At 37.1% G+C, this 288,358-nt stretch overlaps 3 protein-coding genes across 8 annotated transcripts in view; 1 reads left to right on the forward strand and 2 right to left on the reverse strand.

Annotated features, from left to right (window-relative positions):
- Positions 1–904: 904 nt before the first annotated feature.
- LOC150099728 (uncharacterized) lies at positions 905–179,030 on the reverse strand. Of its 3 annotated transcripts, none has more exons than XM_090404045.1 (7): positions 178,920–179,030; positions 151,251–152,508; positions 106,397–106,528; positions 91,052–91,119; positions 69,995–70,129; positions 36,649–36,792; positions 905–1,296 (listed from the first exon to the last, which is right to left on the reverse strand). In XM_090404045.1, exons 1-7 carry the CDS (start codon positions 178,977–178,979, stop codon positions 1,240–1,242), a joined length of 1,854 nt encoding a protein of 617 aa, XP_090260171.1. In that variant the 5' UTR covers positions 178,980–179,030; the 3' UTR covers positions 905–1,239. The 3 variants fall into 3 exon arrangements, with proteins under 3 accessions (XP_090260171.1, XP_090260172.1, XP_090260173.1); XM_090404046.1 differs by having other exon boundaries at positions 905–1,950; XM_090404047.1 differs by lacking the exon at positions 69,995–70,129.
- Positions 179,031–191,927: 12,897 nt separating this feature from the next.
- Positions 191,928–201,263, forward strand: mRpL54 (mitochondrial ribosomal protein L54). Its single transcript, XM_090404062.1, has 2 exons — positions 191,928–192,406; positions 200,584–201,263. Exons 1-2 carry the CDS (start codon positions 192,328–192,330, stop codon positions 200,994–200,996), a joined length of 492 nt encoding a protein of 163 aa, XP_090260188.1. The 5' UTR covers positions 191,928–192,327; the 3' UTR covers positions 200,997–201,263.
- A 26,008-nt stretch (positions 201,264–227,271) lies between these two features.
- LOC150099730 (alpha- and gamma-adaptin-binding protein p34) overlaps positions 227,272–288,358 on the reverse strand; it is a 203,010-nt gene continuing 141,923 nt past the window's right edge. The window contains exons 8-11 of one of the 4 annotated variants that reach the window (XR_016549330.1): positions 266,305–266,409; positions 264,031–264,147; positions 252,716–252,765; positions 227,384–227,428 (exon numbers count right to left, since the gene is read on the reverse strand). Coding sequence is in view for 3 of the 4 variants with exons in the window: in XM_090403398.1 (XP_090259524.1) it covers positions 227,357–227,428; positions 252,716–252,765; positions 266,305–266,409 (227 nt within the window). In the remaining variant the exon portion in view is untranslated. Of the gene's footprint in view, positions 227,429–246,010; positions 246,110–252,715; positions 252,766–264,030; positions 264,148–266,304; positions 266,410–288,358 lie in introns of all 4 variants that reach the window. The other 3 variants (XM_090403399.1, XM_090403398.1, XM_090403400.1) reach the window with 3 other exon arrangements.

The raw sequence follows: 288,358 nt of genomic DNA on the forward strand, positions 1-288,358 counted from the left end.
ATGTTAAATAAATGAATAAATGTTATCAATAATAAATTTCTCAATTTGAAAATAATAATTCCTTCACCCTTTTACTTCATTATTGCTTCTCAATAAGAAATATTTAAAGAATTTAAAAAAAATACTTAAAGAAATTTAAAAAGAACATTAAAAATTTACTTACATTTTATTGATTTACTTGGAATGGTTAATGAGAAGGATGTATTTGATGAATAGTAGCCAGTCAGCGTTGCATGCTTACTAGGTGTTACTCAACATCATTTTAGGTGTTTGTTGATTCCCTTTTCACTCCTAGACATTTATCGACCCCTTAGATAGCCACATTGACCATTTGCCGACCTCTAACCTAAACAATTGCAATGTGTTGCTGAACTCCCAAATTTCATTGCACGAACAAATATCAACAAGGACCACTCCACTATCTCCATGTACTCTGCGACAAATGATTAGTCATTTTGAAGAAACAGAATTGTTGGGAGTTAGACCTGGCAGTCATTGCAAACCAATCAGTTCACAAGTGATTGACATTGCTACTGCCACTGTGGGACAGACCATAAAAACAATGTTGGTTCCTGATGCCTGTACTGTATCAAGACACATACATGAATGTGCCTTGCAAAACTGTCTGGAAAATTCTATGGAAGATTCTGCATTTCTACCCATTCACAATAATTCACAAGGAATCACACTTGTAAAAAAACAAGTGTGATTCCTAATATCACACTCTTCTGAACTCGTTCTAATTATGTATGCTAATCCTGCTTAAATTAGTTACTTCAATTGTGATTTAAGTCACATAGGTGATATTGTACTTTAATGACTGTTTATCAAGAGTACCAACTTTAAACATAATCAGATTCTTAATGTGTTAAGAGGGTTTAAATAATTCATTCAGCACACTTCAGAAAAGTAATATGGGTATATTTTCAATAGCTTTAAGAAGGAACAGTTCACACAGTTTAGACATCAACATTAATCTATTTATGAATTTAGATTTTTACATTTTCATAAAATTTTAATAAAATTTTCACAAATTACATTTTTATAAGAAGGAACAGTTTACACAGTTTAGACATCAACATGAATCTATTTATGAATTTAGGTTTTTACCTTTTCATAAATTTACATGATTACTGAATTTTACATCATGGAATCATGCACATCTACTTTTTTTACATTTCGGTAAAGAATATGCAAACTTCTTATTGAAGAACAAATCCAGACTGAATCTCTTTCTTCTTATGGTCTAGAACTTTCTTTAGGAGCCATGACAGATTTGGAGGATGTGGCAGACAACTGAACAATATTGTGATTCATAAAATTAACAGTTTGTTATATAGCGCTCTGCACAAGTGGCTGATAACAATGAAGTTTAGATGTTAGGAAAAATAGCACTATTGTAAATCTCAACACATTGCACAGAGAAATTAATTAATAAAGCTTTGCTTGGTAGTTTTATTCACACTGATATTTTTAAGAAGGATATTACAATGTAGAGGATATAATTAAAATAATTTAATTAATACTTCTGTTATTTCAAGTCAAACTGGTATCATCAGTGAACAATTTACAGATAGATATGTTCAGGCAAGCATTACACTGGGTGACATGGAAGCAGAGCAATGGCAGGCCCAAAGTCCTAAATAGTACTACCTAGTAAACTTGGGTGTCTTGGCTGATGGTCTGAGCATGGACATTTTCCAGATTTCAGGCAGTTTCATGCATCTACATTTGTTGGTTTAAATATTTTTTTGTTTTTTTTAAAGACTTTCATAATTTGTATTGTCTATAGCAAAGAAAGGTGGCATTTTTCTGACTATGGTAGGTATTATCCAATGAAAGGTCTGCACGGCCTGAGAGTGGTGAGGGGAACTTGATGTAGTCCTTATGCTTTGAAATCCTGATGCACTGGCTGTTCTACATGTTTGGCCATATTAGGGCAGCTCACAACTGAAAGGTAATTGATATACGCTTGGCAAATCCAGAGACTGTAGAGACAGTATTCCCTCAAAGATTGTAGTCTTTGAGGGAATAATGAATGAAATATGCTAATTTTTCTATGATCTGGTGGAAATTTTTAAACATTCTGCCAGCTTTTTCAGGTTTCAGATATGGGATGGTGATGGACTTAGTGTAGTCCGTGTTTTTGGAAGGGAGAGAATTTGGGATGTTAATATTTTTTCTAATTAGATGAGATTGTAGCCATGGACTAAGTATGTATTATGTGTTCAGTAGTGAAGGCATTATTTTCAGAACCATTTTGTCCTACAGAACAAGGTTTTTATAATTTGATACTGTTGGGAGGGGGGGGGGAATGGCTACTAGTGTGTGTGTGTGTGTGTGTGGTTGGTGGGTGTGTAGGTTTTTTGTAAACAGAGATGCCAAGAATCCATCATGAGAGCATGTAATCAAAGTATTCCAGGAAGGATAGACTGTTGTTTTCTTTTTTCAAGTGAACTGAATTCTTGAATGATGGTTGTTTAAATGTGCGAGAAAGTGTTCAGAGCATCACAGCCATGTGGCCAAATAGAGAACACATCATCCACATAGTATAGCTAAACAGTTGGTCTATGTGAGACAAGTTTAGAGATTTTTCTTCAGGAGTCTCCATAAAGTGGTTAGCTCATGGAGGAAGCCAATGGCTGTTCTATCTGTTCGTAGAATTTTCCTTGCCAAATAAAAATAGCCCGAGTTCACAGTAAACCGAAACAAGGATGAGGTATCAGGAGGAAATTCAACTGGGACAAGCTCCAAAGTGTCTTTAAGTGGATAATTTTGGTGAACAGAAAGAAAATATAAAAACTGACCATTACATAAGTGTGATGAAAGGGGAGGTGGTTTTCTGTAGAATAACAGAGTAACGTTGGCAGAGTATCTATGCTGGGAAGAGGTGCTGCTTCTGGATGGCTTATTTTGTGGGTGAGTGAATCAATATCATCTACATTTGGAATTAATGGCACAGATATTTGGCAGCGTTTGTATCAGAGATGGTCTGGATTGTATGGTTTTAATTTATTGGCCAGGAGGTTACATGTTTAAGGACCCTATAATGTGTTTAGATCTTTGTGTTGGTAGGATTGAAGTACACCGGATGACAGGACGGTGTACTTCATTATGAAGGTTAGTTCATGTATGTAATTATTGGTAATTTAGGGCTGCAGTAACACTACACTTGTCCACTTCCATAACTACTGTTTTGTTGCTCTTTATTTCTGGGAGCATTTCAAACTCCTTGTGGGAGAGGTCACTTTTAAGTGGTTTTGCCTGTGGTTTTACATTAGCCACATTCAATTTAATATTGTTTGTAATACAGGAAGTCTGTAGGTTCATTGCTTAATCCGAATCATAATTACATTTGTCAGTCTATTTCTAGAAGCAAGTGTGTAGGTTATGACTGTGACTGAGGGCACTAATGGTTTGAGATGGTAGAAAAGTAATGCTTGGAAACAGCTTTTTTTTTTTTTTTTAAATAAATTGGCAACCTTCTGGACAAAGGCCTTCATGATATTAATATCAATACTGATTTAAATGGCGTATAAAAATGAGTAGTAGCTAGTAGTATGTCAGAAGAGAGAGACAAGTCGTGTGATCGAGGATGAGGAAGATAAGCTAAATATATGGCATTCGTTTCCACATGAATGAGGAAATGAATTCCGTAGATTTAGAGGATGATAATAGAGTAGGTGAATGTCAAGCAAGAGTAAGTTGCATGGAAAGAGAGAGATACTAAGAGGAGAAGAAGAATATGAAAAATGAGTTTCTGAAAAGCAAAATAGGACACTCGAAAGGCTGATAGATGTGAAACAAAAAAGAGGGAAATGAGAGCATTATGGGAATGAGAGGAGAGGGATGGAGGGAGGGAGAGAGGGGGGAGAGAGAGAGAGAGAGAGAGAAGTATCAGGAGACAAGAAAAATTCAGAAGAAAGTGGGATAGTGCAGGAGCTAGGGATTGAAAGATGAAATGAAGGAAGATAAGTGGGAGTGCAGGAGAGAGAGAGAGAGAGAGAGAGAGAGAGAGAGAGCTATGGAGATTCAATGATTTGTGGAGTGTAAAATAGAATGTTAGAGGAGTGCTTGCCTGGAGGAGCAATAGAGAGTGTGACTATTGCAATTAATTGAGGTAAAAGAGTCATTGAGGTGATTCTGATGGTGGGTACAAATAACCTGAGAGGTAGTGTGAATCAGGTAGCAAGAGATTTGAGGGTGTATGGCAGAAATGTGTGAGAAGGATGATAGTAAGTGTGTGACTTAGATATGATAATGCAGAAATGAGGAGATCATCAACAAAAAAGAATGCCATGATAGAAAGAATGTGTCAAAACAGAGATGTGGATGCTTCGGGTGCATTTCAGGATTGAATTTATGCCTCTTTTCTGTGGTCACATTACTGCTTTCACTCTCTTGATCCAAACATCTGCACTGAACTGATAATCGAAATAATCCTCACTGGAATGAGAGTGCCTTCATTCCACTCCACAGAACCCCCTCCCCCCAACCTGTATCCAAGCCCTAGTTCTCAAGTTCTGTGCCTCTGCCATCCATGATAAAAATCCATCTTATATTCAATGTTTTAAATTAAAAACTCAAACTTCTTCTTCAGTGCATACAACAGCCTGAAAGAAGTATAAAAAAAGTTATCAACAATTTCAAAGCAGACTTCATAGGAATGAAATGCAATAAACTTGCCTCTTGTTCAACTGGCAGTCAAGCTTTCTGGTCCCTTGCTAAGGCTGTTGGGCATGACTTCTGCCCTTCTCTATTCCCACCTCTCTTACATCCTTATGGCACCATGTTAACCTCACATAAGGAAAAGATAGATCTCTTGGCAAATCACCTCCTGCACTACAACAAACTGCACACTGCATGCCTCCTCTGGACTTTCATCAAAAGGATAACAGGATAACCCTGATAAGGTTCATGGTATTCCTCCAGTTGTGCTTCAGAATTAACACTCATCCTGTATTGCCCATATAAACTATCATATTCTACTGGCATCTATCCAACAACTTGGAAGCAACCTTACATTCAGCCTGTACCCAAAAAAAGGGGAGACAAAAGTCAGTCAACCAGCTGTCATCTTAGTACTTTCAAAATGCTGGAGAAGATTATCAACAGCCTTCTTCATTACCTGGAGATTCAAAAGTTAATCAGTGATCACCAATATGGATTCTGCCATTCTGTTCTACAGCTGACCTTCTTGCAAATCTCACCCACCTTTGTACACCATCAATCATATTTGGCACCAAGGCCTCCTTTCTGTGCTCTGTGATTGGATTGCCAGCTTCCTTACCATCTGTTCACTGTATGTCATGATGGATGGCCTCTCATCAGATTTCTCCATCAATGCTGGAGGGTCCCAGTGTTCTGTTTTCTCATCCATGCTCTTCTTCCTTTACATCAATGGCCTCTGATTCAAATCTTATTCACGGCTTTGTTGACAACTCTTAATTCCTCTTCCTCATTCAAGAAACGCTATAGTCCTTTAATGTTAGATACCTCAAGATCATCCATAACCAATGACTTACGACTGACCTGCATGTAAGTTATCTTCACTTCATTTGGAGATGTTTGAAGATAACTTACATGCAGGTCAGTCGAAGAAAACAAATCTGATAGTGAGTGCAGGTTTCTGTGTTATGAAAGAGTTGAACTGAGGTTGCCTTTGGTGGAAGAAGGCAGAAATGGCTTTTGGTGTTGAAGATGGAGTTTTTCTCACACTATGCCAAAAACACTCAAAACTGCCTTACTACCAGCAAGAAAAATCCTAACTCATCCCATTTTACGTTTGATAATGTTCCAGTTCTTTTTCAAGATCAGCTTTCTCTTCTTCAGTTGACCGTCACATCCAGTTTACCCTGGCACAAACATATTACTTACATAACCTCTTCTGCCTCTAAAAAAAAGCATAGTGTTCTTTTCTGTTTTAAACATTACTTCTCTTCCTCTCAACTCCTAACACTTTATAAGTCTCAATCTGACCAATTTTGGAAATTGTTCCCACATTTGGGGTTGAGCACCAAGACCTCCGTAAGAATTCTTGATGATAATCAGAAGCAGGCAATCTGCTTAATAGATGACCCTTCCCTCCCAAATTCCATTCAGTCACTTTTTCATGGGTGCTTTGTTTCAGTGCTGTGCCTTTTCTACAAGTACTTTCTTGGGCACTGCTCCTCTGAAGTGGCTTCTACCATTCCTCCACTGGTAAACAAACTTCTCATCAACTTCCTTCTTTCCATCCACCTCTATTCTTTGGAACAATCTCCTCCACACTGTTTCTCCCACTGAGTACAACCATCCACTTTTTAAGAAACATATCAATAGGCTACATTTTTTCCTTAATCAGCTGCCCACACATTTCACTGTAGTGTTGTAAGTCCTGTGATCTTTAATATGTGGTGTCATCATAATCATTATAAAAAAGGAGAGAATTTTGTTCTCAGGAGCAAGTGAGAGTATTAGTGCAGGGAAACTACAGTTTTTAGGATGGATGGAAACAGGGGGTGGCCTTTTGTGAGGATAGACAATTGAGAGATGGGGAAACATATGGTGTTATACAGAGTCAAATGGAGTCTGGAGGAAATAATAATAGGTATAGAAATATTGACAATTCAGTCATGTTTGTTTATACAAATACCAAGAGTATTAGGAATATAGGAGATGAATTAGCAGCACTGATACCTTCAGCCAGTCCAAAGATTACTAGGATCAGTGAAACATGGTTGACAAAAGATGACATACGGACAGGAATAGAAATAGAAGGGTATAGTGTATTTCAGAAGGATAGGAAGGACAAACATGGTGGTGGTGGTGGTGGAATATTGCTATGATAAGTGATGAGTTATATCCTCTCAGGGAAAAGGATATGGAAGGAAAAATAAATAAAATAAATCAGCTAACGCCTTTTATTCCTGTATAGGGAGTAGGCGAGGCCTTTATACCCTATCTAGCTTTTGGAGACTGAGTGGGCAGTTCAATCTCCACCAGTAGCCAATCAGAGATAGCTGGCCCATGTCTATCACTAATTATATCAGCCACCGATGAAGAGACTGGCAAACAAGTGCTGCCATCTCTTGGTACCTAACCCTAACAAGATATGTCACTGTCTGAAATAACGTGGGTACTACGGTCAATTTTCTTGAGTTTCCAGGAGGAAAAACCCACTTGCCCATGCCAGAGATCGACTAACTCAGGAACCGGTCGAAGAAAGGCTTAGAAAAAGTTCCTCCAATCGACGACTAGATTTGAACTTAAGTCAAACTTCGAGCGACCAAGCGCCACTTCCACTGAGCTAAACAGGCTTGGATATGAAAGGAAATGGTACTAATCTTTTGAGCATATATGATGTGTGAGTTGGGATTGGGCAGGACAGGATATTTAGTGGACTGTTGCTATAGACCAGGGAATACAGAATTTGAGCACCAGGAAATGTTTAAGCAGTTGAGTTTGGCATCTCCTTCTTAGTAGTTCTTTTCTTCTCAATAGTTAAACTACTAAGAGACAGGAAACCAAATATGAAAAGACTAGAAAAGAAATGGACAGACTGCTGGTATTGAAGTATTGGAGACACAACAAGATGAAGCTTAAGGCAAAAAGTTGAGTTTGGCAAGTGCAAAATGAGTGATCATTATGGAAGGTTTAAACTGCAGCCATACAAATTGGGAAGAGGAAACAGAATGCAGTAGTAGGGAAATGGAATTTCTGGAATTCTTAAGGGATAAATTCTTCAGGTAGTAGCATGTGGTAGAAGAAATAAGAGGTTCAAGAGTTTTGGATTTGGTCCTGGCATCACAGGACCTCATTATAACTGAAATGTCATCCTTGCTCCTAGCTGGAGAGTGACCCTGTAGTCTTGACTTGGGGGATGAGAAGACATGTGAAAGTGTCAAGAAAGGAAATAATGTGGAATTATAAGGAAAGTGATTATCATAATCTTAGAAATCAGCTTGGGGAAGTTCCATAGATGGAAGAATTGGAAGGGCGAGACCAGCAAAGAAATATTTATTATCAGCAATGTCAAGTTGTATACCAAGAGTGAAAAAGAGAACACAATTTAGTGTAAAATGGATGATGACTAATACTGTCAAGTGGAAACTGGAGATGAAAATGAGGTTATGGATAAAGTATAAGTAGAGCACAGTTGCATGAGAAATATAAGACTCAAGCTAGGAAAGTGTCTAGTATGGTAAAGAAGGCAAACATTGAATATGAAAAGATATTAGCCCTAAGATTCAAGGAAAATCCACAGGAATTCTTTTGTTATGTGGCCAGTAGGAGGAGAAATGATTGTGGAAGAATGACATTGTTAGACGAAAACTGGAGAAGCATAGCTGATGCAGCAGACAGTGAGGATATTTAAAAAACAAAAAGAAAGAAAGTAAGTTTCATTGCTAGAGAGATGGGAAGGGTTCAAGGTTTTGAAGTGGCAAACACTAAGTTCTCTGGATGTGAATAAGGCAATGGGAATGGTTGGAACTTTACCATGTGCTTTAAGAAAATGTGCTAAGGAACTGACAACTACACTGACTTGGATTTTCAGTAAGTGTCTAACTATGGGAAAGGTGCTTAAGGAGTGAAAGAAGGGTAAGATAATTCTATCTCATAAGAGAAGTTGTAGAATGGAAATGTCAAACTATATGTCAGTTTGTATTTCTTCTACAGTTGTTAAGATTTTGGAGAAATTAATGACAAGTTGTACACAACATTGGACAGATGAATGTAATGTTATATGTGAGGATCAGAATGAATTTGTTAAGGGGTGCTCTTGAACTCTGTTGATCACCATCAACAGAGTTCAAGATCGGTTCTATTAACATAAGAAGCATCAATGGAAAAGAAATGAAACTAGCAGAAGAATTGGATAAATATCAGATTGACATAATAGGTGAGACAAAGAATACAAAAAACAGGTGAGATCTTTCTGAATAACAAACACAAAATGTTACATTTGGCTCAGGCAATAACAAGCAGGGAAAAGAAGAATTAGCTATAGTACTCAACACTAAATATGAGGATAAACTTGAATGGTGTGCAGTATCAAGTAGGGTGATGTAAGAAAATATCAGAATGGGGAAAATGGACAATGAGACTTATTTGTGCTTATGGTTCCACAGAAGGTTCTACCACAGAAGAAATTAAGGAATTTTTTGAAGTATGAGGGAAGGCAGCTGACAATGAAAAAGGAATAGTTGGTCCTTGCTGGAGATCAAAAAAGCAGAGTAGGAAATGATTACCATATATATGGAAATGTTTTAGGAAAATTTGGAGAGAAGAGGAAAGCTAATAATAATGGTAAGTGCCTACTGAATTTCTGTTCAGGACATGGATTAGTTATTACTAATCCATGTCCTGAACAGAACCATGTTCAAACATAAATATGCGCAAAAATTCACAAAGAGAGAAAATGCAAGAAATAAGAAGGTCTCATTGACTATATTATAGTTGATAATAATGTTTTCCCAATGGTCAAGGACACAAGAGTATGCAGCAGATTCGAAATAGGAAGTGATCACTATTTAGTTTTGAGCAGGATATAATTCAATTTCATACTGAAAAGAAGAGTGTGTAAGAAAATTTTCAAGCATATCAAAGTTGAGCAGCTTTCAGATGTGAAATGTAGACTTAAATACACAAACAACATTCAAAAAAAAAATGAAAGAGTTTGAAAACAAGAACCAAACCTTGGCAATTCAGTGACAAACCCTAGTTTGTCACTGAGCCCTAGTCAGAGAGGCATATGGTAAGATAATCTACAAGGATAGAAAAATCAGAACTTCATAGTGGACTTAGGAAGTTAAAGAGGCAATGAAGGAAAAGAAGAAAACACATAAAAGTTCCTGGAATGTAAGTCAGCTTAGAGAATACAGAGAAAATGTAAGACAGCGAAGCATTCTATAGAACTAGCAAAACAAAAGTCATGGGAAGACTTTGATAAGAACATAGAAAATAAATATTATTATCATTATTATTATTATTATTATCCCAAGACCCCATGGAGTCAAAGACTCATCTAGGAGGTCCTTTTGTCACACACACACACACACACACACACACACACACACACACACACACACACACACACACACACACACACACACACACACAGCTCATCATACCACACCTTAAACACATTCAAATTCTCTGCAGACGCCACCCTCTCAAGAAAGGCATTCCAATCATTCACAACTCTGCATGCAAAAAACCTGCTTCTCACTCCCCTGCTCACATCCTCCTTATACAACTTCCAGGAATGACCTCTGGTTCTCCCCTGATCTCCCACCATTTTCTGTGAAACCTCACCAACATTGATCCTATAAGTCATACTAACTTGTAGGTCTCTATCATATCACCCCCACTTCGTCCTGTCTACTATGCTCTGTATAGTAGACAGGACGTAAATTGTATCTACTCAATCTTTCCTCAATCTTTATTAGTCAATTTTTATTTATTTTATTTATTATTTACTCAATCTTTCCTTAATCTTTATTTATGAGTAAACTGCATCTACTCAATCTTTCCTCATATTCGGCATTCTAGAGATCAGAAACTATCTTAGTAAGTCATCTCTGGACCCTTTCCAACATCTTTTCGTCCTTTTGAAAACCACGTGACCAAATCTGTGCACAGTAGTCCATATGTGGCCTAATCAGAGCCTTATACAATGGAACAAGAATCTCCTTACTTCTACAAGTCAGTGTCCTCTGCATCATTCCCAGAATTCTTTGTGTTGTCTTCACAATTTTGGCAATGTGTCCCCTAAATTTCAGATCCTTATCCACTATCACCACAAGAACTTTTATTTCCTCCACCTCCAAGAATATATCTCCACCAAGCATAAATTCTACATCCCATCTCTTTTTCCCAAATTTTAAAACCTCACATTTTGCAACAGTGAACTTGCATCCCCATTCCTGTGCCCATTCACTCAATCCATTTAACTCTTCTTGTAAGGTCACAACAGCTTCTCTACTCGTCATACTTTGTCCCAGATATCACCTTATAGTAATAAGTAAGGAAATTAGTAAAACATAACCTCCCTTTAACAAATTCATGCTGTACATCAAAGATAATGTCCATCATCTACAAACAACTGAATAATCCCATCCAAATCTTCACCAATATCATACAGACATACAGGTTAAACAGCAATGGCCCCTAAAACAGACCCCCTGAGGCACACCACTAGTGACTTTCCCCTTCCGTGATATTGCTTCACCATACACAACTTGCTGATACCTATCAGATAGCAAGTCTTTGATCAATGCACTAATATAATATCCAATCCCCATCCGCCGTAGTTTGACTATCCACTTATCATATGGTAATCTATCAAAAGCCTTTGCAATATCTAAGTATACCACTAGGTATCACTCCCTTCTGTCCAAGGAAGCTGCAAAAACTGAATATCCCCTTGCAATCCACTGACAATGACATTGATATAAAGGTTAAACAATATAGATCCCAGTACAGAGCCCTGTGGGACCCCACTTGTAACCCTCTGCTTCCTTGAAACTGCTCCACCATACACAACTCTCTGATACCTATCGGACAGCCAATCCTGAAAATAGTTGACCAATCTGACATCCAGACCCATGTGCTGCAACTTAAATATCAGCTTATCATGTGGCAGTATATGCCTTTCCCTCATCTAATGCTCTTGTAATTTTATCATAAAAGGCTAGCATATTGCTAAAACAAGAGCGCCCGTCACAAATCCATGTTGACTCTCATTGATAACATTACCCTCATCTGCCCAATGCTGTATACGGTCCTTCACTACTTTCTCCAAGATCTTACTAACAACTGATTACATACAAACTGGTCTATAATTAGACACTTCAAGTCTGCTACCGTCCGTATGCAATGGCACTATCTTACCTTCCTTCCATTTCATGGGCACCTTTCCAGTAGCCACACTTTCATTGAAAAGCCAGGTCAAAGGCACTATCAGTTCCCTAGCACATTCTCTAAAAACTCGTGTGGTGAACATTGTGTGGATGTCACTGTCAGTTCCCTAGCACATTCTCTCTAAACTCGTGTGGTGAACATCGTGTGGATGGTATTTCACCATCCAGTCCCACAGCTTTACTGACATCTAAAGTACTCAGTATTTGAAACATACTCTCCTCCTGTACCTCTAAACCTTGAACCTGCCCTATCCCTCTAGCATTAAAACTGACTCCTCCAGGATGAAATACTCCAATAAAGTGGTCATTGAACAATTCTACTATGTCCTCTGCATCAGTCACTCTATTCCCATTTTTATCCCACAATATCATTCTTCCACAGTCATTTCTTCTCCTACTGGCCACATATCTAAAAAATTCCCTAGGATTTTCTTTGGATCTTAGGGCTAATCTCCTCTCACATTCCAGTTTCGTCTTCCTTACCATACTAGTCACTCTTCTGGCTTGTGTCTCATACTCTTCATGTATCTTCTTTTCTCATGTGTGTCTCTCTTCTCCTGTCTCCTTATATCTCTTCCACAGCCTCTTTTTCGCATGCAATTCCTGTTTAATATTGTTTGTCATCCACTTTACTCCAAATTGGGTCCTCTTGTTTACTCGTGGTATACAACTTACCAATGCTGCTAACAAATATTCTTTAATTTGTATTTAAGTTTTGTCGATCTGGAAAAGGCATATGAAAGGTGCCAAGAGGAAAGCTCTTCAAAACAGGATATTATATTGAGCAATACACAGTCTTGATTTAAGCTATAAGCAAGCATTTAGAAGTGAAGGAGGTACAGGAAGATGGTTTGATGTTAAATCAGTTGTGCGACAAGGATGCACACTATTCATTATATCTATATGGATCACATTATGAAAGAAAGTGGTATTAAATATGAGATCAACATTGGCAATGTTAATCTGAGCTCTTTACTTTATGAATCTGATGTTATACTTCTGAATAAATCCAATACAAGTCTGCAAGAGTTTGTAAGTAAATTGAATAACTGGTTGTAATAAATTTAATATGAAAATCAGTAATAAAAAGACAAAGACAACGAAAATAGGGAATACTGAAACAGGATATAGTTGAAAAAACATCAGCTGTATCCTGAATGGTGAACCTATAGAACAAGTAAAACATTTCAGCTATTTAGGCACAAATTTTAGTGAAGATTGTAAATTAAATATGGAAATAGACAACAGAATTAATAATGATGGTATGGTAGAAAGTAAGCTGAATAAATTTATATGGAACAAGAAAGAAATTAGTCAAAACATAAATTAGCTGTATACAAGAAGACAGGGTTCAAACCAATTTTAATATATGGATCTGAGAGCTGGGTTAGAAGTGAAACACTTGACTAAAGACTAGAGACCACAGATATGAGAATCCTGAGAAAGATTAGGGGATTGAACAGATGACATCAATGGCAATATCATATTAAAAATGAGGATATAAGGAAAGAACTAGCCATTGTTAGCATTCAGAAATGTGATAGCAGAGCTAATCTCAGGTTACTCTCAGGTCACTTAAACAGAATGGGATAGGAATCGGGCAAAAACAGGTGTTTTGTTTTTAAAGATAATGGGTATTGGTTTAATGTGGAGAAATGTAAAGTCATGTGCTTTGAGATAAACTAATTACAAGCTATGTACAACAATGATGAAACTGTACTCCAGGAAATAGATGAAGCTAGGGAACTGGGGATAGTTGTAGATAAAGAGTTGAAGTATAGAGGGCATATTGCGAAGGTTACCAAGGTAACCTATAAGATTATAGGTTATTGAAAAAATAACCTATAATCTTATTGGCTATTGAAAAAAACACTAACAAGTAGAGATAAGGAAGTTGTTATTGCTGTTTATAATGCTTTGACATGTCCATATCTGGATTATTGTCCTCAAGTCTGGTCTCCTGGTTTTCTTGGGAGGATGAGGAATGGTGGAGAGAATTCAAAGGCAAGTGACCTAGATGGTGATTGGCCGATAGAGAGTGCCCTATGAGGATAGATGGAGTGTGTTTGAATTGCAGAAGTTGGTCAATAAGCAAATAAGAGAGGATATGATAGAAATTTTTAAGTTACTTAAAGGGTTTTATAGGATTGAAGCTGAGGAAATGTTTCAGCACTTGTCTACAGGGGACTGAACAAGAGGTCATCCTTGGAAGTTGAGTAAAAGTGTGGTTATTAGGTGTTTGAGGACTACTTTTTTGCTTGGAGAGTTGTGAATGAATGGAATAGGTTTCCAGGGGTCACTTGTGAGTGTTTTTTGTCTGTTAATGGCTACAAGGATAAGTATGATAGACTGTGTGGATAGCTGGGTCTCCTGTGATGAGTCTTTGGACTCCATGGAGGTACCTACACAAATATAATAATAAGAACAGTAATAATAATACTGCCATTTTTTTTCATTTTACAAAGGCATTTGACTGGGTGCCATATGATAAGCTGTTTGAATATCAAGTAAGTGAATTGGATTGGCTGTCTGATAGATATCAGAGAGTTGTGTATGAGGGAGCAGCATCAATGAAGCAGAAGTTTACATATTGTGTCCCTCAAGGAGATATTCAGTTGTTTGCAGATGATGTGAAGCTGAGAAGAGTTATTAGTAACAGTGCAGCCATTCAGTAGGATATGAATAAGCTTGAAAGATGGAAAAATGAATTGGCATGCCAGTTTATTGCAACTAATGGGAAGCTGCATGCTCTGTTGAAGGAACTGTACTAGAGGAAGTAGTGGAGGCAAGGGACCTTTGGGATGATGACTGATAGCAACTTGAAGTTCAGGGGACACATCACAAAGTTGATGAAAGTAACCCAGTAGGATTGCTGCAATACTGAGAGGGATGCTGACCAGCAGAAAAAGAACAGTCGTGATTCTATTGTATAAGCCTCAATCAGATCACATATGGATTATGGTGCTCATATTTGGATTTGGTTGCTGGGATTTGAAGAGGATAAATTACCCTGAGAGAGAGAGAGTGCGTACAGAGGTAGAGAACAAAAACAGGTCTGTACTGTGTTAGCTATGAAAATAGACATATGGATCACAGAGTTGTTGTAAAAGAATGAGAGGGGATATGACTGAGACATTTAAACTGTTGAAAGGTAGTTACAGGATTGACACTGGGGAGTTTTTTATATGGTAGATCAAGTGGAAGGGGCAAGAACAAGACGTTATGAATGGGAATGGTAAGAGAGTGAGGAGTGGTTTTTTTTTTTTTGCATTGTGGGTGGTTGGACTGTGGAGTGCATTGCCTGACAGAGCAGTGAGAGCATGAAAACAAACGAGTTTAAGGAGTATGATAGACTATGTTGTTTAAGATTGGCCTCCCACAATGAGTTTTATGACTCCATGGAGATCCTGAATAATAATAACAATATATTCAGAAACGTTATGTATATATATATATCTTATAATTCTTTCAAGCATAGAGTCTTTTATGACAAAACAAAACAAAAAAAAAGAGAAAACCAAAAACTCGAGTGATTTTTATTTTTTAAATATAAGAACTAAACATGGCAAATTGAATATAATACTTCTTAAAGTGTTCTATGCAATTTAACATTATTTCATAAAATAAGTAATTCCTACAGTTTAACTAATGTGGTACTAATCATTTTCACAGCCTCCAAGCATTTTTACTAATTAAAAATGCTGTCACGATGTTGTACAAATGTTCAAATAAATGATCAAGGATACAAGTTCCAACACAATGGTTACTGCTGAACAGCATTACATGTTATCGTGTTTGGCACTAATGCACTGTATTCAAGTTGGTGAAAACATATCCATTATTCCAGAACAATAGAACTGCTTCAGGGAAGAACTATGATATATGAGTGCCTCTGTAGCGCAATTGGAAAAACAACAGTACATTGCACCCTTCGATTAGAAAAGGCCTAAGTTCGATTCTGGTTGTGACGGGAGGAATCTTTATATGGACTTTTTCAATTGAAGTTAGCTGATCTCATATGGAGGTAGCAGGGTTTTTCATCTCGCATAGAAACAAATCAGCCCTTCAGAACACATGCAGTTACAGACAAAAAATGCTAGTTGTGGTGGTGGTGGTGGACAGTAGATGGTGTTGATGTAGATGATTGGTAGTAGAGGTTCAGTGTAGTGGTGGAGACAGAGAGTTGTACAGTAGGTGTCCTCCTGCGATGAGACTTCAGACTCCTTGGAGGCGTCATGAATAATAATAATATCCAGTCATTGTAAAAGGACAAAAACATAATGGAGTTTATGAGAACAGACTCATTTGGTTTCATTGATGCCTTATGGCTGGAAAGACCTCGATCCAAACCTCGCATGGAAATGGCTTTTTTTGTATGGTGGGCGGTTGGACTGTGGAATGCATTGTGATATGAAGAACTTTATCATGACTTGATTAGTTTATTTAATGGTTTTAATTCACAATTAAAATAATTGTGAAAGATGTTTGGTATAATGCGAGCAAAATATCAAGAAATAAGTAAATAAATATTAATTATTTTCTTATTATTCTTGTGTTGTGAATTAAAACTATTAAATAAAGTAATCATGAACCGCCAACACATAAGACTTTCTACCCATTTGAGGTTCGTTTATCAGGACTTTTCAAGTGAAGGTGAGTTAGCTGACCTTATAATGAGGTAGCAGAGTTTTTCCTTTTTGAAACTCTTTTTCATCCCACAAAATGGGCAAAATGGCCAGAACTCACATGCAATTGACAGCCAATAATATCCTATGCAAACAGGATTAACTGTTCTATCAGAGCATTAAATAGGTTTTCAAAGGAGCCAATTCACTTGACCATGACAAGCCAATGAACCTAAAACTCAGGCAAAAATGGGATGGGACATTTGTAACATCCCATACTTTGGGGGACTAGTAGCTGGCCTTATAAACACAACTAAACACAAAAAATCAAGTTTCTCAATTCATGCTTTGGACAGATCTCATGAAGTCAGTTGGATGGAACCATCATGTGCCCCTTTATAATGACTAGAATATAAACTTGAAGCAGTTCTAGTGAAAAAAATGAATGAAAAATAATACCATGCATCAAATCCAACAAAAGTATAACACAATGCAGTCCAGTACTTTCTACAACAACAACCAATAAGCTCAACTTTGTTCTTATTTGGATGTGTGTAACACGGCTTATGTTCTGTATTTATTTATTGTATGATATGCTCCAATATAGGTATTGCTTATTTATTAATATATTATAATAAATGCAACTACAGCCATACACTGAAAGGAGAAGCGTGGAAGGAAAGAAATGGAATTTAGACAGTTACTAAAATATAATTATCTGAGACATCAACTAGTGGAGGAAACAGCATTTGAAAGTGCTAGATCTAGTATAGCATCAGAGGATTTATCTGTAATCATGGTTACCAGTATTGCCTATGACTGGGGGAAAGTGATCATGCAGTCCTGGAGGTTGCCATACATATGGAATTTTCAGTTCAAAGGAATATATGTGGAATTATAGAGCAAATGATTTGACAAGCTGAGATATGATGCTATGTCATAAGAATCTAGAAGGGAAAGATGTTAGCAGTGCATGGAAGATGGTCAAAGGGTGTTTGAAAGAAGAAATATCAGACTGTATACTCAGGATCAGGAAGATAAATCAGGTTTGGAGTTATGTGGATAAGTCTTTATCATTAAGTAGGAGCTGCAAGAAAAAAAAAAAAAAACACAGGAAAATGTTATGTAAAATATATAATACATGCCAGTCTGGTTGGCCGAGTAGTTAGCATATCTGTGCTCCAGCCAAAAGGCCGTGGGTTCGAATCCCGCCATGGGTACAGATGTTTGTGGTTGTCTGCGAAAATGTGGTAGTGGTGGTGGGCAGTAGATGGTGCTGGTGTAGATGATGGTAGTTGCGGTTCACTGTAGTTGATGAACTGAGTGGTGGAGATGGAGAGTTAGAGAGCAGGTGTCCTCCCTCAATGAACCTTTGGACTCCTTGGAGGTGTCATGTAATAATAATAATATATAAGGAGAAAGGTATCAGCAAGCTCATGAGTACAGACCAAAAAGAGTGGCCAATATGGTAAGGAAGGCCAAATTAGATTATGAGAGGGAATTAACTGAGCAGGCCAAGAAAATTTCAGAATTCTTTCACTATGTGGCAAGTAAAAGAAAGAATGACTACAAAAAAATAACTTTAGTAAGTGCTGCTGGTAGGGAAGTAACAGAAGCAGATGAAATAGTTCTGTTAATGGGTGATCATGAAGTAAGGGTTATACCGTCCAGTCAGAAACAATGTAGTGACTGATGTGAGTATATAGGGAGATGAACTGGAGGGGCACTTACGATACTACAGAATCTTAATGTGAATATAGCCATGAGATTAGGTGGATATCAGTTTTGTATTCCCCTGATCAAGATGTTTAAGTCTCAGTTCTGGTAAGTTCTCTAGGGAGTAGAAAGATGCAAAACAATTCTTGCATAAATGAGGCTTCAGGCCAGAGTTAGCAAATATCAATTAGTATCTCTGGAGTGGTAGGTAGTGGAGAAGTTGGTCAAAGGCATGTTTCAAAAATGAATAGATGGGAATATGAAATTCTATGGAGAGTTTTCCAAAGGTAGGTCTTTTCTTAGTGATTTACTCATTTTTTATAATAAAAGGACAAACTGGATAAAGGAAATAACTATACAGTAACAGAAGCAAAACAAAATTTGCTGAGATTTGTGAAGGAGCTCTGTTACATAAATCTGAGCAAGTGGGGGATGGTGATATGGATAAGAGGATGGCATATAGACAATTATAAAAGAATACCATATGAGTGGGAGAATTGCATCTAACTAGAAGTTTCCTGCAGGGCTCTGTATTTTGGCCACTGTTTAAATTGTACATTAGTGATACATAAAATAAATTAAGAGGAAATATCCGGATGATAACAAAACGAGCAACAGTCAATATAGATGATATAGTAATCTTGCAGGAGGATTTAAATAGACTGGCAGTAAAGGAAAAGGATAACAACTGCTAGTTTACTGTGGCAAAGTGTAAGGTTATGTACTTTTAAATGAAGAGATTACAAATCATGGATTAGGCCAGCAGAAGTGGACTGCAGAAAATCGATGAGTCCAGGGGACTCATCAATTTTCTGCAGAGTTGATGACAGAGTTGAAGTTTAAACTTCAACTCTGGGGATGACAGAGTTGATGTTTAAAGGCAATTTGCAAAAGTGGTTAAATCAGCTCATCAGATCACTTGGATCTTGAAGAACACACTGACAAACAGAGATAAAGGTTGTCATTATCTCCCTATTTATAAGGCTTTGATAAGGTGACATCTGGACTAATATACACACAGATCTGATTACCTGGGTTACTTGGAGATGATGAAGCATTGGTGAGGATCCAGAGATAAGTGACCAAATAATGATAGGCGAAGGTCTTCCAGTCTGGATAGACTGAAGATTTGTGAGTAACAAAGTCTAGCGCTGATAGACAGGAAAGAAGAAATATGATGGAAACATATAAGTTATTAAAGGAGTTTTTACATGACTGACAGTAAAGAAGTTTTTCAACACATGACAGAAACTGAGAGAACAATGAATTAACCCCTAGAAATTGTGTAAGAGTGTGGATGGCAAAGGAAGGCATGAGGATTAGCTTTTTGTTATAGAGTGTGAATGAGCAGAATGGATTACTGGACTTGGTTGCAAAGAGCTTTGTCAGTAATGAGTTTTAAAGAAAAGTATGAAAGGTGCCGTATGAATAATGGTTAGTGTGGGTCTCCTATGATAAGTCTTTGACTTTATGTAGATTCCTGAGAAAATACTAATTATAATTCTCTTATACTGCAAAAATAATCATAATTTTCCAATTATGAATCTTGCAATAATGCACCCATTATTGATATTATTATTGTCAAAATGAAATATAAAGCATTTGAAAATTAATGTTAGATTGATAGTTGGTAATAATTTTAATCTTCTTTATTGTAATATAAAATTGTTAAGTGTTGAGATATTTGTTGTGCTTTGTTTAGACATTCTGTTTGCATAATGAGACAATGTGTCAGCCATTATATGTAACTTCTAGTTTGCCATTTACATGGAGTGCACATACTTGCCCAGGAGTTTGATGGGTGATTGACAGCTGACAGAGAGAGAGCATTTGGTATCAGTGTAGATTTATTTTAGAAGGCCTTGGATCCAGTTAATTTTGTAGTTATTTATGTAATTTTATTTAAAATGTATATATTGTTTTAGTTTCATTAAATGTATATATTTTTTTATTTGGTTTAGACTGTCAACTAAACGAAATAGAGTTAAAAGTCATTGCATCAATTGGAATTGAATCCTTGTGTAATTAATAAACTCTCAGAATATAAAAATCAATTTATAGAGATGATAAAAAAAAATTCCTTCCAGAGACAGTAAAGGATTAAAATAAACAGTAACACGCATACACTAAAAGCAACCTGTGCAAGTGATATAGATATATGAGAAGTAATTCATATTAAATGTAATATATTAGACACAGCAGAATGTATGTATATTGGAATGTAGCTTAAGAAATTTAAGTGGATTCAAAATTAAATGTGGATATAAAGGGAAGAACAAAAACTAAATCTCTGACAAAGAGTCTCAATTGCATTTCAATTTAGGATTAAAACAATAGTCATAAAAACAATAACTTCACTGTGTACCTAACAAAGAAACCAGTTCATACGCACTCATCACAATGTCTTTTTCTTCTTCTATATGTTTCGAAATTTTAGCTATCTCTCTGCTCATTTTATAAACAGATAACGTTTTGTCAGTTTTATGTACTAATAAACTATTTATAGCATCAAGCATTATAAGCCAGCATCCAGATATATCTTTTATGTTATATGTTGATACAGAATTATTTCCAATGGAAGCTAAGTTAATTAAATTGGTGAAATCAGATAAACACTGGTGAATTTCAAGTCTACAGCAACTTTTGATTTTGTTAACAACAATTTGCATATTTTGGAATACAGTGCTATATGATGCACATTCAATTGAAGAGTTCATCTTGGTAGTTAAACGCAATGCATGTTCAAGATCATTTATAATGCTCGATTCCTTCACCAGCATTTCCTTCGTGGCAAAAAGAATATGTGCTAAGGCTTTAATTGTTTGTGTTATGTCTTCGAAACATGTCTGGTGAACTGTAGCCATTTTTATAAGAATCAGCATTCTATCCAATAATTCCTTATATGTATCTATTACTTCTTTGCCCTTTATGTGTGAGCACTTCAAATATTCATCTAATTTTTTGTATGTATCATATTGAATTGATATACCATAGGCTTTGGCAGGTATATTTGACATTTTTCTGATTTTCTTCAAAAGTGTACTAATAATACCAAACAGAGGGAGCAGAGAGGATATTTGTGGGATCGCAGGAGCAGCAACAATACCAATAATGTTTAAAAGTTCAACAATACGATTAGCATAATTACATTTATCATTCCATTTACTCACATGTACACACAATTCATTAAGATTATTTGCTAAGTTCAGCATTTCTTTTGAAAGTGTTTCATAACATTTCAGCAGTTCTTTAAAACTTTTGATAAAAGAGAAATGAGCCAAGATACATGTTTCCAAGTAATGATTTATACTGGAAGTATCACAAGGTATATCAAACATGTCTGATATTGTATGTTCCTTAAAAAAAATTAAAAAAATCCAATTCAATTTCACTGCACTAAAATATACATTGCAATTTTCTGTTTTTTAAAAATACATTGAAAAAATATCTTCTATAAACAAATAAAATATATACCGATGTCTTTGTGTCATAAATTATTATTATTATTATTATTAAACAAGACCTCATGGAGTCAAAGACTCATCTAGGAGGTCCTTTTATCTCGCACACATCTCATCATGTCTTAAACACATTCAAACTACTTGCAGACACCACACTCTCAGGCAAGGCATTCCAATCACTCACAACTCTGCACGAAAAAAATCTGCCTCTCACTCCCCTAATCACACCCTCTTTATACAGTTTCCAGGGATGACCTCTGGTTCTCCCCTGATCTCCCACTATTCTCTGTAGAACTTCTCCAGCATTGATCCTATAACAACCCCTTACCAACTTGTAGGTCTCTATCATATCTCCCCTCTTCCTTCTCTCCACTAGACTCTGCAAATTACATCTTTTCAATCTTTCCTCATAGTCGACATTCCAGAGGTCAGAAACTACCTTAGTCAGTTGCCTTTGGACCCTTTCCAACATCTCTTCATCCTTCTGAAAACCAGGTGACCAAATCTGGGCACAATAGTCCATGTGTGGCCTAATCAAAGCCTTATACAATGAAACAAGAATCTCCCTACTTCTACACGTCAGTGTCCTCCGCATCATTCCCAGAAGTCTTTGTGTTGTCTTCACAATTTTGGCAATGTGTCCCCTAAATTTTAGATCCTTATCCACTATCACCCCAAGATCTCTTATTTCCTCTACTTCCAACAATATATTCTCACCAAGTATAAATTCTGCATCCCATCTTTGTTTTCCAAATTTTAAAACCTTACATTTTGCAACATTGAACTCACATCCCCATTTGCTTGCCCAATCACTCAATTTATTCAAGTCTTCTTGCAAGGCCACAACATCTTCACTACTCTTTATAGTTCATCCCAACTTTGCATCATCTGCAAACAACTGAATATCTCCATCCAAATCTTTGCCGATATCATTAATATACAAGTTAAATAGTAATGGCCCTAAAACAGACCCCTGAGGCACTCCACTAGTGACTTTCCTTTTCCTGGATACTGCACCCCCATACACAACTTGTTGATACCTATCAGATAGCCAGTCTCCAATCCAATGCACTAATCTAATATCCAACCCTATCTGCTCTAGTTTGACTGTCAACTTATCATCAGGTACTCTATCAAAAGCTTTTGCGAAATCCAAGTATATTACTGTGTATCCTTCTCCTCTGTCCAAGGAAGCAGTCACTTTATTGTAATAAGTAAGTAGATTACTAAAACATGACCTCCCTTTAGCAAATCCATGCTGTCCATCAAAGATTATACCACTGTTGTCAACCCAACTCTGGATCCTAGTTCTGACAAGCTTCTCCAACAACTTAACCACAACACCTGACACACAGATAGGCCTATAGTTTGATGCTTGAGTTCGATCACCTCCTTTATGAAGTGGCACAATCTTGCCCTCCTTCCACTCTTTAGGGACTTGACCAAGTGCAAGACTCATCATCATCAAATTCCTGCCATGTACCCTCAAGGGGTGTACAGGATATGACAGTACTACATGAAAAAATTACATCATTACTAACTTCCTATCTACAATTTTCCTCCAAATCAGTCTGTTACTTGTCAAGACTCCAACATTATCAGATCTTGGCAGGTGTCAACTCTCTGGCACATTCCTTCAGAATACGCAGTGATATATTATCAAGTCCTACAGCCTTATTTACATCTAGTCAACTCCCAAAATACCTCTTGCTCACTTACAGTCAGTCTCTCCTCCCCATCATCAACTGCCCTTAATCTCTCCATGAAGTCACATTCACAAGATTGAAAGATCTTTATGAACTGCTCATTAAGTATCTCCACCACACATTCTGCAACAGCTGTCTTTATACCATTTCCTCCAATCAATGTCATCCTTCCATAATCATTCTTTCTTTTGATGGCTACATATCGAAAGAACTCCCTAGGATTCTTTTTGGCTTCATTAGCTAACTGCTGTTCATACCTCTCTTTAGCTACTCTCACCAACCAAGTCACCCTCCTTGCCTGGTCTTTGTAGACCTCATGAAATTGGTTACTTCCACTTCTCTTATGCTGCCTCCACAGTGCCCTTTTTCTCTGTATTGCATGCTTAATCTCTTTATTCATCCATCTCACACTTACCTTATTTAACCTTCTCACCCATGGTATACATTTAGACATTGCATCTACTAAATATTTTTTGAAAATCCCCCAAGCTGCATTGATCTCTTTTCCAGCTAACTCCTTATTCCATGCTACACCTGCAAGCTGTCTCCTGAGCTCTTCATAATCACCCCCCCCCCCTTGTAGTTCCACATATACCCTTTTTTCACAGGGGTCCTTGCACTGCTGGCAACCACCCAAGTAATCACCTCATGGTCACTTTCACCAATTGGTGGATGATTTGATACCTCATTGATAATTACATTCTCCGATGAGATGACCAAATCCAAGACCCTTAATCCTCGTGTGCCCTCTGTTACATACTGTCTGAGGTAGTTATCCCTCAAAAACTCAAGAAACTCATTTTCTTTACTTCCAGTTGCTATCTCTTCATTCCAGTCTATATTGCCATAATTAAAATCACCCATAATGATCAACCTTTTCTTATTTGCTTGGCTTATTTGACTATACATTTCACTAATATCCAACCCCATCTGCTCTAGTTTGACTGTCAACTTATCATGAGGTACTCTATCAAAAGCTTTTGCGAAATCCAAGTATATTACTGTGTATCCTTCTCCTCTGTCCAAGGAAGCAGTCACTTTATTGTAATAAGTAAGTAGATTACTAAAACATGACCTCCCTTTAGCAAATCCATGCTGTCCATCAAAGATTATACCACTGTTGTCAACCCAACTCTGGATCCTAGTTCTCACAAGCTTCTCCATAGCACAAATGAAAATATAATACAACAGTTGCAGCAAGTATTTAGAACAATACAAGTGATAATAATAAATCAATAAAAAGTATACTAGATATGTTATAATATATATATATATATATATACATCCTACAATTATTTTCCAAGAGGTAATATAGAGACCGATAGCAAAAGAAAACACTTGGGAATAAAGAACAGAAAATGGAAATACATTAGAAAGAATTGCATAATGTGCGTAACCAAGAGCCATAGCTATACTGGTTATTATAAAAATACAATGCAAGCAATACAGTCACTAAAAAATTAAATGACTGTATCTATGAGGGTACACGAATAGCAGGAGAGGCACTCAAGAGACAGGAGTGCTTGGTAGTGGAAACAATGGTAGTGTGAGAGAAGAAGAGAGAATGGGAACACAAGAGGAACAGGGAAATGGGGGGGAGCCCAGGTGGACAGGGAGACATGGCATAGGGAGAGTGAATGTTAAAAGTAGCAGAGAATGTGTGTATATATTGTGATGAGGATGGGGAAGATGAGACTGAGCAGATATATGTGGTAAGTGGTAATAAAGCCAATTGGGCAGGTGTGGTGGAGAAATCAGAACCAACCAGTGGCTTGGATAGGACTGGTTAAAGAACTAAAAAGGAACTGCTGTGTTTGTTTACAAATGCCAGAAGTATCAGAAATAAGAGAGATGAAATGGTTTCAGTGATTGAGTTTATTCATTCAAAATCATTGGAATAAGTGAAACATGGTTGAATGAAGATGATATCGTAATGGGAATAGAAATGGAATAGAATACAATATAATACAGTACTTGTTGCGAGGATAGAAAGAGGAAGAAGGGAATGGGAGTGCTAATGATGATAGTAGGGAAATTATGTCCACATAAGGTAGACATGAAAGAGGGAAATAGTGGCACTGGTTATGAGGCAGTGTGGTGTAACATGGAAGTTGAAGACATATTTAGTTGGATGTTGCTATAGGTAGGGAATGTGGAGGGGTAGTGATGAAGAAATGTATAAACAACTTATATTAGTGAACAAAGGAAGGGTAATTATTATGGATGATTTTAATTATGGTGGTATAGATTGGAATGAAGAAATAGTATTTGGGAATAAGGAAAATGAATTTCTTGAGTTCTTGAAATATAACTATCGCAGGCAGCATGTAAAGGAGGGCATGCAACAATCAAGAGTTTTGGATCTGATCATATAGTCAGAAAATGTAATTGTGAGTGAGATTTCACACTTTCCTTCAGTTAGTGAGAGTGATCATGAAGTGATCACTTGGGTTATTGCTAGCCATATGCAGATTTCTGTGAGAAAATGATAAATGTGGAATTAAAAGGCTGTTGATTATAACAAGCTTGGTGCTATAGCATGGAATGAGGAGTTGAATGATGTCAGGTTAGTGAAACGGATTGAGAATTGGCTGTCTAATGAATATCAGAGAGTTGTGTATCAGGGAGCTGTATCAAGGAAGTAGTAGGTTACAAGTGGAGTTCCACAGGGCTCAGTAGTGGGACCTGTATTGTTTAATTATCATATCAGTGACATTGTCAATGGATTATAGGAGGAGATTCAGTTGTTTATAAATGATATGAAGATGGGAAAGGTTATTAGTTATTGCATATGTGGTTACGTCCTTCAGGAGGATCTTGAGGTGATTGATAGAAACTTGAAGTTCATGGAACATATTGCAATGACGATGATGGTAACTCAGAGGATGACTGCAATATTGAAAAGGATGCTAACCAGAAGAGGTAGAAGAGTTGTCATTCCATTGTATAAAGTCCTGATCAAAGCACATCTGGACTATTGTGCTCAGATTTTCACCTGAATTTGAAGGACTTAAATTAACCTAAGAAAGAGTGCAGAGGCAGATAACAAAAATGACATCAAGACTGTAGAATGTTAATTATGAGGACAAATTCAGGGGATGGGGACTGCAAAATTTGGTAGACAGGAGGAGGAGGAGAGGTGATATGATTGAAACATTTAAACTGTTGAGAGGTAGTTACAGAGTTAACAGTGGGGAGTTCTTCTGTATGATAAAACAAGGGGTAGGAGCAAGGACAAGGTTTCATCCCTGAAAGTCGCAAAAGGAAGTCATGAGCAAGAGGGTGAGGGGTAGTTTCTTAGCATGGAGAATAGTTGAATGCATTTCCTGATATGGTCGTGAGAGCACGAATGGTGAATGAGTTTAAGGTGTGGGGTATCAGAGACTTTACTGTCCAGGATGGGCCTCCCACAATTAGTCTTGTGACTCCATCTAGGTCCTGAATAATAATAATAATAAAATCCTAAATGATTTAACAAATCCCTTTCTAATAACTCAAGGATTAAAGGAAATAGTCAAGCTACAATGTTTTTTAAAATTTAGCTTTGGAATATATTATTTGATCATTGCCATAAGTAGTAAAGGCACTCAAATAAACAAATCAATGCAGATTGTAGTATATGCTCATGACATTAACATCATGCTAAGAACCAAACAAAAAGCAGAAGAAACATTTGGAATTAGCAAAATTAGAGCATGAGATAGGGATAAAAATTAATCAACAAAAAACCAAAATAAAGCTTAATACCAGCTAGAATCAGTTAACTGATACAAGTATGAAAACTAGGAACCTATAAACAGAATATGTAGAACAATTTAAATATTTAGGAGTAATGATCATAAGCCGAGCATATGAGATGGTAGAAGTGCAGAATCAAATAAAGAGGAATAGTCAGGCATTTTATTTTCTCTCTCTCTGATGAGTATTCAGCTCAAAAAAAAAAAAAATATATATATATATTTGATTGAACGAATTCACGACCAGACCAATAACATTCTCAAGTCAACTTCAGAACTTCCAAGCCACATCAGGTCATCTCTCGATTCTCTTCATCCCCTGATTCCCCATTTATACAGCCTTCCAAAGATCCACAAAGCGGACACATCTTTAAGACCGATAGTTGAAGGCATTGACTCAACCACTTACAATCTGTCAAAATACTTTGTGTCATCCTTAAAACATCTCTCTGGAAATTCTTCCTCATATATCAAGAACTGCAGATTTTGTAGCTAAGGTAAAAAATTTACAACTCAAGGAGTCTGACAGAATGGTCAGTTTTGATATTGTTTCTCTCTTTACAAATGTTCCTATCGAAGAAGTCCTTAATCTCCTAAAAAACAAACTCTCCAGAAAAATTTTCTCCTTATTAATGCATTGTGTAAACTCTGGCTAATTCTTATTTGAAGGAAAAATCTTTAAACAAACCAGCGCCTTGGATATGGTAGCCCTTTGTCTCCAGTGTTAGCCAACATTTTTCTTGAAGACTTTGAGGAAAAAGCAATTTCTACTGCTACACTAAAACTCAAACTGTGGCTTTGATACATAGATGACATCTTCTTCATCTGGGAATATGGTCCAGAGAACTTACAAACCTTCCTAAATTATTTGAACAACAGCCACCAAAACATCAAATTCACATCAGAACTCGAGGTGAACAGTGTCCTCTCCTTTTTAGATTTAAAAATTACTAGGATGCCTAATTGTCTCAAATTTTCTATTTTTCGATAAACAACTCATACGGACAGATACTTACATGCCTCCTCTCATCACTTCCCTCCACAGACACTCGGAATTATCACCACTCTGGTTCATCATGCGAGATCTCTAATTTCAGAAGAAGAAGAAGATCTTCAAATCGAACTTAACCACCTCAAAAGTACTTTCTTAAACAACAGCTACTCACCTCGAAGCATTTCTAACTGTCTATACCCATGCCTCCAACCTCAACAGGATGATAACTCTAATCCCATTGCACACATTCCATTATCGTACGTGAGTTCTCTATTGCCCAAATTGGCAAAAATTATGAAGAAATTTAATATTAGAACTTACTTCACTACCCTACCAAAACTTAGTTCTTTCCTGAGTCAACCTAAGCCAAAACATCACCAAATTAGTTCCCAGGAGTATATAAAATCATCTGTAGTTGCGGGAAGCCGTATTATGGGCAAACCGATAAATCTGTCACACTATGACTCAAAAGGCACCAACGTGATATCTCTTACATCAGAACCTGTGCAAGCACACACTCTCCAGTCATGTCCTTTTCTCTGCCAACTCTAATTTAGAAGAGTGTCAACACCAGATAGACTGGAATCTTACTACCAATATCCATAAATGCCCTGATGAACTAGAAAGACACATCTCAGAATCGAAAGAAATAGTTCTGGTCCCCTCACACACATGAACAGTAATTTAAGTTATAGCTTACCTGATTAACACAGGGCAGTAATTCAATTTTGGCATTCTCGAGATAGTTCCCATTAACTAATGCCTCATGCTAGACCTGCCATGCGGACGGCAGTTCAAACTTGACTGTTGTTGTTCCTAACTTGTCTATGTAAGAAGTTTACCTTTTTATCTTGCTAGTTTTCCAGTTTTTTGTGATAGTATGTACACACATAAAGAAGTCCGCATTCCGACGAAACTAGTTGTGTTCTAATTAAAGTTTTTGTTCTTATCTTGGTGTTTCTAGTCAGTAAAATTCTAATATAAAAATTTTTACAATCCAAATAAATACACTCAATAATATATATATATATATATATATTAACAATCTATCCAGTTGTTAATTACGGATGTGAAATCTAGATATTTACAGCAAGAGTAGAAAATTTGATTTCGATTTTTGAAAGGGAAATTATAAGAAAAATATTTTGTTTAGTGAATGATAACAGTCTCTAGAGAATTAGATACAACCATGAGTTATATCACCTAATAAAGAACTGACAATATTTAGTTTAATCAAGTTCAAAAATATGAAGTGAACAGGGCAGCTTTTTCATATGGAAAATGAAAATATTGTTAAGAAGAATGCACTCAATGGACAAAACGTTAGAGATAGGGATTATGGGAAGTTGACACTGTGAAACATGCCCAAACCAAATGCAGACTGGAAATAGACAGACATTGGGGCTTCCCAACAATGTATCACAATCAATGAACATGGGTAAATGCAGTGATCTTAGTGACTTTGAACAAAAGATAGGTCATTGTATTGCCCAAATGGTAAGAACCCTGGGGTTCTCGAGGGCAACTATATCAAGGATCTACCATGTATACCATCAACAGATGTACCAGCCAGCGAGAAAGCAATGGCTGACTACACACCACTGATGATATAGACTGTCCATGCTCGACCACAGGGCAACAGCAGCACAAATTACATCCAGTTTCAATGTAGGAGGTTCAAGCAGGATCAGTGAGCAAACAATACAGCATGCCATGCATACCATAGGCTATAGGAACCGACAACCCTAATTGTGTACCACTGTTGACAGCTTGTCATAAGGCATTGTGCCTTGGTGTTGGGATCATCAAAACTGAACCTCTGCAGAGTGAACCAGAGTTGTGTTGTCTGATGAATCCTATTATCAGTTGCACCAAGCTGATGGGAGGGTGTGGTCAACAACATGAGCTACCAGAATGTGCTGGCTAGTCACCTACACACTTTCATGGCCTTCACGCATCCTGCAGCTGATGGTGTATTCCAACAGGATAATGCATTGCCCCATGGACTGCAACCACCCCAGAATGGCTCAAGAAGCCCTCATCAGAGTTTGGGACTATGACTCCCAAATTTAAGTCCAATCAAATCTCTCTCTGGGATGCCATGGAGTGAGACATCAGATCCGTGTATCTGGGACTGACATCTAAAGTGCAGTTGTGGACCATGTTACAACAGGCATGAATAGAATTACCTCTGGCATCTGGTGGAGTCAATGGCTCAGAAAGTACAGGTCCTCTTCTAACATGAATAACAATTCATGCTAGAGGAGAACTGCCATGCTATTAGGTGGATATCACTAATGTTTTGTCCATTGAATGTATAAATAGGAAAATTCTTGGTAAAATATCAAGTTAGCAACATCATTTTACAATGTCTAAACTGGAGAAGAAAAGTTTTAGACAGGGTTAGAGACAGGGTAAGTGTTTGCATCATGAAAGCTGTGCTAATTTTATATAAGAATATATCAATAAGAGCTTCACAAAACATGCATCACTCAAACACTACAATTGTAAGCAACTACAATTATTTTAAAAACTAAATCTAACATAAATTATACAGTATAACTAATTAATAGAAAAAATAAATCTTATGCTTTTTGCAACTCTGAAGCAACAATTTTATCCACACGCTCCCCAGCAGATATCCAAACCTTGTATGTTTTGTATATATATTATGTATCACAGCAGATTTTGAGATTATTCACCGAGAAATTGTTTGAATAAATGAAACATAGTTGAATATGCTAACAGGAATAGAAATGGAAAGGTACAATGTTTCTTGTGAGGATAAAAAGGGCATGAAGGGAGGGAGATGCTGATAATGATAGCAGGGGAATTATGCACACATAAAGTAGAAATGCAAGAAGGAATTAGTGGCAATGGTTTTGAGGCAATGCCTTAAAACTACTGAATGAGGCATGAGGTAGAGATTGACAGGGAAGAGACATTTAGTTGCTATAGGCCAGGGAATGTGGAGGGCTGTGATGAAGAAATATATAAGCAACTTGGGTTAATGAACAAGAGAAGGATAATCCTTGTGGGTGCTTTTAATTATGGCAATATAGATTGGAATGAAGAGATAGCATCTGGGAATAAGGAAAATTAATTTATTAGATAGGAAGAGTTTTAGATCTGATCATTTCATCAGAGGATATGATTGAGAGTGAATTAATGTACTTCCCTCCAGTAGGTGAAAGTGATCATGAAGAGATCACATGGAGTGTGGCTAGCCATATGAAGACTTCTGTTAGGAAAGGATATATGTGGAATTATAAAGCTGGCAATTATGAGAAGCTCAGGAGACTGCTTGGAGCTATAACATGGAATGAGGAGTTCAAACAGGAAAGAAACAAATGTTGGCTGGTAACAGACAAAGAGATATTTAACAGCATCAATGTGCAGATATTCTGAAGGTCAAAAGGCTGAATAAGGTAGGTGTAAAATGGATGGCTGGCAACTCGCCTCAGGTTAAAATGCACTGATAAAGATTCTTTGCATGCTAGACAATATTCAAACCTAGGATGAAGCCCTTTCCAACCAAAGAGCTTCATCTATATTGACTGAGCTATGGAGACTCATACACAACCTGCTGATACATATCTTTTGGCAGTTGGTATCTTGAAGTAGGGTGGCCAAGTGGTCTAAGGTGCTGGTTTAAGAAATCAGTCTTTTTGGAGATGTGGGTTCAAATCCTACCCCAGCCAAGGGCTGATATTTGATCTGGCAGAGGGCAAAGATACAGTAGGAAGTGTTAATGAGGTGGCAGTGGAAAAAGATAAGTTGTGATATGAATTATTAGAGTATTTGCTTCCAATTTAGAGGGAATCTTATCTTGTTAGATCGTGTTAACTATGGGTAGTTTATGTTTTGGGGGTTTTAGTTATTTAGCATATTATTTTTAGCATATCTTGTCTATGTCCATTGTGCTGTGTACTAATAATGGTGGGCGTGCAATTAAGTATGCTGATATGCTTTCACCAAGCCCACTTCCATTTCAGGAGTACATTTTACACAGCAGACGATCTTGTGATATGCTGCAAACAAAAAGCATGGCACTTAGGAATAAGGCAGATGAAAGACCAGGAAGTGCATATTTGCAGAAAATGTAAGAACTAGGAAGAGGTGAGTGTATTGGATATCAGCATAATGGACTTTGGCAGTGATGTGTCAGAAATAAGTGAATGCTGGTAGAGAAAGACAAGTAGTGTGATCGAGATTGAGGAAGATAAGGGTCAGGTGGAAAGGGGTATAACATCAGAGAGTGTAGTAATTTGAGGGTGGTAATAATTGGATGGATATGAAGACTTCTGTGAGGAAAGGATATATGTGGAATTACAAGGCAGGCAATTATGAGAAGCTCAGGAAACCACTTGGAGCTATAGCATGGAATGTGTTCAAGCAGGAAAGAAACAAATGTTGCTTGGAAACAGACAAAGGGATATTTAACAACATCAATGTGTGAATATATTCTGAAGGTCAAAAGGTTTAATAAGGTAGGTGTAAAATGGATGACTGGCTAACTCACCTCTAGTTGAAGGGAATAACAAGTGAGAGTAGAATGCTTGGAGAGAGAGGAACTGAAAGAAGGTTTGAAACATATGAATAATGAGTTCATAAGCCTGAAAGAAGAGATTATGGGACAGGCAAGATTAGCTGATGTGAAGTGATCAAGTGTTGGAGTGAGAGAGTCATAGGAATGATAGAAGGAGAGAGAGAGAGAATAAAAGAACCAGGGAAAGAGAGGAAGATAAGAGTGCAGAAGCTGGGGAAGGAGAGATGATAGGAAGGCAGATAACTGGTAATGCAGAGAGAGAGAGAGAGAGAGAGAGAGATGTCAGAGGAGAGAGATGTAAGTAAGGAAGGAAGAGATACAGCAGTCAGAGGTGTGATGCATGCAGATTCAATGATGCATGGAGTTCTATGATACATAGGATGCAGAGGAATGCCTGCCTGCAGGAATGATAAACAGTGTGATCATGGCAATTAAGAAAGGTGAAAGATTTCATGAGATGATTGTTATGATGGGTACAAGGACCAAAGGGGAAGGGTGAATTGGGTGCCGAGAGATCTCAGGTTAATTTTTTTTATGTTACTCATACCTACGAGAGGTTATTTCAAACCTATAGTACATTTTGTACTGTGGGTGGAATAAGGATTTTTTTTCTTTTTTTATCAAATTAATATATATATATTTTTTTGCATTTGTAATTTATTTTTTTCATCGTCTGGAAACACTGCTTTAGAGACCATGTATAGAACTTTTTCAAGCCACTTCAGGCTTCTGTTAAGTGGGGTGGTGGTTTCACACCAAGTGATGAAATTAATCTCTCACCAAAATGCTTGAGATATGATACTCAGATATGATAATGCAGAGTTGTGGAGGAGAACATCCATAAAGAATAACATAATAGTGAGAATGTGTGGATAGAGAGGTTCGGATTATGCAGATGCCTGAAGTGCATTTCAGGCTAGAAGAAAGTCATAAGCAAGAAATGGACTGCATTTGAATGAGAAAGGATGTAGGAATCTAAATAGATGTTGTTCTCTTGGCAAGTGAGAGAGTTAATGCCGGGAAACTTAAGTTGTCAGGATGGATGGTAGCAGAAATGGCCTCTTGTAGGTATAGTCATTTGGGAGAAGAGGAGAGGGATGTGTGGTGTAATGCAGTCCAATGAAGTCTCAAGGGAATAATAATAGAAATAGAAACACTGACAAAGTATTTATGTTTTTTTATACAAATGCCAGGAGTATTAGGAATAAAGAAGATGAATTGGTGGCACTAAATAGCATCTGCCTGTCCAAAGATTATTGGCATCAGTGAAACATGATTGACAGAGGATAATATATTCAAAAGTGAGCAAGGAAGGGATGTAGCAATCAGAGGTGTGATGTATGCAGATTCAATGATACATGGAGTGTAAAACAGGATGCAGAGGAATGCCTGCCCACAGGAATGATAAACAGTGTGACCATGGCAATTAACCAGGGTGAAAGATTTCATGAGATGATTGTTATGGTAGGTACAAGGACCGAGTAGCAGGGTATAGCATTTTTCAGCAGGATAGGAAAGAAAATGTAGTGGTAGAGTATTAAAATGGCATTAAAGGTTTTAAGTCAGGGAACAGAGAGGGTGAAGAGCAGGAAATATTTGAGCACTTGAGTCTGTCAAATGCAAAATTAGTGATAATTATGGGGGATTTTAATTACGGCAGAATAAATTGGAAACTGGAAAAAGCATGTAGTAGTATGGAATAGAATTTCTGGAATTCTTGATACATAGGAAACATGTAGTAGAAGGAACACAAGGTTCAACAGGTTTGGATTTGGACAAGCATCGGATGATCTGATTGTAACTGAGATGGCATCCCTAACTCTGTTGGAGAGAGTGACCACATAGTCTTAACTTTGGGGATGAACAGACATGCATAAGTATCTAGGAGAAAAGAATTTATGTGGAAATTATAAGGCAGGTGATTATAATAATCTTAGAATTCAGCTTAGAGCAATTGCATGGATCAGTGGATTAAGGAATTGGAATGGCAAGATATCATCTTGCCCTTCTGTGCATGGGAATTAGTGAAGAAATATTTATTAGTAGCAATGGCTAGTTGTATACTTGAGTGAAAAAGAGAACACAATTTGGTGTAAAGTAGATGACAAATGATATCAAACAGGAACTGCAGATGAAAAAGAGGTTATGGAAGAAGTATAAGGATGGGGGTGGAGAGTAGATGCATGGACAGTATAAGACTCAAGTCAGGAAAGTGACTAGCATAGTAAAGGAGGCTTGAATATGAAAAGAGATCATCTCTGAGATGCAACAAAAATCCAAAGAAATACTTTTGTTATGTTCTGAGTAAGAAGAGAAATGATTGTAGAAGAATGACACTGTTAAACAAAAATGGGAGTAAGAGTGACTGATGCAGAGGACAAAGTGGAATTGTTTAACGATCATTTTATTGGGATGTTTCATCCTAGAAATGTAAGTTTTATTACTAGAAGGATGGGAAAGGTTCAAGGCTTGGAAATGAATGAGAGGAGGGTGTTTCAAATACTAAGTACTCTGGATGTCGATAAAGCAATGGGAGTGGATGGGATTTTGCCACATGTTTTGAGAGAATGTGCTAAAGAACTGATAGATCCATTGAGTTGGCTTTTCAATGAGAATCTAGTTATGGGAAAATTGTCCAAGGATTGGAAGGAGGGTAAGATAGTGCAATTGCAAAAAAAGTGTAGTAGAATGGAAGTGTCAAACTGTAGACCAATGCTTATTTCTTCTGTAGTTAAGATTTTGGCAAAATTAGTGACACATCATATACAGTATTGAGCTGACAAGGAAAATGTTTTCTGTGAAGGTCAGCATGGATTTGTTAAGGTGTGCTCTAGTTTTTGTAATCTGCCTTTTATAATAAAGCAATAAAAAGTGGTTGATGAGGGAAAGGCATATGCTGCCATTTTTTTTTTATTTTAAAAAGGTTGGACAGGATGCCATATGATAAGCTGATATTTAAGTTACAACACACGTGGAATTAGATGTCAGGTTATTAGTGTATTGGATTGTGATTGGCTGTCTAATAGATATCAGAGAGTTGTGTATGATGGAGCAGTATTAAGAAAGCAGAAGGTTAAAAGTGAGGGTTCCATTGATGATGATGTGAAGTTGTGAAAGGTTATTAGTAACAGTGCAGATGTGGTAGCCCTTCAGGAGGATTTGAATAAGCTGGGCAGATGGGTAAATGATAAGGTGTCAGTTTAATTTAATTAAATGTAAGCTCTTGAAATTTGGGATCCATCAATAGGCAGCTGCATACTCTATTAGCAGAACTGTACTAGAGGAAGTGGAGGAGGAAAGGGACCTTGGTAACCAAGTAGGACTGCTGCAATACTGAGTAGGATGATGACCAGCAGAGATGGAAGAGTTGCGATTCCATTGTATAAAGCCTGATCAGGCCACTTGGATTATTTTTCTAAGATTTGGTCCGCTGGATTTGAAGTAGATAAATTAAGCTTGGAAAGAGTACAGAGGCAAATAACAAAAATGATATTAGAACTGTACAATGTTAGTAATGAGGATAGACTGAGGTAATGTGGACTGCAAAGTTTGGTAAATAGAAGAAGAAAAAAAGGTGATATGATTGATACATTTAAACTGTTGAAAGTTTGTTATAGGATTCACACTGGAGAGTTCTTTCGTGGGTAAGAGGACAAAGGGCTATCACTGGAGTAGCAAGAATAAGTCATAAGCAAGAGGGTGAGGAGCGGCTTTTTCCATAGAGGATGGTTGGTCCATGGAATGCATTGCCTGATAGATTGGCGAGAGCATAAACGGTGAATGAGTTCAAGGGGTGGTATGATAGACTTTATGCTATGTAGGATGGGCCTCCCAAAATTAGCCATGTGATTCCATGGAGGTACTGAATAATAATAATAAGGGTACCTCGAGTGTGTACAAATAACTAGTTTAATGCTATTCCATTTTTCATTATAAAATGAAATTTTAAATATTTACCTTTCCTTCAGCATAACTACTTGCATCTGAGTTTTCATCACTTTCTGAACTAGATGTGTTTCTATTTATATCTTTCTGTTCTCCATCATTATAATCATTATAATCTACGTCATCGTTATCAGAATTCTCCAATTCACTTTCCTCCTTTGATGGAAACAAAGAAATAAATTAAAGAAATCAATTCTATCAAAAAACATAAGTCTAATGTAAATTCAATGAAAGAGTGAGTTTTGGAATGAATGAGAGATTTTTCAGTCTTTGTTCAACAATTTCATTATAGAAAATTTGTAGGGGGGGAACCATAGGAATAGTTTGCATAATGAATTTTCTTTAGAATAGCATTGTGCTTAAATTACTTCATTCAGTACTTTTTGACAGTTTGTTATAGCAGGCAAGTTTGTTTATAAAATAGCATTTACTATGTTCACTATACATGAAATGGATAATACATAGATAATAAAATAAAAACAGTCATGAATTTGCTACTGAAGACAATAAATATGGAATTTTTTTAAAAAAAATTTTTCTAACTATATCAATGAAGAGATAAAATAAATTTTCAGCAATTTGTTTTTATGAAATTGAAACAAATAAACAAAATGTGTTGATTTGTTTCAATTAATATAATGAATATGTCTTGTATTTCTGAAACTTGTGAGTGCTAGAAATGCAAGATACTTTGAAAGCCAGAAAATTAAGTAATGACTGCAATAATTCTAGTGCTTCGCAATGGAAATAGTAGTAGTAGTGTGAGAGAAGAGAATGGGAATGCAAGAGGAACAATTAAACAAGGGGGGGGGGGAGAGCCTGGGTGTACAGACAGATGTGGCATAGGGAGAGTGGATGTTGAAAGTAGCAGTGAATGTGTGTATGGGGATGATCAGCATAGAAATGGAATAGATCAGAATTGGTGGGAAAGTTGAGTCTGAGCGCTGGGGAAATCACAACCAACACTTAAGACTATAGACCTAAAAGTGAACTGCTATGTTTATTTACAAATGCCACAAGTATCAGAAATAAGGGAGATGAAATGGTTTCATTTGAGTTTATTTGCCCCAAAATCATTTGAATAAGTGAAACATGGTTGAATGAAGATGATATTCTAACAGGAATAGAAATGGAAGTGTACAGTGTTTTTGTGTGGATAGAAGGGTGGGGGGGGATGCTTCTGATGATAGCAGGAGAATTTTCTGTCCACATAAGGTAAAGATGAAAGAGGGAAGTGGCAATGGTTATGAGGCAGTGTGGTGTGAAGTGGAGGTTGACGGGAGACACGCACTCATGTTCATAGAAACTGCATCACTTTACATAAATATAGTTTTTAGTAGTTAAATGGTCATTTTCATCGGTTTATCATTAGCCATTTCATTGTATTGCCTCATCTATCATGGATTTCTGTATAATGTAATAGTTGCTGCTATTTCATAAGAATTTTTGTGTTTTGTGCTATAAATAGACAGCAAGAGCTAGTTTTTTGCATTTTTCTGCTGAGACCACTGACTAGTTATGCATGGTTAACCCCTCACAGAAAAAGTGTGATTCAAGCTTTATTTGAATAGAGAAAGCTATTTCTCTCGCAAAATAGTTAAAAGGTGTCCTGTAGTTGATCTACTGTGGTATGGCTGCTTCTGAAAGGGAAGGAAATTGGATCTGCTGAAAGGAAGAAGAGGACAGGAAGAAAGCCGCTGTCTACACCATGCCAAGATCGAGTTCTAAAGCAGCTCTGCCTCAAAAATCACAGTGCATCATCCAGAGAACTGAATTATGGCAAGCTCTATAACTGTCAGGAGAAAGACTCATTCAACAGGGACTGATAGCCAGGTGCCATAAATTAATAAGGGCTAAAAATAAGCCTTATTAACCAAAAAAATCATTGGTTTGGTTAAATTGGTGCAAAGAATATGCCAAATTGACCCCTGATGAGTAGAAAAGAGTACTTTTTTTTTCTGACGAGAAATGGTGATCAGAAGAAAAATTCAACCCTGACTGTCTGGTGTTAACAGTCAAATTCTCAGCCAGTCAGATGATCTGGGCTGTATGTTGTATCATGGTGTTGGTCGCATGCATTTCACAAACGCACATGAAATGTTCAGTGAATGCACAAGTGTACCAGAAAATTTTAGAATTGTTGAGACTCTCTGAGACTACTTTACTGTAACGACAAACTGCATCTTTTGGGGTGACTATGACTCTATGACTATGGCTCTATGATTCTCTTCCTATGCAAGGGACAGAGTCATAGAGCAAGAATTGTAAGTAATGCTATTATAACCTTAAAATGTATATAATAAGTGGTCAATGAACACTTGATTCAGCTACTACTGTGGCTAGGATCAGTCCAGATCTCAACCCCCCCCCCCTCCCCCACTGAGAATTTGTAGTACTAAATGGAGATTGAAATACATAAGAAGAAGCTGAAAACACATTGGGAACTCCAAGAAGCCATTATAAGGGGACAGAACCATGAACTGATAGTTGCATCCAGGAAATTGATTTTGTTAATGCCCCACCTATGCCATGCTGTAATAGAGGCAGGAGTGAATTTTTTAGCTTTGAATGTTAGTGAAACTGTGTAGTTGAACTAAATTTTAATACTGACATTTGTGTCTCCAGTGAAAATATCACTGTCCACTCCATTTAGAAATATTTGCAAATTTGTCAAGTTTGTTGACATCTCCTTAATTATGTCACATCTTGTACTAAAAAGAGCCAAATATTAATAAAAAAAAATGTTATATACCTTTATCATTATATGTGACAATTATTGTGTTATTATCCCTTTTTAAATAGTCACTCAAATTTACTTACCAAAAATATGGTTACAGCAGGTGATGTGGTTTCTATAAACATGAGTGTATTTAGTTGGCTGTTGCAATAGGCCATGAAATTTTGAGGGTGGTGATGAAGAAATGTATAAACAACTTGGTTAGTGAACAAAGAAAGGGTGATTATCATGGGCGATTTTCATTATAGTGGTATAGACTGGTATGAAGAGATAATTTGGGAATAAGGACAGGAATAGAGATGGAAGGTTATGATCTATTTTGTGAGGATAGAAAGGGTAAAAAGGGAGGGGGAGAGCTATTGATGATAGAAAAAGAGTTATGTCCATACAAAGTTGAGATGCAAGAGGGAAGTGTCAGTGGCTTTCAGGCAGTATGGTGTGAGATAGAGGTGAATAGAATGAAATACTTGGTTGGATGTTGCTATACACCTGGAAATGTGGATGGTAGTGACTATGAAATGTATAATCAAATTAGCCAAGCAAATAAGAAAAGGGTGATCATTACGGGCAATTTTAATTATGGCAATATAGACTGGGATGATGAGATTCCAACTGGAAGTAGAGAAAATGAGTTTCTTGAGTTTTTGAGGGACAGCTAATACAGACAGTATGTAACAGAAGGCACACGAGAATTGAGGGTCTTGGATTTGAACATCTCATCAGAGGATGTAATTATAAATGAGGTGTTCAATCACCCTCCAATTGGTGAAAGTGACCATGAAGTGATTACCTGGGTGGTTGCCAGCAGTGTGAGGACCTCTGTGAGAAAAGGGTATATGTGAAATTAGAAGGGCGGTGATTATGAAGAGCTCAGAAGACAGCTTGCAGGTGTAGCATGGAATGAGGAGTTAGCTGGAAAAGAGATCAATGCAGCTTGGGGGATTTTCAAAAACTATCTAGTAGATGCAATGGCTAAATGTATTCCAAGGGTGAGAAGGTTAAATAAGGTTGGTGTGAAATGGATGAATAAAGAGATTAAGCATGCGTTACAGAGAAAAAGAGCATTATGGAGTCAGCATAAGAGAAGTGGAAATAACCAATTCCATGAGGACTACAAAGAACAGGCAAGGTGGGTGACTTGATTGGTGAGGATAGCTAAAGAGAGGTATGAACAGCAGTTAGCTAATGAAGCCAAACAGAACCCTAAGGAGTTCTTTCGATATGTAGCAAGCAAAAAATAGAATGATGCTGAAAGGATGACACTGATTGGAGAAAATAAGGACAGCTGTTGCAGAAGATATAGTGGAGTTACTTAATGAGCAGTTCATAAAGGTCTTTCCTGGTAGCAAGGTTATACGTTAGTCATACATAACTGGTAATTAGTTTACGGAATTAACAACGCATATAAAGTATATTAATTAAAGGTAACTTTAATAAATAACTTCTATATTTCGGCAACGTCACGTTGCCATCTTCAGGAACATAAATATATGGTATGTGCACGCAGGCACTAACAAAAGCAAATGAGGAAGAAAGCAAGAAACTAATATTGTTCCTACAGTCCTAACGGTGCCCTCTGGTGGGCTAATTTGGTTGACTTGGCAGTTGGGCTGAAGATCTCAAAATGCAAGTCTCCCAAATTTGGGGTAATTTCATGCACCCAAATTTGTTGAGGTTAGGAACGTTTTTTAGAGCTGATGAAGATTCCTTGAATAATCTTTCGTATTTAAACTTGCTGCGGTGTATTATTTTTGTTTTCTTCGTTTTCTTCCAACAAACTCTATGGTGGGTATCTAAGGTATGGTCTGCCAGTACAGTACAGCCGCTCTGGGCTGGCAGACCATGCCTTAGATACCCACCATAGAATTCGTTGGAAGAAAATAATACACCGCAGCAAGTTTAAATACGAAAGATTATTCAAGGAATCTTCATCAGCTCTAAAAAACGTTCCTAACCTCAACAAATTTGGGTGCATAAAATTACCCCAAATTTGGGAGACTTACATTTTGAGATCTTCAGCCCAACTGCCAAGTCAACCAAATTAGCCCACCAGAGGGCACCATTAGGACTGTAGGAACAATATTAGTTTCTTGCTTTCTTCCTCATTTGCTTTTGTTAGTGCCTGCGTGCACATACCATATCTTTATGTTCCTGAAGATGGCAACGTGACGTTGCCGAAATATAGAGGTTATTTATTAAAGTTACCTTTAATTAATATACTTTATATGCGTTGTTAATTCCATAAACTAATTACCAGTTATAAAGGTCTTTCATTCTTGTGAATGTGACTTCACAGAGAGATTGAGAGCAGTTGATGATGGGGAGGAGTAACTTACTGTAAGTGAGCAAGAGCTGTATGGGGAGTTGAGCAAACTTAATGTTAATCCTTTCTTTTAAGCTTACACGGTGATCCGAATGCATTTTTGAAAATTATGGAGACAACTACCATGTTTGAATAAAAACTTTAGAAACTTTAAAAACTAATATATAAGATCCAGCATAAGTCAGGACTCTAATCTTCAGCTAGTATTAGAAACCATTTCATACCAACTGGCTGGAATGTACAAGTATAATCATGATGTTAATATATGTATATGGCTATGGTGTTGCGCCCAATGTATTTCTACAACCAACAGATAACACTAATAATAGGACTCTAGCGTTGATGTATAATTTTTTTTTTTTTTTTTTTCACCAGAGGTCAGGCCAACAATTGTTGTAGCGGTTGGTCAGTATCTTTAACAAACCAGTTTGATTGTAGTGTAGCTTGTTTCCTGTGTATAGTTTTATGCTCCAGAAGATGACCTTGACATAAAGGTCGAAACGTCAAATGTAGATTTTAGTTATATTAAATTTTTAGAATAAATTAATAGAAGATTCAGAATAAATTCACTAAGTTTTAGAATTACTACGTATTCCTATATCACTTTAAAAAAAGATTGTACAAAGCTCAATTTGTTATACAGTAGTAAACATGGAATAATTATTCTGCCCTATAGTAAGCCGTCAAGAATTGTGTAGCACGATAAATAATAATTCAGTTATCTCCTTGAAGAATTCTTTTGAATAGTGTTCCATTGAAGTAACAAGTGAATATAGTTTGAAATGTGCTTACATTGAATCTGATGTGCTAAGGATTAATTCCGGTAAGAACAGTCCTATTTAATTTATTTCAATGTGAAGGTTTAAGTGATAGTTCCGTCTCGAATATCCTAACATTTACTGTGGCGTTTCACTGAATTTAGCCGAAGTTAGAAGTTGAAATAATTTCCCTTGAAGAAATAACTACCGCGATTAATAATGTTATAAGTGTTGCTTAGTGTTAAATATAGAGTGTAGCTAAGTGATCCCAGCAAATTTATTTAGCAAGAAATTCTGTAATATTGATCCGCGTGAACAACCTTTGTTATTGAGAGAATTGTGAAGTTTATATCTGAAGATTTGAAGTCTAATTTAATATGAATGTTTTGACCTGAAGAACTAAGTTAATTGTATTATCTTATTTTCGGAGTTAAATTTATGTATTTGTCATATTACCTTGTATTAAATGTTTTGTTTTGTTGATTTCAATATTGTGTGTTCCTGATTCTTTTTCATTGCATTCATAAAAAGTTCGAACCTTGGGGGAGCCCTAAGTGAAAAATATTAAATTCAGCCTGTATGAATAAGGAGACTGCTAAGTTAATTGAAACTTGATTCTACTATTTATATAGACTAATCTAAATATAGGGTGGTGCAGTATAAATATAAATTTCCCTACATTTTGATTAATAATCAACCAGCAATTAATTGATTTTATTAAGAACAACATTACAACAAGATGACAAACCACAGAGTCAAGAAGGACGTTCCAACAGTGGTAATCAGTGAGAAAGGTGACTGGGCAGAGACAGGTGTGATGAGGAAATCACAACTAACAACTGGCTTGGGTAGGACTGGTTATAGACCCAAAAGTTAACTGCAGTGTTTATTTACAAATGACAAAAGTATCAGAAATAAAGGAGATGAAATGTTTTCATGGAATGAGTTTATTCACCCTAAATTGTTGGAATAAGTGAAACATAGTTGAATGAAGATGATATCCTAATAGGAATAGAAGTAGAAGGATACAGTGTTCTTCTTAAGGACAAAAAAGGCAAGAAGGGAGATGGAGTGCTAAAAATAATAGCAGGGGAATTATTTCCACATGAAGTAGACATGAACAAGGGAACAGTGGCACTGGTTATGAGACAGTGTGGTGTAAGGTGGAGGTCAACAGCAAGACATATTTAGTTGAATGTTGCTATAGGCCATGAAATTTGAGAGTGGTGATGAAGAAATGTATAAACAACTTGGATTATTGACAAAGGAAGAGTGATTATTATGAGCAATTTTCATTTTGGCAGTATAGGTTAGAATGAAGAGCTAGCATTTGGGAATAAGGGAAATGAATTTCTTAAGTTCTTGAGAGACAACTATCTCAGGCAGCATGTAAAGGAGGGCAAGCAAGGCTTGAGAGTTTTAAATCTGATCATTTCATAAGAGGATGTAATTATTATTATTATTATTATTATTCAGGCCTCCAAGGAGTCAAAAGACTCATTGAGGGAGGTCCTTTCTATGACATAAAGTCTGTCAAGACTCATCGAGGGGAGGTCCCCCCCCTGAGAAACACAAAGTCTATCATACCACTCTTTAAACTCACTGACCGTTCTCGCTCCCACCACTCCATCAGGCAATGCATTCCACGGCTCAACCACCCTCCACACAAAGAAACCACTCCTTACCCTCTTGCACACAGTTTCCTTTCGTAACTTCCAGGGATGGCCTCTTGTCATCACTCCTTCCCGCTGATCAACCAAGCAAAAGAACTCCCCAGTGTCAACCCTGTAACCACCTCTCAACAGTTTAAAAGTCTCAATCATATCACCTCTCCTTCTTCTATCCGCCAAACTCTGCAGTCCACATTCTCTCAGCCGATCCTCATAACTATCCTTGTACAGTCCTGAAACCATCTTTGTCATCTGTCTTTGTATCCTTTCCACAGTTAATTTATCCCCTTCAAATCCTGGGAACCAAATCTGAGAACAATAGTCCAAGTGTGGTCTGATCAGAGACTTATACAACGGAATGATAACCCTCTTATCTCTGCAGGTCAGTGTCCTTCTCATAATAGCAGCAATCCTCTGTGTTACCTTCACCACCTTTGCAATATGTCCCCTAAACTTCAGGTTTCTATCAATCATCAACCCCAGATCTCTTGTCTCCCCTACTTCCTCCAGTATAACTCCTCCCACAGAGTATGCAGCATCCCATCGATGTTTCCCAAACCTCAAGACCTTACATTTTGCTGCATTAAACTGACACCCCCATTCATTTGCCAATCTATCTAGCTTATTTAAATCCTCTTGCAGGGCTACCACATCTGCACTATTACTAATAATCCTTCCCAGCTTCGCATCATCCGCAAACAACTGAATATCCCCCTGCAATCCACTGGCTATGTCATTGATATAAAGGTTAAACAATATAGGCCCTAGTACTGAGCCCTGTGGGACCCCACTTGTAACCCTCTGCCTCCTGGAAACTGCTCCACCATACACAACTCTCTGATACCTATCAGACAGCCAATCCTGAATTCAGTTGACCAATCTGACATCCAGACCCATGTGCTGCAACTTAAATATCAGCCTATCATGTGGCACCCTGTCAAATGCCTTCGCCAAGTCTAAGAAAATTGCAGTATATGCCTTTCCCTCATCTAATGTTCTTGTAACTTTATTATAAAAGGCTAGCATATTGCTAAAACAAGAGCGTCCTTTCACAAATCCATGTTGATTCTCACAGATAACATTACCCTCATCTGCCCAATGCTGTATACGGTCCCTCACTACTTTCTCCAAGATCTTAACAACTACTGATGACACACAGACTGGCCTATAATTAGACACTTCCAGACTGTTACCACCTTTATGCAATGGCACTATCTTACCTTCCTTCCATTCCCTGGGCACCTTTGCCAAAGCCAGACTTTGATTGAAAAGCCACGTTAAAGGTACTGTCAATTCCCTAGCACATTCTCTCAAAACTCGTGGTGAAATACCATCCAGTCCCACAGCTTTACTGACATCCAGAGTACTCAGTATCTGAAACACACTCTCCTCCTGTACCTCCAGACCTCGAACCAGTCCTATCCCTCTAGCATTAAAACTGACTCCTCTAGGATGAAATACTCCAATAAAGTGTTCATTGAACAATTCCACTATGTCCTCTGCATCAGTCACTCTATTCCCATTTTTATCCCACAACATCATTTTTTCACAGTCATTTCTCCTCCTACTGGCAACATAGCTAAAAAATTCCCTAGGATTTTCTTTGGATCTTAGGGCCAATCTCCTCTCATATTCCAGTTTCGTTTTCCTTACCACACTAGTCACTCTTCTGGCCTGTGTCTTATATTCCTCATGCATCTCTTCACCTGTCTCCTTATATCTCTTCCATAGCCTCTTTTTCGCATGCAATTCCTGTTTAATATTGTTTGTCATCCACTTTACTCCAAATTGCGTCCTCTTCTTCACTCGTGGTATACAACTTACCATTGCTGATAACAAATATTTTTTCACAATTTCCCACGCACTGGTGATATCCCGGCCTTCCCATTCCTCCCTCCATGAAACTTCCCGAAGTTGATCTAAGACTATTATAATCACCTGCCTTATAATTCCACATAAGTTCCCGTCTCTTTGATACTCCTGCATGTCTATTAATTTTCCAAGTCAACACCATATGGTCACTCTCTCCAACTGGTGGGAGAGACGTCAACTCAGTTATTATCAACTCTTCTGATGCTATAACCAAATCCAAAACTTTTGAACCTCTTGTTCCCTCTGTTACATGTTGCCTAAGACATTTGTCCCTCAAGAATTGTAGAAATTCCATTCCCCTATTGCTACATGCATCTTCCTCTCTCCAATTTATACTACTGAAGTTAAAATATCCCATAACAATCATTCTTCTTGCACTTGCCAAACTTAGCTGTCTAAACATCTCCTGGTCCCCATCCTCTGTGCTCCTGGGTCTGTAGCAACACCCCACTAAATATCCTGTCTTGCCTACCTCTACCTCACACCATACGCTCTCAAAATCATTTGTCTCACTTCCTTCCAAATTCTCCACTCTTAGAGGACATAGGTCATCACTTATCATAAGCAGCACCCCACCACCACGCTTTCCCCTCCTATCCTGACGAAAAATGCTATACCCAGCGACTTCTATTCCTATTGTTATATCCCCTTCTGTCAACCACGTCTCAGTGATCGCAATAATTTTTGGCCAGGCTGATGCTATCTGCGCCACCAATTCCTCTCCCTTATTCCGGATGTTCCTGGCATTAGTATAAAGCATATAAATGCCATTGTTTCTATACCCAGCATTATCCCTTCTAGACTCCACTGGGCTCAGTGTTACCTGACATTGTCTCCCTTCTCCCAAGTATCCATTCCCACAAGAGGCCACCCCTGCTATCATCCTCCCTGGGACACACTGATTGGTTCAGAACAGCAATCTCTCCAGATGCCTACGTCCTTCTTTATTCAAATGTAAACGGTCTCTCGCATACAACTCCTCTCTTTCCTCAAACGCACTCCAAGCATCCACATATACCAGTCCTCTCTTTTCACACATTCTCGCTATTATGCCATTCAATATCACCGCTCTTCTGCTCAGCTCATCATTATCATACCTAGGCAACACGCACACTATTTTTCCTCTCTCTGTCTTCTTCCGTACAGTCTCAAGCAAAAATCTAATATCTCTCGCTGCCCGACTTACATTACCACTCAAATCATTCGTTCCTACCATCACAATCATCTCATCCACCCTTTCACCTCTCTTAATTGCCATAGCCACCCTTTCTATTGTTCCTCCTGGCAAACTGGAATAATTGTGAATGGGGTTTCACACTTTCCTTCAGTTGGTGAGAGTGATCATGAAATGATCAAATAGGCTGTGTCTAGCAATGAGCAGGCTTCTGTGAGAAAAGAATACAGATGATTATAGGATATAGTACATAGTACAAGAATAAAGGATATAGAACAAGGCTGGTGATTATGACAAGCTTAGGAAACAGCTTGGAGCTATAGCATCGATTGAGGAGTTGAGTGGTAAGGAAATAAATGCTGCTTAGGAACTGACAAAGAAACACATAACAGCAATGTATGAATGTATTCTGATGGTCAAAAGGCTGAATAAAGAAGGTGTAAAATGAGGGGCTTAAGCAAGGAAGAAGGAGGCACTCTGAAAGCAGTACAAGATGAAGAGAGGTAATTATCAGTTACAAGAAGTGTATAAAAAACAAGCCAGGAGACTGATTCAGTTAGTAAGATTGCCAAAAGTGCAGTATGAGCAGAAATTAGCAAATCAGGTGAAGAAAAACCCTGAAGTTTTTAGTGGTTTGCCAAAGGGGGGGGGGGCAGTTTTAGGTCTATCATCATCATCATCATCAAATTCCTGAGATGTATCCTCAAGGGGTGATATGATATGATAGCACTACACGAAATATTTACATCATTATGAACTTCCTATCTACAATTTTCCTGCAAATTAATTGTTACCTGTCAAGACTCCAACATTATCAGATCTTATATTTCTATCTTCTAAGCCACTTTTTACCATATCAATCCACCTGTTCAAAAACTTTAATGTGAAGGAGTTTGTCCAGTGTGATATGCGTGGGATGTATGCTTTCCCAAAAGAGCCTAGAGTTTGGATGGAAAATGATAGTGGTGGGAGACAGTGCAGAAAGTATAAGAAAAGTGAGGAATTGAAGTATGCGTCAGGTCTTGAGATTGTAGTGGTAGAAGAAAGCCAGAATGTGAGTGAAAATAGTGGCTTGATAGGAATTGCGATGTTGTACAAAATGGCAATGAGAGCGGTGATCAAAGAGAGAGAGTGAAAGCAATTATACAGAGAGAGAGAAAATGGTTTGAATGATGAAAAAAATGAGGAATTATTTGTAAGGAGTGAGATTGCATTGTTACACGGAGTAATACACAGTGCGAAGCGGCAGTTGGAACACTTGCAAAACTCATTAATGGAAATAAGAAAGTGTTTGAAAGGAAAAATAAGCGTAAAAGTGGGAGAGTTTCAGAAATGAAGGAAAGAGTGTTGTATGGTGATTCATTATTAAGAGGTGTGATAGATGAGAGTTTAACTAAATTGTACTTACCGGGTGTGAAATTTAAGGATGTAAGAGAGACTATTATTAGAGAGCAAAAACAGAGGGTGAAAGAATTGATAGTTGTGGTGGGTACGAATGAATTGAAAGGAGATAAATTTTTTTATGAGAGAGGACTTGAAAGTATTGTTAAAGGTAGCAAAACAAAAGAGTGACAGAGTTAGGCTGGTGAGTCTGTGGCCACGGTACGACAGAGAGGAGTCTAGAAGGAGGGCCATAATCACAAATGCCTCTATGTGCAGGTTATGCAGACAGTGTGGTGTGGTGTGGAATTTGTGGACATGTGGAATGAGTTTGATGGGCGAAAGTATTTATACAAGATGGATGGCCTGCATTTGAATGGATTTATTGTGCAGAGCCTGGAAAAAGTGTTGCTAAATAAGTGAAAATGGATATGCAGAACCAGGCAAACTAGAGAGAGTGAAAGCAATTATACAGAGAGAGAAAATGGTTTGCCAATGGGGGGGGGGATGGATATGCAGACATCGGTGAGACAGTTGAGTGTAAGAATGTATATAATGTACCAAAGCCAACATTAAAAACAAGTAATCGGAATGGGATAGTTAGAATAACGCATCAAGATAGGGGTGGGACAAAGGGACCTCTGCATTTCATGTATACTAATGCTAGGAGTATTAGGAACAAGAAGGAAGAATTTTTGGCCTTGGTTGGCTCTTCCTGGCCACAGGTTATTGGCATTAGAGAAATATGGCCGACGGAAAAGGATATAGTTAGTGGGATAGAATGTGTAGGTTATAGTGCATTTAGGAGGCACAGAGAGAATAAAATGGGGAGAGGAGTGTTATTGATGATAGCTGATGAACTGCAGCCAAGGAGAATTGAAGTTGTATTGCAGGATAGTGAAAAGAGCTCATTTGAGGCTATTTAGTGTGAGATTGAGACTGGCAGAACAAAATATACAGTTGGGTGCTGCTATAGACCAGGTGATGGAATAGATGGTGGAGATAGTATGCATAAACAAACTGATGAAATGAGTAGAAGGAGCGTAATTATTATGGGGGATTTCAACTATGGTAACACTGATTGGAAGGAGGAGAGGACACGTGAGGAAGGAACTGGATTTTATTCAATTATTAAGGGATAACTATCTGAAACAGCATCTAATAGAATATACTAGGGGTTTGATAGTGCTTGACCTGGTAATAGCATCTGAGAATTTGACTGTAATGAATATGACCACGTTGCCACCAACTGGAGAGAGTGATCATAAGGTCTTGACCTGGGAGGTGGCTAAAGGGGTGGAATTTTCGATTAAGACAGGGTATGTCTTAATCGAAAATTCCATGCTGGGAAGTATGACAAGCTTATGAGATTGCTTGGTTCAGTGCCATGGCATGTAAAACTGCAAGGGCTGGATGTCGATAGTGCATGGGAAGTGGTCAAGGAGCATTTACAGGAGGTTATGGCTGACTGTATACCTAGGGTCCGAATAGTAAAGCAAGTAGGGGTTAAATGGATGAATAACACCATTAAGCTTGAGCTGCAAAACTGCAGGACTGGGGTAAGGTAGTGTTTTGCATTATGGGAGATACTGAGATAGGAGTGATGAGAACTTTCTCCACCTTTGCAACGAGTGGCCTGGTGTTGCACTACCTTACCCCAGTCCTGAAGATACTTTCAGGTGCAAACTTTGTTTGCTCACACTTGGATAAAGGATTAAACTAAACTTATTATAGTCTAACCAAGTGAAAAATAAACTCTCAATCTTTCTCTGAATCCAGAGTAATTTAATAATAAGGTTGCACACCTTTTGGCAACTCCTATAGGTTAGGATGACCTCTCAATGCTTCTTTTCAGACAATTCAGACAATCTTTTACAGAAAGAACTACAATATATAACTTCTTCCTTTCTATCTAATGGTTATAAGAATTGCTTCATTAAAAGACCTTTGAATAGTTTTAATATGTCTTCCTCTTCAATCCTTTGTATCTCCACTACTGGGTCTGGCTCCCACTGACGAGACCTCAATAAAGGTCGAAACCAGTATGGATAGTGGCCCTTGCCTTAATGCATAGCATTAGACATATCTGCAAGGAGATGTGCTTTGCATTATGGGAGATACTGAGATAGGAGTGATGAGAACTTTCTCCACCTTTGCAACGAGTGGCCTGGTGTTGCACTACCTTACCCCAGTCCTGAAGATACTTTCAGGTGCAAACTTTGTTTGCTCACACTTGGATAAAGGATTAAACTAAACTTATTATAGTCTAACCAAGTGAAAAATAAACTCTCACCATTTGGTTGGCGAAGAATTAGAACATCTAAAAAGGCTAATTGCTTATTTGATTCTACTTCTAGGGTAAACTTGATCCTAGGATGAAATGCGTTTAACTTAGTGAGAAATTGTTGAAGTTCATCTGAAGAGCCATTCCATACATATATCTCTTTATGGAACATTTTGAACAACATATCTTTGACAACATTTCTCCCAGACCTACTCATTGGTTCAGATATGTCGATGACATTTTTGCTGTATGGAATGGCTCTTCAGATGAACTTCAACAATTTCTCACTAAGTTAAACGCATTTCATCCTACAAGTTTACCCTAGAAGTAGAATCAAATAAGCAGTTAGCCTTTTTAGATCTTCTAATTCTTCGCCAACCAAATGATAACCTACATTTCTCAGTTTATAGAAAGAAGACTCATACAGGCCATTATATCCATGCGGAATCTCATCACCATCCCAGTCAAAAGGCAGGAAGTATTAAAACACGTGGTTCATCGGGCCCACTCCTTTTGTTCTTCAGACAATCTTTTACAGAAAGAACTACAATATATAACTTTTCCTTTCTATCTAATGGTTATAAGAATTGCTTCATTAAAAGACCTTTGAGTAGTTTTAATATGTCTTCCTCTTCAAACACAGAAGAAATAACGCGCATTACTATCCCTTATGTATAAGGCATCAGTGAACATATAGCAAAAGTTTTAAAACCACTGAATATTTTTGTTGCCTTTCGACCGTTTAGAAAAATCTCCACCTTTCTCACTTCTCCTAAGGACAAGCGTCCACATCTTAATCATCCAGGTGTCTACCAGATTCCGTGCTCTTGTGGATTATCTTATTTCAGACAAACGGGAAGATCTGCCTCTATTCGGCTAGAAGAACACCAATCTTATATTGAATACTTTAAACCTGAAAAGTCTGGACTTGCAGAACATGCCATCTTCACTAGACACAGAGTTCATTGGAGAAAGACAAGAGTTCTTCACAAAAGTCAGTTTCTCATGGAATGCCTTTATAAAGAAACATGTGAAACTCTACTTCATTCTCCTAACTTAAGCAGATCCGACGGCTTACATCTATCCCCTTTATGGGAGATAGTACTTTACAAATCAGCTAATCTTTCCTAACTTTGTATTGTATTTATTTATTTTTTTTTTTTAAGGAAAGTTATTGACCTTTTTAGTTATCTTACACCAGCTACTTAGGTGGCGATTTTTGGAATTGTCAGTTATTGTTTAATTTGAGCTTAATGTACTGAAGATGCCTGTGACACACAGGCGAAAATTATACTATTAAATAATCTTTGTACGTGAGTTTTTTTCCGTTATTAATTTTGTATCGATATATCTACTCATGGTATACCTCTTTTAAAACTTAAGAAAAAATATGAAAGAAGTGCTGGAAGAAGGGAAAATAAAAAAAAAAAAGCAGATAGACAAACAGAGAGAATAACAGAGAGAGAGAGAGAGAGAGTCAAGATTGTGACTCTACTGCCATGGTATAATAGAATAAATGACAAGACCACGATTGCAAATGAGTCAATGAGAAGATTGTGCAAGGGGATGGTTTGTGGTTTCTAGATGTCTGGACTGAATTTGATTTGATAGATGAAAGAACTTGAACATGCCTGGTGGAGTTCATCTGAATGGTTTTGGAGTTGGATGTTTGGAGAAAGTCTTGTTCAGCGAGATGCTGAAAGTGCAAAATCAGGGAAACTAGAGGTGTTAGGGATACAAACTCAAGCATATGTTTGGCTATCCCTAGGCCAAATGAGTGTAAGTGAAGTAATGATCATGCAATGCTGGGTGAAGTTCCTCAGGTTTCCAATCTGAATGGGCTGGTAATTACATCATGCAAGGGTAACTATGGATCAAAGAGGATGTTGAAATGTATGTATACAAATGCTAGAAGCATTAGAAATAATGAGAAAGAGTTCTGTCATTATTCATTTTGACCTTGCCAAGGTAAAATCTGGTTGACAGAAGATAACAGAGATAGAATGTAAGGGGTATTATACTTTCAGGGAGGATAGAAAGAATAAGTTGGGAGGAGGCATATTACCAACAGTAGTCAAAAAAATGCAACCAGCAAAAGTAGAAGTTAAGAAGGATTTTAGCACTGAACGAGACGGTTCATTTTAGGCTATCAGGAGTGAGATAGAGGGCAATGGCACAAAATACGCTTTGGTTGATGCTACAGTTCAGGGGGATCACAGAAAGATGTGAGCGCCATGAATCAGCATAATAAGTGCATGCTAAACAATTTTTATGGAGAATTTCATATATGGGAACATTGTTTGAAAGAAGGGGAAACCTATGACTTGAGAGTGCTGGATCTGATACCAGCAACAGAAGACTGTAATCAAGATAGTTACTCTGCTTCCAGCGGGGAAGTAACCATGCAGGCTTGTCCTGAAGGCTGCTAAATATTAATTAGACGTAATAAGGATTTTTACTTATGTAATTTTTTTTTATTAGCATAGAATTTTTGTTCCAGTATCAAGGGTATCTTTAGTATGACTTTTAAATTAAACAACTAGAACAGAAACCAAAGATTCAACAATGAAAGTGTGCAAGCTGCATGTACATGATTAACACATTAAGGTTCTAATAATCCATCACATCTTTTTAAATTTAGATTTTTTAAATTTGACATAGCAAGGTTTCACAACTTTCTTATAATGAGATAATTACCTGTTATCCCTACAGGTGTCCTTTCACCCTATCTTTTGTAGATAAAATTTTATTAAAAGTAAAAATTTTGTATTTTTACTTTTCTAGGCTCAGCAAAAGATAAAATTCTGCCCTTTGGTCCACCCTAGAGCGTATCAAATTTCTTACCAGTACAGATTAACATATTTTGGTTAAACAGATAGATTGGCAGAAATGTGTCATGATGAACATCCAGACTATATTAAATTCCATTTGCCTGAACAGTCGACACTGGCAGAATTCACTATTATCTCCACCAGACATTGAATTCATTGGAAGAAGTTTAAGATTCTTCATAAAAGTAATTATAGCATGGAACACTTATAAAAAGAAAGTTGTGAAACTTTGCTCCACTGTCTGAATTTAAATAGAAGTGATGGACTGAAATTATCCATTTTATGAGAAACAGTTCTTATTCACAAATTCCAGAATTTTTTTTTTTTTTGTAAATTAATTAATTAATGCTCTCTTGTTAAAGTTATTTGATTAAAACCCTTAATGTATTCATACTGTGTCACTCTATATTGTGTATGTTTAGTTCATGTGTTCTCATTGCTGAATCTTCCAGTTTCTTTTCTAGTTATTTAATTTGAGAGTTATACTGAAGATGCCCTTGATAAGCGATATACATGAAATTATATGTTCATAAAAATTATGTAAGTAAAATCCATATCATGCCTAATTAATCATCATGGCTTACATTCCAATTCATCAAGTGACTGTTGCTAAATATGTGGAGTTCTCAGTTAAAGAAGAGTATATGTGGAACTACAAAAGCCAACAATTATAACTAACTTAGGAGGCCGCATACAACAGTGCCATGATATGAGAAGCTACAGGGGAAGAATGTGAAAATTTTTACACTTGGTTACAGTGTATGTTCTACTTGACAAAAAATAATACTATACTGTTATAATCATATACAAAAGTGTACACATAATCATGAGGTAACTTCACGACTATCCTATTTTTATATAGAGGCTGTTGACTTCACATCAACTGTCTTAGTATCCAATAGTGCAAAACCCTTATGGGAAGGGTTTTGCATTACCCAGACTGGTTTCAACTTTTACTGAGGTCTCGCCAGTGGTAGTTCCTTTTGACGTGCTTGATGATAATCGCTGCTGTGTTGATCATTGTCTCTGTGATGGACGTTGAAGGTCTTCCCTCACGTTCAAGATCTTCCACATTTTGCCTTCCTTCCTTAAAAGTTTTATGCCAGCGAAAAACACTTGCCCTCAACATTGCTTCATCGTGGAAAGCTTCGCGTATCATGTTAAAAGTGTCCGATGCCGATTTTTGCAAACACACATAAAATTTAATCGCATAACACTGTTCCAAGGATGCTTCCATTTCGAAGACTAGGCGCGTCAATGAGCAGTTGCATTTATTCACGTGACACTCTGGCACATCAGCCCGTATACGCCATCTATCAACCTCTTTTGTTAATACATACAGCAACATTTCTTTATTCCACAGAAATTAATATTGTGATAAGTGGTTTCGCCACAGTAAAATTAATCTTATTACTTATTGAACAGCCCAAGTAGTATAGTATCTTGGCATGGTTACACTAAACTCATTGTCTAACGTAGATGGTGAGAAGCAAGGCCTGAACCATCAGATTCCAAGAATCTTATATAATCCTGATGGTTTTGGATTCTAATAGCAGCAGAATAGCCAGTCTGTCCAAAGTAGTAAAGATGACAAGAACAAGGATATTTGATAAACACCAGGCAAGTAAAGAGAGATGATAATGTATCTTTGATGGACAGGAGGAAAAACTACTTTCAGGCTGGTTTAAGATGATATACAAATTATATCAGCGAAGGTACTTGCTGTTTGTTGAGATGTTCTTTAAAAATAATCATAATTTATAAATTCTGAATATCTTTACGGATTGTTTATGTTAGAATGTTTATTAGTTTTAGTTTCATAACACGTATTGTCGGCACTTGCAATGTGCCCGTTATTGAAATTATTTTGTCAAAGTGATATGTAAAGCAGTTAAAATTTTATGTATACTTACCAATTTGAATAGTTGTGTTACTAAAAAAAAAAATAAATAAATAAAAAAAAAATTTATTATAGTTTAAAATATTAAGTTGTGTTTTATGAAGACATTCTCTTGTCGCTAACAGAGACAACGTGTCAGCCATTATATTTAGTTTCTTGCTTGCCACTTTCATGGAGTGCGCATGCTCACCGAGAAGTTTGATGTGTGATTGACAGATGACAAGGAGAGCGTTTGGTATCGAAGTAACGGGAAGTAAATAAGAGAGTGTTCGAGAAGAAATAAGAACACAGACCGGCAGATATTTAGATTCGGAGGAACTTAAGTTTTTTTGTATGACAGTCGGAGGAAAATTCATAGTATATTCCGAAAAAGGAATCGTGGAAATATGAAGTTTCAAAGTGGAATAAGTATTGGTAAATAACGAAAATATTGCTATAGATGTTTTAAAAGGAATATTCAAGGAAATGCTAATTGGAAGATCAATAGTAGATTCCGAAAAGAGAATCATAGAACTTTGAGTATTTAAAGTGGAAGAGAGTTAAGACTGTCAATAAGCATTAGTGAATAAAAGAAGAAATTGCTATTTACGTTCTAAAGGAATGTTTGAGGAAACACTGATTAGGAAGTTTCATCTGTCTTAAGGAAGCCGGATCTAACTATTATTTCTACTGGAAAAGAGAGAGAATTGTGTCAAGAAAAATTAATGTGTGCTATATGAGTGATGAGAAAGGATCCTATGAAAATGAAGAATAAAGTCATATATCTTCGGAAAAGGGCTTTGAGAGAGAAAGAAACTGGCTATGAACATTTTATCATTGTGAAAACAAAGTGTTTAGTCTAGTCTTAAGTGTAAGTTTATTTTTAAAAGGCCTTGGATCCAATTAATTCTGTACTTATAGTTATGTAAAGTTGTCTGAAGTGTATATATATATTGTTTTTGTTTTATTAAATGTGTTTATTTTGTATCATAGTCTTGAGTCAGTGATTTTTTGGATTCTGAAGGAAATAGTAAAAAAGGGATCATTGCATCAATCATAGTGAACCCTTGTGCAATAAATAAATATAATAAAAGCACTCGGATATTAAAATTAATTGTTAGAAACAGAGATTAAATAATACAATTAATCTCATAACAAATTAATTACAATGGCGCAGTCGACTGGCAGGATTGGTTATTACTTAATTATTTTAGACTCCAGAAAGTAAATCTTGACTCAAGTAAAATGGCTACAGACGATAGCAATTTTAGTAGTGAAGTTTCTTTAGTTAAAGATGAGGAATTTTTTAGGTTAATTAATCCAACTTTAGTAATACTTTCTTTCTCAGGAGATAGAGAAACATAGAAACATTTTTTAAATATGCAGAAAAAATTTGAGATTTAGGAAAATGGTCAGATTTTCATTTGTTGATTATACTTTGTAATAAACTGTTGGGCAAAGCCAAAACGTTCTTAAACACATCTCCTTTAGTGAGAGACACTGACAGTTATGCAATATTTAAAAGTCTGCTAATATCAGAATTTTCAAGTGTAAGAGAATTAGGGCCTAACATTTGGAAAATTTATCAGTGCATCCAAGGTGATAGGGAGTCTGTTTCAGAATATTATCATAGATTTTGGAGCATTGCTCATAAATTTAATGTTTCATCTGAAGAGAAATCCTCTTTAGAATGGGTGCTTTAATCAATTTAGGCATGGCCTTAAAGATAATTTGAAAGAAACAGCATACAAGAAAAAGGTTAAAAATCTTGACTAGTGTTTTCAACTTGTTAAGGAAAAGGAAGAGAGACTTATTATTATTATTATTATTATTAAACAAGACCTCAAGGATTCAAAGACTCATCTAGGAGGTCCTTTTATCTCACACACATCTCATCATACCGGGTCTTAAACACATTCAAACTCCTTGCAGACACCACACTCTCAGGCAAGGCATTCCAATCATTCACAACTCTGCACGAAAAAAACCTGCCTCTCACTCCCCTACTCACACCCTCTTTATACAGTTTCCAGGTATGACCTCTGGTTCTCCCCTGATCTCCCACTATTCTCTGTAGAACTTCTCCACCATTGATCCTATAACAACTCCTTACCAACTTGTAGGTCTCTATCATATCTCCCCTCTTCCTTCTCTCCACTAGACTCTGCAAATTACATCTTTTCAATCTTTCCTCATACTCGACATTCCAGAGGTCAGAAACTACCTTAGTCAGTCGCCTTTGGACCCTTTCCAACATCTCTTCATCTTTCTGAAAACCAGGTGACCAAATCTGGGCACAATAGTCCGTGTGTGGCCTAATCAAAGCCTTATACAATGGAACAAGAATCTCCCTACTTCTACACGTCAGTGTCCTCCTCATCATTCCCAGAAGTCTTTGTGTTGTCTTCACAATTTTGGCGATGTGTCCCCTAAATTATAGATCCTTATCCACTATCACTCCCAGATCTCTTATTTCCTCTACTTCCAACAATATATTCTCACCAAGCATAAATTCTGCATCCCATCTTTGTTTTCCAAATTTTAAAACCTTACATTTTGCAACATTGAACTCACATCCCCATTTGCTTGCCCAATCACTCAATTTATTCAAGTCTTCTTGCAAGGCCACAACATCTTCACTACTCTTTATGGTTCGTCCCAACTTTGCATCATCTGCAAACAACTGAATATCTCCATCCAAATCTTTGCCAATATCATTAATATACAAGTTAAATAGTAATGGCCCTAAAACAGATCCCTGAGGCACTCCACTAGTGACTTTCCTTTTCCTGGATATTGCACCCCCATACACAACTTGTTGATACCTATCAGATAGCCAGTCTCCAATCCAATGCACTAATCTAATATCCAACCCCATCTGCTCTAGTTTGACTGTCAACTTATCATGAGGTACTCTATCAAAAGCTTTTGCAAAATCCAAGTATATTACTGCATATCCTTCTCCTCTGTCCAAGGAAGCAGTCACTTTATTGTAATAAGTAAGTAGATTACTAAAACATGACCTCCCTTTAGCAAATCCATGCTGTCCATCAAAGATTATACCATTGTTGTCAAGCCAACTCTGCATCCTAGTTCTCACAAGCTTCTCCAACAACTTAACCACAACACCTGACACACAGATAGGCCTATAGTTTGATGCTTGAGTTCGATCACCTCCTTTATGAAGTGGCACAATCTTGCCCTCCTTCCACTCTTTAGGGACTTGACCAAGTGCAAGACTCGTATTAAAAAAATATGTCAAGGCAGGTGTCAACTCTCTGGCACATTCCTTCAGAATACGCGGTGATATATTATCAAGTGCCACAGCCTTATTTACATCTAGTTTACTCAACTCCCCAAACACCTCTTGCTCACTTACAGTCAGTCTCTCCTCCCCATCATCAACTGCTCTTAATCTCTCCATGAAGTCACATTCACAAGATTGAAAGATCTTTATGAACTGCTCATTAAGTATCTCCACCACACATTCTGCAACAGCTGTGTTTATACCATTTCCTCCAATCAATGTCATCCTTCCATAATCATTCTTTCTATTGCTGGCTACATATCGAAAGAACTCCCTAGGATTCTTTTTAGCTTCATTAGCTAACTGCTGTTCATACCTCTCTTTAGCTACTCTCACCAACCAAGTCACTCTCCTTGCCTGGTCTTTGTAAAACTCATGAAATTGGTTACTTCCACTTCTCTTATGCTGCCTCCACAATGCCCTTTTTCTCTGTATTGCATGCTTAATCTCTTTATTCATCCATCTCACACCTAACTTATTTAACCTTCTCACCCGTGGTATACATTTAGACATCGCATCCACTAAATATTTTTTGAAAATCCCCCAAGCTGCATTGATCTCTTTTAGAGCTAACTCCTCATTCCATGCTACACCTGCAAGCTGTCTCCTGAGCTCTTCATAATCACCTCCCTTGTAGTTCCACATATACCCTTTTTTTCACAGGGGTCTTTGCACTGCTGGCAACCACCCAAGTAATCACCTCATGGTCGCTTTCACCAATTGGTGGATGATTTGATACCTCATTGATAATTACATCCTCCGATGAGATGACCAAATCCAAGACCCTTAATCCTCTTGTGCCCTCTGTTACATACTGTCTGAGGTAGTTATCCCTCAAAAACTCAAGAAACTCATTTTCTTTACTTCCAGTTGCTATCTCTTCATTCCAGTCTATGTTGCCATAATTAAAATCACCCATAATGACCACCCTTTTCTTATTTGCTTGGCTTATTTGACTATACATTTCACTATCACCACCATCCACATTACCAGGTCTATAACAACATCCCACCAAGTATTTGATTCTATTCACCTCTATCTCACACCATACTGCCTCAAAACCACTGGTCCCATTTCCCTCTTGCATCTCTACCTTGTATGGACATAACTCTTTCTCTATCATCAATAGCACTCCCCCTCCCTTTTTACCCCTTCTATCCTCACGAAACACATCATACCTTTCCATCTCTATTCCTGTCAGGATGTCATCCTCATCTAACCATGTCTCACTTATTCCGACAATCTCTGGGTGCACAGACGCAATTAGTGCAACCATTTCATCCGCCTTGTTTCTTATACTTCTAGCATTGGTATACAAACACAACAACTCATTTCTGGATCTACAGCTAGTTCCACTGATACCACTCACTCGATGTGATCTCTCCATGCTGGACTGGGGCCATTTCCCTTTCTGCTTCTTCATTTTAGAACCCTTTGCAATTCCATCTGTTTCCTTTTGATCCCTGATCATCCCATTACTTTCCTGCCTACACATTCTCTCACCTCCTCTTGGAGCATCCACCTTTCTCACGCTGTGTATCCCTGTCCACCCTGAGCCTCGCCTTTTCCCATCTCCTCTTGCACACCCATTCTCTCATTTTCTATACTCATACCACTCACTTTGACATTCATTTCCACTCCTTCAATCTCTCCTGTCTTACTCTCCTGCTCTTCCACATCACTCCCCTCTCGATCTGATTCATTCTCTCTATTCACTTCTCTACCTTCCAGCAGCAGTCTCTCCAAGTGACTCACACCATAACCACTCAAATGCAGTCCATCGCTCCCATACAGCTCACTTCGTCCCTCAAACTCATTCCACACATTAACAAACTGTACTCCCATCTCCTCACACATTTCAGCCAGAATATCATTCATAATCCTTGCTCTCCGCCTCATTTCACCACAATCATGCCTAGGCAACACACTGACCACCCTTCCTGTCACACTATTCTCCTTTATCTTTCCAAGCAGTCTCCTGACATTCATTTTGACATGCTCTTTGTTCTCTCTCAAATCATTCGTACCAATTAATACAATTAACTCTTTTGCTCGTTCCCGCCTCATATTCAATGCCTCAATCACTCTACTCATTTTACCGCCTGGAAAACATACCTTGTGCATTTTATCCTCTAGCACACCTTTAATAATGGAGTCGCCATACAACGTCACTCGCTCATCTTTTGTTATCTCTTTCACGCCATCATGATTTATTTTAATAGTTTTGACCTGAATTCTCTTAATTTCATTCCGCATCCATTTCATTTCTTGCTTCATCCAATCCAATTCACCTTCTGAACCTCGCGACACATTCACTCTATCATTAAATCTTTCTAACTTTCTAACTCTCGACCCCCTCTTCTCACTTTCCCTCTCATTCATCCTTCTTTGTTTCCGTACTTTCGGTCCAACATACGTCCAACTTTCACTATCATTCTTCTCACTTTCACTCTCAAATATCTTTCTTTGTTTCCGTACTTTCGGACTAACATGCGTCCAACTTTCGCTATCATTCTTCTCACTTTTACTGTCATTCATCTTTCTTTGGTTCAGTACTTTCGTTCCAACATGCGTCCAACTTTCGCCATCAGTCATTCTTTTTTCGCTATCATTCATTCTTATTATTATTAATATTATTATTATTAAAACAAGACCTCATGGAGTCAAAGACTCATCTAGGAGGTCCTTTTATCTCACACACATCTCATCATACAGGGTCTTAAACACATTCAAACTCCCTGCAGACACCATACTCTCAGGCAAGGCATTCCAATCATTCACAACTCTCACAACACTTATAGAGACATATTTCATTCTGCAAATAATAAACAAGTAAACTCTTTTCAGTATAATGAAACTCATTCACCTAGCATTGTGGCTACAGATAAAGTGAGAGAAGGAAAGTTTCAAAAATTAAAAAGTGCTAAGAAAAAGAAAGAAAACAGTCTAAGGAAATTTCTGTAAATCTAACAGAAAATGTTCCAGAATCTGATTGCAAGGTACAATTACATGATTTGGGAAAATTAGAGGAACTGAAAACATTTCTTAGTGAAGAAATAGAAAGACAACAGAGACCAATAGTAAAAGGACAGGAACTTTTGTTTAAGATGATATCTGATTTAATAATATCCAATAATCTTATAGATAATTAATCTTTACCCCGTAAATCTAAAGGTATTGACAGGAATAAAAGATCTCAAAGGAGATATGTTCCAAAATGTTTTAGATGCAGTAAACCTAGTCATTTTGCTCAAGACTGTTATGTTAGGGATAAATCTTGTTTTCAACATAAGAAAATTTGAGAATAATGGAAAATCTGGGAATAATTATTATTCAAATATCATACTGGCAAGGACAGAAATGTCAAACTACTCATTAGACATGGGTAAAGCTAAAGACAGCTCCAACCCTAAAAGAGAGTTTGATGTATCATTAGCTCCTTATGATAATGGAGATAATCCTTTGACAGTTCTACAAGGATTTATTGAAGGTGAAATCTTGCTTGACACAGGTGCACATATTTCACTCATTTCTTATAGTTTGTTTAACAGAATTAAATCTCTAATTCCAAATGGCATTTCAGTTTTAAGTTGTCCAATTAAATTAAAGGGTATATTTGAATCAGAAATTTCAGCTGATAAACAAATCAATGTTTTTATTTCAATTCCTTGTTTTCCATTGAAAGTTTGTCATTCATTAATAGTTCTTCCAGAATCATCTAATCCAAATGTACAAGTAATATTTGGAATTGATTTTCTGAAATGTCATGCTTTTGCATGCAATTTTGTTGATGGTATGTCCTTGTGTGGACTAGAATGCCATTTAGACAGGACATCAGATGATAGAGGAAAATTTGAGCAATCTCCTGAAGTTTTTCAAGACACTAATGATAATGATCAACTCTAAAGAATAAGGAACCTAGTTCACAAATTTGGGAAAAGGATAAGATTGTCCAAGCTCAGAAAGATGATCCCATACTCAAAAGTATTTATGAAGCAGTATTGAAGGGTGAAACTCAACTGGATACATTTTTAAACCTGGAAAACTTATATTCAGATAAAGATGGATTACTCTTATCTAGACAAATAGAAGATGGAAGGCTGAAAGTGAAAATATTGGCACCAACTCAAATGATTCCTTGGATTATGTACACTTTCCATGATTCTGACTTGGCAGGATACACCAAAGATTTTCTAGAACTTGGGAAAACAATAAAAGATCATTACATCTGGAAAGGTATGAAGAGTGACATACTCACATATGTCAAATCATGCCTTAAGTGCCAAATAAGATCCCCTTTCAGAGGAAAAGCTCCACTACAACTATTCCCGATCCCAACTAGACCTTTTCAGGCTGTTGCTACTGATGTGGTAGGTCCACTGCCAATTACTAAAAAAGGCAATAGGTACATTCTAGTAGCCATAGATATGCTAACTAGATTTCCTGAAGCAGTGTCAATGAAGGATCAAACTGCAAAGACCATTGCAAGGAAGTTCTTGAATATGATAATTTGTAGATATCGAACTCCTCAGACCTTACTTTCAGATCAAGGAGCAAATTTCACATCTGAACTGTTATTACAATTATGTAAATTACTTAAAGTTAGGAAGATTTTTACAACACCTTACCACCCACAGTGTAATGGTATGTGTGAAAGGCTGAATAAAAATATAAAGCAAATACTTTCCAATCTGGCAAACACTAAAATGAATGATTGGGACACATATCTTCCTCAAGCATTATTTATATGCAGATCTGCTTTTCATTCTGCTATCAAAGAAAAATCATCTTTTGCTTTATATGGCTTTGATCCAATCTTTCCTAATGAACTTGTTTCAGTCATTCCTAATACAGGATACAATGATATAAATGAGTATCTGGAAACAGCAGTAGATAAATTTTCCACTACTCATAGATTAGGTTTGCTCATGAGTTTGCTATTTGCAAACTCATGAGTTCGCAAACTCACCTGCTCCATGGGCTGAGATGTAAGGTCGGAGAGAGTCAGTTACGCAGCAGCTTCTGCTCAGTCCAAACACCTGCTGTGCGTTTTCTTGATTTTCTTTGTGTTGTGTTTGTTATTTTTTCATAAATTACAACTCTCTTGCATATAGTTAAAGTGAAGTTAAATTTTCATCTATATTTTATCTATTTATTGTGATTATTCTTTTTGTGCAAGATTTTATGCATTTTCATTGTTTTTGTATACAATTTTATGCATGAAGTACTCTTATAAAGGCTTAAATAAGCAATCATCTGGGGTTGGTTGGGGAAACGGATTAATCCATTTTACATTAATCCTTATTGAAAAATGGTTTCAGTTTTCAAACAAACCAGTTCCCAAGCAGCCTTTAGGAACGAATTATTTTCGACAACTGAGGTTCCACTGTATATCACCATGTATTCTGAAGAATGTGCCAGGGAGTTGGCACCGGCCATGACATATTTTTTTAATACGAGTTTTGCACTGGGTCAAGTTCCTAAGGAGTGGAAGGCCAAGATTGTGCCACTTCATAAAGGAGGTGATAGAACTCAAGAATCAAACTATAGGCCTATCTGTGTGTCAGGTGTTGTAATTAAGTTGTTGGAGAAGCTTGTGAAAACTAGGATCCAGAATTGGGTTGACAACAATGGTATTATCTTTGATGGACAGCATGGATTTGCTAAAGGGAGGTCATATTTTAGTAATCTACTTACTTATTACAATAAGGTGACTGCTGCCATGGACAGAGGAGAAGGATACACAGTAATATACTTAGATTTCGCAAATGCTTTTGATAGATTACCACATGATAAGTTGATAGTTAAACTGGAGTGGATGGGGTTGAATATTAGATTGGTGCATTGAATTGGAGACTGGCTATCTGATAGGTATCAACAAGTTGCTCATTGGGAGCGATATCCAGGACAAGGAAAGTCACTAGTGGTGTGCCTCAGCGGGTCTGTTTTAGAGCCATCGCTGTTTAACTTGTATATTAATGATATTGGTGAAGATTTGGATGGAGATATTCAGTTGTTTGCAGATGATGCAAAGTTGGGACAAACCATGAAGAGTAGAGAAGATGTTGTGGCCTTACAAGAATACTTGAATAAATTGAGTGATTGGGCACATGAATGGGGATGCGAGTTCAATGTTACAAAATGTAAGATTTTAAAATTTGGAAAACAAAACTGGAATGCAGAATTTATGCTTGGTAAGGCATAACATCAAAGGTGGAAGAAATAAGAGATCTGGGGGTGATAGTGGATAAGGATTTGTAATTTAGGAGAAACATTGTCAAAATTGTGAAGACAACACAAAGATTTCTCAGAATTATGCAGAGGACACTGACTTGTAGAAGTCGGGTGATTCTTGTTCCATTGTATAAGGCTTTGATTACGCTACACATGAACTACTGTGTGCCCAAATTTTGTGACCTGGTTTTCAGAAGGATGAAGGGATCTTGGAAAGGGTCCAGAGGCGACTGACTAAGGTAGTTTCTAAACTCTGGAATGTCAAGTATGAGGAAAGATAGAGAAGATGCAATTTGCAGAGTCTAGTGGACAGGAGGAAGAGGGGAGATATGATAGAGACCTATACATTAGTAAGAGGTTGTTATAGGATCAATGTTGGAGAGGTTCTACAGAAAAACAGTGGGAGATCAGGGGAGAACCAGAGGTCATCCCTGGAAACTGTATAAAGAGGATGTGAGCAGAAGGTTTTTGGCTTGCAGAGTTGTGAATGATTGGAATGTTTTGTTTGAGAGTGTGGTGTCTGCAGAGAATTTGAGTGTGTTTAAAGCATGGTATGATGAGCTGTATGTGTGATAAAGGACTTCCTAGATGAGGCTTTGACTCCGTGGGGTCTTGGGTAATAATAATAATAATAATATTTCTGAATCCTACATCTCATCATTCTCTCTAGAACTTTCATCACAACTCCAGATATATAGATTGACCTATAATTAGTAGCCACAGCCTTATCACCACCTTTATGCAGTGGAACAAATTTACCTTCTTTCCACTCCCTTGGAACCTGTGCTGTTGTAAGACTCTTATTAAAAAAAAAAGGATGTTCATACTACTGCCAACTGCCTGGACATTCCCTTAAGACATGTGGTGATATGTCATCAAGTCCTATCCTTATTGATATCAAGGTTATTCATTTCCTCAAATACTTCCTGCTCACTCACAATTAAGCCATCCTCTGCACTTCAGTTTCCTTGCTTTCACCCAGATGAGGATGAAACACACTTATAATGATCACTGAATATCTCAACAGTGTCTTCTGCAGTAGTTACCATTCTACCATTTTCATCCATTAACAACATCTTACCATAATCCTTCTACTTGCCAAATATCTAAAAATCTCTCTAGGTTTTTCTTCACCTGATTTGCGAATTTCTGCTCATACTCCAGTTTTTTTTTTTTTTTCATTACTAAATGAGTTGCTCTCCTGGCTTGTTTTATATACTCTTCATGTAACTGATTATTACCATTATTCATCTTGTACTGCCTCTAAAGTACCTTCTTCTTCCAGATTTCATAGTTAAACCCCTCATTCATCCATTTTCTACCTACCTTATGCAGCCTTTTGACCTTCAGAATACATTCACACACTGATGCTGTTATGTATTTCTTTGTCAGTTCCCAACAGCATTTATTTCTTTACTGCTCAACTCATCATTCCATGCTATAGCTCCAAGCTTGTCATAATCACCAGCCTTGTAATAAATCCTATATTCTTGTACTGTATCCTATAATCACCTATATTCTTTTCTCACAGAAGTCTGCTCATGGCTAACCATAACCTAGTTAATCATTTCATGATCACTCTCACCAACTAGAGGAAAGTGTGACACCCCACTCACAATCTCACAATTACATCCTCTTATGAACTGATCAGATCTAAAACTCTGAATCCTTGCTTGCCCTTCTTTACATGCTGCCTGAGATAACTGTCTCTCAATAACTCAAGAAATTCATTTTCCTTATTCCCAAATGCTATCTCTACGTTCCAACCTATACTGCTAAAATTAAAATTGCCTATAATAATCACTCTTCCTTTGTTCACTGCTCCAAGTTGGTTTATACATTTCTTCATCAGCAGCACCCTCAAAATTTCATGGCCTATAGCAACATCCAACTAAATATGTCTTTCTTTCGCCCTCCACCTTACACCATACTGTCTCCAGTGTTACTGTTCCCTCATTCATATCTACTTTATGTGGAAATGATTCCCATGCTGTTATTTTCAGCACTCCTCCTCCCTTCTTGTCCTTTCTGTCCTCAAGAAAACCCTGTATCCTTCTATTTCTATTCCTGTTAGGATATCATCTTCATTCAACCATGTTTCACTTATTTTAAAAATTTTGGGGCGAATAAACTCATTCCGTGAAAACATTTCAACTTGGTTATTTCTAATACTTCTGGCATTTGTATATAAATGGCTTGGTTGGCTGAGTGGTTAGCATATCCGCTCTCCAGCCAAAAAGCTGCGGGTTTGAATCCAGCTGGGAGCATGGATGTTTGTGATTGTCTGTGAAAATACTAGTGGTGGTGGCAGACAGTAGATGGCATTGGTGTAGATGATGAGGTTGAGCGGTGGAGATGGAGAGTTGTAGAGTAGGTGTCCTCCCTGGAGGTGTAAAATAATAATAATAATAATAATAAACAATGCAGTTCCCTTTTGGGTCTATAACCAGTCCTAACCAAGCCACTTGTTGGTTGTGATTTCCTCATTACACCTGCCTCTGCCCAGTCACCTTTCTCATTGCTTACCACATCTATCTGCTCAGTCTCAACTTTCCTATGTACATGCATGTCTATGCTGATCATCCTCATACATATATTCACTACTACTTACAACATCTGCTCTCCCTAAGCCATGTCTCCTTATCCACCCAGCTCCTATCTGTTCCATTTCTCTGTTCCTCTTGCATTCCCATTCTCTCTCTCTCTCTCTCTCTTCATCTCTTACACTACTGCTGTTTCCATTGCAAAGCACTTCTGTCTTCTCTTCAATACCACCCTCTTGAACATAATACTCTCACCAACTTAAATGAATGGCAACAGTCAGAGATGTCATTGAATTTACAGTTTCAATATCATGGTACTATATGTTTATGAAAAGGAATAACCTATGTCTGCAAATGAAAACAAAAATATCACTAAAGATACCAGATGAGTATGAAAATAAAGTTACTGACTTTCTTAAGTATGTCATTAACGCTAGGAAACAAGGGGAACTTTGAACTATCACAAATAGTTAATATGGATGAGGTGTGCCCTCAAACAAAACAATAGATGTCAAATCCTTTCTACATGCTTTGACGGTGATCAGAATACATTAAGAAAATTATGGAACAAACTATCATGTTAGAGTAAAACTTTAGTTTAATATAAATCAAAATAAACACTCGACATTTCGACCTTCACATTAAGGTCATCACCTGGAGTATACAAATATATACAAAGAAACAAGCTGAACAACAATCTACAAGGTATGCTAAAGTTACTGATCAAATGTTATAACTACTGGCCTGACCTCTGGTGTAAAAAAAAAAAACTTACTACACCAAAGCTAGAGTGTTATTTTTATTATTATTAGGTTAAAATTAAATTAAGCTGAAGAGACATGCTCACATCAAAAAAATTACTTATACAAGTATAGGTATAAATTACAAAACCAGTATGGATAGTGGCTGATAAAAGCTGAAAATTGCTTAGAGTCCTAAAGTCAAGGTTTGCTAGAAAAGTAAATGGGCTGAATGTGTGCCATCCAAATTTTTGGGATTTTTATGCCACCGTTATTGTTAAGATTGGGGGTGGTTAATCGAAATTTCACATGCTTCTTTAAATTTCCATTCATACCAGGTCTTTGTATGGTGTAAAGAACAAGTGTTTTTCCAATCAATTTGGTGTAGGGTATTAAGAGCATGATCTGAGAGGCCTGCTTTTCCAAAATTGTTAAATTTAATGTGCCATTTGTGTAATTTTTTTTATGGATAGGGATTGTATGTCCAGTTTCTCCAATATAAGGTAAGTTACAGTTGCAATAGATGTAATAAACTCCAGGGTGTGCCAACGGGGGAGAGGATCCATAGAGGAGTTGAATATGTTTTTTAATTTTAAAGGTGATTTAAAAGTGGCATCAAGATTATAATGCTATAGAAGTCTATTAATTTTTTCTGATAATCCTTTAATATATGGAATAGCCACGGTTTAACTGTAATCTATATTATTTTTGATGAAGTTTTATGAAGAACTTTATGAAGAAACCTGCATGCAAATGAGTTCAAAGCAAAGTATGATAGATACTATGCAAATGTTGGACAGTTCTTGACATGATGTTTAGGGCCTCCCTCGATGAGTCTAAAGCCTTGGAGTTGTCCGTAATAATAATAATGATGATGATGATGATATATACTGTAAAAATGTAACTTTATTTAACTGCATAAATTATCAATTACAGTTACTATTATTAATATCTCTCTCTCTCTCTCTCTCTCTCTATATATATATATATATATTAGTTACGCAATGTAAAAAAATGTTAATCATGTATAAACAATTGCATAATCACTGTTAATATTTTAATAATATGTGTGGAGTCAATACATAATATATAAGCAATAAAAATTATTATTGCTGCAGATGTTAATGTAGAAGGTTAAGCAAGATGTGACAAATCAAAATGTTTTCTTTGACCAATGGCACACCCAGGGAGGGGACCAAGGGGCCCTGGTTCCCCAAAAAAGAAAAAGGAAAAAACACATGAAAAATTTCCAAAAATCTTTTCCTAATTAAAATTATTTTTTTTTTTTAAATTTCCGTTGTGTCATGTCTTCTATTTCTATGCTACTTATGAATTAGCTGTCACATAAGATGGGAATACCTTATAGCTCTCGGGAATCCTGGCCGTTGCGAATGCAAGGGAAACGAAGTAGTGCTCCGGATCTCCTCTAGGCCGGGCCAGAGGAGATCACGGGCATCATGTATTGGCAATCACTGCAGATGCGCAGTCATATTTCGTATGCAATGCATGGTGTGTATTCTCAAATCGTTTACTCAACTCGTCCCCCAAGATTAAATCTTGAGTGCTCGGCCCCCTCCAAGATTAAATCCTGAGTGCACCACTGTCTTTGACAGTTTAAATATTTACCTTTCCTTCAGCATAGCTATTTCCATCCCAGTCTTCATCACTTGCTGAACCAGATATACTTCTGTTTATATCTTTCTGCTGTCTGTCATTATAATCTATATCATCAGTATCTGACTTCTCTGATTCACTTTCATCCTTTGGTGGAAACATATATATAAAAAAAAATAAAAATTAAAGAAATCAATTCTAAAAGCTTTCACAAACATCATAAGTTCAATGTAAATTCAATGCAAGAGTGAGCTTTAAAATGTGTAAAAGACTATCTCATTTCACTACAGCAAACTGGGAGGAAGAACAGAAATAGTTTGTCACATTTCTGAGTTCGCTTTTAAATGAATCTCCTTTAGAATAGTGTCTATGGGACACAATGTACCATGAAACAAGAAATACACAGATAATATATATATATATATATATATATAATAATATATACACAGTAAAACTCCTTTTTTACACTTTTCAGGAGACTGATGGAAAAAAGTGTAAATAGCAGGAAATGTAAAAAAATGTTTAAATAAGGCTAAAAGATGACTTACTGCTAGTATGTCAGTCTACATACCAGATTACAAAATTTAATAACTGAAAATAAATGAATTTACAATTACTTATATTTATCTATTTAAAATAATCTTTATTTGTTGATTGTTACATCGTGCCAGATTGCTTTGCATTGAGTTCAGTGCTTGACCTGTTTTTTTACTATCATGTTCAAAGTGGACACGGAGAGTCCAAGATCTTTTGCTAAACGCACACGTGTTCCAGAATGCCAATCTACACGTCGCAGAATTGCCATCTTTTCTTCTAACGAAATACATTTTCTGTCTTTTTTCTCCATGTTACTAACATGGATAATCCACCACTGCAATTTGAAAGCAACTTTCACATGCTAAATTACGTTGGAGAAATTCTGCAATATCAATTCATACTGTGATTGAAAAATCACAGTATCGCTCATCACTACATTACTGCGGCAAGCATGCAGGTCACCGTGATTGCAGAAATGAAACTACAGCCGAAAGTAACGCCATCTGGGAACAGAAATGCGAGAAAAAAATGCAAATCACGGGAAATAACATCCATATCAAGTTGTTAATGGCGGGAAAATAATACATCGTAAGAATAGGCCTTAAGATGGGACCAATGGAAAATGACGTAAATGGCAGGAAAACGTAAATTGCGGGAACGTAAAAACGGGGTTTTACTGTATATAAATATATATATATTCAGTGGCATTTATGTAAAAAGTATCGGTTTAAATTATCTAAAAACTATTGGAAGCATAAAGTTCACCAGAAAGTGATTGAGAATGATAAAGCTAAAATACTCTGGGATTTCAAATTCCAAACAGACAAAAGCTTGGAATGTAATACACCCAATATAATAGTGGTTGAAAAAAGTGAAAACAAGGGTGTTCAGTTTATCGAAATATCAGAACCTGGAGATAGTCGGATTAACATCAAAGAAACTGAAAAAATTACAACGTATCGCAAGTTGCAAGTCAAAGTTGAATGAATCTGGCAAAAGAAAATGAAAGTTATTCCCATAATAATAGGTGCTTTAGGCATCATCCCTAAAACAGTGAAAAAAAAACATCTAGAAGCACTCAAGTTAGATGGATTAAAAATCAGGCAGCTGCAAAAGGCACCTTGGTTCGGCGCAGCATTCATATTCAGAAAGAAAGTATTTCCACAACTCATAGGCCTTTGGGTAGGGCTCAAATTAGGCCTTTGGGTAGGGCCCAGCCTTTTACTTAAGACTTTTACTTATTTCCTTTTTTCAGTCGTGAATTTGAAGAAAAAAAAATCTAATTTAGATTACTTAAGTATAAAGAGCTAAATACTCACTGATGAAGCCTCAAAAAAGGCTGAAACCAGTCTGGGTAGTGACCTCCCTCCATAATGTAATAACAGCATACATTTCCTAGGAAATGTATGCTGTTATTACATTATGGAAAATACCTAAGAATAGCGATCTGAACTTCTTCCTCCACCTTTGCAACGAGCTGCCCAGTATTGTACTACGTACTAGGATCACTTGCACTGGCTAACGCTAGTGTTCGCCGATACTTTATAGTTTACTATATTCGGCAAGAAACTCTCTGATTCCAATCTTTGAGTTTCTTATTCGGTTTTAAAACTATGTGGGATTTAATATCCCCTTAATTTAAGTCTAATTTATAATAAATTTAGTTTAATCCTTTATCCAAGTGTGAGCAAACAAAGTTTGTGCCTGAAAGTATCTTCAGGACTGGGTTAAGGTGGTACACACCAGGGCAACTCGTTGCAAAGGTGGAGCAAGCTACCAACACTCCTATCCTAGTATCTCCTATAATGCAAAACACATCTCCTTGCGGATATGTCTATTGTTATGCATTAAGGGAAGGGCCACTACCCAGACCGGTTTCGACCTTTATTGAGGTCTCTTCAGTGGGAGCCAGGCCCAAGTCGAGATATCAGGCAGAAGCATTAGCAGGTCATCTCCACCTATAGGAATTGCCCATTGGTGTGCCACCCTTTTTTAATAAATTACTCTGGATTTAGAGAAAGATGTTGAAAGTTTATTTTCCACTTGGTTAGAGTATAATAAATTTAGTTTAATCCTTTATCCAAGTGTGAGACCTGCTAATGCTTCTGCCTGATATCTCGACTTGGGCCTGGCTCCCACTGAAGAGACCTCAATAAAGGTCGAAACCGGTCTGGGTAGTGGCCCTTCCCTTAATGCATAACAATAGACATATCCGCAAGGAGATGTGTTTTGCATTATAGGAGATACTAGGATAGGAGTGTTGGTAACTTGCTCCACCTTTGCAACGAGTTGCCCTGGTGTGTACCACCTTAACCCAGTCCTGAAGATACTTTCAGGCACAAACTTTGTTTGCTCACACTTGGATAAAGGATTAAACTAAATTTATTATACTCTAACCAAGTGGAAAATAAACTTTAAGTCTAATTTAGAATTATATTGATAAAGTAATAGAACACATTTTTGCCAGTTAGTTTTTATAAAATTGAAATGAATTAACATAATAATCTGTTATTTGTCATTCATTTCTGCCAACAGAATTTTACCAGGGTGATAACAAAAACTTTTGCTTTCTATTACTAGGCTAAAATATACCACTGTTTATTGCTGCATACGTTGAGCTGTAGTGGTTTAAGACTAATCAAGGTTGTTGTTGTTGTTGTCTTGTCCTTTGAAGAGTCTTAGATGTTTCCATGTGCTTCTTGAACTGCTTTGGCTATGTTGATGATTTTGTTAGTATAGAGCGGTTGTTCATGATTAGGATCTATTTCTTGCAAGGTTGCTGTAATTGCTGGACAGGTAAAGATGTGAGTGGGTGTCAGTTTATTGGGGCAGTTGTTGCAGTTTCTATATGTTCTCGTATCATCTGTATTGATCTTCATTCCTCTATAATGTCCTCTTCGTTAGTATTGCTATCGTGGTGGAGGTCTTTCTGTCAATATTAATTTTGGGAATTTGATGTTGTATCACTGATTTCAGTGGAATTAGTTTAGCTTTTGCTAGTGCATTGGCATCAGCAAGAGTTATCATGTGAGTTTCTTGGTTGAGTTCTCTGGCCTCTTTTGCTAATTTATCATCTGCCTCATTGTAAAATGCAACTTTTTCCTAAACATTTTAGTTGATTTAAGAGTTTATGGGTGTCTTGTGTGAGCTTGGTATTGCCATTTTTGATTGCCTCCATAGCTGATCTTGAGTCACTGTAAATTATACTTCCCTCAGATTGTTGAGATGATGATAATTTTAAGTAGGCTTCGAGTGCTTTATTTATTGCGTAAAGTTTGCTGGTAAAATTGGAAGCAATTCTCCCAGATCCAACTTTTATTGAAAGGTTTTCACCTTTCAGGAATAGAAGGAGAATACCAGCACCTCCATTAATCATATTGGTGTCTGACGATCCATCGATATAACAAATAACCTGTTTGGAGGATGAAAAAAGGTTGATAGTATTTAGCATTCTTTTGATTCTTTTTTTGTACAGAGTTTGGTAAGGTTTAGATTTATGGAGGTATTTGGAGGTAAAAGACTGGAAAATAGAGGTTCTTTGTTCATGTGGGCATTTAGCTGATCAAGGTCTATTTCCTTCCTGATAGTGTCATCATATTGTAAAGTTGATGATCTGTGAAGTATGCAATTTTGATTCCAATGTGCATAAGTTTTTAGGGAGATATGATCGCTTTGGTAGCTTCTGATATTATTTGTGAATTTTATGGTGGCAAATTTTCGCCTGTCCTCCAGTAGGTCAAGCCAACGTTCCTGTTGTGTTCTGATGTTGTTAGTGGATGTTATCAAAAAGTCACAAATCCAAAATACCAAGGTATTCTGGATTTGTGATTTTTTCAATTAGCTTGTTGTTGATCATGACTTTGGGATTGTAAGAATATCTATTTTTCCTGTCTGTATTAAAGGTGCTTAGTTTTGTTTTGTTTTGTCTGGGTTGAATTTGAGTTTAAGTTCATCTGACCATTTTTCTAATCCTCTCATGGATTTGTTTAGAATCTCCTCTGATTCTTTGATTTTAGCACTAGTGTGCCAGATGGCTATATCATCTGCATAGCAAGCTACTTTTGTATCTTCTGTAAGGTAGGGATGAATGTTATTGACATATAAAAAGGAATATTAAGGGACTGAGTACTGAGCCCTGGGGGAACACCAGCCCAGGTTCTCTTCTCTCTATATTATTTAAGAACTCAATTATTAGCAATATCATAAGGGACTTTGTGGCATGCAGTACTTGCGGCATGTATGCATCTCGGGAATTACATATGTGGCTAGTTAAAAAGAGTGGAGAGCGTATGTGCGCAAAATGCAGGCAGTTGGAGGAAATAAGTACATTAGATATATCGATATCCAACTTTGTTGCTCCAGGAACGGGGAATGAATGTAGGAAGACAAGTAGTATGATAGGAGAGAATGAGAAAATAATAGTTGATAGTGTGGAAGGTGTGAGTAACTGTGGAAGTTTAGGAGATAGTTTTGTTTGGGAGAGTGAATTTAGATTAAGAGTGACTGACCTGCAGAGGGAGATAGATGAGTTGAAAGAGGAGGTGGAATGTCTTGTGAATGAGAGCAGAAGTATGAAAGATAAGATTAGGAGAATGGAAGAGATAAATGCAAGGCGAATCAGAGTAGGAGAGAGAGAGAGAATTTAGGGAGTATGAGTGAGAGGTATGGGGGTGCTAGAAGAGGAGAGAATGGAAACAGTAGAAGAGAGGGAATGAGAGAGAGGTATGGGAATGCTAGCAGACGAGAGGATGGAAACAGTAGGAGAGACGGAATGAGAGAGAGATATGGAAGTGCTAGAAGAGGAGAGAATGGAAACGGTAGGAGAGATGGAATGAGAGAGAGGTATGGGAATGCTAGAAGACGAGCGGATGGAAACAGTAGTAGGAGAGACAGAATGAGAGAGGGATATGGAAGTGCTAGAAGTGGAAAAAATGGAAACAGTAGGAGAGAGGGAATGAGAGAGATGTATGGGAGTGCTAGAAGAGGAGAGAATGGAAACAGTAGAAGAGAGAGGTATGGGAATGAAAGAAGAGGAGAGAATGGAAACAATAGGAGCGAGGGAATGGTAAGAGGTATAATGTATGGCGACTCAATGATCCGTGGTGTTCAAGATAGGATGCGTGAGGAGTGTTTGCCAGGAGGAACAATAGAAAGGGTGGCTATAGCAATTAAGAGAGGTGAAAGGGTGGATGAGATGATTGTGATAGTAGGAACGAATGACTTGAGTGGTAATGTAAGTCGGGCAGCGAGAGATATGAGATTTTTGCTTGAGACTGTATGGAAGAAGATAGAGAGAGGAAAAATAGTGTGCGTGTTGCCTAGGTATGATAATGATGAGCTGAGCAGAAGAGCGGTGATATTGAATGGCATAATAGCGAGAATGTGTGACAAGAGAGGACTGGTATATGTGGATGCTTGGAGTACGTTTGAGGAAAGAGAGGAGTTGTATGCGAGAGACCGTTTACATTTGAATGAGGAAGGATGTAGGCATCTGGAGAGATTGCTGTTCTGAACGAGTCAGTGTGTCCCAGGGAGGATGATAGCAGGGGTGGCCTCTTGTGGGAATGGATACTTGGGAGAAGGGAGACAATGTCAGGTAACACTGAGCCCAGTGGAGTCTAGAAGGGATAATGCTTGGTATAGAAACAATGGCATTTATATGCTTTATACTAATGCCAGGAACATCCGGAATAAGGGAGAGGAATTGGTGGCGCAGATAGCATCAGCCTGGCCAAAAATTATTGCGATCACTGAGACGTGGTTGACAGAAGGGGATATAACAATAGGAATAGAAGTCGCTGGGTATAGCATTTTTCGTCAGGATAGGAGGGGAAAGCATGGTGGTGGGGTGCTGCTTACGATAAGTGATGACCTATGTCCTCTAAGAGTGGAGAATTTGGAAGGAAGTGAGACAAATGATTTTGAGAGCGTATGGTGTGAGGTAGAGGTAGGCAAGACAGGATATTTAGTGGGATGTTGCTACAGACCCCCAGGAGCACAGAGGATGGGGACCAAGAAATGTTTAGACAGTTGAGTTTGGCAAGTGCAAGAAGAATTATTGTTATGGGAGATTTTAACTTCAGTAGTATAAATTGGAGAGAGGAAGATGCATGTAGCAATAGGGGAATGGAATTTCTAGAATTCTTGAGGGGCAAATGTCTTAGGCAACATGTAACAGAGGGAACAAGAGGTTCAAAAGTTTTGGATTTGGTTATAGCATCAGAAGAGTTGATAATAACTGAGTTGACGTCTCTCCCACCAGTTGGAGAGAGTGACCATATGGTGTTGACTTGGAAAATTAATAGACATGCAGGAGTATCAAAGAGACGGGAACTTATGTGGAATTATAAGGCAGGTGATTATAATAGTCTTAGATCAACTTCGGGAAGTTTCATGGAGGGAGGAATGGGAAGGCCGGGATATCACCAGTGCGTGGGAAATTGTGAAAAAATATTTGTTATCAGCAATGGTAAGTTGTATACCACGAGTGAAGAAGAGGACGCAATTTGGAGTAAAGTGGATGACAAACAATATTAAACAGGAATTGCATGCGAAAAAGAGGCTATGGAAGAGATATAAGGAGACAGGTGAAGAGATGCATGAGGAATATAAGACACAGGCCAGAAGAGTGACTAATGTGGTAAGGAAAGCGAAACTGGAATATGAGAGGAGATTGGCCCTAAGATCCAAAGAAAATCCTAGCGAATTTTTTAGCTATGTGGCCAGTAGGAGGAGAAATGACTGCGGAAGAATGATATTGTGGGATAAAAATGGGAATAGAGTGATTGATGCAGAGGACATGGTGGAATTGTTCAATGAACACTTTATTGGAGTATTTCATCCTAGAGGAGTCAGTTTTAATGCTAGAGGGATAGGACTGGTTCGAGGTCTGGAGGTACAGGAGGAGAGTGTGTTTCAGATACTGAGTACTCTGGATGTCAGTAAAGCTGTGGGACTGGATGGTATTTCACCACGAGTTTTGAGAGAATGTGCTGGGGAATTGACAGTACCTTTAACGTGGCTTTTCAATCAAAGTCTGGCTTTGGCAAAAGTGCCCAGGGAATGGAAGGAAGGTAAGATAGTGCCATTGCATAAGGGTGGTAACAGACTGGAAGTGTCTAATTATAGGCCAGTCTGTGTGTCATCAGTAGTTGTTAAGATCTTGGAGAAAGTAGTGAGGGACCGTATACAGCATTGGGCAGATGAGGGTAATGTTATCTGTGAGAATCAACATGGATTTGTGAAAGGACGCTCTTGTTTTAGCAATTATGCTAGCCTTTTATAATAAAGTTACAAGAACATTAGATGAGGGAAAGGCATATACTGCAATTTTCTTAGACTTGGCGAAGGCATTTGACAGGGTGCCACATGATAAGCTGATATTTAAGTTGCAGCACATGGGTCTGGATGTCAGATTGGTCAACTGGATTCAGGATTGGCTGTCTGATAGGTATCAGAGAGTTGTGTATGGTGGAGCAGTTTCCAGGAGGCAGAGGGTTACTAGTAGGGTCCCACAGGGCTCAGTACTAGGACCTATATTGTTTAACCTTTATATCAATGACATAGCCAGTGGATTGCAGGGGGATATTCAGTTGTTTGCAGATGATGTGAAGCTGGGAAGGATTATTAGTAATAGTGCAGATGTGGTAGCCCTGCAAGAGGATTTAAATAAGCTAGATAGATGGGCAAATGAATGGGGGTGTCAGTTTAATGCAGCTAAATGTAAGGTCTTGAGGTTTGGGAAACATCGATGGGATGCTGCATACTCTATGGGAGGAGTTATACTGGAGGAAGTAGGGGAGATAAGAGATCTGGGGTTGATGATTGATAGAAACCTGAAGTTTTGGGGACATATTGCAAAGGTAGTGAAGGTAACACAGAGGATTGCTGCTATTATGAGAAGGACACAGACCTGCAGAGATAAGAGGGTTATCATTCCGTAGTATAAGTCTCTGATCAGACCACACTTGGACTATTGTTCTCAGATTTGGTCCCCAGGATTTGAAGGGGATAAATTAACTGTGGAAAGGATACAAAGACGGATGACAAAGACGTTTCAGGACTGTACAAGGATAGTTATGAGGATCGGCTGAGAGAATGTGGACTGCAGAGTTTGGCGGATAGAAGAAGGAGAGGTGATATGATTGAGACTTTTAAACTGTTGAGAGGTGGTTACAGGGTTGACAATGGGGAGTTCTTTCGCTTGGTTGATCAGCGGGAAGGAGTGATGACAAGAGGCCATCCCTGGAAGTTACGAAAGGAAACTGTGAGCAAGAGGGTAAGGAGTGGTTTCTTTGTGTGGAGGGTGGTTGAGCCGTGGAATGCATTGCCTGATGGAGTGGTGGGAGCGAGAACGGTCAGTGAGTTTAAAGAGTGGTATGATAGACTTTGTGTTTCTCAGGGGGGGGCCTCCCCTCGATGAGTCTTGACAGAATTTATGTCTTAGGAAGGACCTCCCTCGATTAGTCTTTTGACTCCTTGGAGGCCTGAATAATAATAATAATAATATTGCTGCATTGATTCTAACCTTGATCTTTCTTCCTCTAATGAAATCAGCAATCCAAATTAAAGCATTTCCTCTAATTCCAATATCATGTAGTGTTTGTATTAATTTTTTGATCTAAACACAATTGAAAGCAGCAGTCATACCAAGGAATATGGCAGTTGTCTTGTTTGTTGGTTTTTCCTGAAATGAGTCTATTATTGTTTGGCAGAAGTGGAATAATTGATCTGTTGTCGAATGACAGGCTCTATAGACAGTTTGGTAGTAGTTAATTTTCTTATTTTTTGTCAGCCAGTGCATGAGCCTGGAATATATGATTCTTTCAGTAATTTTACAGAGTATGCTAGTTAATGTGATAGGTCGATAGCTTTGACATTCTGCAGCATTTTTGTCAGGTTTCAGGATGGGTACAATAACTGATTTTTTCCATGCTTTTGGAAGTTTGCATGTTCACCAAGAGGTGTTGAGAATGTCCAGAAGTTGTTATTTGGCGTTTTTGCCAAGGTGTTTGACCATATGACCAAAGATAAGATCATTACCAGGAGATTTATTAGGTGCAGTTTTTTCGATTGATGAATTTAGTTCACTTATTGTAACTTCAGAGAAGATGTCATTAGTTTGGTATGTTCTTGCTTGTTTTAGTATTTTACTTATGAGTTTATTGAAGGTCTTTTCCTCTCTGTTATACGGAAGTTTGGAGTTGTTTGAATAGGTTTTTGCCAGTATGTTTGCAATTTCTTGATCTGTAATAGCTTGTTTCCTAGCATTTATGATGAAGTTTGTTTTCTGTTGGTTCTCTTCTTTGATATCGTTGTCTAGGATTCTAATAATGTTCTGGTGTTGGCTGTCTTTTCTTAGGTCCAGGTTACTGCAAAGCTCTGCCCATTTCTCTTGTTTGCACTTCCAAATTTCCTGCTCTATTTTGTGTGTTATGTCCATTAATTGCTTTCTGGATTCATCAGTTTTATTAATTATGAATTGTTCATTGATTATTGTCTCTTTCTGTAATCATTGAATCAATACTGTGATCTTTCCAGTATGGTATCCAGGTATTTTACTATTTGCCTCTTGGTATTGTTGCTTTGGCAGCTTTATTGATGTGTGAAGTAAGGATTTGTAATTTTCTGTCAAGGTTTCCAGAGACAGGTTCATCTTGACAGAGGCCCTCCAAGATTTGAATAAGCCTTGTCCAGTTGGCTTTTCTGAAGTTCCATGTCCTTCTGATTTGCTGTCCTTGATCAATCTTGAAGTTTAGTGTTATTATGGGTCTGTGGTCACTGATGGCATTTCCCAAAATTTTCCATTGTGCACTTGATGTAATGCTGTAATTAATAGCTGTGATGTTGAAAGTTTATTTTTCACTTGGTTAGACTATAATAAATTTAGTTCAATCCTTTATCCAAGTGTGAGCAAACAAAGTTTGCACCTAAAAGTATCTTCAGGACTGGGGTAAGGTAGTACAACACTGGAGAACTTGTAGCAAAGGTGGAGCAAGATACCATTACTCTATCCTACTTTATCACTTCATCACTCTACTTTATCCAAGTGTGATATCATACTTGGATAAAGGATTAAACTACATTTAATTTAATCTGTACGTTGGGAGATAGGTGCTCTGTTCCACTGTTAATTTGTTGTGAGTTCCAAATCTATAAAGAGGTCTTCCAATTGTTGACCTTTATGGTCTAAATTGGGGGAGCTGCACGTTGGGCTTTTTGCATTTAGGTGACCAAGTATGATGGTTGTATCAGTTGAGCTTCGCTTAGCTTTTTAATGATGTCTGTATCAATATTTGTATTATCAGGGTGGTAGACATTTGTGATTGAAATAGAATGGTTTGGTAGGTGTATTTCAACAATTTGAGCTTCCGTCGAACAGTTATTATTTAAATATTGATTTAGAGTGATTTCTTTGAATTTGATTTCCAGGGTCTTCAAAAGGATAGCAAGCCTGCCATCTGCTCTTTCCTCTCTATCCTTCCTAAGAACTGTGTATCCTTTGATGCTTAAATTCAGATTTTTGTTCAGTTTTGTTTCTTGTAGACAAGCAATATGGATATTGTTTTTGTAAAGCATGTATTTAAGTTCATCCATTTTTCTTTGAGTACCATTGATATTGAGTTGCAAAATGTTAATATGATCCTTGTAGCATATTTATCATCAGGATCCGGATTGCAGCCCCGGACGTGGTATCATTGGTAGCATCAGTAATCAAGTTATCAAGTGTGTATAAATTACTAGTTTTACACTACTGCATATTTAGTTTTTAATTAGTATTAGTATTACTTCCAAGCCTCTATGAGTCCAAAGATTTATCATGGGAAGTGGAACACACAGACCACAATAACTATCATACCTTGCCTTGAAGTAATGAAGCCCTAACCACCTTCTCTGGCAACACACTCCACTCATTCACAACCCTGGTATGCAAAAATCTCCTTTTCACTTCCTTACTCACATGACCTTTGTACAGTTCCCAGGAATGACCTCTTCATCCTCCATCACCCATTATTCAAGGCAATAATTCCCCTGTATCTATCTATCTGATAGATATATGATGATATGATAGATGTATCATATCCAAGTTATATATCTCAATCACCTCTCCTCTTCCTATCTACAGACCACATTCCAAAGTCCTGAGACACTCTTAGTTATTGACCTCTGTACTCTCTTTCTACCTCTCCATCCCTCTCTCTCCCTTCAATGTTTCCTTATCAACAATATAGCGAGGTGACCAGATCTATGCACAGAAATTTAAATGAGGCCTGATTAGCACTTTAAGTGTAACTATCACCTCCTTATCCATATTTTTCATACTTCTTTGAATTATAGCAGTTTCTGCATATGTACTGCACAGTGGTAGTCTCTAAGTTGCTCAAGGAATTTGATCTCTTTATGCACACATTATTTCAATGCTTCTACAGTTAAAGTGGCACTCTGGTCACTCACCAGTCTAATCTGTCTAAATATTTCAGAATCATCTCCCTTAACATTTCCTGATCTTGTGGCAACACTCCACGAAATATCTAAAATTCGTGCTTATCCCTACCTCACAACAAATGGCCTCTGCACCATTATCATTACTGCTGTTTTTCAAGTTCCACAAGGAGGGGAGACAACGCTTCTGAAATAATCAGTAATATTCCACCTCTTCTTTTGTCTTTCAAAAAAAAAATGCTCAGGATTGCATATCCCTATTTAAACTTCTCCTAATATTTTTAACATACACAATAAACTTAATGCCCAGAAAAACAGAATATTGGCACACGATGATAAACCTTCCTCTTATGGAACACTGCCTGTGATACATGACTTTCTGATATTAGTATATCTACTATCCAATCTGAATTTTTAAATACTAACTTATCATGTGGCAATGTATGAAATAGCTTTGTAATATCCAGATAATGCAAATTACTGCATACACATACCTTACCCCTTTTAATACATTTACATTTTATTATATTTAATACATTTTATTACATTTAATAAATTTACTTGGACGAAAGTTTGAATTTCCATCTTTAATTTTCTACAAATATGACAGCTTATTTATCTATTTTGAAATTTAATATATCATTTATATTCTTATTTTACTGGGATTGTACATTCTGTTTCTCCTATGTAAAGCAAATTCTTTCTTCTTTTGTTAGCAACAGCTGTTCTGAGAGAAATTGAGATATTCATAGGTGAATCAAATCTCTCCATTTTTTTTTCTATCCTCCCAAATTCTTCCTTCATGAACATTGTGCCAGTTTAGGTTTCTCTTTTCTAGATCTTCTCTTATGTAGTCTTTCTCTTGGTCTCTTCCACTCACATTTCATTTCATACTTACTTCTTTGTATTTTTTCTAAGTTCATTCGCATTAGACGTCGAAACCACTTCAAGAGAGAGTTCATAAACATTCTTCAACACATTTTAGCCTTAAATTATTCCTACTGTCCACATTTCTTATTCTGTCTTTCTTTGTTTTTGCCAACACTGTCCTGAAAACTTTTATTTCCACATGAATAGAATACAAGCCTCTTTTTGTTAGTCTCCATATCTCTGCTGCATAAGTTAAAATGGACAAAAAAAAGGTAACTTTGTTAACCAAATGCTTGTACTTAAGTGGAACCTCACTGTTCCAAAGTAGATTACTTATACTGTTAAAGAAGAAGATTCTTAGAAGATTGAGTCCTCAACTCCTCCCAACAGAGGAAGTATGCTGATCACCATTCTTCTTGTTGAGAGGCTTATACGCTGGTTAAACATGATAACTAATATTTAAGGAATTGACAGCGTATACTAGAAATATAGATTAAATAAACTTTAATATATACTTTCCGATATTTTGGCGAATGTCACGTTGCCATCTTCTTGAGAACTTACTACAAAGACACGTGCACACAAGTACTAATAACAGCAAATGAGACTGAAGCTAGGAAGCTAGCGTTTTCCTCAAGTCCTGATGGATTTCCTAAAGTATGAAAGACTATTCATGGAATCAGCCTCGGCCCTTAGGAACATGCCAAACCTCAACAAATTTGGATGCATGAGACTGCCCCAAATTTGGGAAACTTTTATCAGAAGAACTTCAGCCCAAAGGCCAAGAACTACCAATATAGCCCGCCAGGGGGCACCATCAGGACTTTAGGAAAACGCTAGCTTCCTAGCTTCAGTCTCATTTGCTGTTATTAGTACTTGTGTGCACGTGTCTTTGTAGTAAGTTCCCAAGAAGATGGCAACGTGACGTTCGCTGAAATATCGGAAAGTATATATTAAAGTTTATTTAATCTATATTTCTAGTATACGCTGTCAATTCCTTAAATATTAGTTATCATTATTATGCTGATCGCCATGCAACAATAAAAGTAAGAATAAGCATAACATACATTCAGCATAGTCATAAATATGTTAATTTTATCAAGAAGAAATAAGTTTCTGTTTTTAATTTAAGTCTGAAAAATGTCTTAATTTATAAAGTTCAGTGTAAAAAGGATAAGCAGATAAAAAAAATTAAATATAGCAAAGAAATCAAAAGTTTGGACATTTTTCAAGGCAGAAAAACTTAGAAGCTCAACGCTTTAAATATTCAATAAAAGTATCAAATAGAGATGAAAACACTTCACCGATGATATAACATTTATTAGTTAAACATGACTATATTGCAGAATGATAATGAAACCCAGGAAATAACTCTAAAAATGTCAAAACCAGTAACAGCTATTTTGTGAAAAAACCTTTTGAGTAAACCATTTCTGAACTGTCAGCTGTTCATATATACTGCTCAAACCAATTAGGGGATATTTTGGTTTTCTTGTAAATTATAAAGTTATAAAAATAATTTACAAATGTAACACATTTATTTTAAAATATTCTTAATATATAACAGTGTAGAACAATGAGGATTGGGCTCGTGTACTTTTTAGTGACGAGTCCAGGTTCAGTCTGCAACCAGATAACTGACGTATCTGGTGGCCATACTGATCTCTATTTTATTAGAAATGGTTTAACAGCCCAAAGGTATTGTAATGGGATTTTGGAACCTATAGTTCGTCCATATGCTGATGCAATTGGCCAAGAATTCATTTTTATGGATGACAATGCTTGTCCACACCTTGCAAATTTGGTACAAGAGTGGCTTGATGAAGAAGGTATTGAACAAATGGACTGGCCTGTCTGTTCACCGGATTGTAATCCAATCGAACATCCCTGGGATGCTTTAGGTAGGCATGTAGGCATGATCACTTCAAGAGCTCGAAATTGCTCTCACAGAAGAGTGGAGAAATATCCCACAAGAACTATTTGATCATCTTATCCAATCCATGCAATCAAGATGATGTACCATTGTTTTGGCTGTTAATGGAGACCATATGCCCTATTAAAAATTAACAAAAGCATTTTTGGCTATTCTTGTTGTTATTCTTGTTAAAATTATTTCACTAAATTGTATAATTTGTTAAATTTGTAATAAATATTGATTATTTAAACAATATCTCAATTACACCTTATCCATAAGTGAGCAATATTTATTTATGTATAAAGTACCCAATAGGAATAATTATTTGCAGAAATTTATAATTATCCGACAGAAACTATCCCTTAATTGTTTTGAGCAGTGTCAGTAAGATATCCTTCCCAGTCTTGCAACATGCAGCATGTGAGGTGATACCCCTTAAGGGCAACCAAACATATCGTAGGGATACAGTACCTCTTCCATATTCAAGAATAGGTAAGTTGGTATACAGATGGTGTACAGAAACCACATGGTAATACATCTAGAATCCTTCCTGATCAATTGATGCATAATCTCACTGCCATCAATAGTTCCAGGTTATACCTAGATGGAGGTTGTGTAATGCAAAGGGCACTGTTCAGGTCATGTTATGATATGGAGACTGGATGCTCTCCACATGGATGCATGTCTAAGAGTCCATCTCCTCTCCATATGTTTCCCTGCTCTTTTTCTCTTCATCTTTGTAACATCAGCATGAGAGTAAATAGTGTTACAAAAATAAAATGACAATCCTCCCTCAAAAAATTCCCACAAAATTTAAAAATTCATTCTTCTGCATTCACCTCACCGACAGTTGTAGCATAAACAACAACGTAAATGATGTGCATCATCACCTTCAGACATTCAAACCTGATCTGTTTTTGACTATACCCTAAATCTGTGCCACAACAACCACAGCTCATCTTAACTGTCCAAACTACACCCTGTATGATTCCTTCTACCACAAAGGTGGTACATGTGCTTATGTGATCTGCTATTCCTTGCCATAAGATGCCTAATCTCAAATTTCTCCATTTTGATCTTCTGTGGCTTAAGAGTTCCTGCATCATTATGTCTCATTCATCTGTTTTCTTATTCATGAAGTTGATTCCATACAGCCCAAATTCCAAAACAGTGAAGTGTCATCTTCCCTGATCATTTTAATGTCCACAATTCTGTTATTTTTTCGAATTCCACTGACCAAGCTTGAAGGGAAGTAGCACAGGTGTTTGTTGTGAGTAACAATTTAAAGCAAATCATTGATTTCCAAGCCAGAATCCCTAACAATCCTCTCCACTCACTCAAAATTCTGGATCTTCTCTTAACTTTTTTTCCAAAAAAGTCTGCCAAGGTAATCCAAGAAAACAAAATAGCTTATCAAAATAGCTTACAAAACCATCATTAAAAGGGCTAAGTCTAACTTTGACAAGACTAAATGTAGAAAACTCACTACCTGTGACAATGGCAGTCATGCTTTCTGATTACTCACAAAAGCTGTTGGGCATAACTTCTGTCCATCTATGCTTCCACCTCTTTTTCACCCAAATGGTAGTACTGCAATATTCCCTAAAGAAAAGGCAGACCTTCTGCCTTCATTCATCTTATCCAACTCTACATGTATGACAAAAACAAATTACCTTCTTCTTTACTTGGGACACTACATCAAATGCCTAGTGCTAATTTAATCAAGTATTCTTAACATTCAACTGCTCTAAGATATGAATAATTCACTGAAGTCCATTAAATTGACCGTCAAAGCAATTAGTGGACAAAATGCAACATTAGTGAATTCAGCAGTTGATTTCATATTCAAAATCATGAACTGCCTGGATAACAAAAAGGTTTCCAGTCAAGAGATGTGCTCCTGAACTAACACTTGTTCTTTATCATCTACACACTATAAGTTGCCTCAAGCCACTTATGATAAGCTATTTTGTTTTCTTGTCTGTAAGTCAAATCTCTTTTCTTGGACCGACTACTACTCCTAGCCTTTCCTCGCATAATCGCATCACTTCTATAGTATCTTCAGCTTCCAAAAACTTTTTCCAAATCTTTTTTCACTCAAGACTCAAGATGTTACTTCTTTGCTATCCAGTTGATTATACAAATTTTGAATCCCTCTAACCTTGGAATACTGCTCTTACATTTGGGGAAGTGCATCTCATACCTCTAAAAATTCTTGATGTAGTTCATAAGAGAGTAGTTCAGTTAATTGATGGCCCCCTCTCTCTCTCTCAGCCTTTCTTGTCAGTCTCATAGATAGTCAATTATAATTATACATTTTACAGAAATGTATGTACATTTCTGTAAAATGTACATACAACACTTAAACCTGCAACAGCTTCCCAAGTTGAACTGCTTTCCTGCTAACCTGCTACTCTCCCAGTAAGTGTCATTCAATTTACTTGAGCTCTGTGGAACAGCCTTTCCTATGAAATATTCCTGAAACACTATAATCCCAGCTCTTTAAGAAGAATATAAACAGATTAAATTGCTCTTTATCCCAGCCTGCACATAACATTTCTTTTTGATGTCTTACAGCCTTTCATGTGTGGGAGTGATATAAAAAAAAAAAAAGTGTAATCACAAAATCGGATTTTATTTGAGAAGGCATAACAAAGTCAGGCTATAAGCTTCCTAAAAGCAGAAAAAGATGTGAAGAAGTTGAGTCATGATTTTTATGAGAAGAAAACAGAAACAAAGGTGTCATTCCTAACAAAATTTAGGGAAAGTTGGAGATTTACTCTCACTAAAGAGGAGGTGTTATTTCTTTATTAGCTAGCATGGAAATGATAGCAAAATTTACAATAGTAATTTGGTTAAAATTTATAATTCTTGGTCAGCAGCTCCACTCACAGAAATGATCAGTAATCATTTGAGCACTTTCCATATCAGTTTTGAGAAGCACATTGTTGGATCTGCTGGCGATGGTGCTAGCATCATGATCAATTATTGTCATGAATCACCAGTTCTGTATCATTTATGACTTTATCATACAACAAATTTAGCTGTTTGTGATATTCTCTATCAGAAAAATAACAGCTTTTGATGAAAATGAAAGTGTTGTGTTTGAGTACAGTTTTGATTTAGAAGATAATTTTTCAATGATAACAAACAAGAATTCCAAATTCTCTTCATTCTCCTGAATTCACCACTGCATTTTCATCAACAATCTGGCTGACATGTTTTCCCAAATTTTGATAATCTCCACTCTGCAATTATGCATTTTACTCTTCCCCTCTACATCTGGCACTCACTCTCAAAATATTAATATTATAATTATCATTATTATTATTTTGTGACACCTCCAAGGAGTACAAAGACTCAAAAGTACAAAGAGGGCACCTACTCTACTACTCTTCATCTCCATCATCTACACCAACACCATCTACTGCTCACTACCACCACTAGTATTTTTTGTCTGTAAATTGCATGTGTTCTAGGTCAATTTGTCTGTATGCAGGATGAAAAATCTGAGTTTCCAGGAGAAAAAAACCATGCTACCTCCATATGAGATCAGGTAACTCACTTCAACTGAAAAAAATCATATAAAGATTCCTCCCATCACAACGAGAATCGAACTTAGGCCTTTTTTGAATCGAAGGTTGCATTACCATCGCTCTTCCAATTGCACTATGGAGACACTTATTTCCAATGCATTTTCTCACTTTCCTTCTACAAGTATTTCACCTTATATAACAAACAGATTTCACACACACTGCATTCAACAAAATTTCACATCTAACAAAGACATTTTAGCAACCATTGTTCCATTATGTGTTAATCCCATACCAACAATATCTAGTATAATACAAAATATACAACTTTCTTAAAAGCTAAACAACTCATGCTGTCATATATTCATTAAAAACAAAATAATCAAAAGAGAGAGAGAGAGAGAGAGAGAGAGAGAGAGAGAGAGAGAGAAAGAGAGCAAACAGTTTCAGGCTTTCTATTTAGAAAATAGAAAGCCTCAAATATCTCACACTGAGATTCAAATCATATCACAAAACAGATTTAATGCTTTGAGAATGTTAACTGTTAATTATTAGTGATATTACTGCATGGAGGTGTCACATGGAATGAGAAATTAGCTGGAAAAGAGATCAATGCAGCTTGGGGGATTTTCAAAAACTATTTAGTAGATGCAATGTCTAAATGTATTCCAAGGGTGAGAAGGTTAAATAAGGTAGTGTGAAATGGATAAATAAAGAGATTAAGCATTCGATACAGAGAAAAAGGGCATTGTGGAGGCAGCATAAGAGAAGTGGAAATAACCAATTTCATGAGGTCTACAAAGACCAGGCAAGGAGGGTGACTTGGTTGGTGAGGGTAGCTAAAGAGAGGTATGAACAGCAGTTAGCTAATGAAGCCAAAAAGAATCCTAGGGAGTTCTTTCAATATGTAGCCAGCAAAAGAAAGAATTATTATGGAAGGATGACATTGATTGGAGGAAATGGTATAAAGACATCTGTTGCAGAATGTGTGGTGGAGATACTTAATGAGCAGTTCATAAAGATCTTTCAATCTTGTGAATGTGACTTCATGGAGAGATTGAGAGCAGTTGATGATGGGGAGGAGAGACTGACTGTAAGTGAGCAAGAGGTGTTTGGAGAGTTGAGTAAACTAGATGTAAATAAGGCTGTGGGACTTGATAATATATCACCTCGTATTCTGAAGGAATGTGCCAGAGAATTGACACCTGCCTTGACATATTATTTTAGTACGAGTCTTGCACTTGGTCAAGTTCCTAAAGAGTGGAAGGAGGGCAAGAACGTGCCACTTCATAAAGGAGGTGATCAAACTCAAGCATCAAATTATAGGCCTATCTGTGTGTCAGGTATTGTGGTTAAGTTGTTGGAGAAGCTTGTGAGAACTAGGATCCAGAGTTGGGTTGACAACAATGGTATAATCTTTGATGGACAGCATTGATTTGCTAAAGGGGGGTCATGTTTTAGTAATCTACTTACTTATTACAATAAAGTGACTGCTTCCTTGGACAGAGGAGAAGGATACACAGTAATATACTTGGATTTCACAAAGGCTTTTGATAGAGTACCTCATGATAAGTTGACAGTCAAACTAGAGCAGATGGGGTTGGATATTAGATTAGTGCATTGGATTGGAGACTGGCTATCTGATAAGTATCAACAAGTTGTGTATGGGGGTGCAATATCCAGGAAAAGGAAAGTCACTAGTGGAGTGCCTCAGGAGTCTGTTTTAGGGCCATTACTGTTTAACTTGTATATTAATGATATTGGCAAAGATTTGGATGGAGATATTCAGTTGTTTGCAGATGATGCAAAGTTGGGATGAGCCATAAAGAGTAGTAAAGATGTTGTGGCCTTGCAAGAAGACTTGAATAAATTGAGTGATTGGGCAAGCAAATGGGGATGTGAGTTCAATGTTGCAAAATGTAAGGTTTTAAAATTTGGAAAACAAAGATGGGATGCAGAATTTATGCTTGGTGAGAATATTTTGTTGGAGGTAGAGGAAATAAGAGATCTTGGGGTTGATAGTGGATAAGTATCTGAAATTTAGGGGACACATCGCCAAAATTGTGAAGACAACACAAAGACTTCTGGGAATGATGAGGAGGACACTGACGTGTAGAAGTAGGGAGATTCTTGTTCCATTGTATAAGGCTTTGATTAGGCCACACATGGACTATTGTGCCCAGATTTGGTCACCAGGTTTTCAGAAGGATGAAGAGAGGTTGGAAAGGGTCCAAAGGCAACTGACTAGGGTAGTTTCTGACCTCTGGAATGTTGAGAATGAGGAAGGATTGACAAAATGTAATTTGCAGAGTCTGGTGGAGAGAAGGAAGAAGGGAGATATGATAGAGACCTACAAGTTGGTAAGGGATTGATCAATGGTGAAGAAGTTCTACAGATAATAGTGGGAGATCAAGGGAGAACCAGAGGTCATCCCTGAAAACTATATAAAGAGGGTGTGAGTAGGGGAGTGAGAGGTAGGTTTTTTTCATGCAGAGTTGTGAATGATTGGAATGCCTTGCCTGAGAGTGTGGTGACTGCAAGGAGTTTGAGTGTGTTTAAGACGCGGTATGATGAGATGTGTGTATGATAAAAGGACCTCCCAGATGAGCTCCATGAGGTCTTGGGAAATAATAATAATAATAATTAGCAGAAAGTTAATTCAGCACTTAGTGTCCATGCATGCATGTACGTACACACACACACACACACACACATACACACACACACACACACACTGACTGAGTGTTGTAAAATAGCTATCTTTATACTTACATTTCCTTTGCCATTACCAATTGCATAGAAAAGAGAAACCAGTTGTGAACTCATAGATTCATTGTTTCCTACAATAAAATGATTCTGCTATAACTCGAGAATGCCTTATATATTTTTAAGAATACTTATATTGGGAATACTTGTATTTTTCACAACTTATATAAATGTTGTAAAATTGGCTTTACACAACTAGACACGTCACCATATAATCTACATGATTTAAAATAGCTATTTTTAATAGATTCCTAAACAGAGATCATTAAAAAAAAAAAAAATTAACTCTAAGCAGGGAATCATTATTCAGTGTTATGCCAAGTCTTGTAAAATGATGCATAATGTTGGTTTAATGGCAGTCAACAAGCATTATGATAAACTGTGTTTAATTCAATCCAGTATTCTGTGCAGGTTACATTAACATCGTCATGATGCAAAACAATTATCTATATATATAGGACTTTGTTTAAGAAAGTTCTTTATAGCTCATTATAATCTATGTATACTAAAATGGTGAATAAAATCTTGATTTGTACATATTATGATGGTATGCACAAATGATTTCTGAGTTAGCTATTGTAGACTCAGAAACCAGCTTGAAACAATACAATGGATGAAAAAATTTGAAGGAAATGAGGTCAGTAGTGTATGAAAGATACTTAAGAAAAAAACTGTTGACAGCAATGACAAATTGTATACTTCGAGTGATAAAGCAATTTGGAGTCAAATACATGACTAGAGAAATTAAACAGGAATTGCAGATGAAAAAGAGATTATAGAAAACATATAAAGAAAAAGGTGTAGGCCAGCTACATGAGAAATATAAGTTTCAGATCAGGAAGATGACTAATATAGTAAGGAGGAAAAAAAATTAAAATATAAAAGGAGAATCCTAAGGAGTTTTTTTTCACTTTCTGGCCAGTAGGATGGAAAATGACCGAATACAGATTACCTTGCTGGATGGAAATGGGATCCTGGTGACCAAGGAAGATGAAATAGTTGAGCTGTTTAATGATCACTTTATTAGATTGCTCTATCTTGGTAAAGCATGTTTTATTCACAGAGGGATAAGGACAAGTGAAGCATTAGAGGTAAATGAAGAGGATGTATTCAGAATACTGAGTATGTTCGATCTCATTAAGGCAGGGGTACTAGATAGAATTTTACCACGTGCTTTAAGGGAATGTGCTATGGAACTGACTGTGCCATTAATATGGCTGTTTAATGAAAGTCTTACAACAGGGTAAGCTCTTGGAGAATGGAAAGAGAATATGATAGTGAAATTGCATAATGGTGGTGGTATAGTTCGCCCACCGTTTCCAGGTCCCTGCTTCACGTCTTTCCAAGAATAGTCGATTCATGCTGAAGGGGAGAAAAAAATGAAGGACATCCGAATTGGTCGCCAACACGCGAAATCACGTGCTTTATAGGTAAAATTTTCCAACTGTTATACAAGCAACATAGTTAACTACAATAATCATAAAAGAGAAGTTAATTTTCCGACCGGTAATAATAAACAACTCATCCCACTATACGGACTGATTACCCTATTATCGGAATGGATTCTTCTTTTTCTGAGATGCGCAGAAGTGTCGAGGGACCTCAAATCGGTGGGCGAACTATAGCATGGAGGTATCAAACTATACACCAGTTTGTATTTCTTCTGTGGTTACTAAGATTTTGCAGAAATTGATAAGAACCCACCAATCACCATCACAGAAAGGTACTCATTTGCAGATGATGTGAAACTTGGAGGATTATTAGTAATAATTCTGATGTTTTGGTTCTGAGAGGATTTGAATAAAATGGAAAGATGCACAAATGAATGGTGATATCATTTAATTGCAATTAAATGTAAGGTTTGAAAATTTGGGATCCAGAGATGGGAGGCTTCATACTCGCTAGGTAGAGTGATACTGGAAGAAGTGAAGGAAGCAAGGGATCTTGGGGTGATTACAGCATAGAAATTTAAAGTTCAGAGGACATATTTCAATGGTTGTGAATGAAGACATCTCAGAGAACTGCTACAATATTGAGAAGGATATTGACTAAGAGAGATAAAAGTGTGGTGGTCCCCATTGTATAAAGCTTTGATCAGACCACATCTGGATTTCTGTCCTCCGATCTGGTCACTGGGATTAGAAGGGGACAAGATGTTGTCTACGTCTGCACTGAAGACAGTGCAGAGATGGATCAAAAATGATATCAGGACTGTATAATGTTGATTATGAGGATAGACTGCATGTACACTGCAAAATTTGTTGAATAGAGGGGGTATAATACAACATTTACAACTCTGCACAAGAAAAACCTGCCTCTCGCTCCCCTACTCACACCTTCTTTATACAGTTTCCAGCGATGACTTCTAGTTCTTCCCCTATCTCCCACTATTTTCTGTAGAATTTCTCCAGCATTGAGCCTATAAATCTCAATGCTGGAGTTGACCAAATCTGGGCATAATAATCCATGTGTGGCCTAATCAAAGCCTTATACAAAGGAACAAGAATCTCCCTACTTCTACACATGTCCTCTGCATCATTCCCAGAAGCCTTTGTGTTGTCTTCACAATTTTGGCTATGTGTCCCCTAAATTTCAGATCCTTATCCACTATCACCCCCAGATCTCTTATTTCCTCCACCTCCAACAATATATCCTCAGCAAGCATAAATTCTGCATCCAATTTTTGTTTTCCAAATTTTAAAACCTTGCATTTTGCAACATTGCACTCCCATCCCCATTTACGTGCCCAATCACTCAATTTATTCAAGTCTTCTTGCAAGGAAAAAAAAACATCTATACTACTCTTCATGGTTCATCCCAACTTTGCATCATCTGCAAACAACTGAATATCTCCATCCAATCTTCACCTATATCATTAATATAGGTGAGTTAAACAGTAATGGCTCTAAAACAGACCCCTGAGGCACTCCACTAGTGACTTTCCTTTTCCTGGATATCGCTCCCATATATGCAACTTTTTGATACATATCAGATAGCTAGTCTCCAATCCAATGCCCAATCACTCAATTTATTCAAGTCTTCTTGCAAGGAAAAAAAAACATCTTCACTATTCTTCATGGTTCAACCAAACTAGTGACTTTCCTTTTCCTGGATATCGCTCCCGTATACACAACTTTTTGATACATATCAGATAGCCAGTCTCCAATCCAATGCACTAATCTAATATAAAACCCCATCTGCTCTAGTTTGATTATCAATTTATCATGAAGTACTCTATCAAAAGCCTTTGCGAAATCTAAGTATACTACTGTGTATCCTTCTCCTATGTCCAAGGAAGCAGTCACTTTATTGTAATAAGTAGATTACTAAAACATGACCTCCCTTTAGAAAATCCATGCTGTCCATCAAAGATTATACCATTGTTGTCAACCCAACTCTGGATCCTAGTTCTCACAAGCTTCTCCAACAACTTAACCACAACACCTGACACACAGATAGGCCTATAATTTGATGCTTGAGTTCGATCAACTCCTTTATGAAGTGACACAATCTTGCCCTCCTTCCACTCCTTAGGAACTTGACCAAGTGCAAGACTCATATTAAAAAAATATGTCAAGACAGGTGTCAACTCCTTGGCACATTCCTTCAGAATACGTAGCGATATATTATCAAATCCCACAGCCTTATTAACATCTCATTTCCTCAACTCCCCATATGCCTCTTGCTTACTTACAGTCAGTCTCTCCTTCCCATCATCTACTGCTCTCAATCGCTCCATGTAGTCACATTCACAAGATTGAAAGAACTTTATGAACTGCTCATTAAGTATCACCACCACATTCTGCAACAGCTGTCTTTATACCATTTTCTCCTATCAATGTCATCCTTCCATAATCATTCTTTCTTTTGCTGGCTACATATCGAAAGAACTCTCTAGGATTCTTTTTGGCTTCATTAGCTAACTGCTGTTCATACCTCTCTTTAGCTACCCTCACCAACCAAATCACCATCCTTGCCTGGTCTTTGTAGACCTCATGAAATTGGTTACTTCCACTTCTCTTATGCTGCCTCCACAATGCCCTTTTTCTCTGTATCGCATGCTTAATCTCTTTATTCATCCATCTCGCACCTACCTTATTTAACCTTCTCATCCTTGGAATACATTTAGACATTGCATCTACTAGATAGTTTTTGAAAATCCCCAAAGCTGCATTGATCTCTTTTCCAGCTAACTCCTCATTCCATGTTACATCCACAAGCTGTCTCCTGAGCTCTTCATAAGCACCCCCCCCCTTGTAGTTCCACATGTACCCTTTTCTTACAGAGGTCCTCACACTGCTGGCAAACCACCCAGGTAATCACCTCATGGTCACGCTCACCAATTGGTGGATGATTTGACACCTCATTTATAATTACATCCTCTGATGAGATGACCAAATCCAAGACCCTCAATCCTCGCGTGCCCTCCATTACATACTGTCTGAGGTAGTTATCCCTCAAAAACTCAAGAAACTCATTTTCTTTACTTTCAGTTACTATCTCATTCCAGTTTATATTGCCATAATTAAAATCACCCATAATGATCAACCTTTATTTATTTGCTTGGCTAATTTGATTATGCATTTCATTATCACCACCATCCACATTACCTGGTCTATAACAGCATCCAACCAAGTAATTGATTCCATTGACCTCTATCTCACACCATACTGTCTCTAAACCACTGGCACTATTTCCCTCTTGCATCTCTACTTTGTATGGACTTAACTCTTTCTCTATCATCAATAGCACTCCCCCCCCCCTCCCTTTTTATCTCTACTATCCTCACGAAACACATCATACCCTTCCACCTCTATTCCTGTCAGGATGTCGTCCGCTTCCAACCATGTCTCACTTATTCTGACAATCTTTGGGTGAACAGACGAAATTAATGCAACCATTTCATCCGCCTTGTTTCTTATACTTCTAGCATTGGTATACAAACACAACAAGTCATTTCTGGATCTACAGCTAGTTCCACTGATACCACTCACTCGATGTGATCTCTCCATGCTGGACTGGGGCCATTTCCCTTTCTGCTTCTTCATTTTAGAACCCTTTGTAATTCCATCTGTTTCCTTTTGATCCCTGATCATCCCATTACTTTCCTGCCTACACATTCTCTCACCTCCTCTTGGAGCATCCACCTTTCTCACGCTGTGTATCCCTGTCCACCCTGAGCTTCCCCGTTTCCCTGCTCCTCTTGCACACCCATTCTCTCATTTTCTATACTCATACCACTCACTTCCCCATTCAAAACCACCTCCTCAATCTCTCCTGTCTTACTATCCTGCTCTTCCACATCACTTCCCGCTTGATCTGATTCATTCTCTCTACTCACTTCTCTACCTTCCAGCAGCAGTCTCTCCAAGCAACTCACACCATAACCACACAAATGCAGTCCATCGCTCCCATACAGCTCACTTCGTCCCTCAAACTCATTCCACACATTAACAAACTGCACTCCCGTCTCCTCACACATTTCAGCCAGCATATCATTCATAATCGTTACTCTCTGCCTCATCTCACCACAGTCATACCTAGGCAACACGCTGACCACCCTTCCTGTCACACTATTCTCTTTTATCCTTCTAAGCAGCCTCCTGATATCCATTCTGACATTCTCTTTGTTTTCTGTCAAATCATTCCTACCGATTAAAACCATCAACTCCTTTGCTCGCTCCCTCCTCATATCCAATGCCTCAATCACTCGACTCATTTTACTGCCTGGAAAACATATCTTATGTATCCTACCATCCAGCACACCTTTAATAATGGAGTCGCCATTGAACGCCACTCGCTCATCTTTCGTTAACTCTTTCGTGCCATCATGATTTGTTTTAATATTTTTTACCTGAATTTTCTTAATTTCATTCTGCATCCATTTCATCTCCTTCCTCATCTAATCCAATTCAACTTCCGAATCTCGCGTCACAGTCTCTCTATCATTCAATCTTTCTAAATTTCTAACTCTCGACCCCCTCTTCTAACTTTCACTCTCATTCATCCTTCTGTACTTTTGGTCCAACATGAGTCCAACTTTTGCTATCATTCATTCTTTCGATTTTTTCTACTTTCGATTCCTGCATCATGCCGTTTCCTGTTTCATTCATTCTCTGAATTTCATTTCCTTCTGCCACTCTCACTTCACTTTCATTCCTTTTTAACATCCATTACATTTTTATATCACTCGTTTTCTTTTTTACTGATTTTTTAACATTCTTTCACCTCTCTTTCACAACATCCTTCTCTTTCAAACATGCACTCATTTTTTTTCCTGCGACATTCTCGCTACTAACACTTTCTGTTATGAATTTCATATTTGCATTCATCAATTCTTCGTTCAGGTTGCATTTTGCACACACCCTCCTTCCATCTGCCCTAAACATCCACAAATCATTTATATAATCGAAAGAATACATATAGCACACCTTACACTTAACGAAACGACTGAAGTCTAAATTAAAGGAAAAAAAGTGTTAAAGGAAGTTCTTGTTTTACTAACTTATGTAGTATAACATGGTGACAAATGTCTTGGACAAGGGAGAATCATATACAGTGGTATGCTTATATTTTGCAAAAGCTCCTGAAAGATTACCACAATGACAAGCTGTTAAATAAACTGAAATGGATAGGATTTGATAATAGACTTCTGAGTTGGATCGGTGACTGGCTGTCAGATAGGTTTCAGAAAGTTGTATATGAGAAAAGAGGAAAGTCACTAGTGGTCAGTTTTGGGTCCGTTCTTGTTCAATTTCTATATTAATGATATTGGTGTAACTGGTGATATGCAACAGTTTGCAGATGATGCAAAATTGGGAAGAGCAATGTAGAGTCAAGTAGATGTTGCTGTCTTACAGGAGGACTTGAATATATTGCATTAATGGGCAGGTAAGTGGACTATCAGTTCAATGTTGCAAAGTGTAAAGTTTTGAAATTTGGTAAGTAATGATGGGATGGAAAGTATACACTTGGTGGGAAACTTTAAAGGGAGTAGTGGAGATGAGAGATCTGGGAGTAGTGGTGTTGGATAAGGACCTGAAAGGAGCCACATTACACAAGTTGTGAAAATGTCACATCAGAAAATTGCTATGATACTGAGGACCCTGACATGCAAAAATAAAGAAGTTATGATGCCATTATATAAGGCCTTGATCAGGCCTCATATGGATTAATATGCACAGATTTAGTCATCGGGTTTTCACGGTGATAAGGATATGTCAGAAAGGGTCCAGAAAAGATTCACAAAGGTAAGGAGGTCAGTGGTCTTTGGAATGTGGAGTATGGAGACAGATTGAGAGAATGTAAATTGTATAGCCTTGTGAATATGAGGACAAGGGTGGAGGGGGTGTTATTATTATTTAGACCTCCAAGGAGTCAAAAGACTCGTTGTGGGAGGTCATTCCTAGGAAACACAAAGTCTATCATACCACTACTTAAACTCATTGACCGTTTGAATGAAGCCAAAAAGAATCCTAGAGAGTTCTTTCGATATGTAGCCAGCAAAAGAAAGAATGATTATGGAAGGATGACATTTTCTCACTCTCACCGCTCTATCAGGCAATGCATTCCACGGTTCAACCACCCTCCACAAAGAAACCACTCCTCACCCTCTAACTCACAGTTTCCTTTCGTAACTTCCAGGGATGGCCCATTGTCATCACCCCCTTCCTGCTGTTCAACCAAGTGAAAGAACTCCCAGTGTCAACCCTGCAACCACCTCTCAACAGTTTAAAAGTCTCAATCACATCACCTCCCCTTCTTCTATCCACTAAACTCTGCTTTTCCTTCACATTCCCTCAGCTGATCCTCATAACTAACATTATACAGTACTGAAACCATCTTTGTTATCTGCCTTTTTACCCTTTCCACAGTTAATTTATCCCCTTCAAATCCTGGTGACCAAATCTGAGAACAATAGTCTAAGTGTGGTCTGATCAGAGTCTTATACAACGAAATGATAACTCTTATCTCAGAAGGTCAGCGTCCCTCTCATTATTGCAGCAATCCTCTGTGTTACCTTCACCACCTTTGCAATATGTCCCCTGAATTTCAGGTTTCTATCAATCATCAACCCCAGATGTCTCCCCTACTTCATCCACTATAGCTCCTCCAACAGAGTATGCAGCGTCGCATTGATGTGTCCCAAACCTTGAGACCTTACATTTTGCTGCATTAAACCAACACCCCGATTCATTTGCCCATCTGTCTAGCTTATTCAAATCCAGGGCTACCACATCTGTACTATTACTAATAACCCTTCGCAGATTCACATCATCCGCAAACAACTGAATATCCCCATGCAATCCACTGACAATGTCATTGATAAAAAGGTTAAACAATATAGGTCCGAGTAATGATCCTTGTCGGACCCTACTTGTAACCCTCTGCCTCTTTGAAACTGCTTCACCATACACAACTCTCTGATAGCTATCAGACAGCTAATCCTGAATCCAGTTGACCAAACTGACATCCAAAACCATATGCTGCAACTTAAATATCAGCTTATTATGTGGCACCCTGTCAAATGCCTTCTCTACATCCAAGAAAATGGCAGTATATACCTTTCCCTCATCTACTGCTCTTGTAACTTTATTATAAAAGGCTAGCATATTACTAAAACAAGAGTGCCCCTTCACAAATCCATGTTGACTCTCACAGATAACATTACCATCATCTGCCTAATGCTGTATATGTTCCCTAACTACTTTCTCCAAGATCTTAACAACTACTGATGACACACAAACTGGTCTATAATTAGACACTTCCAGTCTGCTATTGCCCTTATGCAATGGCACTATCTTACCTTCCTTCCATTCCCTGGACACTTTTCCCATAGCCAGACTTGCATTGAAAAGCCAGGTCAATGGAGCTGTCAGTTCTTCAGCACATTCGCTCAAAACTCATGGTGAAATACCATCCAGTCCCACAGCTTTACTGACATCTAGAGTTCTCAGTATTTGGAACACGCTTTCCTCCTGCACCTCTAAATCTTGAACCTGCCCTCCCCTCTAGTATTAAAATTTACTTCTTCAGGATGAAATACAGCAATAAAGTATTCATTGAACAATTCCACTATGTCCTCTGCATCAGCACTCCTTCTTGGCCACATAGCTAAAAAATTCCCTAGGATTTTCTTTGGATCTTAGGGCCAATCTCTTCTCATATTCCAGTTTTGCCTTCCTTGCCATACTAGTCACTCTCCTGGCCTGTGTCTTATATTCTTCATGCATCTGCTCTTCACCTGTCTCCTTATATCTCTTCCATAGCCTCTTTTTCATATGCAGTTCCTGTTTAATATTGTTTGTCATCCTCTTCACACCAAATTCTGTCCTCTTCTTCACTTGTGGAATACAGCTTACTATTGCTGCTAACAAATATTCCTTCACAATTTCCCAAGCACTAATGATATCCTGGCCTTCCAATTCCTCCCTCCATGAAACTTCCCCAAGATGATATCTAAGACTATCAAAATCAGTTGCCTTATAATTCCACAAATGTTCCCCTCTCTTTGATACTCCTGCATGTCTATTTATATTCCAAGTCAAAACCTCATGGTCACTTTCTCCAACTGGTGGAAGAGATGTAATCTCAGTTATTATCAACTCTTGTGATGCTATGACCAAATACAAAACTCTTGAATCGCTTGTTCCCTCTATTACATGTTGCCTAAGACAGTGCTTCCCAAATTGTGGGCTGCGGCCCCCCTTGGGGGCCCGTAGGTTTTGTTAGGGGGGTGGGTGAAATAATGAAAACAAATTTAAAATGTTTTAAGCCTAAGTAGATTTTTTTATTTTAAAAGAAACGTATTTAACTTTTATTATTTATTTTTTTTTTTTTGTTATTTTTTTATATTTTAATGGAAAAATTCACACATTGGTGTTGGTTCACAAACTTTGCTTCCTGCGTATTTCAGCGCCTAATGAATATTAGTAAATATTGCTTATTCATATGTTTCATTTCAAAGCAGTGGTTAATTTTATTTACTTCTAATGCTCTTCAGGGAAGCTCCAAATCTTCCAGTCCATTTCATCACGCATTCGTAATCAGGGAATGTTGATTTTGACTTTATATACATATCAAAACTCATTTTATGTTATCACTGTCATCCAAGCTAGTTTTCTGTTACCATTAAAAGTTTTGCATATACTTCACACATGAAAAAAAGCTTAAACAAGTTCATGTGGTGATATAGTAACTCGCTTGCAGTGGTAAACAACACGCCCTCCCTAACAACCACTATACTGCAGAGGCAATAAAAACAAGTACTTTAATTATCCCAGTGAATAAGGTATGAGGAATCTGTGTAATATATTTCTCAACAAATAGTGCAATTAGAGACAACTGAGATAAAAAACACACTAATTAATGAATCACGTCCCCTCATACAGAAACTATGCTGTACAGACTGAAACAAAACCATATGTTGCATGGGAAAACATAGTATCTAACTAAAAACTATTGTTATTAATTAGATGTGTGTGAGTTCGATTTCCCAAGGCATCAATAAAATTCAACCGAACGTGTTAAAATTCGTAAAAGTGTTAAAACTAAGTAACATATATATATATATATATAATGAATGTTATGGCAGTTTCACATATGGTTGAAGAGAGTTAGCATTTCAACTCAATTGTCAGCTATGCTTTTATCTTTTGGTTGCGCGATCTTTTGTTAATACCGCACCAATCATATGCACGTTTTAATAACCTGCCTTTGCTGTCTGTTTCGCATTAGGCTTAATTACCGTAAAGGTATAATTCACAAAAGAGAAAAATGTTCCTGGTCTGGGGATTCCCTTATTCAGGTAATATTCACTAATTTCATGTTATCAGTCTGTGGTGTGCCAGTATCGGTAAGTGGTAATATTATTTGATCTATTCTATGTCAAAAAATTTAACCCTGAGATGGATAAGTGGCTGATAAAAAATTAAAAAAATTTCCCGCGAACAATCAGAAGAAGTAGAAACAGACTCAAAAAAAAGGACAGTATTTCATATTTTACCAGAACAGCCTGCATCATCTTCAGAACCAAATGGTAAGATGCAAAAAATGTAATATATGCATTTGATTTTTGCAATATTCGCTGTGTATGTTTTGTATTGAATATAAATACAATAAATATTATAATAATATATCTCTCTATTACGATTTTTTTTCGAGGGGGCCGTGAAATATTTTAATTTTTGCAAAGGCGGCCCTGACATCCAGAAGTTTGGGGAAGCACTGGCCTAAGACATCTATCCCTCAAAAATTCTAGAAATTCCATTCCCTTATTGCTACATGCATCTTCCTCTCCCTAATTTATACTGATGTAGTTAAAATCTCTCATAACAATCATTCTTCTTGCACTTGCCAAACTCAACTGTCTAAACATTTCTTGGTCCCCATCCTCTGTGCTCCTAGGGTCTGTAGCAACACCCCACTAAATATCCTGACTTGCCCACCTCTACCTTACACCATATGCTTTCAAAATCATTAGTGTCACTGCCTTCCAAAGCCTCCACTCTTAGAGGGCATAGGTCGTCACTTATCATAAGCAGTACTCTACCACCATGCTTTCCCTTCCTATCCTGCCGAAAAATGCTACACCCTGCTACTTCTATTCCTGTTATCATATCTTCCATCAACCACGTCTCAGAGATCACAATAATTCTTGGCCAGGCTGATGCTATCAGCACCACAAATTCCTCTCCTTTATTCCAGATACTCCTCTCTTCTATTGTTTCTATACTCTCCTTTTCTATCATTCCCAAACCTCATTCCCTCTCTCCTACTGCTTCTATACTCTTTATGATAAAGCATAAAAATGCCACTGTTTCTATATCCTGCATTATTCACTCTAGACTCCACTGGGCTCAGCGTTACCTGATGTCGTCCCCCTTCTCCCAAGTACCCATTCCCACAGGAGGCCACCCCTGCAGGGAAACTAGAATGCTCACCTTGGGCATTCTAGTTTCCCTGCATTGACACACTGACTCGTTCAGAACAGCAATCTCTCCAGATGCCTATGTCCTTCCTCATTCAAATGCAAGAGGTCTCTCGCATACAATTCCTCTCTGTCCTCAAACACCCTCCAAGCATCCACATATTCCAATCCTCTCTTCTGATACATTCTAGCTATTATGTTATTCAATATTATTGAATAACATAATAGCTAGTGATGAGCTGAGCAGAACACTATCATACCTAGACAACATGCATACTATCTTTCCTCTCTGCGTCTTCTTTCGTACAACCTCAAGAATGAATCTCAGATCTCTCGCTGCCCAATTTTCATTACCTTTCAAGTCATTTGTTCCTACCATCACAATCATCTCATCCACCCTTTCATCCCTCTTAATTGCCATAGCCACACTTTCTTTCTATCGTTCCTCCAGGCAAACACTCCTCACGCATCCTATCTTGCACACCATGGATCATTGAGTCCCCATACATTACACCTCCTACCACCCCTGTTCTTTGATTGCTCCCATGCATCCCTCACTCTCTCTCTCTCCTCACCCTTTCTCTCTGTGTTTTCCTACTTACTTGCTGTCCTAGCATTATTCTATCTCTGGTTCCGGCACTCCCCTCGCATTCTTCTCATTCCCTTTCTCCAAGTATCTCCATTCTCTCCTCTTCTATCATTCTCAAACCTTTCTCCCATTCCCTCTCTCATACTGCTTCTATACTCTCCTCTTCTATCATTCCCAAACCCCTCTCTCATTTCCTCTCTCCTACTGCTTCTATTCTCTCCTCTTCTATCATTCCCAAAACTTTTCTTACTCCTACTCTGACTCGCCTTACATTCATCTCTTCCATTCTCCTAATCTCATCTTTCATACTTCTTATCTCGTTCACAAGACATTCCACCTTCTCTTCCAGCTCATCTATTCCTCTCTGCATGCTAGTCACTCTTACTTGCCATTCATTTACTTTACCCAATCAAAACCATCTCTGAAAACTTCACAGTCATTCAAGCCTTCCACACTCCCAACGCTTATTTTCTCATTCATATTTTGCTTGTCATTCTCTCCTATCACACTACTCGTCTCTCAACATTCATTTCCTGTCCCTAAAGCAACTAGGTCGGTTATCAAAATATCAAATTCACTGATTTCTTCCCACTGCCTGCAATTTGCACATACATGCACTCCCCCTTCTCTCACCCACCAACTCCCAGGAAGCATACATGCCGCAAACACTGCATGCCACAAAGTCCTTTATTATGTTGCGTATAACAGAGTTCTTAAATGGTGGAGGACTTGGTGACATGCCATTTGTAATTGCAGCTGCATCTGCCATCATTCCTTACTACCAAGTAACTACTAAACTAATTGCTAAAAATATATATGAACACTGTATCATAGATATATACATAAATAAATGCTAAATATAAACATATATATAAATATAATGCTATATTCAACTATACTAGATAGCAAAAAGGTATCTTCTCTTCCACTGCAAATGCTGCCAACTGTCAGGAGTTGTTATCAGGTTGACCTGGAAGAGTTTTTTCACTGAATGCTATGGGGGGGAATGAAACAAAAGGCCATTTCTGGAAACTGTATAAGGAAGGTGTGAGCAGAGGAGTGAGGAGCAGGTTCTTTACATGGAGAATGAGGTTGGTGAGTGGAATGCACTGCCTGAGTGTGTTTTGAATGCAGACACATTGAATCCATTTAAGGCAAATTTGGATGAGCATCGGATGTGATAGTGTATACCTCCTATGATGAGTTGCTGACTCCATGGAGGTCAGATGATAATAATGATAATAATAATAATAATAATAATAATAATAATAACATTAAAATGCTCAGAAAACATTAAAAATGCTAAGAAATCATCTGCACCTGAAGCAATCAGACTGTATGTCAATATTCAAGTTTGGGGAAATGTTCACTATTAATTGTTCATAACCTTTTTGGATTTTTTTTTTATAATTAATAATTATTTTAAATAGTTTTTTTCAATCTACACAACTTACTACAATTGTTCCTTTGAAGTCTAATAGCGTAACATCATATACTTCAGCTGCAACAGAGATACAAGCTAATATACGTGTTGAAGTTTTAAATATATTGGAGTTTTTGAATAAATTCTATATAATTTTTGTTACATGTGTAATCCATGGAACTTACTTTAATATGCCTAGCACACATGTTCTGTTAAAGCTATTAATGAAAAAGTAAAAAAGAATGCTAAAAATATACAATTTTTTACTTTTATGCCAATGACTGCTAAACAGACAATCTAATTTCATACCAATCATCATCAGCGTTATCATTATTATTTTCTTGATTTACCCTCTTCATTATAATATACCCTAATATATCCTCTTCTTAATATACTCATCATATACCTTCATTATTATTAATATCCTATCAATAGTTTTCCTTCAAATTAGTATAACAATCAACACTTCAATACTGCCATATCTCATATTTCTGTCTTCCATGGCATTTCTGACTAACACTCACTGTAATTTTTTTAGTTGTGTAGACCCACTACTGCTCTGTGGGGAAAATGTTGACATGATGACTGATAACTGTGTGGCACTTGAAGAGTTTTTTGGAATATACATAATAATCTACATAGCTTCGTGTCGAAAACAAATGACTAAACCTGCCAGCAGCTGAGCAGCAAACAGTTTAGAGTGTAGGCATTTCAGTTATTGCATGGTCATGCATCTGCACAGCTGCGAGGGAACATTGCTTCTGGATGAATCAATCCACCTAGATCTTGGTCTTACTCTGGATCTCTTTCCTGCCATCTTGTCATCAACAAACACCAGTTTCATTAATCCTTCCTCTCCCATTCATTTAAATGACAATATCACTATAGGTAAACTCTGTTTACACATTTCTGAATGCTGTCAAGTTCCTTCTTAATAGCTTCAATTTTAATATCATTCTGCCATTGATGCCATCTGTTCTAATTTTTCTCAGATCTCTCATATCTGTGGTCTTTGATCAAGTGCTCTATATCTAACTCAATTCTCACATCCATAAGTTAAAATTGGTTTGAACACTGTTTTGTACACTGACAGTTTAGTGGTTTTTTGCTATCTGATTATCACAGGTCTAGTTTCCACAGGCAAGGCCCCAATGCAGGTCAAAATCAGTCTATACAATGATTCTCATTGTAATGTATGGCATCATGCTTGCATTGTTAAGGGAGTGTGCTGTGCATTATGGTATACATAAACATTGTGAAGTCAACTGCTTTCTATACAAAAGAACATAGTCATGAAGGAACATCTTGCACAAACTTTTACTATTAGGTTAAAATATGGGTAACGACAAAATTCATGTCAAATATAATAAAAGTTATTATTACATACTATTTTCTTTAGACTGTCATTACCTTCAGACTGTTCAGAATCTTCATTCAGATATATCTTTTTTTTTTTATTGTCATCATCAATGCACAAATTATACATGGACTCAGTTACATCTTCTGGATGTAGCCCTGTTTCATGCATCAAAGAAACATTTCCTAAATGACAAAAATAATGCAAAATTAAATTTTTTATTATAAATAAATACAAAAATTTCATTTTTTAAGTTTATTTGATCAAATCTCCACTGAGTCAAAAGACTCAATATGGGTCCAACCAATATCTTTCATTTCATTTCAGAGAGAATAATGCAGAAAATCAAGAGCGTGTGGAAGCAAGGGATAGAGAAAACTGAGGAGGAGGATGGGGGGGGGGATAGAGAGATTGGAAGCAAAAAGAGTCAGGAATGCCAGTTAGAGAAGGAAGAATGAATCTGTTTGGCATGTCATATATGGAGATTCAATGATTTGGGATGTGCACAGTAGACTGCCAGAGGAGTACTTGTCTTGTGGAAGATGGAGAACATGACACTGGCAGTGAAGAGAGGATGAAAATGTACAGGAAAAGATAGTAATGGTTGGGACGAATGACTTGAGAGGTAATGTAAATCGTGTAGTGCAAAATTTGAGGTTGATGTTAGAGATAGTGAGTGTGTTACTCCAGTATGATAATGCAGAGTGGAGGAGAAGAATGGCAATAACAAAACGAGATGATAATGAGAATGTGTAGGAAATGCAGTCTGGAATATGTGGATCTGTGGAATATGTTTGAGGATAAAACAGAGTTATATTGAAGAGACAGATTACATTTGAATGCAGAGGATTGCAGGTATTGGGAGAGACTGTTTTTTTCTAAGCAAATTAGTGTAGTGAGCAGGGAAACTAGAATTGTACAGGTGGAATTTAACAGGGATGGCCTCATGTGGAGATAGTCGCTTGAGAAATAAGGAGGTGTATACTATATTATATAACCAAGTGGAGTATGAGGGGAGTAAGTATACAAATGCTAGTAGCATTAGAAATAAAGAGAATCAATTTATGGAATTCATTGACTTAGCCTCTCTAAAGGTTGTTGTATGTGAAACTTGGTTAACTGAAGAGGATGTTCTAACAGGAATAGTAATTGAAGGATAAGACATATTTCTGCAGGATAGGATAAGCATGGTGATGGAGTGTTACTCATTATAAGAAATGAGTTGTGCCCTCTGAGGGTGGAGAATCACAGTAAAGATAACATGAATAGCTTTGACAGCATATGGTGTAAGATAGATGTTTATAACACAAGATATTTAGTAGGAGGTTGCTACAGACCAGGAAATATAATTGATGATGAGCAGGAAATGTTTAGGCAAATCATTCCGGCAAGTGAAAGCAACTGATCAGCATGAGGGACGTCAACTATAACAATATAAACTGGGGAAAGGAAAAGACAGCATGTAGCAATAAAGGAACTGCATTTTTGGATTTCTTGAAGGACAACTGTCTTAGGCAGCATGTGAAGAAGTGAACATGAGGATCAAGAGTTTTGGATTTGGTCACAGAATCAGAAGATCTGATTGTGATTGAGACATCACACTTGTTCCTTGCTGGTGAAAGTGACCACATAGTCCTGATCTTGGAAGATGAACAGACATTTGGAGGTATCAAAACAGAAATAATTTACATGGAATTATAAGGTAGGCGATTATCAGATTTAGACACCAGCTCGCAGCAGTACAATGGATGAAAGCATTTGAAGGAAAGGGGAGGGAGGGTCGTTAGTGCATGGGAGATACTTAAGAAAAAGTTGTTGACAGCAATGGAAGATTGTATACCTCAAGTGAAGAAGATAAAGCAATTTCGAGTTAAATAGGTGGTAACAGAAATAAAAGAGGAATTGCAGAAGAAAAAGAGATTATGGAAGATATATAAAGAGACAGAGAGAGAGAGAGAGAGAGAGAGAGAGAGAGAGAGAACAATTGTATGAGGGAACATAAGGCTCGGGAAAGGAAATTGATTAGTATTGTAAAGAGAGAAAAATTATAATATGAGGGGATACTGGCACTGCAATCCAAGAAGAATCCTAAGGAGTTTTTTTCACTATGTGGAGAGTAGGAGAAAAAATGATAGTGGACAGATTATCTTACTGGATGGGTATGGGAATCAGGGGACCAAAACAGATCACATAGTTCAACTGTTTGATTATCACTTTATGATATCAGGACTGTACAATGTTGATTATGAAGCGAGACAGAAGGCCTGGAGACTACAGAATTTGGTGGTCAGAAAACTGAGATGGGGGATATGATCGAGGTATTTAAGGTGCTGAAGGGTTATTATCATATATGTTTACTATTATTCTTATTAATATTATTAAAATTTCACCTCCATGGAGTCAGAGACTCATCGTGGAAGGTCACACTATTGCACACAATGCTCATTCAAACGTGCCTTAAACTGATTTAATGTGTCTACACCCACAACACACTCAGGCAATGCATTCCACTCACCAACCACACTCCATGCAAAGAACTTACTCCTCACTTCTCTGTTCACGCTCTCCTTATACAGTTTTGTATAAGGAGGACAAAGATGGGATGCAGAATTTATACTTGGTGAGAATATATTGTTGGAAGTAGAGGAAATAAGAGATCTGGGGGTGATAGTGGATAAGGATCTAAAATTTAGGGGACACATCGCCAAAATTGTGAAGACAACACAAAGACTTCTGGGAATGATGTGGAGGACACTGACGTGTAGAAGTAGGGAGATTCTTGTTTCATTGTATAAGGCTTTGATTAGGCCACACATGGACTATTGTGCCCAGATTTGGTCACCTGGTTTTCAGAAGGATGAAGAGATGTTGGAGAGGGTCCAAAGGCGACTGACTAAGGTAGTTTCTAACCTCTGGAATGTCGAGTATGAGGAAAGATTGAAAAGATGTAATTTGCAGAGTCTAGTGGAGAGAAGGAAGAAGGGAGATATGATAAAGACCTACAAGTTGGTAAGGGGTTGTTATGGGATCAATGCTGGAGAAGTTCTACAGAGAATAGTGGGAGATCAGGGGAGAACCAGAGGTCATCCCTGGAAACTGTATACTAGAGGGTGTGAGTAGGGGAGTGAGAGGCAGGTTTTTTTCATGCAGAGTTGTGAGTGATTGGAATGCCTTGCCTGAGAGTGTGGTGTCTGCAAGGAGTTTGAATGTGTTTAAGACCCGGTATGATGAGATGTGTGTGAGATAAAAGGACCTCCTAGATGAGTCTTTGACTCCATGAGGTCTTGTTTAATAATAATAATAATAATAATATCCCCTGACCGACTTCCTCCTATTCACAAGGGTCTGCACCTTACATTCTCTCAATTTGTCCTCATACTCCACATTCCAAAGACCACAGACTACCTCTGTGAATCTTCTCTGAACCCTTTCCAACATATCTTCGTCACCATGAAAACCTGGCAACCAAATCTGAGCACAATAATCCATATGAGGCCAGATCAAGACCTTATACAATGAGATCATAACCTTTCTATTTCTGCTTGCCAGGGTCCTCCGCATCATTGCCATTTTCCGATTTGATGTCTTCACAACTTGTGCAATGCAAGCCCTGAATTTCAGGTCCTTGTACACTATCACTCCTAAATCTCTCATCTCCTCTACTTCCATTAAAGTTTCCCCACTAAGTGTATACTTTGCATCACATCGTTGCTTACCAAATCTCAAAACCTTACACTTTGCAACATTGAATTGACAGTTTCACTTACCTGCCCAATCATGCAATCTATTCAAGTTGTCTTGTAAGGCCATAACATCCGCTTCACTCTGCATTGCTTTCCCGAGTTTTGCATTATCTGCAAACAATGGATATCACTAGTTAAACCCAACCCAATATCATTAACATACAAATTGAACAACAATGGCACTAAAACTGACCCCTGTGGCACACCGTTGGTTACATTTCTCTTTCGGAATACTGCACCCCCATATAAAACTTTCTGATACCTATCTGACAGCCAGTTACTGATCCAACTCAGAAGTCTGTTATCCAATTCCATCTGTTTCAATTTATTTAAGAGCTTATCATGTGGCAGTCTTTCAAAAGCCTTTGCAAAATCTAAATACACCATTGTATATGCATCTCCCCTGTCCAAGGTATTGGTCACTTTGTTATAGTACATATGTTAGTGAAACATGATCTCTTCTTAACAAAGCCATGCTGATAACCACAGAGAACACTGCTGTTATCAACCCATTCCTATATCCTATTTCTCACCAATCTCTCCAGGACCTTTACCACAACTCCAGATATACAGACTGGTCTATAATTTGAAGCTGTGAAACAGTTTTACTCTCCTTCCACTCCCTTGGAACTTGTGCTGTTGTAAGAAGACTCTTATTAAACAGGCATGCCAATGCTACTGCCCTGGAACATTCCCTTAAGATGCATTGTGATATGTCATCAAATCCTATCAACTTATTGACATCAAGATTATTTATTTCCTCAAATACCTTCTGCTCACTCACAATTAAACCATCTCCACTCCAATGTCCTCTACACTTAATTTCCTCATGATTCCACTCTGATCAGGATGAAATATCCTTATAAATTGATCACTGAATACTCAATAATGTCTTCTGCAGCAGTTAACCATTCTACCACTTTCATCCTTTAACTTCATCTTATCATGATCATTGTTCCTTCCACTTGCCGCATATCTAAAAAACTGTCTAGGGTTTTTCTTTGCCTGATTTGATGAGGCCTGTGTAGCTCAGTGGAAGTGGCGCTTGCATCCTCTACGCTTGGCCGCTTGAAGTTAGACCTAGGTTCTAGTCTAGTTGCTGACTGGAAGAACTTTTTCTAAACCTATCTTCGACCAGTTCCCGAGTTAGTCGATCTCTGGCACAGGCAAGCGGGTTTTTCCTCCCGGAAACTCGGGTTTTTCGTCCCATAAACTCAAGAAAATCAACCGTAGTACCCACATTATTTCAGACAGTGACATATCTTGTTAGGGTTAGGTACCAAGAGATGGCAGCACTTGTTTGCCAACCTCTTCATCGGCGGCTGCTATAATTAGTGATAGACATGGGCCAGCTATCTCTGATTGGCTACCGGTGGAGATTGAACAGCCCACTCAGTCTCCAAAAGCTAGATAGGGTATAAAGGCCTTGCCTACTCCCTATTAGGGAATAAAAGGCGTTAGTTGATTTTATTTTTTTTTATTTGAGGAGGTGAATGGGTAGTTGTAAGTGCTTCATCAGTGAACGAATATAAAGAGAGTACGATAGGTATTTGGTGAAAAATAGCTGGTGTTTGAATAATGGATCTCCCGAGATGAGTCTTCTGACTTCATGGAGATACCTGTATAATAATAATAATAATATTTGTTACTGACTTCTGTACCTTCTCTGAGGTTAATTTACTCCCCCTCTCCCCTTCAAATTCAGGTGATTTATTCTCAAAGACCAGTGCAGATTTATTTTCAAATCTCTGCTGGTCAACACCCTTCTCAATTTTGCATCACTCCTCTGAGTAACCTTCATCACCTTTGCAATATGTCCTCTAAACTTTTAATTTCTGTCAACCATCACCTCAAGATCCCATACCTCCTCTACTTTGTTTAGCATAGTCCCACCAAAGTGGGATGTAGCCTCTCATTAGGGAAGACCAAATTTAAAAACATTACATTTAGCTGAATTAAATTAATGATGCTCATTCGCTCTCCTACCAATCCAACTTTATTCAAATCCTTCTTGATTACTAATAACTCTTCCAAGCATTACATTATCTGCATATGGCTCGATAATATCTTGCACTCCACTGACAATGTCAGTGACATAAAGCTTAAACAGTAGAACTTCCAGTACTGAGCCCTACAGAATCCAGAAACCCACACACAACCTCCTTCTTCATTGTTAGTGCTGCCTTGTACACAACTCTGACATATATATCAGACAGCCATTCTCCAATCAAATTCACTAACCTGTTACCTAAATCCATATGCTGCAATTTAAATTATCAACTATCATATGACATTCCTGTCGTATTTTGCAAAATCCAAATAGATGGCAGTACATGCCTTTCTCTCATCAACATTCTTGTTACTTTATTTATAAGAGATAATCAGTGAGGATGCCATTTCAATGTTGCAAAATGTAGGGTTTTAATTACTAAAATAAAGAACCAAAAGGCTTCAGTTCAGCAAGATAAAATTATATAAGTCAAGTGGATATTAGATTCAGCATTATTTCAAAGCTAAATGTAGAAACTATGAAAGTTCTGGTCAACTAAGGTAAGTCGACAGAGAGCTAATGGGAATACATTCCCCGACATTCATGAGTTGCCTTAGTATGGACCACTTAGAAGACATAGGTGCCACCGAGTGCCTATATATTCACCTTTTATTCACAAAATGATTTATTCCATTTTGATAAATTTCCACTGACCTGACAGCTGTTTTGAACTGGTTTTCTCTTCAGAGATCAAGTATTGTTTAAGTAAAGCACCTCTCTAAAAATTAGGCGATCTCCCAGACCACTTCCTATGAGTGACCGAAAGATCATCCAACTCAGTGTTGGTTCCACTCTGACCTAATTCGGCTCATCCTACCACTGAGCCGAACCACTCATATTCCACGGAAAAAGCGCCCATGCACACAGCCCTGATAGAGGCCCTGTCAGAAAATGCCAATCCCCAGAGACTCAAATTGCACTCTCAAGGCTAAACCCCTCAAAATCTTAAATCCCCCCACCCCAAAAAAGGAGCCAAAAGACTTCAGTTCAGTGATGTAACAAGTGACTAATATCAAGTAATATACTGATATAAGAAATGTACTTTTTGTAAGTGAAATCTCAGTCGGTGAGTAAAATTACTAAAATAAAGACACAAAAGGTTTCAGTTTGGCAATGCAAAATTATATAAGTGGATATTAGATCCAGCATTATTTCAGGTTTTAAATTTTGGGAAACAAAGATGAGATGTAGAATTTACGCTTGGTGGGGATATATTGTTGGAGGTGGAAGAAATAAGAGATCTTGGGGTAATGGTGGATAAGGATCTAAAATTTAGAGGACACATTGCCAAAATTGTGAGGACAACACAAATTCTGGGAATGATGTGCAGGATACTGACTTGTAGACGTAAGGCGATTCTTGTTCCATTGTATAAGGCCTTGATTAGGCCACACATGGACTACTGTGCACAGATTTGGTCACCTGGTTTTCAAAAGGACAAAGAGATGTTGGAAAGGGTCTAGAGGCAACTGACTAAGGTAGTTTCTGATCTCTGGAATGTTGATTATGAGGAAAGGTTGGGAAGATACAATTTACAGAGCTTAGTGGATAGGAGGAAGAGAGGCAATATGATAGAGAAGTACAAGCTGGTAAGGGGTTGTTATAGGATTGAATTCATGGGATCTTATGATAATAATAATAAAATCCATGCAGACCCTCACAGTTAATATTACTATCATCTGCCCAATTTTGAATATGATCTCTTACTAATTTCTTCAAAATCTTAACTATAGAAAAATACAACCTGGGCTATGGTTTGACACCTCATTCTATAACCCTCTTTATGCAATGGCACTATCTTACCAGATAAAAATCTACTCCTTAGCAACCTTTTTTTCATAGCTATGCTTCACTGAACAGCCAGGTTATGGAGCTGTCATTTCTCTACTTCTTCTTCAAGTGTCATTCCCTAGAAGGAGGTTGGCAACCATGTTATGGAACTTTTTTCTTTCTTTTGCTGCTCTGGAACATTTATGGTAATTTGTGCCAGTCTAGTCCTTAATGTCTTCAAACCACATTCTCCTGGGTCTACTTCTCCCTCTTTTTCTATCCAGTTTTCCTTCTAATATTAATTTTTGAATGCCTTCTTGTTTAGTTGGATGACCAAAATTTTTAAGTTTTTGTTCTTTAATGATTTTCATTAAAGTTCTTTTCATTTTTGCTTTCTTTAAAACATCTTAATTTTTCAGTTTCTCCATTCATGATATTTTCAACATTCTTCTGATGGTCCATATTTTGAAAACTTCTAATTTTTTCTCTGCTTCTTTATTTAAAGTCCAAGTTTCACTGTTATAGAGAAGGCTCATGAGCAGATATAGCAGTTTATTAATCTTTTTCATATCCCAGTGGTGTCTTGTCCAATTTTTATGGATGCAACACCACTGAAAACCTGCCCAACGATGACCTGCGGATAAAGTACAGTAGACAACTGGCCTTCAGGTGTACAGGACTATTTGTCACAAATATCTTGATATAGTTTGTCGAGATATCCACATACCAGTGCTTGAATGGAGCTGATCTGCCATGGTGTGTCAATTTCGTTTTGTTGTTATAATCAAAAATCTGTCCTCATGCTCCGTGGTAAAGTGAGGGCCACCGCTTAGCAAACATCTGGAATGTATTCCATTGGTTTGAAATGTAGCCCAGAGCCTGGATACAATGCTATGTGAGATTCCAAACTCTCTGACAATATCAGCAATTCTATGGCCTTCAAGCTTTCCAGTAATTCTTCTGCACGTGAAATCATCTAGATTATTATTATTATTATTATCATCTGACCTCTATAGAGTCAGAGACTCATCATAGGAGGTGCACAATATTGCATACAATGCTCATCCAACTGTGATTTAAACTGATTCAATGAAAGTGTCTACATTCACAACACACACTCAGGCAATGCATTCCATTCACCAACCACTCTCCATGCAAAGAGCCTTCTCCTCACTTCTCCTCTGCTCACACCCTCCTTATACAGTTTCTAGTGATGGTCTGTTGTTCTGCCCCCCCCATCCCATTCTATGAAAAATCTCTTGCATGTCAACCTGATAACAACTCCTGACTAGCTTATGTCTCAATCATATTTCCATCCCCCACTTCCTCCTATTCATGAGGCTTTGCAACCTACATTCTCTCAATCTGTCCTAGTACTCCACATTCCAAAGACCATTGACAACTTTGTGAATCTTCTCTGGACCCTTTCCAACATATCCTCATCACCATGAAAACCTGGTGACCAAATCTGTGCATAATAATCCATATGAGGCCTGATCAAGGCCTTATACAATGACATCATAACCTCTCTATTTCTGCATATCAGTGTCCTCCACATAATTGCCATTATCCGATGTGCACAACTTGTGCAATGTGGTCCATGAATTTCAGGTCCTTGTACACCATCACTCCTAGATCTCTCATCTCCTCTACCTTCCCTACAAAGTGTATACTTTGCATCCCATCGTTGCATACAAAAATCTAAAAACCTTACACTTTGCAACATTGAACTGATAGGTCCACTTACCTGCCTATTCATGCAATCTATTCAAGTCCTCTTGTAAGGTCATAACATCCGCTTGACTAACTCTGCATTGCTCTCCCCAGTTTTGCATCATCTGCAAACGGCTGCATATCACTAGTTAAACCCATCCCAATATCATTAACATACAAACTGAACAACAATGGTCCTAAACCTGACCCCTGCGGTACACCACTCCTCTTTCAGGATACTGCACCCCCATATACAACTTTCTGACACCTATCTGACAGCCAATCACTGATCCAACTCAGAAGTCATCAAAGGTATCAAAGACATCCTGTTATGATATCTTTTGATAGCTTACAAGACATCCAAGTTTGCAACTTTATTCATTGACAAAAAGAACTTCCTTTAAACACAATCTGCTTAATGCAGCCTTTTGCCTTTTATCCTGTTGAGTGCTACCATGTGACCCCACTTTGTGTGCAATATGAGAATTTGATGTTGTAATCTTTAGAAATAGAGTTCATCATTAGGTTTTGGACATCAGCATCACAACCTTCACCACTTTTGTGATATGCCCCCCTAAACTTCAAGTTTCTATCAATCATCACCCCAAAGTACTTGGCCTCCTCCACTTCTTCTTCTAGTACAGTTCCTAGAACAGAGTATACAGCTTCCTACTGATAAATTTCGAATTCAAGATCTTATATTTAGTTGCATTAATATGAAATGCAACCAAAATTGAAATCCCATCCATTTTCCCATCTATCTAGACGTTCAAATTCTCTTGAAAGGCTACCATATCAGCACTGTTATTAATAACCCTTCCCAGCTTCTCATCACCTACAAATAAATGAATATTTCCCTGCAATCCATTGACAATGTAAATGATGTGAAGGTTAAACAATATGGGTCCCAATGCTGAGTCCTGAGGAACCCCACTTGTAACTATCTGCTTCTTTGATATTGCTCCCTCATACACAACTCTAATGATATCTGTCAGACAGCCAATTCACTAACCTGATATCCAAACCCATATCATGCAACTTACATACCAACCAGCTTATCATGTGGCATCCTGTCAAATGCTTTGTAAGAACCAAAAAAAAAAAAAAAAAAAAACTAGCATACGATGTTTTAAAAGAAATCAACAGATACCCCTATTGGCAAAGTGCATCTTGCCATGTAACGAGGCACATGTTTGTAGATAAATTGGAGGAATATGATGCTTCCAAGTTAGTGTAACTGTGTCCGGATGAAATGTCTGCTTGAAGGGAACTAATGGAGCTTGAAAGAAGTGTTGTGATAGGATGCCATGTTGCAGGCTTATCTGTTTGGCAAATAGTTGATAAATTGGGCCATTCCAGGTCAACAATCAGTGATACAATACTTAGATGGAAGCACAGGGAGACAACTGCAAGTGCTACCACACTGTGAATGACCCGCCACACTCACCAAACATGACTGTTGGGTGCTACAAAGAATAATATGTAAAAACCCATTCGTTTGCCAATGCAAAGTTCCAAGCATCGATTGGAACATGAATCTGCATAAAAACATTCAGAACCAAGACTCACAACATGGGTTTCCATGGTGGAATTACAATACGCAAGCATCAAGTTACCCAAACTAACATGCAGTGCCATCTTCAGTGGTGCAAAGACCACATACATTGGGACATGGAAGTTTAGAAAGCTGTGATATACTGATGAATCATGCTACTCTGTCTGCAAGGTGTGGTAGATGCCAAGTGAACATCTCTTACCAGAGTGAGTAACCTCAACTATTAAATATGGAGGTAGGGGAATGATGGTATGGTCCTGATTTTCCTGGCTTGGCCTCAGACCTCTGTAGTGCCACAAACACTGAACTCTGAGCTATCTGAACATTCTGGTCAATGCAATGCTTCCAAGTTAGTGCAACACTTCCTACTTTGTGGCACTGCTATGGAAATGACCATTGCCTCTTTTTGCAAGACAATGCACCATTTGATAATGCTGCTGCTGGAATTGCGTGATTTGTAGATGTGAACGTCACCACGCTTGGCTGCCCTACAGAGAGCCCTGATCTCAACCCTACTGAACATTTGTGAAATGAACTGGAGCATTGGGTGAAGTCAAGGGAGGTCCATCCCACAACAGTACAGGACCTCATTACATGCCTACAGGAAAATGGCCCAAAATTCCCATTAATTGCTATCATATACTTGTGGAAGGTAGGCCCTCTAGGATTGCTGCGGTCATTGCAGTGAAAGGAGGTCCTACAATTTATTAACATGGGTGTCATGGATGTTTGTTACTCACACTATCGTGTCCATTGACTTCTTTCCAAGCAGTGTATATGCCTTTCTCTCATCAACTTCTCTTGTTACTTTATTACAAAAGGCAATCAGATTATTAAAACAAGAGCACCTGTTTAAAAAATTCATGCTGGACCTCACAGATAACATATCTTCATTTGCCCAATGCCATATACAATCTCTTACTAATTTCTCTAAAATCTTAACAGCTATGGAAGAAATACAAACTGGCCTATAGTTAGACACTTTGAATCTACCACCACCACCCTTATTCAATGGGGCAATCTTACCTTCCTTCCACTCCATGGGCACCTTTCCCATAGCTAGATACCCACTGAAAAGCTAGGTCAATGTGCTAAGGAACTAACAGCTAAGGAGCTGTTAATTCCTTAGCACATTCTCTTAAAGAAAGTGATGAAATCTCATCTAGAGAACTTAGTACAGGCAGCCCTCGGTTTACGCCTCACTTCTGTTCCTGAAAAAACGGGCATAAACCGAATCGGCATATAACGAACTCAATTTTAATGGGAGGTACAAAGTTATGTTCCGCACAGTCAAAATATATGCACATGAAGTATGTGTAACATTATTATATTTAAAGCTTTGATAATACATACATATATATTTGTTAAAATAAAATTATTAATAATGAAAACAAAACAAAATTATATAAAAAAAATATGAAACTTCGAAAAGATATTACATATTTCTATGTTGAAGTTCCTGGTTTCGGATCAAATGCAGTTTTTTTGAAAAAAGTACCCAGTGTTAACTGCCTAGATTTTCTTTTTTTTTCTTTAAGGAGTTCAGTGTAAAGTCGAATAGATGCGATTACACTGCTTTTTACATTCGCACTCTGTTCCAATCGTGGTCTATTTCACAGAGTTCATCAGTTGTCTCTATGCTTGCAAGGATATGATGTAAATGGCCATTTTTATATCTCTCAGACTACCTTCTTCGTTTTCTTTCTTCTCCTTTGGACGTTGACTTAATTGTTTGACTAATTCTTTTAAGTCTTCATTGGAAAGCAGTTTATCATGGCTCTCTAAGACTTCTGTCACATCTTCAGCTGTAATACCGTCCAATCCCATCACTCGCATAAGCTTGGTGATGTCTTCCACAGCATTCTCCTCTTGCTCTAATTCCTCGAAGTCGTGCATAAATGCTAGAAGAAGTTTTTGCCATGCTCCTTTTAAACACTTTGCTGACACTTTATTCCAAGCTGCCTTGATGTTGTTAATGCTCTTCAAAATATCGAATGATTGCCAATAGTCTTTAATAGTTTTTTCCTGAAGTGTCCAAGACTATTACCATTTCCATAAATGTTATATGGAGGTAATAAGCTTTGAAGATTGATATAATCCCCTGATCAATCAGTTGCAAAAGCGATGTTGTGTTTGGGGGCATGTAAACAACCTTGACATCCAATGGTGTTCATACTTCAGCAAGGTTTTGAGGATGTCCAGGGGCATTATCCAAGAGAAGCAATGCCTTGGCTGGCAAATCGTTTTCTTTACAGAAGCGAAGCATGGTTGGACAAAAATAATTTGTGTACCAATCTATAAAAACATCTTGTGTAGCCCAGACTTTCTTGTTCCATTTCCAATAGACTGGCAGCATGTCTTTTAGACCCTTTGAAGGCACGTGGTGTCTGTGAACAATACACCAACATTGGTTTAAGTTTCAAAGTTCCGGAGACATTTGTACCCAACAAAAGCGTAAGTCTATCTTTCACAGCTTTAAAACCTGGAACGGAACGTTCTTCACAGGAAATGAAGGTGATTGATGGCTATTTTTTCCAATAGAGCCCAGTCTCATCAACATTAAAAATGAGATCAGGAGGATAACTTCCTCATTCTACACAGTCTTGAAATTCTTTAGGAAAAGCAGCCGCTGCCGCAACATTTGAACTTGCCACTTCACCATATAATTTGACACTATGGTGAGACTTAAATCTCATGAACCAACCTTTGCTTCCTAAAAATGATTCTTAACCTTAATCTGTCTTTTTAAGATCCACAAAAATTGTTTTTGTTTTTTCAGTTATAACAGCCTGAGTCAGAGGAATGTTTTTCTGATTCAAGTCATCCACCCCTAATAATAATTTTTCCATTTTTTCATGAAGTTAACCCCTGCTATAACTTACATATTTTGCATTTAGTACTGCCATAGGTTGTTGCACAGACTGTTTTATACTATCTGCATTTTTCATAATTCTAGTAACAGTCGATGGAGGTAAGTTCATACTTCTACAGACATTAGCACATGCCTGCCCATCTTCCATTCTTCGAATCACCTCCATCTTCTTTTCAAGTATGATTGATTTCCATGCCTTCTTAACACCAAGTTCTGCTAACTTTTCTGCACTTCTTTTATCAGACATGGTGCTAAATGCCCACATAAACAAAGAACCTCTATTTTTCAGTCCTTTACCATCAAATACCTCCAAATCTAAACCTTACCAAACTTTGTACAAAAAAAGAACCAAAAGAAATACTCAAAATAAAAAAGGTCTAAACACTATCAACCTTCTTTCATCCTCCAAACAGGTTATTTGTTATACCGATGGATCGTCAGATACCAATATGACTAATGGAGGCGCTGGTGTTCTAGTTCTACTTCCAAAAGGTGACTTTCAATAAAAGTTGGATCTGGGAGAATCCCTTCCAATTATTATTATTACCACAAGAACTCATGGAGTCAAAGACTCATCTGGGAGGTCCTTTTATTACACACACACACATCTCATCACATGGTGTCTTAAACACACTCAAACTCCCCTCAGACACCACACTCTCAGGCAAGGCATTCCAATCATTCACAACTCTGCACGAAAAAAACCTACCTCTCACTCCTCTACTCACACCCTCTTTATACAGTTTTCAGGGATGACCTCTGGTTCTCCCACTATTCTCTGTAGAACTTCTCCACTATTGATCCTATAACAGCCCCTTACCAACTTGTAGGTCTCTATCATATCTCCCCTCTTCCTCCTGTCCACCAGACGCTGCAAATTACATCTTCTCAATCTTTCCTCATACTCGACATTCTAGAGGTCAGAAACTACCTTAGTCAGTCACCTTTGGAACTTTTCCAACATTTCTTCATCCTTCTGAAAACCCAGTGACCAAATCTGGGAACAACAGTCTATGTGTGGCCTAATCAAAGCCTTATACAGTGGAACAAGAATCTCCCTACTTCTACACTTCATTGTCATCCGCATCATTCTCAGAAGCCTTTGTGTTGTCTTCACAATTCTGGCGATGTGTCCCCTAAATTTTAGATCCTTATCCACTATCACCCCAGATCTCTTATTTCCTCTACCTCCAACAATATATTCTCACCAAGCATAAATTCTGCATCCCATGTTTGTTTTCCAAATTTTAAAACTTAAATTTTGCAACATTGAACTCACATCCCCATTTCTGTGTCCAATCACTCAATTCATTCAAGTCTTCTTGTAAGGCCACAACATCTTCACTACTCTTTATGGTTCGTTCCAACTTTGCATCATCTGCAAACAACTGAATATCTCCATCCAAATCTTCACCTATATCGTTAATATACAAGTCAAACAGTAATGGCCCTAAAACAGACCCTTGGGGCACTCCACTAATGACTTTCATTTGCCTGGCTATCGCACCCCAATACACAACTTGTTGATACCTATCAGATAGCCAGTCTCCAATCCAATGCACTAATCTAATATCCAACCCCATCTGCTCTAGTTTGACTGTCAACTTATCATGAGGTACTTTATCAAAAGCTTTTGCGAAATCCAAGTATATTACTATGTATCCTTCTCCTCTGTCCAAGGAAGCAGTCACTTTATTGTAATAAGTAAGTAGATTTCTAAATTTGCTAAACCTCCCTTTAGCAAATCCATGCTGTCCATCAAAGATTATACCATTGTTGTCAACCCAACTCTGGATCCTAGTTCTCACAAGCTTCTCCAACAACTTAACCACAACACCTGACACACAGATAGGTCTATAGTTTGATGCTTAAGTTCAATCACCTCCTTTATGAAGTGGCACAATCTTGCCCTCCTTCCACTCTTTAAGGACTTGACCAAGTGCAAGACGCGTATTAAAAAAATATGTCAAGGCAGGTGTCAACTCTCTGACACATTCCTTCAGAATACGCGGTGATATATTATCAAGTCTCACAGCCTTATTTACATCTAGTTTACTCAACTCCCCAAACACCTCTTGCTCACTTACAGTCAGTCTCTCCTCCCCATCAACTGCTCTTAATCTCTCCATGAAGTCACATTCACAAGATAGAAAGATCTTTATGAACTGCTCATTAAGTATCTCCACCACACATTCTGCATCAGCTGTCTTTATACCTTTTCCTCCAATCAATGTCATCCTTCCATAATCATTCTTTCTTTTGCTGGCTACATATCGAAGGAACTCCCTAGGATTCTTTTTGGCTTCATTAGCTAACTGCTGTTTATACCTCTCTTTAGCTACTCTCACCAACCAAGTCACTCTTCTGGCCTGGTCTTTGTAGACCTCATGAAATTGGTTATTTCCACTTCTCTTATGCTGCCTCCATAATGTCCTTTTTCTCTGTATTGCATGCTTAATCTCTTTATTCATTTTTTATTCAATTTTACCAGCGAACTCTATGCAATAAATAAAGTACTAGAAGCCTACTTAAAACTATCATCATCTCAACAATCTGAAGGAATTATAATTTACAGTGACTCAAGATCAGCTATGGATGCAATCAAAAATGGCAATACCAAGTTCACACAAGACATCTATAAACTCTTAAAATCAACAAAAGTGTTGAGGAAAAAGTTGCATTTTACAATGGATTTTCCTGCTGATGTAGGCATTGATTACAATGAAGCAGCTGATAAATTAGCAAAAGAGGCCAGAGAACTCAACCAAGAAACTCACATGATAACTTTTGCTGATGCCAATGCACTAGCAAAAGCTAACCTAATTCCACTGAAATCTGTGATACAACATCAAATTTCCAAAATTAATATTGACAGAAAGTCCTCCACCACGATAGCAAGACTATGAACAGGACATTATAGAGGAATGAAGATCAATACAAATGATACGAGAACATACAGAAACTGCAACATCTGCCCCAATACTGAACTGACACCTACTCACATCTTTACCTGTCCAACAATTACAGCAGCCTTGCAAGAAATAGATCCTAATCCTGAACAACAGCTCTATACAAACAAAATCATCGACATAGCCAAAGCAGTACAAGGAGCACACGGAAACATCTAAGACTCTTCAAAGGACAAGACAACAACAACAACAACATGTAATTACGTACTTGTTCAATTTAAATACGTATGTATATAAAAAAAATTAAATAGAATAATTAGATAGCTTCAACAGTAAAACTAGGTTTGATACATATACGTTGTAATAGCTCGGTAAACACTCAAACACTGAAGTGCCTACTAGCATGGATTCTGTCAGACCACACTACAGTAAGAAAGCACACGCATGAGTCCGGCGTTATTGTGAATTGGCATAAATTGAATAGTTGTAAACCGAGGGCTTCCTGAATTTGTAAAACCCTCTCCTCTCCCAATTCTAAAGCTTGAACTATCCCAATAAAGTGGTCATTAAACAACTCCACTATGTCTTCTGCATCAGTAACTCTACTCCCATTTTGGTCTAACAATGTCATTCCTCCACAATTATTTCTCCCCCTACTAGCCACATAACAAAAGAATTCCTTTGGATCTCAGGGCTAATACCGTCTCATATTCAAGTTTTGCCTTCCTTACCATACTAGTCACATTCCTAGCCTGAGTCTTATATTTCTCATGCAACTACACTCTAACCCTCTTGTTATATTTTTTCCATAACCTCATTTTCATCTGCAGTTCCCATTTGATATCATTAGCCATCTGCGTTACACCAAATCTTGTTCGCTTTTTACTTAATGTATGCAACTTGCCATTGTAGCTAATAAATATTTCTTCACTAGTTCCTTTGCACTGGTGACATCTTGTCATTCCAATTCTTCTGCACATGGAACTTACCCAAGCTGATATCTAAGATTATTATAATCACCTGCATTATAATTCCATATAAATTTCTTTCTTCTCGACATTCCCATATGTCTGCTCATCCACCAAGTCAAGACTACATGGTCACTCTCACCAACTGGGGACAAGTATGACATTTCAGTTCCAATCAGGTCCTCTGATACCAGGACCAAAGCAAACACTTTTGAGCCTCTTGTTTCTTTTATTACATGTTGCCTGAGGAAGAGGCATGAAGAGTTAATTGTATTAATTGGTACAAATGATTTGAGAGAGAACAAAAAGCATGTCAAAATGAATGTCAGGAGACTGCTTGGAAAGATAAAAGAGAATAGTGTGATAGGAAGGGTAGTCAGTGTGTTGCCTAGGCATGATTGTGGTGAAATGAGGCGGAGAGCAAGGATTACGAATGATATTCTGGCTGAAATATGTGAGGAGATGGGAGTACAGTTTGTTAATGTGTGGAATGAGTTTGAGGGACGAAGTGAGCTGTATGGAAGCGATGGACTGCATTTGAGTGATTATGGTGTGAGTCGCTTGGAGAGACTGCTGCTGGAAAGTGGAGAAGTGAATAGAGAGAATGAATCAGATCAAGCAGGAAGTGATGTGGAAGAGCAGGATAGTAAGACAGAGAGATTGAGGAGGTGGTTTTGAATGGGGAAGTGAGTGGTATGAGTATAGAAAATGAGAGAATGGGTGTGTAAGAGGAGCAGGGAAATGGGGAGGCTCAGGGTGGACAGGGATACACAGCGTGAGAAAGGTGGATGCTCCAAGAGGAGGTGAGAGCATGTGTAGGCAGGAAAGTAATGGGATGATCAGGGATCAAAAGGAAACAGATGGAATTACAAAAAGTTCTAAAATGAAGAAGCAGAAAGGGAAATAGCCCCAGTCCAGCATGGAGAGATCACATCGAGTGAGTGGTATCAGTGGAACTAGCTGTAGATCCAGAAATGAGTTGTTTTGTTTGTATACCAATGCTAGAAGTATAAGAAACAAGGCGGATGAAATGGTTGCACTAATTGCATCTGTGCACCCAGAGATTGTCGGAATAAGTGAGACATATTTAGATGAGGATGACATCCTGACAGGAATAGAGATGGAAAGGTATGTGTTTCGTGAGGATAAGAAGGGGTAAAAAGGGAGGGGGAGTGCTATTGATGATAGAGAAAGAGTTATGTCCATACAAGGTAGAGATGCAAGAGGGAAATGAGGCCAGTAGTTTTGAGGCAGTATGGTGTGAGATAAAGGTGAATAGAATCAATTAATTGGTGGGATGTTGTTATAGACCTGGTAATGTGGATGGTAGTGAAATGTATAGTCAAATAAGCCAAGCAAATAAGAAAAGGGTGATCATTATGGGTGATTTTAATTATGGCAATATAGAGTGGAATGAAGAGATAGCAACTGGAAGTAAAGAAAATGAGTTTCTTGAGTTTTTGAGGGATAACTACCTCAGACAGTATGTAACAGAAGGCACACGAGGATTAAGGGTCTTGAATTTGGTCATCTCATCGGAGGATGTAATTATCAATGAGGTATCAAATCATCCACCAATTGGTGAAAGTGACCATGAGGTGATTACTTGGGTGGTTGCCAGCAGTGCAAGGACCCCTGTGAAAAAAGGGTATATATGGAACTACAAGGGGGGGGGGGGAGTGATTATGAAGAGCTCAGGAGACAGCTTGCAGGTGTAGCATGGAATGAGGAGTTAGCTGGAAAAGAGATCAATGCAGCTTGGGGGATGTTCAAAAAATATTTAGCAGATGCAATGTCTAAATGTATACCATGGGTGAGAAGGTTAAATAAGGTAGGTGTGAGATGGATGAATAAAGAGATTAAGCATGCAATACAGAGAAAAAGGGCACTGTGGAGGCAGCATAAGAGAAGTGGAAGTAACCAATTTCATGAGGTCTACAAAGACCAGGCAAGGAGGGTGACTTGGTTGGTGAGAGTAGCTAAAGAGAGGTATGAACAGCAGTTAGCTAATGAAGCCAAAAAGAATCCTAGGGAGGTCTTTCGATATGTAGCCAGCAAAAGAAAGAATGATTATGGAAGGATGACATTGATTGGAGGAAATGGTATAAAGACAGCTGTTGCAGAATGTGTGGTGGAGATACTTAATGAGCAGTTCATAAAGATCTTTCAATCTTGTGAATGTGACTTCATGGAGAGATTGAGAGCAGATGATGATGGGTAGGAGAGACTGACTGTAAGTGAGCAAGAGGTATTTGGGGAGTTGAGTAAACTAGATGTAAATAAGGCTATGGGACTTGATAATATATCACCGCGTATTCTGAAGGAATGTGCTAGAGAGTTGACACCTGCCTTGACATATTTTTTTAATACAAGTCTTGCACATGGTCAAGTCCCTAAAGAGTGGAAGGAGGGCAAGATTGTGCCACTTCATAAAGGAGGTGATTGAACTCAAGCATCAAACTATAGGCCTATCTGTGTGTCAGGTGTTGTGGTTAAGTTGTTGGAGAAGCTTGTGAGAACTAGGATCCAGAGTTGGGTTGACAACAATGGTATAATCTTCAATGGACAGCATGGATTTGCTAAAGGGAGGTCATGTTTTAGTAATCTACTTACTTATTACAATAAAGTGACTGCTTCCTTGGACAGAGGAGAAGGATACACAGTAATATACTTGGATTTTGCAAAAGCTTTTGATAGAGTACCTCATGATAAGTTGACAGTCAAACTAGAGCAGATTGGGTTGGATATTAGATTAGTGCATTGGATTGGAGACTGGCTATCTGATAGGTATCAATTAGTTGTGTATGGGGGTGCAATATCCAGGAAAAGGAAAGTCACTAGTGGAGTGCCTCAGGGATCTGTTTTAGGGCCATTACTATTTAACTTGTATATTAATGATATCGGCAAAGATTTGGATGGAGATATTCAGTTGTTTGCAGATGATGCAAAGTTGTGATGAACCATAAAGAGTAGTGAAGATGTTGTGGCCTTGCAAGAAGACTTGAATAAATTGAGTGATTGGGCAAGCAAATGGGGATGTGAGTTCAATGTTGCAAAATGTAAGGTTTTAAAATTTGGAAAACAAAGATGGGATGCAGAATTTATACTTGGTGAGAATATATTGTTGGAAGTAGAGGAAATAAGAGATCTGGGGGTGATAGTGGATAAGGATCTAAAATTTAGGGGACACATCGCCAAAATTGTGAAGACAACACAAAGACTTCTGGGAATGATGTGGAGGACACTGACGTGTAGAAGTAGGGAGATTCTTGTTCTATTGTATAAGGCTTTGATTAGGCCACACATGGACTATTGTGCCCAGATTTGGTCACCTGGTTTTCAGAAGGATGAAGAGATGTTGGAAAGGGTCCAAAGGCGACTGACTAAGGTAGTTTCTAACCTCTGGAATGTCGAGTATGAGGAAAGATTGAAAAGATGTAATTTGCAGAGTCTAGTGGAGAGAAGGAAGAAGGGAGATATGATAAAGACCTACAAGTTGGTAAGGGGTTGTTATGGGATCAATGATGGAGAAGTTCTACAGAGAATAGTGGGAGATCAGGGGAGAACCAGAGGTCATCCCTGGAAACTGTATAATAGAGGGTGTGAGTAGGGGAGTGAGAGGCAGGTTTTTTTCATGCAGAGTTGTGAGTGATTGGAATGCCTTGCCTGAGAGTGTGGTGTCTGCAAGGAGTTTGAATGTGTTTAAGACCCGGTATGATGAGATGTGTGTGAGATAAAAGGACCTCCTAGATGAGTCTTTGACTCCATGAGGTCTTGTTTAATAATAATAATAATAATAATGAGAGGGGAGATATGATAGAGACCTACAAGTTAGTAAGGGGTTGTATAGGATTAATGCTGGAGAGGTTCTAAAGAAAATAGTGGGAGATCAGGGGAGAACCAGAAGTCATCCCTGGAAACTGTATAAAGAGGGTGTGAGTAGAGGAGTGAGATGCAGGTAATTTGCATCAGAGTTGTGAATGATTGGAATGCCTTGCCTGAGAGTGTGGCATCTGCAGAGAATTTGAGTGCGTTTAAAGCATGGTATGATGAGCTGTGTGTATGATAAAAGAACCTCCTAGATGAGTCTTTGACTCCATGGGGTCTTGGGTAATAATAATAATAATATGTCCCTCAAGAACTAAGAAATTCGCTTCCCTTAAATGCTGTTTCCTTTTCGTAACTGCTGTAGTTAAAATTTCCCATAATGACCACTTGTTTGGCACTCATCAAACTCAACTGTCTAAACATTTCTTGCTCCTCAAACTCCATATTTTCTGGCCTATAGCAGCATTGCACTAAATATACTGTTTTATCAACCCCAGCACACTATATACTCTTAAAACCATTAGTGCCATTTCCTTCCAAATCATCTGATCTGAGAGAACAACAATTTTTACGATCCTGCTGACACTTGACAGGCTGTAAAAAAAAAAAAAAAAAAAGGTATTAGTAGTAAGGAAAGATATTATTGTGTTCAATAATATCTGTTTTTTAGGTTTGCACTATTCAAACTGGCCATTTTTTTTGTATGTTTGTGTGGTATTTTGATAGGATTTTATTGTCTCAATATTGTCTGTATTGTATCCAACTGTATAGATTGCATTCAACATATTTGTTGCCAGTTTTAACAATTCACCCCAGTCCACCACCATTTAAAGACTATGTTATTCATAGCATAGTGCAGTGTTGGCAAACCTTTTTATGTGCGCGTGCCAAAAGTTTACAAATCGAGTTGATGACGTGCCAGCACATGCCAAACATTTACAAATCAAATTGCTGAGATGTCGGGCAGTTTTTAATAGGGGAAAAATTAATACAAAATTAATTGCAGAATTTTACTGAGACAAGTTTAAAAATTAACAAAGAATTTCATAAAAATGAACTCATAATTTGACATATACAATGTCGTATACAAATCAATAGTCAAAGTATTATTAATTTATTAATTTATCAATATCAATATATCAATTTATTAATGAGATTTTTGCTGTACATTAGATGCCAAATGCTTTATATCAGGTTCATATTTTGTCACTTTTAGTAATACACATGACGAACTAGATTCATCAGTCATTCTATTTCTTAAACTGTCTTTTATAAAATTGATTTCGAAAAATAATGACTCATAAGCCTATGTAGAGGAGATAATTGATAATATAGCCATTGCTAGTTTTTTTAAACAACAAAAGGTTTCAGGAATGGCATTCCAAGTTCTCAATATTTCCTCTTCTGCATTATTTTTAATTGTAGCCAATAATCGATCATTTTCCATTATTTCCAAGTCATTTCTCAAATCGCTAAACTTTTGTTACCATATAAAACTAGATTGAAAACTGATTAATTGCATTTCTAAATCTTCCAAATTCAGTCGCTCGAAAATCTCCAAATTGAGTTTATCTGTTGATGTTGTGTCTGGATGCAAAATAAGTTTTGATATCTGAACTGCATAAATCTTCAAGAAAATTCGTTGATTATCGACTGAATAACTGTAGTAAACTCTTTTGTCAATTTAACTTGATCTGTTTTGTCATGGGATTCTAGATCTGCAAAGAATTTTTTTGTTTGGAAAATATCGGAAGGTATTGGAAATACCTTGAGGGAGTGTGGACTGCAATGTTTGGTGGATAGAAGAAGGAGGGTGATATGATTGAGACTTTTAAACTTTTGAGAGGTGGTTACAGGGTTGATACTGGGGGAGTTCTTTCACTTGGTTGAACAGCGGGAAGGAATCATGATAAGGGGCCATCCCTGGAAGTTACGAAAGGAAACTGTGAGAAAGAGGTGAGGAGTGGTTTCTTTGCATGGAGGGTGGTTGAACCATGGAATGCATTGTCTGATGGAGTGGTGAGAGCAAGAACAGTCAATGCATTTAAGGAGTGGTATGATAGACTTTGTGTTTCCTAGGAGGGACCTCCCTCGATGAGTCTTGATAGACTTGTGTTTCTTAGAAAGGACTTCCCACGATGAGTCTTTTGACTCCAGGGAGGCCTGAATAATAATAATAATAATAAAAAACGGCTGCGAAATTTAAGGATGTAAGTGAGAGTATTAGAGTGCAAAAACAGAGGGTGAAAGAATTAATAATTGTGGCGGGTACGAATTAATTGAAAAGTGATAAATTTTTTATGAGAGAGGACTTGAAAGTATTGTTAAAGGTAGCGAAAGAAAGGAGTGACAGAGTTAGAATGGTGAGTCTGTTGCCGCGGTATGACAGAGAGGAGTTTAGAAGGAGGGCCATAATCGCAAATGACATTATGCGCAGGTTATGCAGACGGTGTGGTGTGGAATTCGTGGACGTGTGGAATGAGTTTGATGGGCGAAAGGACTTATACAAGATGGATGGCCTACATTTGAATGGACTTGGTGTGCAAAGACTGGAAAAAGTGTTGCTGAATGAAGCGAAAATGGATGTGCAGAACCAGGGAAACTAGAACTACCTAGGATGGGGGGGGGAGTGGATATGCAGACATCAGTGAGACAGTTGAGTGTAAAAATGTATATAATGTACCTGAGCCAGCACTAAGGACAAAAAATGGGAATGGGACATTTAGAATAACGCATCAAGATAGGGGTGGGAAAAAGGGATCACTGCATTTCATGTATACTAATGCCAGGAGTATTAGGAACAAGAAGAAAGAATTTTTGGCCTTGATTGGCTCTTCCTGGCCACAGGTTATTGGCATTAGTGAAACATGGCTGACGAAAGATGATATAGTTAGTGGGATAGAATGTGAGGTTATAGTGTGTTTAGGAGGGACAGAGAGAATAAAATGGGGGGGAGGAGTGTTATTGATGATAGCTGATGAACTGCAGCCAAGGAGAATTGAAGTTGTATTGCAGGATAGTGAAAAGAGCTCATTTGAGGCTATTTGGTGTGAGATTGAGACTGGCAGAACAAAATATACAGTTGGGTGCTGCTATAGACCAGGTGATGGAATAGATGGTGGAGACAGTATGCATAAACAAACTGATGAAATGAGTAGAAGGAGGGTAATTATTATGGAGGATTTCAATTATGGTAACACTGATTGGAAGGAGGAGAGGACAGGTGAGGAAGGAACTGGATTTTATTCAATTATTAAGGGTTAACTATTTGAGACAGCATGTAATTGAAAATACTAGGGGTGTGGGAGTGCTTGACCTGGTAATAGCATCTCACAATTTGAATGTAATGAATATGACCATGTTGCCACCTATTGGTGAGGGTGATCATAAGGTCTTGACCTGGGAGGTGGCTAAAGGTGTGGAATTTTTGATTAAGACAGGGTATATGTGGAATTACCGTGCTGCCAAGTATGACAAGCTTAGGAGATTGCTTAGATCAGTGCCATGGCATGTACAACTGCAAGGGCTGGACGTCGATAGAGCATGGAAAGTGGTCAAGGAGCATTTACAGGAGGTTATGGCTGATTGTATACCTAGGGTCCGAATAGTAAAACAAATAGGGGTTAAATGGATGAATAACACCATTAAGCTTGAGATGCAAAAAAAGAAACAACTGTGGAGGGAATTTAAAGAAAGGGGTGACCTGCAGGCACACGAACGGTATAAAGTGCAGGCCAGAAGGGTAACGAGTGTGGTAAGAAAAGCAAAAGCAGATTTTGAAAGGAAACTAGCTATGCAAGCAAAAGAGAATCCCAAACAGTTCTTTCAATATGCTGCAAGCAAAAAATAAACTGTACATGGCAAAATGATTTTAAGGAATGACGATGGTAAGGAGGACACTGAACCAGTCGATATAGTGGAGTTACTGAGCGCACACTTTGCAAAAGTATATCATCCAGGTGGTGACATTGAAAAAATGAAGGAGCCATTAGTTTATACGGGAATTGTGATGAATGAAGTGGAGGTGAATAGTCTATTACAGAACCTTAATGTCGATACATCTGTGGGATTGGATGGTATACCGGCACGGGTCTTGTGTGAAGCAGCTAAGGAATTATCGGTGCCCTTGACCATGTTGTTTAATCTGAGTCTCGGGTCTGGTTTAGTCTCGAAGGCATGGAAAGAGGGGTAAATAGTTTCACTGCATAAAGGAGGATCCAAGACTATGGTTGCAAATTACCGACCGATCAGCATATCAGGAGTTGTTGTCAAGGTCTTGGAGAAAGTAGTCAAGAGAAAAATACAGGATTGGATAGATGAAAATGGGATACTGTATGGGGGACAACATAGTTTTGTGAAGGGTAGATCATGCCTGAGTAACTTGCTCAAGTTTTATAACAAGGTGACGGCTGAACTGGATAAGGGAAATGGGTTTACAGTGATACTGCTGGACCTGGCAAAGGCGTTTGACAGGATACCACATGGAATTCTAATCCGTAAACTACAACATATGGGAATGGATATAGGGTTGGTGAGATGGATAGCTGGGTGGTTGATGGAGAGATATCAAAGAGTGGTTTATTCAGGAGTGGAGTCCAAAAGACGGCCTGTGATTAGTAGGGAATTAGAAGGCTCTGTTCTTGGACCGCTGCTGTTTAATCTGTTCATTAACGATATAGGGAAGGATCTAAGTGGAACAGTTCATTTGTTCGCTGATGATGCAAAGTTGGGGAGGGCGATAGTGAATGCAGAAGATGTCAAAATTTTGCAGGATGACTTGGATAGATTGGAGTTCTGGGCTAAGGATAATGGATGTCAATTTAATGTGACAAAATGTAAGGTTATGCATTTTGGGGTGAAAAGATTAGCAGCAGTATACCACATGGGTGGAACTGTACTCCAAGAGATTGATGAGGCCAGGGACTTGGGAGTGTTGGTGGATAGGGAGATGAAGTTTAGGGGGCACATTGCGAAAGTAGCTAAATCAGCTCATCAACTCACTTGGTTGTTGAAAAATACCTTAACGAGCAGAGACAAGCAAGTTATTGTACCTCTGTACCGAGCCTTGATAAGACCTCATCTTGACTACTGTGCCCAGATTTGGTCACTTCGGTTCCTTCTTGATGGGGAGGAGGTGGAGAGGATCCAGAAGCGAGTGACTAAGATGATAGGTCTATGGAATGAACCATATGAGAATAGGTTGAAGATTTGTGGCTTGCAGAAACTGGTTGATAGGCGGAAAAGGGGAGATATGATCGAGACATTCAAATTGCTAAAAGGATTCTATAAGATTAATTCAGAGGATATTTTTGAGATCAGGACTGGTGGTGGGAGAACTAGGGGACACCTATGGAAGCTGGGCAAGAGTGTGGTTAGCAGTGGTGTTAGAGCTGGGTTCTTTACTTTTAGAGTGGTAAATGAGTGGAATAAGCTGCCAGAGTCTGTTGTGGGTGCTATGACAGTGAGCGAGTTCAAGGCAAGGTATGATAGATACTGTGAGAATGTCGTATAGTTGTGTGGACATGATGTTTAGGGCCTCCCTCGATGAGTCTAAGGACTCCTGGAGTAGCCCGAAAATAATAATAATAATGTCACGATTAAAAATTGGTAATTTAGCTTCGAATGCTATGATTAAATCAAACATGACAATAACTGCCTTGTTTGATTTAATATCCACCTAATTCATATAATTTTGTATCGCCGATATGAAACCTTTTGGCTCTTTATTTTAGTAAATAAGTATTAATAATTAATTATTATTAATTAAAATTATTAATACGCTGACCACTCGGCCAGCCAGGCTGGCCGAGTGGTCAGCATATCCGCTCTCCAGCCAAAAGGCTGCGGGTTCGAATCCCGCCGTGGGCATGGATGTTTGTGATATTTCTTGGGAAATACTGGTGGTGGTGGTGGCGGTCGACAGTAGATGGCATTATTGTAGTTGCAGTCAGTCAGTGGATTGAGTGGTGGAGTCAGAGTTGTAGAGCAGTTGCCCTCCCTCGATGAGTCTTTGGACTACCTGGAGGTGTCAAATAATAATAATAATAATCATTTTCTGATACTGAAGTGTTGAACCTTCAACGAATATTTTACGAAAGGAAACTGAGGGTGAGGAGTGGTTTCTTTGCATGGAGGGTGGTTGAACCATGGAATGCATTGCCTGATGGAGTGGTGAGAGCGAGAACAGTCAATGACTTCAAGGAGTGGTATGATAGACTTTGTGTTTCTTACGGGGGGGGGACCTCCCCCTCAATGAGTCTTTTCACTCCATGGAAGCCTGAATAATAATAATAATAATAATAAAATAATTATGGCACAATGATAGAGCATTAGTACACTTATGTATATGGTGTAGCATGTTGACAAATATAAAAGTACGTATTTAAATTAGTTATCAATCACAGGACTAATGCTACAATATTGTAGTTTCCTCAAGCCAACATCATTAAATTAACTTATGCTAATTTTCATTGACATAACTCATTCTGATCACCAAAAATTTATATTATTCAGTGTAAAATTGATTATTGTATTATTAAATTAATTTTTATGATGTTCGTTTGATAAAAAAAAAAAAAAAAGGTAGTGAGAAAAATATTTATGCATTGTAACTCACCATAGAAGTCAGCGAAGCTGGGTAAGCAGCGGAAGAATGTCAACTTGTCGGTAAAATGCTTACGTCGAATATGACTTGCCCTCACATATAACTGCACCTCTGATTTCACTTTACGAAAAAAGACATTAAAACGTTTTGCATATGTATATATATACCTCCCACACAAAAAATGTTTAAACTTGTTCATGTCGAGGCAATAGTAACTCGTTCCTCTTGGTTAACAACATGCCCCCCCCAACAACCATTATATACTATAGATGCAAGAAAAATAATTAGTTTTAGTTTCCTGAATAAGGTACAGAGGCTTTTGTAGTCTGTGCAATATATTTCTCAACAAATAGTGCAATTAGACACAGCTGGAATAAAAACGGCGCTAACTAATGATTCACATGTCCCCTCTCACAGAAACTATGCTGTATAGACTCAGCAAAACTATATGTTGTACTGGAAACACAGTATCTAATTAAAAACTACTGTCCAATTTTTCAATTATATCAAATAAGTGTTTGTTCAATTGCATTTGAAATTCTCAATGTCATTATGACAGACCACAAAAGCTAACTTCAAATAAAATTCTACCACGAATTGAAACATGCCATATAATGTTTCTCTGAGTTCCCCTGCAGCTCAAACGCAAACAAGCAGCAATAAAAATCAACCACGGGTTGAAACTTTGTGTGAGTTGAGACCGCCGGTAATGAGAAGTTCTGTCGGATGATAAATGACTCCCCGTCATGAATGTGTTAAAACTAAGAAATATATAGTGAATGTTGTTATGACAGTTGCAGATGTTACATTATTCAGTTGAAGAGAATTAGCATTTCAACTCAAAAATTGTCGGTTGCATTTGTCTTTGGGTCACCTGATCTTTTGTTAATACCGCACCAATCATATGCACATCTTCATAGCCGCTCTCTGGTGTAAAAAAAATTTAACTTGTACGTATTGTAACAATTTTAAAAAAATCGTTGAATAATTTTTACGATTATAAAAGGATATCACATGTAAATCGTTGATGTGCTACCTCTGGCACACACGTGTCATAGGTTCGCCATCTATGGCATAGTTGATGATTTTGTTGCTTGCGACACATGCCATATGTACATATCTTGTTGCTTAAATATGTTGCAGATGTGGGATGTGAATGTACATGTGTGCATGAAATGTAAGGAGTGGAAGGCATATGGAGACACAAGTATTTCAATCTCAGGATTTAGTGGCAGCAGAGACAGTACTTCACAAATGGGTGAAATTCGGTATGCAGATGCCGGTTGTGTGTTGGTGGGTGGGTGGGGAGAATATTAAAGATGTACACATGGATTTAACTTTGCACAGTGTAGCAGATAAGATGGCTTGTTTGATGGCCATGATTGTGTTTGTGAATGTAAATTGTAAGGTTGTGTGGAGAGAGAAATAGAACTGCTGAGGATTGAGTGAAGACCGAGTTGAGGAGGGTGAATAAAGATATTAGAAAAAATGAGAGTAGGTGTAAGCTAATGACTTCAGACAGCAAGGGAGAGAGGAAGGTGAGAGAATGAGAGAGACAGTGGAAGAGAGAAAACTGCAGAAAGTTGAGCGTGTGGAAGCAAGGGATAGAAAGATGAGGGGGGGGGAAGAGCGAGACCGGGAGAGAAAGGATAGAGAAATTGGAAGATGTAAGAGTCAGGGATGCAGTTAGAGAAGGATGAATGAATCTGTTTGGCACATCATATATGGAGATTCGATGATTTGGTGTATGCAGAGAAGAGTGCCAGAGGAGTGCATGCTTGCCTAGTGGAACAATAGAGTGTGTCACTGGTGGTGAAGAGGGGTGAAAATGTGAAGGAGATGACAGTAATGGTTGGGATGAATGACCTGAGATGTGGTGTGAATCATGTAGTGTGAGATTTGAGATTGATGTTAGAGATAGTGCAGCAGAAATGTGACTGGGGAAAGATAGTGAGTGTGTTGACCCGGTATGATAATGTGGAGTGGAAGAGAACAGTGGTAATAACAAATGAGACAATAATAAGAATGTGTAGGAAAAGAGATCTGGAATATGTGGATGCATGGAGTATGTTTGAGGACAGAAGAGACGGATTATATTTGAATACAGAAGGGTGCCGAGAAATTCTTGTTTTCTGGGAAACTGAATATATCATGGCAGGGAAACTAGAAATGTACAGGTGGAATGTAACAGGGATGGCCTCATGTGGGGATAGTAGTTTGATAAATAAGAGGGATATCCTATATAATGAAGCCAAATGAAGGATGAGGAGAATAATAATGGCAATAACAATAATAATGTGGCACTACACTGGTTTTTCTGTATACAAATGCAAGGAGCATTAGAAATAAAGTTAATGAATTTGTAGTATTGACTGACTTAGCCTATTCAAAGGTTGTTGGTAACAGTGAAACTTGGTTAACTGAGAAGGATGTTCTAACAGGGATAGAAATCGTAAGGTATGGCAAATTATTATTATTAACATTTGACCTCCATGGAGTCAAGAGGCTCATCATGGGAGGTATACACACTATTGCACACAATGCTCATCCAACTGTGCTTTAAACTGATTCAATGTGTCTACACCCACAAAACATTCAGGCAATGCATTCCGTTCACCAACCACTCTCCATGCAAAGAGCCTTCTCATCACTCCTCTGCTCACACCCTCCTTATACAGTTTCCAGCGATGGTCTCTTGTTCTACCCTCCCATGCTATTCCATGAAAAATCTCTTCCATGTCAACCTGATAACAACCCTCGACTTGCTTATATAACAAGCTAATTATATGTCTCGATAATATTCCCCCCCCTCTTCCTCCAACTCTACATTCCAAAGACCACTAACCACCTTTGTGAATATTCTCTGGACCTTTTCCAACATATCCTTCTCACCATGAAAACCTGGCAACCAAATCTGTGCACAATAATCCATGAGGACTAATCAAGGCCTTATACCAGGCTTGCACAACTTGATTGTCTTTGAGGGCCAAACCTAACTTAGACCACCTGACACTAAGGGCCAGATCACTTCAGACCTTGAATCTTAGACTAGTCAATTGCAGCTAAACTTAAGTAAATTTGTTAGTAGGTCTACAGTAAATACTAATTAATATGCATATTTAATTTTTTAGAGAGTTACAATTAAAATTATAATCCAAATTATTTACCAACAGATATAACTGAAAAATTTCTCAATAAAAACCACTTAAACATAAACACAAAGTTTACTAATAATTTCACTGAGAATATCACACTTATTCCCAGTGAAATATCAGTGACTGAATGTCACAATGTGACACATTGCATTTCTTTGTTGCCACTATTTTATCAAAGTTTGGTGTCATGTTTGAAGTGGTTGTTCTTAATATGGCCTTTCTTAATATTCTGTCTGTCAACAAGTTAAGAAATGTGGCATATCCCCCTTAGCAAGTTGATTTTCAAACAAACTTAATTTCATTTTGAATGCCTTTATAAGAGACATTAACTGAAAAGCAAACTAATTTTTTCCTTGAAGCTGTAAGCTACAGTCATTCAAGTGACCCAAAATGTCACACAAGAAAAATAAATCTTGATTCCATTCTTCATCCATTATTTCTGGGAATTTTTCCATCTCTTCTTGAGATTCCAAAAATTCAACTAGTTCATTTTTTAAAATGACAAAGCATGACAAAACTTTACCACGGCTCAACCAACGTACATCAGTGTGGTATGGTAGATCCCTGTACTCTGCATCATTTTCTTCTAGAAACGCCTGAAGCATTCTGTGTTTCATACTCCGAGCACAAATATAGTTGACCAGAGCAAATACTACTTTAATCACATTATCAAACTGCAAAACCTTAGAGCATAACACCTGCTAATGAATTAGGCAGTGAATTTTTGTCAATGGTTTATCTGCATACTGTTCAATAAATATTACAGCACCAACATTCTTTCCACACATAGATGGGGCACCATCAGTGCAACTGCTACTAAATACTTGAAATTTAAGGATAGTTTTTTGGTTACACACATCTTTACATTTTCTGCAATCTCCTTTCCTGTTGTTCTTCCTTTCATTGAACACAAACTAGCATGCTCCTCTGTCACCTCAAAATTCTTATTAATGCCTCTTACATATATTAAAAACTGTGCAGTATCTTTCACGTCGGTACTTTCATCCATAGCAAGCGAATAATAGACAAATTCACTAGCTGATTTTTGCAGGTTATCTTTAAGATCCTCGGCAATAGCAGCCACCCTGTTCTGAACAGTCATACGGGACAAACTGATATTTTCAAAATTATTTTTCTTATCAGGACACAATTCGGAAACAGCAATCATTAGACACTTTTTTATCAACTCTTCCTTAGTAAATGATTTGCCAGCACAAACTATGTCTTGTGATATTTTTAAGCTTACCTTTGTGGCAACTTCATTTGCAGATGTCACTTTTTTAAAAGCTTGTTGACCACCGCTAAGGACTTTCAATAACTTTGCTGCTTTTATTTGCTTTTCATTTGCATCCAATTTGCCAAGGTTAGGATGTTTCGATTCAAAATGACCTCTCAGATTGTACTCTTTTGGCACACAGTGATAGATTCCCAGCAAACAATGCACACTATTTTGTCCTTAAACAATATAAAAAAATATTTGTTTGTCCACTCAGGGTTAAATGCTTGATGTTCCAGAAATTGACAATATTAATTACAAAAAACTAATGATGAAAAACTCACAATAATGCAGGTTATGATAACAGTTATATAATGTATTGCTCCAGCTACAACTAACTACTACACTGCCAAAGCCAGTCAAAGCACGGCCAACTTTGTGTAATACGATTCGTTCTCGTTCGTAGACATCAAGTTGTTATTATGGAGATGTAACTTTGAATTTCCCCGCAGCGACACTAGCGCTAACAAAACCTCGAAGCGATTGTAATAATTTGTTATTAAATATGACAGTGGGAATAACTCCAAATGCAATTTATTGTCGAGATGAAAGAAACATGATTGTGACATACATTAATTGCATGAACGTAAACATGCAGAGTCTTAGCAAAAATTTAATTCAAATCGTCTAATTTCACATCATATATGATTAATTTCAATCAGGCACACGGGGCCAAAATAAATAGCATGTGGCCCATATGTTGTGCATGCCTGTATTATACAATGGTATCATAACCTCTCTATTTCTGCATGTCAGGGTCCTCCACATCATTACCATTATCTGATGTGACGTCTTCACAATTTGTGCAATGTGGCCCATGAATTCCAGGTCCTTGTACATCATGACTCCTAGATCTCTCATCTTCTTTACTTCTATTAAACTTTCCCCACAAAGTGTATACTTTGCATTGCATTGTTGCTTACAAAATCTCAAAACCTTACACTTTGCAACACTGAAGTGACAGTTCCACTTACCTGCCTATTCATGCAATCTATTGAAGTCCTCTTGTAAGGCCATAACATCCGCTTGACTCTGAATTGCTCTCCCCCATTTTACATCATCTGCATAACTGCATAAACCCATCCCAATATCATTAACGTACAAATTGAACAACAATGGCCCCAAAACTGATCCATGTGGCACAGCATTAGTGACCTTTCTCTTTCAGGATATCATATCCCCATATACAACTTTCTGATACCTATCCGACAGCCATTAATTGATCCAACTCAGAAGTCTGTTACCTAATCCAAACTGTTTCACTTTATTTAAGAGCTTGTCATGTGGCAGTCTATCAAAGCCTTTGCAAAATCTAAGTGCACCACTGTATATGCATCTCCCATATCCAAGATATCTGTCATCTTGTTATAGTACATAAGTTAGTGAACCATGATTTCAATGATCTCCCCTTAACAAACCAATCACCACAACTCCAGATATACAGGCCAGCTACAGTTTGAAGCTACAGCATGATCATCACCTTTATGCAGTGGAACAATTTTGCCTTCCTTCCACTCCCTTAGAACCTACACTGTTGTAAGACTTTTATTAAACAGGCATGCCAATGCTACTGCCAATTCCCTGGAACACTCCCTTAAGATGCTTTGCAATATGTCATCAAATCCTATCAACTTATTGACATCAAGGTTATTTATTTCCTCAAATACCTCCTGCTCAATCACAATTAAGCCATCTCCACTCCAATGTCCTCTACACTTAATTTCCTCATGATTCCACCATGATCAGGATGAAATAATCCTTATAAATTGATCACTGAATACTCAATCATGTCTTTTGCAGCAGTTACCATTCTACCACTTTCATCCTTTAACTTCATCTTACTATTATCATTGTTCCTTCCACTTGCTACATATCTAAAAAACTCTCTAGGGTTTTTCTTTGCCTAATTTGCCAATTTATGCTCATACTCTACTTTTGTTTTCCTTATTAAGTCACTCTCCTGGTTTGTTCTTTATACTCTTCATGTGACTGATTATTACCATAATTCATCTTGTGTTGCTTCCAAAATATTCTCTTTTTCCAGATTTCAAGCTTAAGCTCTACATTCATCCATTTAACACCTACCTTATTCAGCCCTTTGGCCTTCAGAATATATTAGCATATTGACACTCTTTACGTATTTCTTTGTCAGTTCCCATGCAGCATTTATTTCCTTACTGCTCAACTCCTCGTGCATGTTATAGCTCCAAGCTGTCTCTTAAGCTTGTCATAATCACTAGCCTTGTACTTCCACATATATCCTTTCCTCACAAAAGTCAGTATATGACGAGCCAGAACACAGGCGATTACTTCATGATCACATGACCAATTGGAGGAAAGTGTGAAACCCCTCTCACAATTACATCCTCTGATGAAACGATCAGATCTAGAACTCTCGATCCTCACTTTCCCCCTTTACATACTGCCTGAGACAGTTATTTCGCAAGAACTCGAGAAATTCATTTTCCTTATTGCCAAATGCTATCTCTTCATTCCAATCTATACCATCATAATTAAAATTGCCTGTAATAATTTCCCTTCCTTTGTTCACTAATCCACACTGTTTATATATTTCTTCATCACCACCCTCCACATTCCCAGGTTACTATAACAATATCCAACTAAATATATCTTCCTCTCAACCCCCACGTTACACCACACTGCCTCATAACTATTGGCACTATTTCTCCCTTTCTACCTTATGTGGACCCCTGCTATCAGCAGCACCCCCCCTTCCTCCCCTTTCTAACCTCACAAAAAATACTGTATCCTTCCATTTCTACTTCCGTTACGATACCATCTTCATTCAACCATGTTTCACTTACTCCAATGATGTGGGGACGAATAAACTCAATCACTGAAACCATTTTATCTCCCTTATTTCTGATACTTCTGGCATTTGTAAACAAACACAGCAGTTCATGTTTAGATTTATAGCCAGTCGAAGCCATGTGTTAGTTGTGATTTCACCACCACACCTGCACAATCACCTTTATCACCACTTACCACATATATCTGATCAGTCTTAACCCACATCGCAATATACTCCATCTTCAAGAGCTCCCCCAGTTTCCCTGTTCCAGGGTGATTTAGTGCAACTCATTATAAGAGATGAATTGTGCCCTCTCAGGGTGGAAAATAACAGTGGAGATAACATGAATGGCTTTGAGAGCATGTGGTGTAAGATAGATGTTTATAACACAAGATATTTAGTAGGACCAGGGAAGATAATTGATGATGAGCAGGAAATGTTTAGGCAAATTAGTATGGCAAGTGAAAAGCAACTAATCAGTATGAGTGACTTCAACTACAGCAATATAAACTGGGGAAAGGAAATGACAGCATGTAGCAATAAAGGAACTGTATTTTTGGAACTGCATTTTTGGAGACGTGAACGTGAGGATCAAGAGTTTTGGATTTGGTGACAGAATCAGAAGATCTGATTGTGATTGAGACATCATACTTGCTCCTTGTTGGTGAAAGTGACCATGTAGTCCTGACCTTGGAGAATGAACAGACATTTGGGGGTATCAAAACAGAAATAATTTATGTGGAATTAAGGCAGGCGACAATCACAGACTTAGAAACCAGTTTGCAGCAGTACAATGGATGAAAGAATTTGAAGGAGGAAAGGGGGGGGGTAATTAGTGCATGGGAGATACTTAAGAAAAAGTTGTTGACAGCAATGGCAGATTGTATATCTCAAATGAGATGCAATTTGGAGTCAAATGGATGGTATATAGAAAAGGAGAATTGCAGAAATCTATTTGGAGTCAAATGGATGAATGTAGAAAAGGAGAATTGCAGAAGAAAAAGAGATCATTTAACACATACAGTATTTATTTTTTGAGCCAAGATTTTTTTACTTTAATTTTGAGTAAAAAAGTGTGAGCTATATTCGAGTAAATAATGTGTAAAGAGAGAGATTGAGAACAGGTGTATGAGCAATATAGTGCTCAGGCTAGGAAAGTAACTAGTATTGTAAGGAGAGAAAAATTAAAATATAAGAGGAGAGTAACACTGCAATCTAAGTAGAATCCCAAGGAGTTTTTAACTCAACTGTGGTGAGTAGGAGAAAAAATGATAGTGGCCGGGTTACCTTGCTATATGGAGATGGAAATCAGGTGACCAAGCAGATGACATAGTATTTATTCGAATATAACATCAGCACATATATCTCGTACCCCTGGTTTTACTTTATGAAAAAATAAATTTAAAAAGTTTTGCATATGCTTTGCACACACAAAAAAGTTTACAACTTTAAGAAATAGATAATGAATGTTGCTATGGCAGTTTCAGATATTTTGAAATTCGATTGAAGAGAATCAGCATTTCAAATTGGAGGTATCAGGAATAATAATAATAATAATAATAATAATTCAACAATCATCAACTTGCCTTTTTTGCCGAGTTACATGATCTTTTGTTAACACTACACCAGTCATATGCATAGAGATGGAAGCAACCAGTAGAGGGTGGGGAGTGAGAGCATTGACTACTACTAGATCTTGGATTGCAAGAGGCAGGGGATGGAGAGGTGAGGTTTAGGTTCTATACAGCGTGAATGATTTCACCAGAAATAATTGCCAACATTTTTTTAAAAGCTACCATGTCTAATGCCCTGGATGGGAGCGAAAATGATGATATTTCAGGGTGCAAGATATACGCGAGGGTGTTATATTCGAATAAATACTATGCCATCTGCTTGGTCACCTGATTTCCATCTCCATATAGCAAGGTACCCTGCCACTATCATTTTTCCTCCTACTCACCAAGAGTTTTGAGAGAATGTACTAATATAAGAGGAGAGTGGCACTGCAATCTAAGTAGAATCCCAAGGAGTTTTTTCGACTCAACTGTGGTGAGTAGGAGGAAAAATGATAGTGACCGGATTACCTTGTTATATGGAAATGGAAATCAGGTGACCAAGCAGATGACATAGTTGAACTATTTAATGGTCACTTTATTAGAGTCTTTCATCCTGGTACAGCAAGCAATATTCTTAGAAGGATAATGAGTGATGAAGTGTTAGAAGTGAAGGAAGAGGATGTATTCTTAATACTGAGTATGCTAAATGCTAATAAGGCAGGAGACCTAGATAAAGTTTCACCATGTGCTTTACAGGAATGTGCTATGTAATTGACTGTGCATTAGGTTGGCTGTTTAATGCAAGCTTTGCAATGAGATAAGTTCCTGTGGAGTGAAAGGAGGGTAAGATAGTACCTTTGCATATGGGTGGCAGCGGAATGGCGGTATCAAACTATAGACCTGTTTGAATTTCTTATGTAATTGTTAAGATTTTGAAGAAATTGAAAAGCTTTTATACAGAATTAGGCAGATGAGGGCAATATTATTTATGCATGCTAGCACGGGGTTGTTAAAGGGCATTCTTGTTTTAGTAATCTGGTAACATTTTACAGTAGAGTAACAAGAGCAGTGGATGTGGCTAAAGAATACATTGTCATTTTTTTAATGTTTTGTTTTGATTTTTCAAAGAGCTTGTATACAGAATTAGACAGATGAGGGCAATATTATTTATGCATGCTAGCATGGGGGTTGTTAAAGGGCATTCTTGTTTTAGTAATCTGGTAACATTTTACAGTAGAGTAACAAGAGCAGTGGATGTGGCTAAAGCATACACTGTCATTTTTTTAATTTTTTTTTTGATTTTTCAGACATTTGACAGGTTGCCACATGACAAGTTGATTTTTAAGTTGCAACATATGGGTTTGGATATCAGGTTAGTGGAATGGATTGGTAATTGGCTCTCTGGTGGATATCAGAGAGTTGTATATGGGAAAGCAGTATTAGCCTAGGATGTTACAAGTAGGGAGTTCCACAGGATTCAGTACTGTGACCATTGCTGTTTAATCTTTGTCAAATAATATTGTCACAGGACTACAGGGAGATGTTCAATTGTTTGCAGTTGATTTGAAGCTTGGGAAGATTATCAACAATAGCTAATAGAAGGTTATTTGCCTTCTATTAGTTCAACAGGATTTGAATAAGCTGGAAAATATAAAATATGGGCAAACAAATGGGGATATCAGTTTAATTCAATTAAATGTAAGGCTTTAAAATTTGGGATCCACAGATGGGATGCTTCATGTTTACATGGTAGGTTTATAGTGGAAAAAGTGAGGGAAGCAAGGATCAGGGATCTTAGGGTGATTGCAATAGAGATTTGAAGTTCTGAGTGCAAAAGGTTGTGAAGACATCTCAGACACTTCAATAAAGGTAGGAACCGGTCTGGGTAGTGCTCTTCCCATAATGCATAGTATTATACATGTCTATAAGGATATGTGCCTTGCATTATGAGATGGTAAGGCAATTAATCTGAAGTCATTAGCCTCTATATCTAGTAGTCCAGTCATTTAACCAAGAATATAATTTCTTGGCATCTTTAATTTATAGTATAAGCAAGTAAAAATACTTTCAACATATATCAGAGAATTGCTACAATGTTGAAAAGAACATTGACTATGAGAGATAAAAGTGTGGTAGTCCCATTGTATAAAGCTTTGATCAGATCACATCTGGATTTCTGTGCTCAGATCTGGTCACTGGGATTTGAAGGGGATGAAGTAACCTTGGAGATAAAGAGACAAATAACAAAAATGATATCAGGACCAGTGGTGGCTGGTGAAAATTTTAAGTGGGGGTGCTGCATATATAAATATAAAACTTTTTTTCCTAATCAGTAACAGATTTATTAATAAATAAATTTACATATTAAAAAATTGCTTTATTAAAAATATTTCATTCTCACCACGAACAAACACCAATAATAAAAGTTTCGTATCAATAGCAATGACAAGCGCAAACGAATATCGGCGTTATTTGTTTCGAGTAACGATAATTGAAAATATATAAATCTTTTCATATTTTCAATGGTGACACTCATCATAAGTCTGCCTTGTACCTATAATAAATAAATAATTATATGTTATTTTAACAAAATTAAATAAGATTTACAAAAAATAGTTCACCACGCACACACATCAATAACAAACGTTTCATCATCATCATCATGCATATCAAGGCTTTAGGCCTAGCAGCCATTGTTGAATCGTTTAAGAGGACGTCCTGATTTTCTTTTTCCTAATGGCTTGTATTTTAAGGCTTGTTTTGGTAATCTTTCTGTGTTCATTTTTTGAACGTGTTCCATCCATTTATGCTTATATTTCTTAATTTTTTTCTATTACTGGTTCTTGGTTTAATTCTTTCATAATTTCTTCATTTCTTTTGTGATCAAATACAGTATACTTTGCAGTTTTTATCAAAAATTTCATTTCTGCTGTTGTTAATCTTTGTTTGTCTTTTTGTTTTACTGTACATATTTAGCTTCCATACTTAGGACTGGTAGGGCTAATGTATTCTATACTTTTAGTCCGGTTTGTTTTTGAACTAGGTTTGGTTTAAATATAGAGTTAATTACACCTGTTATTTTTAAATATTTTGCAATTTTTACATTTATATCTTTTTTTCATTTTCATATGTGATCGTACATCCTAGGTAGTTAAATGAATTCACCTGTTCTAAGATCTTGTTATCTATTACTATTTTAGTTCTTGCTGGAGTTCTATTTTTTAGTTCTATTTTATGTCCTTTAAAGGCCATAGATTTTGATTTTTCTGTTGATATTATTATTATTATTATTATTCAGGCCTCCATGGAGTCAGAAGACTCATCGTGGAAGGTCCTTCTTAAGAACATAAAGTCTGTCAAGATTCATCGAGGGGAGGTCCCCCTTAAGAAACACAAAATCTATCATACCACTGATTAAACTCATTGACCATTCTCCCTCTCACCACTCCGTCAGGCAATGCATTCCACGGCTCAACCACCCTCCACACAAAGAAACCACTCCTCACTCTCTTGCTCACAGTTTCCTTTCGTAACTTCCAGGGATGGCCTCTTGTCATCACTCCTTCCCGCTGTTCAACCAAGCGAAAGAACTCCCCAGTGTCAACCCTGTAACCACCTCTCAACAGTTTAAAAATACTCAATCATATCACCTCTCCTTCTTGCATCCACCAAACTCTGCAGTCCACATTCTCTCAGCCGATCCTCATAACTATCCTTGTACAGTCCTGAAACAATCTTTGTCATCCGTCTTTGAATCCTTTCCACAGTTAATTTATCCCCTTCAAATCCTGGTGACCAAATCTGAGAACAATAGTCTAAGTGTGGTCTGATCAGAGACTTATACAACGTAATGATAACCCTCTTATCTCTGCAGGTCAGTATCCTTCTCATAATTGCAGCAATCCTCTGTGTTACCTTCACCACCTTTGTAATATGTCCCCTAAATTTCAGGTTTCTATCAATCATCAACCCCAGATCTCTTGTCTCTCCTACTTCCTTCAGCATAACTCCTCCTGTAGAGTATGCAGCATCCCATCGATGTTTCCAAAACCTCAAGACCTTACATATTACTGCATTAAACCAAAACCCCCATTCATTTGCCCATCTATCTAGCTTATTCAAATCCTCTTGCAGGGTTACCACATCTGCACTATTACTAATAACCCTTCCCAGCTTCGCATCATCCGCAAACAACTGAATATCCCATTGCAATCCACTGGCAATGTCATTGATATAAAGGTTAAACAATATAGGTCCTAGTACTGAGCCCTGTGGGACCCCACTTGTAATCCTCTGCCTCCTTGAAACTGCTCCACCATACACAACTCTCTGATACCTATCAGACAGCAAATCCTGAATCCAGTTGACCAATCTGACATCCAGACCCATGTGCTGCAACTTAAATATCAGCTTATCATGTGGCACCCTGTCAAATGCCCTCGCTAAGTCTAAGAAAATGGCAGTATTTGCCTTTCCCTTATCTAATGCTCTTGTAACTTTATCATAAAAGGCTAACATATTGTTAAAACAAGAGCGCCCTTTCACAAATCCATGTTGACTCTCACAGATAACATTACCCTCATCTTCCCAGTGCTGTATACGGTCCCACACTCCTTTTTCCAAGATCTTAACAACTATAATAAAATTAGTTTAATCCTTTTTCCAAGTGTGAGCAAACAAAGTTTACGCCTGAAAGTATCTTCTGGACTGGGGTAAGGTGGTACAACACCAGGAAACTCATTGCAAAGGTGGAGAAAGCTACCAACTCTCCTATCTCAGTATTTCCTATAATACAAAACACATCTCCTTGCGGATATGTCTAATGTTATGCATTAAGGGAAGGGCCACTACCCGGACTAGTTTCGACCTTTTTTGAGGTCTCTTCAGTGGGAGTCAGGCCCAAGTGGAGATACCAGGCATTAGCATTAGCAGGTCATCTCTACCTATAGGAGTTGCCAAATGGTGTGCCACCCTTTTTTAATAAATTACTCTGGATGTAGAAAAAGATGTTGAAAGTTTATTTTTCACTAGGTTAGAGTATAATGCTCACACTGAAAAAGGATTAAACTAATTTTATTATACTCTAACCAAGTGAAAAATAAACTTTCAACATCTTTCTCTAAATCCAGAGTAATTTATTAAAAAAGGGTGGCACACCATTTGGCAAACTCCTATAGGTAGAGATGACCTGCTAATGCTTCTGCCTGGTATCTCTACTTGGGCCTGGCTCCCACTGAAGAGACCTCAATAAAGGTCAAAACTAGTCTGGGTAGTGGCCCTTCCCTTAATGCATAACATTAGACATATCCGCAGGGAGATGTGTTTTGCATTATAGGAAATACTGAGATAGGAGTTTTGGTAGCTTTCTCCACCTTTGCAACGAGTTGTCCTGGTGTTGTACCACCTTACCCCAGTCTTGAAGATACTTTCAGGTGCAAACTTTGTTTGCTCACACTTGGAAAAAGGATTAAACTAATTTTATTATACTCTAACCAAGTGAAAAATAAACTTTCAACATCTTAACAACTACTGATGACACACAGACTGGCCTATAATTAGACACTTCCAGTCTGTTGCCACCCTTATGCAATGGCACTATCTTACCTCCTTCCATTTCATGGGCACCTTTCCGAAACCAGACTTTCATTGAAAAGCCAGGTTAAAGGCACTGAATTTGTAATTGTTATTTGGTTGTCAGCAAAGAGGAGAGTGTTTAAGTTTACTGTAGGAAAAAATTTAATTCCTTGATGTAAATTTTTATTCCAGTTTATTATTATTTCATTTAAGTAGATATTAAAAAGTTGCTGAGAGGGGACATCCATGTCAGACCCATTGGTTTATCTCTCTCGTATATGAGAGCTCATGATTTAATCTTATATGTATTTGATAACAAAAGAAACAAACTATGAATGAAAAAACTATGAAATAAAACAAAATATGAAACAAACGTTTCATTATCTCACAGAAATAACGCGCGCAATAATAAGATACACTGGCCAGACAGCAGTGTATCTAATGCCATAACGTGTAATGACAAGCGCAAACGAATATCGGCGTTAGATTACAATGCATTTGTTTTGTAATCTAAAGCGTTAATCAAAAACTATTCAGTCAATGTCAAAAAACATAAGCTGTAACCTTTAACATGTTGTACTGCATTTATATAATGTTGTAAGCATTGTTATTTATAAACACAAACAAAATTTATTTTTTTCATTTCTTCCTTGGGATGCTGCAGTGTCGCAGTGCTTATGTATGGGCCGCCACTGATCAGGACTATACAATGTTGATTATGAGGACAGACTAAGAGTATGCAGAGTTTGATGGACAGAAGAAAAAGAGGAGGAAACGATTGAGACATTTAATCTATTGAGGATTATTATCGTGTTAACATTGAGGAGATTTTTCATATGGTAGAACAAGGGAAAGGAGCAAGGACAAGAGGGAATCCCTGGAAGTTGCAAATGGGAGTGGTGAGTAAAAGGGTAAAAAAAAAGGAGTTTTTTGCATGGAGAGTGGTAGGAGCATGGAATACATTGCCTGAGAGGGTGGCTAATGTGCAGTGGATGAGTTTAAGGAGTGGTATGATCGACTTTGTGTTGATCATGGAGGCCAGGAAAATAATAATTATAATAATAATAATAAATACACTATATCCTTCTATTTCTATTCCTGCCAGTAGTTCAACTCCTTTATTCCTGATACTCCTAGTATTTATATAAAGAAACATCAGTGAATTGTCAGTATCAGTTTATACTTGGCTGTCTTGCTACTACACATAAGGAGAGATTCCATTCTACATATACTTTTATTGTTTTAATTTTTTAATTTCCAACTGTATTATGCTGGTGATTATCCATGATACATGAATCAAAATATTTGTAATTAATCTATGTTAATTAAATAATTTTTCTACTGCATTTACATGAACTCATGCAGAATTTTGAATAACACAGTTATCTCTTACTAAACATGCATCTAGATTACTATAGTGAGATCTGTTTTGATTTGAAGATCTAAATTAACTTTGCAGAAGGTATAACAGAGTCAGATAACAAAAATTATATCTAAACTGGACAAGGTTAGTTATAAGAATAGACTGAGGGCATGCAAACAATACATTGAGATGATGTGTAAGCAAAATGAGATTAGAAGATAGTGACAGTGGCTCTTAACATCTCCAATTATGCTGGAGGTGTTAAGAATCACTATCTGTTAGGTCGACTTATCTGAAATTCTACTTGCATTCAACAGCTGCATTTCTCAATATTATTATTATTATTATTCAGGTCTCCATGGAGTCTTTTGACTCCATGGAGACCTGAATAATGGGAGGTCCTTCCTAAGAACACAAAGTCTGTCAATACTCATTGAGGGGAGGTCCCCCCCCCCTAAGAAACACAAGGTCTATCATACCACTCCTTAAACTCATTGACCGTTCTCGCACTCACCACTCCATCAGGCAATGCATTCCACGGCTCAATGCATTCCACCCTCCACGCAAAGAAACCACTCCTCACCTTCTTACTCACAGTTTCCTTTTGCAACTTATCTAGTAATATGTCTAATCAGCATATATTTCTGAAATATTCTCACACCATCTCCTTTTCCTAACTATTCGCGCTCACCAATGAACATACATTCGCAAAGACTAAGTTGTACAAAATTACTCATATAAAAATTAAACTAAGGACTAACAGCTGTCTCCATTATTGTACCACAGTCACCAATGACCTAAAAATAAACACTTAATAAACTATGCTTATATATGAATAAAAACACACCCAAACAAAATTCATCTAACACACTATACAGATATATAGATAAAAATTAATAAAATAAATTATCTTCTTAGGAGGAAATGAAGTCATGTTTTATCACTACAGTGTCTCCAATACTCAGATCTTGTTGCAAATCTAGTAATAATAACAATAATAAGAAAAATAATTTGTGCAAAGATGGATGTATAAGCAAGATCTTCAAAGAACTGTGTACTAGATAACAAATTATATGAAAGGTTTCCAAGGTAGCATAACAGCTGAAATAGAAATTAGATTAAAAGTTGAAATGGACTTATTAGTTATGTTACAACTTACTTCTTGTAGTAATTTTTTTATTGGTAAATTTATGTGCCACATTTTTACAATGAGAATTTTGATACTGCTTGAAACCTGGGCGTTTATTCACATATTGTTCAGATCCTTTCTTTAACATTATATTGTGGCAATCTTTCTTTGGAGTAGCTTGTGCAGTTTTATTACTGATACCAGGCTTATTTCTATTAAGTATGTCAATTTTCTCACTGCAGTTATATTCATTTGAAACATCATTATAATTACTTCTGCTAATTTCAGCCTTCTTCATGCATCTCTCATTTTGTGCTGAAATAATTTTTTTTTTTTCATCTTCCACACATACTTTTTCCTTCTTGCTGAAATCAACCTTCTTTGCTTTAATTTTAGGCTTATAATCCTTCTGTTTATGTCTTATTGTACTCTGATCATGAATTTTTTTCTGCCTTTGTTCTACATAATTCAAATCAGTTCTGTTATTCCTGATATTGTCTTTATGCTGAGCTGATAACTTTAAACTGGATCCTTTTCTACTTACTGGTTCACTATTTTTGTAAGAATTGCTTTTATTAGCTTTATTCACTTCATGATGACCTCCATATTGTCGTAATGGACTATGAAAATGCTCTTCTCCATTTATTATTCTTTTCAAATCAGACTTGTATTCTTCGTGTACTATTGAAGCTAGACAAAGCTGTTCTTCTCCACGTGTTTTTCTACTATCACTGAAATCAGACTTCTTCTTCATAAATATGCATTCAGGATTATTCTGTTTAGATTTATTTGGTTTAAAATGCTTCTGTTCTTTGCTGTTACTACTTGGTCTACTAATTTTGGTCTGCATCTCTTGCTTTTCATACATTGTTGATATATAAGTCTTCTCTTCTCCATATTTTCTTTCTTCTGTGTTTCTCGCTCTAGGAGACTTGATTCCATTGTTCATATGATTACCATGTTTGTATTCTTTTGAAACATTTTTCCCTTTTCTTTGTGCCATTTCAGTGTTAACCAAACCAGTTAAGTTATTCATTTGAGTCCTTTCACCAGATCCAATATATGCTAATCCATCCTCTCCATATATTCTTATTTTTCTATTACTGGGCTCACTATTTTTTTTTTTTATCTTTGATGAGACACAATTCTGTTTATATGAGGCATGAATATAATCACTTCTATCACATGCATCTTTTCTGATTGTTTGATCATGTTTGTGGCTGTTGGTAGTGATTCGAAAATGGCCTGAATAACAAGCAGATTGATCTTCAGTAATTCTTCCACCATTCTATAAGAAAAATTACATTTATTTTATTAAATGGAAAATGGATATAGCATTCTCTTTTACTGCAAAAATTATAATGGCTAAAAGTTTTATATTACAAGACATAAAAACTAATAACATTTTCTTTAATCATTTTAAGCATATAAAAATGATATCAGTTACTAAACCATTATCTGGACATAATGAAAACAGCAACAAGCAGTCTGTCGGAAGCATATAGACAGAACATATCCTATCCAATAATTTCCCAATGATCTATTATTAAATGTTTTTCAGTGGCTACTGCTGAGGATGATTAAGAAGGGAAAAATGAGATTGCTGATTAGAGAAGAGATCCAAGAACATGATGGACTAATGTTAGTTATTTATAAGAATGAGTGTGTGAATTTTTTTAGAGTGGTTATCATTGGTTTGTGTGCACATGCGCACGCAAATATCTGTGTGTTGAAAGTTTATTTTCCACTTGGTTAGACTATAATAAATTTAGTTTAATCCTTTATCCAAGTGTTAGCAAACAAAGTTTGCACCTGAAGGTACTTCAAGACTGAGGCAACTCGTAGCAAAGGTGGACCAAGCTCTCATCACTCCTTGTCTTAATATCTCTCTTAATGCAAAGCACATCTTCTTGTGGATATGTATAATGTTATGCATTAAGGGAAGGGCCACTACCCAGACTGTTTTCCCTTTGTTTAAGTGCGGAGATACTTCTCCAAAAACTCGTAAAATTCCCCGGATCACCCAATAATGAACAACCCGCAGGATCAGAAAGTCAGAAACTCAATGTTATTCCCCTCAGTAACAGGCTCGCCCTGCCACTGAGAAGAACTCTGAGAACCAATTGGCTCTACACCATGGCAGACTTCCCCACCACCGCTCATTTGCTAATCTGGAAGGGTAACAGCAACAGCCGTGCCTCAGTTAACTTCACAAGCTACAGCATTGCCATTCATTACCCCACCACTCAGACCCTGAGTGACAGCAACAGCCAAGCCTCAGTTAAAACTTCATGGGCTACAGCATTGCCATTCATCACCCAAGCTTCCAACCGGTTTCAACCTTTATTGAGGTCTAGTCAGTGGAGCCAGGCCCAGAAGTGGAGATACCAAGGCAGAAGCAATGGAGAGGTCATCTTTACTTATACAAGCTGCCAAAAGCTGTACCACCTTATTATTACATTGCTACGAGTTGCCTCAGTTTTGAAGTATCTTCAGGTGCAAACTTTTTGATAACACTTGGATAAAGGATTAAACTAAATTTATTATAGTCTAACCAAGTGGAAAATAAACTTCCAACATCTTTCTCTGAATCCAGAGTAATGTAATAATAAGGTGGTACACCTTTTGGCAACTCGTATAAGTAAAGATGACCTCTCCATTGCTTCTGCCTTGGTATCTCCACTTCTGGGCCTGGCTCCACTGACGAGACCTCAATAAAGGTGGAAACTGGTCTGGGTAGTGGCCTTCCCTTAATGCATAACATTATACATATCCACAAGGAAATGTGTTTTGCATTAAGGGAGATACTAAGACAGGGACTGATGAGTCCACCTTTGCTACGAGTTGCCTCAGTCTTGAAGTATTTTGAGGCGCAAACTTTGTTTGCTAGACCTGGTAATACAGATGGTAGTGACTTTGAAATCTATAATCAAATTAGCCAAGCAAATAAGAAAAGGGTGATTATTATGGGTAATTTTGACAATATAGACTGGGATGATAAGATAGCAACTGGAAATAAAGAAAAGGAGTTTCTTGAGTTTTTGAGGTACAACTACCTCAAACAGTATGTAACAGAGGGCACACGAGGACTGAGGGTCTTAGATGTGATCATGTCATCAGAGGATGTAATTATAAATGAGGTGTCAAATCACCCACCAGTTGGTGACAGTGACCACGACGTGATTACCTGAGTGATTGTCAGCAGTGTGAGGACCTCTGTAAGAAAAGGGTATATGTGGAACTGGAAGGCTGGTGATTATGAGGAGATCAGGAGACAGTTTGCAGGTGTAGCATGGAATGAGGAGTTAGCTGGAAAAGAGATCAATGCAGCTTGGGGATATTCAAGAACTATCTAGTAGAAGCAATGTCTAAATGTATTCCAAGGGTCAGAAGGTTAAATAAGGTAGGTGTGAAATGGATGAATGAAAAGATTAAGCATGCGATAAAGAGGAAAAAGCATTATGAAAGCAGCATAAGAAAAGTGGTAATAACTAATTCTATGAGGATTACAAAGACCAGGCAAGGAGGGTGACTTGGTTGGTAAGGGTAGCAAAAGTAAAGTATAAGCAGCAGTTAGTTAATGAAGCCAAAAAGAATCTTAGGGAGTTCTTTCGAGATGCTGCCAGCAAAAAAAAGAATGAATATGGAAGGATGACATTCATTGGAGAAAATGGTATAAATACAACTGCTGTGGAAGATATAGTGGAGATACTTAATGAACAGTTCATAAAGGTCTTTCAAGCAGCAGTGATTGTGTGTATGAAGATAAAGTATATTGCGATGTGAATGGTGAAGTTGAGACTGAGCAGATATATGTGGTAAGTGGTGATAAAGGTAATTGGCCAGGTGTGGTGTGGAAATTACAACCAACACATGGCTTGGACAGGATTGGCTATAGACCTAAAAATGAACTGCTGTGTTTGTTTACAAATGACAGAAGTATCAGAAATAAGGGGAGGATGAAATGGTTTCAGTGACTGAGTTTATTCCCCAAAATCAATGGAATAAGTGAAACATGGTTGAATGAAGATATCGTAACAAGAATAGAAATGGAAGGATAGAGTATTTTTTTGCAAGGAGAGAAGGAGCAAGAAGGGAGGGAGAAGTGCCGCTGATAATACCAGGGAAATTAAGTCCACATAAGGTAGACATAAAAGAGGGAAATAGTGGCAATAGTTATGAGGCAGTGTGGTGTAACGTGGAGGTTGAAAGTAAGACATATTTAGTTGGATGTTGTTATAGATCTGAGAATGTGGAGTGCGGTGATGAAAAAATGTGTAAACAACTTGGATTAATGAACAAAGGAAGGGTAATTATTATGGGTGATTTTAATTATGCGGTATAGATTGGAACGAAAGCATTTGGGAATAAGGAAAATGAATTTCTCGAGTTCTTGAGAGATTACTATCTCAGGGATTATATAAAAGAGGGCATTCAAGGATCGAGAGTTCTAGATCTAATCATTTCATTGGAGGATGTGATTATGGGAGGGGGGGGGTTCACATTTTACTCCAGTTGGTGAAAGTGATCATGAAGTAATCATCTGTGTTGTGGCTAGTCATATGTAGACTTTTGTAAAGAAAAGATATATGTGGAATTATAAGGCTGGTTGTTTCTTTCTTTTAAGGTTGCATAGTGGTCAGCAATCACAGTGAAGATTTATGGAGACACAACATACGTGTTAGAATAATTACTTTACTTAACATTAAGCAAGTAATAATTGACCTTTCAACCTCTGTGAAGTCATCATCAGGAAACATACAAATGTACAATATTATTATTATTATGGGAAACTCCAAGGAGTCTTAAGACTCATCGAGGGAGACCCTAAACATCATGTCAAGAACAACTATTCAGCATCCACACAGTATCTATCATACTTTGCTTTGAACTCATTTACAGTCATGGCACCCACAACAAACTCATGCAGCTTATTCCACTCATTCACCACTCTCCAAGTAAAAAAACCTAGTTCTAACACCCTTGCTAACTACACTCTTGCTCAGCTTCCATGGATGGCACCTAGTTCTCCCACCTGTTCTGAAAAATTTCCTCTGAATTGATCTTGTAAAAACCTTTCAGTAATTTGAATGTCTCAATCATATCACCCCTTTTCTGCCTATCAACCAATTTCTGTAATCCACAGATCTTCAACCTGTTCTTGTAAGGTTCATTCCATAGACCAGCTATCATCTTGGTCACTCGCCTCTGGATCCTCTCTACCTACTCCCCATTAAGAAGAAACCCTGGCACCCAGATCTGAGCACAGTAGTCAAGATGGGGTCTTATCAAGGCTCGATAAAGAGGAACAATAACTTGCTTGTCTCTGCTCGTCAAAGTATTCTTCAGTACCCAAGTGATCTGATGAACTCATTTAGCCACTTTTGCAATGTGCCCCCTAAACTTCAACTCCCTATCTACCAACACTCCCAAATCCATGGCTTCATCAATCTCCTGGTACAGTTCCACCAATTTGGTATACTGTTGCTAATCTTTTCACCCCAAAATGCATAACCTTACACTTTGCCACATTAAACTGACATCCATTCTCCTTAGCCCAGTCTTCCAATCTATCGAAATAATCCGCAAAATTTTTACATCATCTGCATTCACTATTGCTCTACCCAACTTTGCTTCTTAAGCAAATAAATTAACAGTTCCTCTCAGATCCTTTCCTGTATCGTTAATGAACAAATTAAATAGCAGTGATCCAAGAACAGAACCATGCAGCACACCACTAGTCACAGCCCTTCTTTTGGACTCTACTCCTGAATAAACTAATCTCTGGAATCTCTCCATCAATCACCCTCCTATCCATCTCACCAACCCTATATCCATCCCCATATGCTGCAATTTACTGATTAGAATTCCATGTGGTATCCTGTCAAAGGTCTTAGCAAGGTCAGTATCACTGTAAACCCATTTCCCTTATCCAGTTCTGCCGTCACCTTGTTATAAAACTTGAGCAAGTTATTGAGGCATGATCTACCCTTCACAAAAACCATGCTGTCCCCCCCCATACGGTATCCCATCATCATCTATCCATTCCTGTATTTTGCTCTTGACTGCTTTCTCCAAAACCTTGATGATTCCTGATATGCTGGTTGATCGGTAATTTGCAACAGCAGTCTTGGAGCCTCCTTTATGCAATGGAACTATTTTCCCCTCTTTCCACCCCCCTCAGGACTAACCCAGATCTGAGACTCAAATTAAACAAAATGGTCAAGGGCACTGACAATTCTTTTGCCGCTTCACATAAGACCCGAGCTGGTATGCCATCCAATCCCACAGATGTATTCACATTAAGGTTTGTAATATACTATTCACCTTCATTTCATTCACCTACATTCCTGTATAAGCTATTGGTTCCCTCATTCCTGCAATATCACTACCTGTATGATATATTTTTGCAAAGTGCTCGCTTAGTAATTCTACTATTTCAACTGATTCAGTTACCTCCTTACCATCAGCATTCCTTAAAATTATTCTGCCGTATACATTATTTCTTTTACTTGAAGAATATTGAAAGAACTGTTTGGGATTCTCTTTAGCTTGTGTTACTAATTTCCTTTCATAATCTGCTTTTACTTTTCTTACCATTGAGGAGGTTGGCCCTAAGATCCAAAGAAAATCCTAGGGAATTTTTTAGCTATGTGGCCAGTAGGAGGAGAAATAACTCTGGAAGAATGATATTGTGGGATAAAAATGGGAATAGAGTGACTGATGCAGAGGAAATAGTGGAATTGTTCAATGAACACTTTACTGGAGTATTTCATCCTAGAGGAGTCAGTTTTAATGCTAGAGGGATAGGGCTGGTTCGAGGTTTAGAGGTACAGGAGGAGAGTGTGTTTCAGATACTGAGTACTCTGGATGTCAGTAAAGCTTTGGGACTCAATGGTATTTCACCACGAGTTTTGAGAGAATGTGCCAGGGAACTGACAGTGCCTTTAACCTGGCTTTTCAATGAAAGTCTGGCTTCGGCAAAGGTGCCCAGGGGATGGAAGGAAGGTAAGATAGTGCCATTGCATAAGGGTGGTAACAGACAGGAAGTGTCTAATTATAGGCCAGTCTGTGTGTCATCAGTAGTTGTTAAGATCTTGGAGAAAGTAGTGAGGGACCATATACAACATTGGGCAGATGAGGGTAATGTTATCTGTGAGAGTCAACATGGATTTGTGAAAGGGCACTCTTGTTTTAGCAATATGCTAGCCTTTTATAATAAAGTTACAAGAACCTTAGATGAGGGAAAGGCATATACTGCAATTTTCTTAGACTTAGCAAAGGCATTTGACAGGGTGCCACATGATAAGCTGATATTTAAGTTGCAGCACATGGGTCTGGATGTCAGATTGGTCAACTGGATTCAGGATTGGCTGTCTGATAGGCATCAGAGAGTTGTGTAAGGGGATATTCAGATGTTTGCGGATGATGCGAAGCTAGGAAGGATTATTAGTAAAAGTGCAGATGTGGTAGTCCTGCAAGAGGATTTGAATAAGCTAGATAGATGGGCAAATGAATGGGGTTTTGGTTTAATGCAGTTTAAATGTAAGGTCTTGAGGTTTGGGAAACATCAATGGGATGCTGCATACTCTACAGGAGGAGTTATGCTGAAGGAAGTAGGGGAGACAAGAGATCTGGGGTTGATGGTTGATAGAAACCTGAAGTTTAGGGGACATATTGCAAAGGTGGTGAAGGTAACACAGAGGATTGCTGCAATTATGAGAAGGACACTGACCTGCAGAGATAAGAGGGTTATCATTCCGTTGTATAAGTCTCTGATCAGACCACACTTGGACTATTGTTCTCAGATTTGTTCTCCAGGATTTGAAGGGGATAAATTAACTGTGGAAAGGATACAAAGACGGATGACAAAGATGGTTTCAGGACTGTACAAGGATAGTTACGAGGATCGGCTGAGGGAATGTAGACTGCAGAGTTTGGTGGATAGAAGAAGGAGAGGTGATATGATTGAGACTTTTAAACTTTTGAGAGGTGGTTACAGGGTTGACACTCAGAAGTTCTTTTGCTTGGTTGAACAGCGGGACAGAGTGATGACAAGAGGCCATCCCTGGAAGTTACGAAAGGAAACTGTCAGTAAGAGGGTTAGGAGTGGTTTCTTTGCGTGGAGGGTGGTTGAACCGTGGAATGCATTGCCTGATGGAGTGGTGAGAGCGAGAACGGTCAATAAGTTTAAGGAGTGGTATGATAGACTTTGTGTTTCTTAGGGGGGATCTCCCCTCGATGAGTCTTGACAGACTTTATGTTCTTAGGAAGGATCTCCCACGATGAGTCTTTTGACTCCATGGAGGCCTGAATAATAATAATAATAATAATTGCCCTTCTGGTCTGTGCTTTATATTGTTCATGTTCCTGCAGGTCAGCTTTCTCCTTAAATTCCCTCCACAGTTGTTTCTTTTTTTGCAGCTCAAGCTTAATGGTGTTATTCATCCATTTAACCCCCACTTGATTTACTATCTGGACTCTAGGTATGCACTCAGCCATTACCTCCTTCAAATTCTCCTTTACCACTTCCCATGCACTATCAACATCCAGCCCTTGCAGTTTTACATGCCATGGCACTGAACCAAGCAATCTCATAAGTTTGTTATACTTACCGGGCTGGTAAGTATAACAAACTAAATGTCTCTCCAGTTGGTGGCAACGTGGTCATATTCATTACAGTCAAATTCTCAAATGCAAATACTAGGTCAAGCACTCTCGAACCCCTAGCATATTCCATTACATGTTGTCTCAGGTAGTTATCCCTCAGTAACTGCATAAAATCCACTTCCTTCCTCCCATGTGTTCTCACCTCCTTCCAATCAATGTTACCATACTTGAAATCCCCCCATAATAATTACATGTCCTCCACTCATTGAGTTTATTTGCCTATGCATACTATCCCCATCATTTATTCTATTGTCTGGTCTATAGCAGCACTCAACTGTATATTTTGTTCTGCTGGCCTCAATTTGCACCAAATAGCCTCAAATGTGCTATTTTCACTATCCTGCAGTTGAACTTCTATTCTCTTTGGCTGCAGTTCATCAGCTATCATTAATAACACTTCTCCCCCATTCTTTTCTCTCTGTCCCTCCTGAACACACTATACTCTTCACATTCTATCCCACTAACTATGTCATCTTCTGTCAGCCATGTCTCACTAACTTATACTAACTATCCCATTCTGGTTTGTTGTCCTTCATACTAGCTCAGGCGTATTATACACATTCTTACATTCAACTGCCTCACTGATGTCTGCATATCCATTCAACAGCCCCCCCCCCCCAATAGCTCTAGTTTCCCTGATTCTGCACATCCACTTTCACTTGATTCAGCAGCAACACTTTTTCCAGTCTCCACACACCAAATCCATTCAGATGCAAACCGTCCTTCTTGTATAAATTCTTTCGTCCATCAAACTCACTCCACACATCCACAAACTCCTCCTGCATAACCTGCACATAGAGTCATTCGCAATTATGTCCCTCCTTCTGAACTCTACTCTGTCATACTGCAGCAACAGACTCACCATCTTAACAATCTCACTCTTTTCTTTTGCTACCTCTAGTAATTCCTTCAAATCCTCTCTCATAGCAAATTTTTCACCTTTAAATCATTAGTTCCTACCACTACTTCATTTCTTTCACCCTATGCTTTTGTGCTCTAATAGCCTCACTCACATCATTAATTTAACATACAATATACAAGCTACATGCCACTGAACTATACAAAAGTCAAATAAATTTAAATGTTTGTTAATCATTTTTCCTAGCCTGACCACTGGTTAGAAAATGAACAGGCTCTGAACCAAGAATTTGAAATCAATAACCAAACATTTGTAAAAAAAATGGCTACAATAAAAAAACAGATCACAAGATCCTCCATAAAAATGCCATTAAAAGCAAAAAAGGATTACGAGAATGCCATGCCATACCCTACATTAGGGGCATTTCAGAAAAAAATAGAACAGAACACTACTTAAATGCAACATCAAACATCAACAACAACACTACTTAAAGACAACCTTCAAAACCCCCAGCAAAACAAAGAAATTTACTTAGCTCCTCCACCAAAGATCTTCTTCCATACCTTGCCCACCCAGGGGTTTACAAAATTCAATGTACCTGTAACCTACCTTATATAGGGGAAATAGGATGCACCATCCCAATCAGAAAAGATGAACATAAGTCAAGTGATGTGAAGTCATACCACCTTTACCATGATTTGCCCTAGTCCTGAAAATACTTCAGGCCCAAACTTTGTTTGCTTACACTTGGATAAAAGATTAAACCAAGTAATAATTTCTTGGTATCTTTAATTTATAGCATAACCAAGTGGAAAAACTTTCAACAGTCTTAAACATCCTTGCTAATCACCCTCTCACGCAATTTCCATGGATGACCTCTCATTCTCTCCCTTCTTGCCAAGTACTGAAAAAAGTCTTCAATATCAATCCTATAAAATCCCCTTAATAACTTATATGCTTCTGCATCTTGACAACTGTGCACAAATTTGTCGCTAGGTTTCTTAAGGATGAGGAGATGGTGGAGAGGATCAAGAGACAAGTGACCAAGATGGTGACAGGTCTGTGGAATGCTAAACATATTAAAGATGTGCAGATTGCAGAGTTTAGCTGAAGGCACAAAAAGAACACACATGATAGAACAGAAACTTATAAGTTACTAAAGAGGTTCTAAGAGCCTCCGCAGCTCAGTCAGTATAGATGAATCCCTTTGGTCGGAAAGACACCTGGGTTCGATTCCTGTCAGTGACGTGGTGTCTTTTGACTAAAGGTGAGTTAGCCAGTCTCATAAGGAAGTAAGGGGTTTTTTCACCCGGAAACTTGGGTTTTTCATCCTAAGAACAGGCAAACTGGCCCTGTGAAAACACATGAATTACAGTCATGAATATGTCTCAGTCATATGCTGGTTCTGAGCCCAGATAAAATTGGGAGTTGGGGGAAAGCAATGGTAAACTACCCTGTAAAAATCTCACCAGGAATCCTTTGTGGACAATGCCTACAAAGTCACCTACGGTCGAAAGGGAAAACCAGGAAAGAGGTTCTATAAGATTGATACAAAAGAAATTTTTCAGAATATGATGAGGAGAAGAGAAGAGAACTGGGGGATCACCCCTGGAAATTGTGTAAGGGTGTGATTAGTAAGATGCGCACACTAAATTTTTTGCTTGGAGAGTTGTGAATGACTGGAATTGATTGCTAGAAGTAGTTATGAGTGTCTTGACAATGAATGAGTTTAAGGAGTGATGTAATAAGTATCGTCTGAATAATGCATAACGTGAGTCTCCTGCGATGAGTTTTTGAATCATTGTAGATGCTTTAGAGATAATAATAATGATGATGACCTTCTGTGAACTAGGTGCTACTAATGACTAGATTTTTGTTTGCAAACCTCTACTAATTTTTACCTCTTTCATTTCTCGTGCCAATTCCAAAATTTCCAACTATTTTTGTTTTCTTTACCTTCTCCAACTATCATGTTAAAATCTCCCATTAATACCAAGTTCTCATTGTGTTTGACTTGGTCTATCAAGTCATCTATGACTTCATATACTCTTTCTACTTCTCTTCTCATCAGATGTAATAGATTCTTAGTACTGTTTATACATTCCAATATCAGTTCTGATGTAAGGTTTTGTTTGATGACAACCAATGGAGCTTTGCTGCTAGACATAACTTTTCTTATCAAAGCACCATTTTTATCTGTCTCTCTCTCTCCATTTCTTTTCCTATGATTCTTTCCATGGCAACTTATATTAGGAAAGAGAATGCAGCAGTATCCCCTTGCTTCACAATGGAAATACCTTCACCAAGTTGTCATATCCTGAGATTTCATAATCATTCCACTCAACTAGAGTTCCACTTGTAAAAAGTGTTGATTATTGCTGCATTCCATCAGGGATATATAGCAACTTCAAAGTCTAGATCCACTGTAAGTAAAGAATTACACATATGCCACAGTTAATAACTTTTTATATTATGTAAATATTTTGTCTTATGTATCATAAGACATCATCAGAATAATTATTAAATAACAACAGGAATTTAATTTTAAAAAAAAAAAAGTAGTGAATATGCTTAAATTGGAATTCCTCTATATATACAATCATGTGTTCATAGATTAAACCTAATGAGCTGAAATTGAAACTCCTCCTATCATATCCTTCTCATCCATCCTAGAACAGGTTGAGTCCCCCCTAATGAGGGGAGCTTACAACAAATTAATGCAGCCAGTTCATCACTCCTCTGCTGCATCCCCTAAGGGCAGTATTCATGTGTAAGAAATTGAAACTAATTCAATTAAATTAAAATATAGCAAATAAACTTATTTAATGCAATTGAGGAATAGTTTCCCAAAACTTTTGGAATAGTGAGACAGTCATTCCGATTACGATTAGGATGGCTTGCAGCCCCAAAAAGCTAACCTGAACTTTTAAAATCAATCCATCAATCACATATTACCACTTCTGACAAGAAAATATCCATGGTAGTACCACACACATTAGTAGCAAGAACCACTAATACACTATCAGACATGTGAACCTCAAAAACTAATCTGATCTTTTAAAGTCAGTGAAAACAGTGGCCGTAGCATGTGGTGGTGAATTTGAGCTGTGCTGAAGAAAGTGATTTTAATCGATAAATAGTCCGTTCTTCTACATTTTTGAGTGCTAAATTGTGTCTCTGGAATACGAGTGTACTTCAGTGGTTGTTTTTTGAAGTTAGTTATTGTCGCAATATTGTGTATTTGGGTTACCGAGAAGACGGGGTAGGAATCGAATGCATAACAGTAGAAGACAAGACAAAGCTAAGTTTTCATTACTGTACTTAGTTTTATTTCATTTTATTTATTTATATTTAGTGTACTTAAATGTTTCATTTGCTTGTAATTGTTAGTACTTTTTCTTATTTATTAATTAACGATTACGCTAGTAGTTCCTGGGCAGTAAGGAATGATGGCGGATTCAGCTACAGTCACAAATTGCATGTCGCCAAGTCCTCCACCCATTTAAGAACTCTATTATAAGTAATATAATAAGAGACTTTGTAGCATGCAGTACTTGTGGCATGTATTCATCTCGAGAATTGGATATGTGGCTTGTGAAAGGGGGGGTGCGTGTGCGAGTAAAGTGCAGGTAGTGGGAGGAAATAAATGCATTAGATATATCAATATCCAACCTACTTGCTCCAGGAACGGGAAATGAATATAGGAAGACGAGTAGTGTGATAGGAGAGAATGAAGAAAAAAATATGAATGAGAAAATAATAGTTGATAGTGTGGAAGGCGTGAGTGAGTGTGAAAGTTTCAGAGATGGTTTTGTTTGGGAGAGTGAATTTCGATTAAGAGTGACTGACCTGCAGAGGGAAATAGATAAGCTGAAAGGGGAGGTGGGATGTCTTGTGAATGAGAGGAGAAGTATGAAAGATGAAATTAGGAGAATGAAAGAGATAAATGCAAGGCGAATCATAGTAGGGGGGGGGGAGAGAGAGAGAGAGAGTTTTGGGAATGATAGGAGAGGAAAGAATTTTGGGAATGATAGAAGAGGAGAGAATGGAAACAGTAGGAGAGAGAGGTATGGAGTGCTAGAAGAGGACAGAATGGAAACAGTAGAAGAGAGGGAATGAGAGTGGTGTATGGGAGTGCTAGACGAGGAGAGATGGAATGAGAGAGAGAGGTATGGGAGTGCTAGGAGAGGAAACGATGGAAACAGTAGGAGAGACAGAATGAGAGAGAGGTATGGAAGTGCTAGAAGAGGAGAAAATGGAAACGGTAGGAGAGAGGGAATGAGAGAGAGGTATGGGAATGCTAGAAGAGAGAATAGGAGCAGTAGAGGAGAAGGGGAATGACAGAGACATATGGGAATGAAAGAAGAGGAGAGATTGGAAACAATAGGAGAGAGGGAATGGTAAGAGGTATAATGTATGGGCACTCAATGATCCATGGTGTTCAAGATTGGATGTGTGGGGAGTGTTTGCCAGGAGGAACGATAGAAAGTGTGGCTATGGCAATTAAGAGAGGTGAAAGGGTGGATGAGATGATTGTGATGGTAGGAACAAATGACTTGAGTGGTAATGTAAGTCAGGCAGCAAGAGATATGAGATTTTTGATTCAGGCTGTACGGAAGAAGACAGAGAGAGAGGAAAGATAGTGTGAGTGTTGCTTAAGTATGATAATGACGAGCTGAGCAGAAGAGCAGTAATATTGGATGACATAATAGCTAGAATGTGTGACAAGAGAGGACTGGAATATGTGGATGCTTGGAGTACATTTGAGGACAGAGAGGAACTGTATGCGAGAGACCGCTTACATTTCAATGAGGAAGGACATAGGCATCTGGAGAGATTGCTGTTCTGAACGAGTCAGGCCACCCCTGTTACCAGGGAGAATGGTAGCAAGGGTTGCCTCTTGTGGGAATGTGTACTTGGGAGAAGCGGGACGATATCAGATAACACTGAGCCCAGTGGAGTCTAGAGGAGATAATGCTGGGTATAGAAACAATGGCATTTTTATGCTTTATACCAATGTCAGGAGTATCTGGAATAAGGGAGAGGAATTGATGGCACAGATAGCATCAGCCTGGCCAAAAATTATTGGGATCACTGAGATGTGTTTGACAGAAGAAGATATAATAACAGGAATAGAAGTCGCTGGGTACAGCATTTTTCGGCAGGATAGGAAGGGAAAGCGTGGTGGTAGAGTACTGCTTATGATAAGTGACAACCTATGTCCTCTAAGAGCTTTGGAAGGCAGTGACACTAATGATATTGAAGCATATGGTGTGAGGTAGAGGTGGGCAAGAGAGGATATTTAGTAGGGTGTTCCTACAGGAGCAGAGAGGGTAGGACCAGGAGATGTTTAGACAGTTGAGTTTGGCAAGTGCAAGAAGAATGATTGTTATGGGAGATTTTAACTACAGTAGTATAAATTGGGATAGGAAGATGCAAGTAGCAATAAGAGAATGGAATTTCTAGAATTCTTGAGGGATAAATGTCTTAGGCAGCATGTAATAGAGGGAACAAGAGGTTCAAGAGTTTTGAATTTGGTTATAGCATCAGAAGAGTTGATAATAACTGAGATGACATCTCTCTCCCATCAGTTGGAGAGAGTGACCATATGGTTTTGAAGTGGAAAATGAATAGCCATGCAGGAGTATCAAAGAGACAGGAACATATGTGGAATTATAAGGCAGGTGATTATAATAGTCTAAGACGTCAACTTCGGGATGTCATTATGACAACATTCACAAACATTCCAGAGGAAGTTTTCAGACAGTTGAATCGATGCTACAGAGAATGCAGGCCATTCTTAGGCAAAATTGGGTTCCACTCATTATTAAATGCTGTTCTTAAAAAGTGGCCATCCAGTGTATACATTAATGATAACGAGAAGGATCTGACAGGAGATGTTTAATTGTTGTATTGGTGGGATTATGCTAGGAGAAACAGGTGAAATCAGGGTATTATTATTATTATTATTATACAGGCACCTCCATGGAGTCTGAAAACTCATTGCTGGAGAGACCCAATCAATCCACACAATCTATCATACCTCTCCTTTAACCATGCTACCGGCCAAGACGTCTATAGACGTCAAAGTTATCATGGATTCAAAGTGCATATTAAAATTGTAATACCCTTGATATTACATTGAAATATATGATGGATATGAAGCATATGAGGATGCGTATTTGATCCATAATAGCCGGTGAGGTGGTTAATCCATTAACAGACAAAGCTCTCACAACTGACTCTGGCAACCCATTCCACTAATTCAAAACGCTCCAAGAAAAAAATCTAGTCCTCACACCTCCTACTAACCAAACTTTTATTCAACTTCCAGGGATGACCATTTGTTCTGGTCCCTCTACCTAAGTACTGAAAACATTTCCCCTGAATCTATCCTATAAAACCCTTTAAGCAATTTAAATGTTTCTATCATATCCCCTCTTTTTCTCCTATCAACCAACTTCTGCAATCTACACACACCTTCAATCTATCCTCAAAAGGAACATTCCACAGGCCACTCACCATCTCGGTAGCTCAACTCTGAATCTCTCCATCGCTTCCTCATCCCGAAGAAACCCAGAAGACCAGACTTGAGCACATTAATCCAGATGTCAACATATCAAGGCCTTATAAAGAAGAATAACAACTTCCTTATCTCTACTTGTTAATATTCTTCAATAGCCAAGTAATCTTACGAGCTATCTTAACAACATGTCCTCTAAACTTTAACTCTTTGTATTCCACCACCCTAAATCTCTAGCTTCATCTATTTCATGGTGTACTGTGCCATCAATGTGATACACGGCTTGTAATCTAATTATTCCAAAATGCATAACTTAATATTTCTCATCATAAAAATGACACCATTATGTTTTGCCCATACTGACAGATTATTTAAATCATTCTGCAAGCTCTCCACATTGCCTTGATTAACTATTATTATTATTATTATTATTATTATTCGTGATACCTCCAAGGAGTCTGAAGACTCATTGCGGGAGGGACACCTATTGTGCAACTCTCCGTCTCCACTACTACGCTACTATTACTCTACATAATTTCACATCATCAACAAACAATTGAATATATTGAATAATAATCCTTCCAGGTTATTTCCTATTGAACAGCAAATGTCTCAGCACTGAACTTTGCAGCACACCACTACTCACTTGTTTTGCCATGATTTTGCGATTTTGCCCCTCCATATACCACCTTTTCATATGTGCCCAGCAGCCACCCACTTAACCAGTGTCATATCCATCCCCATTTGCGTAACTCTGTTGCGCAAATTGTGGCAGAATACATATGGTATTCTGTCAAAGGCCTTCGCAAAATCCAGCAAAATCACCATGTAGCCATTTCCCTTATCCAAGTTAGTAAATTACTAAGGCATGACTGATCCTTTTCAAAGCCATGTAAATTATCAAGTGACACATCCAAGGAGTCCAAGGACTCATTGCAGGAAGGCACTCTACTCCACTATATTCAACTCACTATCTTTCCATACTTATACTGCACTATCAGCTGCAAGAGAATAGCTCCATCTGGATTAATAGATATCCAAAATAAATTATTATTATTATTCGGGCCTCCATGGAATCAAAAGACTCATCCTGGGAGGTACATTCTAAGAAACACAAGTCTATCAAGACTCATCGAGGGAGGTCCCTCCTAGGAAACACAAAGTCTATCATACCACTCCTTAAACACAATGACCGTTCTCACTCCCACCACTCCATCAGGCAATGCATTCCATGGTTCAACCACCCTCCATGCAAAGAAACCACTCCTCACTCTCTTTCTCACAGTTTCCTTTCGTAACTTCCAAGGATGGTCCCTTGTCATGACTCCTTCCTGCTGTTCAGCCAAGTGAAAGAACTCCCCAGAGTCAACCCTGTAACCACCTCTCAACAGCTTAAAAGTCTCAATCATATCACCTCTCCTTCTTCTATCCACCAAACTATTCAGTCCACACTCCCTCAGCCGATCCTCATAACTAACATTGTATAGTCCTGAAACCATCTTTGTTATCTGCCTCTGTACCCTATCCAGTTAATTTATTCCCTTCAAATCCTGGGGACCAAATCTGAGAACAATAGTCTAATTGTGGTCTGATCAGTCTTATACAACGGAATGATAACCCTTTTATCTCTGCAGGTCAGTGTCCTTCTCATTATTGCAGCAATCCTCTGTGTTACCTTCACTACCTTTGCAATATGTCCCCTAAATTTCAGGTTTCTATCAATCATCAACCCCAGATCTCTTGTCTCCCCTGCTTCCTCCAGTTTAACTCCTCCCATAGAGTATGAGGCATCCCATTGATGTGTCCCATTACATTAAAATAATTTAGTTAATCAATTGTGTTTAAATATAAACAAAAAATTAATTACAAATTAAGGAACACATGATTGGTGAGTATTAGTCAGCATAACTTCCCAAAATCGAGAAAGTTTTAGGCAATCGTTTTTGTTTAGGTTTAGGTTGTGAATGTGTGCTTCACAGCTTTCCTTGCACAGTCTTTCCAGAAGAAAATAACTTTTGAGTAAATAAAGTGTTACAGTATTTTTAAATATAAACAAACAATTAATTAAGAATTAAGGAATTAATAACAAAATAAGAAAATAACTGTTATATAAACAAAGTGTTATAAGCCCCTGGAGACAGAGAGCCAGAATCATGAATGGTATGCTAGCAGAGCTGTGTAAGGAAAAGAGAGTGCAGTTTGTGGATGTACAGCATGTATTAGAGGGGAAAATAGAATTACACAGATGTGATAAATTGCATTTGAATGGTTTTGGAGTGAGTGATCTGGAGAAACCGTCACTAGATGGAAGTGCAGTGTGTGTGTGTGATGCAAGCAAGAGATCAGAAATAAGAGATGAAGTGAAAGATCAGAAGAGCAGTACTGAAGAGACAGAAGTGCTTGGCAATGGAAACAGTAGTAGTGTGAGAGATGAAGAAGAACGGGAATGCAAGAAGAACAGGGTAATGGAGGGGAGAGCCAGGGCAGACAGTGAAACATGGCTTAAGGAGAGTGAATGTTGGAAGTAGTAGTGAAATCATGTATGAGGATGATCAGCTTAGAAATGGAATAGATCGGGATGTGGGTAGGAAAGTTGAGACTTAGCGGATATATGTGGTAAATGGTGATAAAGGTGATTGGGCAAAGGAAGGTTTGGTGGGGAAATCACAACCAACAAGAAGTGGGTTTCCGTAGTACCGGTTATAGACCTAAAAGTGAACTACTGTTTATTTGCAAATACCAGGAGTATCACAAATAAGGGAGATGGTTTCATTTATTGAGTTTATTTGACCCAAAATCAATGGAATAAGTAAAACATAGTTAAATGAAGATGATATTCTAACAGGAATAGAAATAGAAGGGTCCAGTGTTTTTCACGAGGATAGAAAGGACAAGAAGGGAGGGGAAGTGCTGTTGATGATAGCAGGGGAATTATGTCCACATAAGGTAGACATGAAAGAGGGAAACAGTGGCAATGGTTATGAGGCAATGTCGTGTGAAAAGAAGTTTGACAAGAAAACATATTTAGTTGGATGTTGCTATAGACCAAGGAATGTGGAGGATGGTGATGAAGAAATATATAAACAATTTTGTATAGTATATACAGGGTGTTCGGGATAAATTTGACAGTTTCGTAAGGAAAAAGAAAATCTTCTTTGTATCTATTAAATTTAATGAATTGACAAAAAAACATTACAGGCAGAGTTAATTACAATACTATCAACAAGATTTACTCAAAATAACCACCATTAGCATCGATCACAGCTTCAATTCTGCTTCGGAACCTCGAACAAGCTGATGCTACAGTCTCCCTGGGAAGGGCCGCAAAAACTGTTTTAATTTTATCCATTAACTGGGCTTTTGTATTACTGGAAGTGCGATTGGTGTCTTTTTCAACTGCGCCCCATACAAAATAATCCATGGGGTTAAGGTCTGGGGAGTTTGGAGGCCAAACATTTGGACTGGTGAAGTCGTAGAAATTTTCAGACAACCATTTTTGATTTTTCCCAGAGGTGTGGCAAGGGGCCGAATCCTGCTGCCATACATACGGCCTACCATTGCCTACCCTTGTTATCCAGGGCTTGACTACAGTTAGCAACTCCACGAACAAAGCCCGAATTCCAATGCCAGGGTTCTTCAACACCTGTTCCTGCAGATTTGCGAGGAATTCTGCTGTACGAACGCAATCAGATCGTCTGCTAGGGATCTTTCTTCTTGCTACATCCTCGTAGTCACCATTGCAAGTCTCTAGTTCATGCCTGATTGTTTTTACTGTATTCAGGGAGCATTAGGCAGCAGTCGTAATATCCTTATTTTGATGGCGGGCACGAATCATCATGATACAAGTTATTCTCTTCCATGATTCAGGTGGGTTCCAGCTATCCATCCTTTCTGACATCTTGTATGTGAATGAAGGAGGGTCCAAACTTTTAAATGAAGAGAAGTGTGTGTTAATACATGTAACTTACGGAAAAATATAATTAATTATAAATATGTCAAATTTATCCCGAACACCCTGTAGATGTATAGACAGTTGTAGGTGTCCTCCCGCGATGCATCTTTGGACTCCTTGGAGGTATCAGGAATAATAATAATAATAATAATAACGAAGGAAAGGTGATTATTATGGGCAATTTTAATAATGGTGATATAGATTGGAATGAAGAGATAGCATTTGGGAATAAGTAAAATCAATTCCTTGAGTTCTTAAGAGACAACTATCTCTGGCAACATGTAAGCGGAGCTTCACGCTTTCCTCCAGTTGGTGAGAGTAATCATGAAGTGATCACCTGGTTGTGGCTAGCTATATAGAGACTACTATGATGAAAGGATATATATATATGGAAATACAAGGCTAGTGATTATGACATGCTTAGGAGACTTTGGAGCTATATAGCATAGAATGCGAAGTAGAGCAGTATGGAAATAAATGCTACTTGGGAACTGCTAAAGAAATACATAACAGCATTAATATGCAAATGTATTCTGAAGGTCAAAAGACTGGATACGGTAGATAATAATAGGTAAACTGGAATGAAATCTAGAAGAAGAAGCACTTTGGAGGAGTACAAGATGAATAATGGTGATAATCAGTTATGTAAAGAGTATAAAGAGCAAGCCAGGAATATAAATCATTTAGGACAACTAATAACTTAACACGTATAAAACCAACAGTAATAACTTTAATGAATTAAAGGTACAAATATTTCATACTGAAAGTAACAGTACATCATCAGTGAAGAACAAACAGTTAAAGGAATGGAAAACAAAGTACAGAACAGTCGGTGAATCACTAATTAAATTGTTGCGTGTGCCAGAAGATTAATTAAAATAATATTAAATAATTCTTTAAAGATAATTATTTCATTGAAATAATTGTACCTTTAATTCATTAAAATTATTACTGTTGGTTTTATATGTGTTAAGTTATTAATTTATTATGCCACAGGTACCTCTAAAGATTAGTAAGAACAACAAAAGTGCAGTTTCAGCAAAAATAAGCAAATCAGGCAAAGAAGAACCCTAGAGTTTTTAGGGTTCTTCTTCGCCTGATTTGCTTATTCTACCACCCACCATCACCACCATATGGCAAGGAAGGTAGAGTGATTATGATAAGATAATGTTAATGAATGAAAATGGTAGAATGGTAACTGCTGCAGATCAATTTATTATTATTACATAACACCTCCAGAGAGTCCAAGGACTCATCAAGGGAGGGCACCTGCTCTACAACTTTCTATCTCCACCATTGAATCCACCAACTATGATGAACCGCAATGACACCAACACCATCTACCACCCACCACCATCACCACTATTTTCACAGACAATCACAAACATCCATACCCATGGCAGGATTCAAACCTGCAGACTTCTGGCTGGAGAACAGATATGCTAATCACTCAGCCAACCAGGCTGGCAGTTTTCAGGCTGGCAGTCTTTATAAGCATGTTTCATTATCATCAGGAGTAAATCATGAGAAGCTCAAGTATAGAGGACATGGGAGAGGATGGCATAATTGTGAGTGAGTAAGAGATATATGGGGGAAATAAATAAACTTGATGTCAATAAGGAGATGGGATTTGATAACATATCACCACGCATCCTAAGAGAATTTTGATCGGATTTTCACAGTATAGATGCAAACACAGATTGATAAGAAAATAACTATTTATTAACTTTAACACTAATATTTCGCTGGTATTATATCCAGCATCTTCAGAGAATACAAACAAAGTTTGTTACAGTAGTAAGACAACCTAGGTTGGTGAGATGGATAGGAGGATGGTTGATGGAAAGATACCAGACTGGTTTATTCAGGAGTTGAGTCTAAAACGCGCCTTGTGACTAGTGGTGTGCCGCAGGGCTCTGTTCTTGCTGCACACCTCTGTTCAAACTGCAATTTGTTCATCAGTGATACAATGATATAGGAAAGGATCTGAGAGGAAGTGTTCACTTGTTTGTTGATGATGCAAAGTTGGGTAGAGCAATTGTCAGTGCACAGGATGTCAAAATTTTACAGGATGATTTGGATAGTTTGGAGGACTAGGCTAGGAAAAATGGATGTCAATTTAATGTGGCAAAGTATAGGGTTATACATTTTAGGGTGAAAAGAATAACAGCAGTATATCGCATTGGTGGAGCCGTACTCCAGGAGATTGATGAGGCCAGGGATTTGGGAGTGTTGGTGGATAGGGAATTGAAGTTTAGGGGGCAGATTGCAAAAGTGGCTAAATCAGCTCATCAAATTACTTGGCTTCTGAAAAATACTTTAACATGCAGAGACAAACAAGTTATTGTTCCTCTGTATCAAGCCTTGATAAGACCCCATCTGGACTACTGTGCCCAGTTATGGGCGCCAGGGTTTCTTCGTGATGGGGAGGAAGTGGAGAGGGTCCAGAGACGAGTGACCAAGATGATAACAGGTCTGTGGAATGAACCTTATGAGAATAGGTTGAGAATTTTGAAAATTTATTTATCATTAGGTTAGACTATAATAGATTTAGTTTAATCCTTTATCCCAGTGAGAGCAAACAAAGTTTGCGCCTGAAAATATCTTCAGGACTAAATATAGTGTTGTACTATCTTATCCAGTAAGTAGTGCAACACCAAGGCAACTCGTGGCAAAGGTGGAGCAAGCTACCAGGCACTTCTAACCCAGTATCTCCCATAATGCAAAACACATTTCCTATGTGGATATGTATACTGTTATGCATTAAAGGGATTGGCCATCTACCCAGACTAGTTTCGACCTTTATTGAGGTCTCTTCAGTGGGAGCCAGGCCCAGAGCTGGAGATACCAGGCAGAAGCAGTAGCAAGTCATCTGTGCCTATGGGAGTTGCCAAAAGGTTTATCACCTTTTTTAAAAATTACTCTGGATTTAGAGAAAGATGTTGAAAATTTATTTATCATTAGGTTAGACTATAATAGATTTAGTTTAATCCTTTATCCCAGTGAGAGCAAACAAAGTTTGCGCCTGAAAATATCTTCAGGACTAAATATAGTGTTGTACTATCTTATCCAGTAAGTAGTGCAACACCAAGGCAACTCGTGGCAAAGGTGGAGCAAGCTACCAGGCACTTCTAACCCAGTATCTCCCATAATGCAAAACACATTTCCTAAACCTAATGATAAATAAATTTTCAACATCTTTCTCTAAATCCAGAGTAATTTTTAAAAAAGGTGATAAACCTTTTGGCAACTCCCATAGGCACAGATGACTTGCTACTGCTTCTGCCTGGTATCTCCAGCTCTGGGCCTGGCTCCCACTGAAGAGACCTCAATAAAGGTCGAAACTAGTCTGGGTAGATGGCCAATCCCTTTAATGCATAACAGTATACATATCCACATAGGAAATGTGTTTTGCATTATGGGAGATACTGGGTTAGAAGTGCCTGGTAGCTTGCTCCACCTTTGCCACGAGTTGCCTTGGTGTTGCACTACTTACTGGATAAGATAGTACAACACTATATTTAGTCCTGAAGATATTTTCAGGCGCAAACTTTGTTTGCTCTCACTGGGATAAAGGATTAAACTAAATCTATTATAGGTTGAGGATTTGTGGGTTGCAGAAATTGGACGATAGGCGAAGGAGGGGTGATATGATTGAGACATTCAAATTACTGAAGGGTTTCATTAAGATTAATCCAGAAGATATTTTTGAAAATAGGACTGGTGGTGGGAGGACTAGGGGCCATGCATGGAAGCTAGGAAAGAATGTGGTTAACGAGGGTGTTAGAGCTAGGTTTTTTACTTGGAGAGTGGTGAATGAGTGGAATAAGTTGCCAGAGTCTGTTGTAGGTGCTACGACTGTGAATGAGTTCAAGGCAAGGTATGATAGATACTGTGTGAATGTCGAATAGTTGTTCTTGACATGATGTTAGGGCCTCCCTCGATGAGTCTGTCAACTCCTTGGAGTTGCCCAGAATAATAATAATAATCACAATCCAGTTTAACAGTGGGACTAGTATGAGTAATTGTAGCGTGCAACACAAAGACTAAAGTTCTAATTAGGCAGCATCTAAGTTTAAAAAAAAAAAAAGATATTAATTTGGTCTTAGGATGGCTGTCTCCCAATCTTTAGTAGATTTATACAGCCATACTTGTTGAGGTTTGGAGTATGTTTCAGGGCTTCTGTTGATTCTAGAAACAACCTCTCTGATTTGTAAAAGCTTCTGTGCAGTACTTTTGTGTTTTTCCAATTGATCCTGTGTGCAGGAGTATCCAAAGCATGGTCTGCCAGACCAGATATATTTTTTGTGTTCACCAAGGCAGATGTCCACAGTTCTTCCTGTCTGTCCGTAGTAGGCTCGATGACAAGAACAGGGCTCTTCATAAACTCCTGGATGCAACAAAGGAGATAATCTGTCCTTAGGTGAACAGATGAGAGTTGCCAATTTCACATAAGGTTTAAATACAGTGCGTAGTTGGTGTTTGTTAAGCACCCTAGATATCTTTTCAGATGTGCCTTTAATGTATGGGATGGTGATAGTTTTGTTGTAGTCTTCTGTGGTTGATAGTGTGGGACATTTCTGGGGAGCATTTAGTATTTTATCTATCTTATGGGGATTATAGCCATTGGTCAGGAAGGTGTGACGTACGTGAAAAAGTTCAGCAGTGAGAGCAATGTCATTGGAACAAATTGCTCTAGCTCTATGGGTTAGTGTTTTAAAGATACCATATTGTTGAGAAGGGTGACGGTGTGATTGCTCTAGCTCTATAAACCGAGAATGATAAGGAACCTTCTGGAAGACATTTGATGAGTGTGTCCAGGAAGGGTAGACAGTCATTGGCTTCTAGTTCCATTGTAAAGTAGATTTTAGGGTGTTGGCTATTTAGATGCACTAAAAATGTATTCAATGTGTCTAGGCCATGTGGCCAAATAGCAAACACATCATCAGCATAGCGTAGCCAGAGACTAGGTTTGAGAGTGGCTGTGTTGATAGCTAGATTTTCCAGATGTTCTATGTAGAAGTTGGCTAAGGAGGGGAGAAACGGGGGAGGAGGAAATCCCATAGCTGTCCCATCTAATCTAATTGTTTGTATATTTTTCCTTTCCATGTAAAATAACCTGCATGTACTGTGAATTTAAATAGCTGAAATATATCAGGGGGAAATTGTGAATTTAGTAAGTTAAGAGTTTCGGTTAATGGTACATTCGTGAATAATGAGATGATATCAAAACTCACCATTGTCTGAAGTTTTTAAGGCGTGGTTTTCTAAAATACTTTTTAGGTGGGTAGAATTTTTAACAAAAGAGAGAGAACTGTTTGTGGTAGTTTGGCTAAATGTTTAGCAAGTTTATATGTGGGATTGTTTATGCTATCTACAATAGGGCATAAAGGTGTACCTTTTTTGTGAATTTTTGGAGCTCCGTATATCCTGGATGTTTTAACGTGGAGGGGTTTCAGTTTGTTGACTGTTTCTTTTGGCCAGGAAGTGACTTTGTTCAATAACTTGCACACCTTATTCTTTTGTGAGTTAGTGGGATCTCGATCTATAATTTGATATGTTGACTGGTCTTGGAGAAGTGCTTGCATTTTGCTTTCATATTCTGTTGTATCCATCACTACAGTTGCGTTTCCTTTGTCTGATTTGGTTATGGTAATGTGGTTATTATTGCATAGCTCTTTCAGAGCCATGATTTCTTTATGCGGGATATTATTTTTGGGAGGCTTAGAATGGGTTAGGATGTTGAACACATCTAATTGAATATTATTGGTCAGATCAGAAAGTTTTATAACAGGAGTGCAGTATCCCGAAAGAGGAAGGTCACTAGTGGTGTACCACAGGGGTCAGTGTTGGGACCATTGTTATTCAATTTGTATGTTAATATTGGGATGGATTTAACTAGTAATATGCAGCTATTTGCAGATGATGCAAAATTGGGGAGAGCAATGCAGAGATCAAGCAAATGTTATGGTCTTACAGGAGGACTTGGAACAGATTGCAAGAAAGGGCAGGTAAGTGGAATGTCAGTTCAATGTTACAAAGTGTAAGGTATTGAAACTTAGTAAGAAAAAGATGAGAATCAACGTATACACTTGGTGGGGAGACTTTAAAGGAGGTAGAGGAGATGAGAAATTTGGGAGTGATGGTGGTGGACAAGGACCTGAAATTGAGAAGCTACATTACACAAGTTGTGAACACATCACGTCGGATAATGGCAATGATGCAGAGGACCCTGACATGCAGAAATAGGGAGGTTATGATCAGGCCTCACATGGATTATTGTGCACAGATTTGGTTACCAGGGGTTCATGGTGATGAGGATATGTTAGAAAGGTTCCAGAAAAGATTCATAATGGTAGTCAGTGGGCTTTGAAATGTGGAATATGAGGACAGATTGAGGGAATGTACATTGTAAAGCCTCATGTTATAGGAGAAGGAGGATGAAGTTTGTATGTGATTGTGTGTACCTCTCAGGATGAGTATCTGACGTCATGGAGGTCAGATGTTAATAATAACATTTTATGATGAATTATTTTCAATGTTGAAAGAGACTTTGACATTTAAGAATAAGGAAGGTATTTGGCCTCTTGTCAAGATCTTGATAAGACTGTACCTGGAATATTGTGCAGAGATTTGGGTTACTAGATGTGTGAATGAAGAAGCTATGGAAAAGTTGCAAAGAAGAGTTACCAACATGATATCAGGATTATGGAGTGTATATTATGAGGACAGATTAATAGTATATGGACTGCAGACACTGGTTAAAAAGGGGTGATATGAAACAGGTCGATAAAATTTCTGAATGGGTGTTATAGGATATTATCTGCAGGATCGTACTTACACTTTTTCCAAGGCAGGCAGGATCTGAGGTGCTCTGGGTCCCCCATCCTTCATTGTTTGGGGTCCTCAATTTGGGTCTAATTATTTGAGGCCCCCCCCAGCTGTTGAATTTTTTCATTATATGGAAGGTGGAGAAATTAACAGCATACATGGAAGTTGAGTTTGTACATGGTTAAGAAAGGGATGAGGGCTATATTTTTCTCTCACAGAGCAGTAAGTGAGTAGAGAGTTTGTTGAAGTGGTGAGTGAATTGAGTGTAGATGAGTTTAAGGGCTTGGGTAACAATTGGTATGGATGATGAATGGCTTCCCTAGATGAGCCCTTACCTCTCCCTTAAGTCTAAAGGGATAATTATTATTATTAAAATCACATGCAACCAATGTGCTCTTGTTGGCATGTAGACAATGGAAAGGAGTGGCAGCTTTATACTAATACTGCACGTTCAATATTAAATAAACTATTTAATTTCACACAACCAAGATATTAAAATGTTAAGTACTGTGGTTTAAGGAAAGGGATTTACCAATTTTGTAACGTTTGCGAAAGTTATAATATGGCAGATTTCGGAATCGAAAAAAAAAAAAAAAAAAAAACAGTTATGTTATGTATGAGAAAGAACATAGCTCCTACCGTTACTTAATCTATGGGGCATGTTGTAAAACAATCATTAATATCAATAATCTGTAACCCACATTTAAAAACCTCTGTAACGTTTAAAAAATTTACCCGAAAACCTTGCGTGCATCGATTTTGATGGTGTGGCCAACTTTTGCAGATATTTTGTTGAGGTTATCCCATCAATAATAACAACAAAGGATAGTTTTAATTTCATTGCATAAAGAAGATACTGTTTACCTGTTTGTTCTTTTCAGAACTATAATCGGAGAAATTTTGGCGTCTATCTCTTGCATACATTGTCTTAAATAACTTCAATCCAACCGTTTATAAAAAAAGCTAACTATTAACAATACTATCGTCAGGTGCACTGATAAGAAACAGAAACCAAAACAAAGTACACGTTAACCGTCTTGTGATTTCTCTGCAATAATAATAATATTATTATTATTCGGTTTTATTTAATTCAGTGAGTAATTAAGAAACTTAATAGGTATAAGATATTTTGGTGTGGCGAGGAGAACAGTGGCAGCTAGATGGAGAGAGAGATTTTAACAGAACGGCAGGGAGGACTAGCTGAGCTTTTGAGCGTTTCAAGATGGAGTGCTAACCATTGCCATGCACTTGGAATCGATGTAAATGGTTGGGTGGAATGTTCTCTGAAGTTCAGAATCAGCTCGAGCGGAAGGGACTTAATCAAGTGTGTAAGCGCGCTCCGTAGCGCATTTATAACGATGGCACAATGCGCCATTCGATTAGAAAAGAAATGCGTTCGATCCTCGTAGTGACGAGAGAATCTCTTTATATGAGCATTTTCAATTGAAGGTGAGTTAGCCGATCAAATTTTGGGGTAGCAAGGATTTTTCTCTAGAAACTCGAGTTTTTCATCCGGCAAATCGGCCGTGAGAATACACGCAGTTTACAGACACAAAATACTGCTGATGGTGGTGGTGGGGCGATATATGGCATTGTGTGTTGATAGTAGTAATGTCTTGTGTAATTGGAAGATAGCGGAAATGGTTAGTAGAGAAGGGCAGTGCTTCCAAAACTTATGGATGCCAAGACCCTCTTTGGAAAAATTTAAATATTTTCCGCCCCCATCGAAAAAAAAATCATAATACAGACATATATTATTATAATATTTATTGTATTTATATTAAATACAATTTATATTCAAGATTTTGGTTTGTAATTTTTTTTGTGTTTCTTATCAATACCATTGAAACGAAACTTATATGAATAAGCATATACTGTGGAAAGACTTTTAATGGGATTATATTGATCAAGTGCATATAATAAACAACTAAGTTATACCAACTAGTTTCACCAACTAAGGCTGTTGGCATCTTCAGGGTGCATAACTGATGTAAGGCACTAAAAAGTAAAAAACTGTTACAAACTATAATCAACCGATTCCAATTATATTAAACAAAGAACAGAGCGCGTACAATACATTCATAGAGCGTGGATGATATCACTTGTTGTTATTTAGGAATGTTCTATAGTTGACACTATAATTCAGTTCTGGCGAGTTGAAGGATCTGATAAGGGTCTTCCAGATCACGGGCAAGATTAGTCCTTGGTTCCTGTTAAGATTCTGTATACAGCGGGCAACTGTTGTGGCCTCCTTAAAAATTCGGGAGCGGAAGCCCTCCTCCATGTAAGGAATTGTGCTTCTATCCCACTCTATGGTATGGTTCGTTCTTGAGAAATGAAAAACTAACCCCGAATTTTCTTCTCTGTTATTATTGACGTCACCTATATGTTCTTTTTGCCTAATTTCAAGGATTCTTGAAGTTTGGTCGATGTAATTCAAGCCGTACGAGCAGGGTATGTTATAAACTCCAGCATATTTGGAGAAAGGATGGATATCTTTTGGAGATCTTAAGAATTGTCTAATCGTTTCTGTGGGTTTAAAGGCCACTCTTATTTTATGTGGTCTAAGGAGTCTAGCAATCTTATTGGAAACTGTCCATAAGTATGGAATGACGATGGTAGAAATATAACGTACATCATCTTGTTGTTTTTGTCGGGGTTCAGAGAAAAGTATCTTGTGGACGAGTCTTCGAGGAAATCCATTCATGGTAAGGTTGGTAGATATCAGGGATAGTTCTTCCTGGAGGTCATGTTGATCTGTTGTAAGGAGAGATGCACGGTTCTTCAACATGTGTACAATACATGTTGTACACATGTTGAAGAACCTCCCTATATGGGAACAAATAGGCGTTAGCTGATTTTTTTTTTATTATTACACGGCCTCCCTCAACAAAACTTATGGCTCACAGTTTGGGAAGTGCTGGTATAGAGGAGTAGTGTGCCCTCCCACAATGAGCCTTGGAACTATCACGGAGTTGTTTGTGGCATAGATAACTAATGTAATTCTTTAGCACTAAATGTCTTATTTCTTCTGTTACCCAAAAATAAGAACGGTGATCTGCACTCGAGAAAGGGTGATAGAAAGCATATCTTAATATATGTTAATAACAATCAATAATGATAATATGAGATGCAGTTAGCTAAACATTATTGTTACTCAGTCCTATCCCATGATTTAAATTCTAGAGCTTTTTTGATTTATAAATTCTACATGTGTGTGTGTGTGTGTGTGTGTGTGTGCAGAATTCTTCTTCTGTAACTCTGTATTGTTTTAGTAGTAGTGCAGTAGCATTACCAGCTAATTCCAGGGAAGTAATATTCAGAATCTTCTGTACTATCTATTGACTGTAAAGAAGTGTTACATTTGCACAATTCTCTCTCTCATGTATCTGCACACCGAAATAAATAGCCATTTATGGGTATGTATGGATGCCACCCATATAAATATTGGATTGCATAGAAGAGAGAGAATGCTCCTTGCAGCAAGCCACAGCATGCTTCTATTGTGCACTGATTTCTTCTGGGGGGGGTGATAGATATGGAACCATTTTAATTAATTTACCATCAGTCGCTATTATTAGTGTTAGTTTTCTAATAAAAATGATGTGATTTTATTAAATTAAAGGCCTTAGTCCATAAGTCAAAGTCCATAAAGATGAGTATTACATCCTTGTTCTAGCTGAGAGAGTTCTTGGTGTAAATTTATCAAATAAATCATTTGTACTTTTCTTTTCTGAAAAACAAGGTTTGGAGCATATTTGATTCTTTTGATGGTAGTCTTGAAGTCTGTATTTACGATTCTGTTAATAATTTTTCCAACTGTATGCAGATTGGAGAAGCATGGTATTGTAAATATTCTTCTTGTTGTAGATGTCTACTTTTATCAATTGGAGTAATAAATAAAATATAAAAATAAAATAAATCAGCTAACGCCTTTTATTCCCTTATAGGGAATAGGCGAGGCCTTTATACCCTATCTAGCTTTTGGAGACTGAGTGGGCAGTTCAATCTTCACTGGTAGCCAATGAGAGGCCCATGTCTATCACTAATTATAGCAGCCACTGATGAAGAGGCTGGCAAACAAGTGCTGCCATCTCTTGGTACCTAACCATAACAAGATATGTTACTGTCTGAAATGATAGGTATATGGTCGATTTTTTTGAGTTTACGGGAAGAAAAACTCGAATTTCTGGGAGGAAAATCCCTCTTGCCCATGCTAGAGATCGACTAACTCTGGAACCAGTCGAAGAAAGGCTTAGAAAAAGTCCCAGTCGACTAGACTTGAACTTAACTCTAACTTAGAGTGACCAAGCACAGAGGACGCCAGCGTCACTTCCACTGAGCTACACAGGCCTGGTTTGGAGTAATGATTTATTATTATTATTATTATTATTATTATTATTATTATTATTATTATTATTATTATTATTATTATTATTATTATTATTATTATTATTATTATTATTATTATTATTATTATTATTATTATTATTATTATTATTATTATTATGTGATACCGTCAAGGAGTCCAAAGACTCATTGAGGGAGAGTGTGCCAACAGCATCGAACGATTGAATCCCGTCCAACTACTAACTGCGCTCAAACTTGCTTAACTTTTTGCGTTTTTAATTAAAGCTTCATATTTCCTGTTTCAAATGTTATATTCGTTAGCTCGTGAAGGATTTTTTTTTAGCAAAAGTTGTTCTTTATATAGGCAAATCATATTCCATCAAATCCTGCACCGATTTATTTTTGGAGCATTTGAACTGCCAAATCTATTTCTTTCATTATGGCTGAAGAAAAAAAACATGGAATTTTATCGCTCTGAGAAGCCATTTTGCTTAGTTGAGAGGTACTGGAGTCGTTTTTGTTTTAGTTTTTTTAATATTACTAATAAATGTTTGTTTACGCTACTGACCATATGAAGGTCTGTGATATCTGAATAAAATATTTTTAGTAGTACATCTTGGTTGTTTTCTTCTGATCTATTATTTATTAGATCGCTTATTTTCTTTCTTTCTTTCTATCTTTTTTTTTTTTTTGTTAATACAACATTCACTGATTTGGAAACAGGCATTGTTGTCGAGTCGTTTGTGGCTTATTCTTACTTTACTTGTAACAACATTCTAAGGTATTTTATATCACCTCTAAGATTTATGTTCTGGGGAGATGTTTTTGACCTTTTTTTTTTTTTTTTTTCAAAAGTGTATTTTTTTTACTGGATTAAGAAGATATGTTTATTATTCACTCAGAGTTGAAAATAGCATTATATATTGACTGCAGAGAATTTTCATGGTTTAAACTCTTCCAATATAAGTTAAGGGATCGTTGATTTACTATTGAATCTATAAAATAATCTATACTGTGATTCAGTTCTGATACAGATTTCGCTTTAGATAACTGGCTTCATGTATAATGCTATAAAGTAATGATCAGTTAGTTTATTTTTCAATGGCGTAGGTGTGGTATTCTGTCTAAGAAATATACGTTGATGTAATCATTAGCTATCTGAGCAAATTCCTTGAATTTCACTCGAATTAGTCTGTGATTATGACAAAGTTATTGCTGTTCTGTAGGGTAAAACTTAAGGTTGTTGTGGTCCCCTAAGTTATATCTCTGAAAAGCCTCTAAACATCTATTGAATAAAATTTCAGTTCAATATTCAATAAAAGTTTAGTTCCATTTTCATCAAAGGATGTGAATTAAATAGCACAATACATGCGTTGTTGCTAATTAATAAAGTAGCAGACATTTTTCAAATTGGTAATAATAACAACAACATCAACACATTTAAAAAAAATCATTTCCTTTTATTCCCAAAACGGAGGGGAAGGAAGCTCCGTTAGTCCCAACTGGGTTTAAGAAGACTAATAAGCAACCAGCTTCCGTCCTTCACACATTTACTGACAGTGAATTTACCACTATCTTCACGCAGTTACCAAAACTTCCTGTTCAAACTAAACGTGAACATATTCTTCTTTTCCTATTGTCCTAATATGACATAAATGGCACTAATGTGCTTACAGGTCTTCTGGTCTTTTTTTGTGTGTGTGTGTGTGGATCAGATACTGTATTTCTTTTTAAAAAAAGAACATTGTTCATGATGGAGAGTATGGCACACAACTGCTGCCATCTCGTGTCCGTAAATCCTAAAAAATCAGCTTATGCCTTTTGTTCCCAGAGCTATTAATCGAGTTTCAGCTCTATCTAAGTTTTGGAACGTTAGAGGAAATCAAACTCCATCACTAGCCAATCAGAGATAGCTGGCTTAAGATTATCACTAATTTTACACTGTATCATGTGAAGAGATGCACACACAACTCCCTGACCTTGACACAACATATTATTGTCTAAAATAATGAAATTAATGTAATGAACAAAGTAATAAAACAAAATACTATTTTATTTCATTACTTTGTTATTATTAATAATATTATTTATAACAAAGTATTATTGATTCGAATTATTTAAAATATTCGTTTCTATGAATTCATTATTTTGAAATCTTGGAAATATCTTCAAATCATAAAATTCTAAGCTTGTTACTTTATTTATGTTATTTTAAAATATGTCCCGACTTTGGGTAAACTAGATAAATGCGCGTCTAATAACTTCTTATTCTTTCTCTTTTTATACCCGCTTGCAAAACTTCACTTCAATTTTATTCATTATGGGTTTTCTTACAATGTTGGAAATAACATTATACAAGATGCTATATACCCCCCCCCCCCCCCAGCGAAGAAGGCTACTGGGTATGTATAAGACGACCTATAAAATTTCTTTTCAAAATGTTCATTTTGTGGTATACTCGCTGTATAAGATAAGTATAAATTTTATGCTGAGCGTTGATAACTTCTTGCTCATTACTTTAAAAAATGTAGACACAGAAACACAGCAAGTTTTCACTTATTTATTTATCACATCCGTATAAATATAAGAAATGAATCAGCAAAACTGTATACAGTTGATAGTTTAGTTACCTAGTCGATAAACTTTGGGAGTAGGCGCAAGTTCCTGAGGCCTCCAGGAAAAGGAGTTAATGGGTGATCATCAGTGATATGATGCAAGGTTGCATAGTACCACACAGGCACTGAAATTCCCACAAAAGTAATAAGTGGTCACAGCGGCTTTGATCAGTCGTAAGTCTTTTTTTTTTTTTTTTTTTTTTGCTGGCTCTCCAAGTGTGTAGATAGATTAAATCTTTGAGGTTTGGCACTTAAAGCTTTGATATCAGATACTTGTTTGTAGTTTATAGATCATTTCAGAGTCTCCTTCACCGGATCTCTCATCATCAGGTATTTCCCCAAATCAGATAGAAGGTCTGGAGATGGAGAAAAATATTTTGATATATATGAAGGCTGATGTTATTTCTGACTATTTCTTTTTGGACTCATCGCGTGAGGGCACTTTTTTACTCCACTCCGCTGCACACATTTAACCTTCTCAACTACTACTTAATTCTCCCACCACACACAACTACAATAAACGCTATCTATCGCTGATCACCGCCCCCAACAGTAATGTTTGTCTGTAAATCGTGTGCGTTCTCATTTTCTTGTACACGGGATGAAAAATCCTGCTACCTTCATATTACATCGGCCAACTCACCTTCAACAGAAACACCCCATAAAAAGATTTCTCTCGTCTCGAAGAGAATCGGGTTTAGGCCTTTTCAACCGAAGTGCGCAATGTACCATCGTTCTTTAAATTGCCCTACGAAGGTGCTTTTGAGCTCTTTGCCTACAGGGTCGTGGACGTCCCACTCGCAGAGTACTGCTCGCCAATACTCTGCCATTGGGACAACCGAAGCCAACACTGCTGTTCTAAGAGTTGATGCATTGCAACCCCCAAGGTGCATGTATGCTTGTTTTTGATGCTATTCCTGACTGATATGTTTAAGTTAGTTTTCTCCAAATATTTTTAGTATGTGATGCTGCAGATTGTGTAGCACAAAGATAAACTTGTCCGTCTTGCAGACACCTTGGGGTTGTAATGCTTCAGCTCTTAGAACAGCGGTCCTAGGTAGAGCAGCTAGGTAGTGTAGCTAGAGCTTTTGCCACCCGGGGAGATCGCTGAGTTTGCCGCCCCTCTCAATACACACTAAAAAGTCAAAACGACGTATAGCGAAATAAACTAAAACACTGTGTTTATTTTTGAAGTAAAACTTCAATTTCAACATTCTAAAATGTCATTTTACTTCCTTTTCTGTTTGCAAAATCATCGACGACATTGGCGAAGTCAATTTCATAGTAATGTAGATAATTCTTAATCAATTTTATTTAGAAAAACTCCTCTCACAACTAGCAACACTTACAACAATTGTGAAAGAAAATTCGTAGTAGTATTACAATATTTGGAAATGATTTCTCCAGACTGTATTTTAGAATTAACTTCAAAAGTTCAAAAATGTTCAAAGTGCCTCATGGGACGGATCGCCCCCTCGCTAGCTACGCCTCTGAGTGTAGGCAAAGATCTCAAAACCACCTCCGTAGCGCAATTGAAAGAACGATGGTACTGCGAACACAAGATAACAAGGTAATCTTGGTTAGACCTCAGTAAAGTATTTTCTTTAGCACAGTTTATGAACGATGTCTTATGAATCTTTTTACAAAAATGCCTTCCTGAAAGGGTCATCCGCTCTCTTCCGTCGATTCCACAAAGGCCACTTAGAATGTTCGTTAAAATGGCTGTTGGATACTTGTCTGTAGAATAAAATTAGTGTATTGAAATTACTAAATACCAAATCTCTAGCAATATATGCAAAGGTTTCTAGATCCACTTTCCTTATACCTCAGCATTGAGAATAAAGAAGAGGAGAGTTCATAATAACTGCAGTTTTAAACAATGTATTCCAACTTTTAATAAATCCATTCAACTAAACGTTTTTTTTTTTTTTTTTTTTCAAAGTTCATAAAGCATGTTTGCCAACTAAAATGTGTGTTCTTTTGGCAAAGAGTATACCTTTGAATTTCCGTGCAATTATAAAATAAAAACTCAGAAACACTTTACAACATGATGATTTATTGTAAAAAGGGGGAAGAAATATGAGGCATTGTGAAACAATGGATGCCATAGATTCCAATAATAAATTAAAATGTACTCTTTTTGGCTAAATTAGAAGAAGCTAAGTAGAGTACGTTATGTGTACTATTTGGTCATGCAGATGTGTGACTATATGTATGAAAGAAAATGCAGTGAAAATACCCCAAAAAAGTTCCATAAACACTTTCAAGATGTAGTGAGGAATTCTATTCTTTTGAAAAAATCAAGGTAGAAGAATAAGAGTCCTTAGGAGTTCACTTCCCCCATGAAACTAACCATCTAGAGTTAATTATCTAGATAGCTGAACAAGAGGAACATTTTATATGTATGTTTGGGTGTGGGAGTATGTGTGAGAGAGAGAGTATCTCTAAAAAGATTCATTAAAATCGTTTAAGAATACTACTTCTTGAAATTACCTTGAGGATTTCTAATGTGTACTTAAACAATAGTGTGCTAAAATAATTAACAATTATATAAATTAAGTGGATATTAACTCCAACATCATTTCAAAGCCGAATACAGAAACTATAAAAGTTTCGTGCGACAATTGACCAGAGAGCCTGCGGGAACACACTCGCCGCCATACTACGGCTAGGGAAACTTGTTTGAAGGAGGATATGCACTCTGATACTGCCTCTCTCAAATAATCTCAGACCGCTTCCCATGCACTAATGACATTCATTCTATAGTTATGCTACGGTACTGCTTCTTGTTGCATCCTAAGTTTGTCATAATCTCCAGTGGAGGATTAAGGACAGTTGGGGTCCCTAGGCAAATTATATTTGGGGGCCATCAAAAAATAATAATAATAAAAAAGAATAAAAAAAATAAAAGTTAGATAGGAAATAAATGAAATAATAAATAAATTAACTCAAAATGAATAATTAATAGAAAAAGAATACTTTATCAATACGAAATTTATTGTTATTTAGATCAGTAATTGAAAGGGAGCCTGTGTAGCTCAGTGGATGTGGCGTTTGCCAACCACGGCGCTTGGCCGCACGAAGGAAGACTTGGTTTCGAGTCTAGTCGGCGACTAGAGGAAATTTTTCTAAGCCTTTTTTCGACCGGTTCCCGAGTTAGTCGATCTCTGGCACGGGCAAGCAGGTTTTTCCTCCCGGAAACTCGGGTTTTTCGTCCTGTAAACTCAAGAAAATCGACCGTAGAACCCACATTATTTCAGACATTAAATATATTGTGTTAGGGTTAGGGACCACGAGATGGCGGCACATTTGAGCCGTCTCTCTTCACTGAGTACCGCGGCCCTGACACTCTGGCCTCCATCACAAAGATAACAAATATAGTTTCAGGTACAATGTTAGTTATTAGGGTCAGCTGAGGGAATGTGGACTGCAGTTTGGCGGATAGAAGAAGGAGAGGTGATATGACTGAGACTTTTAAACTGTTGAGAGGTGGTTACAGGGTTGACACTGGGGAGTTCTTTCGTCATCCCTGGAATTTACGAAAGGAAACTGTCAGCCAGAAGGTGAGGAGTGGTTTATTTTTGTGGAGGGTGATTGAACCATGGAATGCATTGCCTGATGGAGTGGTGAGAGTGAGAACGGTCAATGAGTTTAAGGAGTGGTATAAGAGACTGTGTTTCTTGGGGGGGGGGAACCTCCCCTCGATGAGTCTTGATAGACTTTGTGTTTCTTAGAACGTACCTCCCACAATGAGTCTTTTGACTCCATGGAGGCCTGGATAATAATAATAATAATAATAATATTTTTTTTTTGTTCTTTCAAATATTTACATATGTACAATGATCATCTATTCAGTATATTATTTTACAAGGTTCAGCACTTTGTGCTACATATAATGAGATTTAAATAGTAATGATGATAACAGTTTTTTTTTATATAACAATCATAATAATAATTTACAATTATATTGTTCAGTGTTACATAAGTTGTATAATATTACATGTTGTGGTTTACTATTTTTTTTTTTTCAAGTTGGAAAAGGTGTGATTATACAACAGTATTTACAACAACAACAACAACGTTACTGGCTTGCTGGGTGAAGCATAAAATGCTTTGTATTTTCCCCTTTATCTGTGTGGAGAAGCTTGATGGGGAAGGTTGTGAGACTTATGCTCGCACTTTGTGAATATGGAGTTAGCTCTGTTCTGCTGAAAGCAGGATTGCCTTGGGTCTTTTGTGTTTTTGATAGTCATGTTCACTATAACTGGAAGCTTGTCTGATTAGTGGATTAGGATGAGAATGTGCCTTGCTGAAGAACTTTTCGGCATGGTCATGAAGGAGAGAACGGATGTCAGGGGTTCCGGTTTCTCTGTGGATCTGCGTGTTTCTGACGAACCATGGGGCGTCTAAGATCATCCGCAGGCATTTGTTTTGTATCCTCTGTAGTTTCTGGATGTTAGATTTGGATGTGTGACTCCATGCCGGGGATGCGTATGTGATTACAGGTCGAATTACCATCTTATATAATAACAGCTTGTTGCGTTTATCCAATTTGCTGTTGCGATTGATCAGGGGATAGAGTTGGGCTATGGTTCTGGATGTCTTTGTGCCTATGAGCTTGATATGGCTGTTGAAATTTAGCTTTTTCTCTAGCTGTACTCCAAGGTATTTGGCTTCTGTCTGCCATGGTATCTTTTTTCCGAGAAGTTCAATATCATCTTGGATGAAGGCTTTGCGTCTGGTGAAGAGTATAGCTGAGCTTTTGACGGGGTTTACTTGTATCCTCCAGTCGGAGAACCATTTCTCTAGCTTTGTGATAGTATCCTGGAGACGACTGATGGCCAGGTGTGGGCGGAGAGATCTTGTCATTATGGCTGTGTCGTCTGCATATAGGGCTGTGATGGTAGTCCTCAGGTTCTGTGGAATGTCAGCCACGTAGATTATGAAAAGTAAAGGAGCCAAAAGAGATCCCTGAGGTACTCCTGCTAGGATTTTGCGCCTAGTTGAGATGGTGCCATTTATTTTTATCTGCATGGATCTGTCAGTGAGGTATGATTTTATTAGATGGGTAAGGTTTGTTGGTATGTTGGCCCGAATGAGTTTATAGAGTAATCCTTGATGCCATACCTTATCAAAGGCCTTGGCAATATCCAGAAAAACTGCAGCTGTGTGAAAGTTCCAGTTGTATCCTTGAGTGATATGCTCCACTAGTCTATGTATTTGTTGCACTGTGCTGTGCATACGGCGGAAGCCGAATTGTTCGTTTGGGATTATTCCTAATTGGTCTGATTTTTCTTGTAGTCTTGAAAGGATAATTTTTTCAGCAATCTTTCCCAGGTTGGAGAGTAGGCTTATTGGACGGTAGCTTTGCGGGAGTTGCAGACTGTTTCCTGGCTTTTTTATTGGTATGATGTCTGCTGTTTTCCATGCAGAGGGGAAGTGTTGTATCCTCAATATTGCATTGGTTATGTTAACCAGGTGCATAATAGCCTTTCTAGGAAGTAATTTGATGATTCTGTTAGTAATTCCATCTGGCCCTGGAGCTTTTTTGTTGTTTAGATGTTTTATGATGTTGGTTATTTCAACTGGAGTAGTGGGGGTGATGCTGGCTGGTTTGTCTTCGGACTGATTTAAGGTACGCTTGACCTGCTGGTGGACTTTATATATGTGGGTGATGTTTATATTATCATATGACGGGCTGCATTGTTTTTCTAGGTTTTCTGCTATTGCTTCTGCTTTTTCTTTATCCATGTGCACCGTTCCTTGGGCAGTTTGCATGGGCGGTAGGGGATTGTGTTTAGTGCGCAGAATCTTTAGAAATTTCCATATTGTGTGATCTTCTGGGTTGAGTGATGATAATTTATTGTCCCAATCCTGGTTCCTGTGGATTTGAAGTGCTTTCCTGACTTGGTTGTTCAACTTGTTCAGAGTTTTCTTGTCCTGTGGGGCTCTTGTGTTGTGGTATCTTTTCCTGGCTTTGTTTTTTGTTCTGATGAGGTCCATTATGTTTTCTGGGAGCCGACCGGATGGGTGGTTGGTTGCGGTTTTGGTGACTGTTTCTAGTGCTTTTTTAATTTGGCTTGTTAAATTGCTTATTGCTTCATCTATGTCTTCTTTTTTGTGGATGATTGGTACAGGACCAATGTATTCTGGTAGGATTTTAGCTAGCCTATCCCACGATATGAAGGTGTGCTGGTGGGCTAGTTGATCTTGCGTGCCAAGTTTGATCAGTATTGGGTTGTGGTCGGATGATAGTTCATTGAGCTACACATATGCAATCTGAATATTATGTGTCCTTATTTTCACAAACATACGGTGTAAACTCATGATTTACTTTTAAAATAATTTTTTTTTTACATTGCATACATTTGTTACAGTTATTATATACATTACATACATTTGTTACAATTATTATATACATTACATTCATTTGTTTACATATGATACATTACTTACATTTGTTTACATGTGATATTTACATTACGTACATTGGTTTACATATAATGCATACATTGGTTTTCTTGTGATACGTACATTACATGCATTTGGTTACATATGATACATCTTGGATGAGAACTAATTTTTTTTCCCTTTCATCCTCGAAGCTTAAATGTAAGCTTATCTGAGGATGACACCAGTTGGTTATAATGTCTTGGTTTTTTTTTTTTTTGCTGTGTTAGGATGCTACGGAATCTATGATTGAGAAATTCGCGCACGCGCTCTCACACGCACGCACGCACGCGCGCACACACACACGCCCCCCACACAATAAATTGGAATGTACTGATGCGTCGCTGAACTGGAAGCCTGAGCGAATATATTGTGTTTCATTAAGTTTATATGGTATTTTGGGTGCGTGTTTCTTGTTCGTAGTATGTCCGTAATATAATAATAATAATAATAATAATAATAATCACGTTCTGCTTCGGGTAATTATCCTTTAGTAAGTGTGTGGAAGTAATGTCCTCTTGTGGCCTCTAGGTTTGAATTTCTTGAATTGTTGAATTAAAACCGGAATGGTCGCGAGAGGATGAAAAAATCTCATGTGTGCTAGTGCTAAAAAGGGGTGACGTACAGTTTATGGTAGTAGTGAAAGTTAATTTTTTTTTTTTTTTTTTGAAATGTCTTAGTTTTTGACTTCAGAGGTTATCATATGCATTTGAAATTTTAAATTCTGCATGCGTTCCTACGTGTCACGTGATGGTGTTTTGGCAAAATTCTTAAATAAGGAGCCATCTATGGTGTTTATGTTGATGGTGTGCATTATTCAAGAATAAGGCCAACGGGTTTTTAAAACGCCAGGGAAGATGTGGTCTTCTAGTTTGCTTAGAACATGTGCTTTCCTAAATATAAGCAAAATGGGTTACGCCAAAAGAGTTGCTGTCGGTCAGTATGCATAAATGTGTGTTCTTAAATTGTATATATGTTATAAATAATAAAGAAAAATGGGTTACTGCTACAGTTCTTGTTGGTCGGTGTATACACACGTGTATTATATATAGTGTGTGTGCATATTATATATATATTTATATGGTGATTGTTATAAGATACCTGTTATATATTTATAAAGGGCGAATGAACTGCCTCGTATGGTGTATAGAAGTTTTAAAAGTTAAAAGATTGTTTTGAATTGGTACGGAAGCAACTGAGACTAAGTGTTAATTGCATATATTATTATCCTCTAGCCTATATGGCTGGAGGAAAATCCCTTCCACCTCCTGAAGCCAGAGTTTTAAGAAATGCAATACAAATTGTCATCTTGGATGATTAATTGCTAGTATAAAAGCTGGCTAGAAAACTACAATAATTCCACACAAAATGGCAATGGCAGCTCTTGTTTAATGAAATTTGAATAACTACAAAATTTCTCTTATTTTAGCTTACATTTTGCATAGAATTTTGACCATTTACAAGATTACGTTTTGTCATTGACAACTTTCATTGGTATTTCAATTAGGCACTGCTCATTCCTCTCACTTTAATTTCAGCACTTTCATATAATAGCAACTTGCATGGGTTTGTTTTGCTAGCATTTTGCATTATTCTCTTGAAGGAATTTGAACCAGTGTATATGGCACAGTTTGCAGTAGGCAACAATTAATTTATAAGCAGGTTCAATAAATAAGTAATCTTAGTAAGTATAATATCTACTAATTGTTAAGATAATTATCAGCAATCCAGGCACTAGTAGAGAGCTCATTAAGCACTATGCAATGGAAAAAGGAAAAAAATGACCAAACTTCAAAAAATTACAAAATAATATCCTGTGGCACCATGGGCCTAGTGTCTGAATGTGAATATTAATCACAATTCTCATCACTTTTGTTGACATTCACATGATCTTATACATAACCAGGTGATTTTATATACATCTTTGCTTTTAGAGATAGGGAATTTATCTCTATCTCTACTAATGCTCTGTTTAATATTAAGTTGAATGAGGTTGTTGACAATAAATAATTATGTTAAAAATAAATAAAAATATATAAAAAGGATAGTAATAAAATTAAAAATAGGGAAAAAAAATCCTTAGTCTACCCACTGTGCTAATCTAGTATAGGAGAATGGGTGTATAACTCCCCCCCCCCCAAATCAGTTTTCTTAGACATTATTGAAGTTACAGTGGCACTTGCAATATGAAATTACTAAGTGTTGTGTAAGAGACAGTTTTGTTCCAGAGCTGTCACAGTGTAGAAAGCATTGCAGAAATGTTACATATCCCTCGGCTTTCATCCTTCCAAGTCCTACAATCAAAAGTCTCAGTCAGTACTAGGAGAGAGTTCCAGATCGTTACAAACTTTATAGACTTTGCAGTTGTGTGATATACTGAGATAGCAGTAATAGGTTGTAATGATATAATGAGATAGCAAATGATCAGTGGCTAGATAATTTATACTCATCACTGGTGTCTCTCCAGAATTGCCTATCCATCCCTTCTTGTTCTTCCTCTTCCAAAACTTCAGTAGTAATGCTGATAATTTTAGCTTTAGTCTTATAGATATTCTTCAACAGAAGGTTGCCTACACTGAACCCTTTAATCACAGAATAGCCCTAATTATTCAGTACCGTTATTTTCATCCCAGAAAAAACTTTTGTTTTCATCTCAAAATTTGGGTAGTGCATCAAACTGGATGCAAAAGAGAATTGATTCTCTACCATTTATATAATACATTTCTCAACGAATCTTTAGTTGTAGTCTGTGTGCTGCATTGAGTTCTTTGACACGTTCAAATGAAGTTGATTTTTGAATGATTCATTCTTCATTATTTTTGTGGGTTTTGTTGATAGCAAATGGATAAAACAAGAATCTTGATCATACTTTTGGATTGAATTACTTGAAATTGTGATGAAATCAAGCTTTATTTTTCTACCTATGTTCAGTAGGCTATATTCTTGGACAATAGACATTAAGACCATAAAAAAATCCATTTATTGTTTTTCCAGTTCTTTGATCCAACCCACAAAAGATCTGATTTCTTTCGTTGAAGAAATCTATCACCTACTTCATCCAATCTTATAGGCTGTACATCCTGCCATTTGTTAATCTGTTAATTACTTAATTATTTTTTGGACTAAAGGAGAGGTATTTATTTCCCCTCTCCCCCATTGAGGTGTTGTCACTGCATGGGATAACATTTGTTGTTGTTAGCACACAGAAAGTTATATTTAGTATTAAGCTAAAATATTAGATTATAGTTTCTGTCCTTGCTTAGGAGTGTTGCTTCATTCTCAGGAAGCCTATTTGATGGCATTCTCATCATATGGAATGTGTATGCACATCATTTATCATGATGAAGCACAAATGCTTACTACTATTCATACATAAAGATATGATTCATGTACAGTATATACAGTATTCAGTTAATTGTCCACTGGTTAAACAGAGCAGCTATTTTATTGGGACAATCATAAAAGAACAAAAACAAAGTGAGAATATAATAATAATTTGCTTTATTTATTTCGGACACAATACCATTTAATTGGGCTAGGCAGCAAGTAACCTCTACCACATGGACTGTTAGAAAAATTATGTAATTTTGCTTCAAAAATTTACTGCTGATGGCATCGACAATGCTGAATCAATGGGGATATTTTTTCATCGGATGGTTCCTTGTGTTATAAACTTACACTTTTTTCCCTGATCAAAGAAAACAGTGGATCATCTAGCTGTGCTGTGCTGTTCGAATATGTCATTAACTGGTAAAAAAAAAAAAAAACTGTTATGGGGGTGGGGGAACAATTTTATGCTATTCTCATTGACCAGTTTACTAGTTGAGTACCATGTCAAGAAAAATGCATGGATGACATCTGATTTTTTTAAGTATTGGGTTATAAGTTGGGACATAAAATTAAAATGGAAATCAAGAATAATTTTACTGGTTCTTGACAATTGCTTGCTAAGGTGGTCAGTGCAAGAGTTAATCTTTTACACACAGTACAATTTATGGCTAGTAGTTGGTGAGGAATAAGCAACAAGACCATTCAAAACTGTTTTGTTCACTGGGGTTTTAAGCATTCAATCATGTATATGCCAGATATTACCGATAGTGAAAATTACATCCAATTAGAAGTGAACTACATCAGAAACTGTGAAAAGTTTGCATTCATCGATGACGATCTTCATTGCTATGATGAAAATGAACAATTTTGGAGGAAATTGCAGCAAAACACCAGAGGACATTAGAAGAACAAAAAAAGTTAGAATGACCTAGATTGAACAAGTGACTATCTAGGAGGCTAAAAATTTATTGCTGGTTTAACTGTTTCATACAGGAAGGCAATGAAGGCAGTACTATAGCTGTCCTAGATACTTGTGCTGATTCAGTTGTAGTCAATCAAAAAAAGAAAAAATTGACAGGCTTCATTTAGTAAATTCCTAGAGCATCATTAATTGCTATTGCATGCATGTTTATTTATTACATATACAGTAAACCCTCTATTTAACGGACCAATAGGGGCTAAGGGGGGCGTCCGTTAAACGAAAATCCATTAAATCCCAAATTTTTTAAAATAAAAATATCTGTAACATTATACTGCAATTTTACCAATATTAGCACTGTGATAACAAAAATATTGTTTTACACACACTTTTAGATACGTTAATGTTCGATGTTGAGGTGCTTGGTTTAGGTAATCCTGCTTTGGAAAAACTATCAAGTTTTTTTTTGAGCTTTTGAATTCTGCTGTTTTTTAATAATTAACTCCCTAAAATTATGAAAATGTGTGTAATAAAACTGCCGCAAAAGGTCACGCCACGTGACAAAAGAACCAATTACAGTGCGATTGGTGTGATCACGTCATAATCATTCGTGAAACATGTTTTATGAGAAGTGACTCATTTATGTCGGCTAAATTACTACAGTGTTTTTCCAACATATGGTGGCCTATTCACCGAAATTTGTTAAAAATAACAGGAAATTAATAATAAAAAAATAACCTGTTTATTTAATTATAAGAAAATCTTGGTTAAAAGCATTTTAAAATTAACAGGGTGTTAATTTGTGACATAATGGACCAGAAATTTTGTCCCTTAAATCGAGGGTTTACTGTATAAATAAATTATTTTTATGGGAAATATTTTTACCTAAAGCCAATTGTTGGAAGTTTTCCCACTTGGTTATACTGTAAAACTCGACGTAGTTTGGAAATACCAAAGCGCTTTACATCGATTTTTACAGCGGTCAAGTCCCATACGAATGTTACAAAAATAACCTTGTTTGTCTCTGTATGTTTTATGCTAAATATTATTGTAAATAATCCAATGGAAATTAACTGTATTTACTCCTTTAACAAGAATATTTTAGAATTTCAAAAATAAAGGCAATGCTTTGCCACCGGAACTTTGTATAAGAGCACAAGAAAATTGTTTACAATTAAGTGTGTGAGAAAGTTGTTTGCGAGCTCTGCGCATGAACACCTTCAAAGTTAGTATCAAAGAGATGTACTAGTTTCAGAGAAGTTTCCACTGCCTGACAAGACAAAGAAAGAAGAGTGCACGGAGGAGATGAAAGAATGGGCTGGCCTTAACAAAAAGATCAAGGAGAACTGCAGATTTCTTTGAGGTTTACAACCCTTGGTGCAAGGTCCCAAGAAGGCGAAAATAAAAGGGGACTGAGCCGAACATCGAAGGAGAAGTCCAGGTCCAGTTGTCGACAGAGGAGAGCTGAGATCCAGTTGCCGAGAGAGCAGAGGTGAAGAGCTGTTACTGAAGAGAGACAGTCAGCAGAGAACCAGAAGCAGTCGGATCCAGAGGAACAGACTTTACAGTGAACCCATGCCAGAGGAAAAATTGGGAGAACAGCTGATACTAAGTGCTGATTCGGATGTCCTAGTGCTGCAGGAAGTCAACCGAAGCCAAAGGCTACAGAACGATCTTCAAGCCCGAATGCTGAAGCTTCTTGCCTGAGCTTTTGAGTACTGGGCAGATTGCGGTCCAAGACCCGCTGATATTCTGACGAAATGCTCCCTGAAGCAAGACTCTCCTGATGGAAACCTAAGGCCTGAGATGAAAGAAAAACCATAGAGACTTTGATGCAGGACTTTGGAAGGTGTCGTGACAAAGAGCCTCTGTAAGTTTGTTGCATCCTTTTATATACATTCTTTTTGTAATCTAGGAGATATGTCATAATCTCTTTATGAGTAAATTAGTCTCGGCAATTTGATTTTCTTAAGCAGAGAAGTAACAGAGTAATTACATTGTATAGTCATTTAATATTGAAAAGGGAAAATTTGTTTCTTTATACCAAAAGTATAAGGATAGGTAGAGAGAGAGCCTGTGTAGCTCAGTGGATGTGGCATTTGCACACCACCGCACTTGGCCGCACGAAGCAAGACTTCGTTTCAAGTCTAGTCGGTGACTAGAGGAAATTTTTCTAAGTCTTTTTTCGACCGGTTCCCAAGTTAGTCGATCTCTGGCACGGGCAAGCAGGTTTTTCCTCCCGGAAACTCTGGTTTTTCGTCCTGTAAACTCAAGGAAATCGACCATAGAACCCACGTTATTTCAGACATTAAATATATTGTGTTAGGGACCACGAGATGGCGGCACATTTGAGCCGTCTCTCTTCACTGCGTACTGCTTAATTAGTGATAGCTTTGGGCCATCTGTCTCTGATTGGGTACTAGTGGAGATTGAACTGCCCACTCAGTCTCCAAAAGTTAGATAGGGCTAAATGGCCTCGCCTACTCCCGTATACGGGAATAAAAAGGCGTTAGCTGATTTTTTTTTTTTTTTTTTTTTTTTTTTTTTTTTTTTTTTTTTTTTTTAGAGAGAGAGAGAGAGAGAGAGAGAGTAACCTCCCTAATACTTATTTAATGCACTTTGTTTTTATTGTAAATAAATGTTTTAATTATATATCAATAGGGTGCTGCCTGATTGTTTATTTTGCAATGCCCTGTTCCTAAAAAAAAAACACGAACTTAAGAGCGGGAAAGCAAGTAAGATAGCCGAAGCGTATGGTTAAGTGCAAATAGACCACGACTGTTTGTGTAAAGTTTTACTGAAGGAATTTGTGTTAGAGAGAGAGAAATCAACCAGCTGTATTACTGAGTTTTATGGCAATTAAAAGATACTGGTGACGCAGTCTTATCAAATAAATTTTCTAGTATCCATAGGCATAAAACTCATAGTGTGAAAGGTAGATAAACTAAGTTACACAATAGTAAGATGGAATAGTGAGAATAAGAAAGGAATATTTATAAAAGTTAATAATAACGGTGGCTTATAAATAACAAGTAATAGCATACCGTTTACAATACTATAAATTAAAGATACCAAGAAATGACATACTTGGTTTAATCCTTTATCCAAGTGTAAGCAAACAAAGCTTGCGCTTGAAGTATTTTCAGGACTGTGGCAACTCATATATAGAAGCTAATGGCTTCACATCACTTGCCTTAGTATCCCATAATGCAAAGGACATATTCTTGCAGACATGCATAATGCTATGCATTATGGGAAGGGGCACTACCTAGACTGATTTCAAACTTTATTGAGGTCTCATCAGTGGGAGCCAGATCCAGAGGTGATACTAAGATTGAAGTAATGCAGAAGTCATATTTTCATTTACGAGGTGTTACACCTTATTATACTCTGAATTAGAGAAAGTTGTTGGAAGTTTTTCCACTTGGTTGTACTATAAATTAAAGATACCAAGAAATTATATACTTAGTTTAATCCTTTATCCAAGTGTAAGCAAGCAACGTTTGCACTAGAAGTATTTTCAGGACGAGCAACTAAGCAAACTTTGTTTGCTAACACTTGGATAAAAGATTAAACCAAGTATATAATTTATTGGTATGGTTATATTATAAATTAAATAAGTGGAAAAACTTCCAACAACTTTCTCTAATTCAGAATGTTTTAATAATAAGGTGTGACACCTTTTGGCTACTTGTAAATGAAAATATGACTTCTTCATTACTTCATCCTTAGTATCACTAATGGGTAGTGACCCTTCCCATAATGCATTGCATTATGGATACCAGGAGCAAATTCTTCATGCTTGCTGCGCAAGCTCATTAATTGAGAAAGAAGTAATATTTATTTGTTAATAAATGCATGCATTTATGAGCATTCCATTTAGGCTTTTATTTTTGTAGATGGAAGACATCTTAAGCTTGCATGGCAATAATTTAGCTTTGCGGTGTGTATCGAAGGCCGATGCTTGCTCGTCTCGTCTAGTCAAAGCTTGCTTGGTTGTAGGAGTTTTCAGCTCCTTGCTGCAGCACTGTGATTTCATGTGCCCGCATAGCCATTTCCGCTCCCTTCACGTCATCTTAAACACAGGCCATGCACAGTCAAACTAGCTCTAGCCAGTGAGCTTCAGCCAGCCTTTACAAGTATGCATGTTGCTTGGGAAAATTAAGTTACAACCAACTGTTTATGACGATGTTATTGACCAATTCATAAAGAAGAACCGTAGGGTAGAATTTGTATTCAAGTAGCTGAATTGAAAAAGATAGAATATGATTTGTAAAATAAATGCTGTATTTGTATGATTAAATGTACATAAATTTCTAAATATATAGTTTTAAATTGTCAGTAATTCATTATTCTGATAATCAGACTTCAATCACACTTCTCACTCCCTGAATGATAACAAGAGCAAGCGTGAATTTTAAGACCAGCATTCGCCCCTGATGGATACTAAGGCAAGTGGTGTGAAGTCATTAGCTTCTATATACAAGTTGCCCCTGTCTTTCAATTACTTCAGCTTCAAACTTGGTTTAATCCTTTATCAAAGTGTAAACAAAGTATATAATTTCTTGATATCTTTAATTTATATCTAAAGCTAATTGTTTATGTTTATAAGTCAACAATTCTGTTACTCAATAAACAATACAAAATTGTCTACACTTGTATTTTGTCTTATATACATAACACTTTTTAAACTCTTTATATGTAATAACTTTGTGTGATTGGGATAGCAGACTAATTGAATGAAATTATGCTGTTCCCTATGTGATGCAGTTAACCAGGATCCACTGTAGTTGCTGTTTAAAATAATCTTAATTGTTGTGTTCCTGTTTACTTTGTTTATATTTTGTTTATTTTTTTCTTCTAGCTAGTTCTGGAGGAAAACTAACTACAACAGGAATTCAAAAGAAGAGACTTCCTGTAGAAACTGATCCATGCAGACTGGTAAATTATGTGTGTGGAAGTAATATTTATAAAACAGGTGAAGATGTAATGCTCAAAGATGACAGTGATTATCCAGAGTGGATATGGAAGTTGAGGTTAGGTCTACCCCCAACACTAGATGAGCTGGATCCCAGCACTTTGGAATATTGGGAAACACTTCATGTAGTCAGTTTAAAAAGGCAACTACGGCTCCAAACAACACAAAAATTTTCCAAGATGAGAGTTAATGAGAAAGAAAAATTAAAAAAGCTAAGAGAATTAAGGTTTAGAGCTCTTGCGGGATGTCATTATGATCCCGGAATCACAGATGAAAATGATATTACTTGGTTGAAATGATTGTTAATGTATAACATATTTTAAAAGCTTTCAAAATGTAGGCAATGTCATAGGATTTAAAACTTGAGAAGGCACTAAACTGCTTAGTTTCTCCATAACTTTTACATATAAATTACATACTAAGGATCATATGGACCCTTATCTAACATTTTGTATGCATGTTCATTCATTCTTTGCTCTAAGTAGCCTAGATTTAGACTACTTAGAACAAAACAGGAAAAAAAATCAGGGAAATAAGCTTTTAAATATATATACTTATTTTAGAAATTTGGGTGTCTGTTTTACTTTGGGCAGTGTTATGGGTTCAATAATGTTAGAAAGCCAGAAGAAAGTCCATTACTACAGATTTAATTCTTGTTGCAAACTAGATTAACTTTTTCTTTGTTAAAAATAGAAATGGAACTAAAACTTGTACAAAAAGAATTTAATATAGGTAAAATTTTCACCATAGTATCTGAAGCATCTTCAGTATACCAACAATGGAACACAAAATTCAAATAGATAAAATTATTTTAAAAAGTGTCACCTTATGTAAGTAAGACAGCAAATGGTCAACAAATTCCTGATTCAGTATAATAAAACAATAATTAGGGATTTACAGAATATTATACAATAATTTACAGTGATACTGCTGGACCTGGCAAAGGCGTTTGACAGGATACCACATGGAATTCTAATCCGTAAACTACAACATATGGGAATGGATATAGGGTTGGTGAGATGGATAGCTGGGTGGTTGATGGAGAGATATCAAAGAGTAGTTTATTCAGGAGTAGAGTCCAAAAAACGGCCTGTGACTAGTGGTGTGCCACAGGGTTCTGTTCTTGGACCACTGCTGTTTAATCTGTTCATTAACGATATAGGGAAGGGTCTAAGTGGGACAGTTCATTTGTTCGCTGATGATGCAAAGTTGGGTAGGAAGATAGTGAATGCAGAAGATGTCAAAGTCTTGCAAGATGACTTAGATAGATTGGAGTTCTGGACTAAGGAGAATGGATGTCAATTTAATGTGACAAAATGTAAGGTTATGCATTTCGGAGTGAAAAGATTAGCAGCAGTATACCACATTGGTGGAACTGTACTCCAAGAGATTGATGAGGCCAGGGACTTGGGAGTGTTGGTGGATAGGGAGATGAAGTTTAGGGGGCACATTGCGAAAGTAGCTAAATCAGCTCATCAACTCACTTGGTTGTTGAAAAATACCTTGACGAGCAGAGAAAAACAAGTTATTGTACCTCTGTACCGAGCCCTGATAAGACCTCATCTCGACTACTGTGCCCAGATTTGGTCACCTCGGTTCCTTCTTGATGGGGAGGAGGTTGAGAGGATCCAGAGGCGAGTGACTAAGATGATAGCAGGTCTATGGAATGAACCATATGAGAACAGGTTGAAGATTTGTGGGTTGCAGAAACTAGTTGATAGGCAGAAAAGGGGAGACATGATTGAGACATTCAAATTGCTAAAAGGATTCTATATGATTAATTCAGATGATATTTTTGAGATCAGGACTGGTGGTGGGAGAACTAGGGGACACCCATGGAAGCTGGGCAAGAGCGTGGTTAGCAGGGGTGTTAGAGCTGGGTTCTTTACTTTTAGAGTGGTAAATGAGTGGAATAAGCTGCCAGAGTCTGTTGTGGGTGGTATGACAGTGAGCGAGTTCAAGGCAAGGTATGATAGATACTGTGAGAATGTTGAACAGCTGCGTGAACATGATGTTTAGGGCCTCCCTCGATGAGTCTAAGGACTCCTGGAGTAGCCCGTGGTGGTAGTAGTAGTAATAATAATAATAATAATAATAATAATATTTTGCTTAAAGGGGATCAGATCTGTTTAAATTTGAACAATGTAGAAAAGCTTCACAACTCTTTATTTATTAGTCTTTTTTTTTTTTAAATATATATACTTATTTATAGAAAGTTGTGTGCCTGTTTTACCTTGGGCAGTGTTGTGGGTCATTAATGCTAGAAAGTTGGAAGAAAGACCATTACTACAGTACATTCCTTATGGAACATTTGTTCCATAAGGAATCTACTGTGTAAAAGTACTCTTATGTTTGGTCAAGATGGGATGTTTAGCTGAGTCAGATTACTCAGGTTCATAGTACTAGATGTAAGATTGACATCAAGTACTGCAGATGTTCCCTATAGGATGATCTACAGTACTGCAGGGGTTGCAGTTACATGGTTTTCAGTATAGATAACCTAAAATTTACTTATTATAGGAGAGAGCTCTTAAGAGTTGAAGGCTACAATAACTTTAATCTGGTGCCCTACTAATGTTATTTGATCTTTGGCATGGCATATAGGATATTTTCTTCTTAGAAACTTGGTTTTAACTTCACAAGTTAAAAAAAAATTGATGTAGAAGTTGCACTGTTTTATAAAATAATGTACATGTTAGGGTTTAGAAATACGAGATGCAACACAAGTTGTCTGTTGTGCTCTCACTCCAATATTGTTGATAGCCAAAGGTGGAGACTGTCTGTTCAGTTTAGGCTAAAGGAGCTCTGCCTACTCCCTTTGGAGATTAAAAGGTATTGAAGGATTTATTTACTTCAAAAACTGATACTTCAACTGAGTTACACACACACACACACACACACACACACACAGCAATTTTTTTCGAAAACAATAGGTCCAAGATGCATTCTTTCCTAGCAGGGAAAAGTTGACTGAAATGATACTGCATCTGTATTCTGTATGCCATGTATCAATGTTAATAAAGGTGCCAGTATGCTGTACCACTGTATATTTAGTGGGGGGGGCACCACTAAAAAAAAATGTACATATAAATGAAGCCGATATTGGCAACTAAAATTTCGCATGGTTTTATTTGACAACTCAGAGAAAAAATTGACATGAGATTTCCACTCACTGATACTGTAGATTTGAAGGCATAAAAGTGATGATTTCATATGAAGGCATGTTCTGAATAAGAATTTAGCAATAGGAACTAATGGAATATCAGCATGGTTGCTGAATGGGAGTTCAATTGAACTGGCTATTCCTTTAACCAGGCTATATAATTTTGAGTCTCAGAACAGGGAAGATTCTGCAGGAATGGAAAGTATGGAAATCCCATTGCACAAGGGAGGTGCAAAGACTGATATATCCAACTATCAACCAGTCAGTATTGCAGAAGTGGTGGTGAAGATTTGGAAAAATTGGTTAGAGCTAGCATTCAGAAATGAGTTGACAGTAAATCTCTACTTTGCAATGAACAGCATGGGTTTTCTAAGAGAAGGTTATGCTTTGGCAATTTGCTCACATTAAATATAATATTACCATTGAACTAGAGAAGGGGAATGGATACACCATGATACTTTTGGATTTTGCTAACGCTTTTGACAGAATAAAACATGGTTACACTGTTGGGTTTGGATTATAGAATATTAGCATGGATAAGAGGATGGCTGACTGATACACATCAAAAAGTCGTATACAGGGGATGTGTCTGCAAGATTTAAAATAACCCATGGTATACCACAAAGATTAGTGCTTGGTCCACTGTTGTTCAATCTGTACATTAATGATATTGGGAAGGATTATTTGACAAGCGATATATAGCTATTTGCTGATGATGCAAAGATTGGTAGGGTAATCAGGAATGCGGCTGATATGCAGAATGATTTAAATAGACTGGAATTGTGGACATGGGAAAATGGATGTCAGTAAATGTAAAGTCATGCACTTTGGCATGATCAGATATTCAATGTTGTATTATATTGGTGGGATTATGCTAGTAGAAACTGACCAGGTTAGGGATCATGGAAGATTGCAAATACAACTCAAAAGATAATTGCAATGCTGAAACGAATGTTCACATGTAAAGATAAGGATGTCATTTTGTCTCTTTACAAGGCCTTGATAAGACTTGGACTATTGTGTGCAAGTCTGATTTCTTGGTTTCTGTTGTAATTCCAATACAGTGGAGAGAGAGAGAGTGCAAAAGAGAGTTAACAATGATATCAGGATTGTGAAATATTGCTTATGAAGACAGACTGAGAATTTGTAGACTGCAGACACTAGCAAAGAGAAGAAAGAGGGGTTATATGATTGAGACTTTCAAACTCTGAAAGAGTCATACAGGATTTCAGTTGATGTAATTTTTCATTTTATGTGGAGAAAGGACAAGAGGGCATTTTATAAGCCCAGTATTGAATGCTGCTAAGAAGGGGAGTGAGGGCTACATTTTTCTCTCATAGAGTGGTGCATGATTGGAATGGTTTGCCACAAACTGCATAATGGTGCATGTTGTTTGTGATCTTCCTTGATGAGTCCCTGACTTCCTGGAGGTCTCTTAATAATAATAATGATGATAAAAACTGAGGTATTGAAATGGCAAAATTCAGTTTTTCAAAATTTTGATTAAAATTGAGTTTTCAATCAAATATTCAGTCTGATTCCTGGTTGGTACTGAGGCCTGATAAACCTCTTGTCTACTGATACAGAGATGGCTATGAGAACTTCCCAAGAATAAACTGGTCAGCCCTTGAGTTATGATGTAGTTCTTTTCTGACAAACTTGTACGTTGAAAAGTCACAAGTCAAAATTACTGTGTGTGTGTGGGTATGCGCGTGTATGCATGTGGGTATGCGCGCGTGTGTGTGTGTGTGTAGTACTGAGAATGCAACTGTAGTTCTAGATAAAATAGACTATCGAGAAAAAATCTTACGTTGTTAGAGTCGGATAGTTATTCGGAAATTGAGAGGGATCCAACAAGAGAAATACACAATAGAACCAATAATCTCCTACAAAATACCACAGAAATTCCACGAAATACACGGCTTTCCATCTGTCCTTTACACCCACTCATTCCAAAGCTATATGGTCTCCCTAAGGAACATAAAGAAAACTACTCACTGAGACCTATAGTAGACAGCATTGACTCACCCACCTACAGGTTATCTAAATATCTGGCATCATCATTAAAAGCTTATGCGGGAAAATCTTCTTATATTAAAAACTCAACAGATTTTGTCTCTAAAATCAAGGACTTAAAACTCAAGTCTTCTGACATCATGGTGAGCTTTGATGTGGCAGCACTCTTTACCAACATTCCAACACAAGAAGTTCTCCATATTTTAAAGAATGATTTCAAATAAAATGTTCTCTCTACTATCTCACTGTGTAAACTCTGGCTATTTTGAATTTGAAGGTAAGCTTTATAAACAGGTCAAAGGATTAGCAACGGAAGCCCCCTCTCTCCTATATATTAACCAACATTTTTTTTCGAGGATTTTGAACAAAAGGCAATCTCCTCTTCTAGTTTGAAACCAAGAATTTGGCTTAGATATGTGGACAATATATTCCTCATATGGGAACATGGTATTGAGAATCTTCACAGTTTTCTCAACCAAGATATCAAATTGACCATGGAGATTGAAGAAAATAGTTCTCTCTGTTTCCTAGATGTTAAACTCACCAAGATGCCCAAGTCCATAAAAGTCTCTATATTTAGAAAGCCGACACACACAGACAGATATCTGCATGTGTTCCCACATCACCTTCCAGTGCAAAAGTTGGGTATTATATCAACTCTAACGAATCATGCAAGATCTGTACTGTCAGATGAAGAAGAATTAAAAAAAGAACATCTTAATTGGACCTTTAAAAGCAATGGCTACTCTTTAAAAAGTATTAACAAACAATTATTCCACCATCAACGTAGAGACACAGGATGACTCCAAAGGTTATATCTCCTTGCCATATATCAGCGCACTATCCAAAAAACTGAGTAGAATCTTGAAGTTTAACATACAAATGTGTTTCTCGACTCTTCCAAAAATAAGATCAAGTTTCAGCAATTGCAAACAGTCTCACAACCTTCTACAATTCCTGGGTGTATACAAAATCACATGTGAGTGCGGAAAATTTTACTATGGCCAAACGGAGAAATCTATCCTACGTCTTGAGGAACACTAGAGAGACATTGCTTACAAGAGAACCAGGGCTACTGCCCTATCAGGCCATGTCCTGTTTTCAGTAAACACAAATAACGAAAGCCGCCAACATGAAGTAAATTGGACAACTTCAAACCTGCACATTTGCCACGATGAGGTAGAACGCCACATTGTCGAGTCAAAAGAAATTACCTTTGACCCTCTTCATATGAACAATAATCTCAGCTATAATTTGCCTGACTCTTTCAGCTCTACTGTCAGATACTGGCGATCTCGTGGATCCACACACGCACAGGTGTACAACAATAGAACTTTAACACGGACTATAGCTCAAGTTCATAACTGTAATTTATCAAATTTATAGCTTTAGAGTGTCTCAATGTTTCTTTCAGTGTCTTTTAATAGCTTTCTATGTTCTTAACGCCTGATGAAGTCGATCCCGATGAAACGTTGCATATCCAATAAATCTCAATTTGTTATAATTCTCGGATTTTTAGTCAGTTTATGTAAAAAATGTGTGTATATATATAGCTTTCAGTAATTCAGCGAGTTATACCTGTAAGACAAATTAGAAAGAAAAGTTAATCTGGTTAAATGCTCTTGAATGACAATATACCAATAAACAGCTTAATTTGTTTATGCAAAATTTGAATCAGAGTGATTCACCTGAACACAGAACTGTTAATCTCATTTCCCTGATGATGTTATTGAAGCAGAGGTGTAATCAGTATAGAAAAACGATGAGAAACATAAGTTTAATAGATGCTTCAACTCTTTTTGGAGTGTTTAGGTTTTAAGGTTTTTAAGTTTTTTCCTAGATAAAAAGTGTTTTCCTAGAGTTAAGATTGAATCAAAGATAGCATACATGCTACATCCTGAGTAAGAGGTTTGGTGGATATCCAATTACAATGAATTTGTTTACCCCACGTAAAAAACTATACTCCAATCTATCATTTTCAGTATTTGGTATACTGTTGTATATTTTCAGTAAAGATTTGCATTTAAAATACTGGTATTTATTATTATTTTATTAACATCAGACCTCCATGAGGTCAACACTCATTGTGGAAGGTCCACACTCTCCTTATACAACTTGCAGAGATGCCCTCTTGTTCTGCTCCCCTCTCTCTACTCTGCCAAATATCTCCTCATCCACTTGTACATAATCAACATTTCAGAGACCCAACACTGCTTCTGTGGATCTTCTCTTAAGATATTCTCATCTTGTAAAACCAAACCAGGTCTGTATGCAGCCTAATCAAGGTCTTATATAAAGGAACCATTATCTCTTTGCTTTTACATGTTAAGTGCATTATCTTCATTATTACCATAATTTATTGTGTTCACAATTTTAGAACTGTGATTCCTAAACTCAAGTATCTATCCACCACCATTCCCAAATCATTCTTTTTATTCACCTCCTTCAACATTATCCATTAATTGTGTACTTGGCATCCCATTCTTGCCTATCAGATTTCAAGATTGCAAAGTTGAACTGGTTGCTCCACTTTCCCACTCATACATTCTATTCAGGTCCTTCAGTACAGCAAAGTATGAGGAAGAACTATTCCTCATAGTTCTGAACACTGCATCATATTCAGGCAACTGCATATCTCCAGTAGAGCTTGTCTCAGTATCATTTACATGTTTAACAGTAATGGTCTGAAAACACCCTGATATACTGTTGTATATCAGGGTGTTTTCAGACCATTACGTATACCAAAACTAGTCACTAGTGGTGACTAGTTTTAGTATACGATTAACCCATTGATACTGATCTAATAGCAAATTACAACTAGTGATTGGTGAGTTGGATACATAGTTGCTCATTGAATACCTCAACTGTGGCAGATAAGTAGATATCCACTACTTTTATCCACAAACATACTTTCATAATGCCAGCCTGGTTGGCTGAGTAGTTAGTGTATCCACTCTCCAGTCAAAAGGCTGTGGGTTCGAATCCTGCCATGTGGTCATGGATGTTTATGATTGTCTGTGAAAATACTAGTGGTGGGCAGTAGATGGTGGTGGCGTAGATGATATATGCGGTTCGTTGTAGTTGTTGAATTGAATGGTGGAGACTGAACTGTAGAGTAGGTGCCCTCCCTCAGTGAGTCTTTGGACTCCCTAGATGTGTCACAATAATAATAATAATAATTACTATTATTATTATTACATTATCCAATCCCACCCACTTCATTTTAGTTACTTGTTTGTCATGCGACAATGTATCAAAGAGTTTGAAAAATAGAAATATACCGCTGTATGCGCATCTTTGTTGAATGAATTTATTGCTGTGTAGCATTAGCAGATTTCTGAAATATTACCTCCATTTGACATGAAACCCATGAAAGCATGAGAGAATATTGCCATTATCAACTGAATTCGGAATCCTGAGGTGTTTGCCTTGCCAGCCTCTCGAACATCTTAACCACAATCCAGATACACAGATTGTATCTGGATTGTGGTTAAGATGTTTAGCTTTAGTCTGATCATCACTATTGTGAAGTGGAATAATTTATCTTCTGTTAAGATGTACCCTTTTGCAAAACTTGTGAAATAGATATGCAAAGGATGCCATTAACTCCCTGGAAAATGTTTTTAGACCTCCAATGACATGTTTAGTCTTGCTGTCTTATTAGCATCAAGTTGCCTTGATGCCTCATATACTTCTTTCTCATAACACTCAGTTTCTCCACCAGTATCCTCTGCATTCCTACTCCTCATGATGTTGCATTCATGACGAAGAAATACCCCAATAAGTTGCTCATTGAATACCTCAACTACGACAGTACTTACCAATCAGCTATTTTCATCCACAAACATACTCTTATAATTACTCTTTCTTCTACTTGCCACATATTCAATGAATTCTAGGATTTTCTTTGTCCCATTGGCTAATTTCTGCTCAAACTACACTTTCACTGTCCACACCAACCAAGTAAACTTCCTGGTTGCCCTTTGTATTCCTCATGTAACTGATTATTAACCATCTTGTGCAACCTTCATATAACCTTTTCCAGACTGCATACTTACTCCATTCATCCATTGTACATCCACCTTATTTAGCCTTTTCACTTTGGAATATCGTATTTTAGGACACTTCTACTGTTAAGGAGCTCTTCATCAATGTCCAAACAGCATCTGTCTCCTTTCCATGCTGTAGATACCATTTGTCTATTAATTTTCATAATCATTTGAGTGCAGCTGCACATATTTTCTGACAGGCATCTTCATATGACACTACAATCTATAGTCATGTAGTCACTCTTACCAGCTGGAAGCAAAACAGCCAATTCATATTCTTTGATCATATAATCAGATCTAACAATCCCAGTGTCCATCTTACATACTGCATAAGATAGTTTCCCCTCAAGAATTCAAATTAGTTTTCCTTATTCCTGGAGGCTCCTCTTCATTCCAATCTATGTCCCAATAATTAAATTCATCTGCAATGATCAGCCTTCTCAATTTGCTTATACATTCTACTAAATATATAAATGTTCTGTGCAGTTCATATTTTAACATTTCAAAATAATTGACTTTGTCCTTGTGTCTTAACTTTTTGTGGACATAATTCCTCTATTAAAAACTACCTCTCTTCTAGTCATGAAAAATATACCTTTTCATTTCTATTCCTATCAAGATTATCCTCATCATACTGTTTAACTTATTGTAACAATTTATATAAAGAAATAAATTCAATTGCAACATGTGCAGGCTGGTAGGCTGAGTATAGCACACTTGCATCTCCAACCAAGATGTGGATTCAAATCCCATTACAGGCATGGATTTTTGTAAAAGCCTGCTCAGGATAGGTTGTATAGCTCCTTGAATCCTTAAATTTCTAAGGGTCTGTCTTAAAAATTAATCTCCCTTCTGCCACCCTTGTCATTTGTAAAGAAGCATAGCAATTATTTCTTGGTCTACCACTATCCATGCCACTCCTTATCAGTACTTTCCCACATCTGCTGCTGATTGTCACCACTATAGCCAATTACAGCATGTTTCCCCTCCATAAATACATTCATCATTCCTTCTAGAATGTAATTGTGGAAGTGGTGTTAACATAGCTCTAGGCCACAAGAAGAAAGCCTTTCTCAGTTCGCATCTACCCGCCGAGTAGAGAACTTTTCACCCTTTCTTTGAGAAAGGGTGAAAAGTTCCCAAGTTAGTCGATCTTGGGCCAGCTGTCTCTGGCTGCCAGTGGAGTCTGAACTTTCACTTGTCTCCAAAAGTTAGGGCTAAAAATGGCCTACCCTGCTCGTGATCATTCTAGCCATGGCAGTCATCAATTATATTCAATTACAATATATTCTTACTATCTTTAGCTTTATGTACAGTAGCATTGTCATTCCATGAAAAGACATTTGTATGGTCTCCAGTTATGATATAGTAAGAGTACTGCATGCATTGTTTTTTCCAGATCAAACTTCTCGTCCTATTTTAGAATAGATTCTAGAACAGTCCATGGTACTAGTTATGATAGGCTCTACAGTGGTTTGTATCCCATTAATCACAACCAACTGCAGAGCTTGTCTAAATTAGTCATGAACATGTGACTTGAAGTAATGACAAAAAAAAATTTTTTTCACATTTGACGTCCGTAGATGCTGTATGGTCAGTGCCGTATCTCACATGGTTTTGGCAGTGATGTCTTCTGCTAGAATAAGTGGTAGGGGTGCAGATTCTCTTTCCGCACAAAGTTTGTAGGACAATTTTACGCCATCACTGGGGTCACATCATCAGCCTATTGAAATAAAAGTGGCAAGATCAGCCTCAGAAATAATGAGATGGTGAAAGAAGAAGGAATAGAGAAACGGATACAGAGAAGAGACTGGGACAGGGAGGAGTAAAAGAAAAATAAGCATTAGTTCATAATTCTCATCTTTCTAGCTCAGTGCTACCAGATAGCATCTCTTTTCACTATACCTGCAGAGGATATGCAAAATGATGCCTAGGTGGTCAGCCTGTTTCAGGAGAACATCGAGTAGGTCTGGGTTTCTCAACGAATCACTAATATCCTTAACCTGCTACACCTCCAATAGCAGTTATACTGAATTACCATGTAGATCCAGCAGTGGAAAAATCCAAAATTTACTTACTCCCAATTTCATCAGATGAGTAGTGTACACAATTTGATCCTTAATTTCATGTTGCTTACAGCTGTTCTCTCTCTAACCATAAGAAGTGTCATACCATATTATACTGTAGACCTTGTTAGAATATGATTCGGTCTACCTATAGTTGTTGGAATGCTGTGATGCTAACAGATTTCTTTTTAACCTTTCGGATTGATACTTTTGTATCAAGTGCCATCTCCAATCAGGGGATTGAATACTATGGATCTGCTTGAGATCCATAATGTGCAGTAGAAAGATCAGATGCTGACGTTCTAATCTCTTCCATCTCTCAAATAGTATCTTTCGCCTGTAGATATGTGAGTTCACAAGACTAGTTTCCCTGTATTGAGAAACGAAGCACCCCGAAATTCCGGGAGAAAAAAACCTTCCACCACTGTATGATTCTGGCTACCTCAGTTTGATTGGAAAAAATTGAAAGGTTCGTCGGGTCATGGACGGGGGATTCGAACTGAGCTACTGAGGCTCCTGCACTTTAATAAATAGATGGAATAATGATTCTCTGCCTGTTGTTTATTGAGGTAGGAATTGAAGGTGGATGATTTGTTGCTTGAAAGGAGAAAAGGAATGAGAAGTACATTGGTGAGATTCTTCCATACTCAAAAGATGAGGATTCGTAGAAGGCATGTCGAACAATGCCGATATATCAGCAAATATCGCGGTAGTTCCAAACGTGGGTCCTCCAGATGTTGATATTTTTCAGAAGTTTGTTATATGTTATCTTTCATGTGAGGTCATTTCTAGATGGATAAATTTGATAGTTGATTAAATTACAGAAAAGGATGTTGATGTGGGTTCCTAAACTCCATTACATCGCTATCGGGATGAAAGATGTTCCACCAGGTCTCGTTGCCTCGGACGTTATGATATTGGGTACCAAGAGTTGAGCTGTTCTAAAAGTTAGCAAACAGCTGGTTGCACTGATCAAGCACAAACCACTTTGGGACCTCAATGGTCTGTATAATCCCAAACAGAGAAAGCTTGAAGCCTAAGAAATACCGCACAGAATGCATGTAAAGAAATTATGTTGTATCTTGTTTAGGCAGAAAGAGTGTTGCTAAGATAACATATACTTAAGCCCGAGAGATCTAATTCTCCAAGCCTATTCAGAAGTTGAAAGATCATGATAACTTTATATAAATTTCCCCCAGGAGAACTTCAGAGTATACTATACATCTGGCTCTCTTCAGCACCTGACTTGGTGATGATGTTGAGGTTGCTAACATAAGATGGTCTTGATGAATTTTTCCCTGTAGGAAAGTAACAAATGTTTATCCAGTTGTTGCGGTTGTCGACAGTCTTAGGTCGTTAATGTGAAATTCAGGCTGTGCTTCCCAGCCTGCATAGAGCTTGGTTTTGCAATATATAATGTTAATCCTAATATTTTGAACTTTCTAGAATATTAAAGTCATTGTTAATGGAGTTGTTACTAAGAATGTGCACTCCTAGAAAGTTAACAATGTAAGGATTAACATTATATTTGAAATAAATAGCCTTTGTGGACCGCAAAGGTTATTTATTTCGGATTCCTATGTGGCGGAGAGTAGGAGTGGAATCCTTACAGTATGAGAGTTGTTAATTGGGTTTAATAAGGTTTCAAGCGCGAGTACAAAAATAGGAAGCTCGTTTAACATCGACTCCATCCATCTTCTGATGGATGGGGTCGATGTAGCTTACTTGGTTGATGGAAAGGATTCACCTACTGACACTGACTTTTGGAACCGACTAAATAGAAACTGCTTGCAGATACTGTCAAATGCTCAGTTTAACTTGCTGGCTAGCAATGCCATTGAATTTTATATGCTTTACACTTGTTTGTTCTTGGTAATATATCTCCTTATCTTGAGTTGGTTGTTAAGGACATGAGGGAGGACATTTTGGTCTGTATTTCTTAGTCTAATGGGCCTCAATATCTTTAATTAGAGTCCTATGGTATTTCCGAATTCAGTTGTCACAATTCTTGTAAATAGGAAGATGTAAAATATTGCCACAAGAAAGGGGAGAACAAAATCCTGTGCCTCAAGATGTAAAACTGTCTCCAATCTGAATGGTCTACTTGCTTGTCTGGTGTGGTATTGCTTATAGGCTACTGCAATCTCATCCAATCTGATAGAACTGTCTCATTCTGCTTGGATGTGTGCTGGAAGGTGGCAATATTCTAATAGGAGTGGTGTTGGTAAATCTTCCTGATAAAGTTGTTCATACATTTCCAAAGCTTCCAGGATGTCATAAGTTGTCCTTTTTGACTACCTTCCTTCATGTGAGTGATGGTTCTTTCCTCTCAAAATTTGACAATATATCTGTTGTCCAATTGAGCCAAAAGTTTATTCTCGAAGTGTATATGGAACCTGATCTTAAAATTATTTTCATCCAAATAGCGTTTTTTTTGGCATTTATCTTGAGATAAATGACCATTTCTATCATATTTTTTGTTTCATGGTAGATTTCAGTTGTGCCCAAGTGTCCCAAACCGAGATGATGCTAACGTTGTTCCAGATGGAGTAAAAATGGCGAATTTGCTATTGGAGGAACAAAAATTCTGGTGGTATTTTCCAGGGGTACAGAACATTTTTCACTTTCTCCAGACAGTGATATAAGAGCACAACTAACTTATTATTATTAATATTATTGCGGGCAACTCCAAGGAGTCCTTAGACTCATCGAGGTAGGCCCTAACATCATGTCAAGAACTACTATTCAACATTCACACAGTATCTATCATATCTATCATAATTCGCCTTGAACTCATTCACAGTCATGGCACCACAACAGACTCTGGCAGCTTATTCCACTTATTCACCACTCTCCAAGTAAAAAAACCTATCTCTAACCACACTCTTGCCCAGTTTCCATGGATGGCCCTTAATCCTCCCACCACCAATCCTGTTCTCAAAAATATCTTCTGAATTTATCTTATAGAAACCCATCAGTAATTTGAATGTCTCAATCATATCCCCCTCCTCTTGTCTATCAACCAATTTCTGCAACCCACAATTCTTCAACTTGTTCTCATAAGATTCTTTCCATAGACTTATGGTCTAGGACATTAGTGCTATTTACGTGCCTTGTTATCACGACTTCGGGAACAATTATTATCTAAAATCGATCGGCCTTCTCCCATCTTCTTGACCAGACCATGTGTAATTACAAATTTGGAGGTTATAAGTTCTATTTCCTTGAGTTAGGCATCTCTAATGTGAATTTCAAGGTGTTGGTAATCAATTCCAAATGTTGGGTGTCTTCTTATTTACTCTCTTGGAGGGTTTGCTTTCAATTCATTTCGCAACAGGAAAATTCTTCGATTTCCTGTGCAAATCTACCCACCATTGATGATGCTGATAATGAAGGCTGCGGTCCGGAGCGAATTCGGCGTTCGAATTCATCCCAAAGATGTTCAACGAGGTATGGATTGCAAGAACCAGCCTCGGACACACTGTGCATTATGGCATCATGTAGTATTGTCATGCTGAAAGATATAAGGGTCACTGCCGAAGCAGATCCACAGCATCGAAAGCATATCCAAGATTTCGCGGACATCATGGTTTTGGGCACATCTACTAATGGATCCTCATACCTCTTACCGTTATCGAGCCTCCACCAAACTTGATATTTCAAATGATGCAGTCCTGCCGATCCGTTCCCCGACTAATCTCCAGATCCAAACACGACCATCAGAATAAAATATTTGGAAGCGTAATTTGTTCCTCCGAACCTTTTGTCAATCATTTACGGTCCAAGAACGGCGTGAACGATACCAGTCCAAACGTCGTTAAGCGTTGAGGGGGGGGGCATATATGCAAATATGCTTGTTCGTAACAGCTTGCAACTTTTTGCAGACAGTTCTAGTGCTGACAGATGTCCCTGAAGCATTTTCCAGGTTGGCTGCGAGATCTGCTGCTGGCGACGTAAGGAATACTCGAATGTTCTGAGACAGAGCTTGTCGATCTCTGTCAATGAGTGTCGATGGTCTTACAGGGCGTTCTCCTGCTGTGGTAGCACCATCAACTTTCCATCTACGAAAGAAATAAGCAACGGTGGATTTCAGTATATTGAAATGTGTAGCAATATTAAGAACAGAAAGACGACTGATGTGACACCCATCTATTATCCCATATTGGTAGTCTCTCAGTTCAGCTGAACATACCACCTTGACATCGAGTACAGTGCACAATATGCAGAATATCCCATCTTTTATCACCAGATTTATTCAGGCACTCCCTGAATATTTGTATTTAGTAGGATCTGAAATTGCATGGTATGTAAGGTGTCCGAATGCTTTTGTCAATATAGTGTATATTGCACGGAATATGTGAAACATGAGATCTTTTCAATTATACTCTTAACAGATAAAAGAAAAAAAAATGTTCTGTAACAAAAAAAAAGTTACGATCAAAGATCTCACTTTTGGGGAAGATATTTTAGTCCTAATTTTTTAGAAATCGATGGCCAGTCAATTTCTATCCTTAGTTCTCATAGCCCAAGATTATCAATGATCGAAAGGCATCTAGGAGATTACGGCAGGCAAATCCTGCGATCTCTTGGTTTGAAATCCTAAGTCAACGTCCTAGCCGTGAAATTGTTCGATTTATACGGTATATTTTCTTGAGTTTGAAGGGTTATAAGCTCGAGTTTTAATAACAATAATAATATGCTAACACCTTTTTATTCTCTTATAGGGTGTAGGCGAGACCTTTAAACACTATCTAGCTTTTGGAGACTGACTGGACAGTTCAATCTCCACCAGTAGTGATAGCTGGCCTATGTCTATTATTCAATCGGCAGCCACCAATGAATAGACAGGCAAACAAGTGTTGCAATCTCTTGGTACCTAACCCTAACAGGATATGTTGCTGTCTGAAATAATTTTAAGGTTTTAAAATTAAGTTTTAGGGTATTTTTTTGAGTTTACGTGACGAAAAATCCAAGTTTCTGGGATTAAAAACCAGCTTGCCTGTGTCCGAGATCGAATAACTTGGGAACCAGTCGAAGAAAGACTTAGAAAAAGTTTCTCCAGTCGGAACTATACTTATGCTCGAACTATAAGTCAGTCTTCGGATGGCCTAGCGCAGAAACTAAAAGTGCCACTGGAGTAAAAGATCTAGTAACTCGAGAAGTGGCTTAAAAAAAGCCATCTGATCGGCGACTGTAATCAAACTGGGATGGCCTTTTTTCTGGCGGCCCAGTGCTATGGAATCGTATGCCATTTCTGCAGGCCAACACAAGCATCCTCTCAATACATTCTCTTCCTCTCTTCGACTTATCATGGGATAATATTTTTTCGCGAAGACAGACAGGCAAGAAAGGGAGGAGGAGTACTGTTAATGGTAGCAGATGAGTTGTGCCCATCTAGGGTAGATTTGCAAAGTGCAAATAGTGACCACGGTTTTGAGGTAGTGTGGTGTGAGGTAGAAGTAATCAGGATGAAATATTTAGTTGGGTGTTGCTATAGACCTGGCAATATGGAGGGTAATGAGAAGGAAATGCAGAGGCAAATTGGCGTAGCAAGAAACTAGTGATGGGCGACTTTAATTATGGTAATATAGACGAATCAAGAGACTGCATCTGGGGATAAAGAAAATTAATTTTTGGAGTTTTTGAAAGACAATTACCTTACGCGGTACATAACGATGGGTACACGAGGATCAAGAGTATCGGATTTGATCATCTCATCAGATGATATTATAAATGAGGTGCCAAATCTTCCACCAGTTGGTGAGAGTGATCACTTGCAGGATGACCAGTCATTCGAAGACGTCTGTTAGAAAGGGATATATATATATATATACATACACACATATATATACATACACACATATATATACATACACATATATATATATATACACATACGTATATATATACATACATATATATATATATATACATACATATATATATATATATACATACATATATATATATATATACGGGGTGCTTAAGGGTCAAAGCTGTATAACTGAGAGGAGACCTCCACATAGCCTTTAAAGGAATGCGGAGAACCGACCAGGGCTTCTGACCTAATGTCCAATCCTCACCTTCTCGTGGTGCACCCTGTTGGGTATCTACTTGGATACTGAACAAACGAGGATGGGCTGGCAATTTGGGATTTAGCCGACCAAATTGTATTCTTATTGGTTAAACCAAAATATAGAATGATGGTACAACATGACAAAATTTCATGCCGGCTGGGGCGTCGCCCGGTTAAACAAGGCCCCCGTTGTTTTCGCCAGGGAACCAGGGCGAACAGCGAAAAGTCAGCTACTGGAACAAATCTGAAAATAAACCACAACTCAACATCACCAGAGTTAAAGATCGGTACTATCAACGTAAGAAGACTGAATGGCAAAGAAATGGAGCTAGCTGAGGAATTAGATAAGTACCAGATCGACATAATAGGGGTGACTGAAACAAAAAAGACCAAAACTGGTGAGATCTTTCTGAGCAATAAATACAAAATGTTATATTCAGGCAATGACAATCAAGGAAAAGGAGTAGCCATAGTATTCAACACAAAATACGAGGCTAATCTTCTTGAATGGCAGTCAGTCTCAAGTAGAGTAATGTGGGCAAATATGAGAATGGGGAACTGGACAATGAGACTTATTTGTGCCTATGGTCCCACAGAAGGTTCTACTAAGGTAGAAGTGGAGGAATTGTTTGAAGCTTTAGAAAAAGCAACTGACACAATGAAAAATGAAAAGTTGGTCCTTGTTGGGGATCTAAATAGCAGAGTAGGAAATGATTGTGAGACATACAAAAATATTTTGGGAAAATTTGGAGAACAGAGCAAAGCTAATAATAATGGCAAATATCTGTTGGTTTCTGCTCAGGACATGGACTGGTTATTACTAACACCATGTTCCAACATAAAAATGTGCACAAATTCACATGGAGAGAAGAGGCTAGGAATAAGAAAAGTCTCATTGACTATGTTATTGTTGATAGTGATGTTTTCTCCCTGGTGCAGGACACCAGAGTGTACAGAGGATTTGAAATTGGAAGTGATCACTATTTAGTCTTGAGCAGGATAAAATTGAATTTCATATTGAAAAGAATAACATGTAAGAAAGTTTTAAAGCGAATAAAAGTTGAGAAGCTCTCAGATGTGAGCTGTAGACTAAAATACACAAAGATTATTGAAGGAAAAATGAGAGTTTGAGAACAGGAATCAAACCTTGGAGATTCATTGGCAAACTCTGAAGAAAACATTGATTGATTCTGCCAGAGAGGCATGTGGTGAGGTTGTTTGTAAGGATAAAAAAATCAGAACTCCCTGGTGGACACAGGAGGTTAATGAGGCAGTGAAGGAAAAGAAGAAAGCATACCAAAAGTTCCAGTCAAATAAATCAGCTTGTGCTCTTAGAGAATATAGAGACAAATGCAAGAATGCTAAACACTGTGTAAAACTAGCCAAACAAAAGTCATGGGAGGACTTTGGCAAGAATATAGAAAATAAATATCAAGAAGGTGGCAAAATATTCTGGAGGTTGTTGAAGAAGCTTAAGAATGGAGGAAAGAGTGCTATAAAAGGAATTAGAGATGATAAAGGTGACATGAAAACGGGAGAAAAAGATATCCTTGAAGTATGGAGTAATTACTTTGAAAAACTGCTAAATGAAACAAGCAGTGATGACAACACAGTGGTAAAAAACACTGACCAGGCATGCAGTCAGGAATATATATCCATACTTGAAGTAGAAAAAGCCATCAAAGACTTGAAATGTGGAAAGGCAGCAGGAGTAGATGATATTCGACCAGAAATGCTGAAGTATGGTGGTATAAGAGTCTTACAGTGGCTGCACTGCATAGTTCAGAAAGCCTGGACAGAGGGACGAATTCCCGATGATTGGAGTAGAGCTCTCATAGTACCCATATATAAAAAGGGAAATAAAACTGAATGTGAGAGTTACAGAGGTATTTCCCTACTGAGTGTTCCTGGCAAGATCTATGCAAGTATACTTGAGAAACGGTTGAGAAGAATTGTGGAAGAAAAGCTTGGTGAAGAACAAGCTGGATTCAGGCCAAATAGAGGCTGTCAGGATCAGATCTTCACTTTACGACAAATAGTCGAGAAAGCATGGGAATATAACAAAGATCTGTATTTAACATTTGTCGATCTCGAAAAGGCATATGAGAAGGTGCCAAGAGAGAAGCTATTCAATACGCTGCAGTTATATGGTGTCAATGGGACATTATATCAAGCAATACTTAGTCTTTATTTGAGTTGTAAGTCAGCAGTTAGAATTGAAGGAAGTACAGGAAGATGGTTTAATGTTAAATCTGGTGTGAGACAAGGATGTACATTATCCCCTCTGTTATTCATTATCTATATGGATCACATGATGAAGGAAAGTGGTATTAAACATGATATCGAAATTGATGATGTTAATGTCAGCTCTTTGCTCTATGCGGATGATGTTATACTTCTAAATAAATCCGCTACAAGTCTGCAAGATTCTCTGACTAAATTGAATAGCTCTTGTAATAGATATGGTATGAAGGTCAGCAATAAAAAGACAAAGACAATGAAAATAGGCAGAATCATTGAAAATGTCAACTGTGTTGTAAATGGAGAACCTGTGGAACAAGTAAAACATTTCAGCTATTTAGGCACGATTTTTACTGAAGATGGTAAATTAAATATAGAAATAGACAACAGAATCAGCAAAGCTGGTATGGTGGGAAGTCAATTGAATAAATTCATATGGAATAAGAGAGAAATTAGTCGCAACACTAAATTAGCTGTATACAAGACAGTGTTCAAACCAGTTTTAACTTATGGATCTGAGAGCTGGGTCAGAAGTAAAACACTTGACCAAAGACTAGAGACTTCAGATATGAGAGTCCTGAGAAAGATTATAGGCGTGAACAGGTGGCATCAATGGCAGTATCATATTAAAAACGAGGATATTAGGAAAGAACTTGACATTGTCAGCATCCAGGAATGCGTTAGCAGAGCTAATCTCAGGTGGTATGGTCACTTAAACAGAATGGGCGAGGAAAGATTAGCAAAACAAGTGTTCTCTGCCAGGTTGGCAGGAAAACGACCGAGAGGAAGACCAAGATATAGGTGGATTGATACGGTACAAAGTGCTTTAGACGATAGAAATATAAGAGCTGATAATATTGGAGTGTTGACAAGTAACAGACTGATTTGGAGGAAAATTGTAGATAGGAAATTAATAATGATGTAATTTTTTTCATGTAGTACTATCATATCCTGTACACCTTTAGGGTACATGGCAGGAATTTGATGATGATGATGATATATCCATACATATATATACATATATATATATATACATACATATATATATATACATATATATATATATATGTATATATATGTATATACATATATTCATTTTTCTAAATTAACTGACTTAAAACCCGAGAATTATAACACGACATTTATTTGAAAAAACGCAACATGTTTCGTCAAGAACGACTTCATCAGGCGATAAGAACATAGAAAGATATTAAAAGACACGAAATTAACATTTACACACTCTAAAGCTATACAATTATAAAGCCATAATATCCGACTGTAAATTACAGTTATTATGAGCTTGAACTACAGTCCGAGTTAAAGTTCTATTGTTGTACACCTGTGCATGTGTGGAATCACGCGATCTCCAGTATCTAATAGTAGAGTTGAAAGAGTCAGGCAAATTATAGCTAAGATTGTTATTCATGTGAAAATGGTCCAAGGTGATTTCTTTTGACTCGACAATACGGTGCTCTACTTCATCATGGCAGATGTGTAGGTTTGACGTTGATGTCCAGTTTATTTCATGTTGGTGGCTTTCGTTGTTCGTGTTTATTGAAAACAGGACATGGCTTGGCAGAGCAGTTGCTCTGGTTCTTTTATAAGTATGGTGGTATACCATACTTATAAAATTCTAATCAGTAAATTGCAGCATATGGGAATGGACATAGGGTTGGTGAGATGGATAGGAGGGTGGTTGACAGAGAGATATCAGAGAGTGGTTTACTCAGGAGTAGAGTCCACTAGACGGCCTGTGACTAGTGGTGTACCACAAGGATCTGTTCTTGGACCACTGCTGTTTAATTTGTTCATAAATGATATAGGAAAGGATCTGAGAGGAACAGTTCATTTGTTTGCGGATGATGCGAAGTTGGGTAGGGCAATAGTGAATGCAGATGACGTCAAAATTTTGCAGGATGATTTGGATAGATTGGAGGTCTGGGCTAGGGAGAATGGATGTCAATTTAATGTGGCAAAATGTAAGGTTATGCATTTTGGGGTGAAAAGATGGGAGGCAGTTTACTGCATTGGTGGAACCGTGCTCCAGGAAATTGATGAGGCACGAGATTTAGGAGTGTTGGTGGATAAGGAATTGAAATTTAGGGGACACATTGCAAAAGTGGCCAAATCAGCTCATCAAATCACTTGGTTGCTGAAGAATACGTTGACAAGCAGAGACAAGCAGGTTATTGTTCCTCTGTATCGAGCCTTGATAAGACCTCATCTCGACTACTGTGCTCAGATTTGGTCACCTTGGTTTCTTCTTGATGGGGAGGAGGTGGAGAGGATCCAGAGGCGAGTGACCAAGATGATAGCAGGTCTGTGGAATGAACCGTATGAGAACAGGTTGAGGATTTGTGGGTTGCAAAAATTGGTTGATAGGCGGAGGAGGGGAGATATGATTGAGACATTCAAATTACTGAAGGGTTTCTATAAAATTAATTCAGAAGATATTTTTGAGAACAGGGCTGGTTGTGGGAGGACTAGGGGACATCCATGGAAACTGGGCAAAAGTGTGGTTAGTAAAGGTGTTAGAGCTGGGTTCTTTACTTTTAGAGTAGTGAATGAGTGGAATGCGCTCCCTGAGTCTGTGGTGGATGCTGTGACAGTGAATGAGTTTAAGGCGAGGTATGATAGATACTGTATGAATGTCGAATAGTTGTGATGAAAATGATTTGGGGCCTCCCTCGATGAGTCTAATGACTCCCTGGAGTTGCCCGTAATAATAATAATAATAATAATAATAAGCAATGTCGCACTGGTACTCTTCGAGACGTAGTATGAGAGATTTCTCTGTTTGCCCATAGTAAGGCTTTCCGCATTCACAAGTGACCTTGTATACACCTGGGAATTGTAGAAGGTTGTGAGGTTAATAGTTGTTGAAGCGTGATCTTATTTTTGGCATAGTCGAGAAGTACGTTTTTATGTTAAACTTCTTTAGAATTCTACTCAGCTTTTTGGATAGTGTGCTGATATATGGCAAGACGATATGACCTTTGGAGTCGTCCTGTGTCTCTACGTTGACGGTGGGATAATTGGTTGTTAATATTTTTTAGAGAGTAGCCATTGTTTTTAAATGTCCATTTAAGATATTGTAGTTGCTTTTTCAGTTCTTCTTCATCTGACAGTACAGATCTTGCACGATTCACTAGAGTTGATATAATACCCAACTAATATACATATATATATATATATATATACATGTGGAAATAAGAGTGGCAATTATGAAAAGCTCAGGAAACAGCTTGCGATAATAAATTGGAAAGAGGAACTGGATGGAAAGGATATCAATGCTGCTTGGGCTCTACTCAAGAACTATTTGGTGGAGGCCATATCAGAATGTATTCCAAAGGTTAAGAGGGTAAATAGAGCAGGTGTGAAATGGATGAATCAAGAGATAAGGTATGCAATCTGGGATAAGAATATTATGGAAGAAACACAAGATGAGTAGTTATAACCAGTTGCATTAGAAGTAGAAAGAGCAGGCGAGGAAGGTGACTCACTTGATAAGGGCAGCAAAAGTGCGGTATGAGCAGCAGTTAGCTAAAGCGGCAAAAAAAAAAAAAATCCTAAGGAGTTTTTTTTCGATATGTGGCCAGTAGAAGAAAGAATGATTATGGTAGGATGGGATTGATTGTGAAAACCGCTGCGGAGCATACAGTTGAGATATTTAATGAGCAATTTATAAAGGTATTTCGTTCTTATGAATATGACATCATGCAGAACTTGATAGCAGTGGGAAAGAGGGACGAACTGTAAGTGAACAGGAGGTATATGAGGAATTGAATAGACTTGATGTAAATAGTGCTGTGGGACTGACGCTATTTCATCATGTTTTGAGGGAATGTTCCACAGAGTTAATAGCTTTTACATATCTTTTCAACATGAGTCTCTCACTTGCCAAGTTCCAAAAGAGTGGAAAGTGGGTAAAATTATTCCAATTCATAAGAGAGAGGTGATAAGAGTAGGGCTTTGAATTACAGACTGTGTGTGTCTGGAGTTGTGGTCAAGGTATTAGAGAAGTTAGTTAGGAATAAGATTCAGAATTGGGTTGACAACAGAAAAATACTTTTTGGCGGCCAGCATGGATTTACTAAAGGAAGATCGTGCTTTAGCAATCTGCCTACTTTTTATAATAAAGTGACAAAAACGTTGGATAAGGGTGTTGCATATATATAGCCGTATATTTAGATTTTGCAAAGGCGATTGATAAATTGCCACATGACAAGATGGTGATTAAATTGGAACGGATGGGGGCTGAGCAATAGATTAGTTCGCTGGAATTTAGATTGGCTGTCTGATAAGTATCAGCGAGTTATCTATGGAAGTACGATATCCCAGAAGAGGAAAATTACTAGTGGTTTACCCCAAGGGTCTGTTTTTGGTCCATTGCTGTTTAATTTGTATGTAAATGATATTTGCATAGGTCTGAATGGTGATATGAAGTTGTTTACAGATGATGCAAAGTTGGGGAGAGGTATCAGGATTAGAGCGGATGCTAGCTTTGCAAGAGGACTTGAATACACTGGCTGACTGGGTAAATGAGTGGGGATGTCAATTTAATGTTGCAAAGTGTAAGGTTTTGAAATTTGCGAAGCAGAGATGGGATGTAGAGTACATACACAATCGGTGGAAATCGTAGAGGAGATGAGTGATCTGGGAGTGATTGATTGTAGACAACGAACTAAAATTTTGGGGACATGTTACTAAAATTGTGAGGACAACACAGCGGATAATGGAAACGATGTGGAGGGCACTGACTTAGAAGTACGGATGTTATGGTTCCTTTTTATAAGGCTTTGATCAGGCCACCTATGGATTACTGTGCACAGATTTGGTCACCTGGTTTTCAAAAAGATGAAGATTTGTTGGAAAAAGTTCAGAGACGATTGACTAAGGTGATTTCTGGAATGTTGAGTATGTACACAGATATGAAAAAATGCAATTTGCAGAAATTGGTGGATAGGAGGAGGAGATGGGATATGATCGAGACATATAAGCTGTTAAGAGGTTAATACCAGATTAATGTGGGGAGGTTTTGCACAGAATGGGTGAAGATAGAACAAGAGGCCATCTCTGGAAGGTGTGAGCAAGGGAGTGAGGAGCAGGTTTTTTTACATGGACAATGATGAGTGATTGGAATGCATTGCCCGAGAATGTAGCAAGAGCAGAGACAGTGAATCTATTTAAGGCGCGGTATGATAAACTGTGTATAACAGTGAACCTCCCGCGATTAGGCTTTGACTCCATGGAGGTTTTTTTAGTAATAATAATATTATAAGTCGAAATGTTGTAAGTGGATCTCTATATGAAACACAATTATAAGTTAACAGTCAACATGCCTGAATGCTAAAATACATAGGTAGTTTTGTTCTATTTTAAAACCAATTTTACCCTTTATTTATAGAGAAATAATAGGCTACAATGTACAAATCATGACATTTTTGTATACAGTACTGTATTTTAATACATAATGAAATAGGAGTATACATTGCTTCACTATCGGTAAAAACAAATTCAGATTGGAACACAAGGAGCAAGGGTAACGAATCATAGCTGCAGCTTCATTAACAGGAGAATCAGGAAGTAATTCAACTTCAGGAATTGCAAAAAACAAAATAAAAAAATAAAAAAAAAGCGTTCTGAGGATGGTTCAACAGATATATGCTTGTGGAATGACTAGACTCATCTTCCTAGGATGATATGAAAACACATAGTCTTTTTAAATTTTTTAAAATATATTTTAATATGTTAAAATATATTTAACATATTAGTTGTGTACATTATATCCAACTTAGTCCGGGGAGATTTCTTTTGTTTTCTGCATACGAGTAAATCTCCCATAGCAAGCAATTGCATAATTCATACACTTCGCTGTCTCTAAGCAACTATATTTCTTCCAAAAGTTGCTGAGGGTTACCCTTGGTAACAAAACAATAGTCTAAGCAAAATTATTTTAAAACACGAGTAGTATGCATTTATGACAGTAATGACATTTTGGTCCGGAGGTTGCAATAGCGATGTTGTATTCGGTGAAAGATTCATGGAATGGCCATTGTAAGTCGAGGATTGATCATATATATACTTCAAAAATATTTTAATAAAAAAATACAGATGCAGTAGTAAAAAGAAAAAAATGACTCGAGTGTATTCCTGAAAAACCAATAGGCTTAATATGCTTGATTTTATTTAATATTCCTTCATGTTGCAACATGATTTATCGCCATGCATATCATAAATATTCTATATGAAAACATGTAAAGGTATCAGTCTCTATTCAGTTTGCTTGTCACTTTGTAGATATTTAAAAATAATTAAGTAGGACAAAACAGTACCGTTTTACGTATGCAATAAGTGCTCCAAATCCCAAAAAATACTTAAAAAGCAAAATTTTGATGACAGGCCACATATCCTAACACTAACACATAAGATGGGATGAGACCTTACTATATTATTGTTAGATATGTTATCTCATTGTATAGTCAACTACAACACTATTGAAATATAAATGTTCAATTACTGCTCAACCATCATGTACAATATATATAACCCACATTTTTCTTTATTATCAAAGCTGTTGGCTGACATCTGCTGTTTTCTGAAAATTCTGGTGTACATTTTGTGTAAGGAAGTAGTATTACATTAGGAATCTATCTCTCTCTCTCTCTCTCTCTCTGCTATGACAACCCAATTTTCATACTGAGTAGTAACATGCTTAATAAATGAAGTTAAGAGGAATATGTTTCACAATGACTATACACAACAAAAGTTAGACATCTGACAGGATATTATTACTAGGTAGGCTAAGGATAAGATAGGACACAATCTGGAGAGTAAACATGATTTTATGCCATTTAAGATCCTCAGATAAGCAAGATAGCTAAGATAGTTGTTTTATCACACTAAACAATAACAATTGCTACTATCAATTAATATAACTAATTATTTATCAGAATACACAAATCAAGAACACATATACTTTATTTACATCACAAACATTGCACAATTTTTTCTCCTTAACATTAATTTGAAGCTAGACAGAACTGTACTATTCATCTTCACTCAGGCCTGCGACTTCCTCTTCATCTCCACCTAATGCTCGCCAAAAAGCAACTGCAACCTATATAATCAAATTATAAAAATAATGATGTTAATAAAAACATTGCAAGGAAATTATATACATGTTAATAAAGTCATGTAACACCTTTTGTTTCAGAATGTCTGGTAACTGTCGGTACTTCAAGATCTTTTTATTTCCTCAGGCCATTCTAAGTGAGAAATGTCATGTGAACTCCCATCTGATTCTCAAAGGTTACAAAAGATATGGGTGTGTGATATGTAGCCTTGACCTGAACAGTTATTTTATTATTGAGGGGAAATACATGGCACAAGCAATTTAACAAATGTTCAAAATGAGTGCTATCAGCTTGAATGCATATCAACTTTTTGGGTATGAAAATATAATTAAGAGCACTGTGGTGTCATTAATGCATGTTTGCAGCATCAAAAGTTTCTAAGATATTTCTTCTAATGCCTATCTCATGATCAAAGGCCATGTTTTTATGTAACCCATACAAAGAAATCAAACAGACGGCAGCAGATAATTTTGCAGACTGCTACAAATTATATATCAAGTCAGGGAAATGCTCATTCACATACTGAGTGATGATCCTAGTGAAATGCAAATTGACTGGCTGTATGAAAGAAGAGACAGGGTACTGTGCTGCTGATGTTGTTTATCCCCAAAGTTTCAAGTTGGCAGTTCAAGTGCTCTTTAGTTATCTATCCAATATGATCAAGCCCTTATGTTCAAATTTCTACATTTAAGGAACTCTTGTGTCTTGATCTAGGTTCCTGATTACTCAAGAGACCAAGCTTAACAAGTCGCCTGCATAGAGATCTGGATGAAAAATAAACCCTACATCCGTATGAGACCAGCTAACTCACCTTTAGGTGAAAGAGACTAGATAAAGTTCCTCACATCACTGATGAAAATCAAACCCAGGTCTTTCCGAACAAATACTCAACTATATTTACTGAAAAATAATGTTGAAATTTAATTTCTATTATTCCATGTTTTGTTATACAAGGTGCAATAAAAAAATTTCTAGTTTCATCTGGCCAAATATCTGTTGGAGAACTCACCGTTTATTTCAGAATTTGTTTTAATTTGTTAATTTGTTTTTTTGAGAAACAGTACCTTTATTAAATTTGATTATATAGAGAAACCTGTGGAGAATTCAGGACTAAATTTAACACAAGTGAACCACAGTAGTAGGTTTTTTATTGCCAAAATATTTCATCCTAGGTATCTTAGGACATCATCAGTACAGTAGAACAATACTAGGAATGACACAGAGGATAGGGTGCATATGTATAACGGAATCCAAATTGCGTTCAGTGGCACATTGTGGCCTGAACTTAAATTACAATTAAATTATTTTTACACAACTTTGTATGACAATTTCCCATACTTTAGGGATGGCAAGAACATCATTGTAGTTTAGATTTGGTCTGTGAAGTAGGGATTCAGCACTTTATTCTGTTGTCTATTTCCATATTTAATTTACCATCTTCATTAAAAATCATGCCTAAGTAGCTGAAATGTTTTACTTGTTTCACAGGTTCTCCATTCACAACACAGCTGACATTTTCAATGATTCTGTCCATTTTCATTGTCTTTTTATTGCTGACCTTCATACCATATCTATTACAACAGTTATTCAATTTAGTCAGAGCATCTTGCAGACTTTTAACGGATTTATTTAGATGTATAACATCATCCGCATAAAGCAAAGAGCTGACATTAACATCTCCAATTTTGATATCATGTTTAATACCACTTTCCTTCATAATGTGATTCATATAGATAATGGATAACAGTGGGGATAATGTACATCCTTGTCTCACACCAGATTTAACATTAAACCATCTTCCTGTATTTCCTTCAATTCTAACTGCTGACTTACAACTCAAATAAAGACTAAGTATTGCTTGATATAATGCCCCATTGATACCATATAACTGTAGCATATTGAATAACTTCTCTCTTGGCACCTTGTCATATGCCTTTTCCAAATCGACAAAACATAAATACAGATCTTTGTTATATTCCCATGATTTCTCCACTATTTGTCGTAAAGTGAAAATCTGATCCTGACAGCCTCTATTTGACCTGAATCTAGCTTGTTCTTCCCAAGCTTTTCTTCCACAATTCTTCTCAACATTTTCTCAGGTACAGTTGCATATATCTAACAAGGAACACTCAGTAGGGATATACCTCTGTAATTCTCATATTCAGTTTTATTTCCCTTTTTATATATGGGTACTATGAGAGCTCTACTCCCATCGTCTGGAATTAGTCTCTCTGTCCAGGCATTCTGAACTATGTAGTGCAACCACTGTAAGACTTTTATACCACCATACTTCATCATTTCTGGTCGAATATCATCTACTCCTGCTGCCTTTCACACATTTCAGGCTTTTGATGGCTTTTTCTACTTCAAGTATGGATATGTTTTCCTGACTGCATGGCTGGTCAGCGTTGTTTACCACTGTGCTGTCATCACTGCTTGTTTCGTTTAGCAAATTTTCAAAGTAATTACTCCATATTTCAAGGATATTTCTTTCTCCCGTTTTCATGTCACCTTTATCATCTCTAACTGCTTTTACAGCACTCTTACCTCCATTCTTAAGCTTCTTCAACAACCTCCAGAATATTTTGCCACCTTTTTGATATTTATTTTCTATGTTCTTGCAAAAGTCCTCCCATGACTTTTGTTTAGCTAGTTTTACACACTGTTTAGCTTTCTTCCATTTGTCTCTGTATTCTCTAAGAGCACAAGTTGACTTATTTGCCAGGAACTTTTGATATGCTTTCTTCTTTTCCTTCACTGCCTCTTTAACTTCCTGTGTCCACCATGGAGTTCTAATTTTTCTATCCTTGCAGACAACTTCGCCACATGCCTCTCTAGCTGAATCAATCAGGGTTTTCTTCAAGGCTTGCCACTGAATATCCAAGGTTTGGTTCCTGTTCACATCTGAGAGCTGCTCAACTTTTATTTGCTTTAAAACTTTCTTACATATCATTCTTTTCAATATGAAATTCAATTTTATCCTGGTCAAGACTAAATAGTGATCACTTCCAATTTCAAATCCTCTGTACACTCTGGTGTCCTGCACAAGGGAGAAAACATCACTATCAACAATAACATAGTCAATGAGATTTTTCTTATTCCCTGCCTCTTCTCTCCATGTGAATTTGTGCACATTATTATGTTGGAACATGGTGTTAGTAATAACCAGTCCATGTCCTGAGCAGAAATCAAACAGATATTTGCCATTATTATTAGCTTTGCTCTTTTCTCCAAATTTTCCCAAAACATTTTTGTATATCTGACAATCACTTCCTAATCTGCTATTTAGATCCCTAACAAGGACCAACTTTTCCTTTTTCAATTTTCAGCTGTCTTTTTGTGGGATCATAGTCAAGTTTTGCACAAGTATTTCGTTCTCGGAGTAATAGATTCATTTTTCAGTCATATGAAACAGTATCAAGAACCACTGTGGTATTTCCTTTGTCCGCTCTGGTGATGATTATGTTTTTATTATGTTTTAAGGAAGTAAGAGCCTTCAATTCTGAAGGTGGAATGTTTAAGACTGAAGATTTGGCATCAAAAATTATTTTTGCTATTTCAAAACTAGGTTTGCTGGCTTCAATACTGAGAAGGTGGCTGATGCTTCTTTCAATGTTGTATATGAATCTAGATATGGGAAAAATTTAGGGGGGAATGGCAAACTTATGGCCTCTGGTAGAACATTTAATTCATCTTCTGTTAGTTTGTGGTTAGATGAGTTAACCATCCATATTTCGGTCAGTAATTTATTGATATTTTTCTTAGATCGATTTAACAGGTTAAGGTATTTTTTCTGTAGGTTAATATTGCTTTAACGAAAGCTTTGATCCCCGAGTTTTTTGAGACACTAATAATCACTTGTAGCAACTCTTGATTTAGCATGTTTGACAAATCTGCTTCTAGTTCTATAATTTTTAAATTATTTGTTGCCAATTTATGTTTGGAATCTCATAGCTGATTAATTTGATTCATTCAAGCTTTTGAACAATTGTTTATCCTTCCTAGACACCTTAGTCACACTCCTGCCTAATGATACACTTGCCTTCACTGTATACAGAAAACCCACACTCACAGGCAGATACATTCACAAACTCTCCCACCACCACCCTCTCAACAATATGGCATTATTAAAACTCTTACCAAGAGAGCCCACAATCTTTGTTCCAGTGGAACCACCCTCACTACTGAGCTTAACCACATACACAACACTTTCCTCTCCAATGGCTACAGCGATCACAGTATCAAAAAAATAATCAGTTCCTCCCCCATTCCCTGCCTTTCTCGTCAACAAGAATTTAAAATTGCCATCACCATATCCTACATCCGTGGCACATCCAAAAAAATAGCCAAGATTCTAAAAAAGTACAACCTACACACAGCATATAAGCCCCACCGCAAGCTTGCTACCCTTATCCGTTCTACGAAAGATCAGCTCCCTCCTCTCTCTCTCTCTGCCTGGAGTTTACAAAGTACCCTGTTCCTGTAAGCTGGCGTACTTTGGACAGACAGGCAGATCAGCATCCATCCGCCTAGAGGAACATAAGTCTTACATCTGTAAACACAACTATGGTCATTCAGGCTTGGCTGACCATTTCTTGGACACCACCCACAGGGTATCATGGAAGAAAACCACCATGCTCCATCACAGCAAATTCAAGAAAGAGAGCTATTCTTAAAAGCAGCAGCAGCTCTTAGAAATCAACCAAATCTTAATAAATATGGTTACATTAAGCTTCCGAAGATTTGGGAAACACTCATCACCAGAGATCACACCTTACATTCCAGGCCACCTACAACCTCCCTTAGAGGGTGCTCCACCTGGATAGGACTTTATTGTCACCCATGTGGTTGGGCTTAGTATTGTATGATATTTGTGTTCATGTTACATTAGTTATTTTTGTAATCCCCGTAGATGTCCTAGTGACTAGGACGAAATATAGGAAGTATTAAATTCTTTTTTAATCCTTTCTGAGTGTTGTAAAAAATCCATTAAGCCTCCAACATTATGTCCTCACAACACTTAAGCCTCTACACACGAGCTCTTACTTCCTTAAAACATAATAAAAACATAATCATCACCAGAACTGACAAAGGAAATACCACAGTGGTTCTTGATAGTGTTTCATATGACCGAAAAATGAATTTATTACTCCGAGACCGAAATATGTATGCAAAACTTGACTATGATCCCACAAAAAGACAGCTGAAGAAACTTCAAAAAAACTCAAGACATACCGAGAATATATGGTTTACGCAAGCTTCACAAGAACAACGTCCCACTCTGACCTGTCGTTGATTCAATTAGCAGCCCAACTTACAAGTTATCAAAATTCTTATCCAACCTTCTCTGTCCCCCACATAGGCCATTCAACCTCTTCGATAAAAAATTCCAGAGAATTTCACGTCAAAATAAAACTTTCAACTGCTAAAAACTGACATGCTAATTAGCTTTGACATCGTCTCTCTCTTCACCAATAGCCCCCATAAACAAACTGTACACCTATTAAATCAAAAATTTCCATCAGATATTGTTGAACTTTTCAAATTTGCTATCACTTCCGGTTACTTCACATCGAAAGGAAAAATCTACAAGCAAGAGGAGGGAACAGCAATCGAGTCCCCCCTTCCCAACTTGGCAGAACTGTTTATAGAACATCTTGAAGAAAAAATTCTCGCGTTTAAACCCAAACCAAAACGCTGGCTTCGATATGTCGATGATATCTTCAAAGTCTGGAGTCATTCCAAACAAGAGCTACTTCAGTTTTTAGATAAAATCAACCTTCTTCATCCACACATCAAATTTACATTAGAAAAAGAATCCCCACAGGGCATCTCCTTTCTGGATTTACACATCCAAAGAAAAGAAGACATTTCCATCTCCACCTCTGTCTATTGCAAAGCAATATTTTCAGGTCACTACATTCACCATACTTCTGCTCATCATCAAAAATTTGGCAACATTAAATCATTGGTAACCAGAGCGCACAGATTTTGCTCCTCTGAGGATTCTCTAAAACAAGAATTGGAAATAATCAAAAACACAGCCACTCTAAATGGATATAATCTCCCAACTCAAAAAATCATCAGCAACTTCGCCACACATCAACCTAGACAAGAACCCCATAGGATTCCCATACCTTATATCAAAGGCATCTCCGAACGTCTCTTGAAAATTATGAAGAAATACAATCTTGCTGCCACCTCCAAACTCATCAACCAGATCCACAACTTGTTTTCGCCTAAAGACAAATTTTCACCTATGCTACCACCTGGTGTATACAAGGTTCCATGCTCTAGTAAACTCTCTTATTATGGACAGACAGGCAGATCAGTTTTTAAATGCATTTCGGAACATCAAGACCATATCCGCCTCATCAAACCGCAAAAATCAGGCCTCGCTCAACACAAAGTTGAAAACCCAAACCACAAGATCCAATGGGAAAAGACAAAACTCCTACACAGATCTTCATATAAATATGAAGGTTGTGGTTTGGTTGAAAACCCAAACCACAAGATCCAATGGGAAAAGACAAAACTCCTACACAGATCTTCATATAAATATGAACACTTATATAAATAGTGCTGAAGCCCTATTTCACAGACCAAATCTAAACCGCAATGATGTTCTTGCCATCCCTAAAGTATGAGAAATTGTCATACAAAATTGTGTAAAAATAACTTAATTGTAATTTAATTTTAATTAATTTAATTCAATTTAAGTGCAGGCTGCAACGCACCACTGCACGCAATTTGGATTCCATTGTACGTCTGCGCCCTATCCTTTGTGTCATTCCTAGTATTGTTCTACTGTACTCACGATGTCCTAAGATACCTAAGACAAAATATTTACGTAATAAAAAAACCTACTATTGTGGTTCATGTGTGTTAACCATGCTATCGGCCAGGACGTATATATACGTCCAAGTTTCTATGTATGCGGAGTGCATATGAAAATTGTGATACCATTAATATTACATTGAAATATATGATGGATACGAAGAGCATGAGGATGCGTATTTGATCCATAATGGCCGGTAAGGTGGTTAACTTTATTAAAGTGCAACTACATGGGTTTGCCCCTTGTGCTTTCTGCTCCACAACGAATGGCATACTTCATAGAATGGTGTGTATGCAACAAGCTCTGCCTCAAATAGGGAAATACTGCCAGAACTCCTCAAGATATGAAAACTTGCTTTTGGAGAAAAAATGATCAAGTTCAAAAGTAGGCGATGGCTTTTCATTACAAATTCATTCCCAAAGAACAAATTGAGAACTATCATTTCTTTAAATGTTCTTCTGTATCTACAGGATGATGTGGAGGGGGGGGGGGGGGGGCAAACCAACATAGTTGCACTATTATCAAGCTGGGGAACTATTGTTCTCTGAACAGGACAGTACAAAACAAGATATAAATGATATTAATCTCAATGTATAAAAAATATGATCTGGAAATTTTGTGTGATACCTTATAAACCCACAAATGGGAACTCTGGAACTCTTCTTCATCATGAGTACGTATGCTTGCTGATGAACAAAATGTGATGATGTAGTTGTGACTGTGCATCAAAACCATATGCAGAGATTACCTCTCTGCATATGGAAAACTATGCATCTGCTTGCAATGGTATCCTGAATGGGGAACTTTTGAAAGGAAATTATTCATTCAGGATCTAACATGCAAAAAACTAACAACTTAAGGAGATGCCTGTATTTCAGCAGAAAATAAAGAAAACTAGTTTATTATATGTGATAATATAATTTCCTTTGTATGTAATTTATTAAGATCTTATTGTTGTCTAACCAGATATCAAAGTGAGAATTTGTATCATAATATAGTATTTGTGTAAGGAAAATATTTATAACAATTTATAAGTAGCAGTTCAAAGGTCGCATGCTAGCCACCCAGTTTAGCGTAATGCTGGAGGCAATAACATATGCAGAAGGTGACATTAGCACGCTTTCCACGAAAACAGCACCCTAACAGCAAAGGCAGAGCAAGGAATCAACTTGGGGACATAAATGAAGAGGGTCGTGCAGAAAAGATACAGCGAAGAAAGAGGGCGTAAGAAGTAAGAATATAAGGCAATGCGCACCATATTACGAGGCTTTTCTCTCTTTTTCCTGGTTCCTGCTTTGTGATTTTGACTGGTAGTTTGAGAGAGACGTGTGTAGGTGTTGCGATGTTGGACAGCGGGCCTGTTCCTGGAGATGCCTAAGAAATTCTACACGGAGCTGTTCGTGAATTATCGGAAGAAGTGGAGAAAATCCCCTTAGACGCGGAAGAAACACGTTCGTGTCTGGCAGCAGAATTCAAGGACAGCGTGAGCCCAATGCCAGGAGACGGAATAATCAGAAGGTAACCAGACCACCTGGAAGCAACATATTGTCCAGAACTGAATTGGTAACGTAGAAAGTTTTGTTGTATGTTTCAGAAATGTTAGAGGAAGAAAAAACGTGTGTAAGCATAAGTATGGACAATTATTAAAGGACTTTAGTGAGAATTCCCTTTTGGAAATAACTAGTTTCTTTTAGCACAGATTGTCTGGAGGCAGTTATATTATTGAATGAGATTGAACCTGATAAAATGAAACGGGTATTGCTGGTAGCTTTTGATTGAAAACCTTGAGAATGTGTAACTTAAGAATAACTTGCGGAAAGAGATTACAGGCTATGTAATGTTGTATAGCATTTTTGGAACTAACTTAGCGTGAACTGATTTTACTTAGCATGTACTGATTTCCTTAGCATTGAATATATGTTGCATCTTAACTGTAAATGTTTGATTTCCCAATAAACATGTTTTATTTCTTATGCCTGATTACGAGATCAAATTACCACTTATAATAAAATAGAACCTTAGCAGAAAGAATTTAGAGGGTATATAACAATAGATTACAGGTCACGACTGCAAAGTACCAGAAATCTATATAACCGTAATGAAGTGTAAAATGATGTGTGTATGCCTTAAGATCTAGGATTGTTTCCCTGAGCAAGAATCTTTCTGTTATAGGACACTGGCTGGCGCAGCATAATATAAATTTTGCCAGTATCTGAAGAAGAAACAACTCTAGATAGAAGTAAGATAGGCTAGAATAGATAATAGTGATTATTGAGATAATAAGGATAGAAAAATAGAAGAAATAACGACGTAACAGTATGGATGTGGTCCTTCTCTGTGCAATGTTTCCAATGGAAATGAATCTAGAGGACTTTAGGAGGTTTGCCTTCATCTGCATGTAATCTATTTGCTTGACTGTCATGCATAGAAAGGCTTTTCCTTTGCAATATTAATCCTACACAAAAATAGGATGCAGAATCTACAGCATAGTAACTGACTCTTTCATACACATTGCACAGCCTACCTGTACCCTCTTGTGTGGGCAAAACATTATGCGGAGAAATACTGTTAATGTTTAGCAGCTGAAAAATGTAGCCATTCGGAAAAACACTTGAAAAAAGTCCATTCCAGAGAACATAAGTTTATGGAATGGAAGAAGAGAAGTAGTACATCTCTGAATGAAAAAATTAAAATAATCAAAGAAAACGTGTTGAATGATTTGCAATTCTAATTTATAGCATAGAAAATAATTATTACTAAATGTGAATTAGAATCATCTAAACCTACGTATTTTGTAGATTATATAACCATGTAAACACATAAAAATGTAATATAAATTATTTGAAAACATTCATAAAATTAGAATAATTTTTAACGTGGTTCAAAATATTAGAATAATGCAAAAATAAATGCACAAAAATCACAATCAAAAGGAAACAACATGATAATCAGTACTCTGTTGCATCTCCCTTAGCTTTTATGACTGTAAATGGTTGGTCATATAGAAAGGCTTTTCTTTCTATGTAAACGGTTGAGCATATTATTTACTAGCAGTTCACAGTTGTTTTTATCAAAACATGCTCATATGGTCTGCAGACTAGAAGCAAGTTCATTTTTGTTTCTTGGGGCAACTTCTTGAAGACGTTTCTTCATAATTCCCCACAAACTCATCAGATTTAAAGGAATTACATGGATTTGCCTTTCTTTGAGCCATCTAGTAGTGGTCTTGGAAGTGTGACAAGAAGCTGAATCTTGCTGAAAAAGGAAATCACCATCACATAAATCTACCTATGCAAAAGTAACATAAAGTGCTCAAGAATTTCTTGGCACACTTCGGAATTGACTCTTTCGTACACAATACACAGCCTACCTGGACCCTCTGTAGTCATACAAGCCCATACCATGACAGAGGTTGCAAATTTTACCGAGCGTTTCATGCTTTCTTTATTAAATGCTTCATGCTTAAGAGATGCCAAACATGTATCCCTTGATGACCATGGAACACACAAAACATACTTTCATCGCTAAAAAGTTTCTTTTTCCAGTCCTCTTGACCCCAGAACAGTCTTCGCTTACACCATCACACTCTAGTTGCCTTTTGCTGTTCAATAAGTGAAGCCACTTATTGAAGTCAATAAGTGGCTTCATCTTAGGCACACGTGATTTAAAACCCAATTTGTGAAGTCGTCTCAACGTTGTTGTAGATTTAGACACATTTACATCCAGTTCTTTCCATCTCCTGTGAAAATACCTTACACTTCGGAAGAGGTTTTTTCTCCACGATATTCTTCAATCTCCTCTCATTTCTTGATGTAGTTATGATCTTTCGGCTGCTATTGGAGCGATTATGCTGAAAACTCTGGTTATTAGAATACTGTCTCAATACTCTACTCATGCTTGCTTGAGAACATTTCAATTCCTTGGCTATACTGTTGAGTTTGGCCTTCTTTGTGTAGAGACACCATATGAGACTTCTCAGCTTCTGATATGTCATTCGTTCAACCCATGTTTAGCAAATGATTAATTGAAATCCATATGCAAATGATTCCTCACACACAAGTCAGTCCCGGAGCTACTGAAAAATATGCTATTTCTATGTTCTCCTAAAAACAGGAAAAAATTGGAATATTCTAATATTTTGAACTATGTTAAAAATTATTCTACTATTGTGCATGTTTTCAAATAAATGTACAAAGTACATAGATTTAGATGATGCTAATTCATATAATATAAAAGCATAAAAAATAATTATTTTCTATGCAATAAATTAGAATTGCAAATCATTCAAAACATTTTCTTTGATTGTTCTATTTTTTTTGATTTGGAGGTGTAGTTAGTTCAATGCATTTACTGTGAAGAGAATAAAAACAGAACTTGCTCATGTTTATTGGCTTAGAGGAAAGTGTAGATATTATAATATCTAAATGGAAGCCAGTTAGATGGAACAGCACTCATAAAAATGTAGAAAAGTAACATCTGTAAAAAAATGGTCAGAATGTATGAAAGAATGTCATCAATTAAATGTACTGTCTTCTGCGTAACCTCAAGAAGTTTTAGGAAGGTTTTCGGTGCACCACTACATACGTGTCGTGATGATGCTTCTCTGAGGATGAGTGGGTTTGGAATATGTATAAGTGAAAAGTGATGTTTTGAATGGAAAAAGACCAAATTTACCCTGGCCTTGTGGTTGTGCCAGGAAAAGCTAGAGAGTATGACAGTCCAAGAAGAGTAACATAATCTTATCTGGAGACCTATCAAATATAAGGGAGCAGAACTGAGAAAGAAATTCTCTGCATTTAATATGTGGACAGTGCCATTTGAACAATGTTTTCTTCTGTCATACTAAACATTCAGCAGCAGATGACACAAATGAATAAGCCACTTACAATCATGGATGAATATTACATGCATTTGATATATGAAGGACAATTGCATAACAGGTTCATTATAAAACTCATACACAAAATGCGTGCGTGCGTGCGCACACACACACACACACACACACACACACACACACACACACACACACACACACACACACACACACACACACACACACACACACACACACACACACAGGTATCCCTTGATTAACGCAATTAATTAATCCCTCGATGTTACCGCGTATATCAAAATTGTGCTAATCAAATATATAATTGATGGTAAAAATTACAATTCATCCATGATCAATTACTGTATTAATAATTCATTTTATATGGTACTCTTTTAGGAAAGATAAAAAATGAATGTAAAGTAAATGTTTAATAAATGCTTGAACCTACATTAGTTACTGCAATTTTTTTTTATGAAAAAAGTTAGAGTCATTTGAACAGTTAGTTTTTTTCTTATCAGCAATTCTACGATAATAAGCAAATGTCTCTCTTTAGATCTCAGCAAACAAGCATTCTTCAAAACATCTGGAACCATATCCATTACTTGCTGCTTAAGCAATTCTAACCAAAATATTCCATCCAGTTCTTTGATTGTTATCTCCTTCGGAACCTCATCTTCACATTCCATTTGTTCGTTGTCTTCATATGCGTGTTGTTGTTGTTCAATTTTAAGAAGATCGTTGTCACTGAAATCTTTTGAATTTGAATCCAATAATTCTTTAACATCTTCTGCATCAACACCATCAAAACCAAGGTCTTCACCAATTGCAACAATTTCTTCAACCACAGTGTTTGCAGGATTTTGGAAACCACCTAAGTCATTAACACATCCTGCAAAAAGTTTTTTCAAACAGCTCTCATGCATGTAGAAGACACTTGCTCCCACGAATCATGAATGTTTCCAATTGCGGGTTTAATGTTAAAATTTTTCTAAAATTCTTGGAGCGTAATTTCTACTGAATTTCTTGACAATGTCTTTTTAAGAAAATAGGCTTTGAAAGTTGCAACAAGCCCATGTCCATGGATTGTAGTGATGATATTTGGCGGAATTTTGGTAAATTTAAAGGAGCGTTAATTAAAACTCTTGCTGCATATATCAAGGGATTGTCGCAATTAATTTCGCCATGTTAATAAAAACCGCATTAAACAAGGGATACCTGTGTGTGTGTGTGTGTGTGTGTGTGTGTGTGTGTGTGTGTGTGTGTGTGTGTGTGTGTGTGTGTGTGTGTGTGTGTCAGCATTTTCTTTACTGGATGATGTAAATGTCATATCATAGTTAACTTTTATTGATGCCACAATCAACATTAACATTAGTTAACTATCAAAGCTTATGTCTGCACCTGCTCAAATATCCAAACTTCGTAACTGTTGAGAATAGCACACATGTTCATGTCAGTTCAAACTGGGAAATAGCCTCAAGAATAAAATCATGAAGTAGTGAGAGATACTTACCATGCTGCATAATTACAAATTCAGCAAAAGCTTAGAACTAGAAAGTTTTACTATCAACTGAGCAAACTTAAATAAAATAACTACTGAAATGTCTTTCATTCCCAAAGGGAATATGTAGTACTCTTTTAGCCCTGACTAACTTTAGGGAGATCAGTGAGCAAGAGGGCTCTCATATTCTTGCTTTGTCTTAATCAGTTTTCTTATATGCTTTGAATGTTGTGAGATGTCAACTGCCTTAATTGTTGGTTGCTGCCATCTGTTACATTCTACTGCATCTTATTTGCTTACACTCTGCAGTAAGCAAATTTGTTTATTTATTTGTTTTATGACTGCACCAGTTAAACTACACACTGAGTGCGAGTTTGTAAAATTCTAAACTGAAGACAAGGCAGATATTCATATTCCCCGCTAACTTTCATTTTTACTTTAAATCAGTTGTGGCTTAAACTTATCACTTAATTCAAGATAGGTACTCAATCTTTCATTACTCAATCATATGCAGGTTTGAATTTTTGGGGATAGTGCATTGACAAAGAAGTGCAATGTGTTGTTCACAAACCATTTAATTAAATCAAGAATTCTGATTACCTTGTTCGATTCATGTTAGCATATTTACACAATTGAATCACAATTCACATTTACATAAAGATGTCTCTAAATTAGGCTAAGTTCCCTTATTCTTCTACTCTTAAAGCTTAAATACAATTTATTACATCTTACTAGTCATTCTTATACAATTTGAATATAAAGCACACCTTGAGTGAGCTTAACTCATTAACTTATGCTAATTCATACAGTACTTTTCTTACTCTCATAATGCGAGCTTACAATTTTGTTGTAATTAACATTGTCACTCTAGACTATGAACAGAGACACTACATGTGAATCATTCAGAATTATTACACATCTAAGTACTTATGTGTAATATTCTCATAATATTCTCACTCAGCACAGTCCATTACACGAATCATTTGTTGTCTTCCTTTCTGCTGACTCGCTCTTGATTTACTGCCATACTTCTTCTTTGTCTGAGTCTTCGATAATTCTGCACCCACCTGAACTTTCAATTCAATGTGGCAGCAATGACCATATGATGAGTGGTTCCTTTGCCGGTGAAGATTCTTTTCCGTGGTGGCAATGGGCATCAGATTTCTGATGGCAGTGGACCCAGGTAAAGGAAGGCTGAGAACCCTAAGACAAATGCCACCTCCCTTTTTAATGACTGATATGGACTTCATGTGGCAGTGAACCCAATAATGTTCTGCTGTAGCTATATTTTGGAAGAACAGAATTAAGATTCTGTAGTGCTTGGCTTCTTTTATCTACATTTATGGAATATCTGTATGCTCTATCATGTAAGGAACAGATGATGCCTATTTTTTGTGCTGGATGGTTATGAGAAGTTTTGTGTAGATAACATAGAAACTGGCAGATCTGGGGAGATATGCTGATTGGAACACATCAAGTACATTGAGAATGAAAGAAAGTACAAATCAGGGTTGGCAGCACATACAACTGATACAAAACATCTAGTAGAATGACAACAAACTGAAATGCTTCACATTGATTGCTGCTTTTACTCAAGAGCATTCAAAGAATCAGCTGAAAGGAAGCATCCTCTACAGTGTCTGGTCTTCCTTAACCCTTTCATGACCATGGGACATATGTGTTCCCACATAAAATCTTGATTGTGTACGTAAACCAAAATAACGTCAATATTTTTTTCCAGCAAATACTAATCTGGAACGTATTTTTGATAATTTTATTATTGGAAATGCTACGTCAGCGCCACCCATCAAAAGAAAGTTTCACGGCAAATCGTACGTTCAGAGCATGGCATGTTCAGAACTTTTCATAAGTGTTTCTGCATAGAATATTGTTTGTTATATGTTTATGGTGTAATATTTTCATTTGATGGTAAGTAAATAATAGTATTATTATGTTTTTCAATAAAATTTTGAAATAATATTCCAAAAAAACATAAAGGGACACCGTTGTCCCTGTGGACGTAAAGGGGCGTATTTTACAAGTAAATTACTCGTTGTAATCGGTGTTTTTTTATTTATTTTACCCACTTCTGTATTTTATTTGCATTTTTATCATTACAGACATGTCGAGAAAAGGGTGTAAGCAGTTTGAACTAAAAGATAACAAAATTTTGCAGTGTTCAGTAGCAGAAAATAGCGATGATGAAGATGCACTAGAACTCGATGAGGAAGACCAGATATTTATAACTCAGGATGTGGATGCACGGGTTTTTATGGTTGAAATTGAAGACCCAGCACAAAAACGTTGGAATTATCAGCAACAGAACCTGAAACAGAAAATAGACTGCAAGTAAGTGGCCCTACATTCATACGGAAAAAAAATACATAAGTACCAAATAGCTTTCCTGATGTTGATTATATCTTCGGAGAAGTTCAGATTTACGGAGACAGCGATGAAGATTCGTTATTGACGCCCATTAAAATTTTTTATTTGACAACTAACTTCGAAGATTTAGTTAGAAAAATAAGAGTTGAATCTATATGGTATGCTGAGCAGAATGGAACACAATACACAGTTGATGATGATGAAATGAAAGCCTATCTCGGTATGAATTTGGTGATGGGTTATCATGTTTTGCCATCATTGAGAGATTACTGGTCTATTGATCCAGATATGGGCGTTCCCTAGATTGCAAATGTAATGCCTAGAAATAGGTTTGAAAATATCTGCAAAAACTTACACTTTTGCAACAATGTATGCTGAGCAGAATGGAACACAATACACAGTTGATGATGATGAAATGAAAGCCTATCTCGGTATGAATTTGGTGATGGGTTATCATGTTTTGCCATCATTGAGAGATTACTGGTCTATTGATCCAGATATGGGCGTTCCCTAGATTGCAAATGTAATGCCTAGAAATAGGTTTGAAAATATCTGCAAAAACTTACACTTTTGCAACAATGCAGACCAACCAGATAGAAATAGCGCTAACTATGAAAGAGCATATAAAATCAGGCCTGTAATGGATCATCTGAACAGTTCTTTTCAAAAAGCGATGAATAACACCAAAACACAATCCACTGATGAGCATATGATAAAATTCAAGGGGCACAACATTATGAAACAGTATATCAGAAATAAACCTATAAGATAGGGTTTCAAAATGTGGTGCAGAACTGATGCTAAAATGGGCTATTTGTTTGAATTCTATCTGTACAAGCAAAAAAAACATCAGAAAATGAATATGGGTTAGGCCAGTAGTGGCGAACCTATGGCACGCGTGCCAGAGGTGGTACACCCGCGAATTTTGCTGGCACGTTAACGATTTACATATGATATGATACGCTTATAAATTATTCCACTTTTTTTTTTTTTAATTGTTACAATACGTACAAGTTAAATTTTGTTTTACAGGAGAGAGCAGCTATGAAGACATGAATTTGATTGGTGCGGTATTAACAATAGATCACGCAACCCAAAGACAAATGGAACCGACAATTTTTGAGTTGAAATGCTAATTCTCTTCAACCGAATTCCATAACATCTGCAACTGTCATAACAACATTCACTATATATTTCTTAGTTTTAAGACATTCACGATGGGGTGTCGTTTATCATTCTGACAGAACTTCTCATTACCGGCTGGCTCAACTCACACAAAGTTTCAACCCTTGGTTGATTTTTATTGCTGCTTTGTGTTTGAGCTGGAAGGGGAACTCACACAAGCATTATATGGCATGTTTCAATTTGTGGTAGAATTTTATTTGAAGTTAGTCTTTGTGATCTGTCATAATGACATGGAGAATTTCAAATGCAATCAAACACTTATTTCACGTAATTGAAAAATTGGACAATAGTTTTAGTTAGATACTGTGTTTCTGGTGCAACATATGATTTAGCTTGCCTATACAGCATAGTTAATGTGAGAGGTACGTGTGATTCATTAGTTAGCGCCATTTTTATTCCAGCTGTCTCCAATTGCACTATTTGTTGAGAAATATATTACACAAACTGCAAAAGCCTCTGTACCTTATTCAGGGATACAATAAAGCTATTTTTTTTCTTGCATCTACAGTATATAATGGCTGTTGGCGAGGCCGTGTTGTTTTTTGTGTGGGAGGTATATATGCAAAACCTTTTAATGTCTTTTTTCGTAAAGTGAAATCAGGGGTGCCAGTTATATGTGAGGGCAAGTTATATTTGACAGTAAGCATTCGCCGATAAGTCGTCATCCTTCTGCTGCTTCCCCTGCTCTGCTGACTTCTATGGCGAGTTACAATGCATAAATATTTTTCTCACTACTGTTTTTTTTTTTTTTTTCCAAACTAATATCATTAAAAGCAATTTAATAATACAATAATCAATTTTATACTGAATAATATTATAAATTTTTGGTGATCAGAATGGGATATGTCAATGAAACTTACCAGAAGTAATTTAATGATGTTGGCCTGAGAAACTACAATATTGTAGCATTAGTCCTGTGAGTGATAACTAAATTAAATGCATACCGTACTTTTATATTTGTCAACATGCTACACTGTATACATTAACACGTTCGCTGCCAACTACGAGTATACTCGTAGTGGGTAAACCTGCTTCACAAGCCAGCTACGAGTATACTCGTATGATGCTTACCGCCAGGAACGAGATTATTGTAGTGACCTTGAAGAAGTGAAAATGCTTGGCTTGTGGGGCTAGCATCAAAACTGTGTATTCTCATAGACCGTATATGCTCTGTACAAGCCAACTACGAGTATACTCGTAGGACGCTTACCTCTGGTAACAAGATTATCGTACTGACCTTGAAGAAGTGAAACTGCTCGGTGTAGGGGAACAGACCATGCCAAAGTAGCGTGGCAGCGAACGTGTTAAGCATATTAATACTCTTTATGATTATGCCATAATTAATTATTAATACTTATTTACTAAAATAAATAGCCAAAAGGCTTGACATCGGCAATACAAAATTATATAAATTAAGTGGATATTAAATCCAACATTATTTCAAAGCCAACTACAGAAACTATAGACGTTTCATGCGAAATTTGACCAGAGATCTTAAGGCAATACACTCGCCGCCATACTACGAGTTGCCCTAGCCGCTAGAGCAACTGATAGTATGCCGGGGAGTGTATTCTCGTAAGATCTCTGGTCAAATTTCGCACAAACGTCTATAGTTACTGTAGTTGGCTTTGAAATAATGTTAGATTTAATATCCACTTAATTTATATAATATTAATACTTATGTTAGTTTAATGTATGAACCTTAAAAAAATGGGAACAGTATTTACGAATAAGTTTGTTGGGGCCGAGCCCTCTAATACAGTAAGAATAAATAAAAATACAGTCTTATAGAAAAAGAATCGAGAACGACTAATCCTTAGGATTACCTGACTTTTCCCTTTTCTAATTTGGCACCACGCAGTAAGCAGAAATAAGCAGCAGCAACTGCATTATTGTTGCGTATGTGCACTGTTTTGTTTTTGCTACTGTAAATAGGAATTATAAAGATAATTTAATTTAGGCATATAATAAAATGTTGATATTTTTGAAACTATAAAAAATGCATTTGATTTAAGTTATGAATTATTTTGTTACAGTTCTACTGAACATGGCTGGCAAAAATAAAAAACGAAAATTATCACAGTCAAGCAGCAGAGAGTTCCAAAGCTGGTGGACTGAAGAGTATGGCATGATTAATAAAGATAAAGACAATAAAGCAATATGCATTTTATGTTCCGAGACAGTTGTGTGCAGAATGTCGTCAGTAAAATGGATTTATGAGACAAACCATAAATCACTCCTTGAGAAAAGCAAGAACGAACAGAAAGAATTTATTGCTCGGGCAATTAAAAATAGGAATATCCAGTCAACAACCCTAATGAAATTTATCGGCAGTCATTCAAACATAACTGGTGCTAGTTTTTTTGCTCAAATGTAATTGCCATACATGGGAAACTTTTTAATGATGGGGAATGTATAAAAGAAGCATGATTAAAATGAGCACAAGTTCTCTTTTAAGATTTTGAAAACAAGGAAAAAATTATTCAAAGTATAAAAGATATACCTTTGGCTAGAAACATAGTGAAAGATAGAATCATAGAAAAGGCTAAAAATATAACTCATCAGCAAAAAACAGATATAAAATCTTCTGGTTTAATTTATCTTTGTCTTGATGAGAGTACTGACATAACTGGATCAGCTCGTTTAGCAATTTTTATTTGTTGTGTGTGTTGGGAAAATCAAAGAAGAATTGATAAGTTTAACATCATTAGCAACAACAACAAAAGGAATAGATATTTGCAACGCAGTTGTAAATGCACTTGCTGAAAGAGATATAGATCCCTCCAAAACTGTATCAGTAACTACTGATGGTGCTTGCAGTATGACTGGAGAGGAAAATGGGTTCGTCAATTTATTTACCAGACGTATTGGACATTCGGTTCTGGGTTTTTATTGTATTATTCATCAGCAGGTTTTATGTACAAAGGGTACTTTCAAGCCACTGGAAGATATTATGAGCATTGTAACAAAATTGGTCAATTTTATATCGGCACACGCTTTAAATAAACAAAAATTTATAGAATTATTAAGTGAGGTAAACTCGGTGTACAATGGTTTACTTATGTACAACAACATCCGATGATTAAGTCATGGGAAAGCTCTTCAAAGATTTGTTGAGTATTTAGATGAAGTCAGACTTTTTTTACATAATGAGAAAATCATTGAAAAATACAATCAATTAATGAAAGTTGAATGGCTTTCGAATTTTTTTCCTCGAATTTTCGAATGTTTTTTACTGATTTGTGTTTACATTTAAATGTTAAACTGCAAGGTGTTAACAAGACAATTATTGTCATGTTTGATTTAATCAAAGCATTCGAAGCTAAATTACCAATTTTTAATCATGACGTTATTTCCAATAGCTTCCGATATTTTCCAAATACAAAAAAATTCTTTGCAGATCTAGAATCCCATGAAAAAACAGATCAAGTTAAATTGACAAATGCGTTTTCTACAGTTATTCAGTAGATAATCAACGAATTTTCTTCAAGATTTACACAGTTCAGGCAATTTACAGGAACATCAAAATTTATTTTGCATCCGGACACAACATCAACTGATAAACTCAATTTGGAGATTTTCGAGTGTCTGAATTTGGAAGATATAGAAATGCAACTAATCGATTTTCAATCTAGTTCTAAATGAAAACAAAAGTTTGTTGATTTGAGAAATGACTTGGAAATAATGGAAAATGATCGATTATTGGGTGCAATTAAAAAGAATGCAGAAGGGGAAATATTGAGAACTTGGAATACCATTCCTGAAACCTTTTGTTGTTTAAAAAAACTAGCGATGGCTATATTATCACTTTTCTCTTCTACATATGCTTGTGAGTCATTATTTCAAAATGAATTTTATAAAAGACAGTTTAAGAAATAGAATGACTGATGAATCTAGTTCCGCATGTGATAAAGCATTTGGCATCTAATGTACAACAGCATAAATCTCATTAATAAATTGATATACTGATATTGATAAATTAATAAATTGATAAAAAGTTGATATTGATTTGTATACGACAACATGTATGTCAAATTATGAGTTCATTTTTATGAAATTCTATGTTAATTTTTAAACTTCTCTCAATAAAATTATGCAATTAATTTAGTATTAATTAATGTTAATTAATTAATTAGTGTTGTATTAATTAGTTGCTGACAGGCTTGGCACGTCAGCAACTTGATTTGTAAATTTTTGGAATGTGCCGGCATGTCAGCAACTCGATTTGTAAACTTATGGCACGTGGACATAAAAAGGTTCGCCACTACTGGGTTAGGCGAATTGGTAGTGCTGGAGCCTACAAAAGCCACTGAAGACTTAGGTTGTGAGGTGTACTTCAATAATTTTTTTAACTCACCCATGCTGCAATACAAGTTGAAAAACCGAAATATCAAGGCATGTAGGATTGTTTGCTCTAACCGAATTTATTTGCAACCCTTTACGTCCATTGGGACACGTGTCCCATGAAATTCTATAAAACCTATGATTTTTTCCTACGTATTACTTCATAAGTCCTTCTGGTCCTGAAAGGGTTAATCCAGCGTAACAGTGAATTGAATGCATGCTTTCCATTGTTTAAACATTTTCACTAGAAATGTTAACTATTATTATTTTGCTTGTAGTTTTTTAATTTCTTCATACTATTTCCTGATGAAGTGAAACAAAGTTTCCAAAACTAGTTGCAATTAAAACATAATTTCTTTCTGACTTCTTTATAAGTAGTTTAATACCAGAAAATAGTGATTCTAAAATGTCCTTTCCCCACAGAAGCACACACAATGAGATACAAATTCAAGGTGAGTTTTTGCATATATTTTGCAAATAAATTTGAAAAACTCAGAATTAAACAAAAACTGTTCTGCAATCGATTAACATTTTATTAAGGTGTAGAGACAATAGTGTTATCCCTTGTTTTTTTAAATTGCACTGGCAGTTCACTACTAAACATGCACTAAGAATTTACTGATGCACAAAGTTGTGTTGCTCGAAGAATGGATAGCGCATAAAGGTATGAGCTTTTGAAAATAGACAGCCTAACATATATACTTCATACATGTTAGGCTGTCTATTTTCAAAAGCTCATACTTTATCTTCTTCTTCTTCTCTCTCCCTGCAAACATTTGGAATAGTTTAGACTGACTTTCACATGAAAAATCAGAACACCAGCTTGTTCATGCTTACTGCTATTGATTTCTTGACTAAATAAACACACGTAAAACCACAATAATAGGTTTTTTAATACGTAAATATTTCAACCTAAGTGTCTTAGGACATCGTCAGTACAGTTGGGCACAATACTAGGAATAACATACAGATAGGGCACATGAATACAATGGAATCCAAATGCGTGCAGCAGCGCTTTCTAGCATTAAAAATTAAAAAAAAAAAAAAAAAGAAATAAAAAAAGAAATAAAAAAATATAAAAAAATACATTAGATTATTTAGATTACTTTAAAATTGAATTATTTTACACAACTTTGTATGACAATTTCCCATACTTTAGGAATGGCAAGGACATCATTGCGGTTTAGATTGGGTCTGTGAAGTAGGGCTTCAGCACTTTCTTTATATAAACATTCATGTTCGTATGAAGATCTGTGTAGAAGTTTGGTCTTTTCCCAGTGGATCCTATGGTTTGGGTTTTCAACTCCGTGTTGAGAGAGGCCAGATTTCTGCAGCTTGATGAGATGGAAATGGTCTTGATGTTCAGAGATATGTTTAAGAACAGATCTACCTGTCTGCCCATAGTATGACGGTTTACAGGAGCATGGTACCTCGTACACATCAGGTAGTAACAGAGGTGGAAGTTTGTCTTTAGGCGAAGGTAACAAGTTGTAGATCTGGTTGATGGATTTGTAAGTCACAGCAAGATTGTATTTTTTCATAATTTTTTTAAAGTCGCTCTGAGATGCCTTTGACATATGGTATGGGAATCCTATGGGCTTGTTCTTGTCTAGGTTGATGTGTGGAGAAGTGGCTGATGATTTTTTGAGTAGTTTTAGGATTGTATCCATTTAGAATGACTGTGTTTTTGATTATTTCCAATTCTTGTTTTAGAGATTCTTCAAAGGAGCAAAATCTGTGTGCTCTGGTTACCGGTGATTTGATGATGCCAAATTTTTGAGGATGATGAGCAGAAGAGTCGTGGATGTAGCCACCTGAAAAGGTCAGCTTTCGATAGACAGAAGTGGAAATGGAACCATCTTCTTTTCTTTGGATGTGTAAATCCAGGAAAGAGATCCCCTGTGGAGATTCTTTTTCTAACATAAATTTGATGCAGGGGTGAAGAAGGTTTATTTTATCTAGAAACAGATATAGCTCTTGTTCGGAATGACCCCAGACTGCAAAGACGTCATCGACACAACGTAGCCAGATTTTTGGTTTCGGTGAAACGCGAAAATTTTTTCTTCAAGATCTTCTATAAACAGATCTGCCAAGTTAGGTGATAAGGGAGACCCCATAGCTGTTCCCTCCTCTTGCTTGTAGATTTTTTTCTTTCCAAGTGAAGTTACCTGAAGTAATTGTAAATTTGAATAGTTCAACAATATCAAATGGAAATTTTTGAGTTAACAGGTCCACTGTTTCCTTATGGGGAATATTAGTGAAGAGGGAGACAATGTCAAAGCTAATTAGCATATCTGTTTCCAACAGTTGAGTGTCTTTTATTTTAGTGTGAAACTCTGTGGATTTAATTGATGAGGCTGAGTGGACAATGTGGGGACGGAGAAGGTTAGATAATAATTTTGATAACTTATAAGTCAGGCTGCTAATAGAATCAACGACGGGTCTGAGTGGGACATTGTTCTTGTGAAGTTTGAGTAAACCGTATATTCTTCTAGGAACTGTATATTCTAGGTTTACCGAAACTTCACAAGAACAACGTCCCACTCAAAAAGGAAAATAGGAAACTAAAGGAAGATGATATTTATTATGTGGGTACATGCAGAAGAAATCGACTTCAAGGTGCTGACAAGAAACTGAAAAATGAAAAGGATTTGCAGAAAATGGGACAAGGAAATATGTCCGTTACCACGTCCTCTGATGGCATTACTGTCACTAGATGGGTTGATAACTTAATAGTACATGTGGTATCTAGTTACTTAGGAAAGGAGCCTGTCAGCGTATGTCAGAGGTTCGGCTGGAAAGAAAAAAAGTATGTTGAAATTCCACTACCTCGCAGCATAGCTGTTTATAACAAACATATGGGTGTGGACCTTATGGACTCTCTTGTGATTTTGTATCGAAATGATACCAGGAACAAACGATGGTATATGAGAATTTTTTACCATATTTTGAACGTACTTGTTTGTGATGCACGGATCATTTGGAAATGGGAAGAAAAAGAAAAATTGGATTTGTTGGAATTCAAATCAAGAGTGGCAACTGCTTTGATATATCAAGGTTTAGCTCAGCTAGGAACAAAGAAACGAGGATGCCCTTTAAGTCAGACACCACCAGCACTAAAGAAACACAAAACTCATTCTGTGCCATATGAGAAATGTTTTGATGGCAGTGGACATTTCCCAAAGAAGCCAACAGGTGCTAATGCCAATCGTTGCAGAGATATACACTGCATGAGTAAAACAAGATACATCTGTGGTAGATGTGAGGTTCCAATCTGTCTGGAATGTTTTCAGTCTTTCAATACAAAATGAGGCAAAGAGAATAAGACTGTTCTTGATTTACATAGCTCTACTGCAAATTCTAATTGTTTTACTTTTTTGTATGTATTAAGTAATCCAAATTTTGATCATTCATGCAGTGTTTCAACAAAATATAAATTGTTTATAATATGTTTTGTCATACTTGTAATGTCTTTCAATGAAAATAAATTCCTTAGTCTAAGTCATTTCCATAGACATATGTCTGTAGTCTGTTGGCATTAGTGCATGATGTCCTCAGATGAGGACATCATTTTTTTACATATACAGGACACAAATTTAGCAAATTTAATGAAATCATGGTAATACTGTAAGATTAAATGGTACTGTATCATGCCATTATAATTTTTTATAAATGAATATAAAAATTCATGCATGAGAGGGTTAATTGAATTTCATTTTTTTAAATTTTTTTATTGCATTTTTAAATTTTTACACAATCCAGAAATCCTGCTCAGGGAACAAACATGGAATTTTTGAAAGTCACTTCAGACTTTAAAAGCAAGGTGAGGGTTTCTCTCTCACACACACAGTGATTTATTATCTCCCACCTAAGGACATTTACAAACATCCATACTCACAGCAGGATTTGAACTTGTAGCCTATTGGCTGGAGAGTGGATTATATTAAGCACTACATCTACACATACACACAGCACTGTTATGCCATAGGTCTTGGAACCGGGTGTGTGGAACTGATATAAAATAAATCAATCAGGCTGGTACTAATAATTATTTTTCACAAACTTCATTTAAAATCACTAAGAATAAAAACTCCTGTCTTATTTGGTGTATTCCTGACAGTTCACAAATGAAGATAAGATATAACTGGAAACTATACTTAAAACAGAATCAAGATTAAGATAATTACCTTCTCAGCATATAATTTTCTTTCATCACCTGCTAAATTAGATGCCTTTTCTAAATTAAAAAAAAAAAGAAGCACACACACACACATATATATATATATACACACACTAGATATATAATAGTAAACATTTTATGCATCACTCACAAAAGAAATTTTGCCTTAAATATTAATTAAAAGCTATCTGGACTACTGTTGCGCTCAGAAAGACTAAGAAAATTAATAACTATAAATAGTTAATGTAGTGCTTGCTGTGCAATGGCAAAGAAATGGGTTTAAACAAAGGCATTCATGTGAATGTTGTCAGAGTCTCTTTTATTATTGTACCATTATTAATGATCAAGCTACCAGAAAGGAAAGTTGGTCATTTGCATAAGACAATCACATGCATGCTGTGTGCCTTTGTTTATACCCACTGTCTTAGCTGTGCAAACAATATATCATCCATACTATAAGTGTAAAGGTAATAGTTATAAAGAAAATGTGTTGCTGAAGATATCTTGTTCAACTGCAATGAATTTAAATCGAACTGGAATACACAAGTGAATGATAAACTACAAGCTCTATCATCTGAAATTCTAGAGAAAGCAGTGAGTCTTTAAATATCTAACTGAGAATGATTGATCTCAGAATAGGGAAATTAGCTAAATTTTCTAACCAGAAAATACATGAAAAGCATAAATTATTGCATTATTGCTCATAAACTGAGAACCAGAAAGGTTATTAAAATCTTTCTGGAAGTTTAATTTTCATCTATCCTAGGGTTTGAAATTCAGACTATCTCATTCCAATAAACTAATCTTTGACATCCTTTTCCATAACACCTTTCTTTCATATTGTCTCAAGGGACTCTCACTATCTCTTTGCTGGCTCTCCTCCTACCTTCATGTCAAATGGTTGTGGGTCTGAATCCCACAGTGGGCATGGTTGTTTGATTGTCTTTAGGTGGGAAATGAAATTCACTTCCCAGTGTGAGAACATTGCCCTGCTTATTGGAGGCCTGAAGTGGCTTGAAAAAGTTCCATATTTGGTCTCTAAAGAAGATTTCCAAATTATGTAAAAAATGCAAAAAAAAAAAAAAAAAAAATATATATATATATATATATATACAGGGTGTTCGGGATAAATTTGACAGTTTCGTAAGGAAAAAGAAAATCTTCTTTGTATCTATTAAATTTAATGAATTGACAAAAAAACATTACAGGCAGAGTTAATTACAATACTATCAACAAGATTTACTCAAAATAACCACCATTAGCATCGATCACAGCTTCAATTCTGCTTCGGAACCTCGAACAAGCTGATGCTACAGTCTCCCTGGGAAGGGCCGCAAAAACTGTTTTAATTTTATCCATTAACTGGGCTTTTGTATTACTGGAAGTGCGATTGGTGTCTTTTTCAACTGCGCCCCATACAAAATAATCCATGGGGTTAAGGTCTGGGGAGTTTGGGGGCCAAACATTTGGACTGGTGAAGTCGTAGAAATTTTCAGACAACCATTTTTGACTTTTCCCAGAGGTGTGGCAAGGGGCCGAATCCTGCTGCCATACATACGGCCTACCATTGGCTACCCTTGTTATCCAGGGCTTGACTACAGTTAGCAACTCCACGAACAAAGCCCGAATTCCAATGCCAGGGTTCTTCAACACCTGTTCCTGCAGATTTGCGAGGAATTCTGCTGTACGAACGCAATCAGATCGTCTGCTAGGGATCTTTCTTCTTGCTACATCCTCGTAGTCACCATTGCAAGTCTCTAGTTCATGCCTGATTGTTTTTACTGTATTCAGGGAGCATTGGGCAGCAGTCGTAATATCCTTATTTTGATGGCGGGCACGAATCATCATGATACAAGTTATTCTCTTCCATGATTCAGGTGGGTTCCAGCTATCCATCCTTTCTGACATCTTGTATATGAATGAAGAAGGGTCCAAACTTTTAAATGAAGAGAAGTGTGTGTTAATACATGTAACTTACGGAAAAATATAATTAATTATAAATATGTCAAATTTATCCCGAACACCCTGTATATATATATATATATATAAAATGAATAAAAATAGTACAGAAAAACTTTTGTGGGTTGGTTGGTTGGTTGATTTATAGTTTATTGGTGCAAGACCAGCAAGGGTCATACTGCACCATAGCAAAGGTTACAGCAATGAATAAGCAGTCGAAGAAAAATTTTAAACAATACTTTAAATTTTTGTGATTGATGATGGATGTTTGTGATTGTCTGTGAAAATAATAGTGGTGATAGTGGACAGTATATGGCGTTGGTGTAGATGAGGTTGAGTGGTGGAGACGGAGAGTTGTAGAGTAGGTGCCCTTCCTCGATGAGCCTTAGGACTCCCTGGAGGTGTCAAATAATAATAATACACATGTACAAAAACCAAGCCAAGGAATGCAGTATCTATGTATGAATAAAAGTTTAATTTACTTTCAGTGGATACTGAGGTATCCATTTTTTTCTGTGGGGATGTATGTTGATTTATCTTTAAGTGATATCTTTTGTCATGATTTTTTTGACAAGTGGGTTCTCATCAAATGGAACCATTTTTGGAGTTGTCTCTGGAGTAAGACCATAGATCATGTGATTGATGCACTCAACAGAGAAGCACTTGAGAACACAAAGTTCATGTATGGTGAAATTATCAGATAGTGGAATAGACATCAGAGTTTGAGTTGCTGTTGACATTTTCTTAATTATTACCTTCTCAGCACACAAGGATCTGAACAGGTGTGGCAGTGGCTAGCTTTCTTTTTGCATCCTGATATATGTTTTGTTCTGTTTTAATTTTTGTATTTCTTTTTTATCTTTCCGCTTCTGACATACATGAGAGTAAGCTGGATGATCGCCTTGACAGTTGACACATTTAACTTTTTTTTTTTTTTTTTTTTTTTTTTTTTCCCCAGAGCAAAATTTGTTATCATGCTCTTTACTACTACATTGGGCACAGGTGGTAGAGCCATGATGGGCAGTTTGGGAATGTCCATATTTCTGACATTTAAAGCATCTTAGTGGATTAGGGATGTATGCTCTAACAGGACAGCTGAGATACCCTGATTTTACAGATGTTGGAGGCTTAGGTGTATCAAAAGTAAGGACGAAGTTCTTGATTGTAACCAGGTGACCATTCTATGTATCAGGATGCACCTTACACCCATCACTCCCAGGTCTTTAAGCTTTGAACGTATCTCATCGTCAGGAACATCAAGGAGATCCCATTCTAATATCACTTCTCTACAGGAACTGAGTGTTTTATGAGGTGTTACTGTGATTTGTATTCCACCCATTGAAGCAGCTCCCAGCAGTTGCTGACGTTGTTGACATGGTTCCACAAGGATATTACTAGAACGTAATTTCCTAACAGTTTTGGGAGGTCCTGTCAGTCCTTCTAAACCCTTTTGAATAAAAATGGTGACATTTTCCCTATTGGGTTTCCACCTGTTGCATGGATAATCGAAAACACTGGTACATTTATACTAGTATCACACAGCTTTTGTTTCATACTTCTGTTACCAAATGCTGTATCTATGGTATCAGTACTTGGGTGGGACTCTTTCGTGGGGGGGAGCCACATAAAAAAAAAAAGCTTCTCAGATTAGCTCTTTCTTATTTAAAAGTTTTAGATTCCATTCTAACTATATTAATCTATCATTTTTTCTACATAAAAGAAATTTTCAGCAAGCTTTACTAGAGAAATAATCAATTATTATTGTGTAATAGAACAAACCACAAAAAAAGAAAAAAAGAAAAAAAAAAGTGATGCATGATTTTTCAACATATTTTCTGAAATCACAGTCTTTTACAGAAATAATTCATTTAAATTATGATAAAATGATTCAAGATGCAATGTAAAAAAAAAGCTTCACTGGGCCCATTCTATTCGAATAGGAAAACTCAAACTCGGTACTTCCAAAAAATTTTCCCATTCAGTTTTTCAAGGTTGACTGTCTGCAATAGATGTAGATAGATAACTTTTTTTTTTCTATTTCCTTTCAGACTTCATTAAACAAATTTTCTTTTTTCTATCTCAGCCTGAAATGTAATGTACATTTCAGGTGTATCAGCTAGTGTACAGAGAACCGCTTGCAAAATTAAGTGTTCTCTTATGCATGTTTCCTTTTTTTTTTAATTCAAATTTTATTCAGTATTATGACAGATGTTACAAAGTCATAATCTTGCAGGAGATTCAAATAAAAAGATAAGTAGTTGTTTAAGAAATTTATAATTGAAGTTTTATTTTAGTTATTGCTTCATATGTAGAGAACTTTACTGTAAATAAGTTAGTTGAAATGCCTTTTACTACCAAAGGGCATTTCAACAATGCCCTTTGGTAGTAAAGATCTTTGGGTTTGAATCCCATATAGCATGCAAAGAACCTTTATCAGTGCTTTCCAAGTGAAGAGGAGTAACCAGTTTCATAAGAAGGTGGCAGGGCTTTTTCCTCCAAGAAAATTGAGTTTTTCATCCCTTAAGAAGGGATGAAAGAAGAGCACACACACAACTGACAGCTATAATATAAGCTACATTATCAGATATATTAATTAGGTTTCAGAGAAGCAAGATGCTTGGCTGTGGCAGGCCACTGAGCCTAACATGCAAGGGGAAATGGGAATTGAATTTGTGACATGCTGATTAAAAGAATATTTACTTAATTAAAATATCCTAAAATAATCTGTTTCTATAAAATAATTAAGATTAATTATTATTTTATTGTTTTAAGCATGGAATCAGAACAAAAATAGCTATTCTAGTTAATTATACAAGTAGAAAAGAGTGACATATCTTGTTTGCACTTTATATGAACAGAAAGCATTACCAAGTCAGTATGACAGCAGTGTCATACTGACTGCTGAGCAGAAAAAAATGTGTGTATTCATATATATTCATCATCAACAAATTCCTAATATGCACTTGCAAAGAGGTATATAGGATGCTATGATAGTACTAGAAATCCTAAAAATGAAAAATTCCTTCCTGATATATTCAAATTTGACACACTGACTGTTGACTATAAGACTTGCCAGTAGTGGCAAGTTTACATGTCAGCCCAATGCAGTCAACATGTCAATATGATGCTATTTGTTCTTTTCACAAATTTTTCTCAGAACTGTCATACCTGTGATCACTAGTTTTTGATCAACTATTATTTCTAAGCTAGCTCTCAGATCCATAAGTCAAAATTGGTTTGAACAAAGTCTCATATACAGTAAAGTGGATATTAGATCCAGGATTATTTCAAAGCCATATGTAGAAACTATGAAAGTTTCATAAAAATAAGTTGACTAGAAGCCTTTTGGCTGTTTTTTCATGTTTTAATTAATTTCTCTCTTATTCCATATAAATGTATTCAGTTGACTTCCTATAATGCCAGCTAATTATGTTGTCTTCTTTACATATTTAATTTGCCATCTTTGCAAAAAATTGTTCCTAAACAGCTGAAATATTTAACTTGTTCTAAAAGTTTCCCATTCAGGATGCAGCTGATGATTTCAATGTTTCTGCTTATTTTCATAATCTTTGTATGATATTTTAAATGATCTTTTTATAGAAAAATGAAATCTGCCTTTCATTTACCGTCACATTATTTAAGAAGTACGTAGGATATCTGTATTAAAATTCAGATATCCCACAAGTTTAAATATATATAAATGAATTGAACTTAAGAAATTAGTAATGCAACACTATTCTGTTATTAGTTACAAGTTTTTTTCTTTTATGTTGTGAGCAAGACATTTTGAGATGTTCATTTTGATCTTTGGCTACTGAAGTCTTGCTTAAAAGTGAAATAAAATTATTAAAATTAGTTATTAGAAGTTAAATGCGATTTTGTATGAGCTGTCTAAAGTTTTGTAATGTAGGTGCTGTTTGTATGAGTTGCCAAGGGATGTACCACCTTACCTCAGTCCTGAAGATATTTTCAGGTGCAAACTTTGTTTGCTTACACTTGGATAAAGGATTAAAATAAATTTATTATAATCTAACCAAGTGCAAAATAAACTTCCAACAACTTTCTCTAAATCCAGAGTAATTTAATAATAAGGTGGTACACCGTTGTTAACTCATATAGGTAAATATGACCTCTCTATTGCTTCTGGCTTAGTATCACCACTCTGGGTCTGCCTCCCACTGACGAGACCTCAATAAAGGTCGAAACCAGTCTGGGTAGTGGCCCTTCCCTTAATGCATAGCAGTATACATGTCTGCAAGGAGATGTGCTTTGCATTATGGGAGATACTGAGACAAGGAGTGATGAGAGCTTTATCCACCTTTGTTATGAGTTACTAAGGGATGTATCACCTTACCTTAGTCCTGAAGATATTTTCAGGCACAAACTTTGTTTGCTTACACTTGGATAAAGGATTAAACTAAATTTATTATAATGAGATAAGCAAAAGTTGCTGTAATGAAAAATAATTAAACGAGCTTACCTAAGTGTGAGAAGATTGTGAAATGAAGAACTGTTTCATGGAAACTGTAACCGAATAAATTTTTTTGTTCTTCAAACCCAACACTGGAAAACAGTAATGGTGGCATGGTGGCACACGATGGTGAACTTGAGGGAAAGTTTCTCAGTTGCATTTCCAAGCATGCACAGAACCAAAAAGAACATCATCAAACATTGCTAAGTGTTCAGCTCCCCCACAGAATACGAAGACTTGACAGAATTAGAAGAAAAGTTGCAAATAGAAGACTTTCACATAGAAAGTCTTTGGAATGAATTATAGTTCCATAGTGAATTAATTCCAAGAATATACAGTAATGGATCCTCTTCTAAGCTGTATGCTCTATCATGTAAGGAACAGATGATAGAGGTAAGATAGAGATAGTATCAAGAAGAATGTTGATATGAATTATCGTTCCATTAGTGAATTAATTCCAAGAATATACAGTAATGGATCCTCTTCTAAGCTGTACGCTCTATCATGTAAGGAACAGATGATGCCTGGATGTGAGATCTCAATAAAGGTCAAAACCATCTGGGTAGTGACCCTTCCCATAATTCACAAAAATAACACACGTAAAAAGAAGTGTGCTTTTCATTACGAGATACTGAGACAAATGATGTGAAGCACACAGCCTCTATATACTAGTTGACTAGTTGTGAAGATAAATACTTCATGTGCAAACTTTGTTTGCTTATGCTTGGGTAAAGGATTAAAACAATATAATTTCTTGTCAAGTATAATGAACCTCATGACAGTACTTGGGGAAGATTCCAGGTATATCAGGTTGCCAAATAATTTTATCACAATTCTGCCAGGTGTGCCAGCTGGGCATCTGAATAAGAGTATGTGGAGGATGCTGCCACAATTTTGAGAGGAATTTGGTGAAATTGTCCGCATAGCTCAGAAGATTCTAGTAGCAAGACTTACACGTTGGTTAGACATAACTGGTAATTAGTTTACGGAATTAACAACGCATATAAAGTATATTAATTAAAGGTAACTTTAATGAATAACTTCTATATTTCGGCAACGTCACACTGCCATCTTCAGGAACATAAAGATATGGTATGTGCACTCAGGAACTAACACAAAGCAAATGAGGAAGAAAGCAATTAACTAATATTGTTCCTGAAGTCCTAATGGTGCCCTCTTGCAGGCTAATTTGGTAGTCTTGGCAGTTGGGCTTTAGTTCTCATAATGAAAGTCTCCCAAATTTGGGGCAGTTTCATGCACCCAAATTTGTTGAGGTTAGGAACGTTTTTTAGAGCTGCTGAAGATTGTTTGAATAATCTTTCGTATTTAAACTTGCTGCGATGAATTATTTTTGTTTTCTTCCAACGAATTTTATGGTGGGTATCTAAGGCATGGTCTGCCAGCTCAGAGCGGCTGTACTGGTGAAACCGGATGTAGTCTTGGTGTTCTGAAATCCTGATATTTGTTGTTCTGCCTGTTTGGCCAAAGTAGGACAATTTGCAGCTGCAAGGGACCTGGTATACACCAGGTAGGTCTAGGGGAAGTGGTTGGTCTTTGGTAGAGCGGATAAGGGATGCCAACTTTTTATATGGTCTGTAACAGGAAGTAAGGTCATATTTTTTGAGGATATTGGTTATTTTCTCAGAGGTGCCCTGGATGTAGGGGATGGTGATAGACTTGGTGTAATCTTTATTGTGGAGGGGGGGGGGGGCAGGTGGGTTGTGGTTTACAAGTTTTAGTATTTTTTGGGGTTATAGCCATTGGCTAAGAAAGTGTTGAGGATGTGGTTTAGTTCAATAGTCAGGGCCTTGTCATCTGAGCAGATTAATTTTGCCCTGTTATATAGTGTTTTTATCACCCCATATTGTTGTGAGGGGGTGGGTGGGATTGCTGGTGAATGTATCTGCCAGTGTGGGTGGGTTTTCTGTAAACAGAGAAAACCAAAGATCCATCAAGCTGGCGGGTGATTAAAGTGTCTAGGAAGGGGAGGGTGTTGTGTTGTTTTCCTCTTTTTCTAAGGTGAACTGGACTCTGGGGTGTTGGTTGTTTAAGTGTGCTAGGAAGGAGTGGAGTGTGTCTGAGCCATGTGGCCAAATAGCAAACACATCATCCACATAACGAAGCCAAATAGTGGGTTTTTGTGGGGCGGAGTTTAAGGCTTTCTCTTCAAATGTCTCCATAAAGAATTTGGCCAAGGGTGGGGAAAGTGGTGAACCCATGGCTGTCCCCTCTATCTGTTTGTAGAACTTTCCTTGCCAAACGAAATAGCCTCAGTTCATTGTGAACTGAAATAGGGCTGAGATATCGGGAGGAAACTTGGCTTGGATGAGCTCAAGGGTTTCTTTGAGTGGGACATTAGTGAATAGGGAGGAGACGTCAAAACTGACCATTATGTCAGTGTGTTGGAGTGTGAACTTGAGGGAAAGTTCACACTCCAACATCACACATAAAAAACTCAGCTTTAAAGTGGGCTGAGTTTTTTATGTGTGATGGTGTGTTGCCAGTGTAGTGTGTGAGCATTTTGACTAAATGTTTGGCTAATTTATATGTGGGGGAATCAATGCCATCCACTATGGGATGCAATGGCACATTTTGTTTATGTATTTTTGGGAGTCCATATAATCGGGGGGGGTCTAGAGTTATAAGGTTTAAGTTTGTTGGTGACTTCCACAGGCCAAGAAGTAACTTTCTTAAGGAGTCTGTGGATAGTTCTAATCTGAGAGCTGGTCGGATTATATTCAATGCGGAGGTAAGTAGTACGGTCTAGTACTAAAGAATTTAGCTTACCTTTGTAGTCTTTTTGATTGAGTACCACAGTGGCGCTTCCCTTATCAGCTTTAGTGATTACTATTTTTTTGTTGTTTTTCAATTCTTGTAGGGCTGTATATTCGTTTTTGGATAAGTTGGACTTTCTCACTAAAGCCAAACCTCCAAAATCCAACTTATCCAAAAACGAATATACAGCCCTACAAGAATTGAAAAACAACAAAAAAATAGTAATCACCAAAGCTGATAAGGGAAGCGCCACTGTGGTACTCAATCAAAAAGACTACAAAGGTAAGCTAAATTCTTTAGTACTAGACCGTACTACTTACCTCCGCATTGAATATAATAATCTTTGAAAGATTATTCAAAGAATCTTCAGCAGCTCTAAAAAACGTTCCTAACCTCAACAAATTTGGGTGCATGAAACTGCCCCAAATTTGGGAGCCTTTCATTATGAGAACTTCAGCCCAACTGCCAAGACTATCAAATTAGCCCTCAAGAGGGCACCATTAGGACTTTAGGAACAATATTAGTTTCTTCCTCATTTGCTTTGTGTTAGTTCCTGAGTGCACATACCATATCTTTATGTTCCTGAAGATGGCAATGTGACGTTGCCGAAATATAGAAGTTATTCATTAAAGTTACCTTTAATTAATATACTTTATATGCGTTGTTAATTCCGTAAACTAATTACCAGTTAGCTTAGAAGAGGATCCATTGCTGTATATTCATGCGCCTTTCTCGTTTCAACTCACCTTAAATAACAATCATGAATAGCAAGCAACAAAGAAAGACATATTATACAGAAAAGGCTCCGCAAATATATGTGTACAAGTCAAGGTATAAGTTCTAAGTGATAATTTTCACTTCCAATCTGCCAAACAACATTTGCTTTTCTTAACATTAATTCAATTTTGTTGAAAGTTTTTTCACTTGATTATACCATAAATTAAAGATACCAAGAAATTATATTCTTGGTTTCATCCTTTATCCAAGTGTAAGCAAACAAAGTTGCATGTGAAGTCACTTCATGATTGGGCTAGTTGTATATAGAGGCTAGTGACTTCACATCACTTGCCTTAGTATCCCATAATGCAATGCATTATGGGAAGGGCCACTACCCAGAAGTGATACTAAGGTTGATATAATGCAGAAGTCAAATTTCCATATACAAGTAGTAAAAAGGTGTGACACCTTATTACTAAAATACTCTGAATTAGAGATATGCGTGACTTCACACGCAAACTTTGTTTACACTTGGATAAAGAATGAAACCAAGAATATAACTTCTTAGTATCTTTAATTTATAGTATAACTAAGTGAAAAAACTTTCAGCATCTATCTCTAATCCAGAGTATTTTAGTAATAAGGTGTGATACCTTTTTCGATACTTGTATATGGAAATATGACGTCTGCATTACTTCAACCTTGGTATTCTTCAGCCTCTATATACAAGTAGCCCAGTAGTGAAGTCACTTTCCACACGCATTTTGTTTGCTTACGTTTGGATAAAGGATGAAACCAAGAATATAATTTCTTGGCATCTTTAATTTATAGTGCACATAAAATTTATGACCTCTCTTTTGCCGGCAATCATATACAGAGTTTAAACAACAATGTATAAACTGCACATGATACACGTGCTGAATGCTACACGATTAAAACCAAAATCCAGTATTTTTTGAGATATTCAGGAAGATGCTGTCAGTCACAAAGAAAGCAAAAGATATTGAAGAAACGTTCATTTTTTAATGAATAAAAATTCTACGAGTTAAACTTGATAACTCATTCAAAGTTGACAAACTACTCATAGTGAATTACTTAAAAAATGCTTCAAGTGTTTGAAGCAGCTACTGCCAAATCAGTTTTTAGTCAGTTTCACCTATTAGAATGTTTAAGGTTTCTTTTAATTTATTCTTAGTAATTGTGTTTTCTTCCTCATCTCTTTAGGCCTTATTGTAGTTTGAATTCATGTTAAAAGATGTAATGGAATCAGTTACACAGCAACAATAGAAAACTACTGTTCATTAACTCTATTAGGTTTCATGCTCTTTAGAAGAAAAAAAAAAACTCAAAGCTAACCACATTATAATAGTAATAATGGAAAAAAATGGCTAAATAGTTACCGAGATATTGTCGAGATGAAAAGTGTGTCCATTTCATCCTATCCTAAGTCTTCATGATTCAGATCTTTGAGGAAGTTTCATCGGGTGCCTTCTCTCTCTTCTTTACCTCACATAACACTAATGTGATATACATTTTGAAATTTCTCATGTATTATGCTTGACAAGAAATTATATTATTGTTTTAATCGTTGCAAACAAAATTATATATGAAGTAGAGGCCATTAACTTTACTTCAACTGCCTTGGTATCCCACAATGCTAACTCTACTTCCTTTTGGATGTGTGTGTATCGCTATGAATTATGGGAAGGGTGTAATCCAAACTGGCTTGACTTTTATCGAGGTATCATCAGTGGATTCAAGTCAAGAAAGATAAAATAATATGCACTCCAAAGGAATGTGTGTTTTCATTATGGAATACTTAGCCAATTGATGCAAAATCAACGGCCTCTACTTCACAAAGTGACTAGTGCACTCTCAAAGTGCACTAGTTACTTTGTGCACCAACTTTCTTTTTTTATATTTCAGTAAGGATTAAAATAGGAATATAACTCCTTGTCAAATATAATATACTTTATAATTAAATGAAAAAACTTCTATCAGCATTTCAGCCTTCAGAAATTTAGTCATAGATGTTGTAATCATAGAATTATATCTTGGCCATTTCAAGAAGACTGTTCAATCCTAAATTTTCTGCATTTCCAATAACAATCTCGATTTAAATCCTACTGCTGACATGGACACAAATGTTTGTGAATGTATCTAGGTGGTAGGCGTGTTTAGAGAAGAGATTATTAATACCATTTGTTATGAGATTATCTCTATTAAGATTTTTTTTTTTTCCCGAATGTTTATTATTATACAAAGGTTCAATTCCAATCGGTGCAATGATTTTTAACTGTTTCTTCTAGAATCTGGTAAATCACTGACTCAAGACCAAATAGAAAAAATATACACATTTAATAACACTAAAACAATATCCTTATCTATTACTGGATTGTTTATCATATACTTAATCATGTCTGCCAAGACTAAACACCTTGTTTTCACAACAACAAAAATGTTCATAGTCAGTTTCTTTGTTAGGGCCTTTTCCGAAAATACTAACATTTGCATTTTCTTCTTCTTTTCCATGGATCTTCCCCCCCCCCCTTTATAATAGCACACAATATTGTACCGGAGGAAAAATGTTTCTTCTACTACTTCATAAACAACATATCTACGTTCAGCTAATTCTGTCACCCTTTCCAGTAGAAATAACAAATATATCTGGCATCCTTAAGACAAATGAAAATTTGTCTTTCCAATCATTTCTTCCTCTGAAAGTTTCCAATCATTTCTTCCTCTGAAAGAAGTCAGAGCATTTCTTCCTCTGAAAGTTTCAGAGGAAGAAATGCTCTGACTTCTTATAAAGAAGTCAGAGCATTTCTTCCTCCCCAAAATGCAGATATTTCATCGTCCAAAGTAAAACTCATCTAGAAAACAAGAGCAATAAACAAACATTATGTCTACTGATTGCTTGTTTCCTCATAGTTCTTGACTGGTCTTGGTAATCTCACTGCTTTAATTGTAATTCTAACCAAGCCAATCCTTGCTGCAAGAACAATAAATTTTGTAGACTTCCTGAAATGTCTATAGAAATACCATCTTGGAAGCTCTTAAAAAGCTTGAGTTTCAGGACTAGTTCAAAAGAGCCTCCAAAGCCAATATTTTATGGAGAATATATGCTTGTCATGAGAGCATTTAACTATAATCCTTATCTTAATTCTGTGAGAGAAATTTTTTATTTTTACTATTTTTTTATTCGTGTGTGTCTTATAATTTATAAACAGGTCTCTTTGGTTAACCACTAAAAAATACAAATTCAAAACTGCGTCCAATGGCATAAGCAACATCAAGAGAAAAAAAATAAAATGAATTTATTGAACTTACTAATATTATTTCATTGCTTTTCTAGCCAGTCTCATCAGAGCACAAATTACAACTGTGGTAAGCACACAGCATTCAACTAGATAGTTGTAGAAGTAAATTGCAACTGAAAAAGCACTAATGTACTAAAAAGGTGCCCTTTATGGTAGCCATAAAGTTAATTTGGAAAAGTCAGGCTAAATCCAGAGGAATGTTAGTAGGTTCAATAAATTTATTACAGCTTTTATCTTGATGTTGTTTATACTGTGAAGTAATGTATGAATCATTAAAATGCATGTGTGTATATCTGTAATATATTAACTAATGTTACATTTCCAATCCATTCAAGAACACTTTTAAATCCGAACCTTTCATTTCCTTAAATTTATCAAACAACATCTCGAAAGACTGTCCACCTGGGTCATCACTTCCTAATGATTCAAAGAGCCATTTATCTTCTTCCAAAAAAGAATCTGCATAAAAATGTACTGCCTTAGTGATCCTCATTTTGTCTTACAGTGAATAAATATGTAGAATAAACAAGAAAAATTCATATAATTATCTTTGATATAATTAAATAATCTTAAATTTACAATGATAATTTTAAATGTAAGTCTAAGACATGAATGGACACAAAACCTATTAGCACCTTAGGGGTGGGCATGGGTTACAACAGAAGGAACCTATTAAGATACATACGTGCACTATTTTTTTTTTCTCTGAATAGCTGAATGTTGTAGTTCTAGGGGAATACTTAATAGAAAAGACTGTTCCAGAGAATAGACAGATAGAAGGAACAAAGAAGAGAAGAAGTCCCAGTAAGTTGCATGTAGACAGTAAATAGCTGATGTCAATTAGTCTTGAAAAGTCCTGAATGAAACATCTATAAATGCAATGCTATGCTAAAATCATAGGAAATTATCTACTATAACAAACTATTCCTGTGGCAAATTTGCTTTAGGCAAGAGTCACCAGTAACAGCAATAAATTATAATTATTTTAGTCTTTATTATTGTTTATATCAAGAAGCACTATTACGAATAACCGAACATTAAGTCCATCATTATGTCTTCCATGGATCTTTTTTTTGACATTCTGGAATCAAATACCTAGTTAGCTGGTAGTTTAGCAAGATTGCACGTCGACTAATGGGATGTGGTTTTGAATTCCATGGTATGGATATTTTGTAAGACATTATAGTTAGACAAATTTCATCACTTGGTGTGAGAAATACATCTACCAATATATTAGAGCTGGCTTGTCCAACCTGCGGCCCAGGACGGCTATGAATGCAGTCCAACAAAAAATCGTAAACTTACAAACTTTATGAGATTGCGACTAAAAAATACCATTAATAATACTACAAATACAATTTTAACATGCTATTAATTTATAAGCAATGAACTTTTGAATTTAACACGTTCTTTAGCAATGAGAGATTCATAAAATCATTCTCAAATAATTGTATTTATTCAAAATTGCCGCCCATGCAAGTAGTTACTTCTCGACATAATAAATGACACTAGCGCTCTTGCTTCCTACTTTTACCACGCAATAGATGTCTCTCTATGTGCGGCATGGGTATGCGTACGGCTTTCAATGTGCAATTGTAAACAGCCGAGTTGACACCGAAGAAAGGTGCAGACGTTACATGTGTTTGTGGTGATTTGGCGAGTAATTTTTTTAGTAGTAAAAATTTGGCGATTTGGTGATTATTAAATCTAGCTTTCTAATTTTCAGTCTATTTTTTTTTTAATTCCAGCATGGCTTCCACGGTGTATCAAAAGAAAACCAAACCAAAAAAAAAACAAAAATTATAGAGGAAGGAAGATTGTTAAGTGGACAGACAACTACTTTTTTGTCGAGGCAAATACTAAGACATTCTGCTTAATTTGTAGGGAATTTGTGCCAGTTTTCAAAGACTACAATTTGAAAAGGCATTACACGCAAAAACATACTGCGAAATTTAGCGCATATCAAGGAAAGTGTCGTAAAGACAAAATAGCGGTACTGAAAAAAAGTCTATCATCTCAACAAAGTTTTTTTTAAAAAAAATAACAACTGAAACGGATTCTATTGCAAAAGCTAGTTATGTGGTTGCAAACCTGATAGCAAAAAAATCAAAACTGTATGCCAATGGTGAATTTATTAAGCAATGTACATAAAGCGTGGCAGATATATTTTGCCCTGATAAAAAAGGGGATTTTTCTAAAATCAGTTTGTCTCACCAGACTATAGCGAATTGATGAAATAGGAAAATCTGTCGAAAAAGGTTTGGAGAGTAGAGCTGCTAATTTTAAATTTTATGCTTTGGCGAAAGATGAAAGTACTGATACTACTAATACAGCTCAATTGGCAATTTTTATTAGAGGTATTGATGACGAATATAATATCACTGAAGAAATGGCTTCTTTAGTGTCATTAAAAAACACAACTAAATCAAGAGATTTATACGAAGCAGTGAAAAATACGTTAAAGCGATTTTCTTGGTCCATTGTGAACATATCTGGTATAGCTACTGATGATGCCCCGGCAATGATAGCTAAAGAGATGGACTTGTAAAATTAATAGAAGACGATGCAATTGCCTCCCAAAATTTAAGTATGATGAAATATCACTGCATAGTACACCAAGAAAATTTATGCGCAAACGCTTTAAAGATGGATAACGTCATGCAGATTGTCATCAAGGCTGTAAATTCCATAAGGGCAAAGGGATTGAATCATCGCCAATTCCAGGAATTCCTTAAATTTATGGATGCTGACTATGGGGACATCATTTACTTTAAGGAAGTAAGATGGTTAAGTCGAGGTAAAATATTGAAAAGATTTTATGATTTGCGAAATGAAATCAAGTCGTTTATGGAATCAAAAACAAAATTTGTGCCAGAACTTGACGATGAAAACTGTTGTCTCACAGATTTGGCATTTTTAGTAGACTTGACTGCTCATTTAAATGAGTTAAACATGCATCTTCAAGGTGAAAACCAACTGATCAATACAATGTTTCAAACTATAAGAGCGTTCGAAATGAAACTGAAACTATGGCAATCTCAAATTAAGGCAAACAATATTATGCATTTTAACACGGCTAAACACGGTCCTGTGAACAACGAAAAATATGCAGCCTTGCTTTTCGATTTGATACAGGAATTTGAGAAGAAGTTTCAAGATTTCCGGAAAAATCATCAATCTTTTGATATATTTGTGACTCCTTCAGTTGACATAAACATATTACCTGCCAATTTTCAAATGGAATGCGTAGAGCCACAATCTGACATTCAACTTAAAGAAAAATTTAATCATGTCTCTTTACTGGAGTTCTATAAGCTATACCTTCCCAGAGAAAAATATCCCTCGCTTCACAATCATGCCTTATTCATGTCATCGCTATTTGGAAGCACCTACATTTGTGAGCAGCTATTTTCAAGGATAAAGTACACGAAGAATAAAACTAGAACCAAAATATCTGATGAGCACCTTGAGAACTCACTGAGAATTGCAACTACTTCCATCGAACCAAATATCGAAGCATTAGTGTCTCAAAAACAATGTCAAACATCTCACTAATTTCATGTTGCTGTCTTGTCTTTTACTTTTATAATAAAAAATTCATGAATTAATGAAGTTTAAATTACTTAAATATGTTAACTATACATTCTACGTTTTTTTGCTCATCAGCTATCGTTTAGCATTAGTGTATTTTATGTGTGGCCCAAAACAACTCGTCTTCTTCCAATGTGGCCCAGGGAAGCTAAAAGGTTGGACACCCCTGTATTAGAGGCTTGAAGTGGTGTGAAAACGTTTGAAGTTTGGTCTCTAGGGCAGAACACCCAGATTTTCTAACCCTTACTTCACCTACAGTACTAAATGTGCAATAGATTTACATCATTCTGTGAAGTGGGATGCACTTAAAAAAAAACAAAAAAAACTGCTACAATTTCTTATCTCATTCTTGAAATGTTAATGATGTCAAGTTAGAAAGAACTATAATAAACTAAAACAAGATTGCTAGTTTAGTGTTTTGGCTAATTTCTGTCTTATTCCATGTAAATTTCTTTAACTGTTCCCACTAGCTATGCTTATTATCATCTATTTCTAAACTTAATTTGCTGTCTTAACTGAAATATGTGCAATGTTTTACTTATTCTATAGGTTCTCCACTGAAAATGGAGTCTATGTTTTCCATGTTCCTACCTACATTTGCAGTGTTTGTTTTTTTTAATTTAATTATTTTTTTATTGCAGATTTTCATACTAAAGTGCTAAAGCAGTTATTCAATTTAGTTAAAGATTCAGGAATATAACATCTGCAAAAAGTTAAGAGTTGAGTTTCTTCTATCATTTTGGATCACTTATGCTTCTTCTTGGTAACTGGCCGTGGTCTTCAACATCATTCTTGATTTCAATTCTTTATTATTATTACACAGGCACTTCCATGGAGTCTGAAGACTCAATCTATCATACCTCTCCATGAACCCATTATCAATCAAAGCACTCACAACTGACATTGGTAACCCAATTCCACTCATTCACAACTCTCCAAGGAAAAAAATTTAGTCCTTATACCCCCTACTAACCACATCTTTATTCAACTTCCAGGGATGACCCCTTGTTCTGGCTCTCTAGCCAAGTGCTGAAACATATCCCTTGCATCTATCCTATAAAACCCTTTAAGCAATTTAAATGTTTCTATCATATCCCTCTTTTCTCCTATCAACTATCTTCTGCAATCCACACACCTTCAATCTATCCTCACAGGGAACAGGCCACTAACCATCTTGGTCACTCACCTCTGAATCTCTCCACCACCACTTCCTCATCCCAAGAAACTCAGGAAACCAGACTTGAGCACACCAATCCAGATGTCGGCATATCAAGGCCTTATAAAGAGGAATAACAACTTCCTTATCTTTACTTCTTAATGTGTTCTTCAATAACCAAGTAATCATATCGGCTACCTTAGCAACCTTAACAATATGTCCTCTAAACTTTAACTCTCTGTATACCACCAACCCAAAATCTTTAGCTTCATCTATATCATGGCATACTATGATCAATGTGATACACAGCTTGTAATCTATTTATCCCAAAATGCACAAATTTACATTTCTTGACATTAAATGACACCCATTATGTTTTGCCCATACAACAGATTATTTAAATCATTCTGCGAGCACTCCACATTGCCTTGATTAACTATTACCCTACCTAATTTTGCATCATCAACAAACAATTGAATATTTCCTTTCAAGTTATTTCTTATATCATTTATGTACAAATTAAACAGCAATGGTCTCAGGACTGAACCTTGTGGATCATCACTAGTCACCTGTTTTCGCCTTGATCTTGCCCTTCAATATACCTTTTTCATACCTGTCCAGTAGCCACCCTCTTATCCACTTCACCAGTGTCATAATCATTCCCATTTGTTCTAAGTTGTGTAATAGAGTTCCATGTGGTATTTTGTCAAATGCCTTTGCAAAATCCAGTAAAAATCATCGTGCAGCCATTTCTTTTATTCAGCTCAGCTGTTACTCTATTTATAAAAAGTTAGTAAATTACTAAGGCATGACCGATCATTCACAAAGCAATGTTGACCTTCATATAGAATCGTATTTTTATCTACTCATTCTTGAATTTTCTTTTTGGTCAATTTTTCTAGTACTTTACGACCATACCTGGGATAATGATTGGTCTACAATTTGCTACTGCAATCTTAGAACTTCCCTTATGCAAGGGAATTATTTTGCCCTCTTTCCACTCCCTTGGAACTCTATCAGAACTGAGATTTAAAGGGCCTAGTCAAGGCAGTGTCAGTTCCCTTGCAGCAGTCTTGCAAAACCCATCTGATCCCACACCTGAATTTACATTGAGATTCTACAATATCCTAAGAATCTCCAATTCATCCACCTCTGCTGCCACATTAGTGTGTGTCACATAGGTTAAAGCAGTATTTCCCAAACTTTTCCTACGACGGAACACTTCACAAATCCTGAAATTTTCACGGAACACCTTGATTATTTTGTAATATATTAATTATTAATTAATAATTAATTAAACATCAATTAAACATAAACATCATTAAATTAATTTGTTCTGATTTTCATTGACATATCCCCTTCTGATCACCAAAAATTTATAAAATTGATAATATTATAAGTACTTATGAGTGAATCTCCTGTGTGCTGGTAGTTTTCACCTCCTTTTGTACATCCTGGAGATCACTTTGTAGGCTGGTGGTGGTGGTGGATGACTCACTATCTTTTGCATCACAAACACCTTCAATAAGAGATTTCTTAATACCAAAATTAAACAAAGTCCCTTGTCTCTTATGCATATTAAAATTTAAATCTGCAGGCCTATTACTTTTAAAAAATCACAGCACTATGGTTTCAAAACTTTTACCCTACAATACAAACTTGCGAAGAAAGTTTTCAGTATTACTAGATTTGAGAACTGGATACACACTACCTTGATCTTCAATTTTAGTGGAAAAATTTTCTTTATACTTCCTTGCTGATTAGTCACTAACATTTGCAACACAGATATTTCTTTCAGTTTTGAGAACAGAGGATACGCCGCCCATTGTTGTAATCGGCTTGCAGGCAATTTTTATGATAGGTCATAAACAGCGATATTCTCTTTCCCGATTGTTGAAAGCTTTCGATGTGTGAAAATTAACGATAATTCATGAATATTTCCATGTTTAAAAATATGCCGCTTGGTCTGACATTTGCTACACAGATGTCATTTCCTTCAGTTTTGAGAACAGAGAATACGCCGCCCATTGTTTCCGCTTGCAGGCAATTTTTATGACCGGTCATAAACAGTGGTATTCCCTTTCCCAAATGTTGAAAGGTTTCGATGTGTGAAAATTAACGATACAAAGATGTTATTAGTCATTCTGGGTCTAGGCTTTTTGACATATTCACAAATATTATTCTCCTCAGAATATTTCCACTATAAAATATTTATTCATGAAAAATGCTTAGAAAACTAAAATAACAAATTCCAGGAGAACTTCTCGCAGAACACTAGTGTTCCGTGGAACATAGTTCTTTTGTTATGTGGCAAGTAAGAGAAAGAATGACTATCGAAGATTTACCTTAATGAGTGATGATTGGCTAGATTCTTCTCATAATCTGATTTTGCCTTCCTTGACATGCTGGTCACCTTTCTCTTTATACACACCTTCCACAACATTTTGTTGTTCTTCTGCAGCAAGTGCTTAATGATATTACTCATCCATTTAACTCCTTCCTGATTAACCCAAGGAAAATTACCTTCAAATACCTCCATAAATCTAAACTTTACCAAGCTCTGTACAAAAAAAGAACCAAAAGAAATGCTCAAAGAAAAAGGCCTAAATACTATCAACCTTCTTTCATCCTCTAAACAGGTTATATGTTATACCGATGGATCGTCACACACCAATATGATTAATGGAGGTGCTGGTGTTCTCCTTCTACTCCCGAAAGGTGAAAAACTTTCAATAAAAGTCGGATCTGGGAGAATTGCTTCCAATTTTACCAGCGAACTCTACGCAATAAATAAAGCACTTGAAGCCTACTTAAAACTATCATCATCTCAACAATCTGAAGGAATTATAATTTACAGTGACTCAAGATCTCCTTTCACATCCTATCTTCTCTATCTTCCCAGAAAATACTAAACCCTTCACATTCAATCCCTGTAACTACATCATCTGCTGTTAACCAAGTCAAACTAATGGCTATAAACTTTTGGCAAGGTTACACTAACTAATGCCAAAAATTCTTTGCCTGTGTTCCTGATAATACTTCTGGCATTAGCATATAGAAACTTCAGCATCCCTATAGTCTCCCACCCACTTTTACTTTATGGATTGACTACCCGATTCAATAATTTTTCTTGAGAGACTAGATTCTTCACTTGGTCAGTCTCACACTCACTTGCTATCACCCTAATTGCTTAAGTTTTCCTGAATTTGCACTTTAGCATGCTTGCTGAACAAAACTCTCCAGACACCTAACAACAAAACATTTAGACACAGTCCATCAACATTGAACAAATTCTTCTTTCCATCAAGCACAGACCACAGCTCAACAAATCCTACATCATTCCTTCTGCACAATCTAAGTATAGATTCACTGGCTATCAACATCCTCCTCCTCCTCAGTTCGCCTCTATCATAGTGTAGTAGGAGAATTACAATCTTCACCCTCTTGTTCTTCAGTTTCTGCCTCTTCTAACAACTCTTTACATTATCCCTCATAGAATACCTCTTGCCTCTCAAATCATTTGTACCAACCAGACAATCATTTTCTTAGACTTACCTTTTTGCATCCAGATGGTGTGGTTAATATAGTGAATTTTTGTGCCCGAGAAACAGGATTTTGTCACACTTGTGTTAAGTACTCCCCTGATCACTGAATCTCCATACAACATGAGTCTCTGTACATAATAGCACATATACAGTACACATATTTTTTACAAAGATTTCAGGTGAGTGAAATTAATTTAAACTATGTTTTCAAAATTTATATGTTAATGCTGGATTTAAATTTTTTTTTAATTTTATACTCTTCTAGTTTCTTCTTTCTTATATGATCATTATTTGCATTTGAAAGTTTCATATTATTCTGTGCACTTTATATATGGTTCATGCAGGTTCTTTTCCTTCTGTTCAATTTTTCATGATGCTGGCCTGGTTGGCTGAGTGGTTAGCGTATCCCCTCTCCAGCCAAAAGGCTGCAGGTTCGAATCCCGCTGTGGGCATGGATGCTTGTGATTATCTGTGAAAATACTAGTGATGGTGGTGGGCGGTAGATGGCGTTGGTGTAGTTGTAGTTCGTGGAATGAGTGAGTGGTGGAGATGAAGTTGTAGAGTAGGTACCCTCCCTCGATGAATCTTTGGACTCCCTGAAGGTGTCACGTAATAATAATAATAATAATAATGATTTCCTATGCCATAATTTCTGAAATTTCATTTGATCTATTTCTTACAATTTTTTTCATTCATGGATGGTTCCTGCCATACAAAAACGTTGTATTGTCAATATACAATTTTTTGCCATTTCTTTTGTTTCATGGGAATGGAATGGGGAAAGAAATGTTTTCCATCTTAAATTCACTATACTGTACCTTATATAACAAACTATTTCTCTGTCTATAAGATTTGCTATAGCATGCAATATATGAAATGATTCATTTACATCACATGAATGTGTTAACAAGATACACTGCTCAAAAAGGAGTCAATAGACACCCCATTGGCATGGGTGCATTGTACCATGTAATGAGTCACGTGTTTGTAGCTGGCATAAACTGGAAGAATATGATGCTTGCAAGTCAGTGCAACTATGTTCGAATGAAATGGCTGTGAGATGATAACTGATGGAACTGAAAAAAGATGCATTATGATTGGATGCTATGTCGAAGGCCTCTATGTTAAGCAAATTGTTCACAAATTAGGCAATCAGTAATCAGTGATACCATACCGAGATGGAAATGCAGGGAGTCAAATGCAAGTGCTACTCGCAGACCCACCGTGGGTGTGGAGGATGTCCAGTGAAAGTTGCTTACCAGAGTTCATAAACCCATACTATGAAATTTGGAGGTGGTGATGTGATGGTATGGTCTTGTTTATCCTGTTTTCGGCACCATGAACAATGAATTCTGAGAGGCTCTGAACATTCTGGACAATGCAATGCTTCCTACTTTGTGGCATTTCTACAGAACTGACCATTGTCTCTTTCAGCAAGACAATGCACCATATCATGACTGCTGCTTTAACTATGGTTTGTGAAAATGAATGTCACCGCAATTGACTGGCCTCCATGGAGCCCTGATCTTAACCCTATTGAACATCTGTGGAATAAACTGGAGCATCAAGCAAGGTCATGACACATCCACTCACAACAGTTCATGACCTCATTTCATGACTACAGGGAGAATGGTCCAAAACTTCCATTGATCGCTATTGTATGCTTGTGGAAAGTATGCTCCATAGGATGGCTACATTCAATGCAGTGAAAGGAGGTCCTATATTTTATTAAGGTGGGCACCATGGCTGTTTGTTCCTGATAGTATGGTGTCCCTCAACTTCTTTCCAAGCAGTGTACTTATGCTCACAATATAATGGCATAATAGTTGAATATCATAGTCACTATATGGGGATTTTACCTATGGCATGTGCTCTCTGATTTTTCCCACTGTCAGTTTGGTGTTGAATCAAACAAATCAGCAAATAACCTGTCTCATTGAAGTAAGGAATATGAAGTTAAATATGATTTCAAAAACATTAATGTTTCTGAACATTCATATTAAAAAAATTAATATTTACATGAAAAATTTGCAACCGGTATTTGGTCACTTAACATTAAAATCGAGTTATATTCTTTTGGTTTATTAGTCGACCATAAATATTAAACGATCTACACAATTGTCAACAAGTTTCACCAGCTATTCTGTCTGGCTTCTTCAGGACAAGAAAGTCAGTACACCGTTTACTAGTAAAAAAGAAGAATGGAGTAGCACAGTCAAGTAAAATTAAAACTGACGTGTAACATCATACCAGGGAGCGTGGAGTCTCAGTCATTGTTCGTTGAGCGTGTTGTATAGTTTTTCGTGAAATGAAATTCTGGTAAGCTAAGTGAATTTCAGTATACTCCCAAACTGATCATAATTTCCTTCTTTGTAGTTCAGTATGTAAGCTTTTCTGAATGGAACAATTATAAACCTAGTCACTTCCCAAATGAATACTGCACGATTGCTGTCATCAACTGGAGGCAGAATAGTTATGCCTTTAACTGAAACATCCTCTGATACTATAATCAAATTTAACACTCTTTGACCTTGAGTTCCTTCTGTCAAATGCTGCTTGAAGATGTTGTGTCACAACAGCTCAATAAATTCAGTTTCATTCTTCTCATGAGATTTTACTGCTACCCAATCAATGTTTGGATAATTAAAGTCTGCCATTATGATTACTATTTTCATGCCCATTAATCGCTATTTGATGATACATTTCTTCTTCACTAGTAATCGATCCACCAAATTTGTAACAACACCCCACTATGTAATTGATCTTGTTAGATTCAACCTCACACCAGATGATTTCAAGTTTACTGCCACATGAAATAATGTTACTAGTACTACAATCATATGTCTCAAAATTAACTGGATTGAAGTCATCTGATATCAATAACAGCATTCCTCCTCCTCTCCTATCCTGTATATATCCTTCCTAAAAATACTGTATATCCTTCCAAAAAATACTGTAGGGGTGCTTAAGGGTCAAAGCTGTATAACTGAGAGGAGACCTCCACATAGCCTTTAAAGGAATGCGGAGAACCGACCAGGGCTTCTGACCTAATGTCCAATCCTCACCTTCTCGTGGTGCACCCTGTTGGGTATCTACTTTGATACTGAACGAACGAGGATGGGCTAGCAATTTGGGATTTAGCCGACCAAATTGTATTCTTATTGGTTAAACCAAAATAAAAAATGATGGTACAACATGACAAAAATTTCATGCCGGCTGGGGCGTCGCCCGGTTAAACAAGGCCCCCGTTGTTTTCGCCAGGGAACCAGGGCGAACAGTGAAAAGTCAGCTACTGGAACAAATCTGAAAACAAACCCCAACTCAACATCACCAGAGTTAAAGATCGGTACTATCAACGTAAGAAGCCTGAATGGCAAAGAAATGGAGCTAGCTGAGGAATTAGATAAGTACCAGATCGACATAATAGGGGTGACTGAAACAAAAAAGACCAAAACTGGTGAGATCTTTCTGAGCAATAAATACAAAATGTTATATTCAGGCAATGACAATCAAGGAAAAGAAGGAGTAGCCATAGTATTCAACACAAAATATGAGGCTAATCTTCTTGAATGGCAGTCAGTCTCAAGTAGAGTAATGTGGGCAAATATGAGAATGGGGAACTGGACAATGAGACTTATTTGTGCCTATGGTCCCACAGAAGGTTCTACTAAGGTAGAAGTGGAGGAATTTTTTGAGGCTTTAGAAAAAGCAACTGACACAATGAAAAAGGAAAAGTTGGTCCTTGTTGGGGATCTAAATAGTAGAGTAGGAAATGATTGTGAGACATACAAAAATATTTTGGGAAAATTTGGAGAAAAGAGCAAAGCTAATAATAATGGCAAATATCTGTTGGATTTCTGCTCAGGACATGGACTGGTTATTACTAACACCATGTTCCAACATAAAAATGTGCACAAATTCACATGGAGAGAAGAGGCTAGGAATAAGAAAAGTCTCATTGACTATGTTATTGTTGATAGTGATGTTTTCTCCCTGGTGCAGGACACCAGAGTGTACAGAGGATTTGAAATTGGAAGTGATCACTATTTAGTCTTGAGCAGGATAAAATTGAATTTCATATTGAAAAGAATAACATGTAAAAAAGTTCTAAAGCGAATAAAAGTTGAGCAGCTCTCAGATATAAACTGTAGACTAAAATACAGAAATATTATTGAAAAGAAAATGAAAGAGTTTGAGAACAGGAATCAAACCTTGGAGATTCAGTGGCAAACTCTGAAGGAAACATTGATTGATTCTGCCAGAGAGGCATGTGGTGAGGTTGTGTGCAAGGATAAAAAAATCAGAACTCCCTGGTGGACACAGGAAGTTAAAGAGGCAGTGAAGGAAAAGAAGAAAGCATATCAAAAGTTCCTGGCAAATAAGTCAACTTTTACTCTTACAGAATACAGAGACAAATGTAAGAAAGCTAAACAGTGTGTAAAACTAGCTAAACAAAAGTCATGGGAGGACTTTGGCAAGAATATAGAAAATAAATATCAAGAAGGTGGCAAAATATTCTGGAGGTTGTTGAAGAAGCTTAGGAATGGAGGAAAGAGTGCTGTAAAAGGAATTAGAGATGATAAAGGTGAAATGAAAACAGGAGAAAAAGATATCCTTGAAGTATGGAGTAATTACTTTGAAAAACTGTTAAATGAAACAAGCAGTGATGACAGCACAGTGATAAAAAACACTGACCAGGCATGCAGTCAGGAATACATATCCATACTTGAAGTAGAAAAAGCCATCAAAGGCTTGAAATGTGGAAAGGCAGCAGGAGTAGATGATATTCGACCAGAAATGCTGAAGTATGGTGGTATAAGAGTCTTACAGTGGCTGCACTGCATAGTTCAGAAAGCCTGGACAGAGGGACGAATTCCCGATGATTGGAGTAGAGCTCTCATAGTACCCATATATAAAAAGGGAAATAAAACTGAATGTGAGAATTACAGAGGTATTTCCCTACTGAGTGTTCCTGGCAAGATCTATGCAAGTATACTTGAGAAACGGTTGAGAAGAATTGTGGAAGAAAAGCTTGGTGAAGAACAAGCTGGATTCAGGCCAAATAGAGGCTGTCAGGATCAGATCTTCACTTTACGACAAATAGTCGAGAAAGCATGGGAATATAACAAAGACCTGTATTTAAGTTTTGTCGATTTGGAAAAGGCATATGACAAGGTGCCAAGAGAGAAGCTATTCAATACGCTGCAGTTATATGGTGTCAATGGGGCATTATATCAAGCAATACTTAGTCTTTATTTGAGTTGTGAGTCAGCAGTTAGAATTGAAGGAAGTACAGGAAGATGGTTTAATGTTAAATCTGGTGTGAGACAAGGATGTGCATTATCCCCTCTGTTATTCATTATCTATATGGATCACATTATGAAGGAATGTGGTATTAAACCTGATATCAAAATTGGAGATGTTAATGTCAGCTCTTTGCTTTATGCAGATGATGTTATACTTCTAAATAAATCCGCTACAAGTCTGCAAGATTCTCTGACTAAATTGAATAGCTGTTGTAATAGATATGGTATGAAGGTCAGCAATAAAAAGACAAAGACAATGAAAATAGGCAGAATCATTGAAAATGTCAACTGTGTTGTGAATGGAGAACCTGTGGAACAAGTAAAACATTTCAGCTACTTAGGCACAATTTTTACTGAAGATGGTAAACTAAATATAGAAATAGACAACAGAATCAGCAAAGCTGGTATCGTGGGAAGTCAATTGAATAAATTCATATGGAATAAGAAAGAAATTAGTCGGAACACTAAATTAGCTGTATACAAGACTGTGTTCAAACCAATTTTAACTTATGGATCTGAGAGCTGGGTCAGAAGTAAAACACTTGACCAAAGACTAGAGACCGCAGATATGAGAGTCCTGAGAAAGATTAGAGGCGTGAACAGATGGCATCAATGGCAATATCATATTAAAAACGAGGATATTAGGAAAGAACTTGACATTGTCAGCATCCAGGAATGCGTTAGCAGAGCTAATCTCAGATGGTATGGTCACTTAAATAGAATGGGAGAGGAAAGATTAGCAAAACAAGTGTTCTGTGCCAGGTTGGCAGGAAAACGACCCAGAGGAAGACCAAGATATAGGTGGATTGATACGGTACAAAGTGCCTTAGACGATAGAAATATAAGATCTGATAATGTTGGAGTCTTGACAAGTAACAGACTGATTTGGAGGAAAATTGTAGATAGGAAGTTAGTAATGATGTAATTTTTTCATGTAGTACTGTCATATCCTGTACACCCCTTGAGGGTACATGGCAGGAATTTGATGATGATGATGATGATGATGATGAAAAATACTGTACCCTTTAATCTATATTAGTATGTATGATTCTGATAGCCAGATCTCACTAATGCCTACAATCTGAGGTCCCAACATATTGATCTAGGTAACAAACTCTACTCCTTAATAAATTACACACACACACACATATATATATATATAGAAAGTATTTTACCTTCTTGGAGATGTGTTTTGGAATTAAGGGTAAATATTAAGATTAGTGATCAGAGCTTATGCCACCTTTACCACGAGTTGCCTTGGTCTTGCACTACCCGTAGGATCAGATAGACTTGCATCACTTGCAGGCGCAAACTTGACTTGTTTGTCTGTTTGCTTACTTGGGAAATGGAGTAAAACCAGGTTTAAAATTGCCTGGAATTTTTAACACATATATATATATATTATTTTTTTTTTAAAAATAACGAAACCTGTGGTGCGATCATAATTAAAAGAAACACACGTATTAACCTCAGTGAAAATTATTTAATTGTAAATATTTCATCCTAAAAGTATCTTAGGACATCATCAGTACAGTAGTTTAAAACAATAATAGGAATAACATACAGTTAGGGCGCATGATTACAATAGAATCTCATTAAATGTGCGTAACGTGATACAGAAGTAAAAAAAACATATTTTTAACACAATTTTGTATGACAATTTCCCATACTTTAGGAATAGTAAGAACGTCGTTGCAGTTTAAGTTTGGTCTGTGTAGTAGGGCTTCAGAACTTTCTTTGTATAAACGCTCATGTTTATATAAAGATCTATGTAAAAGTTTAGACTTTTCCCAATGGATCCTATGGTTTGGATTTTCAATTCCGTGTTGAGAGAGGCCAGATTTCTGCGGTTTAAAAAGACGAATGTGGTCTTGATGTTCCGAGATGCGTTTCTGAACAGACCTACCTGTCTGTCCAAAGTAAGACATTTTGCATGAGCATGGAATCTCATAAATGCCAGGCAACATCAAAGGTGTGAGTTTGTCCTTAGGAGAAGGTAACAAGTTGTAAATTTGGTTGATAGATTTGTAAGTAGTGGCAAAATTGTATTTCTTCATAATTTTAGAAAGACATTTGGAGATGCCTTTCACGTAAGGTATGGAAATCCTATGAACTTCTTCCTGTCCGGTTTGATGTGTGGAGAAGTGACTGATGATTTTTTGAGTTGTTTTCTGATTATATCCATTTAGGATGGCTGTATTTTTGATTACTTCTAATTCCTGGTTTAAAGATTCTTCAGAGGAGCAGAATTTGTGTGCTCTGGAAACTAGTGATTTAATAATGCCAGATTTCTGAGATGGATGATGAGCAGAAGAATTGTGAATGTAGCGACCTGAGAATGTAGGCTTGCGAAAGACAGACGTGCCGATATATATATATGTGTGTGTGTGTGTGTGTATGACGATTCATTGACTCGGTTAAAATATATATTGTAAAATAGAGTTGAATGACTTAAACCGAGAGTTAGGTAAAAAAAAGGGGGTTTAATAGTAAAATATGACTAGTTTCGGCTTATAACAGCCTTCATCAGGTGACATAAAAGAAAAAACACTAAACACTCAAGGTTAAAAAAACTATGAACAACATAGTCTCTATACATAATTAGCATGAAAACGTTGTAGTTGTATTTAAAGCTGTTCTTTCATTTGTTGCATTGTTGGGAGAGTGCATGCTTGCAGCATCATGTGAATGCCAGTACATGATTACTGCTGAATGACTATCTGAGAGGTTGTGGCTCAAGTTATTATTTAGATGTTCAGGGTTGAAGATGATTTCCCTAGATTCAACGATTTTTCTCTCCAATTCATCATGGCAACAAAAGATGTTGGTAGATCTGTCCCAGTGGACTGTATGACTTGGGTTTTCATCATTAGGATCAGCCGAGAAAAGGATATGGCTTGATAAGTCACTGGCTCATTGTCACTTGTAAGCAATGTCCCTCATGTGTTCCTCCATACGTAATTCAATAGATTTGACCGTCTAGCGAAAATAAAGAACATCACAATCACACCATATTTTGTACACTAGGATATTTAAGATGATGATGATGACAAGTTTTGGGGTGGCTTATTAAGGAGCGGATCTCTGGAAGTGGAGTGAACAAAGTTCTGATATTGTATTTTCTTAGAACTATTATTAAATATATATATTTAATAATATATATATATCATCATCATCATCATCATCATCAAATTCCTGCCATGTATCCTCAAGGGGTGTACAGGATATGATAGTACTACATGAAAAAATTATATCATTAATAACTTCCTATCCACAATTTTCCTCCAAATCAGTCTGTTACTTGTCAAGACTCCAACATTATCAGATCTTACATTTCTATCGTCGGCACTTTGTACCGTATCAATCCACCTATATCTTGGTCTTCCTCTGGGTCATTTTGCTGCCAACTTGGCAAAGAACATTTGTTTTGCTAATCTTTCCTTGCCTATTCTGTTTAGGTGACCACACCACCTGAGATTAGCTCTGCTAACATATTCCTGGATGCTGACAATGTCAAGTTCTTTCCTAATATCCTCGTTTTTAATATGATATTGCCATTGATGCCATCTGTTCACACCTATAATCTTTCTCAGAACTCTCATATCTGCGGTCTCTAGTCTTTGGTCAAGTGTTTTACTTCTGACCCAGCTCTCAGATCCATAAGTTAAAACTGGTTTGAACACTTAAACGTGTGGACAGACTTATGTGTTCGTCGAACATGTTGTTTATTATTTTAACGGTATAATAGAACACAGAAACTAAGTAAATAATAACTTAGTTTCTGTGTAATTACTGTCTGCCCTTCCTGGATACACTCATCACACATCTCCCAGATGGTTCCTTATCATTTTCAGTTTTTAGAAAACCCACACATACAGGCAGATACTTACACAAACAATCACACCATCATCCTTGTCAACAACATGGCATATTAAAAACGCTAACCCATAGAGCTAGAGCAATCTGTTCCAATGACAAGGCTCTGACTGCTGAACTGACTCACTTACACCACACCTTCTTGGCCAACGGCTACAATCCACATAAAATAAATAAAATACTAAACACTCCTAAGAAACCCCTCCCACCATCCACCACAGAGAACAACAACAAAACAGTCACCATCCCTTACATTAAAGGCACATCCAAAAAGATCTCAAGAATTCTCAATAAACATAAACTACGCACTACATTCAGACCATGTAGCAAATTAGCCACCCTCATCCGCTCACCCAAGGATAGCATTCCTCCTTTATCACATCCAGGAGTCTACCAAGTACCCTGCTCATGCAATCAAGCCTACTACGGTCAAACAGGAAGAACTGTGAACATCCGCATCAGCGAACATAGAAGATACGTCCGGAATTATCATTATGGGAAGTCAGGCATAGCAGACCATGCACTGGATACCCCCTGCACACAGGATCAACTGGAAAAACACAAAAGTACTACACAGAAACCCGTATAAATCAGAGAGATTGTTCTTAGAGGCGACAGAAGCCCTAAAACACACTCTAAATCTCAACAAATATGGCTGTATTAACTTGCTGAAGATCTGGGAGACAGTCATATTAAGAAAAAACTAGCACGTTTCTAGGACTCTAGTAATATATGATACCTTTTTTTTTTTTTTTTTTCAGATAGAGGGCGCCAAAATCAGGACTCTAGTCTTTGTGTTGCTGCTACAATTTTGTTTAAGTACACCATGTTGTTTTAGTCTCACGTATTGTGACAAACAGTGTTTTTGTGCTCTGAAGATGCTGGTTATAACACCAGCGAAATATCAGCATCAAGTTAATAAATTAATTATTTACTTAGTTTCTGTGTTCTATTATACCGTTAAAATAATAAACAACATGGTTTGAACACTGTCTTCTATACAGCTAATTTAGTGTTCCGACTAATTTCTCTCTTATTCCATATGAATTTATTCAATTGACTTCCCACCATACCAGCTTTGCTGATTCTGTTGTCTATTTCTATATTTAATTTACGTCTTCACTAAAAATCGTGCCTAAGTAGCTGAAATGTTTTACTTGTTCCACAGGTTCTCCATTCACAACACAGTTGACATTTTCAATGATTCCGCCTATTTTCATTGTCTTTGTCTTTTTATTGCTGACCTTCATACCATATCTATAACAACAGTTATTCAATTTAGTCAGAGAATCTTGCAGACTTGTAGCGGATTTATTTAGAAGTATAACATCATCTGCATAAAGCAAAGAGCTGACATTAACATCTCCAATTTTGATATCATGTTTAATACCACTTTCCTTCATAATGTGATCCATATAGATAATGAATAATAGAGGGGATAATGTACATCCCTGTCTCACACCAGATTTAACATTAAACCATCTTCCTGTACTTCCTTCAATTCTAACTGCTGACTTACAACTCAAATAAAGACTAAGTATTGCTTGATATAATGCCCCATTGACACCATATAACTTCAGCGTATTGAATAGCTTCTCTCTTGGCACCTTATCATATGCCTTTTCCAAATCGACAAAACTTAAATACAGACTTTTGTTATATTCCCATGCTTTCTCGACTATTTGTCGTAAAGTGAAGATCTGATCTCCTGACAGCCTCTGTTTGGCCTGAATCCAGCTTGTTCTTCACCAAACTTTTCTTCCACAATTCTTCTCAACCATTTCTCAAGTATACTTGCATAGATCTTGCCAGGAACACTCAGTAGGGAAATACCTCTGTAATTCTCACATGCAGTTTTATTTCCCTTTTTATATATGGGTACCGTGAGAGCTCTACTCCAATCATCAGGAATTCGTCCCTCTGTCCAGGCATTCTGAACTGTGCAGTGCAGCCACTGTAAGACTCTTATACCACCATACTTCAGCATTTCTGGTCAAATATCATCTACTCCAGCTGCCTTTCCACATTTCCAGCCTTTGATTGCTTTTTCTAATTCAAGTATGGATATGTATTCCTGCCTGCATGCCTAGTCAGTGTTTTTTACCACTGTGCTGTAATCACTGCTCGTTTCATTTAGCAGTTTTTCAAAGTAATTACTCCATACTTCAAGGATATCTTTTTCTCCAGTTTTCATTTCACCTTTATCATCTCTAACTCCTTTTACAGCACTCTTTCCTCCATTTGTAAGCTTCTGCAACAACCTCCAGAATATTTTGCCACCTTCTTGATATTTATTTTCTATATTCTTGCCAAAGTCCTCCCATGACTTTTGTTTAGCTAGTTTTACACAGTGTTTAGCATTCTTGCATTTGTCTCTATATTCTCTAAGAGCATAAGCTGACTTATTTAACAGGAACTTTTGATATGCTTTCTTCTTTTCCTTCACTGCCTCTTTAACTTCTTGTGTCCACCAGGGAGTTCTGATTTTTTTTATACTTGCAGACAACCTCACCACATGCCTCTCTGGCAGAATCAATCAATGCTTTCTTCAGAGTTTGCCACTGAATCTCCAAGGTTTGATTCCTGTTCTCAAACTCCTTCGTTTTTTCTTCAATAATCTTTGTGTATTTTAGTCTACAGTTCACATCTGAGAGCTGCTCAACTTTTATTTGCTTTAAAACTTTTTTACATGTTATTCTTTTCAATATGAAATTCAATTTTATCCTGGTCAAGACTAAATAGTGATCACTTCCAATTTCAAATCCTCTGTACACTCTGGTGTCCTGCACCAGGGAGAAAACATCACTATCAACAATAACATAGTCAATGAGACTTTTCTTATTCCTTGCCTCTTCTCTCCATGTGAATTTGCGCACATTTTTATGTTGGAACATGGTGTTAGTAATAACTAGTCCATGTCCTGAGCACAAATCCAACAGATATTTGTCATTATTATTAGCTTTGCTTTTTTCTCCAAATTTTCCCAAAATATTTTTGTATGTCTCACAATCATTTCCTACTCTGCTATTTAGATCCCCAACAAGGGCCAACTTTTCCTTTTTCATTGTGTCAGTTGCTTTTTCTAAAGCCTCAAAAAATTCCTCCACTTCTACCTTAGTAGAACCTTCTGTGGGACCATAGGCACAAATAAGTCTCATTGTCCAGTTCCCTATACTCATATTTGCCCACATTACTCTACTTGAGACTGACTGCCATTCAAGAAGATTAGCCTCGTATTTTGTGTTGAATACTATGGCTACTCCTTCTTTTCCTTGATTGTCATTGCCTGAATATAACATTTTGTATTTTTTGCTCAGAAAAATCTCACCAGTTTTTGTCTTTTTTGTTTCAGTCACCCCTATTATGTCGATCTGGTACTTATTCAGTTCCTCAGCTAGCTCCATTTCTTTGCCATTCAGGATTCTTACGTTGATAGTACCGATCTTTAACTCTGGTGATGTTGAGTTGGGGTTTGTTTTCAGATTTGTTCCAGTAGCTGACTTTTTGCCCTGGTTCCCTGGTGAAAACAACGGGGGCCTTGTTTAACCGGGCAACGCCCCAGCCGGCATTAAATTTTGTCATGTTGTACCATCATTTTTTATTTTGGTTTAACTAATAAGAAAACAATTTGGTCGGCTAAATCCCAAATTGCCAGCCCATCCTCGTTTGTTCAGTATCCAAGTAGATACCCAACAGGGTGCACCAGGAGAAGGTGAGGATTGGACATTAGGTCAGAAGCCCTGGTCGGTTCTCTGCATTCCTTTAAAGGCTATGTGAAGGTCTCCTCTCAGTTATACACCTTTGACCCTTAAGCACCCCATATATATATATAATATATATATATATTATTAAATTGAAGGTTTACTCTGTTTGATAACACATTAAAATTATTTAATGACTGAAAACCGATGTTTTGAGTTAAACTTTATAAATACACACAACTAGTCGTCTAAAAATAAACCTCGTCAGGTGCAAGCGAAAAGGACATGAAAAATATCAGAGAGAATCATACAAGTACTGAATTTCTACATAGCAGAATGTGTAAAACAACAGAGGTTAACATTTAAATGGAAGAAAGAATTCTGGCTGTAGCATCATGGGCATGCATGCATGCGTGTAAGGTCTCGTGATTTCCAATATTGAATGGTAGGGCTGTGAGAGTCTGGCAAACTATAGCTTAGGTTGCTATTAATGTGAACAGGGTCCAGAACAATTTCTTTAGATTCTAGAATCCGTCTCTCTAATTCGTCATAATATCTGTGAACGTTGTCAGTTAAATCCCAGCATATTTGATGTGGGAGTCTTTCATCATTAGAGTTTGCAGAAAATAATACATGGCTGGACAAGGCGCTGGCTTGAGTTCTGTTGTAGGAGATGTCACTCTGATGCTCTCTTAGGCGGGGATCGATGGATTTCTCCGTTTGACCGTAGTACGGTTTACAGCAATTGCAGAGAACTCTGTAGACATCAGGACATTAAAGATTATTATGTCTATCTTTTGGACGGCTTAAGATTGAGTGAAGTTTGGGTAAAGTAGTGAAAAAGTCTTGATATTATATTTCCTTAAAATTTTTGCTAAAACTGGTGATAGAGAGCAACCTTTGGAATTAGTTGTATCCTCATTATGTTGTTGATGGTGACGGTTAAACAGTATTCTATTTATAGTTCTCCCAGAGCAGGGGTGGCCAACCTATGGTGCATGCACCAAAAGTGGCGTATTGCATGATTATAAGTAGCACACTGAACCCTAGAGAAAATGAAAAAAAATTTTGTATACGATTTATATATATATATATATATATATAAACACACAATTAACCTACCACTAAATTCTAGAGTGCACACTTATTATACTTGTTTGATCTTGAAGCAACAGGCACCGGCAAATGCTGACATGCGTCACCAGTTACTCGATCAGTTTACAGCTGACTCTC

This window comes from Typopeltis vanoorti, chromosome 14 (assembly GCF_054136105.1).
Source record: "Typopeltis vanoorti isolate ZY-2024b chromosome 14, IOZ_Tvanoo_1.0, whole genome shotgun sequence".
Lineage (NCBI taxonomy): Eukaryota > Metazoa > Arthropoda > Arachnida > Uropygi > Thelyphonidae > Typopeltis > Typopeltis vanoorti.

What these genes read in the sequence shown, in the direction of transcription:
- mRpL54 (XM_090404062.1), top strand. Translation starts at nt 192,328, where the DNA reads ATGTGGTCTTCTAGTTTGCTTAGAACATGTGCTTTCCTAAATATAAGC. An exon ending in CGCCAAAAGAGTTGCTGTCG is followed by an intron (nt 192,407 to 200,583) that starts GTCAGTATGCAT and finishes TTTTTCTTCTAG; the next exon opens with CTAGTTCTGGAGGAAAACTA.
- LOC150099728 (XM_090404045.1), bottom strand. Translation starts at nt 178,979, where the DNA reads ATGTATGCAAGAGATAGACGCCAAAATTTCTCCGATTATAGTTCTGAA. An exon ending in AGATTCTGAACAGTCTGAAG is followed by an intron (nt 91,120 to 106,396) that starts GTAATGACAGTC and finishes ATTTTATTGTAG; the next exon opens with GAAACAATGAATCTATGAGT. An exon ending in TTGGTAATGGCAAAGGAAAT is followed by an intron (nt 70,130 to 91,051) that starts GTAAGTATAAAG and finishes TTTCCACCAAAG; the next exon opens with GATGAAAGTGAATCAGAGAA.